General features: G+C 48.7%; 4 protein-coding genes and 1 long non-coding RNA gene across 6 annotated transcripts; 3 read left to right on the forward strand and 2 right to left on the reverse strand.

Annotated features, from left to right (window-relative positions):
• Positions 1-18,060: 18,060 nt before the first annotated feature.
• Positions 18,061-70,843, reverse strand: SHPK (sedoheptulokinase). The gene is made up of 7 exons (XM_075333146.1): positions 70,672-70,843; positions 51,022-51,163; positions 41,037-41,220; positions 37,345-37,497; positions 29,234-29,409; positions 23,033-23,233; positions 18,061-18,664 (listed from the first exon to the last, which is right to left on the reverse strand). The coding sequence occupies exons 1-7, from the start codon at positions 70,819-70,821 to the stop codon at positions 18,273-18,275; spliced, it is 1,398 nt and encodes a 465-aa protein (XP_075189261.1). The 5' UTR covers positions 70,822-70,843; the 3' UTR covers positions 18,061-18,272.
• Positions 35,077-36,097, forward strand: LOC142283725 (uncharacterized). Its single transcript, XR_012745331.1, has 3 exons — positions 35,077-35,242; positions 35,460-35,583; positions 35,699-36,097. It is a non-coding gene; the product is annotated as an uncharacterized LOC142283725 (long non-coding RNA).
• Positions 70,844-71,044: 201 nt separating the features above from the next.
• Positions 71,045-130,156, forward strand: CTNS (cystinosin, lysosomal cystine transporter). Its single transcript, XM_075335183.1, has 11 exons — positions 71,045-71,132; positions 74,091-74,181; positions 74,265-74,343; positions 79,507-79,591; positions 85,062-85,165; positions 88,506-88,637; positions 89,468-89,567; positions 89,644-89,763; positions 103,373-103,543; positions 112,098-112,215; positions 126,530-130,156. Exons 2-11 carry the CDS (start codon positions 74,112-74,114, stop codon positions 126,658-126,660), a joined length of 1,110 nt encoding a protein of 369 aa, XP_075191298.1. The 5' UTR covers positions 71,045-71,132; positions 74,091-74,111; the 3' UTR covers positions 126,661-130,156.
• Positions 130,157-134,635: 4,479 nt separating this feature from the next.
• On the reverse strand, positions 134,636-181,347 carry TAX1BP3 (Tax1 binding protein 3). Its single transcript, XM_075335184.1, has 4 exons — positions 181,243-181,347; positions 156,966-157,085; positions 138,878-138,955; positions 134,636-138,728 (listed from the first exon to the last, which is right to left on the reverse strand). The coding sequence occupies exons 1-4, from the start codon at positions 181,279-181,281 to the stop codon at positions 138,591-138,593; spliced, it is 375 nt and encodes a 124-aa protein (XP_075191299.1). The 5' UTR covers positions 181,282-181,347; the 3' UTR covers positions 134,636-138,590.
• Positions 181,348-181,662: 315 nt separating this feature from the next.
• On the forward strand, positions 181,663-188,499 carry EMC6 (ER membrane protein complex subunit 6). 2 transcript variants are annotated; one of them, XM_075333148.1, is made up of 2 exons: positions 181,663-181,784; positions 187,740-188,499. In XM_075333148.1, the coding sequence occupies exon 2, from the start codon at positions 187,768-187,770 to the stop codon at positions 188,098-188,100; it is 333 nt and encodes a 110-aa protein (XP_075189263.1). In that variant the 5' UTR covers positions 181,663-181,784; positions 187,740-187,767; the 3' UTR covers positions 188,101-188,499. The 2 variants fall into 2 exon arrangements, with proteins under 2 accessions (XP_075189263.1, XP_075189262.1); XM_075333147.1 differs by lacking the exon at positions 181,663-181,784 and adding an exon at positions 181,800-181,917.
• Positions 188,500-206,840: the final 18,341 nt, after the last annotated feature.

Consider the following 206,840-nt stretch of genomic DNA (forward strand, 5'->3'; position numbering starts at 1 on the left):
GGTCTGAATACTTCCCGTATCCACTGTATATTTCAAAAGTCATGAAGGGTTACCAAACTCATCCAGGACCGAACATTGTCTGAAAGGGAACAAACCTTTTAACAACCTAGCCCATTTTCCAAATCTGATGTGTCACTTTATGCAGTAATAACTGTGGAATATTTCTAAATACGGTATCCCAATGATTCTGAGACTGTTTTCTTTTTCGCTCCTAATTGGGAGACCCAGACAATTGGGTGTATAGCTATTGCCTCTGGAGGCCACACAAAGTATTACACTTAAAAGTGTAAGGCCCCTCCCCTTCTGGCTATACACCCCCAGTGGGATCACTGGCTCACCAGTTTTGTGCTTTGTGCGAAGGAGGCAACACATCCACGCATAGCTCCACTTTTTAGTCAGCAGCAGCTGCTGACTATGTCGGATGGAAGAAAAGAGGAAACATATAGTGTCCCCAGCATGCTCCCTTCTCACCCCACTGTATGTCGGAGGTGTTTGTAAGGTTGAGGTACCCATTGCGGGTACGGCGGCAGGAGCCCACATGCTGATTCCTTCCCCATCCCTTTTTACAGGGCTCTGGGTGAAGTGGGATTTACCGGTCTCCAGGCACTGAGACCGTGCTCCATCTACAGCCCCTGGAGAAGATGCTGGATGGAGCGGAGTACATCAGGGACATGGCCCTGCTTCCTCAAGGTACTCTGTGTCCCCGTGCATTTGGCGCTCACACCGCAGCATGCTGGGTGTTGTAGTGCGCCGGGGGACATCAGCGCTGCGGCGCCTGTGCCATGGCCTCATTCAGCTTCGCTGAAGCAGGCTCACTTATGGGAATTGGTCGCGCCGGCCGCTGGGACTGCGGCGCGGCTGGCACTTGTAGTGCGCCGGGGACTTCAGCGCGGCCTGCGCTTTTACGGCGGCCGCGCTGATAACTAGAGTCCCCGGCTTTTGCGGCCTGCTTCCGTTCGTTCCCGCCCCCAGACCTGCCAGTCAGGAGAGGGGCGGGACGCTGGCCACTTCTAGGAATCGGTCGCGCCGGCCGCTGGGACTGCGGCGCGGCTGGCACTTGTGGTGCGCCGGGGACTTCAGCGCGGCCCGCGCTTTTACGGCGGCCGCGCTGATAACTAGAGTCCCCGGCTTTTGCGGCCTGCTTCCGTTCGTTCCCGCCCCCAGACCTGCCAGTCAGGAGAGGGGCGGGACGCTGGCCACTTCTAGGATTCGGTCGCGCCGGCCGCTGGGACTGCGGCGCGGCTGGCACTTGTGGTGCGCCGGGGACTTCAGCGCGGCCCGCGCTTTTACGGCGGCCGCGCTGTTAACTCGAGTCCCCGGCTTCTGGGCCTAGTCTCCCTTCGTTACCGCCCACAGCCCTGACAGTCAGGGTAGGGGCGTGACGCTGCATAGCACAGCAGCGCTGAGAGCTGGAGTATGTTTTGCATACTCCACCCCTCTCACTGTGTGCACTGTGAATCCGGATTCCCGCACTTTCTCAGGCACGCCCACGGCTTCCTTCTCTACAAGGACGCCGGCAGCCATTAGTGTCAGTTTCTGTACGATACAGAGACAAGTGTGGAAGACCCTGGCATTCTGATAGTCACACAATCGCTGCAACAGGCGTTAAGCAGCACCTGTGGTGCTAACCCCACTAGTGCAGAAGTGCACTTATAGATATGCTTGTACTATATACATTGCACTGTTTGGTCGCACGTTGTATATACCCTCCTGGATTATGCGGAGGAGTTATCAGCATATTCTCTGTGTAAAACAAAGGTGCAGAACCACATGTTTTTCTATACAGCTGGTACAGCATGTACGGCTATACGGCCGGCAGGTTACATAGACTCCCATTGTATGCACTAATGGCCAGGGGATGAGGACGGTGTCTGCAGTATTTACTGACAGTTTTTCTGAGACTATGGCTATGATACTAGAAGCCTAGCAGTCCGGACATGTCTCTCACAATATGGGCACTGTTGAATCATTGATCCATGGCCCCCCTCAGTGTGAACAACTAACAGCTCCGGGAATGTCACACGCATCCCAGAGTCACGGCTCTGCACGGACGTCAGTCCCAGACAGCCTAACGGCCTCGGTTTCATCAGGGTCCTAGCAGAAGGACTCGCTGTGTAATGAGGCGGAAGTAGCGGCTCAGGATTCTGATCCTGAGACCGCTCTCAATCTGGATACACCTGATCGTGACGCCATAGTAAATAATCTTATAGCGTCCATCTATAGAATGTGGGTTATTTCTCACAGCTCCTCCAGTGGAGGAGTCAGCTTCACGTATTTTTCTGGACCACTCTGCCTTCAGAGAGGCAGTCCAGGAACACCACGCTTATCCAGATATGCGCTTCTCCAAACGGCTTAGGATACACGTTATCCCTGTCCCCTGACTTGGTCAGGGACTGGACCCAGTGTCTCAAGCGGCATCCTCCAATCTCCAGGCTTGTAGCTAGATCCATAGTTGCAGTGGGAGATGGAACTGCTGTTGGCTCCGGCATTCTCTCCCTTGGGGCACTCCAAGCTATTTCAGCTTGTCTTACACAGATTGACACGGTTACACGTACATCTGTGCCGCAGGTGGCATCCTTAACCTCTCAAATGTCTGCATTTGCTTCTTACGCGATTCAGATTGTCCTGGACTCTGCGAACCGTGCGGCGGTAGCCTCCGCTACTCCGTGTTTTTAAGCAGAGCCTGGTCTGCTCGTTAAGTGAATGGAAGGCAGATTCTGCTTCCTAAAAAGGTTGCCTACCAGTTGCCTTTTTCTGCTGACCGACTGTTTGGTGAATGTAACCATTAAACAGTCCAGGGGTAAGGATTCATCCTTTCCTCAGCCCGGACACAACAAACCCCAACAGAGCAAGAGGCAGTCGCGGTTTTCGGCCTTTTCGAGGCTCGGGCAGGTCCCATTTTTCCTCGTCCAATGTGGACTCAATAGGATCAGAGGAGCTCAGATTCTTAGCGGGCTCAGTCACGCCCAAAAAATCGACAGTCTGAAAACCCGCTTCCAAGGCGGCTTCCTCATGACTTGCGGCCTCGGTCGGTAGCAGGCTCTCCCGCCTTGGCGATATTTAGCTGCCATAGGTCAATGACCATTGAGTGTGAGACATTCTGTCTCACGGGTACAGGATAGAGCTCACTTCTCGTCCTCCAACTCGATTCTTCAGAATTTCTCCACCTCCCGGCCGAGCCGCTGCTCTTCTGCAAACAGGGTGCACTCTATAGGCAGAAAGAGTGATGACCCCCGTTCCTCTTCAGGAACAAGGTCACGGTTTTTACCCCAAATTCTTTGCGGTACCTATAACAACGGGCCGTTCCGTCCCGTTCTGGATCTAAAAATGCTCAGCAAGCTCGTGGACACCAGGCGGTTCCGGATGGAATCACTCCGCCTCAAGGTCCCAAGGATATTTCCTAGCATCATTAGGCATCAAGGATGCTTATCCACACGTGCCGATTGATCCAGAGCACTAGCGTTTCTACGCTTCGTTATAGGAGACGAACACCTTCTGTTCGTAGCTCTACCTTCCGGCTAGCGACAGTCCCACTGGTCTTCGCCAAGGTCAGGGCAGCAGTAGTCACAGTCCTGCACTCTCAGAGTCACTCTGTGATCCCGTATTTAGACGATCTACTTGTCAAGGCACTCTCTTAGGAAACATGCCAACACTGCCCGAACGTTGCGCTGGAGACTCTCTAAAGTTTTGGGTGGATCATCAACTTTTTAAAGTCAGATCCGACCCCGACCCTATCGATAACATATCTAGGCATAGAGTTTCTTACTCTCTCAGCGATAGTGAAGCTTCCGCTAGACAAACAGCATTCACTACGGGCTGCAAGCTCTTCTTTAAGAACCAGTCGCACACATTGAGACGCCTCATGCACTTCCTACGTAAGATGGTAGCAATGGAGGCAGTTCCTTTCGCGCAGTTTTACTGCGTCCACTACAATGGGACATTCTCCGCCAATGGGACGAGGAGTCGACGTCCCTCAACAGAGTCGTCGTTCTTTCTCAGGCGGCCAAGGAATCTCTACGGTGGTGGCTTCTTCCCACCTCTTGGTCAAAAAGAAGGTCCTTCCTATCCCCATCCTGGGCGATAGTTACGACAGACGCGAGTCTATCAGGGTGGGGAGCAGTTTCTCTCCACTACAGCGCTCAGGGTACGTGGACTCAGCAAGAGTCCACCCTTCAGATCAATGTTCTTGAACACAGAGCAGTGTATCTTGCCCTACAAACCTTCCAACAGCGGCTGAAAAGCAAGCATATCCGACTTCAGTCGGACAGCTCCACAGCGGTGGCATACATCAACCACCAAGGGAAGAACGCGCAACCGGCAAGCCTTCCAGGAAGTCCGGCAGGTTCTGATGTGGGTGGAAGACACGGCATCCACCATATCCACAATTCACATCCCAAGTGTGGAAACTAGGAAGCTGACTTCCTAAGTCGCTGAGGTGTGGCCGAAAGAGTATGGTCTCCTCACCCGGACGGGTTTCAGGAGATCTGGCGCCGCTGACAGAGGCCGGACGTCGATCTAATGGCGTCACGGCACAACAACAATGTGCCAGCTTCATGGCACGGTTTCACAATCATCGAGCTCTGGCGGCAAACGCCTTAGTTCAGCATTGGTCGCAGTTCCAGCTACCTTAGGTGCCACCTCTGGCATTGTTGCCCAGAGTAATGCGCTAGATCAAGACCGACTGCGGCCGCGCCATCCTCGTCGCTACAGATTGGCCGAGGATGTTGTGGTACTCGGTTCTGTGGTGCCTCACGGTAGGCTAACCGGGGGCACTACCAGACCAATCAGACTGGCTGTCTCAAGGGCCATTCTTCCATTTGAATTCTACGGCCCTCAACCGGATGGTGTGGCATTGAGTCCTGGAACCTAGTGTCGTCAGGATTACCTCAGGACGTGGTTGCCACCATGAGACAGGCTAGCATACCAACGTCCGCCAAGATTGACCACAGGACGTGGAAGATATTCTTATCTCGGTGCTCGGCGCAGGGTGTTTCTCCCTGGCCGGTTGCATCGTCTATGTTTCCTTCCTTCCTGCAATCTAGGTAGGAAAATGGGTTGTCGCTCAGTTCCCTTTAGGGACAAGTCTCAGCGCTATCTGTATTTTTTCAGAAACGACGACTTCCTCAGGTACGCACGTTCCTACGGGGAGTTTGTCTTCTCAGCACTCCGTACAAGCGGCCGTTAGAGCCCTGAGATCTGAACAAGGTTCTAATTGCTCTCCAGATGCCGCCTTTCGAGCCTTTGAAAGATGTCTCCCTTCCCGCTTTTCACGGGAAGTGGCCTTCTAGTAACGGTCTCGTCTCTTAGGAGAGTGTCCGAGCTAGCGACGCTCTCATACAAACTCCCTTCCTGGTCCTTCACCAGGACAGGGTAGTTCTGCGTCCGGTTCCGGAATTTCTCCCTAAGGTGGTATCCCACTTTCATATCAATCAGGATATCACCTCACCTTCTTTGTGTCCTCGTCCAGTCCATCAATTTCAGAAAGATTTGCATCTGTTGGTTCTGGTGAGAGCACTCAGGTTCTACTTCCCGCATGGCGCTCCTGCGCCACCCGGATGCACTCTTTGTCCTTGTCGCTGGTCGGCGTAAACAGTCGCAAGCTTCCAAATCCACCCTTGCTCGGGGGATCGAGGAACCAATTCTTGAAACCTACAGTTCTACTGGGCTTCTGGTTCTCTCAAGGCCGAAGGCCCATTCTATCAGAGCCGTGGGTGCATCCTGGACATTACGGCACCAGGCTACGGCTCAGCAGGTGTGTCAGGCACCTACCTGATTGGGTCTGCATACTTTTACCAAGCATTTTCAGGTGCATACCTACGCTTCGGCAGACGCCAGCCTAGGTAGATAAGTCCTTCAGGCGGCAATTGCCCACCTGTAGGAAAGGGCTGTTTGACGGCCCTATCACGAGGTATTCTTTTACCCACCCAGGGACTGCTTTTGGACGTCCCAATTGTCTGGGTCTCCCAATTAGGAGCGAAAAAGAAGAAGGGAATTTTGTTTACTTACCGTAAATTCCTTTTCTTCTAGCTCCAATTGGGAGACCCAGCACCCGCCCTGTTTTCTCTGGGTTTTTCTGTTTTTTCGGGTACACATGTTGTTCATGTGGTATGGTTCAGTTCTCCGATGTTTCCTCGGATTAAATTGGTCTTTAAACCAGTTATTGGCTTTCCTCCTTCTTGCTTTGGCACTAAAACTGGTGAGCCAGTGATCCCACTGGGGTTGTATAGCCAGAAGGGGAGGGGCCTTACACTTTTAAGTGTAATACTTTGTGTGGCCTCCAGAGGCAATAGCTATACACCCAATTGTCTGGGTCTCCCAATTGGAGCTAGAAGAAAAGGAATTTACGGTAAGTAAACAAAATTCCCTTCTTTTCATGATACATTGTACCTTATAAAATGGGTAAATTAATTTCAATATGTTTTGCTTTTTCAAATAAAATAATGTGTATAAAATTTGCAATTTTCGAACTTTCAATGTTTACACCCTTAAACCGTATAGTTAGCCACATCGATTAATTAATAAATAAATAAAGCTCATGTCTACCTTATATTAACGTTATTTTTCAAACATCTTTTTATTTTGTTAAGGTACTAGAACAGTTAAAATTTAGCAAACATTTTTTTTTTTCAAAAAAATTTACAAATACTATTTATTTTATAGACTTATTAAGAGTTGAAGTGACTTTGAGGGACCTTTATATTAAAGGGAACCTGTCACCAGTTTTATGGCCTATAAGCTACGGCCACCACCAGTGGGCTCTTATATACAGCATTCTAACATGCTGTATATAAGAGCGCAGGCCGCTGTGAGAACATAAAAAACACTTTATAATACTCACCTAAACTGATCGCTGTGGTGCTGGTTGGCCCGGTGGGCAGCGCTGTTCTCCAGTACCGGCCCCTCCTCTCTCGGCCATCTTGCTCCTCCGTCTTCTGAAGCCTGTGTGCATGACGCGTCCACGTCATACACACTCACCGGAACTGAGGTCCTCAGGGCAGATCAAATTATTGTAGTGCTCCTGTGCAGGACCTCAGTGCCGGTGAGTGTGTATGACTCTGAAATAAGTGTTCAATGTAGAGCATAGATAAATGTGAACCTACACTTGTACTGATTTTTGGAAGGCACAGAAGAACAATTGTTTAACTGCTGATTATACTGTGCTACATATTTTCAAAAGTCGTCAGATTTAGTTATGAAATGAGCCATTTCTTAATTTTGAATGCTTTTGCATTTTTATTAATTGCCTTTACAAAGTTCTTCATTAGTCCAGACTTGATATGCAATGGTAGTAACAAAATCGTATGTGGGTCAACAAGTGCTGAACGCAGGACATTTTTACTCCCTGGCTGAAGTGAATGTCGGAGAGGCCAGTTTCTTTTAATGTAGTGATATTCTCTTGCACGATTATCCCACTCACACAGAAAGCAGCAGTACTTTGTATATCCACCCTGGAGACCAAGTAAGAGGTCAACCACCTTTAACCCCTTTCCGACATGCCACGCGATCGCTACAGGGAGCTTGGCTTATCTGACAGCTAAGCTTTGGCTCTCACAGACGGTTCCCATGCCATGCCTGGCTGTTTAACCTCCTAAAAACTATATGAACCTGGTATCGCTGTAATTGTACTTCCCTGAGGAATTAAGCTGCCTAATCATTTATAACACAAGGTGAACGGCTTTAAAAATAATTAAAGACAATTCTTCAACAGCTGTTGATTTGTTTATTCTGCCTCCAAAACATCACAGTATGGCGCAGCTCACATTTATCCTGCGCTCTATGTTGAGCGCTTACATCGGAGATTACGGGTAATTCTCTGAAAAATGTGATTCAGATAAAATTATTATTTTCTTCTTCACCGCCCAATATTATCAAATTTTGTAACACACCTGTAGGGTCAACTGCACCCATAACTGAATTTATCGAGGGGTGCAGTTTGTAAAATTGGGTCACTTGTGGGGGATTTATGCTGTACTCATCTCAAGGGCTTTGCCAGTCTGATATGGCACTCGCAAACCAATCCAATATAGTTGGATAGAGCATCTGAACTAAAATATGCCGCTCCTTCTCTTTTTCACTTTGTACTGTACCTCAAAAGTAGTTTTCAACCACATATGAGGGTATTGGCGTACTCAGCAGAAATTCCACAACAAATTGCAAGGCTCATTATCTCGTTACCCTAGTGAAAAGAAGGATTTTTGTGTACTCACCGTAAAATCTCTTTCTCTGAGTCTTCATTGGGGGACACAGGACCATGGATGTATGCTGCTGTGACTAGGAGGCTGACACTAAGTAGACATAAAAAAAGTTAGCTCCTCCCTAGCAGTGTACACCCTGAGCAGGAGGCGGATCTATGCCAGTTTAGTGTACAAGCAGTAGTAGGAGAAAACTGAATAACCATAACTAATCAAGGTAATAACAAGAAACACACAGTATCTTATCTAAACCTATACTGTACATAATTATATGTATAGAAACATAAATACGCCGGGTACAGAAGAATGTGTTTCCACAAGGAGCCAGTAACTTACGGCAACAAAGAGCAACCCAATATCCAAACAGGGTGGGTGCTGTGTCCCCCAATGAAGACTCAGAGAAAGAGATTTTACGGTGAGTACACAAAAATCCTTCTTTCTCTATCGCTTTCATTGGGGGACACAGGATCATGGGACGTCCAAAAGCAGTCCCTGGGTGGGTACAAGAGTAATCATACAGATTCAAAACATATCCAAACTCTGTAGGAATGCTCGTTGCAAAAGTATACCGGCTTATCATAGGTGTGCGACAGCCGCTTGTGCGGCGGCTCTGTAGACTTGCTTGGCTGACGCCTGGCGTCTGATTGTCCTAGACGCCCCAATTGCACAGGTGAAAAGGCTTTTACACCCCTCGGAGTAAACCTGACTCTAATCCTGCAGACCTCTGATATGGTCGGCCTGATCCAACTTGCAGTGGTAGCCTTGGACGCCGGCATGCCCCTCCTGGGTCCAGTAGACAGGACAAATAGGCCGTCCAAGATGCAGAAGGGCGCGGATCTCAAAACGTAACTCCTCCGAGCTCACACTAGATCCGGTGTAAGCCGTGACCTCTCCAAGGATCGAATGGAGGCTGGCACGAAGGATGGAGCCACCATCACCTCATTCAGATACTATCCGGTAGGAAAAAAACCTGAGACGGGTGCCGAACAATCTCGTCTTGGTGAAAAAACACAAGAAAAAAGTGACCCGTATGAGAGGGCTGACAGAACAGACCTTCCTCTGCTTGAAGTGACTGCCCTCAACAAAGCCACCTTCCTGGATAGGCGAGAGATTGCGGATCGAACGGGGCTAATTAAAGAGACCCTAGAGCCAGCTGGAGGTTCCATGGTTCTAGCGGGGAACGACCTAGCGGTGCCAAATGGAGGACTCCTTGGATGAACGTCCTGACTTGCGGCAGAGATGCAAGATTTCTCTGGAAAAGACAGATAGAGCCGACATCTGCCCTTTGAAGGTTGCTGGCGAGAGACCCACCTGCGAGCCTGACTGTAGGAAGGCCAGTAACACTAGTAGTGACAGATCCAGTGGAGATGAGTTGACGTTGACCTCACACTCATGAAAGGAGACCTTTCTGGTGCGGTAGTAGATGTTTGAAGACGGAGGCTTCTGAGTTCTGACCATGGTCTGTAACACCTGTGGGATCAAGCCTGCCTGGACTAGTAGCCATGGTTCCACAGCCATGCGGTCAAATTGAGAACCCCTGAATATTGAAGGAAAAGAGGACTTTGCGACCGGAAGTTCAGACGATCTGGAAGTCACCATGGGATGTCTGATGAGCTGCGTGAGCTCTGCGAACAACGCTTGCCTGGGTTAATCCATGGCAATGAGAGTCACTGGGATGCCCTCTGCTCTGAGTTTCTTGAGGACTCCTGTGAGTTGATTGTTGAATCGAGGAGCCATCAGGTCCACATTCGGAATATCTCATCTGAGGCAGATCCCTTCGAAAGCCTCTCTGTTGAGGGATCATTCGCCTGCCGCCAGACCTTGCTGATATAGTCTGCTGCCCAATTATCTACGGCGGGGAAAAATGATTGTGGGCAAAATCTGGAGTGGTGAAGCTATGCCCACTGTAAGATCTTCTTCACCTATGTCATCGCCGTGACGCTCCTTGTTCCGCCCAGGTGATGTCCGACTGGATTCTGGATTGCGATTCTTGTATGAAAGGCTGAAAAAAATCTGTAGGGCTCGGAGAAAAAAACTCTGATCCCTAACAAAAAATTGATAGGCAGACGGCTCTCCTGGGAGGACTGCCGACCGTGAGCCGTGTGATTCGGAACACAGCTCTCCAGTCAGAAGACTGGTATCGGTGGTGACTGCCTGCCAGTGTACTGGTATGAAAGACATTTCACTGGACCGATGAGGGCCGCTGGTTCACCATAAAAACGAGCGGCGGGTTCCCGGAGTCAATTGGATCCTGCGATTCAAGGTGAATAGAGAATTGTCCCATCTGTTCGGCCAAGTTAGCTGAAGGAGACAAAGGTGGAAGCGGCAAACGGAACCGCCTCTATTGCCGCTGCCATCCGACTGAGGACTCTCCGGCTTGGAGTGACGGAGGATCTGGCGGTCTCTTTGGAGGGACACGCGTCCTTGGATGGTAACGAACTCCATGCCTGGACAGGTAATCCTGCTGGCCGGAGTCAGAGAGGGCTTCTTCCGCTTGATGAGCTAGCCGAGTTTGGACAGGATATCTATGGTGACCTGAACACTTAGGACAGTCGCCGGAAGGAAGAACCCTGATCAACAAGGCGTCCAGGTACGGAATCACCAAAAATGATCGTTTGTTATTGCGAGACGCAGGAACATCTGTGCTGTTTGTAAATTAGGTGCGACCTGTATGTCCGACGATAGACTTGCTGAAAACTCTATTATGTACCCTGAGTCCAGTATCTCTCCGACCCAGGGGTCCGTGATCCAAGTCCGCCAGACGTGAATGAGATGAGACATGCGCCTCCCCCTCCACCTGGTCTTTCCCCCTGCGCGCAACGACCAAGAGTCATCTAGCGGGGTAGCGCTGTGATCCGGACGTCGTCTTTGATGGCTGGCGTGGCTGAGAAACGCCAGAAAGGCATGTATAACAAGGACCTCTTGTTCCTTGTTCCTCTGCGGGGGCCTGGTTTTCTTGTGTGTGTGGAATCGAAGCTCCTGTGATCTCGTCGATAATCTGATCCAGCCAGTCCCCAAACAGCCGACTTCCTGTAAAGGGGAGGGTTGTAATTGATATCCTAGAAGCCGCGTCCGCATACCAGGCTCTGAGCCAGATCGCCCGACAGATGGCCCCCGTGCTGCCAGTCGCTTGCACTGCGCAGTAGGCTGCTGACAGATGCGATGAGTATGTACTCACCCGTCCGAGCGATCTGTGTAGCAGTGTTGAGAACTCCGGATTGCTCGATCCTGCGCGAAGACCGTTGTGGAGGTAGCGGCCCATGACATCATGGATGCTGCCGGCAAGATGGTGGCGAAGGCAGCAGGAGTACCGTGCCTGCCATCTGAAGACAAACTGAACGGGCCACTCTCTCGGTGTTTTGATCCGTGGCGACTCGGAGCGATGCCCCGAGCGGGAGAGTGAGTATTGGAAGATGACAGACGGAAAAAAACAGAAGGGCGACCCTAGGCGAGCCTGCCCATTTCTTCCTGAGAGCCTCAGGGAAGGGGAAAAGTAAATCAAACTACTTACCATTGTTGGATATCTTGACCTGTTGTCGTCTGTGCTTGTATAGAATTTCAGCAAATCTTGGATGGCCACCGAATTGCCTGTGTGCCCGCTTAACCTGTTTCAATGAGACATGCAAGCACTGGGTAGCCATAGAGTCCGTCTGCCGCTTTGACCGGACTATCCACCCTACCTCTGACATCCGCCCTCTGATCTGGAATCAGCATCGAGGCTGCATACGACTCTTCTCCTGAAACAAGGGGTCGGCCGGTCTCGGAGCCGAGGAGCACTCGGAGTCTGGAGGTGATAGAGATCTCCGGGATGACTTGAGAGGAGACCCCTCAGGTCCCCTTCTGCGCTCCAGCAGTAGGGTCTGGATCAGACCGACTGTTGCCCAGAGCCAACTGGACGGGGGGAGCATGGCCGGGCGTGGGGAGCGACTGCAACGCCTGCGCGATGGTCATAGACGCCCTTGGGGGAGAGTCCACAGACTGGGATAGGGGGTCTACCCCTCTGGTTAAGGGAGCGCAGCGGAGGTCGGGTGGTGGCGGTGACAGGATGGTTTGTGGCGCAAGCCGAGCAGGGGGGCGTAGCCTGGCTTGGGAGAATTTTACCTCGCAGGCTGTACAAGCATCAAAAAAAGGCTATAAAGGGGCCCAGACTATAAGGGGAGACTAGCGTTAGCCATGGTGTTTAGGAAAAAAACCACTAGTGACGCTAGGGGGGAGACAGGAGAAAAAAATGGTGAAAAAAATTAAGAAAAATAATTAAAAAGGGGAAAGAAGCTATAGTCTGTTCCTAAGCGGGAACAGCACTCACCCAGGTCCTGTGTCCCACCCAGGTCAGCAGAGGTCTCAGAAACTGCGAGGCCAGCATTGCTGAAGAAAAAAACGCAGCCCTTCATTCAATTTTTTTTTTTTTTTTTTTTTTTTATATAGTAGGAGGGCTGGCTGGCCTGGGACCGGGCAGGAACTGCAGGGGTCTGCTTGGGAAAAAACAGGCGCGCGCAAGCGGTGAGGCTGAGGACTGAGGCCTGAAGTATGCCCAAAGCAGGGGACTAGAGTAGTGGGCAGCCCCCGGGAGCGCAGCGCTGAGCGCAGGGCAGTCTTACCTGCGTTCTGCCGGCGTCGCTGTGATCCTCGGCCCCCTCCTGCCTGCCGGAGAGTTGTCTGGGGGGAACTGTCGAGCGCTCCTGCGCTGTGGCGACCACGATCCCCTGCCTGGGCCCAGGGAAGCAGTGAACGCTGGGGAGGCCTGGTGATGCAGAGCGCTCCTGCGCTGCAGCTGTGATTCTCTCCCTGGGGGCCTGTCTCGTAGGGGATGCTGGGAGGAATGGGGGCGTGCTGCAGGACTGAGCTGGCTGTCTCCAGGCAGAAGAAGAGGTGGGCGTGGATGGAAAAGCGTGCGCGCAAACAGGTGGGTGGAGCGCTCCGGCCCGAGGTAGGCCCAAGCTGGAGACTAAATTAGTGAGCGGCGGCCGCTGGGAGCGCAGCGCTGCGCGCGGAGCAGATCTTACCTGCGTCCATGCGCGGCGCCCGGATCCACGGGTCCCATCCTGGATGCTGCGGCCCCCGGTGAGTGCAGGCTGCTGCTGGCAAGCGCCAGGGGAGGGCTGCTGGGGGGCTGTGGTGGAGACTGCAGAGCACTCCTGCGCTGCAGTGTCAGATGCTCTGCCTGGGCCCAGTGAATCAGGGAAGAACGCTGGGGGAGGCCTGGTGCTGTGGGCGCTCCTGCGCTTGTGATCCTGAACATCCAGTGAAGAGCTTCCTCGCCGTCTCCACCCGAAACACCCCTTGGGACGGTACCATAGGGGTCGACGGGGAGTAAGCCCATAAACAATAAACGTGTGAGACCCCAAGCAGCCCCTGGAGTGGTACCGTGGGGCCGGAGGGGGATAGGGGCTGGCGTCTCGAGTCTCAGGGAACCCTGGGGACAAAACCCGGTAGGGAAAGAGCAGGCGAGGTTTCTCTCTGATGCAGGGACTTTAACCCTGCAGAAGAGACAAAAAATGTAAAAAGATGAGAAGGCTGAGCGGCGCCGTATAGCATGAAAAAAAACGGAAAAAAAGGAATAGCCTAGGCTGAGGTTGGCCCACAGAGATATGGGCCCACATCAGCCTCCTACGACACTAAGCAAAAAACTGGCATAGATCGGCTCAGGGTGTACACTGCTAGGGAGGAGCTAACTTTTTTTATGTCTACTTAGTGTCAGCCTCCTAGTCACAGCAGCATACACCCATGGTCCTGTGTCCCCCAATGAAAGCGAGAGAGAAATAAAAATTTTGAGGTTAAAGCAACATTTTTGTAGTTATAAATGTATTTTTTCATTTTCAAGGCTGAAAGTTATAAAATTCTGTGAAGAACCTGGGAGTTCAAAGTGCTCACCAAACATATAGATAAATTCCTTGAGGGGTCTAGTTTCCAAAATGGGGTTACTTGTGGGTGAAGTCTACTGTTTAGGTAAATCAAGGACTATCCGAACACAACATGACATCCGCTAACGATTCCAGACTATTTTGCATTCAAAAAGTCAAATGGTGCTCTTTCTCTTCCGAGTGCTGCCGTGCAACCAAACAGTAAATTACCACCACATATGGGGTATTGGCATACTCAGTAGAACTTGCACAACAAATTGGAGCATGCATTTTCTCCTGTTATTTTTGTGAAAATGAAAGACTTGGGGTTAAAAAAAAAAACATTTTAGTGGCAAAAATCTATTTTCATGGCTCAATTTTTATAAAATTCTGTGAAGCACCTGGGGGTTCAAGGTGCTTACCACATATCTAGATAAATTCCTTGAGGGGTCTAGTTTTCAAAATGGGGTCATGTGCGGGTGAAGTCCACTGTTTAGGCACATCAGGGGCTTTTTCAAACATGACATTGCGTCTGCTATCTATTCCAAACAATTTTGCGCTCTAAAAATCAAATGGCGCTCCTTCCCTTCTGAGCTTTACCATGCGCCCAAATAGTATATTTTCAGCACATATCGAGTATTGGTGTACTCAGAAGAAATTGCACAACAAATTTGCATTGTCTCCTGTTACCTTGTGAAAATGCAAAATTTGGAACTAAAGTTACATATTCGTGGGAAAAAGTAAAGTTTTAATTTTTTTCCTTCCACATTGCTTTAGTTCCTGTGAAGCACCAAAATAGTTATTAAAATTCTTGGATGTGGTTTTGAGCAGTTTGAGGGGTTCAGTTTGTAGAATGTTGTCACGTTTAGGTATTTTCTGTTAACTGGGTCTCTTAAAGTTACTTCAAATGTGATGTGGTCCTGAAAAAATGGTTTTGTAAATTTTGCTGGCAAAATGATTAACTGCTGGTAAACTTTGAACCCTTCTAACTTCCTAATAAAAAAAAACACAAAACAATGATTCAAAAATTGCACTGACGTAAAGTAGACATGTAGGAAATGTAATTTATTAACTATTTTGTGTTCCATATCTTTCTGGTTTAAAGGCATAAAAATTAAGTTTGAAAATTGCTACATTTTCTACATTTTTGCTAAATTTTCTATATTTTCACAAATAAAAGGAAAAAATATTGTATTGAATTATTGAGTTTACCACTATCATGAAGTACAATATGTCACGAAACAACAATCTCAGAATCACCAGGATCCGTGGAAGCGTTCCAGAGTTATAACCTGTCAAAGTGATTGGTCAGATTTGAAAAAAATGGCTGTCATCAAGGTGAAAACCTTGCTCTGGGGTAAAGGTGTTAAGTCACCACAGAGGGGCCACAGATATTGCTAATAGTTCAGGCATCTGAACAGCTGTTTCATGTTGTCACAGGTTTCTTTCATGTGGACAGCATAACCAACTGGATTTGAAGGCAGCGCATTTCCATTGTTCAGCAAGACGTAGTTTAGGCTTGTATTGAACGAATCGATGAAGAGCCTCCAATTTGGTTGTAGAGCAGTGATAACTGTTAAAATATTTCAACACTATTCACTGTGCAGTACAAGTGAGGAGACAGCTTTGTTCTTTTGATCAGTATGATTACACTGATACCAGATTGAAGGTAAGGGTCAGCACACACGGCGACTAATATGGAGCGAGTGGAATGCGATAAAAAAAAAAATCGCATTCCACTCGGACCAATATTACTCTGTGGGGCCACCCCCATGAATGATTGTTTTTTCAGCCCTAATCGGACCGAGAAAACAGTTGCAGCATGAGGGTGGAATGCGATCTTGCTCTACTCACAACCATTCAAGTCTATGGGGTGAGAGAAACATTACATTGCTCTTGCGTTACACCGGTGTAACGCGAGAGCAGTGCGATTCTCGCATCAGCAGGCAAGGGAGGAGATAAGGAGATAGATCCATCCCCTCTCCTCCACAGCGTCGGCCCTCACCTCTGCAATTGTGGTATGATCGTACGATCTGACCACAGTCGCATGACACTCGGCTCCCGCTGTGCTGCGAGCGTGTGCCAAGTGTCATGCGAGTACTCGCAGTAATTCCTGTGTGGCCTCAGCCTAAGGCTGGACTCACACAAGCGTATGGCATCCGATGCGACAGCTAATGACCCTCGGCTCAGGCTCTGCTGCGAGCGTGACCCGAGTATCATGCGACTGTCACCCGATCCTGCAATCAGGTCACAGCTGCAGAGGAGGTTAATCCCTCCATCTCCTCCATTGTCAGCCTGTGCGTATATCGCACTGCACTGGGATAACATCCGAGTGCAGTCCGACGTATCGTTCGCACCCATTCACGTGAATGGGTGCGAAAGATACGGCTCTTGCAGAAATCGCAGCATGCTGCTATTTTTCTCGCATCCAGAATCTGGATGCGAGAAAAGCTGACCAACTGCTCTCCGTCATTGACTAACATTGGTCAGAGTGCAATGCGAGATTTTCTCGCATTGCACTCGTCCGATTTCAACGCTCGTGTGAGCCTACCCTAAGGATAGCATTATGTAGATGCTGATGCAAGGTAAAGTTGCTTCAGGAAAATGGCAATGGTCAGATCCCGAGTTGCCTCCATCATTTGGGGCTTTCACTTTGCACCTTAAGTTTAGGGAGCAAGGGAAGCCGCTGGAAGAATGAACAGAACATGTCACTTTTTACCTGCTTCAGGCTATGTGCACACATTGGGTATTTGGTTGCAGAAATTTCTACACCATGTTTGGATCTCTTGTTTTTATAGCGAGCTGTAATTTTTATTGGCACCATTTTTATCACTTTTTATTTATTTCTGAGACAAAATGAACAAAACCGTAATGTTGCCTTAGGTTTTCATTCAGCAGTCATTAATAATATGTGCTGTGTTTGTAATCATTTGATTGATTAATAATGCAATTAATACTTATGCAGTGCAGTGTATTACCTAAAAATGCAATCAGTGATTTTTCTGGTCCGCAAAAAAAATAAATAAATAAAAATCCTCTTTTCATCAGTGTTTGGTCAGTATTTCACTTTTTACTTACACTGTTTCATTAGTGATTTTCTCATATGAAAAATTAAATAAATTAATTACAAACTTTCTTCTAGCAACTGCAATATCAAAAACGTACAGCACATGGATCAGGGGTCAAGGAGCCCACATCAAATGCAGGGTGATGACTCAAGACGTACATTCGTCGTTAAAGGGAACCTGTCAGGTGCAATATGCACCCAGACCCACGAGCAGTTCTGGGTGCATATTGCTAATCCCTGCCTAACTGTCCCTGTATACACTAGCATAGATAAAGAGATCTTTAGAAAAAGTATTTCTAAAGATCCTTTATAATATGCTAATGAGCGAAGGGACTAGTCACAAAGGTGTTCGTTCCTGCGCTCATTCTGCCCTCTTAGCATGTTATCATGCCCACAGGGACGTGCTAACATGCTATTCAATGCAGCATCACTGGTGGTGACGCGCAGATCTGTGTCCGCTGTCACCGCTGAACCGAAGTCTCGGCACATCCGGTCATGCGCACTAGACCTCTCTGAAGGCGGAACGTGTACACTCGGCTTCATAGTGCACAGGTACGCGGACACAGGTACAAGCGTCACTGCTGGTGATGCTGCATGAATGGCATGTTAACACCTCTCTGTGGGTGTGCTAACATGCTAAGAGGGTAGATTGAGTGCAGGAACTAACCCCCTTGCAACTAGTCCCCTGCGCTCATTAGCATTTCATAAAGGATCTTTTGAAATACTTTTTCTAAAGATCTCTGTATGTATGCTACTAGATAGAGGGACAGTTAGGCAGGGATCAGCAATATGTACTCAGAATTGCTCGTGGTTCTGGGTGCATATTGCACCTGACAGGTTCTGCTATTTAATCTGATAGCAGCAGAATATAGGGACAGTAACACCTTAGAATGTGAATGTAACAATCAATGCATCTTTCGTGGTCTGTGACTCATCTAAAAAGATCTTTAAAAGACAGAAAAATAGTTAAAATTTATTTCTCATTTCGCTTTAACAAGTTTGGATGACAAAATACATCTTAATACACAATAATATAAAGCACAGAATCCCCTGAAATAGGATTGACTGATTAATTTACTTTGACAATTAATAGGCTCCTCTAAGCAATTAGCGTCCATGCGGCTCTGCTTCCTTTGCCGATTATGGCCACAGATTGATAACATTTAGTAATATTTAGTGATGAGCCATTGCCATAGCTGCACCTACAGCGGAATCCACATCTTTTCCATAGACTATTGGAAAAGGGAAGATTTTCTCTACCTCTTGCCTTAAAACAGGGTTTCTTGCCAAAGCGCTACCGGTGCCAATGATTCGCCTAATCCCGGACTCTCTCAAACAATGTGACGGTAGCATGGAATGGATGTTGTGAATAATGCCGCGGCACAGTGCTCTGGTCACATCACCCAGAGACAGGTCCGTAGATGTCAGGTCTGAAACTGAAGCTCGACTGTCCGGACAATGCCTCTCTCCAAAGAGTGTAGGGCAAATGCTAAGATTAGTGTCATTAACAGACAAAGCGGCATTGATCACCCTCGAGTATATGTTGGAGTCAGATGTTTCAAGGCCTGTAAAGAAAATATAGGTGAAAGATGAGCTCTCAGGGTTTCTTAGGGTGTACATTCGAGAGTCAGAATAAAGTCACCAGAAATGTCACCTACTGGTTAATAAAAATAAAAAATCCCTAGAACTGGATTAAAAAAATAAAGCGTGCAGCATTCGGTTACCCAACTTTAGCATCAGCTGTGTCTGGCTTAAGCATAAAACAACTAACAACTGACTGGACACAGCTGATTTATGGAAACTCAGTCTACAGCCTCATTCATATCTCCGCTTTTAGACACAGATGAAAAATATCACCAGTATCATCAGTGTATGGCACGTGTGTCCATTTTTCCCATCTGTGTTTCATCAGTGATTTTCACGAATGGATAAATAAAATTACTACAAAATTATTACTATTTTATCCTTTGCACTGTGTGCTGTATATGTTTTTCATGAACCCATAGACTTGTATTGGCATTTTTCATCAATGAATAAAACTAAACAGATACAGCACACATGTGCAAAATAAACGTCTGAATGGAAGCTACGGTGGAAATACTCCTTTATGTTTCGATGTCTGAATGAGGGCTACAGTGGGAATACTCCTTTATGTTTCGATGTCTGAATGAGGGCTACGGTGGAAATGCTCCTTTATGTTTGCACGTCTGAATGAGAGCTATGGTGGAAATGCTCCTTTATGTTTGGACATCTAAATGAGAGCTACGGTGGAATTGCTCCTTTATATTTGGATGTCTGAATGAGGGCTTCGGTGGGAATACTCCTTCATGTTTGGACGTCTGAATGAGAGCTACGGTGGAAATGCTCCTTTATGTTTGGACGTCTATATAAGAGCTACGGTGGAATTGCTTCTTTATGTTTGGACGTCTAAATGAGAGCTACGGAGGAAATGCTCCTTTATGTTTGGACGTTTGAATGAGGGCTATGGTGGGAATACTCCATGTTTGGATGTCTGAATGAGGGCTACGGTGGAAATACTCCTTTATGTTTGGACGTTTGAATGAGGGCTTCGGTGGGAATACTCCTTTAAGTTTGGACGTTTGAATGAGGGCTATGGTGGGAATACTCCTTTATGTTTGGACGTCTGAATGAGAGCTACGGTGGGAATACTCCTTTATGTTTGGATGTCTGAATGAGGGCTACGGTGGAATTGCTCCTTTATATTTGGACGTTTGAATGAGGGCTTCGGTGGGAATACTCCTTCATGTTTGGATGTCTGAATGAGGGCTTCGGTGGGAATACTCCTTCATGTTTGGACGTCTGAATGAGAGCTACGGTGGAAATGCTCCTTTATGTTTGGACGTCTATATAAGAGCTACGGTGGAATTGCTTCTTTATGTTTGGACGTCTAAATGAGAGCTACGGTGGAATTGCTCCTTTATGTTTGGACGTTTGAATGAGAGCTACGGTGGGAATACTCCTTTATGTTTGGACGTCTGAATGAGGGCTTCGGTGGGAATACTCCTTTATGTTTGGACGTCTGAATGACGATGACAATACTCCTTTAAGTCTTGCAGATAAAAATTAAAATTTACAGAACCTGCATTTCATTGACTTAGTTGTAAAATCTGTTGGCACAAATAGAGAAACCCACAAAAGTGCTTTTTTTTTTTTATCAAGAAAAATAGAACGCAGTCGCTGTCTTCACAACACATCAGCTAATGAGTTCAGGAAATGGGAGACGTCTTGAGACCAGATTGCACTTATCTAATTGGGTTAGATTCCTTCCATTTTACAAGCAGGTTTCTGAGTACATCACCCCCTTCCTTCTAACGAAAAAGCTTCAATTTTAGCTATTTTCCTACAACAAGATAATATACTTAATAGGGAATCTGTCACTCAGACAGACGAATTGAAATAAAAGCATCATTATACCACGGAGCTATGCTGACGGGTGCGAATCTACCTAAAGGGATGAACAGGGGAATTATAACTATGACGTCAATGGGGAAAATGCATTTGGGCTCCCCGGATAATCGGAGATGTATATATACATGTACAAATACTCATACTCCTATACACTGTCATGTTACTGCTTCTCACAAGTTCCGATTGATTGCAGTGTGATCTTCAGGAGCTACCATGGACTTGTCATAAGTCTTATGGGTCAAATTTTTTTTTTTATTAAAACCTTGCTCTAATCTGAGACTAGTAAGAACTATGTAGATAAAGGGTCTCTCATACAGAAAGTAACAGGGATAGCAGGGGCTATGCTATCCAAATGTGTAAGCAGAACCATGGGCAGGCAGTTCGTCAGCAGATTGGGGCTCCCAAACCTTGTCTCTCCTGGCGGTGCTCAGGCAAATTCTATGCAAAATTACAATGCAGTCATCTGGGGATAACGCAGGCAATATGGAAGGCGTGAGAGTAAAATATGACATTTAATATCAATATTAAAAATGAGCCGCGTTTAACAAAATAACATAAAACAAGTGACACATCAATAAAACACATATGACATAGATTAGAAGATAAAAATTACAATAATTTCTGTGGGATGAGAAGAGGCATATACACTGACGAGCAAAAGGGTAACAACGTTTTGAGCCTTTGACTTTCAGGCTCCATATCTCATCATTCACTACAGCTGTGAGCATGCGACAACCAACCTTTTATAGACAATCATCTTGGCTATCTCATATATGACATGCAACTATTATATAATTAGTTATGCAGATTCTTGTCATGTCACTGCATTGTTACGGTTTTTTATTTTTAATATTTTGTTAGTATTTTGTAAATCAAACTTTGGCTTTCAATACTGCCTGAACCCTTCTGGGCATGCTATCAATCAGATTCAAGCATGTCTCATCTGAAATCTGATCCCAGGTCTCTTCTACACGTTCACAATGTTGGTACATACTGGTCAACTCACTTGGGCATGTATATAGGTTTTCTTCAACTCTACCCAGAAGTGTATGATTGGGTTGAGGTCTGGGAACTGTGAGGGCCAATCCAGTACCTCTACTTCATTGTCATTGAACCATATCAACAGTCATGACGTATGCTTTCGGTTGTTGTCCTGTAGGAACACAGTCGTACTTTTCATACCCAGAGTACTTAAGTGTATAAAATAACACGTTTTGTAGGATACTGACATATAGCTCAGCAGTTAGACCACCATCAATCCTGGTCATGAATCCAATGTCTTTGGCTGTGACACAACCCCATATTATCAGACCACCTGCACAAAACTTGAGTTTCTTCAATTTCTTGATCCGTTAGCCCCATTTTCCCCCGTTTATTCCAGACCCATTTGCACTCATCAGAGCCTAGTCTATTGACTTTCGTCAAATCGCTCCAAATCATCTGCTTCCAATTTTCTGTCCACTTTTCTTACATTTTTGCAAACTCAAGCCGACATTTCTTATGAAGATATTAAAGTCGAGGATTCTTCACCTTTTTTTCGGGCCACCATTCCAGACTTGTGTAACATGCGTCGCATGGCGTTTGCATGGACGTCTGTGATCTCACTATTATGAAGAACCTCCACTGCTTCATTTGTCACTCCACAACTGGTAGACCTTGTGATGAGCTGAGTTGTTGACTCCGATATTTTGCCAGGACATCCACCTCTTGGCTTGAATGGAGACACCAACTTCATTTTGTATTCTTCCAACTGTCATTGCAGTCATTTCTGCTGAGAATGTGCTGAATGATGCAGTTTCTCTTTTCTTGGGAAATCTTCATGGCTGCTTCTCGATTCAAACCAGTGACCTTTCGTTTGGAAATCAACTTAATAACACACTGAGCTATTATGGAATGTGAGAACAGGTTGTAATTTGCAGTATAGAGGAAGAAAAATATTTCTCCACCACCAGGAGCAAAACAGTAACAATGAAATGGCATGACAGGAATCATGTGCTAAATAGTAGCAAGTCAAATTTATGTATGAGATAGCCAAGATTATAGTCTATAAAATGAAAGTAGTCTCATGCTCAAAGCTGAGGTGGATGGTGAGATATGGAACCTGAAAGCCAAAAGTGCAAAATATTGTTACCCTTTTGCTCGTCAGTGTACATCCGTCTTGTCATCCCATACAAGTTATTGCTCATCAGTGTTAGAGAGACAGGGAGGTAATGATGTTCTACTAATGACTGAAAAAAACTCCCGCAAGAAGTGGGGACAATCCTACCTACACAGTTGATATGCCTAGTTAAGCAATAGTAAAGAACTCTCATGATTTCTGTATGTACTATATATTCAGGATTCCTCACTGGTTGAAGGGATGTCCTTGTAGTGGCCATAGAGGAACCAAGAGTAAAATTCCCTGTTTAACCTCTTTAAGAGCTATTATAACCTTATAAACCTCAAATACTCTGGAGCGCCAACTTCTGTGTATCATTGTGTATATACAGCTGAGATTATAATACCTAGTTCTGCCGTCCACTGAGCCAACATTGTGACAAAGGATGCAAAAACATTTCCTCCATTGAGAGAAGCAGCAACTGCCAAATACCGGTCCTGGAAGTAAGGAAAGTATGTCACGGCTTCTGCAGGACTGGGGTGGTCTTGTGGCTGGAATCCCTCCGGCATGGAGAAGGTCAGCTGAGCAGAAGTGCTGATATTCAGGACTTACAAAATAGAAAGAAAAAGCAAATGATGAAAATTTAATTCTGCTATAATGAAATAATATATTACAATGAATAAGTGCAGATATGAAGCCTGTAGGGCTATACCAGTGTATAATCCTTCAATTGTACCTTGTCTCTCCATCACTCCACTGACTAAAGGTCCAGTCACACTAAGCAACTTACCAGCGATCCCAACAACGATAGGGATCGCTGGTAAGTTGCTAGGAGGTTGCTGGTGAGATGTCCCATGCGACGCTCCAGCGATCCCACCAGCAACCTGACCTGGCAGGGATCGCTGGAGCGTCGCTACACGAGTTGCTGGTGAGCTCACCAGCAACCAGTGACCAGCCCCCAGCGCCGCGTGGAAGATGCTGCGCTTGGTAACTAAGGTAAATATCGGGTAACCAACCCGATATTTACCTTGGTTACCAGTGCACGCAGCTACACGTGCAGAGAGCAGGGAGCAGCGCACACCGCTTAGCGCTGGCTCCCTGCTCTCCTAGCTACAGCACACATCGGGTTAATTAACCCGATATGTCCTGCAGCTACATGTGCACAGAGCAGGAGCCGGCACTGACAGGGAGAGCGGCGGAGGCTGGTAACAAAGGTAAATATCGGGTAACCAAGGACAGGGCTTCTTGGTTACCCGATGTTTACATTGGTTACCAGCCTCAGCAGAAGCCGGCTCCTGCTGCCTGCACATTTAGTTGTTGTTGTCTCGCTGTCACACACAGCGATCTGTGCTTCACAGCGGGACAGCAACAACTAAAAAATGGCCCAGGACATTCAGCAACAACCAACGACCTCACAGCAGGGGCCAGGTTGTTGCTGGATGTCACACACAGCAACATCGCTAGCAACGTCACAAAAGTTGTTCGTTAGCAGCGATGTTGCTAGCGATGTTGCTTAGTGTGACGGGGCCTTTACCGTAGCTTTCTCCATGATTAGCACTGATTCTTGATACGGAAATTTGATTGACGTTCATTTTCATGATTGTGTAGAATTAATTTCAATGGCACATAATTAAGTTTAACATACATAGTATGGGAAGTAGGGAACTGCAGCAGTTCAGCACCTGCCGATTGGCTGCAGTGGTCACATAATGACCACTGCTGGATGTTAATACCTAATGACCATTGGAGAACAGATTAGAATATGGAGGAGCAGTATCTGACCAGTCCATGAGTATAGTTTTATATTTTTTAATACTACCTGGGCTCATTAGGTTTAACTATAGCAACAGAGAACCCATTTAGTCCTTAAAAAAAACCAAACCCCAAACGCATATAGTCATTGGCCGAAAATGTTGGCACGCTTGAATTTGCTCCAGAAAACAAAGTATGTCTCCTAGAAAATTATTGCAATTACACGTTTTGTTATGCAAAAATTTATTTCTTTTGTGTGTATTGGAACAACACAAAAAAAAACAAAAAACGAAAAAAACTGAAAAAAGGCATATGGGACATAATTTCACACAAAACCCTAAAAATGGGCTGGAGAAAAATTGTTGACATCTTTCCAAAATTGTGGGTAAACAACTTTGTTTGAGGCATGTGATGCTCGTTCAAACTCACCAGTGACAAGTAACAGGTGAGGGCAATATGAAAATTAAACCTGGAACCAGATAAAAAGGGGAGACGTTGACTCCATATTTGCATTGTGTGTCTGTGTGTGCCCCACTAAGCATGGAGAAGAGAAAGAAGAGAAGAGAACTGAGGATTTGACAACCAAAATGTTTGAAAATATCAACAATCTCAAGGTTACAAGTCCATCTCCAGAGATCCTGATGTTCCTTAGTCCACGGTGCGCAATATAATCAACAAGTTTACAAATCATGGCACTGTAGCTAATCTCCTTGAACATGGATGGCAAGAGAAAAAGTGATGAAAAGTTGCAACGCAGGATAGTCTGGATGGTGGATAAGCAGCACCTATCAAGTTCCAAATAAATTAACGCTTTTCTGCAGACACAGGGTGCATCAGTGTCAGCTTGAACTATCCATTCATATTTGAAAGAAATTAAACGCTATGGAAGGAGACCCAGGAGGACCCCACTGCTTACAAAGAGAAATAAAAAAAGCAAGACTGCAGTTTGCCAAACTGTACATGAGTAAGTCAAAATCCTCCTGGGAAAGCGTCTTGTGGACAGATGAGACCAAGATAGAGCTTTTTGGTAAGCACATCATTCTACTGTTTACCGAAAATGGAATGAGGCCTACAAAGCAGAAAACACAGAACCTACAGTCAAATCTGGTGGAGGTATAAAGATGTTTTGGGGTTGTTTTGCTGTCTCCAGCACTGGGAAACTTGACTGTGTGCAAGGCATCATGAAATCTGAAGATTACCAAAGGATTTTGGGTCACAATGTAGTGCCCAGTGTCAGAAAGCTGGGTTTGCGTTCTAGGTCATGGGTCTTCCAGATGGAAAATAACCCCAAACATACGTCAAGAAACCCACAGAAAACCTCTGGGGACTTCTGAAGTAGCAGCAATGAGTCCGAATCTAAGTGTCCTTGATCACCTGTGGAGAGATCTTAAAATTGCTGTTGGGAGAAGATGCCTTCAAATATGAGACCTGGAGCAGTTTGCAAAAGAAAATTGGTTAAAAATTCCAGTTGAGAGATGTAAGAAGCTTGTTGATGGTTATAGGAAGCCATGACTGTAAACTCAACAACCAGTTTAATCCTCAGTATCACTAGAAAGGAAGACTCATCCACCACACATCACTATTTTTTTTTCATCATGGAGACACGATTAGAAAGATAATCCTGAAAAGGAACAGACTGACGAGCTATTCTTCGGGGGTGTATTTAATAATGAGAGGTAAAAACTGTGAAGACTCTGTAGATGCGGTTTGCAAAGTAGTATTCTGGCACGCAGCCACATCACTGTGAGCAATGACATGGACACTGTTATCAGTGTTATTTGTCATTACTTACATTTCAATAAGACAATTAACGCCCTGAAGTCTGTGATCTAGACGTGTCCCAACTTTTCATGTTACAGTATATAGCATAGACTGTTAAATAACTGTTTTGTCCAGTCAATCCCTTCCCATGTGTCCTATGATGCCATATGGACATCACAGAAGAGATCCTGGCTGTAGACATACAGTACAGACCAAAGGTTTGGACACACCTTCTCATTCAAAGAGTTTTCTGTATTTTCAGGACTCTGAAAATTGTAGATTCACATTGAAGGCATCAAAACTATAAATTTAAACATGTGGAATGAAATACTTAAAGCATGAAACAACTGAAAAAAGGCTTATATTCTAGGTTCTTCAAAGTGGCCACCTTTTGCTTTGATTACTGCTTTGCACACTCTTGGCATTCTCTTGATGAGCTTCAAGAGGTAGTCACCGGAAATGGTTTTCCAACAGTCTTGAAGGAGTTCCCAGAGATGCTTAGCACTTGTTGGCCCTTTTGCCTTAACTCTGCGGTCCAGCTCACCCCAAACCATCTCGATTGGGTTCAGGTCTGGTGACTGTGGAGACCAGGTCATCTGGCGTAGCACCCCATCACTCTCCTTAGTCAAATAGCCCTTACACAGCCTGGAGGTGTGTTTGGGGTCATTGTCCTGTTGAAAAATAAATGATAGTCCAACTAAATGCAAACCGGATGGAATAGCATGGCACTGCACGTTACTGTGGTAGCCATGCTGGTTCTGTATGCCTTCAATTTTCAATAAATCCCCAACAGTATCACCAGCAAAGCACCCTCACACCGTCACACGTCCTCCTTCATGCTTCACGGTGGGAACCAGCCATGTAGAGTCCATCCGTTCACCTTTTCTACAAAGACACGGTGGTTGGATCCAAAGATCTCATATTTGGACTCACCAGACCAAAGCACAGATTTCCACTGGTCTAATGTCCATTCCTTGTGTTCTTTAGCCCAAACAAGTCTCTTCTGCTTGTTGCCTGTCCTTAGCAGTGGTTTCCTAGCAGCTATTTTACCATGAAGGCCTGCTGCCCAAAGTCTCCTCTTAACAGTTGTTCTAGAGATGAGAAGATGTGTCCACACTTTTGTTGTGTACTGTACACAATGTATGTACATTTATATTATAGTGCTGGTTATAGGGATAAAGGTTGATCCATAAAGGCTTATGAAGCCGCGCAAGCTTCATCCAAAAAGGAGTTGTCTTCATGAATTTTTAGGATTGGGTGTTAAAATCATTGCTGTAATTAGCAGTTATTGGGTACATTCATGACAATCTGATGGAAACATTCATCATAGTGTTAACCCCGTGTCAGAGGAGAATAATTACCAAAAGCCACAGAAAAGCAGTCATCACAGCTCTAGATCACACAGGAGAAATAACTCTACAAATGACCACTTATTGGGAACATTCAACTTCATTTCACACTAAGGAGAATATTTCTTTCCTTGGAGACCAATTCTCGGCATTTTGGACCCTTGCAGGGACAATGTGGCAGTACAATGGTTATCTATGTAATGATGGATGTGCTGTGTGGGCCACGGTGGATGCCGCTCCTAGGCTGAGATTCATCAAATGTTTTTTGACAGAATCGTGGACTAAAATATCCTGGTTTAAAAAGACCGATCCACCGATCTTTTATTACTAAAGTTCCTCATTATGGACCAGGCCTAAATGGGTCTCATGTTCACTTGTTGTTTAATAATTGCAATGCATTACAGGAGCCATGATTTTCTTTATTTTTTTCCTCGTCATAGCTGTATGAGGGTTTGTTTAATGCAGGATGATTTTTTGTTGACTTTTGACATTTTATGCTTTTCATTTGCTGCACAGAAAAATTGTTAACTTTATTCTCTGGATCATCCCGAGTTTTGAGATACCAAATTTATGTGGCACTACTTTTGTACCGTAAATCCCCTACTTGATAAAATTCATTTGTTTTGGAGTGGCGTTACTCTGACAGCCATTTGTGTAAAACACTTTCCAATCAACTGAGCTGTATAAGGGAATACCATATGTTTCATATTATAAGACGCACTGGATTATAACACGCACCCCAAATTTAGAGATAAAAAAAGAAAAAAAAAAAAGAAGAGGGGGATCCGTCTTATACTCTGGTGGTATCTTATTGGGAGGGGGCAGCAGCGGTGGTGGAGCGGGGTCACAGGAGGCAGGGGCAGTCCTGGAGTAGGGTGCTCCTGCAGGCGCTGTGGTGGGAACTGTGCTGCCTGTGGTTGGGACAGTGCTGGCTGTGGACACCGTGCTGGCTGTGTGGAGCAGGGCGGTGCGTGTCACAGATGCTATGTCCGCGGTGCAGGCTTCAAAGAAATGATGCCCTGTACACAGATTGAGCTCTTGGCTCAATGACAAGCCAAGATCTGATCTGCGCACGCGCCACTTCCGGGGCCATTTTCCTTAACTCCGGGAGATCAATGGGCCAGAGGTGGCGCAAGCTGGGAGCTCCATCTGCACATGTGCCGACTCTGAGCGCCATAATTTGAAGGCCGCACAGCGGATGGAGCATCTCACCTGCCGCACTACCCTACTCCACACATCCCCCACCGCAGCCAGCACAGCCCCCACTGCAGCCAGCAAAGCCCCCAACACAGCCAGCACAGCCCCCACTGCAGCCAGCAAAGCCCCCAACGCAGCCAGCACAGCCCCCAATGCAGCCAGCACAGTGCCCATTCCTCACACCCTGGTAAACTACATTTGCATTATAAAGACACACTACTCATTTTCCTCCCAAATTTTTGGGAGGAAAAGTGTGTCTTATAATCCAAAAAATACATTATTTTTGTTTAACAAGCAGCAGTTTCCACCGCTGCCATTTTTGGGTGAATATAGCTTTTTTCATTCCATATTTTTGCAGAGGCAATGAACACAAAAAGCCAGCAATTCTGATTTTTTTTTTTTCGGGGTGGCATTTAGCTTGTCACATTCTGAGCGCCAGAAGCTTTTTAGGTTTTTAGTACCTATTTATATCAGGTTTAAACTAGAGTATCTTAAAAGATGCTGCAGATTTACTGCGGCGGAGTAGGTGGATGGCCATATAGCTGTACCTGCATCCGTGCTCTCGTTTAGAGAACTATAAACTGAACACTGGAAATCACCCAAAGCGACGCCAACTTCTGTCCCCTGAGAGATCCGGCACCACTCATAGGAGGTCTTCCCTGCTATACTCCCTGCGTCCACCACATTAGGGAGGAGAAGTACAGGAAAACTGCTTGCTTCTAATCTAATGTAAAAAAAAAAAAAAAAAAAAAAAAGAGAGAGAACATAAAAAAGATACAAAAATAAAACACAATACAAATACATCGTACCAAGTCTCTGAAAGTAGTAGACAAAAATCAACATGGTTGCCTTTACCACTGCTAGTAGGTTCCCGAAGGTTACCTAGACCTGCAGATGTAGTAATCTGTAACATAACACTTCAATAAGGTGAGTTGTCACGTTATTTTATCATTATTTTTACTCCACTATTAGTAGTTTTGGTATTTTTTTTTTGTTAAATGTGCATTACAGTTCCAGAAATATGGGCCTTTTTATTTTTAGGGTCTTTTCCAAAGGGGTATGGCTCAGAGGAGTCTCTGCGGGCACGTCTTTAGGCTACTCTGTATGACTGCATTGTAAGACTTCCCCCCTTGGTAAAAACCATAAAAATTAGCACCACAAAAGGCCAATATCTCTTGGAACGCTAAAAAAACCCCAACATAAAAATACAACCGGATATTAAAAAAGCAGTGGAATAAGACAAGAGCAACAACTGGTCACTTGACCTGGTGACAGGCACTTTTTAACTTGTTAAATACCATGATTTAGTGATATTAAAAGCCATTGAAAAGGTCCGATTAAAGTGGATACATCTGTAAGAAGAGCACAACTGCCAAGTTCTAGAGCAGGGATGAGCCCGCGGACCGAGACAGCAGAAGGGCTAAAATCAGTGACAAGCGGGCCGCACTATGCCCCCCACCTGTCCGCCGCCACTCGCTGTCTGATGTTACCGCTATCTGCCTCCTCAGGATGCAGACAGCAGTGAATACACTGGTGAAGGAGGAGCCGCTTCCACCAATCAGTGTGAGGCACAGCAGACGAGATGATGTCACATCATCATGTGTGCTGTGGGGAGCAGAAGTGCACCGGAAACATGAGCAGAGCGGCAATGATGTGAGAATGTAGTGGGTTTTTTTTCCATGTGCATGGGATGTTTGCATATATATAGCAGGTTGAGTGGGGTCTCAATGTATACACCTTAGAAGGCTCTGTGGGGGCTCAAAGTATTTTGGAGGCTATGTGGGGCTCATAATGTACACAGGAGGCTATGTGGGGATTCACAATGTATATAGGAGGCTATGTGAGGCTCAAAGTATATAGGAGGGTACGGGGGCTCATAATATATATAGGAGGCTATGTGAGGCTCATAATATATATAGGAAGCCACAGGGGGCTCATAATGTAAATAGGAAGTTTGGTGAGTCATCCTGTATGTAGGGAGCTATGTAGGGGCTCATACTGTATATAGGGGGGCTGTGTGCGATCATACTGTATATAGAAGGTTATGTGGAGGCTCATGCTATATGTAAGGGACTATGTGGAGGCTTAAACTGTATATAGGACTCATGCTGTATATATGGGGGGCTGTGTGGGGGCTCATACTTTATATAGGGAGTGCTGTGTTTGTGCTCATACTACATATAGGGGGATGTCAGCATACTTAATTCTGCTCAATATTAAGTGACACAATTAATATGATCTAAAATAATAATTAATATTAATATTGTGCAGAATTAATTTCAGCCCATTGGTTCGGCCCTCCACACCAGTTATGGTATCTCACGTGGCCTTTCAGGAAAATTAATTTCCCACCCCTGTTCTAGAGTGATCCATTCCCTTTGCAATACATCCCCATACTGAGTTGTAATCAGTGAAGTGTGCCATTCAGGACTCTGAGTGATTACCTTTATAAAATGAAGATTTTTGGTACTCACATTAAAATCTCCTTATTGTAGGCTTCTTTGGGAACACGCTAACCATGTCTTAGGGGTGCTTTACACACTGCGACATCGCTAGCGATTTCGAGCGCGATAGCACCCGCTCCCGTGCGACATTTGGTGCTCGCTGTCGTAGCGAACATTATAGCTACGACAGCGTCACACGCACATACCTGGTCAGTGACGTCGCTGTGACCGCCGAACAATCCGTCCCTCAAGGGGGACGTGCATTCGGCGTCATAACGACATCACTGCGGCGTCACTAAGCGGCCGCCCAATAGAAGCGGAGGGGCGGAGATGAGCGGGACGTAACATCCCGCCCACCTCCTTCCTTCTGCATTGCCAGTGGACGCAGGTAAGGAGATGTTCGGCGCTCCCGCGGTGTCACACATAGCGATGTGTGGTGCCGCAGGAACGACGAACAACATTGTACCGGTGGCAGCAGCGATATTAAGGAAATGAGCGACGTGTCAACGATCACCATTTTGGAACGATTTTGAGATCGTTGATCGTCGCTCATTAGTGTTACACGCTGTGATGTCGCTACCGGCGCCGGATGTGCGTCACTGACGTGACCCCGACGATATATCGGTAGCGATCTCGCAGCGTGTAAAGTACCCCTTAGTTTGCTGCCACCTGGAGGCTGACATTTACAATATTTCTTAACAAACATGGGTACTCCCCAGCAAACTATACCTCGCCAAATAGCACCAAGCCTTCTTAATTAGTGAGAAAGCAGCAGAAGAACAACAACTAAAGCATGAAGTAGTAAAAGTAAAATTAACCGAAGGCCTAAGACACACGGCATGAAAATCGGAGTAAGTGGAATGTGATAAAACATCGCATTCCACTTGGACCAATATTAGCCTATGTGCCAGCACCCATGAGCAATTATTTTTTCCGCCCTAATCAGACCAAGAAAACAATCGCAGCATGGTGCGGGCGCAATGCGATCCTTGTTTCTCTCGTATCCATTCAAGTCTATGGGGCGAGAGAAAAATCGCACTGCACTCGCAGTACACCGGTGTACTGCGAGTGCAGAGCGAGAATGGCAATAGCCAGCAACGGAGGAGAGAGGGAGGTAAATCCCTCCCTCTCCTCTGTGCCGGCCCCACGCAGCTGTGGTCCGATCGCAAGATCAGACATCAGTCGCAGTGACACTCGGCTCCCACTGTGCTGCCAGCATGAGCCGAGTGTCATGCGAGGATCACAGTAGTCCCCTGTGTGGCCCCGGCCTAAAGGCCCCGTCACACACAGAGATAAATGGACAATATGGACATATTGTTCCATTTGTACACAGCCACAAACCTGGCACTGATTGTCCACAATTTCACTGCAACCACAGATCTGCCGCAGATTTATCTCGGTGTGAGACAGGTCCTTTAGAGTAAAGCCAACTTAAATGCCCCCACGAACAGGCAACAAAGGGCGGGTGCTGTGTCCCCCAATGATGACTACGAAATTGATTTTACGGTAAGTACCAAAATGTTAATTTCTCAGTCGCTTCGGGGACACAAGAACCATGGGACATTTTAAAGCTGATCTTGGTGGGGAGCACAAAAAAAGAGGTTAGCACCTACCCTAACCTACACAAGGCTACGACCTTTCTGACCCATGCCTGCCTCTGATTGTGTCCCCCAATGAAGCGACCAAGAAAGATGTATTGGCTGGGAATACACACCAAGATGAATACACCTCTTAATAAATGTGCAGTATTTTTCAGCTGCTCCTGTGCCAAAGTAATAGACTACAGTACATTTCTCATATAATTTACCCCATGTTCTCCCCACTAACATTAAATTACTTCCGAAAGGTCACTGGTGTAAAAAGCCTCAAAATTCCTGTGTAACTTTGTGTTGCCAAAAATGTACAACTATTTGATGTCAGTTTTCTGCAGTAATGTATTTGATGGATTTCCCCTAGAGCCAACAGTGCAACTTTATATTTGTGCAGGGGCATTGTCAGATTGTACCACTCCCAAAAGCCAAAATAAAATGTTACTGGGTCATTTCATTTGAGACATAAAGACAGTATATGCCATAAATATATGATAAATGGGGGTTTCATTTCCATTCCATAAGCTTGGATGTGTACATTGTAGTCAATAGGAGTTATAGCAACAACAAAGGATTTCATGTCCGTCATAAACTAGAAGAGACAATCATATCTTCCTCTCTTAGGTACTGGGGGTGTGAGTTTCTGGGGACCACTCAAAATTGCAAAGGGGACAGCAAATTCCCCTCAGCTGCACGTTGTGCCCCCCCCCCCCCCACACTCTGGATATTTAATACTTTGAATATACCTACACTTTTACATACTTACACTTAAATAAGTTGTCCAACATAAACGCCATTTTTTTTTAAGGTAATTTGTGCTGTATTGTATTGTCATCTAAAACATTCCTACATTATTTTTTGGGGTTTTCTAACGTTTGTTCTTTGTGAATTATCACTTTATTCTCTGCAGACACTTTATTTACCTGCAGGTCAAGCAAACTTGATTTTTTTCTTTCTTGGTTTGCCAAACCTCACAGTCAGAGCTGGCACCGCCCGGCCTCACTGTCCAGCCCTCCCTCTGCACACTCATTGGCTGTCAGTATTCTGCCCAGCTCTGATGGCTCCAGCATTGGAAACACAGAGCAGTGATACCTCTCATCTGTGACAGCACAATCACCTCACATCCACCGCACATATAATGTAGCCATCCTTGTCCCCATAATATAGTAATGTGCACATCCCTGTCCCCATAATATAATAAGGTGTCCATCCCTGTCCCCATAATATAGATATGTCCCTAATCTTTGTGGCCATCATATAGTAATGTGCCCATCCTTGTCCCCATAATATAGTAATGTGCCCCATCCTGTAGTAATGTTCCCATTCCTAGTCCTCTTCTTGTAGTAATGTCCCCTTTCCTGGTCTCCTCTTATAGTAATCTCCCCTTTCCTGGTCGTCTTCTTATAGTAATGTCCCCTTTCCTGGTCCTCTTCTTGTAGTAATGCTTTATCCTGTAGTAGTGTCCCCTGTTGTGCCATTCTTCACACAAGCAAAAAAAAAAACCCCAAAAAACAAAAATTCTTCTCACTTGTCCTCGTTCCCTTGGTGGCGTATTTCCTGCTTGAACACTGCCGATATAAAGCTGACAGCTCGTTATATCAGAGGACAGATTCCCAGGCGCTGCGCAGGGACGAGCTCTCTATACAGCTTCTCCAGTGATCAGCTGCTGGCCTCTGATAGGCCGGCGGCTGATCATTGCAGTAGCTGTATACAGAGCTCGTCCCTGCGCAGCACCCGGAAATCTGTCCTCTGATATAAGGCGCTGACTGTGTGGCCCCAGCACAGGCAGCGAACAGCCGTGGCCTGCCTGCCGCAAGCAGCATCAGTCATGCGGCCTACGAGCAGAGTCTTTGAGACCACAGCACTACGGAATGTGTGGGAGGGTGCAAGAAAGGGGGGACTGCATGCACTGTACCTGCCCAGCAGGGCGGCAACATGAAGTCTGCTGTGTTACCCGTCAACAAGGTCCTGCCCCTGTTGACGTGACGTCACAAGAAGCAGTAAAATCCCGGCAGGAGCGGTCACATGAACACTTAAGCCGGGGGAGAGGGGCTGAAAGCAGGGCAGGTAGGTAGTCACCATCTACTTACCTGCCCCAATGTAGCCCAATAGTGAAAAGACAAAAAAAAAGGAAAAATAAGCCGGATAACCCCTTTAATAAATGCATACAAATTATTGATACTTCTCTAGCACGCATATTATAATAACTATTCCCATTAAAAATCATACAACTAATGATTAATATTTATCATTGCTGCAATGTGAGAGGTTATATGTCATAGGTCACAGGTGGGTGATGTAGTAACAATGTGACATCACTGGGTTCTAGCCAAGTGGCCAGTGCTCAGGAGATGTAGATGTGATTGTGGAGGAACAGAGCGACAGTCACTTTTGCCGTTACTGGAAAGAACAATGCTTCAGCTTTTGTTGATGATTGTTTGGATGTCACGTGTTGTGTGCCGCTCATTACCCCCACATGACATGGAGCCTGAGAGTGAGACGGAAGAGGAACAGAAAGTAGTGAGTAAGTGTCCGCCATGTGTCCGCCATGTCATTCTGGATCGATGTCTGTCCGGTTTATATACATTCTAGGAAGTAGTTTTTACTCCAGGAACTTGGTTTTATTCTAATGTAAAAAAAGAAAATTTGCCAATTGCATTATGGGAACTCCGCACACAACTCAGTGTATTCCTGTGGCCGTCAGCTTTACCTAATAGTGACGTGAATACTGTTTATTGTAGGGATCCAGAGATCTCTGTCATCAGATCTGCAGGAATGGCGTGAACGTGTGCAGAACGCCCCCAGAGCGGTCATTGCTGGCCTGCCATTCCTCATCATTTTCTTCGCCTTCCTTTGTTTCTGCACGTATGTTGTACTCACTTTGTCTATTACACTGACATCAGAAACTAATCCTACAAATTTTTGTGAGGAAAAGTGCGTCTTATATTCCAAAAAATACGGTACTTTGTTTTTATTGCAGAATTTGCCTGGATCCAGAAGAAACATAGCAGCAGCAGGAACCTGCACATGCAGCGATTTACAGGGCTATCGACCCAATTTTTTTAATATGGACTACCTCTCTTGGTTTCATATCCAAAGTCTTACTGCCCCCATTAATCATATTACCGGCTGATGCTGATGTCTCCAGACATGCGATCTCATACAAGTGAGGTTTTTCTATAGAACCCATCATCACCAGAAGCAGCTTCTCCCCGGTAATGCCCTCGTCCTGCAGACATGTCTTCTCTACTCCAGTGGAGTCTCGATGTTCTACCTCCTCCCCCATCCCCCACATCCAGTAAAGCCTAAACACATGTGGCATCTGACTGGACCCAAGCTCAAGGTGCATCCCCTAAATTACACCACGCTCATGTCTTACTCCCGGTATTAAAGACTTACGAGTTACAATATATGTGTTTCTTTGTGATTTATTCACCACCTAAATTAGTTTTCTGTTAGTCTTCAACATGACATTTTGCATTGTTATAGTGAACTCTAAAGGCCGCTTTACACACTGCGACATTGCTAGCGATCTCACCCGCCCCCCACTGTTTGTACGTCATGGGCAAATCGCTGCCCGGGGCGAACAATATCGCTAGTACGCGTCACACGAACTTACCTTCCCAGCGACGTCGCTGTGGTCGGCGAACAACCTCTTTTTAAGGGGGAGGTTCGTGCGGCATCACAGCGATGTCACACAGCGGCCCGCCAATAGAAGCGGAGGGGCGGAGAGCAGCCGCATGAACGTCACTCCCACCTCGTTGCCGGAGGACGCAGGTACGCTGTTGTTCGTCGTTCCCGGGGTGTCACACGTAGCGATGTGTGCTGCCTCAGGAATGATGAACAACCTGTGTACCAAACGAGCAACGATTTTTGTGAAACGAATGATCAACGATTTTTGAATATAAAATTAAAAAAAGGAGCGCATGTGAAGGGTCTGGGAGATAGCCGTGAGTAGAATAATAGAAACTGCTCACCTGGTGTGGTTGTGCAGCCCTTGCACAACCAAGGTGTAAGACGGGAGTATAGTGTTAGTGTTGTTCCAGCCTGCTAGCTCGCGATGTCCATCCAGGAAAGCGAGGTCCTGGAAAGCTGGTCACGTGACAGAACACTGGGCTGCCAACGATTTTTGGCATTTTTTGGATCATTAGCAGTCGCTGGTAAGTGTCACACGCAACGACGACGCTAATGAGGCCAGATGTGCGTCACGAATTCCATGACCCAAACGATATCTTGTTAGCGATGTCGCTGCGTGTAAAGCGGCCTTTACTTCATAGGGGTGTCATCATGGCATTGTGGGTTACATGGTGGCCACAGTAAACGCACAGAACTCGTACCGAACCAGTCCGTATTGATTGCACCAAATATCTCACAGTGCCATTTCTAAAAGTAATTACACTCATATATACGGCATTTTCTTAATTAGGAGAAATGTCTTGATTGATTTCAAGTATAAAGTAATTCATCTTCTGCTGTGTCTTGCACGTTGTTGTTTCTAGCACATACAATCTCTGGCATTGGAGGATGATTGCTGTACAATCACTCTCTGAGATGTGCTGAAAGCAAAAATCTGCAGACACAGGAAGCTGTCAGATGAAAACCTATAAGATTGGAGACACTACTTACATATCTGTGTTCCAGGTTTTGGTCCTGGTATTAAAATAGCCCCAACTAGCGGCGTTGTGCGCAGACATCACTGGTTTCTGGAGGCCGCACAGCATAGAGACAACATAGTCCTGGATTGTACCAGCGGCGTCATATTGCTGGAGGAAATCTGGCCTGTACAACACATAAAGGGACAAGTCAGAAAAAGAGAGACAATTGGGATAATACCAATCCACAGCTTTGTTCCTATTTTCCAAAAGAGATTAGGAGAGCCAAAAATCATTGATCACCATTTTATAATATGTCTTATTAATCTAGTAAGAACTTCCCTGAAGGATTGCGGTGGCTGACAACTCCTGACCCCTGAACACATGGATACTCATAATGGGAAGAGTAGAGCAAAAAGCTACCCGACAAGATGGCAGCTCCTCTCCTGTAGCAAGAAGTATTGGGAGTTATCCCACATGAGGCGATAGTTGGGAGGCTCCCATACCCCATAGACCAGGCGTGGCAAAGTCAAGGCCCTGCACATCATTTTATGTGGCCCGTGAGCTGGGTTGCCAGTAAAACCCGGGTGCGTTTCTCTGCAGTCCATAGTGACAGGCAGAAAAAAAGCACTGTCTTTGATTTATGAAATTTTCTGCCACCTTGTACTGCGCATGCGCTAAAGAGGCTGCCATATGCAGGACAAATGGTAGATGCTTCAATGAGTGGGCTACCGTAGGTGTGACGTCATTTCGATCACTAATGGTCAGCGTAACATGGAGCCTAGCGCACCATTTGACGGAGTGGCTGGGACTCAGGAGAGATAAGACGGGCGCTCCCCATCTTTACACCTTGTCACTGCATCATTGAGAAGCTGCAGGTGAAAAAGGGCAAAAGATGGAGGGCTTTCGGGGGTCTATACTGCTGCGTTTATACCTGTGGTGGGGTTTAGGGAGTCTAAAATGCCAGGGGGATGCTTGTGGTGGGATTTTGTAGGTCTATAATACAGGAGGATGCCTTTGGGAATTGTGGGGTTTATCTGTGGTGGGATTTTGTAAAGGGGGCTTTACACGCTGCGATATCGCTAATGCGGAGTCGTTGGGGTCACGGAATTTGTGATGCACATCCGGCCGCATTAGCGATGTTGCTGCGTGTGACACCGATGAGCGATTTTGCATCGTTGCAAAAACGTGCAAAATCGGTGACATGGGGGTCCATTCTCGATTATCGTTACTGCAGCAGTAGCGATGTAGTTCGTCGCTCCTGCGGCAGCACACATCGCTATGTGTGACGCCGCAGGAACGAGGAACCTCTCCTTACCTGCCTCCCGGTCGCTATGAGGAAGGAAGGAGGTGGGCGGGATGTTCCGGCCACTCATCTCCGCCCCTCCACTTCTATTGGGCGGCCGCTCAGTGACGTCGCTGTGACGCCGCACGGACCGCCACCTTAGAAAGGAGGCGGTTCGCCGGTCACAGCGACGTCGCCGGGCAGGTAAGTAGTGTGACGGGTCCGGGCGATGTTGTGCGGCACGGGCAGCGATTTGCCCGTGTCACACAACAGATGGGGGCGGGTACCCACGCTAGCGATATCGGGACCGATATTGCAGCATGTAAAGTAGCCTTAAGTCTATAATGCTGTGAGTATGCCTGAGGTGAAAGTTTGGGGGTTGATGATGTCTGTGATAGAATTTGGAGTGCGTGCAATGCGGGGAGGCGGGGCGCTTTGATGGGATATTAGGGGGTGTGTGATTCTGGGGGATATCTGTGTTGGGATTTGGGGGGGGGTGCAAAGCTGGTGGATGACTGTGATAGGATTTTCTGGTGTGTATAATGTAGATATGCGTGCAGTGGGATTTGTGGAGGTGTTCAATGCTGGGGGATAACTGTAGTGGGATTGGGGGGGGGGGTCTATAATGCTGTGGAGATGCCTGTGGTGGTAATTTGGGGTGTGTGCTTTGCTTGGGGGATGCCTGTGGTGGGATTTTGAGGAGCATATGCCGTAATGTTGGAGAGGGATGCCTGTGGTAAGATTTGGTGTACAATGCTGGGGGGATACCTGATGCCTGTGGTGGGATTTTGGGGTTATATAATGCGATGTGGATGCCTGTAGTGAAATATAAGGTGTAGGCAATGCTGGGGGGGAGCTTGTGTGGGATATACACCCCAGGAACAGCGCCCTTAGCCCTAATACCTAGGAACAGCTCATGCCCTACTACCCTAGGCCTAGTACCTAGGGGCTTCTGAAACACATAGCCATCCGGCGTCTTACAAGAGCCATTAAGTGGTGCTGGAGTGACCAGAGGGGCTGAAAACAGGTGAAAGAGTTGACCAGTGAGTATCGTATTTTTGGGATTATAAGATGCACTTTTCCTCCCAAAAAATTTAGGAGGAAAATGAGGGGTGCGTCTTATAATCTGAATGTAGTTTACCAGGAGGTGGTGGAGATTGGTCACAGGAGGCAGGGCAATGCTGCGGGCAGCCGCGGTGAGCCAGGGGCCATCTTGAAAATGTCAGTGGTGCGGGCTTCAAATAATGGCGGCCAGAGTCGGCGTGTGCGCAGCTGGCACTCTCAGCTCAAGATCTCCTCTGCGCACGCGCCGCCTCTAGCCCATTGATCTCCCAGTAGCGGACTTAAGGTAAATGGTGCCAGAAGGTGGCGCGTGCGCAGATGAAATCTTGGCTTGTCATTTAGCCGATACCTCAATCTGCGCACACGTCAACTCCGGGCATCGTTTCTTTGACAGCTTCTGGATGTTCCCTGCCTCACAAGCACCCGCAGCGAGCATCTGGGACACCAGCTGCATCTCCCTACTCCCCCACCGACCCTGCCGCCTGTGACCCTGCTCTGCCACCGCCCCTCCTCCCGGTAAGACACCACCAGATTATAAGGTGGACACCTTTTTTTTTTCCTCTAAATTTTGGGTGTGTCTTATGAAACGAAAATTACAGTATGTTACTATAGTTAATACACTCACATATCTGATCCCTAACAAGGGATGAAAACCCCCTACCAGTATGGGGCTTTAAATGCATGTGACACAGCCACAGTCCAGAGTATTTCTGGGATTTGGCTTTAGGACACAAAGGAAGCTGCATGTGACCGGCCGTCTTGTATAGTGGTGAGATCACACTCTTACGGATATTACACTGATGATCCCCCAATATTAGTCCTTCTAAGATTTATATGTTTTGCTACAAGAAATAAAACAATGATACAATAATAAAATCAATCATTCTACTTCCACTCACCCCCCCAAAAAAAATTAATTACTCCAAGATAATGAAAGTAAAGCAGCATTTTATGTCCAATGCAATTTAAAACCTTGTTTAAAAGTAGCGTCTTCCTTTAGAAAGAAACTCCCCCGATTTTTGCTCCCCCATCTGAGAGCAGCATAATGTAGGGGCGGAGATCCTGATTCCAGCAATGTGTCACTTACTGAGCTGCTTGCTGTAGTTTTGATTTTAATCACACTTTCTCAGGTGCAGGTCTAGCATTTTTCTGAATGCTAAGTTCTGTATAACCCTCTTACATCACTGATTGGCAGCTTTCTGTGTACACTGTGCCTAGGCAGAAAGTTGTGTGTGTGGGGTTATACAGAGCTTATGAATATGGAGGACTACATGACCGCAGGTTTACTAGTCCTCTAGTGATAATATCCTGCTGATAGTTATTGCCTTTTGATACATCTTTAAAATTTAGAGTCTTTTCCATCTAATTGTATATTTTACCTGTTCTTTAAATACCAGAATATAGTAGCGCAGCCAAAGCCTGATGCCATGTTAAGGTGCGAATGTGGCTTAGGTAAGGAGGATAAGAAATCTGAGGTACATCGTCCATCTTCCCAGGTGACTAGGCAGCTGACGTCTTTTGGCTCAAAGACCCTGAGATTCTCGCTGTTAATCCAATGGCATCCTAGAAAAAAACAAGCATAAATCTTTTCCTAATTGCAGAGGTGCACCATTGCTTCAGAACTTTAAAGGGGTTATCCGGCTTATTTTACTTATTCTTTGTTATTTCACTATTGGGCTACATTGGGGAAGGTAAGTAGATAGAGACCACTTACCTGCCCTGCTGTCAGCCCCTCTCCCCCGGCTCAGAGTGGTCATGTGACCGCTCCTGCCGGGATTTTGCTGCTTCCTGTCATGATATGTCAACAGGGGCAGGACCTTGTTGATGGGCATCACAGCCGACGTCATGTTGCCGCCCTGCAGCCGACCAGGTACCGTGCGATGAGCCCGCGTCCCTCTCATCCTTCCCTGCCCCCTCCCCACTAGTCATGGGCAGTGCGGCTCTTTTTGGTGATCCGGTTCCCATGGCTCTGCTCACCAAAAAGAGTCGGCTGTTTCGGATCATTCTTGGTTCTCTATTAAATATGTGTTCACCTCAGGTTATAGTAACGCTGCTAAAACCCCGCCCCACCCATGGCTAACCCCCGCCCACTTACAACAGACCAATTAGATTGTTGAGGGGGCGTGGTTTCGTTCAGGTGGGTGGAGTTTTGTTCAGGTGGGTGGAGTTTCATCCACTGAACACCGGAGTTTTACGCCCAGTGAGAGCCGTTTAGAGATTTCAGTTGCTCTGCCTGGTGATCCGGCTCCTGTCAGTCACAGCAGGGAGCCGGATCTTTGTGTCGGATCGTTCGCGACCGACACACACTAACAGGAAGATGTCATGTTTGGTTGAGCTGCATGTAAACAAAGTGTGCAGAGAATAAAGTGATAATTCAAGAGGAACAAAAGTCAGAAAACAAAAAAAATAAATGTAGGGGTGATTTATATTAAAATACAGCACAGATTAGCTTGGTTGTTTATGTCGGACAACTCCTTTAGGCCATGTGCGCACTGGGAAATGGAATTTTCTTGAGAAAATTCCGCAGGCTCTCAAAGATTACCGCACCCGCGGTAAAAAAACGCGGCAAACCGCACCCGAAAACCGCATGCGGTTTGCCGCGATTTGACCGCGGTATTGTTCGCGGTATTGCCGCGGTTTTGCCGCGTGCGGGTTGGGATGTGCTTTATTGCATTCAATGCAATAAAGCACATTGAAAAAAAAAAAATAAAAGTCATTTAATTCTGAGATAGTAGATAGATAGACAGAAGAATAGATAGATAGACAGATAGATAGATAGACAGACAGATAGAGGGATAGATAGAGGACAGATCGCTGCATTTCCCACGGTCGGCAGTGAGTTCACATTACCGGCCGTGGGAAATGACCGGTAATTACCTCTGCTGTCTGCTGCATTCATTCAGCGCTGTGTCTGTGACACATCGCGGCTGGATGTCAGCAGCGCAGGACCTGTGGATTATGCCGGAGCTGTGTGGATTACGCCGGAGCTTTGGTGCGTGTGGGGTTAATAAAAGGGTTAACGAGGCTTGTTGGTTTTATTTAAAATAAAGGATTTTTCGGTGTCTGTGTTTTTTTCACTTTACTTACGGGTTGATCATGTCAGCTGTCACATAGACGGTGCCATGATCAAGCCTGGGGTTAATGGCGGTGATCCACCACCATTAACCCCTTATTACCCTGACCGCCACTGCTACACGGCGGCAGGAAGAGCCGAGGACACTCCTGGTGCTGCCGCATAATGCATGCGACAGTCCCGGGGCAGCTGCGGCTGATATTCTCGGCTGCCGGAGGGGGAGTGAGGCGGGGAACATTAACCCTGCCCCTCTCCCTCCCCAGCCTGAGAATACCGGGCCGCCGCTGTGTGCTTACCTGCTGGACGGTAAATATACAGCGGAGCCCACGTTCTTTGTTTTCTATATTTCCGTTTTCTTTCTATGTGTGTTCTATGTGTCTGTGTTCTGTCTGTGATGTCTGTGTGTCTGTGATGTCTGTGTTTGTTTACTCTCTGCACGGCTTCCTCTTCCTGTAATGACATCACTTCCCTGCAAAACCGCAGACAGTGATGTACATTACCGGAGGTAAACCGCGAAATACCGCAGGGAATAACGCAGGAAAACGCAGTGAACCGCACAGAATTTGCTGCCTGCGTTATTCCCTGCGGGATTTCATGATTAACATTGGAGTCAATGGAGTGAAATCCCGCAGCGATGTGCGGAAAAGAAGTGACATGCACTTGTTTTTGCTGCGGGATTCCCGCAGCAAAACATGCAGCTGTCAAATTCCGCCCAGTGCGCACAGGATTTTTTTTCTCCATAGGATTTGCTGGTGATTCACTGCAGAGATGTTATGAACATTTTCTGCAGCGAAACATGCAGCAAATCCGCGGAAAATCCGCGGCAAAATCCGGTAAGTGCGCACATGGCCTTAAGTGGTATTCCCATGTAGTAGGTGTAATAATAATAATAGCAAATACATACCATTAGAAATGTAGTATAGTTCTCCTGATTAACTATATCCCTCTCCTCATGTGCAGGGCATTGCAGGACCTTAGGTATCTATGGTTACAGCCATGAGCAACTAACTAATTTTCACTATATGAGTGGTCGTAACCATGGATACCTAAGGTTCAATGCCCTGCACATGAGGTAAGAGACATGGCTTTATCAGGAAAACTATACACATTTTTAATTAGAGTTATTTGCTAATATTATTACTACACCTACTACGTATTGGGATAAGATCTTGGAAAATGAGATTAACCTTTTAACGCATTCATTGACATTAAGACTGACTGAAAATGCTCTATAGCATAAGGGGTTACTGGAAATGTATTATTATGTACAGTTATGTACAATTATGTATGTAGTTATGTACAGTTATGTACAGTCGGCTTAAGGGAGATGAGTCGGCTCTTGGCGGCTCATCTGTGCAGCCTCTTGCTGGAGTCTGGTTGCTCACAATGAGGTAAGAGCGCACCCTAGAGGAAAGAATCTATAAGTAAAAGCTGGGTGAAGCTGGCTGCGTAACAAGTTAAAAGCGTAACAAGTCACTTTATTCGGGGATTGGTCTTTATTCCTGTAAAAAAAAAAAAAAAAAAAAATGCATGTAAGAGGCTTTCGGACCCCTGCATTTCCCAAGTTTTCTTTCCCTGCCTTCACCCGATGTCATCTGAGTGCAGTCCAATGTTCACACACACCCATAGACCTGTATGAGTTTGCGCCATCCAAGATACACTGCCAATCGCAGTATGAAGCGATTGTTTTCTTATGCTGACTCAGTATGAGAATTTTTTTTTTTAAATAGCAGATCTGACCTGCCCCATACTATAACATTGGGCCGAGTACCATCAGATAAAACATTGGATAGTGCGCTGAGGTCGCTAAGCAGGGCAGATCAAAGTATTGTACTGCGCCTGCGCAGAACCACAATGCCGGCACATGTGCATGATGTAGGACACGTCATGCACCCTGGCTTCAGAAGAATGACGAAGATGGCCAAAAGAGGAGGCGCCGCACCAGGAGAACGGAGCCACCTATCCAATCAGTCTGCACCAAACCGACCATTTAGGTGAGTATTATAAAGTAAGTTTTACGTTCTACACAGCGGCCTGGGCTCTTATATACAGCATGTTAGAATGCTGTATATAAGAGCTCACTGGTGGTGGCCGCAGCTTATAGGCCCCAAATCTGCTGACAGGTTCCCTTTAATGAGACCCAGATTCTGACCCATCACTGCCAGCATCTGTACTTCATACGAGTACGGTCTGATATAAATGCAGATATACAGACTATGGAAAAGCAATGGCTGGGAGTCATTTACAGACACTTTTTTTCTACAGGAAAATAAAACAAATTCCATAATAAGTTATTTGCAGAATTTCATAACTTTCCTCGCTGGACAAAATAATAATAATAATAATAATAATAATAAAAAAAAACCCAACAATTAGTGTTTACTTGTTAATAAATCACTGGAAAAATATCTTAATGAATCATACACTCAAGTAGAGCCAAAAAGGATAGTAAATGAGTAGCTACTAACCTCTTTGGATAATTTTTGGACAATAGAACAGATTTTTTTTTACTACTATCACAAATTCTAACAACATTCAGAACGTTATACAAATTGGTGGAAGTAGGAAAAAGAGAATTTTGTTTACTTACCGTAAATTATTTTTCTTATAGTTCCGACATGGGAGACCCAGACCATGGGTGTATAGCTTCTGCCTCCGGAGGACACACAAAGTACTACACTAAAAGTGTAGCTCCTCCCTCCGAGCATATACACTCCCCGGATGACAAATCCAACCAGTTTAGTGCAAAAGCTGAAGGAGGACATCCACCCATAAGTAGAGATAGAGTAAAACCCGGAATAACCGGAACTTCTGTCTACAACAACAGCCGGTGAAAACACACGGAACAAGAAAGCTGCCAACAGGCAACAGGGAGGGTGCTGGGTCTCCCATGTCGGAACTATAAGAAAAAGAATTTACGGTAAGCAAACAAAATTCTCTTTTTCTTCATCGTTCCTTATGGGAGACCCAGACCATGGGACGTCTCAAAGCAGTCCATGGGTGAGAAATAAACAGAAACTGAGAAGTAGGCAAAACCTAACTTCACAAATGGGCGACAGCCGTCCGAAGGATGCGTCTGCCCAAGCTCGCATCTGCCGAAGCATGAGCATGCACTTGGTAGTGCTTCGAAAGGTTGTGCAGACTAGACCAAGTGGCAGCCTGACAGACCTACTGAGCCGTAGCCCAAGAGGCACCGACAGCTCTGGTCGAGTGCGCCTTAATCCCCGGCGGGGGAGGCACCTGAGAACATTGGTAGGCATCGGATATGGCCGACCTAATCCAACGAGCTAGGGTCGGTTTAGAAGCCGAGAGACCCTTGCGCTGACCTGTGGTCAGCACAAAAAGAGAGGTGCACCGCCTAAGAACAGCGGTGCGTGACTCATAGATCCGGAGCGTCCGCACCAAATCTAAAGCATGCAACGCTTTCTCAAAGCGATGCACAGGGGCCGAACAAAGGGAAGACAATGAAATGTCCTGGTTAAGGTGGAAAGGAGACACCACCTTAGGGAGAAGGCCCGGAGTCGGACGGAGAACCACCTTGTCTTGGTGAAAGACCAAAAAGGGTGACTCCAAAGAGAGCACAGTCAAATCAGAGACTCTCCTGAGAGAAATTATGGCCACCAGAAAGACCACTTTCTGTGAAAGACGAAACAACGAAACCTCCTTAAGAGGCTCAAAGGGGGGTTTCTGTAAGGCCGTGAGGACCAGATTAAGGTCTCAGGGATCCAGAGGCCGCCAGTAAGGCGGAGTGATGTGAGATGCGCCCTGTATAAAGGTGCGCATCTGGGCCAGCCGGATGATACGCCGCTGGAACAACGCTGACAGAGCCGAGACCTGTCCCTTGAGGGAATTGAGAGACAGTCCTAGCTGCAGGCCGGACTGTAGAAAGGACAGGATGGTCGGCAAGGAAAACGGCCAAGGAGCATGGCCGGAAGAACGACACCAGGACAGGAAAAATCTCCAACTCCTGTGGTAAATCCTGGCCGAGGAAGACTTCCGAGCCTGAGTCATAGTGAAGATGACCTCGGAAGGAATGCCTGAAGCCGTAAGGATCCAGGGCTCAAGAGCCACGCCGTCAATCTGAGAGCCGCAGAATTCTGGCGGAAAACGGACCCTGTGAGGGTCTGGGCGGTCCGGGAGATGCCACGTCACCTCTACGGACAGACGGAGCAGGTCTGGGAACCAAGCTCGCCTGGGCCAGTCTGGGGCGATGAGTACGACCCGACGGCCCTCCATTCTGATCTTGCGCAGGACTCTCGGCAAGAGAGCTAGAGGGGGAAACACGTAGGCCAGACGGAACTGGAACCAATCTTGAACCAGCGCGTCCGCTGCCAAGGCCTGAGGATCGTGGGAGCGAGCCACGTAAATCGGGACCTCGTTGTTGTGCCGGGATGCCATTAGATCCACTTCCGGAGTGCCCCACTTGCGGCAGATTGACCGGAACACTGCCGGATGCAGGGCCCACTCGCCGCTGTGCACGGTTTCACGGCTGAGATAATCTGCCTCCCAGTTTTCTACGCCTGGGATGTGGACTGCGGATATGGTGGACTTGGAGTCCTTCGTCCACTGAAGGATACGTTGAACTTCCGACATTGCTAGGCGGCTGCGAGTCCCGTCTTGGTGATTGAGATAGGCAGCTGCTGTCGCGTTGTCTGACTGGACATGAACGTGCCGGCCCGCCAACAGGTGGTGAAAAACTACGAGAGCTAGAAAGACCACTTTCTGAGGAGTACAGCCCTGATTTCCAGCACCTTGATCGAGAGGGCTGATTCGGACGGAGTCCAAGTGCCCTGTGCTCGGTGGTGGAGAAACACTGCTCCCCAACTGGATAGACTGGCATCCGTGGTGAGAATCACCCAGGACGGGGCCAGAAAGGAGCGTCCCTGGGACAAAGAGAGGGGCCGAAGCCACCACAAAAGAGAGCTCCTGGTCTGTGGCGACAGAGCCACCAGCCTGTGCAAGGAAGAGGTCCGCTTGTCCCAACAGCGGAGAATGTCCAGCTGCAGGGGACGCAGATGGAACTGGCAAAGAGAACCGCTTCCATTGACGCCACCATCTGACCCAGCACCTGCATGAGGTGCCTGATGGAATGACGGCGGAGCCTCAGCAGAGAGCGAACCGCCAGATGAAGGGACTGCTGTTTGACTAAGGGCAGCTTCACAAGTGCCAGCAGAGTCTCGAATTGCATCCCTAGGTACGTAAGGTCCTAGGTCGTGGTCAGAGTGGACTTGCAAGCGTGGCGAGAGTGAGCGAGACACTCCGCTGAGAGTGAGCGAGATACTCCGCTGACAGTCTGCACTGGATGAAGCCTTGACTACAAGGTTGTCCAGGTAAGGAAACACTAGCAACCCCTGGAGGTGCAGAACCGCAACCACTGCTGCCATGACCTTGTGAGTACACGAGGGGCCGTGGCTAACCCGAAGGGGAGAGCCACGAATTGGAAAAGTTCCTCTCCGATTACAAAACGTAGCCAACGCTGGTGTGAAACTGCGATTGGCACAAGCAGAAAGACATCTCTGATGTCGATGGCTGCTAAGAAATCTCCTTGGGTCAGTTGACTGATTGCAGAGATTCCATGCAAAAATGCCGCACCTGACATGCTTGTTGAGAAGCTTGAGATCCAGGTCGGAAAGCACCGTCCTTTTCGGGGACTAGGAAGAGATTTGAGTAGAAATCTCAGAACCGTTCCCAGTCGGGAACTGGTACAATTACTCCATTGGCCTGCAAGAATGCCACGGCCTGTGAGGAGGCGGCGGCCTTGGAGCAGGGGAGAGTTGACAGAAAAAATCTGTTTGGCGGGCTGGATAGAATTCTATTCTGTAGCTGTGGGAGATGGTAACCCACACCCACTGATCGAAGACGTGTTGAAACCACACGTCGCCCAAGAGGGAGAGCCTGCCACCGACCAAGGACGTTACTGGCGCGGCCAGATAATCAAGAGGAGGCTGCCTTGGGGGCCGCAGCTCCTGCGGACTTCTGAGGACGCGGCTTCATGCGCCAGTTGGTTTACGGACCTTGGCTGAGTTAGTGGACGAGGCCGAGGGCTTAGAGGATGACCAGTTAGAGGAACGAAAGGAACGAAACCTCGACTGGTTCCTGCCCTGGACAGGTTTCCTGGGTTTGTGGCATGGAAGTACACTTCCTGCCAAAAACTTCCTTAATAATTTCATCCAGATGTTCACCGAATAGACTGGTCCCAGCAAAAGGGAGCCCAGCAAGGAACTTCTTAAGAAGCATCTGCCTTCCACTCTCGAAGCCACAGGAGCCTGCGGACAGCGAGGGAAGTAGCCGAGGCCACCGCAGTGCGGTGACAGTCTCCAGCATGGCAGACATGGCATAGGATGAAAAGACTGAAGCCTGGAAGTTAAGGCAACCATTTCAGGCATAAAATCCCTGGTGAGGGAATGCATCTCCTCCAGAGAAGCAGAGATGGCTTTGAGAGCCCACACTGCTGCAAAAGATGGGGAGAACGAGGCCCCCGCCGCCTCATATATAGATTTGGCCAGAAGGACAACCTGGCGGACAGTGGGATCCTTAGAGAGGTGCCGTCAGCCACTGATACAACAGTCCGGGCTGAAAGTCTAGACACCGGAGGGTCCACCCTTGGTGAATGAGCCCACTCCTTGACCACCACTGGTGGAAGGGGGAAACAGTCATCAGAACCACGCTTTGGGAAGCGTCTGTCAGGACAGGCTCTGGGCTTGGTCACAGTGGCCTGAAAACTGGAGTGGATAGGGAACACACTCCTTGTTCTCTTAGGCAAGGTATACTGATGCTTTCCTGCCAGAGAGGGGTGCTCCCCTGATACAGGCGGATTGAGGTCCAGTACAAATATAATGGACGCAATCAAATCATTAGCATCTGCGTCACTTTCGGACAGATCCGTCCGAGCCCCTAGTAAAGGCATCCTCCTCGTCCTGCGAGTCGGCTCGTGAATCAGAGCTGCGGGACGAGGAAGGAAAGGGGACCCTGCGACTCCATTTTAGGAGGACGGGGACTGAGACCAGAAGAAAAATCCTCTGTGAGCTTTGTTGAGCGAGCCGTAGCAGCAGAAGCGCCCTGAGAAGGGGGCTGATGCATGGTCAGCAGTGTCCGGGACAGCTGTCCCCTGGAGAGAGGGATTCTACCCAAACCGGGGGATCAGCCACCGGAGCAGCCGGAGGGACCACTGATGAGCTTCCAGGCTGAGGGACCACTATGTTAGAGCAAGCATCACAATGTGGTTATGCAGACATTGAGAACGCTGAGAAAATGGCGCCGGAGCGAGGAGAGGGGGCGGGGCCTACTGTGAGAGCTGGATCCGGAGGACAAATGAGATATACAGGGGAGGGAATCTTTCCTCAGTGAGGAGTGTCCGTTCCCTGTGCTGAACAGCCGCTGGGCGGAGCCGCACTGTCCCTCTGCATGACTGACATGCAGGGGGAGTGAAACCGAAAGTAGGCCGCAACTGAAGCCGGGGCCTAGATTTAAACATGCGGCCAGCGTGCAGGCACCATCGGCGCGGTTCTCCAGTGAAAACTGGAGAACCGGCCGGAAATGTTAACACAGTCATAAAACACACTCTCCCCAAAATATAAAGTACAAGGGACCCCTGGAAAGACCACTGTCTGTGGTAATAACGTCTCAGTACTTAGCTTGTGAGACGCAGGTGCCAGGTCCCTGGGAGGTGAGCGCTCCGTCCGACAGGATCCTGTACAGGGCTGCGGATGGAGACCGGTCTCCTGCAAAGCAGTGAGAACCGTGATGGCTCCCACTTCAAGCCAGAGCCCGAGGGGTGGTGAAGGAGCGCGGCATGTGAAGGCTCCAGCCTTGTAAAATCAACCTTAACAGCACCGCCGACACAGTGGGGTGAGAAGGGACATGCCGGGAGTCCAGATTGGACCCGCTTTTCTTCCAAATCTTTGAAATCAAAAATCAAAAATCAGAGGATGCATGTGTGTGTGTGACCTCCTGAACACAAAGCATTGAACTGGTTGGATTTGTCATCCGGGGAGTGTATATGCTCGGAGGGAGGAGCTACACTTTTAGTGTAGTACTTTGTGTGTCCTCCGGAGGCAGAAGCTATACACCCATGGTCTGCGTCTCCCATAAGGAACGATGAAGAAACACAATATCCCTCTAGGTGAGCTATTGGGTACCTTTCGATATTTATGACCCATTCAAAGGCTGTCATCAATATTAAAAAGGGACTTGTCCGATCATCCCTGTGCAAACTGCGGTCATCACTGCCTGGCTGCACGATTTTAGCAATTTATCTTATTCTACATATCAATATCATCGAGATATCGCACCTTGGTCGGATTTCCAAAATAAGACTCCGTGCATTTGTCCGGACACCCCAATGCGTGAAACTTTCCGAAGACTTTCTCTGGGTAGAGCGGTCAAGCAATTATTTAGAGCCTGAATTATCCGACAGACATCTTGTTCTTTGCCCTGAAAACAAAAATGGAAAACAGTGATGTCACAATTGTGCAGGATCTAACGAGAAAAGGGGACCAGAAAGTTGGAAAAAAAGGAGAAGCCCTACCCTGCCATAGAAAATGCTTACTTACTTACCCCCCAGCTCTTATGGTCACGATCAATATCTATTTACTTCCTTGTAGTAATGGTACGGCATACACATGACCACTGCAGCCAGTGTCCTCAGCTGCATTTATGGCACAAAATCACTATTGGGTCATTCCGTGTCAAGTGGACCAGTGGTCCCCACTCGACGTTCTCCGATTTTGCTGAAAATTTATAAGGATGTACATGTATGTTTGAAAAGAGGTTCTGTAAATTTTTAGGGCCAGATCTCAAATATATTGGGCACTGTTGACCTTTCACTGGAGGCCCCCCCCAAGCCTGCGGCTTCAGCTAAGAGGATTTTGCAAACTTTGGCACATAGCCATTAGAGTTCTATACTGGCTATGATGCTGAAATTTGGCATACGAGCTCAACTTTTGCTGCTAAACGCGATAAAATTATTACCGGCTATGACAAAACAATATTTCGGCCGCAATTTTGTGTCAAAGTAGCTTGCAAAACGCCTCGCATAAAATTTATGCCAAACTTTGCCCATATATAACTCAAGACCAAAAACCAATAGGAACTGGTGCTTTACCCTGTACAACAAACATCTTCATGACTTTGCATTGCTGCAATATCACGGTCAAAGCATATGTATTTGTGGAAATATTCACACCCACATATGATGAAAAACTTAAAAAAAACGAATTTTACCTATTTTTAGGTCAAATTTCCCAAAAAGGGTACCCCTAAAGAAGGGAATTTTGTTTACTTACCGTAAATTCCTTTTCTTCTAGCTCCTATTGGGAGACCCAGACAATTGGGTGTATAGCTTCTGCCTCCGGAGGCCACACAAAGTATTACTCTTTAAAAAGTATAACCCCTCCCCTCTGCCTATACACCCTCCCGTGGATCACGGGCTCCTCAGTTTTGCTGCAAAAGCAGAAAGGAGAAAACTTATAAATTGGTCTAGGGTAAATGCAATCCGAAGGATGTTCGGAGAACTGCAAACCATGAACCAAAAGAACAATTCAACATGAACAACATGTGTACACAAAAAAACAACCAGCCCGAAGGGTACAGGGGCGGGTGCTGGGTCTCCCAATAGGAGCTAGAAGAAAAGGAATTTACGGTAAGTAAACAAAATTCCCTTCTTCTTTGTCGCTCCATTGGGAGACCCAGACAATTGGGACGTCCAAGAGCAGTCCCTGGGTGGGTAAAAGAATACCTCAATAAAAAGAGCCGAAAAAACGGCCCCCTCTTACACGTGGGCAACCGCCGCCTGAAGGACTCGCCTACCTAGACTGGCGTCTGCCGAAGCATAGGTATGCACTTGATAGTGTTTCGTGAAAGTGTGCAGACTAGACCACGTAGCTGCCTGACACACCTGCTGAGCCGTAGCCCGGTGCCGCAATGCCCAGGACGCACCCACGGCTCTGGGAGAATGGGCTTTCAGCCCTGAAGGAAGCGGAAGCCCAGAAGAACGGTAGGCTTCGAGAATCGGTTCCTTGATCCACCGAGCCAAGGTTGACTTGGAAGCCTGCGAGCCCTTACGCTGGCCAGCGACAAGGACAAAGAGCGCATCTGAACGACGCAGGGGCGCCGTGCGAGACACGTAGAGCCGGAGTGCTCTCACAAGATCCAAAGAGTGCAAATCCTTTTCACACTGGTGAATTGGATTAGGGCAAAATGAAGGCAAGGAGATATCCTGATTGAGATGAAAAGGGGATACCACCTTAGGGAGAAATTCCGGGACCGGACGCAGAACCACCTTATCCTGGTGAAACACCAGGAAGGGGGCTTTGCATGACAGCGCTGCTAGCTCAGACACTCTCCGAAGTGATGTGACTGCCACTAGGAAGGCCACCTTCTGCGAAAGACGTGATAGAGAGACATCCCGCAGCAGCTCGAAAGGTGGTTTCTGAAGAGCCGTTACCACCCTGTTAAGATCCCAGGGTTCCAGCGGACGCTTGTAAGGTGGGACTATGTGGCAAACTCCCTGCAGGAACGTGCGGACCTGCGGAAGCCTGGCTAGGCGCTTTTGAAAAAACACGGAGAGCGCCGATACTTGGCCCTTGAGAGAGCCAAGTGACAAACCCTTGTCCATTCCGGATTGAAGGAATGAAAGAAAAGTGGGTAAGGCAAACGGCCATGGAGTAAAACCGTTATTAGCGCACCAGGATAGGAAGATTTGCCAAGACCTATAATAGATCTTGGCGAACGTAGGCTTCCTGGCCTGTCTCATGGTGGCAATGACATCCTGAGATAACCCTGAAGACGCTAGGAGCCAGGACTCAATGGCCACACAGTCAGGTTGAGGGCCACAGAATTCAGATGGAAAAACGGGCCTTGTGACAGCAAGTCTGGGCGGTCTGGAAGCGCCCACGGTTGACCCACCGTGAGATGCCACAGATCCGGGTACCACGACCGCCTCGGGCAGTCTGGAGCGACGAGAATGGCGCGACGGCAGTCGGACCTGATCTTGCGTAACACTCTGGGCAGCATCGCCAGAGGAGGAAACACATAAGGCAGTCGAAACTGCGACCAATCCTGAACTAACGCGTCCGCCGCCAGAGCTCTGTGATCCTGAGACCGTGCCATGAATGCCGGGACTTTGTTGTTGTGCCGTGACGCCATGAGATCGACGTCCGGCGTTCCCCAGCGGCGACAGATCTCTCGAAACACGTCTGGGTGCAGAGACCATTCCTTAATGGAGAGAAAAGAAGTGCCAAAAAACTGAGGGATCACCATATACATAATTAATCAAAAATATTTTATTGTATATCAAGGAACATAAAAAGCACATTTGTGTCACACAACACCAAATGGTATCACAACAACCATAGACAAATTTTAAAAACATTTAAAAACAAACAAAAAGGAAACCATGTGATTCCCTATATAAAGTGGACCAAGATTCTAACCAAGCTAGCTGGTATAATGAACAGATCAGAAGTTAGTTAAATTTTCAAAGCACATGGTGTTGCAGCATAGCAAAAAATGTGCTGTAGCACTTCACAAATAATTATACATATTGAACCCAGCAACAGCTTGTAATGCAGTCATAATATACCTTGATACTTAGACAAAGCAGCCTTGTGCAGAAAAATTATAGAAACCCCAATATCTCAACTAGCATAACGCCAGGTTAAACCTGAGCACCACAATTCCCAGAGCTGCAGCCTGATAATCCCCAGCCCTGGGCTGAGAAAATGAGTGCAAAAAAAAAAAAAAAAAAAATCCCTCCTCAAGGAGACAGATTTTGACTTGACTCGTGTGTCTATGCACCAAAGTTCAAAGGGTTAAAGCAGGATAATGTAAAGCACAAAGCTGTTTGAAGGTCCAGGGAATCACCTTACCCACCCGACGCGTGTCGTCACACTTGGTGACTTTCTCAAGGGAAGGTGACTTTCTGTGAGATGCCACAGATCCGGGTACCACGACCGCCTCGGCCAGTCTGGAGCGACGAGAATGGCGCGACGGCAGTCGGACCTGATCTTGCGTAACACTCTGGGCAGCATCGCCAGAGGAGGAAACACATAAGGCAGTCGAAACTGCGACCAATCCTGAACTAACGCGTCCGCCGCCAGAGCTCTGTGATCCTGAGACCGTGCCATGAATGCCGGGACTTTGTTGTTGTGCCGTGACGCCATGAGATCGACGTCCGGCGTTCCCCAGCGGCGACAGATCTCTCGAAACACGTCTGGGTGCAGAGACCATTCCCCCGCGTCCATGCCCTGACGACTGAGAAAATCTGCTTCCCAGTTTTCTACGCCCGGGATGTGAACTGCGGAGGTGGTGGAAGCTGTGGCTTCCACCCACTGCAGAATCCGTCGGACTTCCTGGAGGGCTTGACGACTGCGAGTGCCGCCTTGGTGGTTGATGTATGCGACGGCAGTGGCGTTGTCCGACTGGATACGGATCTGCCTGCCCTCCAGCCACCGATGAAAAGCCAATAGGGCTAGATACACTGCCCTTATCTCCAGAATATTGATCTGAAGGGAAGACTCTATCGGAGTCCAGGTTCCCTGAGCCCTGTGGTGGAGAAAAACCGCTCCCCACCCTGACAGGCTCGCGTCCGTGGTGACCACAGCCCAGGTTGGGGGTAGGAAGGATTTTCCCTGCGACAGAGAGTTGGGAAGGAGCCACCACTGAAGTGACGTCTTGGTTGCAAGGGAAAGAGAGACGTTCCTGTCGAGGGAAGCCGAACTCCTGTCCCATTTGCGAAGAATGTCCCATTGGAGTGGCCGAAGATGGAATTGTGCGAACGGGACTGCCTCTATAGCTGCCACCATCTTCCCCAGGAAGTGCATGAGGCGCCTTAAGGGGTGTGACTGACTCCGAAGAAGGGATTGCACCCCTGCCTGCAGAGAAAGCTGTTTGTCGCTCGGAAGCTTGACTAACGCTTGCTGGGTATGAAACTCCATCCCAAGGTACGTCAGTGATTGGGTCGGTGTCAACTTGGATTTCGGGAAGTTGATGATCCACCCGAACCGCTGGAGAGTCGCCAGAGCGACAGATAGACTTTGTTGACACGCCACCCGAGACGGGGCCCTGACTAGGAGATCGTCCAAGTAGGGAATCACCGAGTGGCCCTGAGAATGCAGGACCGCCACAACGGATGCCATGACTTTGGTGAAAACCCGTGGTGCTGTCGCCAAGCCGAAAGGCAATGCCACGAACTGGAGGTGTTCGTCCCCGATGGCGAAACGCAGGAAACGTTGATGCTCGGGTGCGATCGGTACATGGAGATAAGCATCCTTGATGTCGATTGATGCTAGGAAGTCTCCTTGTGACATTGAGGCGATGACCGAGCGGAGAGATTCCATCCGGAACCGTCTGGTTCTCACATGTCTGTTGAGTAGCTTGAGGTCCAGAACGGGACGGAATGACCCGTCCTTTTTTGGCACCACAAACAAGTTGGAGTAAAATCCGCGACCACGTTCCTGAAGGGGAACGGGGATCACAACTCCTTCCATCTTTAGAGCGGCTACTGCCTGAAAAAGTGCGTCGGCCTGAGCGGGGGGCGGAGAGGTTCTGAAGAAGCGAGCCGCAGGACGAGAGCTGAACTCTATCCTGTAACCATGAGACAGAATGTCTCTCACCCATCGGTCTTGAACATGTGGCCACCAGGCGTTGGCATCTGCCGCGTGTACGTTTGGGGAACCGAAACTGGGGTTTCTCCTGCTGAGGCGCCGACTCCTCTACAGGAGGAGGCGGGGGAGAGAGATCTAACATGGACGAGATAAGATCATTTACTAAGGCGTCCCCCTCAGGTGTATCAAGGTTAAGGGCGACGTCAGGGTCAGAGCCCTGAGCTGCGACGTCTGCCTCGTCCTCCAGAGTCCTCAAGCTGGGATCCCGAGCAGCGAGAGGAAGTCGAGGAAGAGTCCCAGCGAGGCCGCTTAGCCGGTCTAGGACTACGGTCCGGGCAGGAGTCTTCCGCCTGAGACCGAGGGGCCAACCTATGAGCGCGCTGTGACGCGGACCGAGAGGGGCCTGGAGGCGACGAGCCAACAGGGGCCGGGGCCTGTGAAAGGTCCGGTCTGGACTGCAAAGCCTCTAGCAGCTTAGAAGACCATTTGTCCATAGACTGTGCAATGGATTGAGAAAGTGACTCAGAGAGTTTCTCAGTAAAAGAGGCGAACTCTGTCCCTGCAGCCTGGTCAGGGGGAGCAGGGGGGTCTACATGAGCCGAGGGGCCCACCAGTGTCCGAGGCTCCGGCTGAGCAAGCGAAACAGGGGTCGAGCATTGCTCACAGTGAGGGTAGGTGGAACCCGCAGGTAACATAGCCCCATAAGAGGTACAGGCTGCAAAAAAACCCTGTGCCTTAGCAGCTTTGCTCCTTGTGGACGACATGCTGTTGTCTCCTAGGAGAGAGATCACTGAGGGTATATGGGAAAGGGGTATACAGCCCACCGAACAGATAGATATAGATATATACGTATCTAATCCGGCACCCTAGGGGGACCAGCACCGGGTGACCGGTGTGGCTTACCGACCGCTAACGAGCGGAGTGTGTCCTCCAGATTCCCTGCCTTGGATCCCCCTGAGCTGCAGAGCTGTTCACTGAGAATCCTCCACCGGCAGAATGCCAAAAAATGGCTGCCGGAGCTCTCAGGGGAGGAGTGGAGCCGTGGGCGGCGCCAGCAAAGTGCGGGAATCTGGGGTCCCCACAGTGATCAGTGAGGGGGGAGGAAACATGCAGGACACTCCAGCCCTCACATCCGACGTCAGGTCGGTAATCCCGCCCTTACCCCTGACAGGCAGGCCCGGGGGCGGGATTTTTGTGACTAGGCCGCGATGAAGCCGGGGACTAAATTTGAGACCGCACCCGACAAGCAGGCACGGTCGGCGCGGAAGTCCACCGGCCTCCTGAATTCAGCAGCCACCGCGGCTTCCGGGAAGAAGGTGCGCTCCCTGCACAGTCCCCTATGGGGACACAGAGTACCTTTGAGTTGCAGGGCCCGGTCCCTGAGGTTGAAGAGGCTCCGGTCCGGCAGGTTCTCACAGGGGCTGCAGATGGAGCACGGTCCCAGTAAATGGATGACCGCTTAGGATCCCACTTCTCCCAGAGCCGCTTAAGGGATGGTGAAGGAGACGGCATGTGGCTCCAGCCTCTGTACCCGCAATGGGTACTTCAACCTTAACAACACCGCCGACGTAGTGGGGTGAGAAGGGAACATGCCGTGGGCCCCGTGGGGGCCCTCTTTTCTTCCAACCGACATAACTAAGTTGAGAATGCATGAGTGGATGTGTGCCTCCTTCCACACAAAGCATAAAACTGAGGAGCCCGTGATCCACGGGAGGGTGTATAGGCAGAGGGGAGGGGTTACACTTTTTAAAGTGTAATACTTTGTGTGGCCTCCGGAGGCAGAAGCTATACACCCAATTGTCTGGGTCTCCCAATGGAGCGACAAAGAAATATATTAATTCTGTTATCATTTGAAAGAGCACATTTTTCTCTACAAGGATCATTGGGGTTTTTTTTGGAGTCTCTCCATTTAAGAAAAGAAAAATGCCACTGAACATGGTGTTATGTATGCACATAATGCATTGATTTTGTGTTTGATTTTCAGATTCTTATCACATGTTACAGAGTTGTATTGTTGCTAGCAATGTCTATTATAATCAAAAACCTATAAACCTATTGACTATTGTTACATTTTAATGCATATATTATTTATTTTTTAGTGATGGAGAATGAAATTGTTGACGAATCGGCCCAGTGCTCTATCGGCCTTGCGAACAATTCAAATACGGGTAGTTCAAGAGGAAAGGTTCAAAGATGGACATACAATTGCTGGAACAAGAGAAAATCACCAGTTTGTGCCAATTGATGACAAAAAGATTCGCATTTCAAGGGTGTCAAATGACCCTTCATCTTTCATTGCCCATGTAGCTGGATCTGTCAGATCAGAAATGCCTTTTGTGCCAATTGCAAACCTCCAGCCAGGGCAATACATTGCCTGCATTTACGATAGGAACTGGTGGATTGGAAATATTTCTGAAATTTCAGTCGACGACCATGATGCATTAATACATTTTATGCATCCTCATGGAGCAGCTAGCTTCTTTCACTGGCCTGTGAGAAATGATACATGCTGGATTCCCGAGCAGTCGATCATTGCAATAATTCCAGCACCAGCTGCAACAGCAATGGGCCGGCAATACAGCTTCTCTGAACCGATTATGTTGCAAATTCAGCAACAATTCCAGACCACTTACTTAGACTGAACATTATGGCTTGGGAACCAACAAAAGATACCCAATATTAGGCTTGGGATCCTAGGCAAAGACACCCACCCTCAGGCTTTGGAACCTGCGATAAAGAGACCACCCGCGACTTGCCTTGCACGGCTATCGGCCATGGCTCCTAGGCGATGGGGCTGCCAATTCTCGAAAGACAGCATTATTACAATTCTTAATAGGATTATAATACCAATTCTTAGGGAATTGGTTGTGGTATAACCACCATGGACCAACGCAAGGGTTTGAATAGTGCAGTTAGCATTCATTGCGTATTAATAAATAACACAATGTTCAGTGGCATTTTTCTTTTCTTAAATGGAGAGACTCCAAAAAAAACCCCAATGATCCTTGTAGAGAAAAATGTGCTCTTTCAAATGATAACAGAATTAATATATTTTAGGGGTACCCTTTTTGGGAAATTTGACCTAAAAATAGGTAAAATTCGTTTTTTTTAAGTTTTTCATCATATGTGGGTGTGAATATTTCCACAAATACATATGCTTTGACCGTGATATTGCAGCAATGCAAAGTCATGAAGATGTTTGTTGTACAGGGTAAAGCACCAGTTCCTATTGGTTTTTGGTCTTAAGTTATATATGGGCAAAGTTTGGCATAAATTTTATGCGAGGCGTTTTGCAAGCTACTTTGACACAAAATTGCGGCCGAAATATTGTTTTGTCATAGCCGGTAATAATTTTATCGCGTTTAGCAGCAAAAGTTGAGCTAGTATGCCAAATTTCAGCATCATAGCCAGTATAGAACTCTAATGGCTATGTGCCAAAGTTTGCAAAATCCTCTTAGCTGAAGCCGCAGGCTTGGGGGGGCCTCCAGTGAAAGGTCAACAGTGCCCAATATATTTGAGATCTGGCCCTAAAAATTTACAGAACCTCTTTTCAAACATACATGTACATCCTTATAAATTTTCAGCAAAATCGGAGAACGTCGAGTGGGGACGATTTTTAAAACTGGTCCACTTGACACGGAATGACCCTATTCCCAGTGATTATCTGCAGTGGTTATGTGTGTACAATCTGCCATCACTATAATGGCTCGCTCACACCAGCGTATAACATGTACGATTGCTATCTGATGTTATATAGCCCTTGCTGCAATGTTATACTATGGGGCAGAGCCAGCTAGCATTTTTTTCTCATGTCGAGCCAGCGTGAAAGAAAAAAAAACAAACAAAAAAAACCACCAGCATGCTGTGATTGGCAGCGCATATCAGACGGTGCGTCCCTATACAAGTCTATGGGTCCATGTGAAAAATCGGACTGCACTGACAACATCCAAGTACAGTCCGATACACGCACAGACAATGGAGAAGATGGAAAAACTAATCTTTCCATCTTCTCAGCTGTGATCTGATTCTGGCGTGTAAGATAATGGGAGCACAGTGATGACACTCGGCTCACGCTCACAGCAGAGTTTGATCAGTGTCATTAGCATATTGCATCCAATTTTATGGGGGTAATGTCCCCAAATTCTCTGCTGAGGTAATGATCCTCCTGCCTATATTATCCCCATCCTTATTTATATGTCCCGCATCCTGGTATAGCCCTCATCCTGGTATATGTCTCCCATCCTGGTATAGCCCTCATCCTGGTATATGTCCCCCATCCTGGTATAGCCCTCATCCTGGTATATGGCCGGCATCCTCTGGCACACATAAATACATAAACGTTTATACTCGCCTTTCATTGCTCCACGCAGCATCGCTCATCTTCCTGTCTGTGCCAGCAGCAGCGCCACTGACCTGTGTGGAGCCGTGTGCACAGCGATGACGTCATCACTGTGCGCATTGCTCTACACACACATCAGCGGAAAGGCAGGCAGGAGGTCATTGTGATGCTGCAGGGATCGGTGACCAGTGAGTATACTTAGTCACTGCCCCCTGCGCTGATGATGATGCGTGGGGGCAGTGAATATAGCCACACATGTTCACTTGAGGCTGTAGGAGCCAGAAATAATCATGCGGGCCGGCTGTTTACTGCGAGCACCCCCCGCTCATTATCCCGCCCACCTGTCAGCACCGGCTTCAGGGCTGAGAGATGATGGGCGTCAGGATGCAGTGCATATGAAATGAGGCTAATGAGCGGGCTCACGTGGTCACGGTAGGTGCTACAGCCTGCTCATGCCTCTGATGACCCACTCCACTACCTCCGCACCCCCCCTCCCCGCAGCCATCGGACTATAAGACGCACCCCCCACTTTCCCCCTAAATTTGGGGGGGGGGGGGGGGTGCGTCTTATTGTCCGAAAAACACTGTAATTAATTTAAATAACACAGGGTACTTGGTTAACATTTATGAATGACCTTGTAGGGGGCATTGAGAGTGTAATTTTAATATTTACAGATGATACTAAACTATGCGAGATAATCATAAAAAAGAAGAGGATAATTTAATATTGCAGAGGGATTTGTGTGGGCTGGAGGCTTGGGGCTGAGAAATGGCAATTGAAGTTTAATGTGGATAAATGTAGGGTCATGCACTTGGGCAAAGGAAATATAATATACAGTGGGTACGGAAAGTATTCAGACCCCTTTAAATTTTTCACTCTTTGTTTCATTGTAGTCATTTGGTAAATTCAAAAAAGTTCATTTTTTTCTCATTAATGTACACTCTGCACCCCATCTTTACAGAAAAAACAGAAATGTAGAAATTTTTGCAAATTTATTAAACAAGAAAAACTGAAATATTATATGGTCATAAGTATGCAGACCCTTTGCTCAGACACTCATATTTAAGTCACATGCCGTCCATTTCCTTGTGATCCTCCTTGAGATGGTTCTGCTCCTTCATTGGAGTCCAGCTGTGTTTAATTAAACTGATAGGACTGATATAACGTGTCTATATAAGACCTCACAGCTCACAGTGCATGTCAGACCAAATGAGCATCATGAGGTCAAAGGAACTGCCCAAGGAGCTCAGAGACAGAATTGTGGCAAGGCACAGATCTGGCCAAGGTTACGAAAGAATTTCTGCAGTACTCAAGGTTCCTAAGAGCACAGTGGCCTCCATAATCCTTAAATGGAAGAAGTTTCGGATCACCAGAACTCTTCCTAGACCTGGCCGTCCAGCCAAACTGAGCAATCGTGGGTGAAGAGCCTTGGTGAGAGAGGTAAATAAGAACGACAAGACCACTGTGGCTGAGCTCCAGAAATGCAGTGGCGAGATGGGAGAAAGTTCCACAAAGTCAACTATCACTGCAGTCCTCCACCAGTTGGGCCTTTATGGCAGAGTGGCCCGACGGAAGCCTCTCCTCCGTGGAAGACATATGAAAGCCACATAGAGTTTGCAAAAAATAACACATGTAGGACTCCCAGACTATGAGAAATAACATTCTCTGGTCTGATGAGACGAAGATAGAACTTTTTGGTGATAATTCTAAGCGGTATGTGTGGAGAAAATCAGGCACTGCTCATCACCTGCCTAATACAATCCCAACAGTGAAACATGGTGGTGTCATCATCATGCTATGGGGGTGTTTTTCAGCTGCAGGGACAGGACGACTGGTTGCAATTGAAGGAAAAATGAATGCGGCCAAGGCTAAGAAAATAATGGGATGCATTAAAAGAGGCAGAGATGCTCATGAGAAGAACATAGTTTTACCCCTATACAAGTCACTAGTGCGACCACACCTAGAATAATGTGTACAGTTTTGGTCTCCGGTATATAAGAAGGACGTAACTGAACTAGAGCAGCTGCAGAGAAGAGCAGCCAAGGTTATTAATTTCTTAACGACCAAGGACATATTTGTATGTCGTCGCCTCCCTATGTTAGTGCGGACCCTAGTGGCAAGCCCGCAGTATTCCCTGCACGTCTGCTGATCTTATCAACAGACATGTATGGCTAGAAGGTACCGGTACAAGTGGATCAGAGATCCACTCGCGTTTGTTAACCCCTTAGATTGCGCTGTCAAACACTGACAGCACGATTTAAAGGGCTGTGGCATGATGCAATCATGGGGCGCTAATGTGTTGTCATTGTAGCGCTGGGTCAGCTGATGATCTCTGACGCTGCCATGACTCACTTCTTGTGAGAGCTGACAGAGCGCCAGCACTCACAGGAGATGAGCATTTCTCCTGATCAGAGCGATGCTGCTCTGATCAGCAGAAATGCACAAGCGATCGGAGTGTTAAAAAAATATGGAAAAATAAAAAAACCTCTTAAAGTTTAAATCACCCCCCTTTCGCCCCATTGAAAATAAAACTGAAAAAAAAACCCCAAAAAGCATAAAAAAAAACATTTAGTATCGCGGCGTTCAGAAATGCCCGTTCAAAATATAAAATCTATTAATCTGAATGGTAGATGGCAAGTTTAATAATCTTAGTACGGCATTCCACCCATTCCTTTAACCCATTCAACCCGGGGGGGGGGGGGTGTTTCCTTTTCAATTTTTCCTCCCCTTCTTCAGAGAGCCATAACTTTTTTATTTTTCTGTCATATGAGGGCTTATTTTATTGCGGTGTGAGTTGTACTTTTGAATAAAATCATTACTTTTACCATATAGTGTACTGGAAAATTGGAACAAAATTCCAAATGTGGATAGTGAAAAAAGTGCAATTCCACAATGGTTTTTTTTGGGGGGGGGGGGTTTATACACCTTTTTCACTATATGGTAAAACCGCCGTCAGTATGATGCCTCATGTCAGTACAAGTTCGTAGATACCAAACTTTTACTTTTATTTAAGTGGAGAAAAAAAATTCTAAACTTTTCTGCGACCCAAAGCGTTCTCATTTTTTGGGATCTGGGGCTCAGTGATGGCTTATTTTTTGCGTCTTGAGCGGACGTTTTTAATTATACCATTTTTTGTGCGGATACTCCATTTTATTCACTTGCTACTGCATTTTAAAAAAATGTTGCAGCAACCAAAAAAAAAAACAAATTTTGTCGTTTGGAATTTTTTTCTCACCACGCCGTATACCGATTATATTAATTAATTTTACATTATGATAGATCGGGAATTTCTGAATGTGGCGATACCAAATATGTGCATATTTTTTTTAACCGTTTTATTTTCAATACGGCGAATGGGGGGTGATTTGAACGTTCAGGTTTTTTTTTATTTTTTTTCATATTTTTTTAAAAAACTTTAATTTTTTTACATTTTTTATTTATTTTACTAGTCCCCCTAATTACCTTTATGGATCAGCAGTCTGATCGCTTGCTCATTTCTGTTGGTCAGAGCTGCACAGCTCAGAACAGGAGAAATGCAACGTTCCTGTGAGAGCCGGCGCTCTCATGGGAAATATGTCATGGTCCCGTCAGGGGTCATCACATGACCCCAAGCTACCATGTCAACCAACGACTCCCAATGATTACATAACGGGGCCTCCGATGCCGGCAAAGAACGGCCCGATACCCACAGCGGCCATTTAAAAAAAAATAAAATAAGGGGAACACTAAAATACCACATCTTAGATCTCAATGAATGAAATATTCCAGTTGCAAATCTTTATTCATTACATAGTGGGTGGGTGTGTGTGTGTGTGTGTGTATATGTCCGGGATTGGCATCTGCACCGTCGCAGCTACAGCCACAAAATTTTGCACACTCACACGTCTGGACCCCGAGAGCGTCATAGGCTATGTTTTGAGGAGAAATTTTAACCCCGCGCTTTACAGTTATTTGCCAAAAAACCTGCCTCCATTGAAGCGAATGGAGCTGGGAGCCACAGTGCAGCCAGCACTTCAGAAGAATGCGCAGCCACACCCTTATATGGAATGTTGGCGTGTCACAATGCAGCCAGGGAAAGAGACAGACCCAGACAGGGAAAGAGACAGACACAGACAAAATCCAAGTGGAAAATCAAATTACAGGCTGATCAAACTTCAGTGGAAATGGCTGAAGACAAGGAAATGAGGCTCAGTAGTGTGTGTGTGTGTGAGAGTGTGAGAGAGTGTGTGTGTGTGTGTGTGTGTGTGTGTGTGTGTGTGTGTGTGTGTGTGTGTGTGTGTGTGTGGCCTCCACATGTGTGTGTGGCCTCCACATGCCTGTGTGACCTCCCTACCGTGCCTGATCATGCTTCTGAGTAGAGATGAATGAACCTGAGGTTCGATTTTCGATCCAATCCATATCATCAATACCTTCATCATGCAGGAACTGCTGACACATTTCAGCCACATGAGGTTTACGCCTCAGAGGGAACCCAGGGCCCACTGCACCTGCCTATGGTCTCACAATGGGTCTGAGAATCTCATCACGGTACCTAATGGCAGTCAGGGTACCTCTGGCTAGCACATGGAGGGCTGTGCAGCCCTCCAAAGAAATGCCTCCCCCCACACCATTACTGAGCCACTGGCAAACCGGTCATGCTGGAGGACAGGTGGATTTCACAGACGTGATTGACTTGGAGTTACATTGTGCTGTTTAAGTGTTCCCTTTATTTTTTGAGCAGAGTAGTTATAGCTGCCTACAAGACCCTGCAGCCCCTCATCTAGGCTCCTCTCCTGCAGCCTCTCAGCTGCAGCTCCTCATCTAGGCTCCACTTCTGCAGCCTCTCACCTGCAGCCCCTCACCTGTGGGCTCTCATTTGCAGCTTCTCACCGAGGCTCCCCTCCTGCAGCTCCTTACCTACAGCTCCTCACATGTAGCCTCTCACCAGTGGCCCCTCACCTAGGCTCCACTCCTGTGACCTCCCACCTGCGGCCTCTCACTTAGGCTAGCTTCACATCAGCGTTTTTTATCCTTAATGCAAAAAAAACCCCCACAAACTGCATGTCACTGGATCCTTTTTTTATAAAGAACAATGCATGCCACCACAAGTGACCTGAACGTTTTTTAACTGGATCCGTCTACCGGATCCAGCATAAAAACGGATCGATCACTTGCGTTTGCATGCGTTTGGGTGCTGTTTTTTTGCTTAGTTTTGACGGATCCGTTTTTATTTTCAGCAGCTATGTCATCTGCCATTAAGGTCTGCTACATGACTGCTGACAGCAGACACAGACAGAGTCATGTAGCAGAGCTGAATAGCCGCTGACAGCAGACACAGACAGAGCTGCGGGATCAGAATGAAGTCGGATGAACTTCACCCGACTTCATTGTCATCCCACGGCTCTGCCTGTGTGTCATGGGCTGATTTTCGGTCACCGGTGAAGGTTTCCCCTGAGTGACTGAAGTGATCTGCGCTATCAGCAGTGCTGTCACTGAGGTTACCCGCGGCCACAGCAGAAGTCCTCCACCTGAGATCTGTGGCCGTGGGTAACCTGAGTGATGTCACCGCTGATAGCGCAGATCCCTTCAGTTGCTGCGGGGAGCTCACAGAGAGCGGTCGTGGTATGTGACCGCTCTCTGTTAGCTTCTGATCAAGCAGAGCTGGATGCGACGCGGGACCTCTGTGGATTACGTCGGACCAGGAGGGGTATTTGGGGACTTGAATAAAGTGGTGAAAGAGGGTTGTTTTTTTTGTCATTTATTTCAAATAAAGGATTTTTGGGTGTATGTCTTTATTTTCTTTAACTTACAGGTTAATCATGGAAGGTATCTCGGGGAGACGCCTGCCATGATTATCTTATTACCTTGATTGCCACCGCACCAGGGCAATTCGGGATGAGCCGGGTAGAGTCCCGGGACTGTCGCATATAATGTATGCGGCAATTCCGGGCGGCTGCTGGTTGACATTTTTAGGCTGGGGGGCTCCCCATAACGTGGAGCTCCCCATCCTGAGAATACCAGCCTTCAGCCGTGTGGCTTTACCCTGGCTGGTATAAAAATTGGGGGGACCACACGGAGTTTTTTTTTATAATTATTTATTTTACTGCAAGATATAGCCTCGCCCTCCGGGGGCTGTGATTGGTTACAGTGAGAAAGCGGTCACTCAGCGTGGTGGCGTGTCTGACTGCAACCAATCATAGGCGCCGGTGGGCGGGGAAAGCAGTGAATACAAGATGGAATAATGGGCGGCCAGCATTTTTAAATCAGGAGAAGCCGCCAGAAGAGTGTCACAGCCGTGCAGCGCCACGCAGGTGATCGGTGAGTGGGTGAGAGTGAGTGAATGAGTCAGTGACATTCACACTCACTCATTCTCACACTACTCAGGTGCTTTACACACTGTGACATCGCTAGCGATCTCGTTAGCGATGTGACACGCCAGATCGCAGAAGCGATCTGCCGAGGTCGCAGATGTGACCGGCGCTATTAAACCGACCTATGTGCGATCTCGACAGATCACATCTGTGATCTGGCGTGTCACATCGCTAACGAGATCGCTAGCGATGTCGCAGCGTGTAAAGCACCTGAGTAGTGTGAGAATGAGTGTGTGTGTGTGTCACTGACTCATTCACTCACTCACCGATCACCTGCGCGGCGCTGCACGGCTGTGATACTCTTCTGGCGGCTTCTCCTGATTTAAAAATGCCGGCCGCCCATTATTCAATCTTGTATTCACTGCTTTCCCCGCCCACCGGTGTCTATGATTGGTTGCAGTCAGACACGCCACCACGCTGAGTGACAGCTGTCTCACTGCAACCAATCACAGCCTCCGGTGGGCGGGGCTATATCTTGCAGTAAAATAAATAATAAATAAATAATTATAACAAAAACGACGTGCGGTCCCCCCCCAAATTTTTATACCAGCCAGGGTAAAGCCACACGGCTGAAGGCTGGTATTCTCAGGATGGAGAGCTCCACGTTATGGGGAGCCCCCCAGCCTAAAAATGTCAGCCAGCAGCCGCCCGGAATTGCGCATACATTATATGCGACAGTCCCGGGACTCTACCCGGCTCATCCCGAATTGCCGTGGTACGGTGGCAATCGAGGTAATAAGGGGTTAATCATGGCAGGCCTCTATGAGACACCCCCAATGATTAACCTGTAAGTGAAAGTAAATAAACACATACACCCGAAAAAATACTTTATTTGGAATAAAAGACAAAAAAAACAACCTCTTTCACCATTTTATTAAAAATCCCCAAATACACCTCCAGGTCCGACGTAATCCACAGAGGTCCCATGACGCTATCAGCTCTGCTACATGAAGCTGACAGGAGCGGCAGTAGAACACCGCCGCTCCCGGGAGCTCCATGCAGCAACTGAAGGGAGTCGCGCTGACAGCGGGGACATCACTGAGGTAGTCCCTGTGTGTGTGCGGTAGTGCCTGCGTAGTGACGGTGTTTGTGCGGAGAGAGAGAAGAGAAGAGAAGAGTATGAGAAGAAAATGAGAAGAGAAGACAATGAGAAGAGAAGACAATGAGAAGAGAAAAGAATGAGAATGCTTCAGGCTATGTTTTGTACGGCAAAAAGTATCCTTCCAGCCGCATACTACCGCAAATGTGAAAACTAGATCCGTCGCCCATTGAAAAACATTGAAGCTAGTGCTGCAATGTACAGGATCCGGTGAGCTGCAGTTTTATGTCCAAGGGAAAAAACGCTGCATGTTGCGTTTTGGAAACATGGTAAAAAACTGTAACTCACAGGATCCAGACACTGCAGCATGCAAACAGATAAAAACGCATGTTACCGCAAGTCCATTGACATTGCATTGTGCTGTCAACGGATCCGGCAACATGCGCTTTCAGTTTTACTGCTGACCGGCAGATGAACGCTAATGTGAAGCTAGCCTTAGGATCCTCAACTGCGGCCCCTCACCTAATCTCATCTGCAGCCTCTCACCTACCGCCCCTCACATAGGCTCGACTCCTGCGGCCTCTCACCTGCCGACTTTCACTTATGGCCACTCAACTGCAACCTCTCACCTAGGCTTTTCTCCTGCAGCCTCTCACCTGCGGCCCCTCACCTTGGCTCCTCTCCTGTGGCCCTCATCTAGGATCCTCATCTGGGGCCTCTCCCCTGGGCCCCAAACTTGCCCTGCAGCCTCTCACCTGGGGCCCACACTTGCCCTCCAGCCCTGCCCTGGCATCCCGGCTCCTCACCTGGGGCCCACACTCGTCCTCCTGCCCTGGCATCCCGGCTCCTCACCTGGGGCCCACACTCGTCCTCCTGCCCTGGTATCCCGGCTCCTCACCTGGGGCCCACACTCGTCCTCCTGCCCTGGTATCACGGTTCCTCACCTGGGGCCCACACTCGTCCTCCTGCCCTGCCCTGGTGTCCCGGCTCCTCACCTGGGGCCCACACTCGTCCTCCTGCCCTGGTATCCCGGCTCCTCACCTGGGGGCCACACTCGTCCTCCTGCCCTGGTATCCCGGCTCCTCACCTGGGGCCCACACTCGTCCTCCTGCCCTGGTGTCCCGGCTCCTCACCTGGGGCCCACACTTGTCCTCCTGCCCTGGTGTCCCAGCTCCTCACCTGGGGCCCACACTTGTCCTCCTGCCCTGCCCTGGTGTCCCGGCTCCTCACCTGGGGCCCACACTCGTCCTCCTGCCCTGGTATCCCGGCTCCTCACCTGGGGGCCACACTCGTCCTCCTGCCCTGCCCTGGTGTCCCGGCTCCTCACCTGGGGCCCACACTCGTCCTCCTGCCCTGGTATCCCGGCTCCTCACCTGGGGCCCACACTCGTCCTCCTGCCCTGGTATCCCGGCTCCTCACCTGGGGGCCACACTCGTCCTCCTGCCCTGGTATCCCGGCTCCTCACCTGGGGGCCACACTCGTCCTCCTGCCCTGCCCTGGTGTCCCGGCTCCTCACCTGGGGCCCACACTCGTCCTCCTGCCCTGGTATCCCGGCTCCTCACCTGGGGGCCACACTCGTCCTCCTGCCCTGCCCTGGTGTCCCGGCTCCTCACCTGGGGCCCACACTCGTCCTCCTGCCCTGGTGTCCCGGCTCCTCACCTGGGGCCCACACTCGTCCTCCTGCCCTGGTATCACGGTTCCTCACCTGGGGCCCACACTCGTCCTCCTGCCCTGCCCTGGTGTCCCGGCTCCTCACCTGGGGCCCACACTCGTCCTCCTGCCCTGGTATCCCGGCTCCTCACCTGGGGGCCACACTCGTCCTCCTGCCCTGGTATCCCGGCTCCTCACCTGGGGCCCACACTCGTCCTCCTGCCCTGGTGTCCCGGCTCCTCACCTGGGGCCCACACTTGTCCTCCTGCCCTGGTGTCCCAGCTCCTCACCTGGGGCCCACACTTGTCCTCCTGCCCTGCCCTGGTGTCCCGGCTCCTCACCTGGGGCCCACACTCGTCCTCCTGCCCTGGTATCCCGGCTCCTCACCTGGGGGCCACACTCGTCCTCCTGCCCTGCCCTGGTGTCCCGGCTCCTCACCTGGGGCCCACACTCGTCCTCCTGCCCTGGTGTCCCGGCTCCTCACCTGGGGCCCACACTCGTCCTCCTGCCCTGGTGTCCCGGCTCCTCACCTGGGGGCCACACTCGTCCTCCTGCCCTGCCCTGGTGTCCCGGCTCCTCACCTGGGGGCCACACTCGTCCTCCTGCCCTGGTATCCCGGCTCCTCACCTGGGGCCCACACTCGTCCTCCTGCCCTGGTGTCCCGGCTCCTCACCTGGGGGCCACACTCGCCCTCCTGCCCTGCCCTGGTGTCCCGGCTCCTCACCTGGGGGCCACACTCGTCCTCCTGCCCTGGTGTCCCGGCTCCTCACCTGGGGGCCACACTCGTCCTCCTGCCCTGGTATCCCGGCTCCTCACCTGGGGCCCACACTCGTCCTCCTGCCCTGGTGTCCCGGCTCCTCACCTGGGGCCCACACTCGTCCTCCTGCCCTGGTGTCCCGGCTCCTCACCTGGGGGCCACACTCGTCCTCCTGCCCTGCCCTGGTGTCCCGGCTCCTCACCTGGGGGCCACACTCGCCCTCCAGCCCTGCCCTGGTGTCCCGGCTCTGGCTGTGCAGCACCTCCCGGGTCCTGGGCTCCAGTATCGCGGCCTTTACAGAAGTGGTGCCCACATCAATGCCCAGCACCAGGGCGTCCTGTCCCAGCTCCATCTGTATCACAACAGTCACTGACAGCGGCTCAGCCCACAAGTTACCGAAACTGAGACGATATTAAACTTTACTGTCCCTGGCACAGCCGCCATTATCCTGTAGCTCAATGATTCAATCACTTATAAAATGGACTTCATAAAAATGGCGCTTGAAGGAGATATCTGAGCCGGGCTCCTCCTCTGCTAGTGTGTCACGGGGTAAACAAGGAAGAAGGCGGGGCTTACTGACTAGTGACAAATCAATTGAGGAACTCCGGAGGTGTATGGAGCGGCGGGTCTGCTGATAGAGAGCGCTGGAGAGGAGGGGCGCAGGTGAGTGTCCTGGGGGGCAGGAGGCAGCCATGGTGCAGGGGCAGGTGTATGTGAGGAGGGGTGCAGGTGAGTGTCCTGGGGGGCAGGAGGCAGCCATGGTGCAGGGGCAGGTGTATGTGAGAGGGGGGTGCAGGTGAGTGTCCTGGGGGGCAGGAGGCCGCCATGGTGCAGGGGCAGGTGTATGTGAGAAGGGGTGCAGGTGAGTGTCCTGGGGGGCAGGAGGCCGCCATGGTGCAGGGGCAGGTGTATGTGAGAAGAGGTGCAGGTGAGTGTCCTGGGGGGCAGGAGGCAGCCATGGTGCAGGGGCAGGTGTATGTGAGAAGGGGTGCAGGTGAATGTCCTGGGGGGCAGGAGGCCGCCATGGTGCAGGGGCAGGTGTATGTGAGAAGGGGTGCAGGTGAGTGTCCTGGGGGGCAGGAGGCCGCCATGGTGCAGGGGCAGGTGTATGTGAGAAGGGGTGCAGGTGAGTGTCCTGGGGGGCAGGAGGCCGCCATGGTGCAGGGGCAGGTGTATGTGAGAAGGGGTGCAGGTGAGTGTCCTGGGGGGCAGGAGGCCGCCATGGTGCAGGGGCAGGTGTATGTGAGGAGGGGTGCAGGTGAGTGTCCTGGGGGCAGGAGGCAGCCATGGTGCAGGGGCAGGTGTATGTGAGAAGGGGTGCAGGTGAGTGTCCTGGGGGGCAGGAGGCCGCCATGGTGCAGGGGCAGGTGTATGTGAGGAGGGGTGCAGGTGAGTGTCCTGGGGGCAGGAGGCAGCCATGGTGCAGGGGCAGGTGTATGTGAGGAGGGGTGCAGGTGAGTGTCCTGGGAGGCAGGAGGCAGCCATGGTGCAGGGGCAGGTGTATGTGAGGAGGGGTGCAGGTGAGTGTCCTGGGAGGCAGGAGGCAGCCATGGTGCAGGGGCAGGTGTATGTGAGGAGGGGTGCAGGTGAGTGTCCTGGGAGGCAGGAGGCAGCCATGGTGCAGGGGCAGTGTATGTGAGGAGGGGGCGCAGATACCGGGTCCATTCCTGCCCCCACCCTGCGGGATAACTGGATATGTACTGGTCCCAGCCCAATTAAAGGGGTTTTCCACTTTAGAAAAATCCTGTCCACAAATGTGGTCCAAAAAGATATCAGTGAGGTCTGAGTAGACAGCAGGAGCCGCTGAGGTCACTGATATAAAATCAGCGCTGCAGACAATCACATACACTGAGAGCAGCTGTGGAGACTCTGCACTGGACCAGGGGAGGGTGAGTGAAGCCAGTTTGGTTTTTTAAATATACTGCAGCCTGGAGAAAAGGATTTCCCCAGACCGGAGACCACGTTATTAGGACCTGCACACAAGTGAGGAGACCTGGGCTCCACGGATACCTACGGGCCGGAGCACGTCATCCTGGTGTTCAGCCCTCGGTCCAGAGAAAATGTTTTACAATAACCACCAGACCGCTCCGGCTACATAGGTGACAGACAGTGCGCCGTCGATGCCATGAAGATGACGTGTTTCTCTGCAGTCACTTTGTGGGGGGCTGATGGGTGCCAGAGCCGGACCCTTTCCCATATCCAACCTCCTGAATGCCACTGTCACAACGGATCGCAGCATTTATGAGGTTAAACTGCTGTGGTGAAAGTAATATCGATCCTGGCTGTATAGTACAGTGAACACCCGCTCTGTATGGAGCGGGCTCAGCTGCTGAAGCCGCTCACTACATGTAATGCACTGTGTGTCGCCATTGGAGATCTGTATGAAGTTGGGCCCCTCCGGTGCAGTTGGCCTTAGCTTGTTCCTGGGTCTGCTGGGTGCTGAAAACGGGGCCTGGTGTGGATGAAATGTGAACGCTGTAGCTGATCAGCGGCCATTGATTGCCGCACGTGATACCCCATTTGATATTGCAGCATAGAGTAAAGATATATGTGCCACCGGTCCAGACAATCATTCCAGTGGTGGGATGTGGCACTGGTCTGCAAGGTGATTTATGGTTTTTTTTTTTTTTTCTTTTTTTTTTTTTTTTTTAATGCTTTTTCACTATACCCCCCCCCCCCCCCCCTTCCCATACCAAGTCTGTTTTTAAAGATTTACCCAGTAATGGTCAACTAGTGACGAGTGAGCACTACCATGCTCGGTACTGGTAACGAATAGTGATGAGCGGGCACTGCCATGCTCGGTACTGGTAACGAATGGTGATGAGCGGGCACTACCATGCTCGGGTGCTCGGTACTCGTAACGAATAGTGATGAGCGAGCACTGCCATGCTCGGTACTGGTAACGAATAGTGATGAGCGGGCACTGCCATGCTCGGGTGCTCGGTACTCGTAACGAATAGTGATGAGCGGGCACTACCATGCTCGGGTGTTCGGTACTCGTAACGAATAGTGATGAGCGGGCACTGCCATGCTCGGGTGCTCGGTACTCGTAACGAATAGTGATGAGCGGGCACTGCCATGCTCGGGTGCTCGGTACTGGTAACGAATGGTGATGAGCGGGCACTACCATGCTCGGGTGCTCGGTACTGGTAACTAATAGTGATGAGCGGGCACTACCATGCTCTGGTGCTCGGTACTGGTAACGAATAGTGATGAGCGGGCACTACCATGCTCTGGTGCTCGGTACTGGTAACGAATAGTGATGAGCGGGCACTACCATGCTCGCTACTCAAAACAAACAGTTGGATGCTCGGATGGGCGCTCCTCGAGTACCGAGTATAATGGAAGTCAGTGGGAAATTCTCCCGGAAAAATGCTTGAATCCCCCATTGACTTCCATTATACTCAGTACACGAGTCTCATTTATCCAAGCATTCGACTGTTCGTTACAAGTACCGAGCATCCAGGCATGGTAGTGCTCGCTCATCACTATGGACAGCCCCTTTAAGTACAGTAGGAGTCAGTGTAATGTAAGGTTGTGACCCAGTCGGTCTTTCCAGCCGATGGTGGAGAGTCAGGAATCCACAACTAATAATGGGTGATGTTAATTTGTTCTCCACAGCTCAGGACAAGCCGTACAGCCATGGAGGGGACTCTTAATCCAAAGTCTTTATTACTCGTCTTCTCATTACTCAGGTTATTAGTATTCTCCGGTAAGTAGTCATGAATTAACCCCTCAGTAGCTGTAAAGTGTCACATTGCTGGGCGTTACCTCTGACACCGTGTTATGTTTCAGGTGCTGACAGCACAATTTCCATCCCAGACGTTGTTACAATAGAAAATGGAAGCGTGAAAAACCTAAGCCTTACTGTAAAGTAAGTGATCAAAAATATTAGTTTATTATTATTAGGCCTAAGCCACACGGCGAGAAAATCGGTGCGAGTGGAGTGCGATAAAACACCGCATTCCCCTCGGACCAATTCTAGCCTGTGTGTCAGCACACATGAGCGATTACTTTCTCAGCCCTAATCGGACCGAAAAAACAATCACAGCATGCTGCGACTGTAAGGTGAGACCCTTTTCTCTCGCACCCATTCAAGTGAATGGGGCGAGAGAAAAATCACACTGTACTCGTGGTACACTGGTGTACCGCGCGTGCAGAGCGAGAATGGCAATAGCCGGCTACGGAGGAGAGAGGGAGATAAATCCCTCCCACCCCTCCTCAGTGCCGGCCCTCCCCTCCACAGTGCCGGCCCGCTCGCAGGGTTGGACCTCAGACACAGGCACACTCGCATGACACTCGGCTCCTGCTCTTCTGCCAGCGAGAACCGAGTCTCATGCGAGCATCGCAGTAGTGCCCCATTTGGCCCCGGCCTTAGGCTGAGCTCACGTGTCCTGTAATCATCCGTTAGATCGGATCCTGCAGAAATCTGTTGGGAAAAAGTTCTGCAAACACAACTTTCTTGTCTGTTGTTAAATAACTGATTTCTGCGGGATCCATTTTTTTCTAACATTGGAGTCTATGGAGAATGGGTCCGTCAATGGATTGCTATTTCTACATCCGTTTTTCTTGCATTTGTAAAGGAACCATTTTTTCTTACTGGATCGGAAGATAAATGGCAATCCGTTAGCGGATCTGTCCTCCATTGACTCCCATGTTAAAAAAAAAAACCAAAAAAAAACCAAAACGATCCAGCACACATCATTTTGCCAATGATTCTCTGCAGGATCCATTGAAATGGATGATTACAGGACATGTGAACTCAGCCTTATTGTATAGCGCGTTTTGGAGAACATTTTGTGGTAGATTTGTTTTATTTTCACATCAGTTGTCTCATTCTTTTTGGAGGGATAACGGCAAGAGTAATGTCACCTTCACACCGTAAGCCACTACTAGGTGTCCCCCTTCTTTGTAACCTCTTGCCCACTGCGTGTTGTCAAATGTAATCCATCTTTAATTTAAAGCGGTTGTCCGCTACTTTTACATTGATGGCCTATCCTTCGAATAGGTCATCAATGACTGATCGGCTGAGGTTCTCAGCCAGCACCCATACCGATCAGCTGTTCCCGCTGCCACTGGTGACAGCTGCAGGCGGGAACGGTCCGTTCTGGAGCTGCCTCGTCAACTGATAGAGGCCGGGTACTGCACATCCACATTTTATTCAAATCAATAGAGGGATGTGCAGTACCCGGCCATGTTCGCTATCAGAAAACGGAGCTGAGCTTTTCCGCCTGCGTGGCACAGAGAGCAGCTGATCAGCGGGAGTGTGGGGGTGTCAGACCCCGGCTAATCAGACATTGGTGACCTATCCTAAGGATAGACCGTCCGTGTGAAAGTAGTGGCCAACCTGTTTAAGTACAGGGAGACAGATGCGACTGGGGGCCAGGCGGAGGCGACTGGGGGCCAGGCGGAGGCGACTGGGGGCCAGGCGGAGGCGACTGGGGGCCAGGCGGAGGCGACTGGGGGCCAGGCGGAGGCGACTGGGGGCCAGGCGGAGGCGACTGGGGGCCAGGCGGAGGCGACTGGGGGCCAGGCGGAGGCGGTGTTCCATTCTAGCACCTAGTGGACTAGAATCCCACTCTGGTGTTCCGGGTATTGGGCACTGTGACGGGGGTGTACAAGAGAGCAAAGGATGGACGAGGCCGAGGGACGATCCAACAGGTTTATTCACAAGAACACTGGAACAGCACACGATAAGTCCACGTAAAACAGATTCGGGGGCCCTTCCCGACAATCCTCGGACCGGATAACAAAGCAATCGTCCTTACAGTAGTCCAAAGAGTTCCACACAATCCCACGGGCCGCCACACAGGCCTAGCTCCGTCCGTGTCCACAGCTACCCAGGCTGGGGCTCCTGCTCTCTTCAAGTTTCAGCTCACTCTGAAGTTACAAAAGGGAAATGCATTGTCTGTGCTGCTTGACCAGCCCACCATGTTTGTTCAGGGGGTAGGGGTCACACATCCTATCATCAATGGTTTGGTCCATCACAGGGCTCCAATATGTCTGCCAGCCACAGTAGATGACGGGATCCCCTGCTGTAAAGAACAATGACTATTCCTTCACTGGCCAATGCAATTACAGATTAGATACACAACTCTGGAAAGAAGAGGACAGGCTATTTACATAATCACATTAGATGCCAAGACTACAATTGTATGAGAGAGACACATTGAGACCAGTAGCTCCCCCAAGAAAATACATGCATTACAACTAATACAACCAGGGAAATATACATATCATGACATAGTATCACAGCATATACAGTGAGAGGGTAAATTACATCTTCACAATCCCTCCCCCTCCCAACTTGTGTACGTACTAGGGACCTCTACAGGTCACTGGTTAAGTACACACAGGCAGAGCGTTACTTACATGTGGCTTCATGCAGCCACGAATTGGCATCGTAGCTCTCCCACATCATTGCCCAGGAGAACAGCTGCAGGCAGACCACCCATCACCCCAACCACACATCGCCTGACCCCAAAACCAAAGTTCAGATCCACAGTGGCTGTGGGAATAGTCCTCCATTGTCCACCAGCCAGTTCAATAACAATCCCAGGTCCTCTATGGATTGCCTCAGGCCGAACCACTCGGGGATCAGCCAGTGTGAGGAAAGCACCCGAGTCACAAAATCCAACAAGTCTCTGTCCATCCAGCACAACCTCCTGCAAGTGCTTACCTCGATGAGCAGAAGTCGTCATAACTGCGGGTCGCACCCCGTAAACTCCTGGTGGTGCAACATGGGGGGCTGAGTCACTAGGCCAGTCCTCACATAACGGTGCCACATCTTCCTCCATGGCACTGGGCTGTAAATAATTAACAATCCGATTGGGTGCAGGATCAGTCCTCATTTGAACAGCTGGGCAGGAGACTTGCCGATGCCCTGGCTGTCCACATTGATAGCATCTGAGCTGGGTCTCCCTCCATCCAAGGCGTCCTCTTGGGTAAGGGGTAGGGGAACTTGGAGGCCGGCTCCCACCTGAAGGTGCTGTAGGGGTTTGAGGATGATTCCTCCATGGCCTGGCTGGGCATGAGGCCTGAAAATGCCCGGGATGCCTACAAACATAACACCTGCGCTCTGTTACTTCCTCTCCCCGGCGTATTCCAGAAAGTGCAGTAGAAGCAACTGGAGGCACATTAACACGGGTATCAACATGTGGTGGCTTAGAGGAACGGGGAACAATGGGGACAGAATAACTGGGGGCATCCGGTGTTGTGGAGCTGTTAGGCGTCTCTCCATCCTCCAACAGAACCCTCCACTGAGGCTTGATGGTGAGAGCCTCATCAGCGAGAGCAGCAGCTTCCTCCACTGTCGCTGGTTTTCTCTCACGCACCCATTCCCGGATCTCAGCGGGGCACTGGGCAAAGAATTGTTCTTTTAGGATGACCTGCAGGAAGGTCTCCCAAGATAAGGCCTCCTCTGCCTCCAGCCAGCGATTACATATTTGTTTGAGTCTATGAGCATATATCTTAAGACACTTCCCCATCACAGGCTAAAGCACGGAACTGAGTCCTGTAAGTGTCTGGGGTCACAGCATAATGTTCTAGAATAGTCTGTTTAATATCCGCATACTCACAGTTCCACCGAGGGTCCATAGCTCTATAGGCTTCAGCAGCTCCCCCCTCTAGGAGCCCAACCAGATGCCGGACACGCTCCCTGTCCGGGACTTCCATTAATCGACACTGATGCTCAAAGTCCTGGAAGAAGCCCTCAATGTCGCCTGCAGCCTCATTAAACGGCTTAAAGTCTTTGCGGGACACCCTGGGAAGTTCCCTCATGATGGGTGCTGGGGTTACAGTCTGTCTGGAACCTCTCGCGGCTTCCACAGCGAGCTCCTTATCCAGCAGTGCCATCTCCTCCATCCTGCGCTCCTTTTCTTTAGCTCCACGCATGGCCTCCCTCTTATCTTCTATGGTGGCCTCATCTCCAAGCAGTGCCATCTCCTCCTTGTACCACACAACCCATTGACTTTTTTGGGTATTCACCTCCGGCTGCCGTCTTTCTTCCGTTTGCTGTGAGGATCCTTCCTCCACGTCATTTTGCGAGCAGACTTCTTCTAGCGCCTCAATCAGCTGCTCCTTGGAGAGTCCTTTGAAACGAACTCCTACTTCACGGGCCTTTGATTGCAGGCTCCCCAAAGTCCAGGTCTTGTACTCTGCAGTGCTGGTTCCTGATGTTGAGCCATTGTCCTCCATTCCTTCTGCTCTGATCCCAGCGCTGCCAACCAGTTTGTGACGGGGGTGTACAAGAGAGCAAAGGATGGACGAGGCCGAGGGACGATCCAACAGGTTTATTCACAAGAACACTGGAACAGCACACGATAAGTCCATGTAAAACAGATTCGGGGGCCCTTCCCGACAATCCTCGGACCGGATAACAAAGCAATCGTCCTTACAGTAGTCCAAAGAGTTCCACACAATCCCACGGGCCGCCACACAGGCCTAGCTCCGTCCGTGTCCACAGCCACCCAGGCTGGGGCTCCTGCTCTCTTCAAGTTTCAGCTCACTCTGAAGTTACAAAAGGGAAATGCATTGTCTGTGCTGCTTGACCAGCCCACCATGTTCAGGGGGTGGGGGTTACACATCCTATCATCAATGGTTTGGTCCATCACAGGGCTCCAATATGTCTGCCAGCCACAGTAGATGAAGGGATCCCCTGCTGTAAAGAACAATGACTATTCCTTCACTGGCCAATGCAATTACAGATTAGATACACAACTCTGGAAAGAAGAGGACAGGCTATTTACATAATCACATTAGATGCCAAGACTACAATTGTATGAGAGAGACACATTGAGACCAGTAGCTCCCCCAAGAAAATACATGAATTACAACTAATACAACCAGGGAAATATACATATCATGACATAGTATCACAGCATATACAGTGAGAGGGTAAATTACATCTTCACAGGCACCGCCTGAACCATTGGGTTATAAAAATGTAAAAAAGGAAGACTATAGCAATGACCTGAACATTTCCACTCATAAACTTTGCAAATGGCGATATTGAAAGGAATGTTTTTTAATTTTACAGCGCTCCATTGAATGAAACTGCTCTTTTTACTTTCAACATTACATACTCTTCAAAGAACAGCACAATTGTCCGTCTTCCAGCAGAAGTAAGTAATGTGCAGGAGTGCGGCCGGTGCTGCCGGGGAAAGTGTCAGCGGATGTGGTGTACACTGCCTAACAGAAATGTGTCCCATAGGAATAAATCCATTTCCAGTGCTTATTGGTCACATACATATTCTGCATGTAGAAAGCAGCAATCTGAGTGACGTGACGTGCTGCGGCTCAGGAAGCAGCCCTGAATGTCAGTTTACACTGGGTAAAAACAAGCACAGTGGTCAGGAGACTTCTATAAATCCCATCCACTGTGCTTGTACTGTAGAACACAGCAATTTTGGATGCAGGGAAAACGCTGCAAACACTGATCGTGACTTTTCCACAGTATAGGTAGTAAATACTCTGACACCCCCACTGATCAAGAGATCAGAGAGCCCCCTGTATGAGAGGAGTGGTACTGAGCATGTGCGGTTTCATTTGCTCTCTGTAGGTGCATTGGTCGCACTTGCTCATTACTGCTCCATTCATGTAGAGGACGTCTGTGGTCTGTGAGGGGCTCAGTAGTGATCATACATTTATTATCTATCCTGTGGATGGGTAATAAACAATGTTTTATAGGGTTATCCCCTAAACAGCATTTATCACCTATCCACCAATCAGATATTGATGATCTATCCAAAGGATTGGCCGTCAACGTTAAAGTCCCAGACATTTTTTTTTTTTTTTTAACTAACTTGTGGCTAGGCAATAGATGTTTGAATCAGTATGAGGCGGGTGTGTGGTACCTGGCCGCGGCCGCTGAGCCCATCTATGTAAAAGTGTCACACTACTCCTTTAATAAATGTATGACCACTGGGGGCTGTACATTGGGGGTCCACAGAGATTTCCAAAAGTCCCCCGTATGAATGTTGCAGTAACCACTGCTCCCATTCACTACCATGGGTCTATGGAAGAGGGAGAATGCGTGCATGACCATTAACGGTGAATGGGAGCAGTGGGAAAAAAAGCTTACCACTGCTACATTCACATAGGGAATTTGGAACCCCCGTTCTCATGACTGCTGCAACTCGTGCCGCTCGGTGCCAGGCTTCTTCAGTTTAAGCCAATCTGAGGAATATAAGTTCACAGAAACAACTCGCCAGAAATAAAGCCACCAGCCAAAAAAATGGTCAAATAATGGCAAAAGCACATGCAAGATACATACGCCCCCCCCCCCCCTTCATGATAAAGGTTGGAATTTCACAGGTGCAGAATGCCTATAATACAACCACCCACAGCCTAATATGTCAGGGGGGGGTGGGGGGTGGGGTTTGCCGGCATAAAACCGCACACTAATAGGATCTAATATAGGGCGTCAGTCACACAGATACGTGCAATGCACAGTGTCCAGGCAAAGCCTATTGATCACGCCCTTCTATTAGATCAGGCGGGCTGTGCAACACCTAAAAGGTGCACTGGAACAATGGACACACATCGCAGGGGACCGGCTGCATCCTGAGGAATTGTACGATAATAAAATGATAAAAATTATGATAATAAATGTGAGTTATTGGTCATATTTTGGCCAGAATATATAAGCTCGTAACCCACACGTCAAGGGTCCCCACGCTGAGTCCTTAACTACATCAAAAAAGCTCACCAAAGGACATAATCAAACGAAGTTCACACAAAAAACTCACCTGGACACTGCATTGCACGTATCTGTGTGACTGACGCCCTATATTAGATCCTATTAGTGTGCAGTTTTATGCCAGCAACCCCCCCCTCCCCTGACATATTAGGCTGTGGGTGGTTGTTTTATAGGCATTTTGCACCTGTGAAATTCCAACCTTTTATCATGAAGTGCCGTATGCATCTTGCATGTGCTTTTGCCATTTTTTTGACCATTTTTTTTGGCTGGTGGCTTTATTTTTGGTGAGGTTTTTTTCTGTGAACTTATTTTGATTATGTCATTTGGTGACCAATCTGAGGAATATGTTGTCCTTTGTAAGGCTGCATGCTACACATACAGTTGTGCTCAAAATTTTACATACCTCAGCAGATTTTTGCTTTCTTGGCTTTTTTTTTTTTTAGAGATTATGAATGATAATGCAAAAACTTTTTTTTCCCACTCATGGTTAGTGGTTGGGTGAAGTCATCTATTGACAAACTGCTGTGTTTTCTTTTTATATCATAATAACAACCAAAAACATCCAAATGACCTTGATCAAAACTTCACATACCCTGGTGCTTTTGGCCTGATAACATGCACAGAAGTTGACACAAATGGGGTTGAATGGTTAATAAAGGTAACATCCTCACCTGTGACCTGTTTGCTTGTAATGATTGTGTGTGCATAAAAGGTGAGTGAGTTTCTGGGACCCAGACAGACTCTTGCAGCTTTTATTCAGCCACTGACATTTCTGGATTGTGAGTCTTGGGGAAAGCAAAAGAATTGTCAATGGATGTACGGGAAAAGATAATTGAACTGTATAAAACAGGAAAGGGATACAAAAAGATATCCAAGGAATTGATAATGCCCATCAGCAGTGTTCAAACTGTGATTAACAAATGGAAAATCAGGGGCTCTGTCAAAACCACACCACAATCAGGTAGACCAACAAAAATTTCAGTGCCAGGAAAATTGTTCGGGATGCAAAGAAGAACCCACAAATAACATCAGCTGAAATACAGGACTCGATGAAAACTAACGTTGTGGCTGTTTCAAGATAGACAATAAGGAGGCACTTGAAGATAAATGGGCTCCATGGTCGAGTGTCCAGAAGAAAGCCATTACTGCGCAAATGCCACAAAGTATCTCACCTACAATATGCAAACAGCACAGAGACAAGCCTCCAAACCTCTGGAACAATGTAATTTGGAGTGATGAGACTAAAATCGAAATTTTTGTCCACAACCATAAACGTTAAATTTGGAAAGATATCAACAAGGCCTATTGTGAAGCACGGAGGTGGATCGCTGATGTGCGGGATGTGTGAGATGCAAAGGCACAGGAAACTTGGTCAAAATTGAAGGAAAGATGAATGCAGCACATTATAAGCAAATACTGGAGGCAAATTTGCACTCATAGCCCGGAAGCTGCAGATGGGACATACAGTACTTTAATGTTCCAACATGACAACGATCCAAAACACAAGGTCAAGTCGACCTGTCATTGGCTATAGCAGAACAAAGTGAAGGTTCTGGAGTGGTCATCTCAGTCTCCTGACCTCAGTATCATTTAGCCACTCTGGAGAGAACTCAATCATGGAGTTCATACAAGAAAGCCCAGGAATTTATAGGAACTAGAGGCTTTTTGCCAAGAAGAATGGGCAGCTTTACCATCTGAGAAAATAAAGAGCCTCCTCCACAGCTACCACAAAATACTTCAAGCTATCATTGATGTTAGAGGGTAATACACGGTATTAAGAACTAGGGTATGTAAACTTTTGATCAGGGTCATTTGGATGTTTTTGGTAATCATTCTGATTTTAAAAAGAGAAAACACAGTAGTTTGACAATAAATGGCTTCACCCAACCATTAAGCATGAGTGGAAATAAAGGTTTTGTGTTATCATTCATATTCAATGAAAAAAAAAAAGCAAAAAAATCTGCCGGCATATGTAAACGTTTGAGCACAACTGTAGAGATCATTCTCTATAGACTACCAGCAATATGCATTATTATATAGGATAGGAACAATCAGTGAATAGAGCGGAGTCCTATTGTGAGTCTTCTGTGTTCATGAAGGAACTTTGTGGTGCCTGACAATAAATATATGTGTATATAGGGCGACATATTCAGCCGACAGATCAACTCCAACAAGTGCAGTGTGTAAATGGTCAAAGTTAAGCATTTACTAATCAGAGTAGGATAACCGCATGAAACAGGAAGGAAAGAAAGCAATGTTTTATCTCTGTTCTGTTCTTTACCGCATTTGCTCTGTGACATCTATTACTGCACTTCCCCTAAAGAGCGGCATTACTGTGCACATGCCATGTAAGGAACGTGTAGAAAAATTATTTAGGGCTCTTCATATAAGAGGATGGGTAATATGACAGACCCTGTTATAATTAATTGGTGGGGTTCATCACAAGAGGAATCCAGCACGTCTATAATTTTATTGTTAATCATGGTAGTTACCAAATGCAAGTGTGAACAGAGCCGAATCAGTTCTGTCACTATTAGATCATGGATTTTCACAAGCTGTATCTATTATACCCTTCTTGAAATATTAAGAAAAAAAACAAACAATGCAAGCAAAATTGCTGAGAACAAAGCCTGCCCAGATGATGATGCACCTTGAAATGGTAAAGTAGATCATAGAATATGTTTCTCACATGAAACCTAGACTTAAAGGGAACCTGTCACCAGATTTGGGGCCTATAAGCTGCGGCCACCACCACCACTGGGTCCTTATATATAGCATTCTAACATGCTGTATATAAGAGCCCAGGCTGCTGTGTAGAACGTAAAAATGACTATAATACTCATCTAGGGGGTCGGTACGATGCAAACTGGTCAGATGGGTGTCTCCGTTCTCCTGGACCAGCACCTCCTCTTTCGGCCATCTTTGTTCTCCTTCTTCTGAAGCCAGGGTGCATGACTGGTCCTACGTCATACACCCTCCCCGCCATTGAAGTCCCACGCAGGCGCACTTTGATCTACCCTGAGCAGGTAGTTACTGACGTGCCTCCAATGTCTGATCAATGCTGGGGAAGAGGGATGTATTCACGTTATCTGATGTCCGTTCACAAACCATTCTGTGCGCTCTCTGCATACATGAAAACACTAGAGGTTGTTTTTTTTGTTTTGTTTTTTTTTTTTCATGACACCCACTGATTGACAGTTGTCACGTATATACTGCTATAGCACATCCGGTCCTCTATATACTCCTGTAGTGTACCCGTCCTGTATATACTCCTGTAGTGTACCAGTGTTGTGTATACTCCCGTAGCATAACTCCCCAGTATATAATCATGCAGCGTACCTGTCCTGTGTGTGTATGTATATGTATGTATGTATGTATGTATGTATGTATGTATGTATGTATGTATGTATGTATGTATGTATGTATGTATGTATGTGTGTGTGTGTATATATGTGTATGTATGTATATGTGTGTATATGTATATATATATATATATATATGTATATATATATATATATATATATATATATATATATATATATATATATATATATATATATAATGTGTATATATATATATATATATATATATATATATATATATATATATATATATATATACTCATGCAGCGTACCTGTCCAGTATATACTCCTGTAGTGTATGCAGATATATATATAATTATACTATACTCCTGTAGTGTATGCGGTTCTGTATATACTCATGCAGCGTACCTGTCCTGTATATACTCGTGCAGCGTACCTGTCCTGTATACACTCCTGTAGCGTACCTGTCCTGTATATACTCATGCAGCGTATCCATCCAAAGGTGCGATGTAAGGGCGTTGAGTCGCTGTGTGATTCTCATATACATTTTCTGTTTCTTTTTGCCTTCAGATTATTTTATCAGCACATTCGGATCATTCTGTTTTCAGTGTGGCCGCTGAAGACGTGGGGCAGGTCACCGCTTATCTGCACAGCAATAATTCCCACAGTAATAGGTGAGTGCACAAAAACAATGAAGAAATAGGATATTTTTTGTTTCATTTGTGTATTTATATTGGATGCGCTTTTTACTAGGACTGCAGAGGAAGAAATCCAGTTAGTTGTGTGAATAGTAAATCTCGTGTTCTCACATATCCCGGGGTGCACTTACACCAACCGTTTTTAAGATCAATCCATAATCAGGCCGGTGTGAACAAGCTGCAAAACGCCTTTTATTGGTTGAAATAATTTTTAAGCTTGTTTAAATATTTTTGTTTTCAGCACTACGATGCCCGGGGTAAACAAATTATATTCTATGTGCACAGAAGGATTGTGTTGATGATTGTTCCGTGCGTGGAAGCGCAGCCGGTCCTTTTTGAAGATGTTATTAAAACTGACGTGTGGCTGAAGGGCGGTTGTGTAACACATTTACACTATAGCCACAAAAACTGTAATAGGATACCAATCTAATACCTCAGGCTCCTGAACAGGTGTCTCAGGTCCATGTGTGGATGTCATAAACGTGTTACTGGCCACCTCTGCAGTCCATGAGAGGTGGTTGGTTTCTTAGGCAAAGAGTGCAGCATTTGGAAGCTCTGTTTTAGAGCTTGTTAGCGCTGCAGTGAAGTTGGCTGGATCAGATCGCTGCAACCCACCGATGCTGCAGAGGCGACGCTGCGTGCTGGCAGTAGTGGAGAGGACCCAGTGTTACCAGCTGTGCAGCCATGATGACCGCCTGCACTGAAAACCAGAAGGCAAAAGAGCGGTGAAGAACAATCCTGCAACCACCTTTTCTTAATGGGTAATTTTACACTGGATAGGTCATGTTTTTCTTTACTATTACTAGTAAGTTTGATACTAAGAGTAGCAGTGTCAGTAGACAAAGGTCACTTCTCTCTCCTAAACAATAGGATAAAGAGTTGCACACCAGTCACAATGTATAGGGGAATAATGAAAAGCAGAACTGCTATAGGAATACTAGACTGAAAAATACAATGGACTATTTGAAAAAAGTGAAAAACATGAAAATGGTATCTGCATAACTGCATGAATAATAGGAATGAGAGATGTGTAGCCATTGTATTAATCAATGCAAAGGAGCCCGAAACCAAACGCCAAGGTAATCTCTATTTTTGGGGTCCCTAACCTATGTGTAATTTCACCTGCAGTTAAAAACTTGCTCTGTATGGGAAGCAAAGGACCAAGCTATATATGTGAAATAAGACACATGCATTTTCTGTCTGAAAACCCTGCCCCACCCATAGCCATGTGTCTTATTTCACATATATAGCTTGGTCCTTTGCTTGGTGAGTCTTGCACCTTGTTCACACCATGGTGTTCCAGACGTACATTCTTTAACTTCTCTCTCCTACACTGCCCTGTAGTTACATAAACTTTTTGGGACTTAAATCTGAACACGTACATATACCTCCGTTCATGTATTGCTGTATGTTATGTACTGGTCTCCGCAACTTCTTCTAGTATTGTGCTGACCTTTTCTGAAATCGGACATAAAAACCAGTCTGCAGGAGTTGAGAGAGATAGATATAATTATGAAATTCTTTTTTTTTTTAACGACCGCGGGCAGTAAAATTACGTCCTAAATGTCATAATGTTACTGCCCGCGGCCCTCCGGCGGCAGCATGCCGCGATCGGCACACATCTCAGCTGATTTTCACAGCTGAGATGTGTGCCTGCTAGGCACGAGCAGAATCGTTATCTGCTCGTGCCGATTAACCCCTTAAATGGCGCTGTCAATACGTGACAGCAGTAAACTTTTACTTACCGCCCGATACCGGAAGTCACGTGACGCGATCACGTGACTTCCGATAGTTGTCATGGTAGCACAGGGTCATGTGATGACTCCTGTACTACACATGACTTGCTTTCACTTTCGCTGTGCCCGGGGCACAGTGAAAAAGAAAGAGAGCGTATCTGCTGTTTAGAGCTGTGTAGCTGTGATCAGCTGATACTGCAGAGCGATCGGATTGCTGATCGCAATAGCCACCTAGGGGGACTAGTAAAATAAAAAAAAAAGTTTTAAAAAATTAAAAAAAAACCCTAAAAGTTCAAATCAACCCCCATTCGCCCCATTGAAAATTAAAGGGTTAAAAAAATACACACTTTTGGTATCGCCGCGTTCAGAAACGCCCGATCTATCAAAATATAAAATCAATTAATCTGGTCAGTATACGGCGTAGCGACAAAAAAATTCCAAACGCCAAAACGACGTTTTGTCGCCATAACTTTTGCGCAAAATGCAATAAGAGGCGATCAAAACGTAGCATCTGCGCAAAAATGGTACCGTTAAAAACGTCAGCTCGAGACGCAAAAAATAAGCAGTCACTGAGCCATAGATCCCGAAAAATGAGAACGCTACGGGTCACGGAATATGGCGTAAAACGTGCGCCACTTGTTTGTCCGATTTTTTTTTTTTTTTTTTTTTTTTTTTTTTTTTTTACCCCTTATATAAAAGTAAACCTATACATGTTTGGTGTCTACGAACTCGCACTGACCTGAGGCATCACACCCACACATCAGTTTTACCATATAGTGAACACAGTGAATAAAATATCTCAAAAACCATAGTGCTATCGCACTTTTTTTGCAATTTTTCTGCATTTGGATTTTTTTTTTTTGCCGTTTTCCAGTACACTATATGGTAAAACTGATGGTTTCATTTAAAGTACCGCTCGTTCCGCAAAAAGAGCCCTCACATGACCATATTGACTGAAAAATAAAGTTACGTCTCTCAGAAAAAGAATGGCGAAAAAAAAAACGGAATGCGAAAAATCGGCCGGTTGTGAAGGGGTTAAAGGCAATTAGTCAGCAGATGTCACAATAAAAGCTATTGAATATATATCTTAGACCTGATGTGGCCATTATACTTCTTGTGAAAACCCACGTTGGAACGGCTACATAGTAATCCTGATATTCAGATGAGCCTTTGAGTCCGGCTAGAGCTTTTATATATTTAGGCAGGAAAGCATTCAAAAATAATTATACAGTCATGGTGACATTGATGTGCCAAGTAAGTACGCCGGCCTTATCAGGTCTCCGATTACTGTATGCGGTTTGTAATGTGTAATCTGGTAACAAATTCCCTTTATGATACATAAAAAATACAGATTTTGTGGAGTTCTTCCTACCAGTAAAGAGCCCTGGGCCAGAGAAGCTCTGCCCTCTTCTTGGCCACAATTGATGTCTTTGCCAGACTGAGCAATATCCCTGCCTTGAGCAACCGGACAGCTTGTGCTTCAGAATTGAGTCACATGTGACCCCCCCCCCCCCCCCCCCAAATGTGGATGCTGCAGTTTGTTCCCTGTATATCAATAACCCGTTCCCTATTGTTTCCAGACCAAGAATACGGTTCCTGGTTATCCACAGCCTGGCAGTGGAAGTCCTAGAGCAGATTATTGGATGGATATATTTCCTGGCCTGGTCGGTGTCTTTCTATCCACAAGTTTTTGAGAACTTTAGAAGGAAAAGGTGAATATATGTCTACCTCTCTCATACAGAAGAATGCCCCAAAAACGTCTCCCGGGCCACATGCATGACTGGTGCTCGAAGGGAATCTGTCAGTAGGATCAACCGCCTTTACCTCCCCTCCTAAATTGTCTATATACACATGTAGGTCATAGGAAGCTGAAGAAAATGATACCGTGATCTGATTTCTTATTCCAGAGAAATCAATGTTTTTCTTAATGTATAAATGAGCTGTTAAGATCTATGGGCCGGACATGGATCTCCCTGAGATTCTGCCTCCAGCAATATTAAATGAAAGTGGGCAAGTCATCATGTCACCAGTGTGAGACATGTAATGTAGATCAAGAGAGCAGGTTGTCAGTCATTACATGTCTCACTTAAGTTAAGATAATCTGTGGAAGCAGATTCTCAGGGCTAATGGATCTTAACAGCTCACTTATATATTAAGAAAAACATAAACTTCTCCAGAATAAGACACTGGATTGCCGATATCTAGGTATTATTTTATTCAGCTTCCTATAACCTACATGCCCGTAGAGACGGCTCAGGAGGGGTGATCCTATTGACAGATTCCCTTTTTAAGATTCCAGGTTTTGTTTTTACTTTAAGAAACAAAGTGCGATTGTCTTATCAAAACAAAGAGCAGAGCATTGTGATATATACATATATATATATATATATACATATATACATATATATATATATATATATATATATATATATATATATAATTGTTGTTATTATACATGTTTATGTTGTTGTTGGTTGGTGTTGTTATTATACATGTTTGTGTATGTTGTGGTGTCATCTTATCCTCTTTCCGTTTATTTCAGTGTTGTGGGTCTTAGCTTTGACTTCTTGGCGTTGAATCTGACCGGCTTTATCGCATATAGTGTCTTCAACGTCGGCCTCTTCTGGATCCCGTTTGTCAGGGTACGTGTTCTGTGCCGTTCATTCATTTCTTGTACATACACATTCACAATACTACATGTGCGTTTATTGGTTACAGGAGCAGTTTCTTCAGATCTACCCTAACGGTGTGATCCCGGTGGATGCCAATGACGTATTTTTTAGCTTGCACGCGGTTCTCATAACACTTGTGACAATAATTCAGTGCTGCATTTATGAGGTGAGATTATTTTTAGCGTCCATGAAATTCCATTGTCAATTAGTTATGAACGAGTAAGTGTGATGGTAAATGTTACTGAGACGCCTGAGCAGGTCCATGGTCTTTAATTTTTGTTTGTATATAGCCAAAATCTAGCTAAAAGCAAATGAGTTATCATTGGTTATATTCTATCATAATCAACCCAAGTGAGGGGCTAAAGAGTAACTGTGATTTCATGACTTTAGGGAATAGGACATCCAATGGTCACGGTGGTGCTGACCGCGGCAGACTTGCTCCATTGGGAGGAAGATTGGTACCAGTCATTGATTTATTCATACAATTACAGGCAGCATAACAGAGGAACGGCACCGATGTCGTTACACACAGCATCCAAGATGGCAGCCCGCAGGGCTTCAGTAACACTAGAATTAAATAAAAACTAAATAAACAGTGAGTTTAATTTTGTATTAAAAATACTTTATTTCATAATCCCTATTATTAATACAAAAATAAAAAAAACGCGAGACACCTTCCCTTTTAAACGAGTTTTCCAGGTTTTCATTTTTATGACTTAAGGTACTGTCACACATAACGAGATCGCTAGCGAGATCGCAGCTGAGTCACCGTTTTGGTGACGCAGTAGCGATCCCGTTAGCGATCTCGTTATGTGTGACACTTACCAGCGATCAGGCCCCTGCTGTGAGATCGCTAGTCGTTGCTCAATGGTCCAGGTCATTTTCTTCAAAGGCGACGTCTTGCTGGGCAGGACACATCGCTGTGTTTGACACTGTGTGACAGGGCCACAGTGACTGCTGAGATCGTTATACAGGTCGCTACTGTGACCTGTATTGTTCCTGCATCGCTGGTAAGATCTGACTGTGTGACATCTCACCTGCGATCTCCCAGCGACTTACCTGCGATCCCTATCAGGTCGCATCGTTTTCGGGATTGCTGGTAAGTCGTTGTGTGTGACTGGGCCTTTAGGCATGCTGTGTATAAAAATGAGAAAATTGGCCTTAGTCACTCCCTGCCAGTCCAGCAATGCCCTCTCCACCGCTGTCTTGGTTGTCATTACGACTGCTGCGTGTGACCACTGCAAGTAATCACTGAGCTTAGTGGCTTGTGCCATCTACATCAGCAGAGCAGCTGAGCTTCATGATTGGCTGCAGTGGTGAAGCGCAATGTTAACTTTGTCTTAACTAGCTGTAGTACCCGGGCGTTGCCCGGGATAGTAACTGTCTCTCTTCGAGTTTCTGGCTCTCTGTGTGTCTGTCTCTGTGTGTCTGTCTCTGTATCAGTCTCTCTGTCTCTCTCTTTCTCTTTCCCCGGCTGTCTTTCTCCGGCTGTCTCTTTTCCCCGGCTGTCTCTTTTCCCCGGCTGTCTCTTTTCCCCGGCTGTCTCTTTTCCCCGGCTGTCTCTTTTCCCCGGCTGTCTCTTTTCCCCGGCTGTCTCTTTTCCCCGGCTGTCTCTTTTCCCCGGCTGTCTCTTTTCCCCGGCTGTCTCTTTTCCCCGGCTGTCTCTTTTCCCCGGCTGTCTCTTTTCCCCGGCTGTCTCTTTTCCCCGGCTGTCTCTTTTCCCCGGCTGTCTGTCTTTTTTTCTGTTTCTCACTCACACATAAGCTTCTTATACTAACAGTTTATTTTGTGCCTATAGCAACCACTGACAGTTTCTATTAAAAGCCCTTATCTCCCAGCTCCATTCAGATTAATGGAGGCAGGATTTTTGAGAGTAACTGTAAAGCGCGGGGTTAATTTTTCCCGTCAAAACAGTCTATGACGTTCCCTGGATCACACGGGGCGTCTGTGCAAAACTTCATGTTTGTAACTGTGACGGTGCGGATTCCTTTAGCGGACATACATACATACATACATACATACACACACACACACACACACACACACACACACACACACACACACACACACACACACACACACACACACACACACACACACACACGTACATACACTGAGCTCTATATATTAGACTAGCTGTAGTACCCGGCGTTGCCCAGGATAGTAACTGTCTCTCTGTCTCTCTTCCAGTCTCTGTCAGTGTGTCGCTGTCTGTCTCTCTGTCACTGCAGTTCTCACGGTTGGTAGTGTGTTCACATTACCTACCGTGAGAAATGACCTGTGGTTACCCCTGCAGGCTCGTTACAAGGCTGCATTCTGTACAGTGTGTCAGTTGCGGCTGGATGCAAGCGTCGTGGGACCTGCTTGGATTAAGCCGGAGCTGTGTGTTGGGTGGGTTAATAAAGTGGTGAAAGAGGGAGCTTTTTGTCTTTTATTTAAAATTAAAGGATGTGTGTGTGTGTGTGTTCACTTTACGTACGGGTTAATCATGAAAGCTGTCTCATAGACGCTGCCATGATTAAGCCTGGACTTAAATGGCAGCTATCCGCTGCCATTTAACTCCTTATTACCTGGATTGCCACCGCGTCACGGCAATCTGGAAGAGCCAGGGACACGCCTGGACTGTCGCATAATGGATGCAACAGTCCCGGGGCAGCTGCGGGCTGATATTCTCGGCTGCGGGAGGGGGGGGGCATTAACCCTGCCCCCAGCCTGAGATTACTGGGCCTCTGCTGTGTGTTTGTGTGTTTACCTGGCTGGACGGTGAAAACACAGTGGAGCCCGCGTGTTTTTTGTTTTTTTTTTATAATATATATATATATATATATATATATATATATATATATATATATATATATATATATATATATATATATGTGTATATATGTATGTATGTATGTTTGATTTCTATGTGTATTCTATGTCTGTGATGTGTGTGTGTTTACTCTCTGCTCCGCTTCCTCTTCCTGTCATAATGACATCACTTCCCTGCAAGATGCAGGCAGTGCTGAACATTATGTCCTGAAAACGCGAAGTACCGGAGGGAATAACGCAGGAAAACGCAGTGAACCGCACAGAATTTGCTGCCTGCGTTATTCCCTGCAGGATTTCTTGATTACATGGCAGTCAATGGAGTGAAATGCCGCAGCGATGTGCGGAAAAGAAGTGACCTGCAATTGTTTTTGCTGCGCGAATCCCGCACCAAAACATGCAGCTGTCAAAATCCACATAGTGCGCACAGCATTTTTTTTCCCATAGGATTTGCTGGTGAATCACTGCAGAGATGTTATGAACGTTTTCTGCAGCGAAACATGCAGCAAAACCGCAGTAAATCCACGGCAAAAAACGGCAAGTGCGCACAGGGCCTAAATCTAAAAATTGAGAATACTTACATAATCCATAGTATCCATACATTTTGCCCCATAAATGTCCACATCAGGTTGCATAATATATGGAATTTTACAGTCTCTCCTGGTACCAAAATGCAACATGAATTCCCTATGATCTAAACATATAAGGATGTTTCTTACTTCCCGCAAGCCCTTTTGCTGTATAGAAGGCATAAACAGATCACCACAGGAACTAAAAAAACTCCATTTCCAAATAGAACATAGCAAGTGTGAACAGGTGCCAGCCGCTATAACCACACAAATGAAAACGGCAGCACTCTGTAAGCGCTAATATACTGCTCAAAAAAATAAAGGGAACACCAAAATACAAAATCCTTGTTTGTGCTCCCTTTATTTTTTTGAGCAGTTAATATAGAATATATGACATTTAAACTACATTAATGCTGTATAAAATTTGCTTTAAAAATGAAGGTACTTGGCGCACAAATTGGTCAATTCATGTGAGCTCATGAACTGCGGCAAGGAGAATTTTTTTTGATGGGACCCTATACTAGTTTCATGCCTCTCCTGGACTAAAAGTCTACAAAAACTGTAGTTTTCGGACTATAAGCCGCATCTTTCTTTGTCGCTCCATTGGGAGACCCAGACAATTGGGTGTATAGCTTCTGCCTCCGGAGGCCACACAAAGTATTACACTTTAAAAAGTGTAACCCCCTCCCCTCTGCCTATACACCCTCCCGTGTATCACGGGCTCCTCAGTTTTATGCTTTGTGTGGAAGGAGGCACACATCCACTCATGCATTCTCATTTTAGTTATATCTGTCGGAAGAAAAGTGGGCCCCCACGGGGCCCCCGGCATGTTCCCTTCTCACCCCACTACGTCGGCGGTGCTGTTAAGGTTGAGGTACCCATTGCGGGTACAAAGGCCGGAGCCTCATGCCGTCTCTCCTTCACCATCCCTTAGCGGCTCTGGGAGAAGTGGGATCCTGAGCGGTCATCCATTCACTGGGACCGTGCTCCCTCCGCAGCCCCTGTGAGAATCTGTCGGACAGGAGTCTATTTATCCTCAGGGACCGGGCCCTGCATCACTAAGGTACTCTGTGTCCCCATGGGGGATGTGCATGGAGCGCCTTCATCCCGGACGCTGCAGCAGCTGCTTATTGGTGACGGCCGGCGGACTTCCGCGCCGACCGCGCCTGCTTGTCGGCCGCGGTCTTAAATTTAGTCCCCGGCTTCAATTGCGGCCTAGTAGCAAAACTCCCGCTCCCGGGCCTGTCTATCAGGGGTAAGGGCGGGACTGCCGACCTGACGTCGGATGTGAGGGCCGGAGCATCCTGTATGTTTCCTCCCCCCTCACTGATCACTGTGGGGACTCCAGATTCCCGCACTTTTCTAGCGCCGCCCACGGCCCCACTCCTCCCTAGAGAGCTCCGGCAGCCATTTTTTTTTTTTTGGCATTCTGCCGGTGGAGGATTTCCAGGAAAGAGCTCTGCAACGCTGGGAGACCTAAGGCAGGGAATCTGGAGGACACACGCTCCGCTTTTTAGCGGTCGGTAAGCCACACCGGTCACCCGGTGCTGGTCCCCTTAGGGTGCCGGAATAGATACTATATATTTATATATTTCTGTTCGGTCGGGCTGTATAAGCTTTCCCATATACCCTCAGTGATCACTCTCCTAGGAGACAAAAGCATGTCGTCCACAAGGAGCAAGGGTGCCAAGGCACAGGGTTATTTTGCGACCTGTACCTCTTGTGCAGCTAAGTTACCTGCGGGTTCCACCTACCCTCACTGCGAGCAATGCTCAACCCCTGTTTTGCTTGCTCAGCCGGAGCCTCGGTCACTAGTGGGCCCCTCGGCTCAGGTAGACCCCCCTGCTCTCCCTGTCCAGGCGGCAGGGACAGAGTTTGCCGTTTTTGCTGAAAAACTCTGAGTCACTCTCACAATCCATGGCTCAGTCTATGGACAAATGGTCTGCCAAGCTGCTTGAAGCTTTGCAGTCCAGACCGGTCCTTACACAGGCCCCGGGCCCTGTTGGATCGTCGCCTCCAGGCCCCTCTCTGTCCGCGCCGCAGCGCGTTCCCAGGGGGGGCCCTAGGTCTCACGTGGAGGACTCCTGCCCGGACCACAGTCCCAGACCGGCTAAGCGGGCCCGCTGGGAATCTTCCCCGACTTCTTCACGCTGCTCGGGTTCCCAGCTTGAGGACTCTCTGGAGGACGTCGCAGCTCAGGGCTCTGACCCTGACGTTGCTCTCAATCTTGATACACCTGAAGGGGACGCCATAGTAAATGACCTTATCTCGTCCATCAACCAGGTGTTAGATATATCTCCCCCGCTGCCACCTGTAGAGGAGTCGACTTCTCAGCAGGAGAAACACCAGTTTCTGTTCCCTAAACGTACACGGAGTGCGTTTTTCGATCACTCTAACTTCAGAGATGCTGTCCAGAAGCCCAGAGCGGTTCCGGACAAGCGCTTTACTAAGCGCCTTACTGACACACGTTACCCCTTCCCCTCTGACGTAGTTAAGGGTTGGGCTCAATGTCCCAAGGTGGATCCCCCAGTCTCTAGATTGGCGGCTAGATCTGTGGTATCGGTTGCAGATGGCTCATCGCTAAAAGATGCCACTGACAGGCAAATAGAGCTCCTGGTGAAATCCATCTATGAAGCCACGGGCGCGTCTTTTGCCCCGGCTTTTGCAGCCGTGTGGGCACTCCAAGCTATCTCAGCTTGTCTGGCTGAGATTAATGCGGTCACACGTAATTCTGCTCCGCAGGTTGCGTCTTTGACTTCTCAGGCGTCAGCTTTTTCTTCCTACGCCATGAACGCAGTTCTAGACTCTGCTAGCCGTACAGCGGTGGCATCCGCTAACTCTGTGGCAGTCCGCAGGGCCATGTGGCTGCGCGAATGGAAGGCAGACTCGGCTTCCAAGAGGTTCTTAACCGGTTTGCCGTTTTCTGGCGACCGCTTGTTTGGCGAACGATTGGATGAGATTATTAAGGAATCCAAGGGAAAGGACTCCTCCTTACCCCAGTCCAAACCGAAGAGACCTCAGCAACGGAAAATACAATCGAGGTTTCGGTCCTTTCGTCCCTCCGCCAAGCCTCAATCCTCTTCGTCCAGCAGGCCGGAGAAAGGCCAGAGGAACTCCTATGCGTGGCGGGCAAAGCCACGCCCCCAAAAACCCGCCGGAGGCAATGCCTCCAAGGCGGCCTCTTCATGACTCTCGGCATCCCCGAACCGCATCCTCGGTCGGTGGCAGGCTCTCCCGCTTTTGCGACGCCTGGTGGCCACATGTTCAAGACCGATGGGTGAGAGACATTCTGTCTCACGGTTACAGGATAGAGTTCAGCTCTCGTCCCCCGACTCGTTTCTTCAGAACCTCTCCGCCCTCCGAGCGAGCCGATGCACTTTTTCAGGCGGTGAACGCTCTGAAGACAGAAGGAGTTGTGATCCCTGTTCCCCCCCAGGAACATGGTCGCGGCTTTTACTCCAACTTGTTTGTGGTGCCAAAGAAGGACGGCTCGTTCCGTCCCGTTCTGGACCTCAAACTGCTCAACAGACATGTGAGCACCAGACGGTTTCGGATGGAATCTCTCCGCTCGGTCATCGCTTCGATGTCACAAGGAGACTTCCTAGCATCGATCGACATCAAGGATGCTTATCTCCATGTGCAGATCGCATCCGAACATCAACGCTTTTTGCGTTTCGCCATCGGGGACGAACACCTTCAGTTCGTGGCATTGCCTTTCGGCCTGGCGACAGCCCCACGGGTGTTCACCAAGGTCATGGCATCGGTTGTGGCGGTCCTACACTCTCGGGGCCACTCGGAGATTCCCTACTTAGACAATCTTCTGGTCAGGGCACCCTCTCAGATGGCGTGTCAAAACAGCCTTTCCGTCGCTCTGGCGACTCTCCAGCAGTTCGGGTGGATCATCAACTTCCCAAAATCCAAGTTGACACCGACCCAATCACTGACGTACCTTGGGATGGAGTTTCATACTCAGTCAGCGGTAGTCATGCTACCGCTGGACAAACAGCTGTCGCTGCAGGCAGGGGTGCAATCTCTTCTTCGGGGTCAGTCACACCCCTTGAGGCGCCTTATGCACTTCCTGGGGAAGATGGTGGCAGCGATGGAGGCAGTGCCCTTCGCGCAATTCCATCTGCGGCCACTCCAGTGGGACATTCTCCGCAAATGGGACAGGAGGTCGACTTCCCTCGACAGGAACGTCTCTCTTTCCCTTGCAACCAAGACGTCACTTCAGTGGTGGCTCCTTCCCAACTCTCTGTCGCAGGGAAAATCCTTCCTACCCCCAACCTGGGCTGTGGTCACCACGGACGTGAGCCTGTCAGGGTGGGGGGCGGTTTTTCTCCACCACAGGACTCAGGGAACCTGGACTCCGATAGTCATCCCTTCAGATCAATATTCTGGAGATAAGGGCAGTGTATCTAGCCCTATTGGCCTTTCATCGGTGGCTGGAGGGCAGGCAGATCCGGATCCAGTCGGACAACGCCACTGCCGTCGCATACATCAACCACCAAGGCGGCACTCGCAGTCGTCAAGCCTTCCAGGAAGTCCGACGGATTCTGCAGTGGGTGGAAGCCACAGATTCCACCATCTCCGCAGTTCACATCCCGGGTGTAGAAAACTGGGAAGCAGATTTTCTCAGTCGTCAGGGCATGGACGCGGGGGAATGGTCTCTTCACCCAGACGTGTTTCGAGAGATCTGTCGCCGCTGGGGAACGCCGGACGTCGACCTCATGGCGTCACGGCACAACAACAAAGTCCCGGCATTCATGGCCCGGTCTCAAGATCACAGAGCTCTGGCGGTGGACGCATTACTTCAGGATTGGTCGCAGTTTCGACTGCCTTATGTATTTCCTCCTCTGGCGATGCTGCCCAGAGTGCTGCGCAAAATCAGGTCCGACTGTCGTCGCGCCATTCTCGTCGCTCCAGATTGGCCGAGGCGGTCGTGGTACCCGGATCTGTGGCATCTCATGGTGGGTCAACCGTGGGTGCTCCCAGACCGCCCAGACTTGCTGTCACAAGGGCCGTTTTTCCACCTGAATTCTGTGGCCCTCAACCTGACTGTGTGGCCATTGAGTCCTGGCTCCTAGCGTCCTCAGGGTTATCTCAAGATGTCATTGCCACCATGAGACAGGCCAGGAAACCAACGTCCGCCAAGATCTATCACAGGTCTTGGAGGATTTTCTTATCCTGGTGTTCTGATAAGGGTTTTACTCCCTGGCCTTTTGCCTTACCCACTTTTCTTTCATTCCTTCAATCCGGAATGGACAAGGGGTTGTCTCTCGGCTCTCTCAAGGGACAAATATCGGCGCTATCCGTATTTTTTCAAAAGCGTCTAGCCAGGCTTCCGCAGGTCCGCACGTTCCTGCAGGGAGTTTGCACATAGTCCCACCTTACAAGCGTCCGCTGGAACCCTGGGACCTTAACAGGGTGCTAACGGCTCTTCAGAAACCACCTTTCGAGCCGCTGCGGGATGTCTCTTTATCACGTCTTTCGCAGAAGGTGGCATTTCTAGTGGCAGTTACATCGCTCCGTAGAGTGTCGGAGCTGGCAGCGCTGTCATTCAAAGCTCCCTTCCTGGTTTTTCACCAGGATAAGGTGGTTCTGCGTCCTGTTCCGGAATTTCTCCCTAAGGTGGTATCTCCTTTTCATCTCAATCAGGATATCTCCTTACCTTCATTTTGCCCTAATCCAATTCACCAATGTGAAAAGGATTTGCACTCATTAGATCTGGTGAGAGCACTCCGGCTGTACATGTCTCACACGGCGCCCCTGCGCCGTTCAGATGCGCTCTTTGTCCTTGTCGCTGGCCAGCGTAAGGGTTCGCAGGCTTCCAAGTCAACCTTGGCTTGGTGGATCAAGGAACCGATTCTTGAAGCCTACCGTTCTTCTGGGCTTCCGCTTCCTTTGGGGCTGAAAGCCCATTCTACCAGAGCCGTGGGTGCGTCCTGGGCATTGCGGCACCGGGCTACGGCTCAGCAGGTGTGTCAGGCAGCTACCTGGTCTAGTCTGCACACTTTCACGAAACACTATCAGGTGCATACCTATGCTTCGGCAGACGCCAGTCTAGGTAGGCGAGTCCTTCAGGCGGCGGTTGCCCACCTGTAAGAGGGGGTCGTTTTCGGCTCTTTTTATCGAGGTATTCTTTTACCCACCCAGGGACTGCTTTTGGACGTCCCAATTGTCTGGGTCTCCCAATGGAGCGACAAAGAAGAAGGGAATTTTGTTTACTTACCGTAAATTCCTTTTCTTCTAGCTCCTATTGGGAGACCCAGCACCCGCCCCTGTTCCCTTCGGGCTGTTTGTTCTTTTGTGTACACATGTTGTTCATGTTGAATGGTTCTTTTGGTTCATGGTTTTCAGTTCTCCGAACATCCTTCGGATTGAATTTACCTTAGACCAATTTTTAAGTTTCCTCCTTCCTGCTTTTGCACCAAAACGGAGGAGCCCGTGATACACGGGAGGGTGTATAGGCAGAGGGGAGGGGTTACACTTTTTAAAGTGTAATACTTTGTGTGGCCTCCGGAGGCAGAAGCTATACACCCAATTGTCTGGGTCTCCCAATAGGAGCTAGAAGAAAAGGAATTTACGGTAAGTAAACAAAATTCCCTTCTTTTTCCAAAATATTTTGGGGGAAAGTGAGGGGTGCGTCTTATAGTCCGATGGCTGCGGGGAAGGGCAGGTGCGGTGGTGGTGGAGCGGGTCACCAGAGGCAGGAGCAGGCTGTAGCAGCGCCTACCATGACCCGCTCATTAGCTTCATTTTCCCCTCACCCATGACAGCACCCATATAATCACGTGGTGCTGTCATGGGTTCTGGAAAAACCGGCTACCGGTAAGTAACCGAGGTGTTTCATATGCATGCATCCCGACGCCCATCATCTCTCAGCCCTGAAGCCGGCGCTGAGAGGTGGGCAGGGGATGCACGCATACTAAACAGCCGGCCCGTGTGATCATCCTTAGGCTATGTGTCCACGAGAGAATGTTGCTGCGGATTTTTCTGCCTCAAAATCCGCAGCTTTCCCCCAGAATCCGCACCTTAGCATAGCTGCGGATTTTGAGGCGGATTTTGAGGCGGATTTTGTCCAATGTGTTTCTGAATAAAGCTTTGACTGTTTTGAAGGCAAAAAAAAGTCTCTATGTCATTTCCTGTCCCAACCCTCCTTTTTTCTCCATTATCCATTTTGTTAGCAGTCTCAGTGTGCTTATACAGAAAAGCTGCGGCCAACACCACTGAGCTCTTACATTCTAACAGGCTGTATATAATAACCCAGTGGTGGTGGCCGCAGCTTATAGCCAAAAAATGTGGTCCCATGTTCCCTTTCACTGTTATTTAAAAAAAAAAAAGTGCTCCGCTGTATTTTCACTGTCCAGCCCGATGCAAGCGAGCAACTGAGGGCTGTGCTTCTCAGCGGGATAAGGCTGAAGCATTCTCTGCCCCTCCCGCTGAGAAAAACAGTCCTCAGCTGCCCCTGAAAATGGCGGCTCCGTTGTGAAGCGCCATTCTCAGGTGCTGTACCGAGGCTCATCCAGCTGCCCTGATTCATTTGGCTGGCTGGGTAATACGGGGTTAATGCCAGTTTTCTGCAAACTGGCACTAAGCCCGATGTTCATAATGTCATGCCTGTGTAGACACGGCCATTATGAACCTCCATTTGGTAATAAAGAAAACACAACACCTTTATTAAAAATTTTAATTGAAAGAAAAACACACACACACATCCCTGATTGCCATCTTTATTACTCCCAAGCCTCAGAGGTTAATCCAGGACAATATCACAGGAAAGCTCTCTGCCGGCTGCTGGGAGCGGCAGAACTCACTGGCCGGGTCAGCTCAGTTCATAGCTGAGCTCGGGTCAGCTGACTTCAGAGCATCAGCTGACCCGGGCACAGAAGTCAGCCGGTCAGCTGACTTAATTCGCGAGCGCGGGCGGGTCAGCTGAGTGCACATCGACAGCTGAATAGTCGGCCGATGTGCACTCATCTGACCCGGGCACGGACGTCAGCCGGTCCCAGCAGACGGAAGAGAGCTTTGCAGCATCTCGTACACTGACGGCTGCTGTGACCGGCTGACGTCAGTGCCCGGGTCAGCCGGGTGCACATCGGAGCTGTCATGGATTATCGTCGGGGATTCAGGGAGTAATAAAGATGGCAATCAGGGATGTGTGTGTGTTTTTCTTTCAAATAAAATTTTTAAAAAAGTGTTTTCTTTTCTTTATTACCAAACGGAGGTTCATAATGGCCGTGTCTACACAGGCATGACATTATGAACCTCGGGCTTAGTGCCAGTTTGCAGAAAACTGGCATTAACCCCGTTATATTACCCAGCCAGCCAAATGCATCAGGGCAGCTGGATGAGCCTCGGTACAGCACCTGTGAATGGCGCTTCACAACGGAGCCGCCATTTTCAGGGGCAGCTGAGGACTGTTTTTCTCAGCGGGAGGGGCAGAGAATGCTTCAGCCTTATCCCGCTGAGAAGCACAGCCCTCAGTTGCTTGCTTGCATCGGGCTGGACAGTGAAAATACAGCGGAGCACTTTTTTTTTTTTTTTTTTTTTTTTTTTTTAAAAGATTTGTCAAAAAAGACCTGGGATCCTGTTTTGCCAGCTAAAAGCAAGCAGCCTGTAACTAGCTGCTTTTAGTTGGCAATCCAGAGTCCGGACACAACACGACTACACTGCCACTACTCTACACTACAAAATGGTGAAACTTCCTCTTCCTGAACTATCCTACATCACTTCCTGCGGATTTGTTTGCGAGATCCGCACCAAATCCGCAGGAAAAAGAGCCTGTGGGAACAGACCTGCGGATTTCTTGCGGATTTTACACCTTGCATTGACTTGCATGGGAAAAATCCGCAACAAAATCCGCAACAATAATTGACATGCTGCAGATTTTTCCGGATCAAAATCCGCGGCAAATCCGCCGCGGAAAAATCCGCAGCATGGGCACAGCATTTCCAAAATGCCATTGAAATGGCTTGGAAGTGCCGCTGCTGCAGATTTTCGGTAAATCCGCGGCAAAATCCGCGGTAAATCCGCAGCGTGGGCACATAGCCTTAGCTCCTACAGCCTGGCGTGATCATGTGTAGCTATATTCACTGCCGCCAGCGTATCCTCATCAGCGCGGGGGCAGTGAGTAAGTATACTCACCGGTCACTGTTTCACGTAGCATCGCAATGACCTACTGTCTGCCTGTCCACTGATGTGTGTGAAGAGCGATGCACAGAGCGATGATGTCATCGCTGTGCGTACGGCCCCTCACAGGTCAGCCGGCGCTGCTGCTGGTACAAACGGGAGGACGAGCGATGCTGCGTGGAGCGAGGAAAGGTGAGTATAAACGTTTATGTATTTATGTGTGCCACAGGATGTGGGCCATATACCAGGATGGGAGCACATACCAGAATGGGGTATTTACCAGGATGGAGGACATATAAACAAGGATGGGGATACTATATAAGGCAGGAGGGTCATTACCAGGATGGGGTACCTTAGTAGAGAATTTGGGGAGATTACCCCCATAACAGTGTCAGCAGCAGATCCTCGCCACATAAGTGTCATGACCACATTTTTTTTTTTTTTTTGCTTAAAATTTTATTTTCCTTTTTTCCTCCTCTAAAACCAGGGTGCGTCTTATGGTCCGGTGCGTCTTGTAATCCGAAATATATGCTACATGGGCAGGTAGGATCTGATCTGGTTTTAGTTAGTGTCAGATCATACCTGCCCATATATTTGTAGACTTTTGATCCAGGAGAGGCATGAAACTAGGATAGGGTCCCATCAATGAGAGGTCACTTTGTCGCGATTGATGGGAATCACAAGAATTGGCCTATTTGTGTGCTAAGTACCCTCATGTTTTAAGAATATTCCACACAGCATTAATGCAGTTTAAATGTCATATTCTATATTTGCATATATATTAGGGCTTACAAAGAGCTGCTGTATTCTTTTGTTTGTGTTTCGTATAGATCACCACAGGCGCTGCAGAGCCAGTCACCCACTCGTTTCATTAAAGTAGTACTGCCAACAAATGTCTTATTCCCTAAACCTGTCTTAATGTGAATGTAATGTAATGTTAGTGCAATAAAATAGTCACTGGTTGCCGTCTTCCCCGGTTCCCAGCTCCGCTCTGGTCTTCTTCTCACTGATGTGACTGCAGTTCGGATCACACTGGAGTTTCTGTATGAACCGGAAGTGTCTCTTACAGTGTAAGTCTATGAAGTCTTGTTCTGACACTCCATAGACTTACATTGAAAAAGCGCCATACATTACACCACCCATGTGTATAAGAAGAAGAAGGCTCTGTCGTCTAAAACATGGCTCCCTACACCTACACCTTCTTCCTGTATGTAATAAATCTCTCTGCACAAATGACTTTCTTATTCTTTCCTGTGATTTTTGCAGCGAGGCGCCCAGAAGGTGTCTAAAGTGGCGGTGGCCGTACTGATCGTTGCCTGGCTGTTTGCCTTTTCCATGCTGTTTGTGGCCGTGGCGGGAAAAGTGACCTGGCTCCAGTTCTTATTCTGCTTCTCCTATATAAAACTGGCAATTACACTGATGAAATACTTTCCACAGGTAACCTAATGATCAAATGATGTAGTCTAACATTGCTGTACACTAATAAGCTATATGGAGGGAGGTCACCGCTAGGGGTGATAGTTTCCTGTGAAGTGATTCAAAATGACAGGGCGTTGTCCAGTGTTAAGTTCTTAAAACATCTACTTGAGTATGTGTATATATGAATGGTAAGAAGCACCTATAGTCTAGAAATTATCATCCATCTTTCTAAGGACTATGAGGTGTCAAATTTTACATTTAGAAATCCAAGAACTCTGGAGATGGTTAGCAGCAGTCGTATTATCCAAAAGTCTCCAAAAACGTTGGCTTAAAGTTGGTCAAACCCATTGATTTTGAGTCGGATGATAATCTAATGTGTATGGGTCCTCCTAAGGCGAGCCATCGATGACAGACCTTCTTGGGAGGGAAGGATTGGGCCCTTATGTCCTCCCAGGAGTTAAGCCATCGTGTAGGTGTCTGGGAGCTGATTACTCTGCTTGCTCTATTGAACATACGTGACCACTCTGTCCCATACAAATAAATATTTAGTTTGGCAATCGGGAGAGTGAGGCTGACTGTTAAGTAAGATGTTTTGGACCCCTTAAATTGTGTTAATTAGTAGCGATGAGTATGCACTAAAATTCTCAAGGGCTCATTACTAAAATCGAGCATGTCTGACGCTCGGATCCGCTAGATTCGAGTAACGAGTATAATGGAAGTCTGTGGGGAACTCGAGCATTTTTCTGGTAGACCATCCCCTATGAGGGTTATGGAGGTCAGAAAATCACTGAAATGGATGGAATCAGCGCTCAGTTAGAATGGTAACAGCATGGGGAAGATGGCTGTACACCTCACTGACTCCAAGGTCGCTGTTGGGAAGTAAAAAAAAAAATAAGTTTCTTTGTCGCTCCATTGGGAGACCCAGACAATTGGGGTGTATAGCTTCTGCCTCCGGAGGCCACACAAAGTATTACACTTAAAAGTGTAAACCCCTCCCCTCTGCCTATACACCCCCCCGTGCATCACGGGCTCCTCAGTTTTTATGCTTTGTGTTGAAGGAGGCACACATGCACGCAAGCTCCACAATTTAGTCAGCAGCAGCTGCTGACTATATCGGATGGAAGAAAAGAGGGCCCATAACAGGGCCCCCGGCATGCTCCCTTCTCACCCCACTCTGGTCGGCGGTGTTGTTAAGGTTGAGGTACCCATTGCGGGTACAAAGGCTGGAGCCACATGCTGTTTTCCTTCCCCATCCCTTAGGGGCTCTGGGTGAAGTGGGATCCTAATCGGTCACCAGGCACTGGGACCGTGCTCCCTCCGCAGCCCCTGGGGGAATCTGCTGGACAGGAGACCGGGTATCGTCAGGGACAGGCCCTGCTCCTCTGAGGTACTCTGTGTCCCCTTGGGGACGGCGCATAGAGCGCCTGTCTAATGGACGCTGCAGCAGCTGCTGGTTGTGTTTGTGCGCCGGGACTACAGCGCTGATCGCGCTTGTTTGCCGGCCGCGCTTATAACTTTAGTCCCCGGCTTTTGCGGCCTAGTACCGCATATTCCCGCCCCCGGGCCTGCCAGTCAGGGGTAAGGGCGGGACGCTGCACTGGACGTCAGCGCTGAGGGCTGGAGCATACTTAGTATCCTCCTCCCCCCTCACTGAGCACCGTGGGGCACCAGATTCCCGCACTTTCTAAGGCACGCCCACGGCTCCCTCCTCCTCTCAGAACGCTGGCAGCCATTCCTATCAGCACTTCTGACGCTGGAGAACTTCAGAGACGAGCTCCACAGCTCTGGGAGGCACAGGCAGGGAATCTGGTGGTCACACAAACGCTGAGGGCGGTCGGTAAGCCGCACCTGTTACTAGGTGCTTGCCCCCCTGGGTGCCGAAGTGTATATTTATATGCTTATATTGTATACATTTACTCTGTACGGCCGCACTAGTGCTTTGGCTATATACCCTCTCTGATTGCTCTAAGAGGAGACAACAGCATGTCGTCCGCAAAAAGCAAGGGTGCCGAGGCACAGGCTTACTTTGCAACCTGTACCTCATGTGCGGCAATGCTACCTGCAGGTTCCACCTACCCTCATTGTGTGCAATGCTCGGCCCCTGTGACACTCACTCAGCCCGGAGCCTCTGCCACTGGTGGGACCCTCGGCCCAGGTGGAACCACCTGCTGCCACTGTCCAGGTGACAGGGACAGAGTTTGCAGTATTCGCTGACAAACTTTCTGAGTCTATGGATAAATGGTCTGCTAAGATACTAGAAGCTTTGCAGTCCAGACCTGTAACACAGGCCCCGGGCACTGTTGAACCTTTTCCCTCAGACCCCCCTCGGTCGGCGCAGCAAAGTGCTCCTAGGGCGACTCATAGGTCCCACGGTGAGGACTCTGACACGGACCGCAGTCCCAGACCGGCTAAGCGGGCTCGCCGGGAGCTTCCCTCGACTTCATCACAGTGTTCAGGGTCTCAGCATGAGGACTCTCTGGAGGATGAAGCGGAGGCGGCAGATCAGGGCTCTGATTCTGACGCCGCTCTCAACCTTGATACACCTGAAGGGGACGCCATAGTAAACGACCTTATAGCGTCCATCAATCAGGTGTTGGATCTTTCTCCTCCAACTCCTCAGATTGAGGAATCAGCTTCTCAGCAGGAGAAATTCCATTTTAGGTTTCCCAAACGTACACGGAGTGCGTTTCTTGATCACTCCGACTTCAGAGATACAGTCCAGAAACACTGAGCTTTTCCAGATAAGCGCTTTACTAAGCGCCTTAATGACACACGTTATCCCTTCCCCCCTGACGTAGTCAAGGGTTGGGCTCAGTGTCCCAAGGTGGATCCTCCAATCTCTAGACTGGCGGCTAGATCCATAGTTGCAGTGGCAGACGGTGCATCACTCAAGGATGCCACTGACAGGCAGATAGAGCTCCTGATGAAATCTATCTATGAAGCTATCGGCGCGTCCTTTGCTCCGGCATTCGCAGCCGTATAGGGCACTCCAAGCTATCTCAGCTTGTCAGTCTGAGATTAATGCAGTCACACGTGCCTCTACTCCGCAGGTTGTGTCCTTAACCTCTCAGGCGTCGGCGTTTGCGTCCTACGCCATGAATGCTGTCCTGGACTCTGCGAGCCGTACGGCGGTAGCATCCGCCAATTCGGTGGCAGTCCGCAGGGCCATGTGGCTACGTGAATGGAAGGCAGACTCTGCTTCCAAAAAGTTCTTAACCGGTTTGCCATTTTCTGGCGACCGCCTGTTTGGCGAGCAATTGGATGAAATCATTAAACAATCCAAGGGAAAGGACTCGTCCTTACCCCAGTCCAAACCAAACAGACCTCAACAACGGAAGGTACAATCGAGGTTTCGGTCCTTTCGGCCCTCAGCCAGGTCTCAATTCTCCTCGTCCAACAGGCCACAGAAGGGTCAGAGGAACTCTGATTCATGGCGATCTAAGTCACGTCCTAAAAAGACCGCCGGAGGAACCGCTCCCAAAGCGGCCTCCTCATGACTTTCGGCCTCCCCAAACCGCATCCTCGGTCGGTGGCAGGCTCTCCCGCTTTTGCGACGCCTGGTTGCCACATGTCCAAGACCGATGGGTGAGAGACATTCTGTCTCACGGTTACAGGATAGAGTTCCGCTCTCGTCCTCCGACCCGTTTCTTCAGAACATCTCCGCCCCCCGAGCGAGCCGATGCTCTTCTTCAGGCGGTGAGCACTCTGAAGGCAGAAGGAGTGGTGATCCCTGTTCCCCTTCAGCAATGGGGTCACGGTTTTTACTCCAACTTGTTTGTGGTGCCAAAAAAGGACGGATCTTTCCGTCCCGTTCTGGACCTCAAACTGCTCAACAAACACGTGAAAACCAGGCGGTTCCGGATGGAATCTCTCCGCTCCGTCATCGCCTCGATGTCCCAAGGAGACTTCCTAGCATCAATCGACATCAGGGATGCTTATCTCCACATGCCGATTGCACCAGAGCATCAGCGCTTCCTGCGTTTCGCCATCGGGGACGAACACCTTCAGTTCGTGGCGCTGCCTTTCGGCCTGGCGACAGCCCCACGGGTCTTCACCAAGGTCATGGCAACAGTGGTAGCAGTCCTACACTCTCAGGGACACTCGGTGATCCCTTACTTAGACGATCTCCTTGTCAAGGCCCCCTCTCGGGTGGCATGCCAACACAGCCTGAACATTGCTCTGGAGACTCTCCAGAGATTCGGGTGGATCATCAATTTCCCAAAGTCAAAATTGACACCGACCCAATCGCTGACATATCTCGGGATGGAGTTTCATACTCTCTCAGCGATAGTGAAACTTCCGCTGGACAAACAGCGTTCACTACGGACAGGGGTGCAATCTCTCCTTCGAGCCCAGTCGCACCCCTTGAGGCGCCTCATGCACTTCCTAGGGAAGATGGTGGCAGCAATGGAGGCAGTTCCATTTGCGCAGTTTCATCTGCGTCCACTTCAATGGGACATTCTCCGCAAATAGGACAGGAAGTCGACGTCCCTCGACAGGAACGTCTCCCTTTCTCGGGCAGCCAAGGCCTCCCTTCAGTGGTGGCTTCTTCCCACTTCTTTGTCGAAGGGGAAATCATTCCTACCCCCATCCTGGGCTGTGGTCATGACGGACGCGAGTCTGTCAGGGTGGGGAGCGGTCTTCCTCCACCACAGGGCTCAGGGTACCTGGACTCAGCCAGAGTCCTCCCTTCAGATCAATGTTCTGGAGATAAGGGCAGTGTATCTAGCCCTAAAGGCGTTCCAGCCGTGGCTGGAAGGCAGGCAGATCCGAATTCAGTCGGACAACGCCACGGCGGTGGCATACATCAACCACCAAGGCGGCACACGCAGTCGGCAAGCCTTCCAGGAAGTTCGGCGGATTCTGCTGGGGGTGGAAGCCACAGCCTCCACCATCTCCGCAGTTCACATCCCGGGCGTAGAAAACTGGGAAGCAGACTTTCTCAGTCGCCAGGGCATGGACGCAGGGGAATGGTCTCTTCACCCAGACGTGTTTCAAGAGATCTGTTGCCGCTGGGGGAAGCCGGACGTCGACCTAATGGCGTCCCGGCACAACAACAAGGTCCCGGCATTCATGGCACGGTCTCAAGATCACAGAGCTCTGGCGGCAGACGCATTAGTTCAGGATTGGTCGCAGTTTCGGCTGCCTTTATGTATTTCCTCCTCTGGCACTACTGCCCAGAGTATTACGCAAGATCAGGTCCGACTGCCGCCGCGCCATCCTCATCGCCCCAGACTGGCCGAGGATGTCGTGGTACCCGGATCTGTGGCATCTCACGGTGGGTCAACCGTGGGCACTACCAGACCGTCCAGACTTACTGTCTCAAGGGCCATTTTTCCATCTGAATTCTGCGGCCCTCAACCTGACTGTGTGGCCATTGAGTCCTGGATCCTAGCGTCTTCAGGGTTATCTCAAGAGGTCATTGCCACTATGAGACAGGCCAGGAAACCAACGTCCGCCAAGATCTACCACAGGACGTGGAGGATCTTCTTATCCTGGTGCTCTGATCAGGGTTTTACTCCCTGGCCATTTGCCTTGCCCACTTTTCTGTCCTTCCTTCAATCCGGAATGGAAAAGGGTTTCTCTCTCGGCTCTATTAAGGGACAAGTCTAGGCGCTCTCTGTGTTTTTTCAAAAGCGTCTAGCCAGGCTTCCGCAGGTCCGCACGTTCCTGCAGGGAGTTTGCCACATAGTCCCTCCTTACAAGCGTCCGCTAGAACCCTGGGATCTGAACAGGGTGCTAACGGCTCTTCAGAAACCACCTTTCGAGCCAATGAGAGATATTTCTCTTTCACGCCTTTCGCAGAAGGTGGTCTTCCTAGTGGCAGTCACATCACTTCGGAGAGTGTCTGAGCTAGCTGCATTGTCATGCAAAGCCCCCTTCCTGGTGTTTCACCAGGACAAGGTGGTTCTGCGTCCGGTTCCGGAATTTCTCCCTAAGGTGGTATCCCCTTTTCATCTCAATCAGGATATCTCCTTACCTTCTTTTTGCCCTCATCCAGTTCACCAATGTGAAAAGGATTTGCACTTGTTAGATCTTGTGAGAGCACTTAGACTCTACATTTCTCGTACGGCGCCCCTGCGCCGCTCGGATGCGCTCTTTGTCCTTGTCGCTGGCTAGCGTAAAGGGTCGCAGGCTTCCAAGTCAACCTTGGCTCGGTGGATCAAGGAACCAATTCTTGAAGCCTACCGTTCTTCTGGGCTTCAGGTTCCTTCAGGGCTGAAAGCCCATTCTACCAGAGCCGTGGGTGCGTCCTGGGCATTGCGGCACCAGGCTACGGCTCAGCAGGTGTGTCAGGCGGCTACCTGGTCGAGTCTGCACACTTTCACGAAACACTATCAGGTGCATACCTACGCTTCGGCAGATGCCAGCCTAGGTAGGCGAGTCCTTCAGGCGGCGGTTGCCCACCTGTAGGAAGGGGCCGTTTTACGGCTCTATTACCGAGGTATTCTTTTACCCACCCAGGGACTGCTTTTGGACGTCCCAATTGTCTGGGTCTCCCAATGGAGCGACAAAGAAGAAGGGAATTTTGTTTACTTACCGTAAATTCCTTTTCTTCTAGCTCCTATTGGGAGACCCAGCACCCGCCCCTGTTCCCTTCGGGCTGTTCTTTTGTGTACACATGTTGTTCATGTTGAATTGTTCTGGGTTCATGGTTTCAGTTCTCCGAACATCCTTCGGATTGAATTTACCTTAGACCAATTTATAAGTTTCCTCCTTCCTGCTTTTGCACCAAAACTGAGGAGCCCGTGATGCACGGGGGGGTGTATAGGCAGAGGGGAGGGGTTTACACTTTTAAGTGTAATACTTTGTGTGGCCTCCGGAGGCAGAAGCTATACACCCCAATTGTCTGGGTCTCCCAATAGGAGCTAGAAGAAAAGGAATTTACGGTAAGTAAACAAAATTCCCTTCTTTCTTAAAAAAAAAAAAAAAGTGTGTGTTCCCCCTTATTTATAAAAAAGCTGACAGCTGCGGACTGGTATTATTAGGTTTGGACCCTTCCCAGCCTAAAAACAGCAGCCCTTAGCCGCCCCAGAATTGGTGCAGCCATTAGAAATCTGCCAAATTTAACTAATGTAGAGATAACATGAGGTATAAAGTGTTCCCAATCTGGTCCATAAAAATGGTCATACCATCGGCATATAACCCAATGGTATCTGTCCGATCAGCTATAGATATGCATTAATTAGTGGCGTGGAGCATATTTTAATAGCTAATGATTCATTAGCTAGCGCAAACAAAGCTGGGGAGAGGCGGCAGCCCTAATGAGTCCCTCTTTCAAGCTAGAAGGATGCAGGTGGAAGGCCATTCACCACTGCCTTAGCTTTAGGGGCCACATATAGTATACGTATCCAATTACGGTATTTGGAGCCTAATCGAAATTTTTGAAGACATGCCGCCAGAGATGGCCGTTCTACTGAATCAAATGCCTTCATGGCATCAAGGGAAGCTAAAGTCCAGCTGTTCTCAGGCTGCAGTGAACTGTATTGGATTACCGGTTATACCCATCTGATATTCATGGAAGTGATCTTGCCCGGCATAAACCCCCATTTGCTTTGGATGCATTAAATCTAGAATCTCTATATTCAGTCTCATTGCCAAGCTCTGCAGAATATGTTGGCGCTATACGATCCACAATCCATAGAATCCTTCCCTTCTTTTAATATTACAATAATGTTGGCTTCATAAAATGAAGGTGGCAATGATTCTCCCGGGGACACTTGTAAAAAAAAAACCTCCTAGAAGATGGGGAATTAAAATCTTTTGATATGTAACATACAATTCCAGTGGGAGCCCATCCGGGTCTGGTGCTTTGTCGGAGGTCGTGTCACTCAGTGCAGGGCTCATTTCCTCTAGTGATATCAGGTTTGCGGACTCTCACTTGGGCCTGTTTCAGACGTCAGTGATTCTGGTACGTATGTGCTAGTTTTTATACGTACCATACGTATTATAATCAATGGGTCTGGGCACACATCAGTGATTTTTCACTGACTGTGTCTCCATGCGGTGTACACGTGTGTCCGTGATTGCCGCATGGAGACGTGTGGGTTTTTTTTTTTTTCTGGCATCACTGATGTCCCACGGACCAAACTATGGTGTGATCCGTGAAACGCGTACCAGAAAAAAAACCCGCCCATTGAAAATAAAAAGCATTTTCAACTCACCCGTCTCCAGCGATGCGGTACTCGGCAGCTGCTCTCTACTTCTTCGTGGCCAGCTCAGTATGGCATGCATATTCATGTATGTAGCCAAAGCCGACCCGGAAGTAGCTGCAGAGGTGAGAGAGGCAGAGCCAGAGACTTCAGCACCACGGACAGCAGGAACGGGACAGGTGAGTATACCTGTGTAATCGTGGAGTACGGATCACTGATCCCACGTGTGCTGTGAATCTCGGCACACGGAGCGACATAGTTTTTCACTGACGTGTGAAACGGACCTTAGAGTAGGGATTTGTAAATCCGCTATGTACAAAAGGCAATCGTCTATATTAACACAGCACTTAGATTTATATAAACCGCATAATGAGTCTTTCTGCTTAATTCCTAACTAATCCATTTATTTTCTTACCCAGGCTTACATGAATTTCCTCAGGAAAAGCACAGAGGGCTGGAGCATTGGAAACGTGCTGCTGGATTTCACAGGCGGCAGCTTCAGCATCATCCAGATGTTTCTACAGTCCTACAATAATGGTGAGTACGAAGAATATCACTGTAATGGTGATGAGCCATATAATACTGCAGTACGCTATGTATCCCCCGCTCCGCAGCACGACACAGCACCGTGCGTCTATTCTGTCCAAGGACCTAATCCCAGAATGTCTTCCTCCTTGCCAGACAAATTATGCTTTATTATTCTTCAGGTTATCTTATTAGCATTAAAAAGAATCTTGGCTACACAGTAATATCCGTTGTGATTATTGAAGTAGGAGCCTCTCACAATCTTGAAATTGGTTAAACGGAGTTATAAAAAAACAGCTTTGTTCTTCCGAAAACAGCACAACGGCGTTCCACAGGAGTTCAAAAGGAGTTATCCGATGCCAACGGGTAAGCTGTTGTCACGACTGTCTCTCTGCATTATGAGACAGATTCAGGACTTGAGAGCCATTTCCATTCTTGACTCTCAATATTAAACGTCTTCTCCTTTCCTTTGGCAATCGTAGGGTTAATGTCAGTATTTCTCGCCAGCAAGCAGTCTCATTACCATCTCTGGGGTTTCCGGTTTGGGTCCACCCCCAATCCCTTTATATACCTTTGCTACCAGCGGAGGGAGACGCTTATTCTCTTTGCCATTTGGATACTGGTCCTGGAGGTGGAATTTGCTGCTGAAACCCTCTGTTGAAGTTGCTGTGGTGGCTGCAGTCTTGGTGCTGACTGCTGCAGTTTGTTGTAGTGTTTTCCCCCCTGTCTGTTTTCCTTCCCTGGTGTGGTGTTCTAGCGCAGCGGTCGGGCTAGTGTTCCTCACCTGCCCACTCACTAGCCAGGGACTATTGTTGGGTCTTTTCAGGGCTTCAGGTTTCTGCTTGGCAACACGTGAGGAACCTGTATAAGGAGTGGCTAGGAGTGCAGGGTACAGTTGCCGGTAAGTGTAGGAGGTGTCCGTCTTCCCTCTCACTAGTCCTAGGGCCCCCCATTGTTGGTGTCCCCGGTGTACCCCTTTTTTGTTATGGTGTTACCCTTGTCGTTGTGTGTTTTGACTCTCACCTAGTCTGCACCGTGACAGATGTCTGAAAAATGGTATCATTAGGCAGTGCTCTCACGGGTTTCTTTTTAGTTTCTCCCTCTGCTTTACTGCCTCTTGTCTTCCATAGATATCTGCCATGCGCCCATTTGTTTACACGCTGTGCTGCTGTCTGTCTTCTAATCTTCCGGATCCTACAAAACGTATTCCATGATGTATAGCGCTAAATTCTCCTCCAATGCCTGCTCTGCGCTGTCATGCTGCTCTGTCTTTTCTGAGCCCACCCTCTCCTCCTATCGGTACATTTTATTAATTGAGCTGTGCCTACACGACACATGAACCCTTCCCTCCAGGGCATCAATTTGGCCGACTAAGCTGACGGCATTAGTGGTGGAGTGAAGAAACCGCTTACAGGAGCGGTCATGTCAGTGACGCTGATATTGTGGTGCCAGATCAGTAGGAGACGATAATAGCACATGGAGAGGAAAAAACTTTTCAGCTCACCCGTACATGTGCTTTCCAGGATCAGGCTGGATGCTCGCGGTCCACCGGACAGGCAGGTCTGTGATACAAGGTAAGGAAAATGAGAAAGGTGGGACCCAGCACCGATTCCAAGGGTTAAAAAATCAGAAACTTTATTTATCTTAAAAATTTATTATAGTACAGAAAGTTCCAATGGGTACATCATTAGGCTTGATGCGTTTCGGATAAAAAACAGGTAAAAACAGTCCTTAATCATAAGCCTTTCTGTACTATGATGAATTTTTAAGAAGATAAAGTTTCTGATTTTTACCCTTGTAATCGGTGCTGGGTTCCACCTTTTCTCATTCTCCTTACCCGATAATAGCACATGCACTTCTATTAACCCCTTCACGACCGCGGGCAGTAAAATTACGCCCTATTTTAACGTGACTTAACGACCAGGGACGTAATTTTACGGCCTAAACTTCATTTGATTGCCGTGGCCATAGCAACGGCTTTCAAATGATGTCCCCTGCTGTTTCTTACAGCAGGGGACCTTTGCTTGACCCCGGGGGGGGGGGGGGAGGGGGGAGGGTTGCATTGCCAACCCCCATCGACGATCGATGTGATTGGCTGTTCAAATCTGAACCGCCAACCACATCGTTCGCACTGATTTCGGCAAATATAATGCCCGAATTAGTGCGATACTGTGAGATCCGGCTATGAGGGGCTTCACCACATCATAGCCGGAGCTTAACATGTCGCCCCCAGCCCCTGCAGCACTGATTGGAGCGATCGTGCTATGACGCGCAATCGCTCCAATCAGTGTGCAGTGGGGCGGTCTGATCTGGAGTTGGCCACCCTCTCCAGGCCTGTGCTGGTCTGGGAACCCTCCCCCAGCATGTTTGCAGCGTGCACTGGCTGGTACTTGTGGTACCACGCCGCCGTTGATGTCACCGCTTCTGCTCCTATGGTAAGTATTCCGCTCCCCCTTGCAGCCCGTGTGCGCTCCCCTTGCAGCCCGTGCACGCTCCCGTGATGGCCCCTGCCCGTGCCCCCCCTGATCTGCCCCCCCGACATCCCGATCTGCTCCCCACGCGATCTGCCTGCCTCCTCTGTGATCTCTATTCTGCTTCCTTCCTTCTGCCTCTGCTCTCACCCCCCCTCTGCTCCTCCCCTCTGCTTTCCCCCTCCCCCCTCTGCTCTCCCTCCCCACCCCCCCCCCCCCGACGTCCCCTACCTGCCTTCATCGGGTCATCCGAGCTTTTCACTGCCCGATCACATCTGCCTCCATCGCTGGGTCCTTCTGCTGATCTGTCCAACGTCCTGCCTGCTGCTCGTGTAAGGCTATGTGCGCACGTGTGCGCTCTGCACCGCTCCGAAAAGGTGCGCTTCAGAGCGCAGCTGAAAAGCTGCGTTCTGAAGCGCATGGTGCCGAGAACGTGCGCTCTGCCTGCAGCTCCTGCCATAGACAGAGCAGGGGCTGCCGGCAAAGCGCACGGAAGAAGTGACATGTCACTTCTTAGAACGCAGCGATTCGGGCAGCAGCCGAAGCACTGCGTTCTAACATGCCACGTGCGCACAGCCCCTGCACAATCTCCATAGATTACGCAGGACGCATGCAGTTACGCTGCGCTACAAAGCGCAGCATAACTGCATGAATTACGCACACGTGCGCACATAGCCTAAAGCTGTCCATCTGGCTGCCTTCTGTTCCTCCTGTCCTCCTGCAGCTCTTCTGGTCAGTGATCCTCCTGCTAATCCTGTGGGTACTGTGAGTATAACTCTTTTTTTTTTTTTTTTTTTTCTTGTATCCCCTGTCCATTTTTACACCTCATCTGTCCGTGCGTCCCGCCGAGCGCTGATCAGGGATGCAGATAACGGATCTGCATCCGTGGTCAGTTTTCGGCAGGACTTTTTTTTTTTTTCCCGTTTCCCCGACGCTTCTTGTATCGCATCCGTCCGTGCGTCCCGCCGAGCGCTGATCAGGGATGCACATAACAGATCGGCATCCCTTCTCAATTTTTGGCGTGACTTTTTTTTTTCCGTATCCCCAACGTTTTTTGTATCTCATCCGACCGTGCGTCCTGCAGCGGCCGATTAGTGCACCGCGTCTGTCAAAAGTCAAATTTCGTTCCTTCTCTTCTGAGCCCCGCCATGCGCCCAAACAATTACTTTCCACCAGATATGAGGTATCTGCGTACTCAGGAAAAATTGCACAATACGTTTTATGGTGCAGTTTTTCCTGATACCGTTGTAAATAAAAAAAAAAAAAGCTACCTGCTTGATGCAAAAATTTTGTGGTTAAAAAAAAAATAATAATTTTCACAGTTCAACGTTATCAACTTCTGTGGAGCCCCTGGGGGTACAAGGGGCTCAACAAACATCTAGATAAATTCCTTGAGGGGTCTAGTTCCAAAATGGGGTAATTTGTGGGGGAGCTCCACTGTTTAGGCACCATAGGGGGTCTCCAAACGTGACATGGCGTCCGCTAATGATTCCAACCAATTTTGCTGTCAAATGGCGCTCCTTCTCTTCTGAGCCCCGTTGTGCGCCCAAACAATTACTTTCTACCACATTTGAGGTATCTGCGTACTCAGGAGAAATTGCACAATACGTTTTATGGTGATTTTTTTCCTGATACCCTTGTGAAAAAAAAGCTACCTGGTTCAAGTAACAGTTTTGTGGTGGAAAAAAAAAATTGTATTCATGGCTCAACATTATCAACTTCTGTGGAGCCCTTGGGGCTCGCTAAACATCTAGATAAATTCCTTGAGGGGGTCTAGTTTCCAAAATGGGGTCATTTGTGGGGGAGCTCCATTGTTTAGGCACCTCAGGGGGTCTCCAAATGCAACATTACGTCAGCTAATTATGCCAACCAATTTTTACTGTCAAATGGCGCTCCTTCTCTTCTGAGCCCCGCCATGCGCCCAAACAATTACTTTCCACCACATATGAGGTATCGTCGTACTCAGGAAAAAATGCACTATAAATTTCATGGTGATTTTTTTTCCTGATACCCTTGTGAAAAAAAAGCTACCTAGTTGAAGCAACAGTTTTGTGGTAAAATATTTTTTTTTTCTTTTCACGGCTCAATGTTTATAAACTTCTGTAAAGCCTCCAGGGGTTCAAAGTGCTCACTAAACATCTAGAAAAATTATTTGAAGGCTCTAGTTTCCAAAATGGGGTCACTTGTGGGGGAGCTCCATTGTTTAGGCACCTCGGGGAGTCTTCAAACCCGACATGGCGTCCGCTAATGAGTGCAGCTAATTTTGCGTTAAAAAATTCAAATGGCGCTCCTTCCCTTTCGACCTCTGCCGTGTGCCCAAACAATTGATTTTTTACCACATATGGGGTATCAGCGTACTCAGGAGAAAATGCACAATAAATTGTAGAGTGCACTTTCTCTTTTCTCCCTTGTGAAAATGAAAATTTTATGGCTAAAGTAACATTTTTGTGTTTTAAAAAGTAAAATTTTCATTTTTTCCTTCCACATTGCTTTGGTTCCTGTTTGGCACCTAAAGGGGTAATAAACTTCTTGGATGTGGTTTTGAGCAGTGTGAGGAGTGCAGATTTTAGAATGGGGTCACTTTTGGGTATTTTCTGTCACCTCGGCCTCTCAAAGTCACTTCAAACGTGATGTGGTCCCTAAAAAAAATTCTTTTGTAAATTTTGTTGGAAAAATGAGAAATCGCTGATGAACTTTGACCCCTTCTAACTTCCTAACGAAAAAAAAATTTCTTTCGAAAATTGCGCTGGTGTGAAGTAGACATGTGGTAAATGTTATTTAGTAACTATTTTGTGTGACATCTCTCAGATTTATGGGCATAAAATTTCAAAGTTTGAAAATTGCGAAATTTTCAAAATTTTCGCAAAATTTCCACAAATAAACGCAAAAAATATCGGCCTAAATTTACCACTGACATGAAGTACAATATGTCACGAAAAAACAATCTCAGAATCGCCAGGATCCGTGGAAGTGTTCCAGAGTTATAACCTGTCAAAGTGACACTGGTCAGAATTGCAAAAAATGGCCCGGTCATTAGGGTGTTTGTGGCTGGGGGTGAAGGGGTTAAAGTAATGCCCAACATTGGACAAAGCTAGCAAAAACAGCGCTTTTAATCTTATTAAATATCCTCTTCATTTATAAAAAAAGGGGATTTTTTGTTTAATCCTTGTTGTGTAGGTTACCGGCCACCTATGTTGCCATGTAGCATAGCCAAGGCTCACATTGAGTGAACAGGGATTACAAAATCAATTGTCCCTGGCTGCAATACCAGCAACAACCTGTGCACAAGTGTGGCGCTCTTTTTAGCAGGAATCTGCAATATTTTATTTCCTAGCTAATTTGCTACTCAGGGGGGTCTGAATAAAAATAAATCTTTATTTTTATATTCCGCAGCGCTTTACATACATCAGGAACACTGTCCACATAGGGAATTTAGATTGTGAGCCCCAATCTGTAGAGTGTGGGAGGAAACAGTAGTACCCGGAGGACACCCACGCAAACACGGGGAGAACATACACACTCCTTGCAGATGTTGTCCTTAGTGGGATTTGAACCCAGGACCCCGGCGCTGCAAGACTGCAGTGCTAACCACTGAGCCACTGTGTCGCCCCTGTGCACGCTAGACGAATGTCCGCAGATTCCAGCCACAATCTAATGTGTATGGTAGCAGCTCAGCGGGGAAGACAAAGGTCCGGTATATTGGATTTCAGCATAAGATCCTTTCTTTATCGTTCCTTATGGGAGACCCAAACCATGTGTGTATAGCTACCGCCTCCGGAGGACACACAAAGTACTACACTCAAACGTGTAGCTCCTCCCTCCGGCTATATACACCCCCTGGATGACAATCTACCCAGTTCAATGCTTTGTGTTTCAGGAGGTCACACACACTTGCATTCTCTGATATTTTTATTTTTATTTTTAAAGATTTGGAAGAAAAGCGGGTCCAGTCTGGACTCCCGGCATGTCCCTTCACGCCCCGCTCTGCGGGGTGCTGTTAAGGTTGACTTTAATAAGGCTGGAGCCTTCACATGCCGAGCTCCTTCGCATCCTCTGTCGAGGCTCTGTTTGAAGTGGGAGCCATCACGGTCCTCTCTGCTTGCAGGAGGCCGGTCTCCATCCGCAACCCTGTCTGGTCCCTGCTGGAAGGAGCGTTTACCCCCCTCTCCAGGGACATGGCCCTGCGTCTCAAAAGCTAAGTATTGATACGCTTTTCAGGGGTCCCGGATACTTTTATTTGGGGGACAGTATGTGTTTTAACTTTACTGTAAATTTCGGCCGGTTCTGGGAGTTTCCTCTGAGAACCGCGCCGAAAGTGCCTGCTGGTCGGCCGCGTTTTGAAATCTAGGCCCCGGCTTCAGTTTGGGCCTAGTTTCGTTTTCGGCTTCCCTGCATGTTTTGCATACGGCGCCGCCCACCGCCCGGCCAGCAGAGGGGAGGACTCTCCTCTCTGGGGAGATGTGCCCTCCCCTGTATCTCTTCCTGTATCTCTCTGCCCTCCGTTTTTCCCGCTCCTGGGCTTATGCACGCCCCCCCTCCTCCTCCCAGCGCCATTTTCTCAGCGTTCTTACACTGGACGGCGCTGGGAGCTGCAGCTGCTGCTGTTTTGGGAAAGCTGACGCTTCACTGGGACTTGGAGCTGTGGAATCCGGAGGGCACACAGAGAGTGGTGTGGTAAGCCACAACCTCTGGTTGTGGGCTTTTTATTATACACTTTCAGGCATTCTACAGGAGTGTTATATTGCTGCAGAGCTTCCACCTCAGCAGCATGTCTGTCACCCGGAGCATGGCTGCAAACATGTACGCTATATGCACTGCATGTAAGCGCATTCTGCCAGAGCCGAGCACATACCCACATTGTGATGCCTGTGCTAATATGGTTGTGTCTCAGCCTGGAGCCTCCTCAGGGGTCCCCTCGGCTGCTCCGGCCCCGGTGGCTGAACCCCCGGCTTGGGTAGCGTCTTTTTCACAAGCTATTTCCCAGTCTTTTGCCGACTCCATGGGGCAGCTGTCCCGGACACTGCTTTCCATGCATCAAACCCCTTCCCAGGGTGCCTCTGCTGCTCAGAGCTCTGCGGAGCCCTCAGAGCATGTTCTAGGTCCCAGTCCCCCTAAACGGAGACGCAGGGACCCTTCTCCTCCCTCGTCCCACGGCTCTGATTCACGTGCCGAGGTGCAGGGCGAGGAGGATTCGTTTACTGTGGGCTCAGACGCTACTTCTATGTACCCCATTGATTTGTCTGAGGGTGATGCGGATGTTAGTGACTTGATTGCGTCCATTAACTCCGTTCTGAACCTCAACCCACCAGAGTCAGAGGAACAAACCTCTCTGGTAGAGATTCACCAGTTTACCTCTCCTAAGAAAGCTAAAAGTATGTTTTTTAACCACTCCAGCTTTCAGACCACTGTTAACAAGCCCAGGGCCTGTCCTGACAAACGTTTTCTGAAGCGTAGTTCGGATGACCGTTTTCCTTTTCCACCAGAGGTGGTTAAGGAATGGGCCCAGTCCCCAAAGGTGGACCCTCCGGTGTCCAGAATCTCAGCCCGCACAGTCGTAGCTGTGGCTGATGGCACTTCTCTTAAGAATCCCACTGACCGCCAGGTTGACCTTCTGGCCAAGTCTGTATATGAGGCGGCAGGAGCCTCGTTCTCCCCGTCTTTTGCGGCAGTATGGGCTCTTAAGGCAGTCTCTGCCTCTCTGGCGGAGATGCATTCACTCACCAGGGACTCTATTCCTGAGATGGATGCCTTAACTTCTCAAGCTTCGGCTTTTGCATCCTACGCCATGTCTGCCATCCTGGAGGCTTCTCACCGCACGGCGGTGGCCTCCGCTAACTCCCTCGCGATCCGCAGGATCTTGTGGCTTCGAGAGTGGAAAGCAGACGCTTCCTCTAAGAAGTATCTTGCGAGTCTCCCTTTTGCTGGGTCCCGGCTGTTTGGGGAACAGCTGGATGACATAATTAAGGAAGCTACTGGCAGAAAGAGTACTTCCTTGCCACAAACTAAGACCAGGAAACCGGTCCAGAGCAGGAACCAATCGAATTTTCGTTCCTTTCGTTCCTCTAACTGGTCAGCCTCTAAGCCCTCGACCTCATCCACTACCGCAGCCAAGGATCGTAAACCCAACTGGCGCGCAAAGCCGCGTCCTCAAAAGGCCGGAGGAGCCGCTGCCACTAAGGCAGCCTCCTCTTGACTATCTGGCTGCGCCAGCAACGTCCTTGGTCGGTGGCAGGCTCTCCCACTTTGGCGACGTGTGGTTTCAACACGTCTCCGATCAGTGGGTGCGGGATATCATCTCCCACGGCTACAGGATAGAATTTTCTTCCAGCCCGCCAAACAGATTTTTTCTGTCCACCCCCCCCCCCTGCGCCAAAGCCGCCGCCTTCTCTCAGGCCGTGGCATCCCTGCAGGCCAACGGTGTAATTGTTCCGGTTTCCGCCCGGGAACGGTTCAGCGGTTTCTACTCAAACCTCTTTCTGGTCCCCAAAAAGGACGGTTCCTTCCGGCCCATCCTGGATCTCAAGCTTCTCAACAAGCATGTTCAGGTGCGGCACTTTCGCATGGAATCTCTGAGATCGGTCATTGCCTCAATGACCCAAGGAGATTTTCTGGCATCCATCGACATCAGAGATGCCTATCTGCATGTTCCTATTGCGGTTTCGCACCAGCGTTGGCTACGCTTTGCAATCGGAGAGGAACATTTCCAATTCGTGGCTCTCCCCTTCGGCCTAGCCACGGCCCCTCGAGTATTCACCAAGGTCATGGCAGCAGTGGTTGCGGTCCTGCACCTCCAGGGGTTGGCAGTGATTCCTTACCTGGACGACCTTCTAGTCAAGGCCTCATCCAGTGCAGACTGCCAGCGGAGTGTCTCGCTCACTCTCGCCACTCTAGTCCAGTTCGGGTGGCTTGTCAATTTGCCCAAGTCCACTCTGATTCCAACCCAGAAACTCGAGTACCTAGGGATGCAATTCGAGACTCTGCCGGCACTTGTGAAGCTGCCCTTAGTCAAACAGCAGTCCCTTCGTCTGGCGGTACGCTCTCTGCTGCGGCACCGCCGTCATTCCATCAGACACCTCATGCAGGTGCTGGGTCAGATGGTGGCGTCAATGGAAGCGGTTCCCTTTGCCCAGTTCCATCTGCGTCCCCTGCAGCTGGACATCCTCCGCTGTTGGGACAAGCGGATCTCTTCCTTGCACAGGCTGGTGGCTCTGTCGCCACAGACCAGGAGCTCTCTTCAGTGGTGGCTTCGGCCCCTCTCTCTGTCACAGGGACGCTCCTTCCTGACTCCGTCCTGGGTGATCCTCACCACGGATGCCAGTCTCTCCGGTTGGGGAGCAGTATTTCTCCATCACCGAGCACAGGGCACTTGGACTCCGTCCGAATCAGCCCTCTCAATCAATGTGCTGGAGATCAGAGCTGTGTTTCTAGCTCTCCTAGCCTTTCACCACCTGTTGGTGGGCAAGCACATCCGAGTCCAGTCAGACAACGCGACAGCGGTTGCCTACATCAATCACCAGGGCGGGACTCACAGCCGTCTGGCGATGTTGGAGGTTCAACGAATCCTCCAGTGGACGGAGGACTCGAAGTCCACCATATCTGCAGTCCACATCCCAGGCGTAGAAAACTGGGAGGCCGATTATCTCAGCCGTCAAACCGTAGACGGCGGCGAGTGGGCCCTGCATCCGTCAGTGTTCAGATCACTCTGCCGCAAGTGGGGCACTCCGGAAGTAGATCTAATGGCATCCCGGCACAACAACAAGGTTCCGGTTTACGTGGCTCGCTCCCACGATCCTCAAGCCTTCGCAGCAGACGTACTGGTTCAAGATTGGTCTCAGTTCCGTCTGGCCTATGTGTTTCCCCCTCTAGCGCTCTTGCCCAGGGTTCTGCGCAAGATCAGAATGGAGGGCCGTCGAGTCATACTCATTGCTCCGGACTGGCCCAGGCGAGCGTGGTACCCAGACCTGCTCCATCTGTCCGTAGAGGTGCCGTGGCGTCTCCCGGACCGCCCAGACCTTCTCTCTCAAGGTCCGTTCTTCCGCCAGAATTCTGCGGCTCTCAGATTGACGGCGTGGCTCTTGAGTCCTGGATCCTGACGGCTTCAGGCATTCCCTCTGAGGTCATCTCCACCATGACTCAGGCTCGGAAGTCTTCCTCGGCCAAGATTTACCACAGGACTTGGAAAATTTTCCTGTCCTGGTGTCGTTCGTCCGGCCATGCTCCTTGGCCGTTCTCCTTGCCGACCATCCTGTCTTTTCTACAGTCCGGTCTACAGCTAGGACTGTCCCTCAATTCCCTCAAGGGACAGGTGTCGGCTCTGTCGGTATTGTTCCAGCGGCGTATCGCCCGACTGTCTCAGGTGCGCACCTTCATGCAGGGCGCATCTCACATCATTCCTCCTTACCGGCGGCCCTTGGATCCCTGGGACCTTAATCTGGTCCTCACGGCCTTACAGAAACCCCCCTTTGAGCCTCTCAGGGAGGTTCCCTTGTTTAGACTTTCACAGAAAGTTGTTTTTCTAGTAGCCATAACTTCTCTCAGGAGAGTTTCGGATTTGGCTGCGCTCTCTTCAGAATCCCCCTTTTTGGTGTTCCACCAAGACAAGGTGGTTCTTCGTCCGACTCCGGACTTTCTCCCTAAGGTGGGGTCTCCTTTCCACCTTAACCAGGACATTTCATTGCCTTCTCTTTGTCCGGCCCCTGTGCATCGCTTTGAGAAGGAGTTGCACTCCTTAGATTTGGTGCGGACGCTCCGAATCTATGTGTCACGCACCGCCGTTTTGAGGCGGTGCACCTCACTTTTTGTGCTAACCACTGGTCAGCGCAAGGGTCTCGCTGCTTCTAAACCGACCCTAGCTCGTTGGATCAGGTCGGCTATCTCCGATGCCTACCAGTGTTCTCAGGTGCCTCCCCCGCCAGGGATTAAGGCGCACTCGACCAGAGCTGTCGGTGCCTCCTGGGCTTTCAGGCACCAGGCTACGGCTCAGCAGGTTTGTCAGGCTGCCACATGGTCCAGTCTGCACACTTTTTCGAAGCACTACCAGGTGCATGCTCATGCTTCGGCAGATGCGAGCTTGGGCAGACGCATTCTTCAGGCGGCTGTCGCACATTTGTGAAGTTAGGTTTTGCCTACTTCTCAGTTTGGTTTATTTCCCGCCCATGGACTGCTTTGGAACGTCCCATGGTTTGGGTCTCCCATAAGGAACGATAAAGAAAAAGAGAATTTTGTTTACTTACCGTAAATTCTTTTTCTTATAGTTCCGACATGGGAGACCCAGCACCCTCCCTGTTGCCTGTTGGCAGTTTTTTGTTCCGTGTGTTTCACCGGCTGTTGTTAGTAGACAGAGTTCTGGTCTTTCCGAGTTTTACTCTTTCTCTACTTATGGGTGGATGTCCTCCTTCAGCTTTTGCACTGAACTGGGTAGATTGTCATCCAGGGGGTGTATATAGCCGGAGGGAGGAGCTACACGTTTGAGTCTAGTACTTTGTGTGTCCTCCGGAGGCGGTAGCTATACACCCATGGTTTGGGTCTCCCATGTCGGAACTATAAGAAAAAGAATTTACGGTAAGTAAACAAAATTCTCTTTTTGTTGGTGTATGCAGCAGCTTAGTCTAGTGCAGTACACACAAGCTCAGCCATTCCCAGCCGGCTTGTTGTGGGCACCGTTGTTGGCACCGGAGGAGGGATTGGTCAGAGACTGCTATCATATGTGACTGAGGAGCTTAAAGGTTACCATATATTGTAGCAAAAGACAGCAGAACCGGTCGATTTAGGCAGGACTGGCCAACGCTGTTCTGAGTATGGTGGCCTCCTGACTGTTCCCGACAGATGATATTGGCAGGGGACAGATCTGTTATATTGGAAGGTCAGCATCTGATACTTTTTGGTTCTTCCTGGAGATAATTCGCCTTCAGAAATATCTGATTCCCCAGTCCTCTTGAAAATACATGCACACAGGCCAAGTAAATGTTTGGCTGAAAATAATTGAAAGTGTCTGGCCGCCTTAAACATGTTTCCTGATTTAGCACTCAACCTCCCCGGATTCTGTGCTTTAGCTCTTTTCTTGCTTTGGTGATTGGCTGCAGTGCTGCTCACAAGATGGCACCGCTGCTGCCTGTAAACAATCACTGAACTCAGCTGCTCGTGCTGCCTACAATTACAGAGACGCAGTGATAATTGATTGGCTGCAGTGTGGTTAAAATGATATCACCGCTGCAGCCATCGAGTAATCAACAAATCGGCGGCAGTGAGATTACTGAACATCGGCTGTTTCTAATATATTGAAGACCAACCAGCTTCAGATCTTCAAAGGTTTAGTGAGAGGTGAACTGCACTGCCTCTGATAAGAAGGGAAGACTAGGCAACTGTCACAGAATAGGGTGATCTCTGCAGGTCTGCTGATGCTCATCTTACTTATACAGGGTATTTTTGCCCCTCATTTATTGATCATCATTCATCTGACGACTGATCACCTCCAGGCATTAGCTCAGAATTTCAGCCATAGCCTTGATGATTAACTGTAAAGCACCACCCCAGCAGGTTTTTTTTTTTATTGCACTGTTGGAGTGGAGCTTTAAGGCCTAAGCCACACGGCGAGAAAATTGGTGCGAGTGGAGTGCAATAAAACATCACATTCCACTCGGACCAATTCTAGCCTGTGTGTCAGCACCCATGAGCGATTATTTTCTCACCCCTAATCGGACTGAGAAACAATCGCAGCATGCTGCAGGTGTAATGCGAGACTCATTTCTCTCGCACCCATTCAAGTGAATGGGGCGAGAGAAAAATCGCACTGCACTCTCGGTTCACCGGTGTACTGTGCGTGCAGCACGAGAATCGCAATAGCCGGCTACGGAGGACAGAAGGAGAGAAATCCCTCCCTCCCCTCCTCCGTGCCGGCCCGCCCCCTGCAGCTGAGGTCCACTCGCAAAGTCGGACCGCAGTTGCAGGGACACTAGCATGACACTCGGCTCCTGCTGTGCTGCCAGCGCAAGCAGAGTGTCATGCAAGCATTGCAGTAGTGCCCCGTGTGGCCCCGGCCTAAATAAAAGTCTCTTGTCCCATCCTATGCTTGCCTGCCATCTTCATTTGTGTCCAGTGTTGGTCTCCTGTGATTTGTGACCTGCCAGCAGCTCCAGTGTTTCATGGAGTGTGCCAGAGCTTACAAGTCTGAGGGCCTCGGACTGGCTCTCATAGATTTGCATTCAGAGCTTGTGACGTAACTTCTAACTTTCGGCCAGTCAGAAGTAACGAGCACAAGATGGCACCGCAGTACCAAAGCAGCACCGAAAACTTATGAAGCCGTCGGAGGTTGAGTATACGACAGGGTCCTTACATTAGATAGATACATAGATATCTATCGGCCAAATTATGGTTCTGCCGCCTGCCCTCTTCTGACTCATGTGTTTTCTTCAAAAGGATCAGCAATCTGAAATTGCACTTGCCGGATCTATCATATGTCTGGGGAGTCGCGAGGCCCCATTCACATTAAGCCATCAGTGGATTTATGATTGTCTAATGTGTATAGAGGCCTTACGCTTGCTTCATTCGTATGGTGAGAGGTTTGGATATTGCAGCCGCAACACAGACACAATGTTACCCCTGGCCAATGTGACATTAGATCAGGATTTTTGCCATTTCTTCTCGCCATGCTTCTTTGTGCGCTTTCATCCTTCGTGGTATATGATTGCAAGGCTGGATATCCGTTAGGCTCCATTTGCATCTGAAATGTGACTTCTCTATATAAATGAATCTACAACGCTCTGAAATGATGAATGATGCGCAGGGTGTGACCAGCGCCTTATTTATGGGTGCACTTTGGCATGACAATAACATTTCTTCCTCTTTCCTTTCAACAGATGAATGGAGGTTGATATTTGGTGACCCCACAAAGTTTGGTTTGGGCCTGTTCTCCATTATTTTTGACATCGTATTTATAACTCAGCATTACTGCTTGTATAGAAAAACTCAAGGATACCAAAACGTTTAACGAAGAGAGGACAAGTTGCTCTTTCCATTTCTACAAGGGATTTTTTTGATTTTTGACTGCTGTGCCTTAATTTATAGAAGAAACTTGAATTTCACACCAGCCTCTATATCCAGTGAATTGTATAAGAAATCAGAAGTGACTGAAGAATAAGGGAAGGGTCACACACCCATATAGGTGGCTATGGCTGGGAACTGTGGCCATAAAATGGACTAGGAAATTTGGGTGTGTGAACCTTCCCCAATATGAAAGGATTCTACTTCACCAAAGTTGGATTGTCATTGAACTTTTTAGACATTTTGATCTCCGCTGTTTGAAATAACACGTGACACAATCGCATTCCCTGCAAGACAAAGTGTCTACAGCCCCAGCCCATGGCAGCATCCATACTACTGTATTACCCCCAAAAATAAGCCTTACCCTGAAAATAAGCCCTAAACAAATGCTGCAGGACACTTCATTATAGAAAGCAGACACCCCCAAAAGAAAGAAGACCGACCCTGAAATCATACTTGCCAGATCCCGATCAGGAGGACCTGCAGTGGACCGCATATCCACACACATGCTGTGGCACCACAGGTCCTTATGCTCCACAGCACTATGTCCCTGGGTTCCCTGCCAGGTGGAAGCAATTAGTATCGGTGTGTGTGTGTAGCATATCTGCTGCCGGGATCGTAGGAGGACCTAAGAGCGACCCCCGACCGTGTTTCCCCAAAAATAAGCCCTAGCACATTTTTCGGACAAAAATATAAGACCGTGTCTTATTTTGGGGAAACATGGTAACTATAGAGCAGCGTTAAGCAACCGTTCATCAGCTACATAGAAGCTGGGCGGCAGTGACTATTGAGCCTATTTTTGTACAGACGTGGATTGCCTGTCTACACTGTTATTGTTCTCGGCAGCACATGTCCTGTTTACACAGGGTGACGTGCTTATGACAGCGATAATTGTGTGTTTATAATTAGGCAAGCTTAAAAATCATTTCACCCAACAACTGAACATTTTTCTAGTTTATCGGGCAATTGTCATGCTGTGGCTTTTAAACGTAGAAGTCCTGTGCCGCTGAGGTCTTTTTTTACTTTTTCCATGCACAATCACTTACTCTTGAAGGGAAGCAGCAGTTTCACTTGGACGGCCGATCAGAATGGCCCTCTGTTTTGCAGGTCAAACAGCGGTTTCCCTGTAAGATGGTTTCAATGCACAAAGACGCAAGGCTGCTGCGGTTAAAGCAGCACTCTGGGGTTTTGGTTTTATATTTCACTGCTAGTGGTATCACTATCACTTATTGCTATTCCTTGCCCATAGTAAGATACCGGCTATCATCTGCTGTTCTCGACACCGCTCCATTAGTCTTCTGGTAGTTCTGACCTGCTGAACCACTTCAGTGTTTGCTGGGTGAGCTGGAGTATACTTCTCAATGTAAGGCTATGTTCACACAATGCATCTTTTGTAACTACAAAGATGCATTTTTGGCCCTAAAAAATGCACCCATGGCATCAACGCATCCAAAAGCGCACGAGTTTGATGCATTTTTACTGCGTTTTTCCCAATGTTTTTAAAGTCAAATCTATTGATTGGAAGGACTCAAAAACGCAAAAAGAATTGATATGCTACATCGTCAAAAACGCTGCCAAGATACAGACAAAAAAAAATGTACGGTGTAGACTGCAAAATAGAAATCTCAGACTTTGCTGGGGGAAGGAAATGCATGCGTTTAGGTGCATCTTTGTGACCTCAAAAACACACCAAAAGATGCACTGTGTGAACATAGCCTAAGTGTGAGAGCTAGAATGAGACTCTCATAGACTTCCATTAAGAGCTGGTGACTACTCGCACTTTGTCAGTCAGGAATTGCAGTCACAATATGGTGACACGAGGAACAGAAGTCAGCAGCTGGTAAGCATAGCACTAGGGGTGCTGAAGGTAAAAACAAAACGCAAGAGGGGTGCTTTTAAAGCCACAGCATGACCACTGCATGAGTGCGCAACCTTAGGCTAGGGTTACAATCAATTTTCTCTCATCCAAGAAAATCAGTCCAATTATGCTGATCAAGCGTCGGTAAGACGATTTTCTTAGATGTGGGGAAGATTTCTCTATTTTCTCCACTCTGTCGGTGAAAATCAGACTGCACTCCGATGTCAGAGAGCGGTCAGATTTCCCCCTCCCCCCCCACACTGACCAATAGACTTGAATGGCAGTGTACAATCCGATTTTACAGAAGCAAACCTTGTATGTGGAGTGTGTCGTTTTCGGATTTTTTTCCTCCTTGGACTAACCTCAGTCCGAGGGAGAAGAAAAAAAAAAAACAGAAATAAATGTGCACAGGCCCATGACATAACATGGGGATGAGTGCTAGCCGTCAAAATGAGATGCTACTTGGCCAATTAATCCCCCCCCAGCAGTGTGACCCTAGCCTCAGAATGATCCATTACCAGGTATAAACAGTTTTCCCAATAATCTACCAGCGTACATTCACACTGTTATACTGCAGAGCCTACTTTTTGGAGGAATTCAAAAATGTTTGTTTATTTTCCTAAGGTGCAGTCTTTGATTTTGACAGTGCGTAGTTTGGAGCAGATTCCAATAGACGTCATATGCACTTGTTCTCCACAAGGCGTTTTTCCAAAACACAAAGTAAAGTAAAAAAAAATTAAAAACTCTATATTAAAATGAAAAAGAAAGGCTTTTACAGTCTTCAGGAGATTTTTGTGGAGGCAGTGTGTAATAGAGTAGATTAATAAGGTGTTGTAGAGCGTGTATTTTACTATTTATATTCCTACTTATTCATTTGCGTCCAGGGGGTGGTCCTACCTACTGCGTTTTTACAAAAATAAGCCCTAGCAGGAATTTTTGAAGCAAGGGTTAAATATAAGCCCTACCCTGACAATAAGCCCTAGCCCGCAGTTCAATAATGCAGTGTCCGTGCAGCTAAAAAAACGTTAGCGATACTGCAGGACACATCATTATAGACAGCAGATACTCCACAATCACACACAGACGCCAACCGGGAGGACCTGCAGTGGATCGCACACCTCCGATCACAAATACAATCACGCATCAGATCGCACAGACACATTCACCACATCCAATTTCTTCTGGCTGGCAGAGAATCCTGAGGTGCGTTCCACTGCCAGGTCCTCTGAGTTCTGCTGCATTGCGTCACATCTTTCCTTGCTAGCCGGAAACTCTCTCTGTGTGTGTGTGTGTGTGTGTGTGTTCTGATGTACGAGTGTGTGTCGGGCAGAAACTGGGGATGCAGCATGGAGCTTACTTGCTGGGAGCGCTTGCTGAAGATCACAGGAGGACCTGGGAGCTACATAGATGACCAGGGTCTGGTAAGAGAGTCTCCTGGGAAGAAGGGGAGGGGGGTAAACTTGCACCCAACCATGTTTCTCCAAGAATGAGGCCTACCCTGAAAATAAGCTGCAATGCTTTTTTTCAGGGAACAAAAAAATAAATAAATAAATAATGAAACTTTTATTTATGGAGAAAAACGGTACTAATGCCTGCCTGATCTCTATGTACAGTTTTATAAAGGGAAGGCTGTCCATGATTAGGACCACCCCCTGGACTCCAAAACAAAGAATGAGCAGGAAAATAAATTGGGGAAATACAATGTTTTAGTATTAATCATACACAACCTGATGTTCACCTGGCCGATGTGACGGTAGATCGTGTAGGTGGTATTTTCTACCTTGAGTATAGACGTTGATATGGGGTATGTATATGTATATCTCTTAGTAGAATACAGAGCTGCACTTTCCAGAAGGGGAAATTCTATTTTAATACAAGAATGCTTTTGTAAAATCAAATACCTCTTATTCCAGATTGTAAGTGATGTTGCCAAATCGGTCTATAACCTGCTACAACCAAAGTTTTGCTTTCATAAACCACTTGACTGTTATTTAAGTTCTAACATTCATATATAACTATTTGGCTATATAAATTGTATTTCCATCTCTTCTATAGCACTGCCGTAATAATTTTTATTTTACGCTTGTTTAACCTTATGTGCAGCTATTGAGCGCTGCCTCTTTCCCCGTGCACCCGTTGAGCTTTTGGTGAGGTTTTTACCTTCGCATTTGCAAGCAAAAACCAAGAAGTGGTGCCCGTGTTTCTATTTTACTTTTCCACTGCTTGTTCCTCTTCAGATTTTGGCTACAAATATGGAGGTAAAAAACCCCCCAAAAAAACCTCACTCAGTGTGTGCACGTGGCCTAACGTACCCTGACAATAAGGCCTGATCTGTCTATACAAAGTGTCTGTAGCTCTATACCTCACTTGCTGTGTGTGCTGCCGTATGATGCAGACTGCATACATAACAAAATCAGGCTTCAAAAAAAAAAAAAAAAAAGGGGTTGTTTTCAACCTAGATATCGGGAGCGCACCATTCCCCTGCCTCCCAGCTTTCTGGGGAGCGCTGCACTCCAGATACTGCGCAGGTCACACAACTTGCATGTTAACACTGCTAATCCGAACTGTGCTCTCTTATATTGCAAGCAAAAATAGTTTTTTTTTAGATGCCTGCTGCAGCTAATCGGTAAGATCAGCTGTTCTCCAGTCCTGTTGTGACCGCGCTCCCGCAGTCACAACGAGATTTGAAGAAGCGAGGACTCATGCGCCGCCCTCTCAGACCCAAAACTGGGTAATGGGGGCTTCAAAAACATGGCGCCGGAGATGAGCGCTATGCGCAGGCGCCAACTCAGACGTCGTGTAACTGGAGAGAAATTTGCATACAGCCAGAGAGAGGGAGGAACAGGCGGTGGGGGGGTGGTAATCATGTACATAACCCACCCGGATATTATCAGTAGAGGTGCAAGTGTCAGTCAAAAAGATGATGAATTTTTAAACTTCACAAACTTGGATTTCACAGACTAAACATCAGAGCTGCCCACTAATGGTATGTACAGCCTGTGCCTGATAGTGCCAGTACTGCACCTTTATATACCAAAATCCTGATGTTTGCTTCCCTTTAAACAAGGCATTGAACAATATGAAAAGCAGTGCACGCTGGGAAGTGAAGGGAAAGGAAGGTCCAGCACAGAGTGTACTGGCAGACTGCTGCTGGTGAGGAACATTCAGTGAAAAAGAGTGGATTTTAAGTTACAGAACACAATAATTGTGACAGTTCCTGGATATTAGTCTGGTAGGTACAATAAAATTTTGACATGAGGACAAGACTGTGCTTTTTATAGGTTTTTAGTAAAAGACAACCTTTAAAAAATAATCCAACATTAGATTTAGAAAAACAAAAAATCACAACAGAATCCAGTTTTTATTTTATTGTGTACAAACAATATAAAAGCTACTAATTTCTGCCTAACACATTGTGAGGCCGGCACACGTTTGGTCAGCGATGAGGAGTGCAAAATTAGTGCATTTTCAAAAGTATCATCATTTACAGTGTCCCTTCATGAACAAGTGGTTTCCTCTGTACACTATACAAATATAACACGGACAAGACATCACCTGAACACAACCTAACTGCTACTATAGGGAGGAGCTATTCTGCATTCACACAGCACGGGCTGATTATTACACAGGCGTATATAGCTTTATATTACCAAGGCCTTTACCTCTGTAATCTGATCATTGTATATATGTAATGGTGGATACATCTGCACAGTATCTAAGGCCACAAGTGTCCAAAAAAACTTCAGGGGAGCAGAAGGGGAAAAAAAAAAAGTTAAAAACTGCCCACTTTTCACATGGGTACAGGCTGTCTTGAAGCCTAATGTGAATGTACCCCTTGGGATATGTTCTCACAGATCTAATGCAGGGGACTCTGCCGCAGCGGTTACCCTTTACCCACAGTGAAAGCTGCAATGCCACAGAATTTCTGCAACCAAATCTGCACAATAAGCACAAGGTGGATGTATCTTTCAGCTGAGTTAGACACAAGTTTTTCTCTCCTGAATTTTTAGTGGTTTAGATATTTGTTTAATTCAGAGGAACCGTGCAGAGCCAGCTGTCAGTGCCAGGATGTGGTGACAGCCGCCGGTCACCATGTACCAAGCGGTGACTGAAGCTGTGCCTCTATCACAAAGCAGGTTAAGGCTATGTGCGCACGTAGCGTTCTGTCCCTGCAGAAATTTCTGCAGCGATTTGAACAGCACACGTGCTCTTCAAATCGCTGCAGAAACAGTCCGTAATGAAAAAAAAAAAAGCATATTCCATGCGCTCTGAGTGCAGCCCCTCCCATAGACAGAGCGGGCGCTGCATGCAGAGCGCAGAAAAGAAGTGACATGTCACTTCTTAGAACGCGAGCTTTGGGCAGCAGCCGAAGCGCTGCTCTCTAAGGCTATGTGCCCACGGGAGCTTGTTTCTGCGGAATTTGCCGCGGAAAACCTGCGGAATTATCTGGATTTTCCAGATAAATCTGCAGGTTTTAGCATGTACAGACACTCCCCATGTTACCCTATGGGACATGGGGAGTGTCTGTGTCCACGTTGCGGAATGTTCGGCTGCGGAACATGGTGCAGATGTCCCGCAGCCGCACATAACTGCATGTCAATTATCCCTGCCCTCCACTATGGAGATAGAGGCCGGGACGTCCGCAGGTTTACCGCTGCTAGATCGCTGGAATCCCGCAGCTAAAAATAGCTGCGGATGCCGGCGGGCAGCTGCGGGAAACATTCGGCCGTACCTGTGGATACAGCCGCAGGTGCGATCACCCGTGGGCACATAGCCTATGACGCCATGTGCGCACATCTCCTGCTTAATCTTCATAGATTATGCTGGGGACACAGGACGCATGCAGTTACGCTGCGGTGCAGATCGCAGCATAACTGCATGCAAATACGCAACGTGCGCACTTAGCCTTATAGTGTTTTGGGACAGGACAGGTTCCCTTATCATAATGTACTTTTCACTATAATAATATGCATATAAACCCACAGAACAGGAAACCAAGACTTCAACTTTGGTCTGGAGACATGGACTTCACTGGCAGGTCCCCTTAATTTGCTCTCTTTTTGGAGCCCTTGCTGCTGTTCACGTTTCAGGTTCTTGGAATGTAAAAGTTCACTTAAAGAAGACCGATCACGAAGAAGAATTTGGTGATTTGGACACATGATGTAATAGGCTCTGCAGAGCAGAATTATATATTTTTTTTCCCTAATTTTTCCTCTGTTGCAGTCAGGCACCTAAAGTTACATTTTTTTCTTTACATTCCAAGTGAACATTAGGCTGCCACAATAGCACCGACAGTCACAGTACAGAGTGAGGACAGTGCTGGGCACAGCAGCCCTGAGTATGATGGCAGATTTCAGCTCTCATCTCTGGCAGTCAGTTTCTAGTTTTAGAAGACAAAATCTAACTGAAAGATTGATACCTCTTCTGCGTTTTGAATATACTCCTGGTTTTGGCATTCAAATTCTGATCAAAAATGCTGATGTGTGAATGACGCCTTATTCTGTTCTGCATTGACCATGATTTGCCCAGGTCAGCTTTTACAATTTGGTGAATGGTCCTTTTTAACAACTAAGGAGCTCTTGTATTAGAAGTTTCTTATGGGCTTAGTCCTGGGCAGCACACAGACTTTGTATTAGGCCAACGTCACACGGCGATTACTACGTGTCCTCGCATGACACTCGGCGCACGCTCGCAGCACAGCGGGAGCCGAGGGTCATGCGACTGTGGTCTCATTGTGTGATCAGACCACAGCTGCATGGGGGGGGGAATTTATCGCCCTCTCTCTTCCGTTGCCAACTGATGCGAGAATCGCACTATTCTCGTGTGACACCGGTGTAACGCGAGAGCAGTGCAATGTTTCTCGGCCAAGACACTTGCATGGGTGAGAGTGGAACAGAATCACATTCCACTCGCAGCATGCTGCGACTGTTTTCTCGGTCCGATTAGGACCAAGAAAACAATCGCTCATGGGCCCATACAGTAATTTTGGTCTGGGTGGAATGCGTTTTTTTTTTCTTTTTTTGTTATCGAATTCCACTCGCACCTTTTTTCTTGCCGTGTGTCCTAGTCCTTAGAAGCACCATTGTTAAATCTGTCTGTATAACTACAGTTGAAAACCCGAGTTGTTTTCTGCAATTTCATAGATTGCCGCTATCAATAAATAAAATCTCCATATTGGCCAGTTATGACAAACATGGGATCAGATTTCATCATGGCATTTGAAGATTGCATTGAAAAATATTTAGTAAAGCTTAGTGCTACTGTATGGAGCCATATTGTGGTCATCTGAATGCATGCGGATGCACTTCCTTTTGAATATTTTGGGTGCAATACAGAACATTTCGGTGTTGTTCTGCTATCCTGCTATCGGCTTATGTACAATTGTCTCACAGTGGAGTGTAATGTTGCATTAGTGTGAGCAAAGCAATCTTTGCTTCACCCACCAGGCTGTGCGCGTGGAGTGTATGTGGCTACACACAGAGTCCCTTTGGGGAAATAATCTGCACAGTGGGCACCCTATGGATTTCTATGGACGCTGCATTTCAGATCAAGAATTCTGCTATATGAGCCATAAGGGTATGTGCACACACTGCAGTTTTGTTTCTTCAGCGAAAAACACACCCTCTGCCCAAAAACCGCATGCGTTTTTTGCCCATATGTTCATATTCAATGGAAAAACGCAGGTCAAAAACGCAGAAAAAAGTGACATGCTGCTTCTTTTTTCTGCAATCAAAACTGCAGGTAATAAAGAAGCAACGTGTGCATAGCCTTTCAGATTTCTCATAGACTTTGCTGGGGAAGGAAATGCATGCAGTTAAGCACCACAAACTGCACCCAAAAAGGCAGCGTGTGTAGAAGGCCTAAAGCGGGCTTTACACGCTATGACATCGCAAGCAATTGGTAGCGATATCGAGCGTGTAAGCACCCGCCCCCGTCGTGGATGCGATATCGTGTGTTCGCTGCCGCAGCGAACATTATCGCTACGGCAGCGTCACACGCACTTACCTGGTCGGCGGCGTCGCGGTGACTGCCGAACAATCCCTCCCTCAAGGGGGAGGGACGTTCGGCGTCACAGCGACGTCACCAAGCGGCCGGCCAATCAAAGCGGAGGGGTGGAGATGAGAGGGACGTAACATCCCACCCACCTCCTTCCTTCCGCATTGCGGCCGGCGGCAGGTAAGGAGACGTTCCTCGCTCCTGCAGGGTCACACACAGCGATGTGTGCTGCTGCAGGAGCAACGAATCTCATCGATAATCAACCATTACCGATTTTTGGTTTTGGGACGACCTCTCCATGGTGAACGATTTTCACCATTTTTAAGGTCGCTGGTAAGTATCACACGCTGCGATATTGTTAATGACGCCGGATGTGTGTCACTAACAACGTGACCCCGACGATAAAACATTAACGATATCGTAGCGTGTAAAGCCTCCTTAAGAGGGTTCCCAAGGGATGGAAATACTATGGCTTTCTCATATAGATTTGTGCATGTAAAATCGGCAGCTGAAACGGACCTGTGCTGCAGCTTTTTAAATTTGGGGTATGTCAGTTTCTGATGTGAGCTGACAAACATTGCGATCAAGGGAATGCTTTGAGTATACTGGTTTGTTTCCGCAGCTATAGAACGTGTTTACAAGTAGTGTTCTACTGCATTTATTCGGGAGGAGGGGGGGCAGCATTGTACAGTTGCAGAAATATAAAATGAGATTTCTAATCTCATTCACTCTGCATTTTTTCTTTGCCCTTTCTGAACTGTAGTGTTTGTTTTTTTTTTTGTTTTTTTTTAAGGCAATAGGTCATACTTTCAGCTTTTATTTTTAGGCACTCAAATGAACGCATGAAAATACCCACACCAAAACGCATACAATGCATGGTCTTTCCTGGCAACACTAGGTTAGCGGTGTTTTTTCTTTTGTTTTTTCTTGCACACAGAAAAAAAAGGCACTGTTTTCTGCAGAAAGCGTCTGCACCAAATCTGATCCGTGTGTGCCTGCTCTTCTTAAACGGATTCTTGAAACAGATTATGGAGGGGGGAATTTACCTGTGGTTCCCCATCTGTTGCTGCCGAGGTTTTTATTCATGCAATGTGATGGTAACCTCCCCGGCTAAATTCTGCACCAAAATCGGCATGAAACGCGTACAGCTTTCATTGTGGATTTAGGCACAGATTTCCATAATGTAATAACACCATGTGTGAACACGGCCATAGAAACATCTACAATGACAGACGCCGGTATAATGGACCATGGATATTAAAAAGGTTAAAAGGCATATTCCCATTATGTACATTCACGTGGAGCTAGTTTAGCTCCCTGTTACATTCGCAGATTACATCAGGAAAAACTACACTAAAGCTTTCACAAAGGAATATTACGTTTCCTGATGAAAGCAGCTATTTTTGGCAGGAAATTTACAAAAACAATAATAAACTGCTCCTACTAAACTTCTATGCCCTGATCAATCCTGAAATTGTGTAAAACTAACGAACAAAAGCCACTTTGTGATTGCAGAACGATAAACTAAGATTAGTAGATTAGTGTTAGTCTTTGGTATACATGTACAGTGGTCATAGACAGTGCTTTGTGATACCCGCTGTGCAGACGGGCTATCGTTTGGCATCACCGTTATTGCCATCTAGGTCCATTTTCTAAAGATAATTATTGGTCCTTATGAAGCTACAGAGTTTACATTCCAATATAACAATTAAAGGAATTCAGCATAAAATGACTGTTCAAACCAAGCACAGGGGGCTTTGTTTACCCCCGGCGTGGGAGGTCAGTGCAGTCCCCTTCCCACCCAATTCTTTTCTATCTAGATCCAAACCAAATAGATGGGAAGGTGCACTGAACTGCTTGGCCACACCAAGGGTGCACCGAGCGCCTGTGCTAGGTTTGAACAGTCATTCCGTTTAAAATTGGAAATGGAGGTTTCACTATAAAATATATTATATATAAAATATATATATATATATATATAGATTAGTATATAGTATATATAATTTTAGTGTCGCCCAATACCAGGTGTGAATGCATTCATTTTGACACTTTGGTGTGCAGCATCAGCGCTCTCTAGTACAGGATTTAATAAAAACACATCGTTATAGTACCAGCATTATTAAAAGAACAGATTTACGAGGCCATGGTAGCTTTGTTTTAGTAAATATTTGCACACCCCATGAAAAGCCAATATTGGTGCCACCTTTCCGAGAGCTCTGTGTCGACTCGCTATAATATTCCTCCTGGAAATACAACGCGAGATGGGCCATGGCTTGTTACCATTCCGTTTGACAATCACAGCATGAATAGGTATGCACCTCAATGACCCGTTTGCCATTTAATGCATACATTTCCAGGAGGAATAACAGAGGAAAGGCATCACTGAAAAGTTAAGGAAAGGAGCTCCAAAATTTATTCAAGTGTTTACTACAACAGACATGTCAGAAAAGCAGACAGGTCCTCTTTAAATACGTGGCAGTAAAAATGGACTGAATGTGTTTAACATAGTGTATTAATGAGCCAATGCTCTTTAAAGGGGAGAGCATTGCAGCCATGTAGACGTGATTGATGGTAAATGCCATTAAATGGCTATATACCACACCCTTCTAGTGTATAATCAACAGTTAATGTCTTTAAGGTAGGCATCATAAAAGTGAGGCCAACGGTGGACCAGCAGCTAAGGTCTAGTTGAGATATAGAGGCACAATGCATGGTCACCGTTGATTGAATGGAATGGGAGTTCTATAAACCTAGGAGTGCTCATGGCAATGAGAGAAGTGATTATAGGAGGACGCCGCGTACACGGCCTGTAAAGCATGTATATTGGACGTGCTACTGCGGCCACTAAGGAACAGATCACTTAGCGAGAGGCAAACTAACACATGTGCGGCTGCTTGATCTATCCCAGCATTTTCTTTGGGATCTGCAGACCAGCAACGACCCATACATACAAGATTGCCCATCACTTGTTCTTCAGTGGAACCTGTGGACTAAAGGATGAGCTCTGTGTAGCAGCGTGGTCCTTATGGCCTCATAGACTGTCTCATGGCCTCCTGCAGAGATTTCCTGGTCACCAGTAGCCGGACAACTTCCTCATTCTTCTTAGTGAGACGCTTTCGGGCCTGATCGTGTGTCACCATAGTCATGTCCCATCCATTCACCTACAAGACAGATGTGCTGAGTATTGCTGTACAACCCTGATAAACGGTCTGACAGAGGCAGAGAGTGGTTTTCAGGCCTGCGTCTGGTCAGGTTACACAGTATTCCTGAGGCAGCAGAATTCTGTGAAGCAGTTTCATGATTTAGTTACCTGCATGATTTTGTCTCCCATTTGAAGGCCAGCCACCTCCGCTGGTCCTCCTTCAGTCACTCGTGTCACATAGATGCCCTATGGTTCAAAGCAAGGAGACAATAGTTTATTATAGGTTAAATTCTTAATTCAGACCTGCAGCTTTTAGGTTTGCTGCTGCAGAACATCATGACAGCAACTTTTTTTTTTTTTTTGCTGCTGACAAAACCATTAATTAAAATCATTAAACCGGTTGTCCACTACTTGGACAGCCCCTTCTCACTCCCCAGGTTTGTCCCCTTTAAGATAAAATAAGCTTCTATATTCACCTCACATGCAGTCACCGTTCCTGCGGTGTCAGCACTCGCTCTCCGGGGCTCATGTGAGGTTGTGATGTCCCGCGAGCCTCACGCCCCATCACCGCTGGCTTCACTGGCCCCACCTTCGGATGTACATGTAATCAAGATGAAGTGAGCGCCAACCACAGCTCCGGCTTCCTTTTAACTACTTATACATCCTATGGCGGGGCCAGTAAAGCCAGAACTGATTAAGAGCAGGGCTCACATAAGTCCCTGGAGAGCGACTACTGACACCACTGGAACAGCGCCGGCACGGGAGGAGAGTATAAGCTCTTCTATCTTAATCAGGCCAAACATGGGGAATGAGAAGGAAGTGTTCTTGTAGTAGACAAGACCTTTAAGGCCACGTCTCACTAAGCAACATCGCTAGAGACATTGCTGCTGAGTTACGGTTTTTGTGACGCAACAGCGATCTTGCTAGCGATGTCGCTGTGTGTGACATCCAGCAACAACCTGGCCCCTGCTGTGAGGTCGCCGGTCGTTGCTGAATGTCCTGGACCATTTTTTGGTTTTTGGTCTCCCGCAGGGCAGCACACATCGCTATGTTTGACGCTGTGTGACAGTGTCCCAATGACCGCTGAGATCGTTATGCAGGGCGCTACTGCGACCTCTATCGTTACTGGGTCGTTGGTAAGGTCTAACTGTGTGACATCCCACCAGCGACCTCCCAGCGACTTACCAGGTCAAATCGTTGTCGGGATCGCTGGTACGTCGTTTAGTGTGACAGTACCCTTAGAGTCCTATAGAGCTTTTATCCCCTGACTAATGGCAGAGTATTTGCATATCCTATGTGATGCAGTTTCAGCCAGTCTCCCCCTGCCTTCTGCTTGTGATAGCCTTTCTCCCTTGACTCCTGCTCATAAAAGGCAACAGAGAAACCTAAGGCTGCAGGTCATAGGAACATGCCAATTATTCTCAACACAGCAAATAGTAGAAAGTCTGTGCGCATCAGAGAAGCTGTATCTCTGCAGGTTATTATAAGGACATATCTTCTATATCACTACTCTCAGGTCAAAGGCAGCAAAGATATTGCCAGCTGCATGTGGGGGACATACTAAGGAAGGTGGGTTGTCTGGGAGGGGGCTGAGACCTGTCATGTGCGTTCTTATTATTTATTGTACTTTTGGTCAGCCTGGAGATCTATTGTCTATAAAGAAGGAATTAAAAATATATGTGATGCGAAATCTGGAGAGTTGGGTTGACATTAAATGTGTAAAAAAAAAAAAAAATAATGAACTTCAAGTTTGGGGATATAAGAAATAACCAATTATTAGGATTGAAACACACAAATGTCCTAATGACTTGCAGAGAATGCGCAGTGCTGGTAATGATCGTCTGTCACTCTTTCCTAACATGTCTGATTTGAGTTCTTCTTAACATTGCAATTGTCAATTGGGCATTACCAGATAAGCATCTGTGTTTGGGCACACAAGTTAAGAGCTGTGGGGAAAAAAAAGCGCAATAGGGTGTTACCCCAATATAGAAAGGGTACAATTGTAAAACAAACTCACCTATAGTGGTTGTGCCAGTCACAAACACTATACACACATGTAAAGGCCCCGTCACACTAAGCAACATCGCTAGCAACATCGCTGGTAACGAACAACTTTTGTGACGTTGCTAGCGATGTTGCTGTGTGTGACATCCAGCAACAACCTGGCCCCTGCTGTGAGGTCGTTGGTTGTTGCTGAATGTCCTGGGCCATTTTTTAGTTGTTGCTGTCCTGCTGTGAAGCACAGATCGCTGTGTGTGACAGCGAGACAGCAACAACTAATGTGCAGTGAGCAGGGAGCCGGCTTCTGCTGAGGCTGGTAACTAATGTAAACATCGGGTAACCAAGAAGCCCTGTCCTTGGTTACCCGATATTTACCTTTGATATCAGCCTCCTCCGCTCTCACTGCCGGCTCCTGCTCTGTGCACAGATAGCTGCAGCACACATCAGGCAATTAACCCGATGTGTGCTGTAACTAGGAGAGCAAGGAGCCAGCGCTCAGTGTGCGCTGCTCCCTGCTCTGTGCACATTTAGCTGCAGCACACATCGGGTTAATTAACCTGATGTGTGCTGTAACTAGGAGACTGGGGGCTGGTCACTGGTTGCTGGTGAGCTCACCAGCAACTCGTGTAGCCACGCTCCAGCGATCCCTGCCAGGTCAGGTTGCTGGTGGGATCGCTGGAGCGTCGCAGTGTGACAGCTCACCAGCAACCTCCTAGCAACTTACCAGCGATCCCTATCGTTGTTGGGATCGCTGGTAAGTTGCTTAGTGTGACTGGACCTTAAGAATCCAGGTCCAGGCAGCAGTCCCAAGTATGGCTGATAACAGAGTAGACGAAGAAAGGGTTCTTAATTCCGTGCAAAGGACACAATGGATTCGGAAGGAGATTAATGCATCTTTAATATCATGCACAGGTCAACGAGCCACAGCTCCCTTCATCAGGACAACAGGCAAAGAACATCAAATCTGTTGTAATCGAGGTCTAGGTGGCTAAATAAAAACCATGCAATGACGTCATTGGACCACCCACAACATAAAAAAATATGCGGTATCTCACATATTCCAGATCAACATGCCGTATTAGCATATAGTACATTCATTTTTGACCAAAATCCATAGTAAAAGGTTTGTTACGTATCAGCCCTGAAAATTAAACCTTTATGAAATGTATTAGTAAAGGAACAGAGTAATATTAAATAAATATCAAAAAGACAAAAGTCACAAAAGACAAAAGTGTGAGGGGTGAACCATTCGTCTAGAACTGAATTCAAGACTCAGAGTATTGCAATAGATCAGAAGTGAATTAGACCACAAGACCATCCACCCATGTCAAGTTCTATTAGGAAAAAGCCTTTTAAAAAAAAAAAAAAAAAAAAGAGAATTTTGTTTACTTACCGTAAATTCTTTTTCTAAGGGCCAAGCCACACGGCGAGAAAAACAGTGCGAGTGGAGTGCGATAAAACATCGCATTCCACTCGGACCAATTCTAGCCTGTGTGTCAGCACACATGGGCGATTATTTTCTCAGCCCTAATCGGACCGAGAAAACAATCGCAGCATGCTGCGATTGTAAGCTGAGTCTCTTTCTCTCGCACCCATTCAAGTGAATGGGGCGAGAGAAAAAAATCGCACTGCACTCGCGGTACACCGGTGTACTGCTAGTGCAGTGCGAGAATGGCAATAGCCGGCTACACAGGCGAGAGGGAGATAAATCCCTCCCTCCCCTCCTGAGTGCCGGCCCGCCCCCCGCAGCTGAGGTCTGCTCGCACGAACGGACCTCAGTTGCAAAGACACAGGCATGACACTCGGCTCTGCTGTACTGCCAGCACGAGCCGAGTCTCATGCAAGTGGATCGCAGTAGTGCCCGTGTGGCCCCAGCCTTATAGTTCCGTATTGGGAGACCCAGACCATGGGTGTTTAGCTTCTGCCTCCGGAGGACACACAAAGTACTACACTTAAAAGTGTAGCTCCTCCCTCTGAGCTTGTACACCCCCTGGTAGCCAGTCCTAGCCAGTTTAGTGCAAAAGCTGAAGGAGAATAGCCACCCACAAGTAGAACCGAGCAAGAACCGGAACAACCGGAGACTCTGTCCACGACAACAGCTGGTGATAACACATGGAACAAGAAAATTGCCAACAGGCAACAGGGAGGGAGCTGGGTCTCCCAATACGGAACTATAAGAAAAAGAATTTACGGTAAGTAACAAAATTCTCTTTTTCTTTATTGTTCCTTTGGGAGACCCAGACCATGGGACATTCCAAAGCTGTCCCTGGGTGGGAATAAACAGAAAAAACTAAGAAGTAGGCGGAGCCTAACTTCACAAGTGGGCGACAGCCGCCTGAAGGATGCGTCTGCCCAAGCTCGCATCTGCCGAAGCATGAGCATGCACTTGGTAGTGCTTCGAAAAGGTATGCAGGCTAGTCCAAGTGGCAGCCTGACAGACTTGTTGAGCCGTAGCCTGGTGCCTAAAAGCCCAAGAGGCACCGACAGCTCTGGTCGAGTGTGCTTTGATCCCCGGCGGGGGAGGCACTTGAGAACTCTGGTAGGCGTCCGAAATGGTCGATCTAATCCAACGGGCCAAGGTCGGCTTAGAAGCAGAGAGACCCTTGCGCCGCCCTGTGGTTAGCACAAAAAGAGAGGTGCACCGCCTAAGCGCAGCAGTGCGAGACACATAACTCCGGAGAGCACGCACCAGATCTAGAGTATGCAGCGCTTTCTCAAAGCGATGAACAGGGGCCGGACAGAAGGAAGGCAAGGAAATGTCCTGGTTAAGGTGGAAGGGAGAGACCACCTTAGGAAGAAAGTCCGGAGTCGGCCGGAGAACTACCTTGTCTTGGTGAAAAAACAAAAAAGGTGACTCCGAGGAGAGCGCAGCCAAATCAGAGACTCTCCTGAGAGAAGTTATGGCAACTAAAAAGGCCACCTTTTGAGAAAGACGATACAAAGAAACCTCCCTAAGAGGCTCAAAAGGGGGTTTCTGCAATACCGTGAGGACCAAGTTAAGGTCCCAGGGATCCAAGGGCTGCTGATAAGGCGGAATGATGTGAGACGCACCTTGCATGAAAGTGCGGACCTGAGCCAGCCGGGCGAGACGCCGCTGGAACAGCACTGATAGAGCTGAGACTTGTCCCTTCAGAGAGTTGAGGGACAGCCCTAGCTGCAGACCGGACTGTAAAAAAGACAGAAGGGTCGGCAACGAGAATGGCCAAGGAGAATGGCCGGAAGAGCGACACCAGGACAGGAAAATTTTCCAAGTCCTGTGATAGATCTTGACGGAGAAGGATTTACGGGCCCGAGTCATAGTGGAGATGACTTCAGGAGGAATACCAGAAGCCGTCAAAATCCAGGACTCAAGAGCCACGCCGTCAATTTGAGTGCCGCAGAATTCGGGCGGAAAAACGGACCTTGCAAGAGTAGGTCTGGACGGTCCGGAAGATACCACGGCATCTCTACGGACAGTTGGAGCAGATCCGGATACCAAGCTCACCTGGGCCAGTCCGGTGCAATGAGGATGACTCGACGGCCCTCCATTCTGATCTTGCGCAGGACTCTGGGCAAGAGAGCTAGAGGGGGAAACACGTAGGACAGACGAAACTGGGACCAGTCATGAACCAGAGCGTCCGCGGCGAAGGCCTGAGGATCGTGGGAGCGAGCCACGTAAACCGGAACCTTGTTGTTGTGACGGGATGCCATTAGGTCCACGTCCGGAGTGCCCCACTTGTGGCAAATTGACTGAAACACTGCCGGGTGCAGGGACCACTCGCCACCGTCCACGGATTGACGGCTGAGATAATCTGCCTCCCAGTTTTCTACGCCTGGGATGTGGACTGCGGATATGGTGGACTTTGAGTCCTCCGCCCATTGAAGAATGCGTTGGACCTCCAACATTGCCAGGCGGCTGCGTGTCCCGCCTTGGTGATTGATGTAGGCAACCGCTGTCGCGTTGTCTGACTGGACTCGAATGTGCCTGCCCGCCAACAAGTGGTGAAAATCTAGGAGAGCTAGAAGCACAGCTCTGGTTTCCAGCACATTGATTGAAAGGGCTGACTCGGACGGAGTCCAGGTGCCCTGCGCTCTGTGGTGGAGATGTACCGCTCCCCAGCCGGACCGGATAGGCTGGCATCCGTGGTGAGAATCACCCAGTACGGAGTCAAGAAGGAGCGCCCTTGGGACAGGGAGAGGGGCCGAAGCCACCACTGAAGAGAGCTCCTGGTCCGTGGCGACAGAGCCACTAACCTGTGTAAGGAGGAAGGCCGCTTGTCCCAACAGCGGAGAATGTCCAGCTGCAGAGGGCGCAGATGGAACTGGGCAAAGGGAACAGCCTCCATGGACGCCACCATTTGACCCAGCACCTGCATCAGGCGCCTGAGGGAATAACGGCGGGGCCTCAGGAGAGAGCGCACCGCTAGCCGGAGAGACTGCTGTTTGATTAAGGGCAACTTCACAAGTGCCGGCAGAGTCTCGAACTGCATCCCTAGGTACGTGAGACTCTGGGTCGGAGTCAGAGTGGATTTGGGAAGATTGACAAGCCACCCGAATTGGGCTAGAGTGGCGAGAGTGAGCGAAACACTCCGCTGACAGTCTGCGCTGGATGGACCCTTGACCAGAAGGTCGTCCAGATAAGGAAGCACTGCCAACCCCTGGAGGTGCAGGACCGCAATCACTGCCGCCATGACCTTGGTGAATACCCGAGGGGCCGAGGCTAACCAGAAGGGGAGAGCCACGAATTGGAAATGATCCTCTCCTATCGCAAAACGTAACCAACGCTGGTGTGACACTGCGATTGGCACATGTAGATAGGCATCTCTGATGTCGATGGACGCCAGGAAATCCCCTTGGGTCATAGAGGCAATGACTGATCGCAGAGACTCCATGCGAAAATGCCGCACCCGGACATGCTTGTTGAGAATCTCGAGATCCAGGATGGGCCGGAAGGTACCGTCCTTTTTGGGAACGAGGAAGAGGTTTGAGTAAAAACCTCTGAACCGTTCCCGAGTGGGAACTGGTACAATCACTCAGTTTGCCTGCAGGGATGCCACGGCCTGTGAGAAGGCGGCGGCCTTGGAGCAGGGGGGAGTTGAGAGAAAAAATCTGTTTGGCGGGCTGGAAGAGAATTCTATCCTGTAGCCGTGAGATATGATGTCTCTCACCCACTGATCGGAGACTTGCTTTAACCAAGCGTCGCCAAAGTGGGAGAGCCTGCCACCGACTAAGGGCGTGGCTGGAGCGGGCCGAGAGTCATGAGGAAGCTGCCTTAGTGGCAGAACCTACTGCGGTCTTCTGCGGACGCGCTTTTGGGCGCCAGTTGGATTTATGATCCTTGGCTGAGTTAGCGGACGAGGCGGAAGGCTTAGAGGATGACCAGTTGGAGGAACGAAAGGCACGAAACCTCGATTGATTCCTACCCTGGGCAGGTTTCCTGGTCTTGGTTTGTGGCATGGAAGTACTCTTCCCGCCAGTAGCTTCCTTAATGATTTCATCCAGCTGTTCACCAAACAGCCGTGAACCAGCAAAAGGGAGCCCAGCAAGAAACTTCTTGGAAGAAGCATCTGCCTTCCACTCTCGAAGCCACAAAATCCTACGGATAACAAGATAATTAGCTGAAGCCACCGCAGTGCGGTGAGCAGCCTCTAGCATGGCAGACATGGCATAAGATGAAAAGGCTGAAGCCTGAGCAGTTAAGGTAACCATCTCAGGCATAGATTCCTTGGTGAGGGAATGCATCTCCTCTAGAGAAGCAGAAATGGCTTTGAGAGCCCACACTGCTGCAAAAGTCAGGGAAAACGCGGCCCCCGCAGCTTCATACACAGATTTGGCCAGAAGGTCAATCTGACGGTCAGTGGAATCCTTAAGTGAGGTGCCGTCAGCCACCGACACAACGGTCCGGGCTGAGAGCCTAGACACAGGAGGGTCTACCTTTGGGGAGTGAGACCACTCCTTGACCACCTCAGGTGGAAATGGAAACCGGTCATCAGAACCACGCTTTGGAAAGCCTTTGTCAGGGCAGGCCCTGGGCTTGGTCACAGCGGTCTGAAAACTGGAGTAGTTAAAGAACACACTCTTTACTCTCTTAGGCGAGGTAAACTGATGTTTTTCTGCCAAAGAGGGTTGCTCCTCTGAGACTGGCGGATTGAGATCCAGCACAGAATTAATAGAAGCAATCAAGTCACTAAGATCTGAGTCACCCTCAGAGAAATCGATGGGATACATAGCCTCCGAGCCCCCCGTGAGGGCATCCTCCTCATCCGAGTCAGCTCTTGAGACAGAGCCGTGGGATGAGGAGGGGGAGGAAACCCTGCGCCTTCTCTTAGAAGGACGGGGTCTGGGACCAGATGATGAATCCTCCGTGAGTTCTGATGGACGGAGGTCAGAGGATAGGAATCCTCTGTCAAGAGTATTAGAGGCACCCTGTGAGGAGGGCTGATGCATATTCAAAGTCCTGGACAAAAGTCCCATGGACTCAGCAAATGACTGGGATATGGACCTAGAAAAGGACTCTACCCAGGCCGGGGGTTCAGCCACAGGTGCAGCAGCAGCAGCCTGAGAGACCACTGGGGGTGAGACTCCAGGCTGTGGCACCACCAAGTTAGAGCAACCATCACAGTGTGGATAAATGCTCGGCTCAGGCAGCAGGAGCTTACATGCAGTGCATACAGAATCAAGCTTTGGAGCCTTGCTCCTTGTGTGAGACATGCTGCTGGAGTGGGGGCTTTGCAGAGAATGAACCCCAGGGAGAATATACAGAGGTCCACAACCGGAGACCGGCTGTGTCTTACCAGACCGCTGGGCGTGGTGTTGTGTGCCCTCCATATCCCGAAGCCCGGTCCCCCAGTGCACAGCACCTCAGCAGAGATGCAGAATGCAGGATGTCCCAGAGCAGAGTGAACTCTGCCTGAGAAATGGCCGCCGGAGCGAAGAGAGGGGGCGGAACTAGGGGGCGTTCCTATAGGAGAGCGGGAACTGGAGGGCTATAGAGACCTGCAGGGAAGGAGGGACGCCTCAGCAGTGGGGAGTGTCCCTCCCCTGTGTAGAACGGCCGCCGGGAGGAGCCGAGCCTGTCCCTCTGCATGAGTGACATGCGAGGGCAGGAAAACGAAACTAGGCCTACGGCGAAGCCGAGGCCTAAATTTAAGCGGCGAGGCCGACAAGCAGGCACCATCGGCGCGGTTCTCGGGCAAAAGCTAGAGAACCCGCCGGAAAAGTCAAAAACAATCACATACAGCATACTCTCCCCATACAATAAAGAACCGGGACCCCCAACACATAAACGTCTCAGGTACTTAGCTGCTGAGACGCAGGGCCAGGTCCCTGGGGATGAGTGCTCCGGTCCAACAGAATCCTCAAGGGGCTGTGGATGGAGACCAGACTCCTGCCAGGCATGGAGACCGTGCTGGCTCCCACTTCAAGCCAGAGCCCAGGAGGGATGGTGAAGGAGCGCGGCATGTAAGGCTCCAGCCTTGTAAATCAACCTTAACAACACCGCCGACACAGTGGGGTGAGAAGGTACATGCCGGGAGTCCAGACGTGGACCCGCTTTTCTTCAAACTCTTTCCAAAATTCAAACAAATCAGATGAGAATGCATGTGTGGATGTATGCCTCCTGAACACAAAGCAATAAACTGGCTAGGACTGGCTACCAGGGGGTGTATAAGCTCAGAGGGAGGAGCTACACTTTTAAGTGTAGTACTTTGTGTGTCCTCCGGAGGCAGAAGCTAAACACCCATGGTCTGGGTCTCCCAAAGGAACGATAAAGAAAATGTGTGTGTGTGTGTGTGTGTGTGTGTGTGTGTGTGTGTGTGTGTGTGTGTGTGTGTGTGTGTGTGTGTGTGTGTGTGTATACGCGCGCATTACTTCTTTAAAAATAGACATGTTAGTTTTAAGAAACAAACTACATTGAGGTACTCCATAATACTCGTAACAAACTGGTATGTTGGTGAATTGATAAAAAGAAGCAGGTGACAGAGGGCTGCGTACTATGCATGTACTAACATGGTTTTTGCAGCGATATTTTCGCATCAGGTGCTACGCATGCATAGTATATTTTTTTTCCCACGCTTCTGAACTTTCTTCACCTTTCCAACACCAGCTCCGGATTGAACTCCTGTGAACCGCTTGGAGACATGCGTAGTACGCAGCCCTCAGTCACCCGCTTTTTATCAATTCACCGACATACCAGTTTGTTACGAGTATTATTGAGTACCTCGATGTAGTTTGTTTGTTAAGGGGGCTTTACACGCTACGACATCGCTAATGCAAACTCGTTGGGGTCACGGAATTGGTAACGCACATCCGGCCGCATTAGCAGTAACGAGGAAGCTCTCCTTACCTGCCTCCCGATCACAATGCGGAAGGGAGGTGGGCGGGATGTTACGTCCCGCTCATCTCCGCCCCTCCGCTTCTATTAGGCGGCCGCTCAGTGACGTCGCTGTGACGCCGCACGGACCGCCCCCTTAGAAAGGAGGCGGTTCGCCGGTCACAGCGACGTCGCCGGGCAGGTAAGTATGTGCGACAGGTCTGGGCGATGTTGTGCGGCACGAGCAGCGATTTGCCCGTGTCGCACAACAGATGGGGGCGGGTACCCACGCTAGCGATATCGGGACCGCTTTAAACTAACATGTCTATTTTTAAAAAAGTAACACACACACACACACACACTTAAAGGCTTTTTACTAATAGAACTTGACACGTGTGGATGGTCTTGTGGTCTAATTCACTTCTGATCTATTGCAATACTCTGAGTCTTGAACTGAGTTCTAGACGAATGGTTCACCCCTCTTTTTTTTTTCCTTTGACTTGTCTTTTTGATATTTATTTAAATATTACTCTGTTCCTTTTTGAATACATTTCATAAAGGTTGAATTTCCGGGCTGATACATAACAAACCTTTAACTGTGGATTTGGTCAAAAGACTAAATTACTTACCGGTAATGGGATTTTCCTGAGTCCACGACAGCACCCACGAGAGAGGGATCCGCCCCCTTCAGGACAGGAAACCTACAGATAAAAGAGGCAGTCCCCCTCCCTCATCAGTTGGTTGCAGAGAACCGGGAGAGGAACCGCCAATGAATGAATATACAAAATAGCCAGACCCCAGGACACCAAATGGTGAAAAACAAACAAGAAAGGGCAGGGGTGTAAAGGGTGCTGTCGTGGACTCAGGAAAATCCCATTACCGGTAAGTAATTTAGTCTTTTCCTTTCGTCACGACAGCACCCACGAGAGACTTAGAGAGAATACACTCAGAGGGTGGGAAAAAAAACCGCGCGAAGGGCCAAGCCTCCAACGGAAGACAGCGGAAGAACAAAGGCTAGCCGGCAGAGCCCGGAAAGGCGGACGGAGAGGATCAGGACACAGCCGTACAATACCATCGAAGGAGACACTGGCCACATCCACCCAAGGAGGAGGCAACCGCCCAGGAGAAGGATCTGACACCGAGGAGGCCAGAGGAACTCTCTGCACCACAGACGATAGGGGAACAGCATCCCACAGCCATCGGGACAAGGGACGCCACGCCACGCGAGGACCACAGCCGGAATCCTGAAAGACAAAGAACAAAAAACAAAGACCAACCCTGCCGCCAAGGGGCCGACCTAGTGACACAGTCGAGGACAGAGCCCCCCCCCCACGATCAGGCAGCGAAACGAAGAAATGGAGAAGCACCCCGCGCGGGAAGAAAAACACCGAAGACACCCCGCGCGGCAGAAGAACAACCTGAACCGGAACACCCCAAGGAAGGAAGGACCAACGGACAGGGCCGGACAGGCGCGAAAACGCCCGGCAGAAGCAAGGGCGACCAAGAGACAGCACCGTAACGGACGAGGAGGAGAAGAGACGCAGAGGCGAAGCAGGAAGCCCAAGGCGCCAGGCCAGGCGGAAGGCCAGGGAGGCGCAAGGCGGCAGCGGCGCAAGGCAGGAGCGCCGCAAGAAGCAAGCACAAAAGCGCAAGGCCCAGAGACGCAGGACGAGAACACAGGCCCACACGACCAGGAGGCCCCGAGGCACAGAGACACAGAGGCACAGAGGCACAGAGCCCAAGAGGCACAGAGGCCAAGAGGCACAGAGGCCAAGAGGCACAGAGGCCAAGAGGCACAGAGGCCCCGAAGCCAAGAGGCCCAGAGGCCAAGAGGCACAGAGGCACAAAGGCACGGAGGCACGGAGGCACGGAGGACAAGAGGTCCAGAGGCCAAGAGGCCCAGAGTCCAAGAGGGCCAGAGGCCCCGAGGCCAAGAGGCGAAGAGGCACAGAGGCCAAGAAGCACAGAGGCACGGAGGCCAAGAGGTAAGAGGCATCGCGGCACAAGGGCCAAGAGGCACAGAGGCCAAGAGGCCCAGAGGCCAAGAGGCACAGAGGCACAAAGGCACGGAGGCACGGAGGACAAGAGGTCCAGAGGCCCAGAGGCCCAGAGTCCAAGAGGGCCAGAGGCCAAGAGGCACAGAGGCGAAGAGGCACAGAGGCCAAGAAGCACAGAGGCACGGAGGCACGGAGGCCAAGAGGTAAGAGGCATCGCGGCACAAGGGCCAAGAGGTACAGAGGCCAAGAGGCACAGAGGCCAAGAGGCACAGAGGCCAAGAGGCACAAGGGTCCAGACGACAAAGGCCAAGAGGCACAGAGGCCAAGAGGTACAGAGGCCAAATGGCACAGAGGCACAAGGGCCAAGACGACAAAGGCCAAGAGGTACAGAGGCCAAATGGCACAGAGGCCAAGAGGCACAGAGGCACAAGGGCCAAAACGACAAAGGCCAAGAGGCACAGAGGCATAGAGGCCGGAGCCAGGAGGCACAGGGTCAGGAGGCCCAAGCCAGCAGGCACAGAGACCAGGAAGGCCCAGAGGCCAAGAAGGCACAGAGGCCAGGACGGCACAAAGGCCAAGAGGCACAAAGGCCAAGAAGCCAAGAGGCACAAAGGACAAGATGCACAGAGGCCAAGAGGCACAGAGGCACAAAGGCCGGAGCCAAGAGGCACAGAGGCCGGAGCCAGTAGGCACAGAGGCATGGGGCCAGGAGGCCCAGAAGCCAAGAAGGCACAGAGGCCAAGAGGCACAGAAGCCAAGAGGCACAGAGCCACAGAGGCCGGAGCCAAGAGACACAGAGGCCCGAGCCAGAAGGCACAGAGGCACGGGGCCCGGAAGCCACACAGAGGCCCGGAAGCCACAAGGAGGCCCGGAAGCCACACAGAGGCCCGGAAGCCACACAGAGGCCCTGAAGCCACACAGAGGCCCGGAAGCCACACAGAGGCCCGGAAGCCACACAGAGGCCCGGAAGCCACACAGAGGCCCGGAAGCCACAGAGATCAGGAACCCGAGAGGCCAGAGGCACCGAGGCAGGAGGCACGAGGCCAGGAGGCAACCGAGGCGCGTGGCCAGGAAGCCCAAGGCACAGAGACAGTACACACAGAGGCCCGAAGTCAGGAGGCACCGAGGCCAGGAGGTACAAAGACCCGAGGCTAAGAAGGCACAGAGGCCCGAGGCCAGAAGGCACAGAGGCCCGAGGCCAGAAGGCACAGAGGCCCGAGGCCATAAGGCACAGCGGCCCGAGGCCAGTAGGCACAGCGGCCCAAGGCCAGGAGGTACCAAGGGCAGGCAGCACAGAGGGCCAAGGCCATGAGGTACAAAGGACCAAGGGCAGGCAGCACAGAGGAACAGAGGCACAAGCCAGGAAGCACGAGGCCCGGAGCACGAGGCCGAGAGACACAGAGGCCCGAGGCCAGGAGGTCCGGGGCCAGGAGGAACAGGGACCAGGAGGCCCCGAGACTCAACCCCAGAAGGCGCAAAGGCCAGGAGGCTCAGAGGCCGGGAGGGCCAGAGGTCAGAGGCCAGGAGGACCCGAGACCAGAGGTCAGGAGGGCCAGAGGTCACAGAGGCCACAGAGATTAGGAGGCCCCGAGGTCAACAGAGGCCAGGAGGCCCAGAGGCCACAGAGGCCAAGAGGCCCAGAGGCTAGGAGGCCCAGAGGCTAGGAGGTTCAGAGGCCACAGAGGCCAGGAGGCCCAGAGGCCAGAAAAAACACAGGCCACATGGGCCAGGACATACAGATGGCACAGGGGCCCGGAGGCCACAGGGACCAGGAACCCACAGAGGCCACAGGGGCCAGGAACCCACAGAGGCCACAGGGGCCAGGAACCCACAGAGGCCACAGGGGCCAGGAACCCACAGGGGGCCAGGAGCCTACAGGGGCCACGAGTCCATAGAGCCCACAGGAGCCAGGAGCCTACAGGGGCCACAGGGGCCAGGAGACCACAGAGGCCACAGGAGCCAGGAGTCCACAGAGGCCCCAGGGGCCAGGAGTTCACAGAGGCCACAGGAGCCAGGAGTCCACAGAGGCCACAGGAGCCAGGAGTCCACAGAGGCCACAGGAGCCAGGAGTCCACAGAGGCCACAGGAGCCAGGAGTCCACAGAGGCCAGGAGTCCACAGAGGCCTTACAGGGGCCAGGAGTCCACAGAGGATACAGGGGCCAGGTGAACACAAAGGCCCCAGAGACCCCAGCCATGCGGCAGAATCCAGCTCCAAAAGCCCGATCGCGGACCAGCGCAGGCAGAGACTCCGGAACGATCCCCCGTGCACAGCCGGGTCACCGCCGAGGAGACAGAGCGTGGACGCGGCCCCGGAACACATCGCACTCGCCGTGCAGTCGGAAGGCGCAGCCCGCGACACAGGGAGAGGCGCCGGCCTCCGTGCACAGACAGCAACTTACCGATCACGCCGCGTCCAGCTCAGGAAGGAGGGGTCCACGGGTTTCCTAGGAACCTGCCCGGTCTACTCCCCCGGAAGCGCTCCAGTGCACCTCCGGGTCACGGCAGCAGAGAGCGCGCGCCGACGCGGCAGGGCCCCCCTGCCGTCTACAGGGCCAGGCGCGCGCAAGTGCAGGCGTCATTACCCCGGAGGCAAAGCCGAACCAAGGGGAAGAGGACGAGGTGCACCGGAGGACGGAGTCCACGAGGGGAGCTCCACCGACCGTGCTTCTGGACCTAGAGCTCCGCCGTTCCCACGGAGACCGCACGGACTCAACCGGACCCAGGTACTGTAGGTTCCTCTCCATGCAGGACAGGAAACCAACTGATGAGGGAGGGGGACTGCCCCTTTTTTATCTGTAGGTTTCCTGTCCTGAAGGGGGCGGATCCCTCTCTCGTGGGTGCTGTCGTGACGAAAGGAAAAATGAATGTACTATATGCTAATACGTTATGTTGATCTGGAATATGTGAGATCCCGTGGATTTTTTTATGTTGTGGGTGGTCCTATGATGTCATTGTATGGGTTTTTAAGCCACCTAGACCTCGGTTCCAACAGATTTGATGTTATTTGCCTGTAGTCCTGATGAAGGGAGCTGTGACTCCTGAAACGCATTGACCTGTACATGATATTAAGGCTATGAGCACACGCTGCGTTTTTATGACGCTGCGTTTTTGGCCGCTAAAAATGCACAAAAACGCACCCGCGGCAAACGCATGCGTTTTTACCGCGTTTTTCTGCGTTTTTTTCAATGAATTGCATGGGGAAAAACGCAGATAAACGCAGGAAAGAATTGACAGGTTTATTTTTTAAGCTAAAAAACGCAGCTTAAAAAAAAAAAAAAAAAGTTGTGTGCGGACAGCAAAAATGAAAACTCAGAATTTGCTGGGGAAGCAAAGTCATGCAGTTTTGAGGCCAAAAACGCACCCGAAAAACGCTCGAAAAACGCAGCGAAAAACCCACTGTGTGCACATAGCCTAAAGAAGCATTAATCTACTTCCGAATCTATTGTGTCCTTGGCGCGGAATTAAGAACCCTTTCTCTGTCTACTCTCTGTTATCAAACACAGATACTGATCAATCTGAGCATTGTCCAACTGTGGGGATGTGGAAAGGTAACACCCAGTGCTCAACAGATTTGTACATTTAAAGTATAAGTAATTGTCAATGTGGTTTCTAGAAATAGAAGGTCACAGCGTTTGGCTGCGCAAAATGCTTCCAGACTTTCTGTTCCTGCTGTAAGTATTCATTGTACTAGGTAGCTTTCATGCTGAATTTTCATCTATTCCTCTTTAGGACCCAGCAGAGCTCTCCTTACATCCAGTTGCTGATTATCAGTATTCCCCTTGTGCTTAAATACTCCCATCTTCCCTGGACTTGCATGGGTGATAATATTGAGTTCATTCAGCTCTGGCTGCAAGCAGGTGGCTGGTACTCCTCTGTGGTATCGTTGCTGAAGCTTTGCTGAACTTCTGCCAGAGTCAATCTGTAAATAAGTAGTTCATGCACTTTTCCTTGTGTGTCCTCCTTGTTTCGTCTATAGTGTTTAGTGAGGTTGATGAAGAGCTCATCCCATCCGTTCCTTATTCAGGGCCCAGCACATAGGTTCTGCGCCAAGCCAGATACCTTTACTATCTAAGGCCTCTTTCACATATTTGTGAAAAACCACGCATGTTTTTCACGGACGTGTCAAAGGTGCGTATTGCCCTCCGTGAGCCGTGTTTATGGCTCACGTGTGTTATCTGTGATAACACACGGAGACCGGGAACTTTCTACTCACCTGTCCCTGGCTTCGCTGTCCGTGATGTTGATCTTCGGTCTCCGGTCCTGCCGACTCCCCGCTGCTGCTGCTTCCGGCCGCAGTGAAGTGAATATTCAATGAGCATAATGAGCGGCGGTCGGAAGCAAGTGACAGCAGCGGGAGAGACTGCAGGGCTGGAGAAGGCGAGTAAAGTTTTGTTATTTTTTTCTCAGACACGCGTTTTCTCCGGCGTGTGTCACACGGAACAACTCCGTGTGGTCAGTTTGCGTTCCGTGTGCCACCCGTGATGCCGGAAAAAAAAACGGACATGTTGACGTGTGGAGCACACTGACACACGTATGCTACACACGTTCCATAGCAGAACACGCACGTGAGCGCAGACAGACCCATTGCTTTTAATGGGTCTACGTGTGCCCGTGTCTCCGGTACGTGAGAAAACTGACCATACACGTTCTGGAGGCACGGACGTGTGAAAGAGGCCTAAGCTGCTGAGGGACAAGCGGTAGGTTTTGTCAGGAGTCACCATCTTCCGCTTCCCTAAACACAGGGTTTCCCCTACCCATCATGACTAATGCAGGAATGAAAGAATACAGTGGTCTATGGACAGATTCTTCAATTATTATTTAATGGGCAATTCAAGGCACTTACCAACAGACATAACACCAGCTATATTACTACAAGTAATGAGTGGCAAAAAGAAAAACTGAAGTCACAGCCGCTTATCTCTACACTGCAATTAATTATAGAATTTAATTTGGATTGTTGCCAGTCCAGACTATAAAGGTGGTGTCACACATAGCGACGCAGCAGCGATCACGACCAGCGATCTGACCTTATCAGGCTCGCTGCTGTGTCGTTACATGGTCGCTGGTGAACTGTCAAACAGGCAGATCTCACCAGCGACCAGCCCCCAGCGACGCGTGGAAGCGTAACTAAGGTAAATATCGGGTAACCAAGGAAAGCACTTCTCTTGTTTACCCGATATTTACCTTAGTTACTAGCGTCCGCCGCTCTCACGCTGCCAGTGCCGGCTCCCTGTTCCCAGCACTCCTAGCCAGAGTACACATCGGGTTAATTACCCGATATGTACTCCACCTACGCGTGCAAAGAGCAGGGAGCCGGCACTGGCAGCGTGAGAGCGGCGGACGCTAGTAACTAAGGTAAATATCAGGTAACCAAGGAAAGGGCTTCTTGGTTACCTGATGTTTACCGTGGTTACAGCTTACCGCAGGCTGCCAGAAGCCGGCTCCTGCTCCCTGCTCGCTTCAGTTCGTCGCTCTCTCGCTGTCACACACAGCGATGTGTGCTTCACAGCGAGTGAGCAATGGCCAAAAAAATGAAGCAGGACATTCAGCAACGACCGACGACCTCACAGCAAGGGCCAGGTCATTGCTGGATGTCACACGCAGCGACAGCAATGGGACGTCGCTGCTACGTCACAGAAAATGGTGACTTAGCAGCGACGTCGTTGTCGTCGTCGCTATGTGCGACACCACCTTAAGCAGCCTGTGCCGATTCCTCATCTGCTAGTAGCAGGGCCGCCATAACCACATGTGTCATGCACCACTCTATGCTATGTAAAACACTGATGGAAATTTAAAAAAAAAAAAAAAAAAATCTGTCGTCCCTTATTAATGATGAATTAAGGGCAGTACAGAAATGGCGCTATACGGATGAAGAGAAAGACCTGGCTATGTTCAGAAAGAGGCTAATTCATTAAAAAGTCACCATCTTAAAGCTGTTAAAGAGCCAGTACAGCACCGAATCTTTACCTTATCTGTCTTGTCCTCTGAAAATGGGTTCTGGCTGGGGTCTTGATCAATGCCTCCTCCAATACTGAACCCCAAGATCAGGTTGTCCCCCTGACACAGCTTGTGGATTTCAACTCTTTGCTTTAAAAAGAACAGAAGACAAAAATAAAGTCAGTTCTCCGTAGTGTAGATCGCATCTCCGCACAGGATACGGCATATATTAGGCAGCTGGATGGCGCAGACTGCTGTGTCGGCACCTCTGGGCTTGTACCGTTCTGTTCTCAGGACACTGGGTCCTGGCCAAGCCCATTGGCTAAATTACTGTATTGTGTATTGTGAAAAGGATGATCTCATACGGAGAGGAATGACAAGAGGGATCCTGGTGACAAGCAAAAAAATATTCTAAAGCTGCATTAACACTACAAGGAGCGCTCGTTTCATAATAATCTTTCAGTAAAAGCAGGCTGCCGATCACCCGATGATCAAACATAACACAATCAGCTTTTCTGCAGCGCAAAAGATCATCGTTCTTGGCAGCGCATCGTCTTGTGCAAGTAGGACTCGAGCTGCCGAGAAGAATGGCACTGTATATGTGCCGCGCGATTCACTCAGGGCACTTTTATTTATTTTGCTTTGTATATACAGTATATCCAGGCTATTACCACCGTCGACCGGCAAAGGTGTCACATCGTGCTGTCTGTCCGTGTAAACAGACCCTTAGTCTATGAAAATGGGAGAGAGTCTGCAAAATTAGATAAACCCTCCAATCAGTCCTCAACCATAAATTGCATTTTCTAAGCTTGTTAAAGAGATTGGCCACTACTTCAACACTGATGGTCTGTCCTTAGGATAGGTCATCAATGTCGGATCAGTGGGGGTGCGACATCCGGCATACTGCCGATCACCTGTTCCAGTATCGGACAGAACTGCTCAGTTACAGAACCGCACAGCACAGCTCTGTTGACAGAATAGTGGCTGCAACCAGGTACTGGACATCCACCCCCTATTACCGTATTTTTCGCTTTATAAGACACACCTGATTATAAGACGCACCCCAAAATTTGGTGAAGGAATAGAGAATTTTATATTAAATGGGGTCAGTCTTATAATGCCAGTGTCAGTCTAACAAATCATATAGGGTATATGTCCCTCATAGCCCCCCCCCCTCCTAAAATTAGCCCCCTTAATCTGGATATGGCCACCTTATATTGAATATAGCCCCCTTGTGCTGGCACACGTCCCCCAGTAATGCCACATGTCAGCTATGGCTGGAACACGGCCCCCTGTGGCTGGCTTGCATACATCACCCTTTGTTAGATATCGCCCCCAGGCTGCTGCTTTTAGTAAAATAAAATACTCTTTCCTTACCTTCTCAGCGCTGTCCCTCCTCGTGTCTCCCTCCGTGCTTGTGAGCTCCGGCTTCCTCCACTTCCTGGTTCTCGGTGTCGGTCATGTGATCGGCACAGCAGTGATATCATCTCTGCGTGCCTGATCACAGACAGCAGCAGAGACACCGGGAGATCAGCGCTGGAGGAGGTGAGTAAAGTGTTTTATTTTACTATGTGCAGCAGCATGGGGGCCATATCTAACACAGGGGGGGCATGTGACATGAAAGGAGGGCGCAGACAGATATAATATGCGCCGCTCCCACAGCCCATCGCCGCAGTGCGATTTCAGCACCACGGTGATGGACAGCAGCTGTGCATATTATATGAGCGGGAGCAGGAGATCAAAGGCTCCCTCCCGCAGCTTCACCAACCCCCAGAACCACTCCAGAGCAGACCCTGCAGTGTGTGTATATAATAATTTATATTATATTATATTATAATATATATATATATATATATATATATATATATATATATATATATATATATATATATATATATATATATATATATATATATATATATATATTATATATTATATATATTCTCACACACACACACCCGTATATTCGGATTATAAGACGCACCCCCTACTTTCCCCCAAAATTTGGGGGAACGAAAGTGCGTCTTATAAAGCCAAAAATACGGTAATTTGAAAATGGGAAGGATGTGCAGTAGCCGGCCGTAACCACTGTAGAGCTTACAGACCTATGAAGCTCCATAAAAGAGCAGTTCTAGTCGCCATCACTACAAAACCTGGAACAGCTGATTGGCGGGGGTGCCGGGTGTCAAAGTATTGGATAATCTCTTCAATTTCTTAATTTAAGAGACAATTTAAAAAGAAACAAAAACAAAAAAAAAAAAATAAAATACTCACTTTATTTTTTTTCCCCCAGAAAAATCATATAGTACACTTGTAAATAAGACTTTGTAATACCGTGTTTTTCCAAAGATAAAACACTGTCTAATATTTTTTAATTTTTTTGCCACCCCCCCCAAAAAAAAACAAAAACAAAACAAAACAAAAAACAGTAGGGCTTATTTTTTGTAGAAGGTCTTATTTGTGGAGAAACACAGTTGGGGGGGGGGGGGGGGGAATAAGTGTACCCCCAAAAAAAAGCAGTCACCCCACTTCCCAGGAGACTCATACTCACAAGACCCGGATGTCTGCGTGGCTCCCAGGTCCTCCTGTGATCTCTGGTGGTGCTGCACACAGTCCTCCCCTGCTGCTGACTGACACATCACACCACAATCACATCACACCACAATCACATCACACCACAATCACATCACGCGCTTCCAGACGCAGGGAATGATGGGAAGAAGTCACGTGTGTCCGCAGGTCCTGTTGCGGCAGGACCTTGCAATCCACCGCACTGCCTCTCAGGATTCTGCCGTTGAGAAGAGATCGGTGTCGCTGGATATGGTATGTGTGCGATCCGATGTGTGTGATGCAATGTTTGTGTGTGTGATTTGATGTTTGTGTGTGCGATCCGATTGTGTGTACGATCTTATTGTGTGATAGATCGGATATTTGTATGCGAGAGCTCATGCGTGCGGGGGGTGGGGGGGGGGTGAGAGCTCGTGTGTGTGTGTGTGTGTGTGTGTGTGTGTGTGTGGGGGGGGTGAGAGCTCATGTGTGTGAGGGGGGGGGAGAGCTCATGTGTGCAGGGGGGGGTGTGAGCTCATGTGTGCGGCTGGGTGTGAGAGCTCATGTGTGCGGGAGGGGGGGGTGAGAGCTCATGTGTGCGGCAATGTGTGAGAGCTCATGTGTGCGGCAAAGTGTGAGAGCTCATGTGTGCGGCAAAGTGTGAGAGCTCGTGTGCGGCAAAGGGTGAGAGCTCGTGTGTGCGGAGGGAGGGGGTGAGAGCTCATGTGTGCGGGGGTGGGAGCTCATGTGTGCAGGGGGGGGGGAGGGTGAGAGCTCATGTGTGCGGGGGTGGGGGGGGTGAGAGCTCATGTGTGCGGGGGTGGGGGGGTGGGAGCTCATGTGTGCAGGGGGGGGAGGGTGAGAGCTCATGTGTGCGGGGGGTGGGGGGTCGGGAGCTCATGTGTGCAGGGGGGGGTGAGAGCTCATGTGTGTGTGTGTGTGTGGGGGGGGGTGAGAGCTCATGTGTGTGAGGGGGGGGGGGGGGGAGAGCTCATGTTTGCGGCTGGGTGTGAGAGCTCATGTTTGCGGCTGGGTGTGAGAGCTCATGTGTGCGGGAGGGGGGGGTGAGAGCTCATGTGTGCGGCAAAGTGTGAGAGCTCATGTGCGGCAAAGGGTGAGAGCTCATGTGCGGCAAAGGGTGAGAGCTCATGTGTGCGGAGGGAGGGGGTGAGAGCTCATGTGTGCGGGGGTGGGAGCTCATGTGTGCAGGGGGGGGGGGGGAGGGTGAGAGCTCATGTGTGCGGGGGTGGGGGGGTGAGAGCTCATGTGTGCGGGGGTGGGAGCTCATGTGTGCAGGGGGGGGGGGGAGGGTGAGAGCTCATGTGTGCGGGGGGGTGATCACTGCAGGTCCTGCCGCTCAGCGTCGGGTGAGTCTGATTACAGGGTGCCCGCTGTCCTGCAGTATCTAACCTTTTTGGCTGCATGGACATTTCATTATTGAACCGCGACTATTTAAGCCTTGCTCCAAAAATGCTGAAAATCTGCTAGGGCTTATTTTTGGAAAAACACAGTAGGTCTTAAGCCTGCTTTACACACTTCAATAGATCTTTCAATCCGTCGTCGGGGTCAAGTTGTAAGTGACGCACATCCGGCATCGTTCGTGACGTATTTGCGTGTGAAACCTACGTGCGATCGATATTGAACGCAAATACGGTGATCGCATACACGTCGTTTATTCCTCATACATTGGACGTTTGGTAGTACGAAACTAGTCAATTGTAACGTGTGACATCCATCATACGATTGTGATGTCTGAGGCTATGTGCGCAGGTGTGCGCTCTGCACCGCAGCTTAAAAAAGGTCTGCTTCAGAGCGTAGCTGAAAAGCTGCGTTCTGAAGCGCCTCACAATGTCTGTCATTCACTAATCTCTGTCAGTCGGTCACTATCTCTGTCCATGTCAGTCTATCCCTCTTACCCCCTCTCTCATACTCACCGATCCCCGATCACCGGCGCGGCGCTGCACGGCATTCACACTGCTCCGGCGGCTTTTACTGTTTTGAAAAAGCCGGCCGCCCATTAAACAATCTGGTATTCCCTGCTTTCCCCGCCCACCGGCGCCTATGATTGGTTACAGTGAGACACGCCCCCCACGCTGAGTGACAGGTGTCACACTGCACCCAATCACAGCAGCCGGTGGGCGTGTCTATACTGTGTAGTGAAATAAATAATTAAATAATTAAAAAAAACGGCGTGCGGTCCCCCCTAATTTTAAAACCAGACAGAAAGCCATACGGCTGAAGGCTGGTATTCTCAGGATGGGGAGCTCCACGTTATGGGGATCTCCCCAGCCTAACAATATCAGCCAACAGCCGCCCAGAATTGCCGCATACATTAGATGCGACAGTTCTGGGACTGTACCCGGCTCTTCCCGATTTGCCCTGGTGCGTTGGCAAATCGGGGTAATAAGGAGTTATTGGCAGCCCATAGCTGCCACTAAATCCTAGATTAATCATGTCAGGCGTCTATGAGACACCCTCCATGATTAATCTGTAAGTTACAGTAAATAAACACACACACCCGAAAAAAAATCATTTATTAGGAATAAAAAACACAAACATATACCCTGGTTAACCACTTTAATCAGCCCCAAAAAGCCCTCCATGTCCGGCGTAATCCAGGATGCTCCAGCGTCGCATCCAGCGCTGCTGCATGGAGGTGACCGGAGCTGCAGAATACACCGCCGCTCCGGTCACCTCCACACAGCAACTGAAGACAGCCGCGCGATCAGCTGAGCTGTCACTGAGGTTACCCGCTGTCACTGGATGCAGCGGTGGCCGCGGGTAACCTCAGTGACAGCTCAGCTGATCGCGCTACTCACCTCAGTTGCTGACTGGAGCTGATCGGAGCGGCGGTGAGTAGCGCGATCAGCTGAGCTGTCACTGAGGTTACCCGCGGCCACCGCTGCATCCACCGCTGGATCCAGTTTTGTAAAGGATAAAAAAGGACAAACTAAAATAACAAAAAAAAAAGTTAACTGCACAACTCTCTAAACAAATGAATTATTTATGCACGGTGGCTCAGTGGTTAGCACTGCAGTCTTGCAGAGCTGGGGTCCTGGGTTCTAGTCCCACCAAGGACACCAGCTGCAAGGAGTTTGTATGTTCTCCCTGTGTTTGCGTGGGTTTTCTCCCACACTCCAAAAACATACTGAGAAGGAATTTAGATTGTGAGCCCCAATGGGGACAGTGTTGCCATTGTATGTAAAGCACTGTGGAATTAATAGCGCTATATAAATGAATATTATATTATATTATTATTATTATAATAAATGATATATGAGAGAGAAAAAAAATTCAACAGACCTCCATCTTAGTGAGTGAAGTTTTGCCTGTTTGCCTGTCCTGCCCTTGGACACCACAGATTAGCTCAGAGCTATGTATCGCTGCACCTTTGCTGAGGTAACTAAGGGCAACGAGAATAAACAAATCCACCTCCACAAACACTGCAGGTCACTCTTCACTTTTGGTAAAGTCCTGAAGATTCAGCTGTGGCCACATTCACCTATAGATTTCTCCCAATCCTAAAACCATTTTTTTTTTTAATCAGGAGGTGGGTTGGTGTGGGTGCAGCACTGCAGCCAATCAGTGAGCTCTACAAATATGAGCGACGTGTGCAGTCTACTTAGAGTCACTGAGCTGACCGACTGGCTGCAGTGTGGCGGACATGACATCAGCGCTTCAAATTATGGATTTACGGCACTCCTGGCGGTTATGATTGGTGCTCAGAGTAGGTCCAACCCTGTCTTCATATAGAAAAAGAATCTGGCCTTCAAATGAAGGGAAAGCAAAAGATCCCTTTAATTGGGTAAATCAAGTAGTAGTGTATAGTTTCTTTTGATGTTTCGGTCAATCAATGACCTTCCTCATACATACTGTCACAAGTGTTAGGTATACAGCAATCAGCTCTGAAACGCTGCTGAGTACGGCAGCTGAGGGATCAGCTCATGTTTAGAAGGCCGGCGTGGAATATAGTGAAATCGCTATGGTGCATGGAGATTTCGCTATATTACACAACGACCTTCTACACTTGACCTAATCCCTCAGCTGCCGTACTCAGCAGCGTTCCACACCTGACTGCTGTATACCTATCTAAAGGCCCTGTCACACACTCCGATAGATCTGTGGCTGCAGTGAAATTGTGGACAATCAGTGCCAGGTTTGTGGCTGTGTACAAATGGAACAATATGTCCATGATTTCACTGCAACCACAGATCTGCCAAAGGTGTGTGTGTGTGTGTGTGTGTGTGTGTGTGTGTGTGTGTGTGTGTGTGACAGGGCCTTAACACTTGTGACAGTATGTATGAGGAAGGTCACTGATTGACCGAAACGTCAAAAGAAACTATACACTACTACTTGATGATTTACCCAATTAAAGGGATCTTTTGCTTTCACTTAATTTGAATGCCAGAATCTTTTACTATATGACATCAGCGCTGCTGGCCATTATAGACACTGGGAGCAGCAGTGGAGCCTCCAGGCTGGACCCAGGGAGGGTGTGTAAAACTCAAGTTTCTTTCCAAAGCTAAGAAAACTATTAAAATAGTAAAAGGCCGACTACACTTGTATGACTAACAGATGGCATCTCTGTGAGGTCCGTTTTTTATGAATCCATTGATTGTGGGCTTCCTCCGGGTTCTCAGGTTTCCTCCTACACTCCAAAGACAGTGATAGAAAATTTAGATTGTGAGCCCAAATGGAGACTGTTGTTGATGTAAGTAAAGGGCTATGGCATTAATATTGCAATATTAGTGAGTAATTATTATTAAGTATTCCTTTTTTAAAAAAAAATATATTCTGCAATCTGGTTCCTGAGATATGGGCCTTTTCATTTTGAGGTGTGTCTTCAGGCTGCTTTGTATTATTGCTCTGTGAGCTACACCTCCCTTAGTAAACACCATAAAAGAAGGGAATTTTGTTACTTACCGTAAATTCCTTTTCTTCTAGCTCTTATTGGGAGACCCAGACGATTGGGGTATAGCTACTGCCCTCCGGAGGCCACACAAAGCACTACACTAAAAAGTGCAAGGCCCCTCCCCTTCTGGCTATACCCCCCCCGTGGTATCACGGGTTCTCCAGTTTTAGTGCCAAAGCAAGAAGGAGGAAGCCAATAACTGGTTTAAACAAATTAACTCCGAATAACGTCGGAGAACTGAAAAACCGTTCAACATGAACAACATGTGTACCCGCAAACAACAAAAAAATCCCGAAGGACAACAGGGCGGGTGCTGGGTCTCCCAATAAGAGCTAGAAGAAAAGGAATTTACGGTAAGTAACAAAATTCCCTTCTTCTTCAGCGCTCTATTGGGAGACCCAGACGATTGGGACGTCCAAAAGCTGTCCCTGGGTGGGTAAAGAGATACCTCATGTTAGAGCTGCAAAACAGCCCTCCCCTACGGGGATGTCACTGCCGCCTGCAGGACTCTTCTACCTAAGCTGGCATCCGCCGAAGCATAGGTATGCACCTGATAATGTTTGGTGAAAGTGTGCAGACTCGACCAGGTAGCTGCCTGGCACACCTGTTGAGCCGAAGCCTGGTGTCGCAAAGCCCAGGACGCACCCACAGCTCTGGTTGAGTGGGCTTTCAGCCCTGAAGGAACCGGAAGCCCAGCAGAACGGTAGGCTTCCAGAATTGGTTCTTTGATCCATCGAGCCAGGGTGGCTTTAGAAGCCTGCGACCCCTTGCGCTGGCCAGCGACAAGGACAAAAAGTGCATCTGAACGGCGGATAGGCGCCGTGCGAGAAATATAGATTCTGAGTGCTCTCACCAGATCTAGCAAACGTAAGTCTTTCTCATACCGGTGAACCGGCTGAGGACAAAAGGAAGGCAAGGATATATCCTGATTAAGATGAAACGAGGATACGACCTTAGGGAGAAACTCCGGAATGGGGCGCAGCACTACCTTGTCCTGGTGGAACACCAGGAAGGGAGCCTTGGATGACAGAGCTGCCAGCTCAGACACTCGCCGAAGCGATGTGATCGCAACAAGAAACGCCACTTTCTGTGACAGGCGAGAAAAGGAAACGTCCTTTAGAGGCTCGAAGGGCGGCTTTTGCAGAGCAACTAGTACTCTGTTCAGATCCCATGGATCTAACGGCCGCTTGTACGGGGGCACAATATGACAGACCCCCTGTAGGAACGTGCGCACCTTAGGAAGACGTGCTAGACGCTTCTGAAAAAACACAGATAGTGCCGAGACTTGCCCTTTAAGGGAGCTGAGCGACAAGCCCTTTTCCAACCCCGATTGCAGGAAGGAAAGAAAGGTGGGCAATGCAAATGGCCAAGGGGATACTCTCTGTGCAGAGCACCAGGATAAGAAAATCTTCCACGTTCTGTGGTAGATCTTAGCAGACGTTGACTTCCTAGCTTGTCTCATTGTGGCTACGACTCCTTGAGATAATCCTGCGGACGCTAGGATCCAGGACTCAATGGCCACACAGTCAGGTTCAGGGCCGCAGAATTCTGATGGAAAAAACGGCCCTTGGGACAGTAAGTCTGGTCGGTCTGGCAGTGACCACGGTCGACCGACCGTGAGATGCCACAGATCCGGATACCACGATCTCCTCGGCCAGTCTGGGGCGACGAGTATGACGCGGCTGCAATCGGATCTGATCTTGCGTAACACTCTGGGCAAGAGTGCCAGAGGTGGGAAGACGTATGGGAGCCGGAACTGCGACCAATCTTGAACTAATGCGTCTGCCGCCAGAGCTCTTTGATCGCGCGACCTCGCCATGAATGCCGGGACCTTGTTGTTGTGCCGGGACGCCATTAGGTCGACGTCCGGCACTCCCCATCGGCGACAGATTTCCTGAAACACGTCCGGGTGAAGGGACCACTCCCCTGCGTCCATGCCCTGGCGACTGAGGAAGTCTGCTTCCCAATTTTCTACGCCTGGGATGTGAACCGCGGATATGGTGGATGCTGTGTCCTCCACCCACATTAGAATGCGCCGGACTTCTTGGAATGCTTGCCGACTGCGCGTCCCTCCTTGGTGGTTGATGTATGCCACCGCTGTGGAGTTGTCCGACTGGATTCGGATCTGCTTTCCTTCCAGCCACTGTTGGAAGGCCAGTAGGGCAAGATACACTGCCCTGATTTCCAGAACATTGATCTGAAGGGTGGACTCCTGCGGAGTCCACGTCCCCTGGGCCCTGTGGTGGAGAAACACTGCTCCCCACCCTGACAGACTCGCATCTGTCGTGACCACTGCCCAGGATGGGGGCAGGAAGGATCTTCCCTGAGACAATGAGGTGGGAAGGAGCCACCATTGTAGAGAGTCCTTGGCCGTCTGGGAAAGAGAGACTTTCCTGTCCAGGGACGTTGACTTCCCGTCCCATTGGCGGAGAATGTCCCATTGAAGTGGGCGCAGATGAAACTGCGCAAAGGGAACTGCTTCCATGGCAGCCACCATCTTCCCGAGGAAGTGCATGAGGCGCCGTAAGGGGTGCGACTGGCCTTGAAGGAGGGATTGCACCCCTGTCTGTAGGGACCGCTGCTTGTTCAGCGGAAGCTTCACTCTCGCTGCTCGAGTATGAAACTCCATGCCAAGATACGTTAGCGACTGTGACGGTGACAGATTCGACTTTGGAAAGTTGATGATCCATCCGAACGTCTGTAGAGTCTCCAGCGTAGCATGTAGACTGAGTTGGCATGCCTCTTGAGAGGGTGCCTTGACAAGTAGATCGTCTAGGTAAGGGATCACCGAGTGTCCCTGAGAGTGCAAGACTGCTACCACCGCCGCCATGACCTTGGTGAAGACCCGGGGGGCTGTCGCCAGACCGAATGGCAGAGCTACGAACTGAAGATGGTCGTTTCCTATCACAAAACGTAGAAAACGTTGATGTTCTGTAGCAATTGGCACGTGGAGATAAGCATCTTTGATGTCTATTGAGGCAAGGAAGTCTCCTTGAGACATTGAGGCAACGACAGAGCGGAGGGTTTCCATCCGGAACCGTCTGGCGTGCACATGTTTGTTGAGCAGCTTTAGATCCAGAACAGGACGGAAAGAGCCGTCCTTTTTTTGGAACCACAAAGAGATTGGAGTAAAACCCTCGCCCTTGTTCCTGAGGCGGTACAGGAACCACTACTCCTTCCGCTCTTAGGGAGTCCACCGCCTGCAGCAGGGCATCTGCTCGGTCTGGATGTGGGGAGGTTCTGAAGAACCGAGCTGGAGGACGAGAACTGAACTCGATTCTGTACCCGCGAGACAAAATGTTTGTCACCCACCGGTCTTTGACCTGTGACATCCAAATGTCGGAAAAGCGGGAGAGCCTGCCCCCGACCGGAGATGCGGAGGGGGGGGGGCTGGAAGTCATGAGGTAGCCGCTTTGGAAGCGGTTCCTCCATTTGCTTTCTTGGGGCGTGCGTGAGCCCGCCAGGAATCTGAGACTCTTTGCGTCCTCTGAGTCCCTTTGGACGAGGAGAATTGTGTCTTGCCCGAACCTCGAAAGGACTGAAACCTCTGCTGCCATTTTTTCTGCTGAGGTTTGCTTGATCTGGGCTGGGGTAAGGAAGAGTCTTTACCCTTGGACTGTTTAATGATGTCAGCCAATGGCTCGCCAAACAGTCTATCTCTAGATAAAGGCAAGCTGGTTAAACATTTTTTGGAACCAGCATCTGCTTTCCAGTCCTTTAACCACAAGGCTCTGCGCAAAACTACCGAATTGGCGGACGCCATTGAGGTGCGGCTGGTAGATTCTAGGACCGCATTGATAGCGTAAGACGCAAACGCAGACATCTGCGAGGTAAGGGACGCCACTTGCGGCACCGCTGGATGTATGATAGCATCCACTTTTGCTAAACCAGCTGAAATAGCTTGGAGTGCCCATACGGCTGCGAATGCTGGAGCAAACGACGCGCCGATAGCTTCATAGACAGATTTTAACCAAAGGTCCATCTGTCTGTCATTGGCATCCTTAAGTGAAGCGCCATCCTCCACTGCAACTATGGATCTAGCTGCAAGTTTGGAAATCGGGGGGTCTACTTTTGGACACTGGGTCCAGCGCTTGACCACATCAGGGGGGAAAGGAAAACGTGTATCCTTAGAACGTTTAGAGAAACGCCTTTCTGGATGAGCGTCGTGTTTCTGGATTGACTCTCTGAAGTCAGAGTGATCCAAGAAAGCACTCAATTTACGCTTGGGATAGAGGAAACGAAACTTCTCCTGCTCTGCAGCTGCCTCCTCTGCAGAAGGAGCTGGGGGAGAAATATCCAACAGTCTATTGATGGCTGAGATAAGCTCGTTTACCATGGCGTCCCCATCCGGGGTATCCAGATTGAGAGGGGTTCCAGGATAAGACTCCTGATCACTTTCTTCAGACGCATCACAGGGCGACTGATTGCGCTGAGACCCTGAGCAGTGTGATGACATTGAGGGTCTTTCCCAGCGAGCTCGCTTAGGGTGGCTGGGGCTATCATCGGAGTCATAATACTCAGCCTGGGAAGCCGGGGACCCCCTTGCAGTCTGGATTAATTCCAACTGAGGGGGATTAGAGGACAGAGACCTCGCCGTGTCCATAGACTGAGCCCCAGTCATGGATTGCAAAGTTTCAAGGATTTTTGCCATAGTCACAGACATTCCATCAGCAAAAACTGCAAAGTCTGTCCCTGACACCGGGGCAGGACTTACAAGCGTCTCAGCCTGGGTCACTACCCCTCCGGACTCCGGCTGGCGAAGCAGCACCGGATCTGAGCATTGCACACAATGGGGGTCTTTGGAACCTGCTGGTAGAGCAGCCCCACATGCAGCACACGCAGTGTACACAGCCCTAGCCTTGGCAGCCTTGCGTTTTGTGGATGACATGTTGCTGCCTCCTCAGAGCGATCCGGGGTTATCCAGCCAGGAAGTGACCTCACAGTGCAAGAAATAAATAAATATATATATCTGGTGACACAGTACACCAATGCACACTGAGGCACTAGAGGGGCCAGCTGAAATGCCGCTTACCGCCCGCTTAAGAGCGGGTGTGTGGTCTCCAAAAGCCCCCTAGTCCAGGTCTCCCAGAGCCTTGCGTCCTTCCTCTAGCCAGACTGCATGTAATGGCTGCCGGCGTCCTGGGAGAGGCGGGGGGGCGGGCCCTGGGCGTTCCTGACTAAGAGCGGGAAGCCTGCTTCCCTCTGTGCCTAGTGAGAGGGCTGGAGCATGTAAATCAGGCTCCAGCCCTCGTCGCTGCTGCGAAACAGCGTCTCTCCCCTACCCTGATTGACAGGGTGGGGGCGGGAACGAAGCGGAGCTAGGCCGCAAAAGCCGGGGACTGGATTTATAAACGCCGCCGCCGTAAAAGCGCGGTCGGCGTGTCCCCGGCGCACTACAAGTCACAGCAGCGCCGCCGGTCCAGTGGGGGTCGGCGCTGCGTTCCCACAACACAAAAGTCCCCCAGTAAACTGCAGGAACACCAACTCAATCGTTACGGTCCCCGGCGCACTACAACACCCAGCCAGCCCGGAGTGTGTCTGTGCCTGCCGGGGACACAGAGTACCTGTATGATGCAGGGCCTTGTCCCTGATTGTACTCCTGCTCCGTATCCATCAGGTGCTATGGGTCTGTGGATGGAGCCCGGCGTCAGAGCTTAGAGGCCGGCAGGATCCCACTTCCACAGAGCCCTACAAGGGGATGTGGAAGGAAAACAGCATGTGGGGCTCCAGCCCCTGTACCAGCAATAGGTACCTCAACCTTACAACACCATCCACGGGTGAGAAGGGAGCATGCTGGGGGCCCTATATGGGCCCTCTTTTCTTCCATCCGAAATAGTCAGCAGCTACTGCTGACTAAAATCTGTGGAGCCATGCGTGGATGTCTGACCTCCTTCGCACAAAGCTTGAAAACTGGAGAACCCGTGATACCACGGGGGGGTATAGCCAGAAGGGGAGGGGCCTTGCACTTTTTAGTGTAGTGCTTTGTGTGGCCTCCGGAGGGCAGTAGCTATACCCCAATCGTCTGGGTCTCCCAATAGAGCGCTGAAGAAAATAAGAACTAAATACAAAGGCCATCTCTCTACCCCCAAGTGTCGGCTTAAAAATAAAGCTGAACATTCAGGGGAACAGTTGGAATGAAATAAGACCAAATTCTTTCCACTTTTGCCCTAGTGACCGGCTCTTTTTAAAAGGGGTTGGCCACATTTGGGGTGAAAGTCACGCCATATATGACTGCTCACTTTTGAATCCTTTGAGTCGCACTGTACGCTGTCAGGATTCCCAAGTGTCAGTGGCGAGAGTGGGCAGTCACATGAGCGGAAGTCGCGGGCAGGGTCCTCTATCCTCCTGTACCTGTCTGTGTCTTGTATTGTTTATGAATATTGTACTTGTCCCTATTAAGTATACCCCTTTCACATGTAAAGCGCCATGGAATTGATGGCGCTATAATAATAAATAATCATAATAATGTGATTTGCATGTATGTGGTCACAGGCCAACTAGACGTGTGCAGTCTCACTCAAATCACTTATAGTGAGGCTGCAAAAGTCTAGTCGGAATGTGGACGGAAATATGCATATCACATACTAGTGCTCACATAACCGCCCACTCTTGCCACCGGCACCGCAGAATACAGTCAGTGTGCAATGTGCAGCTGTGAAGGTGAAGAGTCAGCAGTTACACAGAGTGACTTCAAATGTTCACCCCAAACCTAGACAACCCCTTTAAGCCATTCCACACCACTTTTGCATGTGTCATGTCTGTAACAACTTGATGGCTGCTGCACAAGAAATCAGACATTGTGCAGATTCAGGTCTTGGACAATCATAGTGCATTTGTGGTGTTGGGCACATGAAGGTATTCGGGGGAGACGCTTTATTGTAGGGTTGCTGTGAAGTGCTCACCCCTGGAGGAGCGCAGATTTCTGAGCTGACAGCCCCTTCCTTTTATCTTACAGGATGAATCATGCTTTACTGTATTTACAAGAAGCCATACTTTACAGGATGACCGGGAGTCATAGTTGGGAGCGGCAGGAACAGATCACAAATGTTCTAACATGTCAAGCGCTATATAAATGCTGCTGTCAAAGTCTGGGATGACTCAGGCAGGATCTGACGTGACTCAGGAATGTGGCTGTGATAGGAACGGCCAACACACCTCAGCTATCTCCAGTTTCCACTGCAGAAGGCGGCGCAATATGGAACCAGCCATTCAACTCTTATCTGCACTGGAAACGACTGCTCAGTTTCCAATCATTTCCAATGTCGTACTTTGCAGAAGAGACTTAATAAGGATCGACGCTAAATATCTCCTGAGGGTCTCCGTCCTGAATTATACGGAAAAAGTTGCAGAGCGCGCACCCTGCGGACCCCACTGACTTAAAATAGCGTCTACCAGTACTAGGTGGAGAGGTCTATTCCTTTACTGGGGGGAAAGCAATGTAGATCTAATCCTCCCACCACATGGGGCAGAAGAGTTTACAATGGAGGCCAGTGACAAATGTGAAGAGGGTACATCAAGGTTTCCATTATGGAGCAGCAACATATCTCACAGTGCTGTGAAGCCATGAAGAAAAAAAATATAACTGTGGTGATCAAAATTGGAAAAATATATTATATACATACATACGCGTCGTCCCGATTCTCAACATTGATGGCTAATGTCTGATTGGAGTGCGACACCTGGCTCCCCCACCGGTGGGAACTGCTCTGTTTTGGAGCTGCACAGCTCCATCAGTTGTATAGTGGCCGCGGACAGGTACTGCACTTCTGCACCTTTTCGAATCAATAGGGGGTGGATGTGCAGTACCTAGTCATGGCCACTATTCCACTGACAGAGCTATGCAGCTCCGAAACAAAACGGCTCATCGGTAGAGATGACAAGAAAAGGTCATCAATGTTAAAGTCTTAGGCTAGTTTCACACTTGCGTTGAACGGTATCCGTTGCATTGCGTTGTGTGACGGATGCAAGGGATGCGTTGCATATAATGGCACAACGGATGCAACGGATCGTACAAAACAACAGAATCCTTTCTAGTTTTCTTTCTTGACTTCACACATCTGGGCATGCGCAGTTGTGTAAAGACGGATGCGTTAACGAAATCCGTCAAATGGCGGATTCTAACGGAATCCGCCACCATAGATGTCCATTATAAAAACAATGTACGCCGACGGAATACGCCAGTCTGCGTCATTTTAATGCACGAAAAAATGTTACATGCTGCGTTCCTTCCGCCCGGCGGAAGCAACGCAGCGTCGGCCAGCAGAAGCAACGCAGGTCCATCAGTCTATACAAGTCTATGGGAAGCAGCGGAATCCGTTAACTGATTCCGCTGTTTTCCAAAACGGCGGATTGTGACTGAAGGAAAACAACGCAAGCGTGAAACTAGCCTTAGACAACCATTTAAAAACGGACTATCAGCACAGGATGACTGTTCACACCAAGTACAGGCACTCTGTGCATCATGGTGGAGTTAATCATTTAAATACACCTTGCCAGCGGTTTGTTTTCCCCTCTATCTACTCCTTTCTCTGACTCTATGAAGCCAGAGTTATCAAAGAAGAGGGAAGGATATAGATAAAGGGAAAACATGCATGTGAGAAGGTGCACTTAAATGATTGGACCCGCCATGATGCACTGAGCACCTGTGCTTGGTTTGAACAGTCACCCTGTGCTGACAGGGTTCCTTTATCACAAAAGATGGATTTAAATAATAGGTAATTTTCTGAAGATAGCTTTCCTTTAAAGGGGACTCTCCACTCTAGACAATCTGTATTGATATGGTCCTGTTGCTGTAACCATCAGCAAACAACTGAAATCTACAGAGAAACTGCAGCGCCACCACAGGAGAAATTGACCATTACATATAAACCATTCATATCAATGGGTTGCCTTGTATGTATGTGGGACAAGACACATTGTCAAGGGAGCAAAAAAAAAAGGGAGCAAAAAAAAGGGAGCAAAAAAAAAAGGGAGCAAAAAAAAAAGGGAGCAAAAAAAAAAGGGAGCAAAAAAAAAAGGGAGCAAAAAAAAAAGGGAGCAAAAAAAAAGGGAGCAAAAAAAAAGGGAGCAAAAAAAAAGGGAGCAAAAAAAAAGGGAGCAAAAAAAAAGGGAGCAAAAAAAAAGGGAGCAAAAAAAAAAGGGAGCAAAAAAAAAAGGGAGAAAAAACAAGGGAGAAAGGGCAACACTATTCTGACGATAAGTCTGAATGATGGATCCGGCCTACGTTATCAAAATTATCTGAGCAGCTTTATCAAAATAAATCTTTAAAGTAAGGCAGTAGGATATTCTTTTACTATGTGATCAGTTGGGGTATAACCACCGGGAAGGACACTAATGACATGAAGGTCTCTGGCATACTGCTTCTCCCACATATTAAATACCAGGGAACAGCAGAGAGGAGCTGTGACTGTAGAAAATACTGCAGCTAATCCCCCTCATAGATAACAACTCCTTCTGAGAGCCTGGATAGTCACAGATATAATGCCGGCACCAAGTCACACATTCATGCATTTCATATTGCGCGATACATGACAGTGTAGTTCTCGCCTTGTGCACGCGCTGCGGTTTTTGACGCATTTTTTGATGCATTTTTTTTTCTAAATCTGCATGCCTCTCCTGAAGCCAGGCCAAGCAAAGTCTGAGATTTCTGAAGTGCTATGCCAACGGAAGGCTGAACTAGATGGACCTTGGTCTTTTTTTCAACCTAAGTAACTATGTAACGCTGCATTTTTGTTTCCTTGCAGATTTGAGGCAGATTTTGATGCAGTAAAAAGATCTGCAGCATGTCAATTATTGGTCCGGATTTGCAGCATTTTTCACCCATTGGCTTCAATGTTGTGATGAAAAAATGATTCCAATCCGAGGTGTGTTTACACAGTGAGCATTTGGTGCGGTTTTGCCACAGTTTAACAAAAAAAAAAACAAAACGCATTGCTAAACAGAATTTGATGTGATCAAGGCAATGTAAAGTTAAACAGAAGAACAATTGAAATATATATAACCAAGAAGGAAAAAATTGTGGAATTATGGAAAGAACAGGATGGCTAGACATAGTAATTATATGGAGAAAAAGAAAAAAAATACATTTTCAAAACATCAGGATTCATTCACTACTGAGCACGAGCGCCACACACAGAAATCCTCACACTGAGGCTGGAATCACACTTGTGCGTGTAAAATCGGTCCGAGTCTCATGCTGGAAAGTCGGACGATTTTAGTTCACTTTTCATCAGGGTGCTGTCAGTATTCTGTGTGTAATCAGTTTTTCTCCTCGGCAGCTGCTAATCTTGTACTGTTATCTACAGGAGCATTTACTTTTTTCTCTGCTACTTGCTAGAAATCTATTGTGAAAAACGCATGTTACTAGGATGGTCTGTGTGCCGTCCATGTGACATGCGTTTTTTTCAAGCACCCATAGACTTGCATTGAAGAGACTCGGCGAGAAACTCATCAAAACGCAAAAATTTCTCAGTCCGATTTGAGAAATTCTCGCATAGCACTCGTGCGAGTTTATCGCAAGTGTGAAGCCGGCCTTACAGCCTCGACTGCTATCATTGAGGTCATTAATGGCTGTCTGAGGAATGTTCCTCCACTGAATGCACTTGGGAAAATCATCAAGATCCTCTGCTGGCAGCTCCCTTTGCATTTGCAACCAATGACATGCCAGGTCTGCTTGACGGTGGCTGCAGCTTCACAGCAGATCCATCTTTAAAATGAACCTGTCAAATGTTTTATTCCTCCTGAACCCACAGATAGCGTGAATCAGATGTAGGCTCCCTCACTGCAGTCATCAATGTTTTACTCTGAAATGCCGTAGCAGCCATTACCTGTGTGGGTTCCCAATGACTTAAGCTGGGGTCACACTAAACGACAGCGACAACGACGTCGCTGTTACGTCACCATTTTCTGTGACGTAGCAGCGACCTTGTAAGTCGCTGTTATGATCGCTGCTTAGCTGTCAAACACAGCAGCCGAAGCAGCGATCATAACGTCGCTACATGTGCAGAGAGCCGTGCACACTGAGCGCTGGCTCCCTGCTCTCCTAGCTACAGTACACATCGGGTTAATTACACGATGTGTACTGCAGCTACATGTGCAGAGAGTAGGAGCCGGCAGCACAGGCAGCGTGAGAGCTGCGGAGGCTGGTAACGAAGGTAAATATCGGGTAACCAGCTTGGTTACCCAATGTTTACAGTGGTTACAGCTTTCCGCAGCTGCCAGACGCCGGCTCCTGCTCCCTGCTCGCTTCATTTCGTCGCTCTCTCGCTGTCACACACAGCGATGTGTGCGTCACAGCGGGAGAGCGACGACCAAAAAATGAAGCAGGACATTCAGCAACGAGCGGCGACCTCACAGCAGGGGCCAGCTCGTTGCTGGATGTCACACACAGCGACAGCGACGGGACGTCGCTGCAACGTCACAGAAAATGGTGACGTAGCAGCGACATCGTTCTCGTTGTCGCTGTGTGTGACACCACCTTTATACCAACCCGGCTCAACTAGATTGACAGGTCTCTTCCTGTTTGTGTATGGGATAATATCTGTCAATCAAGCAATGCTACATTAGGAGACATTGGTGGGGATCCACCCAAAAAACTGCTCTCCATATTCACCAGGTCCTTATCAAACTATGCTTGCTTTGAGACACTGTAACCTTTCAAAGAAAGGCCTCATTCAGATGTAAGTCTTTCTTCGTCTATGCAAAAAAAAAAAAGTGTATAGAGCGCCATCCATGTCTGGTCAGTTTTTACCATAATTGTTTCATCAGTGATTTACCAGTATGGATAAAACAATCCAAGCTTCCTTTACAATACTACTCATACAGACTGAACCCTGATGTCATCCTTGTGATTTTAACACACCCATATACTGTACTTCATCTAGCCCTTTTCATCAACGTTGCAGGTAAAAAATGGACATGTCCTCTAATTTTTGCACATACGCGGGGCAAATAACACAATGATCATAATGAAAATCATGTATAGAACAAGTACATGAAGCACAGACATCAGAATGAGGCCTAAAGTATGGATACGCACAATGGGGGAGGCTGTCCCCGATTCATGCTGGCTGTGATGGGGCAGCATTATTCACCAGAGAGGTTGTCTGGTCTACATCCATAAGGCTGGTTTCGCACATCCGGTTTTTCGCCAGTTTGCCGGATTCGGCGCACACCACTATAGTGTATACAGTACAATGGCAGCGCGACAAGCGCCGGTCACATGCTGTCATGTGACCGGAGCATGTGACCCGGAAGTTGCGGCGCTGCCAATGTACTGTATACACTTTACTGGCGTGCGCCGAATCCGGCAAACTGGCGAAAAACCGGATGTGCGAAACTAGCCTTAGTCTTCAGTCCCGCTATGTGACTGGAGACTTGTGAATCCTCACATAGTGCACAGTGCGCACTGTTAGGCTACATGCGCACGCTGCAGGTTTTTCTGCACACAAACTGCAACCAAAACTACACCTTGTCACAGAGAGCCTGGAAATGTAACAAAAAAAAAAAAATATGCTTGTAATGATGATGCATTTTTGTTAATTTGTTTCTTAAAGGAGAAACAAAATATGATAGGATAGGATAATTGATAGATAGATAGATAGATATTCATCCCCTCATTTATTTCAATGGGTGAAAAAAGTTGATAAAAACAAGAGAAGAATAAACATGCAGTTCTTTTTTGTCACAAAATTTTGTGAAAAAAAAACCTGCTGACAAATAACTGCAACGTGTGCACAGCAACTCAGACTTCTCATAGACTTTGCTGGAAAGTCAAAAGTGAGAAAGTTCTAACAAAACTGCACCAAAAAAACGTGACAAAAACACAGCGTGCGTACATAGCCTAAGGATTCTCCGGTGTCACAGCTGTGAACTGTGGTCACGTGCAACCATGTGACCACCATTCCCGGCTCTGACACTGGAGAATCCTCACAGGGCACATGATGTGGAGATTCACAAGTCTGCAGTCACATAGAGGGACACAGAGCTGACTGCAGACTTATGGATTCAGACCGGACAACCCCTTTAAGAAAGAAAACAGAGCTCATGTATAAAAACTGATACAGAGAGTGGATTCTGCTCCAAATAAAAGAAAATATGACATTGGCAAGTTGGATTTATGGCATTTATAGGAACATGGTGGGGAAAAAGCTACCAGTGGCCATAAACGCATTCAGGCAGCAACTCCATAAATCTGCACATCCTGCTCAGCCGAGCTTTTAAGTTTATATACCGCATCTCAGACGACATACCACATGGTAACATAACACCAATATCTGCTTTAGGGTACGCTCACACTGGCGTATGACTCGCACGAGTGCAATGTGAGAAAATCTCTCATTGCACTCGGGTCCATTTAAGACAATGCTGCAGCTCACATCTGCAAGTTTTTCCTCAGCCCTAATTAGGCTGAGGGGAAAAAAGAACAAAAAAAAAAACGCAGCATGCATTGATGTGAATGTCTACAAGTCTATCTCTCGCACCCATACAAGTCTATGGGTGCCAGTGAAAAATCAGACTGCACTCTGATGACATCTGAGTGCATTGTGATATACATAGAGGCTGACAATAGAGGAGATTGAGAGATCACTCTCTCCCTCTCCTCCTCCTCAGCTGTGATCCGATAGTAAGATCGGATCACAGATGCAGGACATTCGGCTCATGCCTGCAGCAGAGTGGGAGCCGAGGATTATTATTATATTGCATCCGATGCCATGCGCCAGTGTGACTCCAGCCTTAGGGGAGCACTGGGGAACACGCCATGTCCATGACATACCAGTTCACTTGTAGAAAACAGATCACTGTATGCTACATTCCCACATTACAACAAATGCCCCGGATCTTCTGCTTGTATCTTTGCAGCTCCAGCATAGCGCAGGAGATTGTAAGAAATCTTGTGCACACGCTGCGAAAAATATCCACAGTAAACACTGATAAGAGTGGCAGTTTGGAGATCCACGCCATGTATGTGATTGTTATTAGCAGGGTTGTGATCCTCACTAGTGAGGAGTGAGCACAACCATGCTTGGGATTTGTAGATCAATTTCGGATGCTCGAAGTACCGAGTGTAATGGAAGTCAATGGAGAACTCGAGCATTTTTCCTTGAACTCTTATCGAAAAAAATGTCAAGTTCCCCATTGACATCCATTATACTCTGTACTCGAGTTGCGCCCATCTGATCATCCGACCCGTTCTACAATGCAATGAGAAATATTACTACAGATGTCACTGCGGCATTTCTGCAATAAATACCTGCACGCAACCTCAGATCCTCACAAGATCTCCTTCTCTGCTCCTCTCTTATCTCCTCTTCCCACAATCACGTACAAGATTTCTCTTGCGCCTTCCCCATACTCTGGAACGCTCTACCTCAGCATATCAGACTCTCCCCTACCGTGGAAAGCTTCAAGAGGAACCTCAAGACCCACCTCTTCCAACAAGCCTACAATCTACAATAGCCCTCAGTCCAGTACACCACTGCGAACCAGCTCTGTCCTCCCCTATTGTACAACACCCATCCCTGTAGACTGAGCCCTCGCGGGCAGGGTCCTCTCTCCTCCTATACCAGTCTGTTTTGTACTGTTAATGATTGTTGTACATATACCCTCTTTCACTTGTAAAGCGCCATGGAATAAATGGTGCTATAATAATAAATAAAATAATAATAATAATAATAATAATAATAATAATAATAATAATAATAATAATAATAATAATAATAATAAAGCTGCTCTGAAGGAATCCTTGTACGGAACAGAACGAAGAGCCTGATGACAATCCAACCCGGGCTAATGGGTTTTTGACACTCTTCTCAAAAAAAAAAAACCATCATATAATACATCATATAAACAAAATAATACGAATGAAACTTTCAGCTTGTCACACAGACATGATACCACTCCATCAATGGAGAAATACAAAAGTTATGGCTGTCAGAGCTGAAAGTTGTTTTTTTGTTTTTAAAGGGAACCTGTCAGGTCCAATATGCACCCAGAACCACTAGCAGTTCTGGGTGCATATTGATAATCCCTGCCTAACTGTCCCTGTGTACACTAGCATAGATAAAGAAATCTTTAGAAAAAGGATTTCTAAAGATCTTTTATCGTATGCTAATGATTTCTAAAGATCTTTTATCGTATGCTAATGAGCGAGGGGACTAGTCCCAAGGGCGTTACTTCCCTTGGCTAGTCGCGCCCCTCATTAGCAGGTTAGTACTAGAAAGGAGAAAGTAATCCAGCTGAGTGCTCACGGTGATTTATTAGTGCAAAACAGACAGTGCACAGTAGACGGTAATGCGTTTCTGGCTTGACGCCCTTAATCATGGTTATAATTAAGGGCGTCAAGCCAGAAACGCGTTAACGTATCCTTTCTATTGCTGTGCGGCCAGAGCAGGGCCGATATCCGAGACTGAGGCACGGTGAGGTCAGACATGGGTCAGACATCCCACCAAGGACACCATCTGCAAGGAGTGGTGTATGTTCTCCCAGTGTTTGCGTGGGTTTCCTCCCACACTCCAAAGACATACAGATAGGGAATTTAGATTGTGAGCCCCAATGGGGACAGTGTTCCAGATGTATGTAAAGAGCTGCGGAATATGTTAGCGCTATAGAAAAATAAATTATAATATATATATATATATATATATATATATATATATATATATATATATATATATATATATATATATATATATATATATATATAAACACACACACACACACACACACACACACACACGCACGGGCTGGATTTTTCACAAGCAGGTTAGTACGCCCCTGTGGACCCCTGTGGGCGTGCTATCATGCTAATGAATGTGCAGAGTCACAGGATGATCTCACTCACTTCTCCGCTGCCATTGCGTATGATGCTGGATTTCGGCTCAGTACGCAAGATCCCGGAGTTTGGGTCATGGGCACTACTTCCGTTTGAAGCCAGGACGCGTACACCCGCCTTCATTGTGCGCATGACAAACTCCGGGGTCATGCGCACTGAGCCGAAATCCAGCATCGGTTGCAATGGCGGCAGAGAGGTGAGCGAGATCATCCAGTGACGCTGCACATTCATTAGCATGTTAGCACGCCCACAGGGGTGTACTAATATGCTAATGGAGACGACTGGAACTAACATTGGATCTGACAGGTTCACTTTAAAAGGATACCTATCATCTCAGAAAGCGCTATTTATCTGCAGATACAAGGTTATCCTGCCGGTGAATGGTGTTACTGCCCGGCCGCTGTACTGAAAAGTGCAGGTAAGTGCACCCCCCCCGAGACTTTGATACGCACACACACTCTGCCCCCTGAGCGGTCAAAGTGGTGGGTCACGCTTACAGCCACCATGACTGAAAGCCGGCGGCGCCTCCGGGAGGATAGAATTTGTTTTCTCCCAGTAGCTGCACTTTCAGTGGTATTGTAGCACCATTTTGCTGCGGATTAACCCTATATCTGCAGGTAAATAGCATTTCGGAGGCGACATGTTCTGTTTAAACAACTAAAATACCGTAATGATAAAAAAAAAAAACAAACCTATATATTCTGGTATTAGTGCGCAGTCATATTGCCAGGTCATTAGTACAATAAACTCCATCAAAACAAAACCTAATAAACAATAACAGAGCTAACATTTGCTTTCCCCCTTTCCCTTCATTGGGAGTTTTCCCCATTTTCATACGTCTCAATACTTTGTACAGAAATAAAAAAGAAGTTGCAAAGTTTCCACAGCAAGTCCCACTCCGGCGCTTTTCACCAATGCACTGGAGCACAGCAGGTAAAAGTCACCCAAAAACTTGTCACCGGACACTTCTGCTCCATGTGGGAACTAAACTGCACCGGAAGGAAGGTGCGACTCACCACAACGGTCGTGATCGGCTGCCCGGGGATGAACGACATCCTGGCCGCTCCACAGCTCGTCACCACCGCCCGCAACTGGACAAAGCGGCCCGGGCCTCGCACACGCCCACCTCATCAATATTAATGAGCAGGCACACCCTTATCTGAATAGCTCCGCCCCTCCGTAGAAGTCACGTGTTTTAGTCATGGATTATACCGTTGCTTGGGAACCACGCCCACCAGTAGTTTGGCGGCCCTTGTATTGCGGCTCCACACCCCGATATAACGTGATTGTCAGCTATGAAGGATCCCACTATACACGGCCCTGATAGTATTACAAGTATAACACTTTATTACATGGGTGAATGCACGCTGCCACCAACAAATATGGCCGCCAGTAAGCGCTTCATAGCCATGTGCAGAAGAGCTTCCGGGTTGAAAGGTCATTTCCGGTCACTTCTGAAGATGGCGGAGATGGCGCTGTAGCGTTCGGCTGGTGCTCCGGAGCGGTCGGTACCAGGAAGCTGTTGGGCTCGGCAGACGGTGTGGCATCCTCCGCAGAGGTGCTGTATACTGGGCGGAAGACGTGTCATTATGTGCCTGCACGGCAGAGGGCGCTCCTTCCCCTGCACATACTAGTCCCGTGTATCATAGGCGGGGAGGGCCCCAGAATGAAAGAGAGAGGATGGAAATCAGGTCAGGAGCAGTAATGTGAATTACAGCCAAGATTCTGCAGTAACTGCCAGTGTAATCAGAACTGGCCCATGAGTGGTGCTAAGGGCGGGCGAAGAGGAGGAGCCCCTATAATCAACAGGCCCTATAATTGCCACCCCTCCGGCAGACCCCAATAATCGGCAGCACCCCTTCCCCTGCAGTAGGCCCCAATAATTGACGCCCCACCCTCCTCCGGCAGACCCATTATAATCGATGCCCTCCTCCGGAAGACCCCTTATAATCGATGCCCTCCTCCGGAAGACCCATTATAATCGATGCCCTCCTCCGGCAGACCCCTTATAATCGACTGCCCCCTCCTCCTCCGGCAGACCCCTTATAATCGACTGCCCCCTCCTCCTCCGGCAGACCCCTTATAATCGATGCCCTCCTCCGGAAGACCCATTATAATCGATGCCCTCCTCCGGCAGACCCCTTATAATCGACTGCCCCCTCCTCCTCCGGCAGACCCCTTATAATCGACTGCCCCCTCCTCCTCCGGCAGACCCCTTATAATCGACTGCCCCCTCCTCCTCCGGCAGACCCCTTATAATCGACTGCCCCCTCCTCCTCCGGCAGACCCTTTATAATCGACTGCCCCCTCCTCCTCCGGCAGACCCTTTATAATCGACTGCCCCCTCCTCCTCCGGCAGACCCTTTATAATCGACTGCCCCCTCCTCCTCCGGCAGACCCTTATGATCGACCGCCCCACTCCTCCTCCGGCAGACCCTTATGATCGACCGCCCCACTCCTCCTCCGGCAGACCCTTATGATCGACCGCCCCACTCCTCCTCCGGCAGACCCTTATGATCGACCGCCCCACTCCTCCTCCGGCAGACCCTTATGATCGACCGCCCCACTCCTCCTCCGGCAGACCCTTATGATCGACCGCCCCACTCCTCCTCCGGCAGACCCTTATGATCGACCGCCCCACTCCTCCTCCGGCAGACCCTTATGATCGACCGCCCCACTCCTCCTCCGGCAGACCCTTATGATCGACCGCCCCACTCCTCCTCCGGCAGACCCTTATGATCGACCGCCCCACTCCTCCTCCGGCAGACCCTTATGATCGACCGCCCCCCTCCTCCTCCGGCAGACCCTTATGATCGACCGCCCCCCTCCTCCTCCGGCAGACCCTTATGATCGACCGCCCCCCTCCTCCTCCGGCAGACTCCTTATGATCGACCGCCCCCCTCCTCCTCCGGCAGACTCCTTATGATCGACCGCCCCCCTCCTCCTCCGGCACACTCCTATAATTGACCGCCCCCCTGCGCCTCCAGCTGACCTCTATAATCGACACCTCCCCCCCCCTCCTCCGGCAGACCTCTGTAATCGACGCCTCCCCCTTTGGCAGACCCCTATAATCGACGCCACCCCTCCTCCTCTTCCAGCAGACCTCTGTAATGGACACCCCCCCCTCTGCCTCCAGCAGACCCCTATAATCGACGCCCCCCCACCACCTCCTCCGGCAGACCCCTATAATCGACGCCCCCCCACCACCTCCTCCGGCAGACCCCTATAATCGACGCCCCCACCTCCTCCTCCGGCAGACCCCTATAATCGACGCCCCCCCCCCCTCTGGCAGGCCCCCCATACCCATAATCGGTGCCCTCAAGCCTGTATTCTGGTGATGACTGTTGCTGTCACTCCGGGGGGTGGGGGGGGAGGTTAGCACTTTCTAGGGGGCTTAAAGGGGTCACCAGATCCCACAGTACAAACTGGATACACTTCTAAAGATGTCTCCTGGGCCTGATGAGGCAGATGTGATTATGCTGAAAAGCCATGTCCGAATGATCATGTAATCAGAACCTTCTCTGAGAGTTGGCCCATCTTATCTGGACTCATTAGTGGGCCACTGTTCTGCATTTAGTGTGTGCACCAGCATCATAGTGATGAGAAGCACCTGAAGGAGCCCCCCAGACTCGTGGAGAACATATGAGCTCCTCGCGGATGTTGTCCCTGGTGGGATGTGGACCCGGGACCCCTGTAGACTTTGCTCATCACCTGCTGCATTCGTTGACCCCCCTAAGCTCTGCTCCGGTAGAGATGGCGATCTGAAGTCACTTCTATCTTAGGCTGCTTTCACACATCAGGTTTTTGCTGTGCGGCACAATCCGGCGATTTGCGGGGAAAACGCATCCGTTTTTTTTTTTTTTTTTGCCGCTGGGTGCGGTTTTTCCTCAGACTTTTATCAGCGTCGGATTGTGCCGCACGTACTTGCGTTTGATCCGGTTTTTACCAGATGCGGCAAAAATCGTCACTCCGGCGGCCGCACAGGACGCAGAGAGGAACGTTTTTACCAGCGGCAAAAAAACGCATCGCGGCGCTGTGCGGCATGGTGCATAATGAAAGTCTATGCACGCCGAATCCGGTGGCATGCATCAAACGCTGGAAGCATGTACCGGATCCGGTTTTTACTTCTGAGCATGCCCAGAAGTGATATAAATTCATTGCTTGTCAGAAAATTACTCACTCTTTCAAACTCTCTCACTCACTGACTCATTCACTCACTCTCTCACCGATCACCGTCGCGGCGCTGCACGGCTGTCACAAAGCTCTTCCGGCTTCTCCTGATTTGAAAATGTCGGCCGCCCATTATTCAATCTCGTATTCACTGCTTTCCCCGCCCACCGGCGCCTATGATTGGTTGCAGCCAGATACGCCCCCACGCTGAGTGACTGCTGTCTCACTGCAACCAATCACAGCCGCCGGTGGGCGGGTCTATATCTTGCAGTAAAATAAATAATTTAAAAAAAAGGCATGCGGTTCCCCCCAATTTTGATACCAGCCAAGATAAAGCCACACGGCTGAAGGCTGGTATTCTCAGGATGGGGAGCTCCACGTTATGGGGAGCCCCGCAGCCTAAACATATCAGACAGCGCCGCCCGGAATTGCCGCATTCATTAGATGCGACAGTCCCGGGACTCTACCCGGCTCAAGCCGAATTGCCCTGGTGCGGTGGCAATCGGGGTAATAAGGGGTTAATCATGGCAGGCGTCTATGAGACACCCCCAATGATTAACCTGTAAGTGAAAGTAAATAAACACATACACCCAAAAAAATACTTTATTTGGAATAAAAGACAAAAAAACTCCTCTTTCACCATTTTATTAAAATCCCCATACTCCTCCAGGTCCGATGTAATCCACAGAGGTCCCACGACGATTTCAGCTCTGCTACATGAAGCTGACAGGAGCGGCAGTAGAACACGCGCTCTATCAGCTCAGCACAGCAACTGAAGGTAGTCGCACTGTCAGCGGGGACGTCACTAAGGTAGTGCCGGGGCGTGTGCTGTGATTTTGCGTGCGGGAGTGCCTGCGTGTGCGGTGATGGTGCGTGCGGGAGTGCCTGCGTGTGCCGTGATGGTGCGTGCGGGAGTGCCGGTGCGTGCGGGAGTGCCGGTGCATGTGCGGCGATGATTCGTGCGGGAGTGCCGGTGCATGTGCGGCGATGATGCGTGCGGGAGTGCCGGTGCATGTGCGGCGATGATGCGTGCGGGAGTGCCGGTGCATGTGCGGCGATGATGCGTGCGGGAGTGCCGGTGCATGTGCGGTGATGATGGGGTCTCCCCCCTCTCTCAACATAAAAAAAAAGGATCAGTTTTTTTACCGGATCTGTCCTGTCGCATCAGTTTTTACACAATCTGAGACGGATCCGTTGCATCAGGCACAAACCGGATTGTGCCTCATTGCAAAAAAAAACTGATGTGTGAAAGCAGCCTTAGGCTACTTTCACACATTCGGTTTTTGCAGTGCGGCTCAATCCGGCTATGAAACCTATGCAACGGATGCGGCGAAAACACTGTATCCTTTGCATAAGTTTTTTTACATGCGGCCCGTCCGTTTTTTTTCTGGTTGTGGCACGCTACTGAGCATGCGCAGTGGAAGAAAACGCATGCGGCGGCCGGATACGTTTTTTCCGCATCGTGCCGCATCCGGCGTCCATAGGCATGCATTGAAAAATGCGACGCAGCGGCCGGATGCGGCGTGATGCGTTTTTTTTTTGCCGGAGCAAAAAAACGTTGCAGGCAACGTTCCATCCGGCCGCGGCATCGGCTGAATCTGCCGAATGCGGCAAAAACCGGACCAAACGCAAGCCCATGCGGCACAATACGGCACTAATGTAAGTCTATGCAAAAAAACCCGCAACCGGCGGCAAAAAAAAACGGTTGCGGTTTTTCTGCAGAGCGCCGTATTGTGCCGCAGAGCAAAAACCGGATGTGTGAAAGTAGCCTTAGCCTAGTGCCGTGTTTCCTGACAACACATTGCCCAGGTGATTTTCAAAAGCATGTGGCTGCCAGGAAATCCAGCTCCCGGGGCCTTCCAAGGGAATGACTGACTTCACTTTTTAAGGCCTACACAATCAGGTCATAAGGTATTTTTTGTTGGGGATTTAAAATTTGACAGGTTCCCTTTAATGTCCACAATTTATTTTGAGAGCTCTGGTGACTGCTCTGCCTCCCCGGCCCCTGCGGGTCTGACTGGCCTCCGCAGCAGTTTTGCAGTCACAGTGCTGTCGCTCCACTTATTCTACGTTCTTACCACGAGTATTTTGTTGAATCTTGATGCCTAGTCCATCAATATTAGGTCTGTGAATGGGTGTGGTGCTCGCCTTTTTGAAGAAAGTCTCCATCCGTCTAATGCCCTGTGCGCACACTGAGGTGTTTCCGTGTTTTTGGGTGCAGTTTGTTGTCCTAATCTGCATGCAGTCCTTCCTCAGCAAAGTCCTGAGATTTCAGAAAGACTGTGTGCACGTTGCTTCTTTTTTTCCTTGCAGTTTTGGTTGCAGAAAAAAACAGCAAATAATATATTTTCTGTGTTTTATCCTGTGTTTTGACATTGACAATGTTAAAAAAATAAAATGCACCAAAACACTGCAAAAACGCATGCTTTTTGATGCATTTTTTCGGCCAGAGGTGCGTTTTTTGCTTAAGAAACAAAATTTCTGTGTGTGTGCACATATCCTTGGGCCGGATTATATCTTAAAGGGAACCTGTCACCGGATGTTTAGAATATTCATCCAACGGTTGGTGCGGAGCAGGGGAGCAGGCTGGTTGGATGGGTGTCTCTGTTCTCTGGGTCCACGCCTCCTCTTTCAGCCATCTTTGTCCTTCTGAATTCTGTTTATTAGGTATTAAATCCCTTTCGTTCTTGTGAAGAGGAATTAAAGGGAATCTGTCACCAGATGATTATAATACCTGATAGTCGGTGCAGAGCAGACTGGTTGGATGGGCGTCTGTTCTCCCGGGTCCGCGCCTCCTTTGTCCTCCTTCTGAAGCTAGTGTGGATGACGCTTTCTACGTCATACACACAAACCGACATTGAGGTCCCACGCAGGCGCACTACTATACTGTCATCTGCCCTACTCAGAGCAGATCAAAGTGCACCTGTGCCAGACTTCAATGCCAGGTAGTATACCTGTAGATGACGTAGAGCCCGTCATCCACACTAGCTTCAAAAAGAGGACAAAGATGGCTGAAAGAGTAGGCGTGGACCCGGAGAACAGAGCCACCCATCCAACCGTTAGGTGAGTATTATAAACATCCAGTGACAGGTTCCCTTTAATTCCTCTTCACAGGACTTAAAGGGATTTAATGCCTAATAAACAGAATTCAGAAATCTCTCCTCCTTCCCTCTCCCCCAGGACCAATTGACTAAAATGTCAAACTTTGGGCTCCATCTAGCATTGTCACCTGGGCATAATAGCAGAGTAGGTGTTTTCTCCTATAGGTAAATCTGCCCGTGGTACAGGAGTGATATCTCGGCAGGGAGCCTTCCTACTAACGCTTTCTTATTTCCTTGCACAGCTGTAGCTGGACTCCATACATTGCAGCAATGGCTGCTGTTGGCCTGAAGAGAGAAGGTCCTCAGTTCATCAGTGAAGCCGCAGTGAGAGGGAACGCTGCCGTCCTCGACTACTGCAGAACCTCGGTTTCTGCCCTTTCTGGAGCCACCGCTGGAATTCTTGGCCTGACCGGCCTGTACGGGTTCATCTTCTACTTCCTTGCCTCTTTTCTCCTCTCCCTGCTGTTGGTGTTAAAGTCTGGACGCAGGTGGAACAAATATTTTAAATCGAGGAGGCCACTTTTTACCGGCGGTCTTATCGGTGGCCTCTTTACGTATGTCTTGTTTTGGACCTTCTTGTACGGCATGGTGCATGTGTACTGAAGCGCGTTGGATGGATCTGCCTTCCAGGAACACTTTTTAATGGAATTCAAAGACTCCTCCCCAATAATTTGACTAGATCGTTACTTTTTAAATGAATCTCTCTGCTTGGGTTCTGTTAGTAACTTATCAAAGTTCTGTAATCCTCACTCCATTAAATCTGTTATAGGCGACTGAAGTCACTGGTATCTTGTCAGATGATTCAACTAAAAATGTTCATCCACAGCAAAGTGTGAAATATGCAGTAATGTGTACGATTGCTGATATACAGCGATGCCTCCTACTGACCTCATACAAGTGTGGACCTCTGTGGCTTAGTAAGGTCTTCAGCTGCTAGTTCTGATATTGATTCCTAGCTTTATGTATATACTGATATTAAATAAAGGTATACAAAAAGGGAAATCAGCAGTAAGGTATAGTTACTTGATGTTCTGATCCAGAGATTAATATGGACCACTGCGCTTTTTTCTGTTAACCATAATGTAAACCAAACCAGCCCCATTTTACTCTCCGAGCTCCATCTGGTGCAGTTTGTATCCATCAATGCCCAAGTCTGTCTCCTTTTATGTAGTTCCTAAACCGAGACTTGGACTTCCAGTGTGAAATGGCCGGACTTGCTGACCTATAACTTTTTTACTTTTGCCAAATCATGGCTTATATAAGCAGTGAACACTTTATAGCTGCTATTCGTTTAGTAGGTACCTAAACAATATTTCTTTTTTCTTGTGTGAGGGAGGAAGCAGGGTGGACTGAAGGAAGGGGGTGAGGCTAAATCCTCTGATGTAGCCCCCCCCCCCCCATCACTCACTTTCTTTGTCATATACTTCCTACACAGGCTGGAGGTGTTTGGGGTCTTTTTGGGCTTGTTACGTGCCCTATCCTTGGTAATAAACATGTTTATTACCAAGGATAGGGCACGGAACAAGCCCAAAAAGACCCAAAACGCCTCCAGCCTGTGTAGGAAGTATATGACAAAGAAAGTGAGTCTATTCCCCATGTCTGATATAACCTTGTGCCCCTGCACCTTCTTCCTTAGGCTGGGTTCACACATAGCAACAGCGACAACGACGTCGCTCTTACACCACCATTTTCTGTGACGTAACAGCGACCTTGTAAGTCGCTGTTATGATTGCTGCTTAGCTGTCAAACACAGCGACGCAGCAGCGATCATAACGTCGCTACATGTGCAGAGAGCAGGGAGCCGCGCACACTACTTAGCGCTGGCTCCTTGCTCTCCTAGCTACAGTACACATCGGGTTAATTACCTGATGTGTACTGCAGCTACATGTGCAGAGAGCAGGGAGCAGGAGCCGGCACTGGCAGCGAGAGCGGCGGAGGCTGGTAACGAAGGTAAATATCGGGTAACCAGGGAAAGGGCTTCCCTTGGTTACCCGATGTTTATCTTGGTTACAGCTTACCGCAGCTGCCAGATGCCGATGCCGGCTCCTGCTCGCTTCAGTTCGTCGCTCTCTCTCGCTGTCACACACAGCGATGTGTGCGTCACAGCGGGAGAGCGCCTTTGAAGAAAACGAACCAGGGCTGTGTGTAACGAGCAGCGATCTCACAGCAGGGGCCAGATCGCTGCTCAGTGTCACACACAGCGAGATCGCTAATGAGGTCACTGTTGCGTTACCAAAACCGTGACGTAGCAGCGATTTCGGTAGCGATCTCACTATGTGTGAAGCACCCCTTACTCTTGGTGGGATCCACATGCCCAGACATCATTGTTTCACCATAACTATATATTTTCTATAGATCATACAGTACAACTATTAGAATCAAAAATCTCATAAATTAGCTGGTTTAGTCCTTCGATATTCATTCATGGCCTCTGATTCTAGGTCCAGTGCTTCCGCCATAAAGACTTGCTTTACCTTTAACCAATAATGTAGGGTTCAGACTGCATAAACCAGTAGTGAAGAATCATTTTACAATGGCAACTTGAAAAATAACATAAATAATAATAATAATAATAATTTTATTCATTTATATAGCGCTATTAATTCCATAGCACTTTACATACATTGGCAACACTGTCCCCATTGGGGCTCACAATCTAGAGTCCCTATCTGTATGTCTTTGGAGTGTGGGAGGAAACCGGAGTACCCGGAGGAAACCCACGCAAACACGGGGAGAACATACAAACTCCTTGCAGATAGTGTCCTTGGTGGGATTTGAACCCAGGACCCCAGCGCTGCAAGACTGCAGTGCTAACCACTGAGCCACCGTGCCGCCCATAAGAAATTAAACTTTGATCACAGCTGAATGTATTTTAGTTTGTTTCATTCTTGCATAAGGTTTGCCATTGTTGGATCTCTGCCATTCAGCTCATCCGCGTTCCTATGAGACCAGTGGTGATGGACTCCGCGCCTCTGAATAGTATGCTATGTCCCCACAGCAGGAAATTCAGCCCCCTAAAGTTTTAACCTACTATTTTGGTAAATGAGGTTATTTTTGACAGCTGTTAATGCGGCTATCATATACCAGCAGATGCCAGTGATCACCTTTTATATTTTACAAATTTAAGGAACCAAAGTAATTTGGAAGTTTTGATGACACAAAACTTGTGACTTCTGTGGTCACATGGGCTTCTAATGCGGAGTCCAGCAAAGAAACCTAAAAAATGTCAACTTCTTATCTAACATTTTGAAAAATGAAAAAATAACTCCTTTCTTTTCTAAACATAGTATGTTACCGGAGTGTAATTAAGCTGGAGCACCAGAATAGGACTGTACCGATTTAACCTGCTGTATCTTTAATATCCAAAAAAAGCTATCAAAGTAAGAAAAGGTCCATTTATAGGCCTAAGAGGAGCCAGAGTTTTAGCTTAAACATCTGCTGGAAAGGTTTGGAGAGAATATTCTTTATCTTCATAAACAAATTTGGTGCATTGCTTACGTTGTTGATCCTCCTATCAGGTACTTTGCTTTTTGTTGGATTTTGGAGCTGACGATCCTTTGATGACCATCAGAGTTTGTGGTGTGAAAGTGTTTGCCCCTCTCCTGATCTTATTCTTTTGCATGTTTGTCACACTTAAATATTTTAGATCACCCAACAAATGTAAATATTAAAGATAACACAAGTAAACACAAAATGCAGTTTATAAAAGATCTATTATTAAAGGGGAAAAGAAATCCAAACCTATAGGGCCCTGTGTAAATAGTGATTGCCACTTCACTTAAAACAATTTAACTATGGTTGATCATATCTTTGGGAAGTGTAGTCCTATTTTCCTAGCCACACTCAGGCCTAATTACTGCCACACCTGTTCTCACTTAAATAAGACCTGCCTGACAAAGTGAAGAAGACCAAAAGATGCTCAAAAGCTAGACACCATGCGCAATCCAGAGAGATTCAGGAACAAATGATTAACAAAGTAATTGATCTATAAGTCTGGAAGAGGTTATAAAGCCATTTCTAAAGCTTTTGGGATTCCAGCGAGCCACAGTGAGAGCAATTATCCACAAATCGTGAGAACATTTGAATTGTGATAAACTTTCCCAGGAGTGGCCGGCTTACCAAAATTACCCCAAGAGTGCAGCGACGACTCGAAGAGGTCACAAAAGACCCCACAACATCATCCAAAGAGCTGCAGGCCTTACTTAAAGGGAACCAACCACCAGGATTTTGATATATAAAGTAAAGACCGTGCGATACGGGCACTAGGATACTGTATCCAAGTATGCCTTTTGTTGACTGATCGGATGCTTGATTGCTGAAATATCTTTTAATCAAAGTTACAGAAATACACTGCACCTTTGGCATGGGTTGCGGGCCTTTGTAGGTTAGGTTCTCGGCGTATATTCCCCTGTCGTCTTATAGGGCGTGCCCCCTTTTCTCTTTTAAATATTGCACTATGCTGCCATTGCTGCTGTTGCTGGCATGTGTGCTTTGCCACAATTATGTCTTCATTAAAATGGCACTGAAGTCCGCACATGCAATAAAATGGCACCGGAGATATGTGGTATGCGCATGCGCGGAATCCGGTACCATTTTCATTAAGACATTACTGCAGCAATGCCTTCGTGCCACGATATTTAAATAAAGAAAAGGGGGGCACGCCATATTGGCCGCAGGAGGAGGAATATACACCGAGGGCCCGACCCCCAATGCACACGTTTATCAAGGGTGCAGTGCATTTCTGGAACTTTTATTAAAGATATTTCAGCAATCAAGCATCTTTCATCAAAAGGTATGTTTGGATTCATTATCCTAGTGCCAGCATGGCACTGCCTATAGCAAAATCCTGGTGGTTGGTTCTCCTTAAAGAGGTGTTGTAAAAAAAAAAAAAAAAAATCAATAACTAAAAAAATGTAAAGTATTAATGTTTTAATGTTTCGTTTTTAAATATTTGTTTTTAATTGAGCAAAATATAAAAAAAATATTTTAAAAGTTTGATATTTTCCACTCTTAAACACTAGGGGGAGCAGATGCTGAAAACCGACGGTACAACTAGCTCACATTACAACTGCAGTAAAAGTGGGCGGAATCTGCTTTTGTGTCACCTTCCCCCCCCTCCCCCCCTTCTGGGTGTTTCCAAAAGGATAAGGAAGAATGGAGTTTTGGATCACAGTGCGGAGCCATTTTGTTGGTGACTGCAAAGCGATCTAATATGTCTAAAATGTCACCAAGGACAGCTGGCATAGTGCCCCACTGTATCCTGTGCCCCCATATTCCTGTGCCCCCATATTCCTGTGCTCCACTGTGTATTCTGCCCCCATACACTGTGCTCTGATGACTGAGAGGAGGAACTGCCAAGACACCAGGCTGGCAAGAGTAGCTGCCGGCCAGGATCGGAGGTCCGAGGTGACATGCTGCGAGGAGGGGTGATCTGCAGCCTGAGCCCGTCACTGCACTACAGATGTCACACCGTGATCACTGCTCCCAGCCGCATGCACTCACCACACACATGCGCCCCTGGCAGCCTCTCCTGTCAGCCTGGTGTCTGTTCCTGTCAGCGATCACAGCATAGACCAGTGAGGAGTTGCTAGGAGCGGGGGCCTGAGGTGAACCCATGTGGGGGAGAGGAGTGAGCGGCGTGGGGGGTGGGAGCAGCACTGGGGTTGGAGCAGCACACCAGGATCAGTTAGGGTGCAATCACCACTGCCCGCCTCCGGTACTCACCCCATCCTAAGCGGGTGATGGGGTGAAAGCGCAGCACACCGCATACACTGTAGGCTCCACAAAGAGGGTGGCGGTGTCTTCCCAGAGCTGTGATCTGGACAGCTCAGGGGCATTTCCAACTCACAGCAGGAAGCAGTCTCAATGTTAAATATAGGGTCGGAGTGCGACTATCCGATCCAATGCACAGGGATCTGCTATAAATGAGGTGTTACTTCAAGCTAGCAGTCCCCAGTGTGTCAGTAAAAATTTAATTTAAAAAAAACAATTTAATTTTGTATTAAAAATAATTGATTTCATAATCACTATTATGAATACAAAAATTTAAAAAACGCAACACCTTCCCTTTTAAGGTCAGTGTTCGTGACTGCACCAAAAGAGAGACATTGTGCAAAAAGGGCCTGCATGGGAGAGTTCCAAGACGAAAACCAAGTCTCATCTCCGTTTTGCCAGAAAACGTCTCCCAAGATTTTTGGGAGAATACTCTATGGACTGACGAGACAAAAGTTGACCTTTTCTTCATCGTTCCTTATGGGAGACCCAGACCATGGGGTGTATAGCTTCTGCCTCCGGAGGACACACAAAGTACTACACTAAAAGTGTAGCTCCTCCCTCCGAGCATATACACCCCGTGGATGACAAATCCAACCAGTTTCAATGCTTTGTGTTCAGGAGGTCACACACACACATGCATTCTCTGAATTTTGATTTCAAAGATTTGGAAGAAAAGCGGGTCCAATCTGGACTCCCGGCATGTCCCTTCTCACCCCACTGTGTCGGTGGTGCTGTTAAGGTTGATTTTACAAGGCTGGAGCCTTCACATGCCGCGCTCCTTCACCATCCCCTGAGGCTCTGGCTTGAAGTGGGAGCCATCACGGTTCTCACTGCTTTGCAGGAGACCGGTCTCCATCCGCAGCCCTTTCAGGATCCTGCCGGACGGAGCGCTCACCCCCCCCAGGGACCTGGCACCTGCGTCTCACAAGCTAAGTATTGAGACGTTATTACCACAGAAAGTGGTCTTTCCAGGGGTCCCTTGTACTTATATATTGGGGAGAGTGTGTTATATGACTGTGTTAACATTTCCGGCCGGTTCTCCAGTTTTCACTGGAGAACCGCGCCGATGGTGCCTGCACGCTGGCCGCATGTTTAAATCTAGGCCCCGGCTTCGCCTGAGGCCTAGTTTCGATTCTCACTGCCCCTGCATGTCAGTCATGCAGAGGGACAGTGCGGCTCCGCCCAGCGGCTGTTCAGCACAGGGAACGGACACTCCTCACTGAGGAAAGATTCCCTCCCCTGTATACCTCATTTGCCCTCCGGACCCCGCTCTCAGAGTAGGCCCCGCCCCCTCTCCTCGCTCCAGCGCCATTTTATCTTAATATGCACTGCATGTAGACTCGTACTGCCTGTACCGAGCACATAACCACATTGTGATGCTTGCTCTAACATAGTGGTCCCTCAGCCTGGAAGCTCCTCAGTGGTCCCTCCGGCCGCTCCGGTGGCTGAACCCCCGGTTTGGGTAGAATCCCTCTCTCCAGGGGACAGCTGTCCCGGACACTGCTGAGCATGCATCAGCCCCCTTCTCAGGGCGCTTCTGCTGCTCGCTCAGCAAAGCTCACAGAGGATTCTTCATCTGGTCTCAGACCCCGTCCTCCTAAAATGGAGACGCAGGGTCCCCTTTCCTTCCTCCTCCCGCGGCTCTGATCACGAGCTGACTCGCAGGACGAGGAGGATGCCTTTACTAGGGGCTCGGACGCTACTTCATGTACCCCATTGAGCTGTCCGAAGGTGACGCAGATGCTAATGATTTGATTGCATCCATTATATTTGTACTGGACCTCAATCCGCCTGTATCAGGGGAGCATCCCCCGCTGGCAGAAAGGCATCAGTATACCTTAAGAGAACAAGGAGTGTGTTCCTTAACCACTCCAGTTTTTCAGCCCACGGTGACCTAGCCCAGAGCCTGTCCTGACAGACGCTTCCCAAAGCGTGGTTCTGATGACTGTTTTCCCCTTCCACCAGAGGTGGTCAAGGAGTGGGCTCATTTACCAAGGGTGGACCCTCCGGTGTCTAGTCTTTCAGCCCGGACAGTTGTATCATTGGCTGACGGCACCTCTCTAAGGATTCCACTGTCCGCCAGGTTGACCTTCTGGCCAAATCTATATATGAGGCGGCAGGGGCCTCGTTCTCCCCATCTTTTGCAGCAGTGCGGGCTCTCAAAGCCATCTCTGCTTCGCTGGAGGAGATGCATTCCCTCACAGGGACTCTATGCCCAAAATGGTTGCCTTAACTTCCAGGCTTCAGTCTTTTCATCCTATGCCATGTCTGCCATGCTGGAGACTGTCACCGCACTGCGGTGGCCTCGGCTGCTTCCCTCGCTATCCGCAGGCTCCTGTGGCTTCGAGAGCGGAAGGCAGATGCTTCTTAAGAAGTACCTTGCTGGGCTCCCTTTTGCTGGGACCAGTCTATTCGGTGAACAACTGGATGAAATTATTAAGGAAGCTTTTGGCAGGAAGAGTACTTCCATGCCACAAACCCAGGAATCCTGTCCAGGGCAGGACCAGTCGAGCTTTCGTTCCTCTAACTGGTCGTCCTCTAAGCCCTCAGCCTCGTCCACTAACTCAGCAAGGTCCGTAAACCAACTGGCGCATGAAGCCGCGTCCTCAGAAGTCCGCAGGAGCTGCTGCCACCAAGGCAGCCTCCTCTTGATTATCTGGCTGTGCCAGCAACGTCCTTTGGTCGGTGGCAGGCTCTCCCACTTGGACGACGTGTGGTTTCAACACGTCTTCGATTAGTGGGTGTGGGATACCATCTCCCACGGCTACAGAATAGAATTCTATCCAGCCCGCCAAACAGATTTTTTTCTGTCAACTCCCCCCTGCTCCAAGGCCGCCGCCTTCTCACAGGCCGTAGCATTCTTGCAGACCAATGGAGTAATTGTACCAGTTCCCGACTGGGAACGGTTCTGAGATTTCTACTCAAATCTCTTCCTAGTCCCCGAAAAGGACGGTGCCTTCCGACCTGGATCTCAAGCTTCTCAACAAGCATGTTCAGGTGCGGCATTTTTGCATGGAGTCTCTGTGATCAGTCAATGATCCAAGGAGATTTCTTAGCATCCATCGACATCAGAGATGTCTATAGGTATGTGCCAATCGCAGTTTCACACCATTTTGTAATCGGAGAGGAACATTTCCTATTCGTGGCTCTCCCCTTCGGGTTAGCCACGGCCCCTCGTGTATTCACCAAGGTCATGGCAGCAGTGGTTGCGGTTCTGCACCTCCAGGGGTTGGCAGTGATTCCTTACCTGGACGACCTTCTAGTCAAGGCTTCATCCAGTACAGACTGTCAGCGGAGTGTCTCGCTCACTCTCAGCGGAGTGTCTCGCTCACTCTCGCCACGCTTGTTCAATTCGGGTGGCTTGTCAAGCTGCCCAAGTCCACTCTGACCCCGACCCAGGAACTTACGTACCTAGGGATGCAATTCGAGACTCTGCTGGCACTTGTGAAGCTGCCCTTAGTCAAACAGCAGTCCCTTCATCTGGCGGTTCGCTCTCTGCTGAGGCTCCACCGTCATTCCATCAGGCACCTCATGCAGGTGCTGGGTCAGATGGTGGCGTCAATGGAAGCGGTTCCCTTTGCCATCTGCGTCCCCTGCAGCTGGACATTCTCCGCTGTTGGGACAAGCGGACCTCTTCCTTGCAGTCCCAGGGACGCTCCTTTCTGGCCCCGTCCTGGGTGATTCCCACCACGGATGCCAGTCTATCCGGCTGGGGAGCAGTTTCTCCACCACCGAGCACAGGGCACTTGGACTCCGTCCGAATCAGCCCTCTCGATCAATGTGCTGGAAATCAGAGCTGTGCTCCTAGCTCTCGTAGCTTTTCACCACCTGTCGGCGGGCAAGCACATTCGAGTCCAGTCAGAAAACGCGACAGCAGTTGCCTACATCAATCACCAGGGCGGGACTCGCAGCCGCCTAGCCCTGTTGGAAATTCAACGCATCCTTCAGTGGACGGAGGACTCCAAGTCCACCATATCCGCAGTCCACATGCCAGGCGTAGAAAACTGGGAGGCAGATTATCTCAGCCGTCAAACCATGGACAGCGGCGAGTGGGCCCTGCATCCGGCAGTGTTTCGGTCAATCTGCCGCAAGTGGGGCACTCCGGAAGTGGATCTAATGGCATCCCGGCACAACAACAAGGTTCCGGTTTACGTGGCTCGCTCCCACGATCCTCAGGCCCTGGCGGCGGACGCGCTGGTTCAGGATTGGTCCCAGTTCCGTCTGGCCTACGTGTTTCCCCCTCTAGCTCTCTTGCCCAGAGTCCTGCGCAAGATCAGAATGGAGGGCCGTCGGGTCATACTCATCGCCCCAGACTGGCCCAGGCGAGCTTGGTTCCCAGACCTGCTCAGTCTGTCCGTAGAGGTGCCGTGGCATCTCCCGGACCGCCCAGACCTTCTCTCACAAGGTCCGTTTTTCCGCCAGAATTCTGCGGCTCTCAGATTGACGGTGTGGCTCTTGAGTCCTGGATCCTTACGGCTTCAGGCATTCCTTCCAAGGTCATCTCCACTATGACTCAGGCTCGGAAGTCTTCCTCGGCCAGGATTTACCACAGGACTTGGAGAATCTTCCTGTCCTGGTGTCGCTCTTCCGGCCATGCTCTTTGGCCGTTTTCCTTGCCGACCATCCTGTCCTTTCTACAGTCCGGTCTGCAGCTAGGACTATCCCTCAATTCCCTCAAGGGACGGGTCTCGGCTCTGTCAGTGTTGTTCCAGCGGCATATCGCCCGGCTGGCTCAGGTGCGCACCTTCATGCAGGGCGCATCTCACATCATTCCGCCTTACCGGCGACTTCTGGATCCCTGGGACCTTAATCTGGTCCTCACGGCCTTACAGAAACCCCCCTTTGAGCCTCTTAGGGAGGTTTCGTTTTTTCGTCTTTCACAGAAAGTGGTCTTTCTAGTGGCCTTACCGTAAATTCTTTTTCCTATAGTTCCGACATGGGAGACCCAGCACCCTCCCTGTTGCCTGTTGGCAGTTTTCTGGTTCCGTGTGTTTTTCACCGGCTGTTGTTGTAGACAGAGGTTCCGGTTATTCCGGGTTTTACTCTATCTCTACTTATGGGTGGATGTCCTCCTTCAGCTTTTGCACTAAACTGGTTGGATTTGTCATCCAGGGGGTGTATATGCTCGGAGGGAGGAGCTACACTTTTAGTGTAGTACTTTGTGTGTCCTCCGGAGGCAGAAGCTATACACCCCATGGTCTGGGTCTCCCATGTCGGAACTATAAGAAAAAGAATTTACGGTAAGTAAACAAAATTCTCTTTTATTGAAAGGTATATGTCCCATTACTTCTGACGTATAAGTAACAGTATTTCAGAAGAGAAACATCATACCAAAAGTAGAATACGGTGGAGGAAGTCCACCTCTGAATGGCTTAAGAAAAACAAAATTAGGATTTTTGAGTGATGTAGTCAAAGTCCTGAGTTTAATCCAATGGAGATGCTGTGGCATGACCTTAAAAAGGCGGTTCTGGTTGGAAACCCTCCAATGTGGCTGAATTACAACAACTCTGCAAAGATGAGTAGACCAAAATTCCTCGAGCGTTGTGAAAAACTCCTTGCCAGTTATTGCAAACGCTTGATTGCAGTTGTTGTTGCTGCTGATGGTGGCCTAACCAGGTATTAGGTTTAAGGGGCAATCTTCAGGCAGGGCCCTGTAGGTTTGGATTTATTTTTCCCTTAATAATAAGACCTTCAGCTATAAACTGTTGTCTTTACTTGTCTTATCTTTGTCCAATATTTAAATTTATTTGATGATCGTTAACATGTAAGTGTGACAAACAAAAGAATAAGAAATCCGTTAGGGGCAAACACTTTTTCACACCACTGTATGTAAGACATTGCCCTATTACAGCTTATCAGCCACAGACGGTCTCTGTGGTCTCACCTCAGTATCCACAGTAATTGACCAGTTAGTGCCACTATTTTTCCTCAGATTGCTTAATTTGCAGCCAATTAAGGGGATAGATTTGACATTGCTCCGTGACTTACATTTTGTGTATTATGAGGCTGAATACAGATGTCTTATGTTTCAAGATCTGTATGCCGTCCGGCCTGGCCTGACCGCAGGTCTCCTGGTCTGAACTAACAGCCTCATAGGCCTGCGACACACATCCGTGCCGCCGGTACGTGTTTGCCATTTTTTGCACGTACCGGCGGCACGGAGACACGTTAAGCAATGCTACCCTATTGTAGCAGGCACACACACGTAAAACCACACGGAACGTGTGTTCGTGTGCGTTTGTACGTGTGTGCGTTTTTCAAAGCGCTGACATGTCAGTGTTTTCTCCCGCAGCACGGGTGTCACACGGCCCGCACCCATACCACACAGGTGTAGTGTGGATGCGGTCCCGTGTGACACGCGCCGGAGAAAACACACGTGTCAGTGAAAAAAAACCAAAACATTAACTCACCTTCTCCTGCCCTCCTGTCTCTGCCGCTGATGCCTCTTGCTGCCGACCACCGCTTATTATTCTCATTTAATATTCACTTCACTGCCTGGCAGCAGCGGGGAGACGGGAAGGCTGGAGACCGAGGATCAGCACCACGGACAGCAGCGCGGACAGCAGGACCAGGTGAGCATGTAAATTACCGGTTCTACGTGTGCTATCGCGGATAGCACACGTAGAACACACGTGGCCCGCACGTACCAGAGACACGGACTTACCTACACGCAGGGGAAATACGTGTCTCTCGGCACGTGCGTGAATTTCACGTGAGTGTGGCAGAGGCCATAGGCATTTATGTTGTGTGGCTGGAGATCCGAGATTGGTCTGGGTCTTATTGTTCATATTCGGGCAGTAGAATTTCCCCAGCCTTAAGGGCCCGTTACACGCTACGATATATCTAACGATATGTCGTCGGGGTCATGTCGTTAGTGACGCACATCTGCCATTGTTTGACATATCGTGGCGTGTGACAGCTACGAGCGACTGTGAACGAGCAAAAATACTCACCTTGTCGTTGCTCGTTGACACGTCGCTCATTTTCAAAAAAATCGATCGTCCTTCTGCGCGCCGGTTGTTCATCGTTCCCGAGGCAGCACACGTCGCTCCGTGTGACACCTCGGGAACGATGAACTGCAGCTTACCTGCGTCCCGCCGGCAATGCGGAAGGAAGGAGGTGGGTGAGATGTTACGTCCCGCTCATCTCCGCCCCTCCACTTCTATTGGGCGGCCGCTGTGTGACGTCGCTGTGACGCCGAACGTCCCTCCCCCTTCAGGAAGAGGATGTTCGCCGTCCAGTCTGTGTGACGGGGGTTACCGACTTTGTGAGACACTGGTAACAAATTGCCCATATCGCATAAACGATGGGGGCGGGTGCGATCGCTCATGCGAACGCACGATAAATTGTCCCGTGTAAAGTGGCCTTTTAGTGTGGGATTCCACTTGCGAGAGACTCGAGCGTATCTCGCATCGCATCACTCAGGACGGCCTGCCTCTTTCCCGACGGAAGCGTCTTGGCAGCATAGAAACGGATGCCGATGACCTGCTCCTGTCCGGAGAGAGGCAGGCGGTTTGGGAGATGTGATTCGAGATACACTCGAGTCTCTCGCAAATGGAGTCCTACCCTTACACTCTTTTTTTTTTTTTTTTTAGAGCTAATTGAATTCCATGTAATGTTATATACCCAAATGTTTATTGCCCAAAACACACCGACAATTTATGCCCGGCCTTGGAGGTAGGATCATTATAGATGTTCCCAAAATACACTTCTCAACATTGAAATTACAATACCAGGAAGGAAAAGATGTGGAATTATCTCTGGAATTCGCAGGATGGATAGACAGGTTACAGATATGCTAATTATGAAAAAAAAAAGCTTTTTTTTTTTTTCTCTCTCAACTTCTCATTTTATTTAGCATTTAAGAATATCAGCCATCTGGAGAAATCCGCACATTTACAGTACACACCTTGGCTGTCATCAAAATGAGAACACTGCCGAATACTGGTACTCTGATATGATCTGACCAGATGGCTGCCATCCAGTCCTTACATAGCAACATTATCGATACATCCATTGTCATCTCTAGACCCAGAGTATACAATGGGTACAGAAAGTATTCAGTCCCCTTTAAATTTATCACTCATTGCAGCCATTTGTTAAATTCAAAAAAGTTCTTTTTTTTTCTCATTAGTGTACACTGTGCACCTGATCCTGACAGAAAAAAACAAATGTAGAAATTTTTGGTAATTTATTAAACAAGAAAAACTGAAATATCACATGGTCATAAGTATTCAGACCTTTTGCTCAGACACTTACTGTATATTTAAGTCACATGCTGTCCATTTCCTTGTCATCCTCCTTGAGATGGTTCTACTCATTCATTGAAGTCCAGCTGTGTTTTATTAAAGGGAACCTGTCAGCAGTTTTGGGGCCTATAAGCTGCGGCCACCACCAGGCTCTTATATACAGCATGTTAGAATCCTGTATATAAGATCCCAGGCCGCTGTGTAGAACGTAAAAAGCACTTTATAATACTTACCTAAAGCGGTCGCTACAGTGGAGTTGGGCCATATGGCGTCTCCGTTCTCCGGTGCCGGCGGTAACCTTTCGGCCATCTTCTGAAGCCTGTGTGCATGACGCGTCTTACGTCATACACACTCGCCGGTCCCGTGCATGCGCACTACAATACTTTGATCTGCCCTTCTCAGGGCAGATCAAAGTGCACCTGCGCAAGATCTCAATGCCGGCGAGTGTAGATGACGTAGGACGCGTCATGCACACAGGCTTCAGAAGAAGGACGCCAAAGATGGCCGAAAGAGGAGGCGCCGTCACCAGAGAACGAAGACCCCCATATGACCCAACTCCACTGCAGCGACCGTTTAGGTGAGTATTATAAAGTGCTTTTTACGTTCTTCACAGCGGCCTGGGCTCTTATATACAGCATATTAGAATGCTGTATATAAGAGCCCCCTGGTGGTGGCCGCAGCTTATAGTCCCCAAAACAGGTGACAGGTTTCCTTTAAACTGATAGGACTTGATTTGGAAAGGCGCACACCTGTCTATATAAGACCTCACAGCTCACTGTGCATGTCACACCAAATGAGAATCATTGTCAGGAGAGTGTGCGGCTGCTGGGTGATGCGATGCAAGACTCTCGCAAGTGTGACTCTGGCCTTACGATGCGCTCACACGAGCCGTATGACTCGCACGAGTATCGGATTGCATCACCCGGCAGCCGCATACTCTCCTGTTAGGAGCGTGGATCTGCATATATTTCTATGCAGCTGCATGCTCGTGTCCGGAGAGTGTTTGCTCCTGACAGGAGCTGGTTGACTACATATATTTCTATGTATCTGCACGCTCATGTCTAGAGAAAATGTAGCTGCCAGGCGATGTGATATTCGTGCGAGTCATACGGTTCTTGTGAGCACAACGTAAGGCCGGAGTCACACACTTGAGTGAGTCTCGCATTGCATCACCCGGCACGGCCTGACGCTCTCCAGACATGAGCGTGCAGCTGCATAGAACTACATGCAGCCAACCTGCTCCTGTCAGGAGAGTGTGTGCAGCCGTGCTGGGTAATGCGCTGTGAGACTCGTGCAAGCCCCTCGCAAGTGTGACTCCGGCCTAAGAAGAACCGCATTAGTTTTTTTTTAATTTGTTTAAATAAATAATTTAAAAAACGACATGCGGTGCCTACAATTTTGATACCTAGCCAAGATAAAGCTAACAGTTGGAGCTGTATTCTCAGGCTGGGTAGGTTCAGGCTAAAAATATTAGCCTCAAGCTGCACGGAACAGTCGCATTCTTTAGATTCGACAATCCCGGAGCTTTACCTCACTCTTCCCTTTGCTCTGGTGCGGTGGTAATCATGGGGAAATGAGGAGTTAATAGCCCACAGCTGCTACTAAACCGTAGATTAGTGATGACACTGGCATCTATGACACCCGCAGCACTAATCTGTAAGTGAAAGTAAATAACAGACACAAAAAAATCCTTTATTTGGAATAAAATATAAAAAAGCACCCTCTGTTATCACTTTATTAACCCCAACACACCTCTGCAGGTCCAACGTAATCCACACGAGGTCCCACGGCGACTCCAGCTCTGCTATATCTGAATATCACACCAAGCGGCCATAGATCAGCATTGCTGCCTGCTGTGAGTGCAGATTGAATGAGCCACGATGAGCGGTGACTGGATGCAGGGAGACGTATCACACAAGCTGGGGGCGCGTCTGACTGCAACCAATCATGGACGCCCGGCCAGTGGGCGGGGAAAGCTGTGCATATAAATTGAGCAGCACAGGTAGGCCGCAGGAGCAGCATACAGCCAGGCCACAGCCTCGATAAGTATGAAGTGCTAGCTTCAGTCATATTTTCTTTTATCTTTTATTTTTTTTAAGTTTTCGAGATCTGAATCAAACAGCCGGACTCCCGGGCCCAGGTCCAGCACCCAGGCAACTTTGAATCCGCGTGCAGCCATACTTTTTCAGTCCGGGTCCGCCCAGCCCTAGCCCTGACCTAAACCCAATTGAGCATCTTTGGAGAGACCTGAAAATAGCTGGTCACCAACGTCACCATCCAACCTGACGGAACTGGAGAGGATCTGCAAGGAAGAATGGCAGAGGATCCCCAAATCCAGGTGTGAAAAACCTGTTGCATCATTCCCAAGAAGACTCATGCATGTACTAGCTCAAAAGGTGCTTCTACCCAATACTGAGCAAAGGGTCTGAATACTTATGACCACGTGATATTTCAGTTTTTCTTGTTTGATACATTTTCAAAAATTTCTACATCTGTTTTTTTTCTATCAAGATAGGGTGCAGAGTGTACATTAATGAGAAAAAAAATGAACTTTTTAGAATTTACTAAATGGCTGCAATGAAACGAGTGAAAAATTTAAAGGGGTCTGAATACTTTCCGTACCCACTGTAATAAATGTGATGGTGGGATTCCCTGTGGAGTTGTTTGCTAATGTCGTGTAGTTTGTGTAGAAGCATTTTTTTTTTACTCCAATAATGGGATTCTCAGCACAGAATGAGTGTGTACTAGTGATGAGCGAGTACTACCATGCTCAGGTGCTCAATACTTGTAACTAGTGATGAGTGGGCACTACCATGCTCTGGTGCTCTGTACTTGTAACTAGTAATGAGCGGGCACTACCATGCTCTGGTGCCCGGTACTCGGAACTAGTGATGAGTGGACACTACCATGCTCTGGTGCCCGGTACTTGGAACTAGTGATGAGCGGGCACTACCATGCTCTGGTGCCCGGTACTCGGAACTAGTGATGAGCGAGCACTACCATGCTCTGGTGCTCTGTACTCGTAACTAGTGATGAGCGGGCACTACCATGCTCTGGTGCCCGGTACTCGGAACTAGTGATGAGCGGTCACTACCATGCTCGGGTGCTCAGTCCTCGTAACAAGCAGTTGGACCAACGTGACTTGAGTACCTAAGCATAATGGAAGTCAATGAGGAACTTGAGCATTTTTCCGGAAGATTTCTCAGAAAATTCTGGAGTCCCTCATTAACTTCTATTACACTCAGGCACTTGAGTTGCGCCCATCTGAGCATAACTGCTCGTTACAAGTACTGACCATGTTAGTGCTCGCTCATCACTACCATTTACACCAAGTACAGGCGCTTCGTGCATCATGGCATGGCCAAACCCTTAAGTGCACTTTCCCAACTGCTTGTTTTCCATCCACGGTATCTTCGCCCTTCTCTGACTCTGAAGTCAGAGTTGTCAATCGAAGAAGAGGGAAGGGTGGAGATAAAGTCCCTTCAAATTCATCTTTCCACCTGCTTGTGTTCTCTCTATCAGCATAAGATGACTGTTCACACTAAGTAAAGGTGCTTATGCATCATGGCGAGGCTAATAATTTGAAATCACTTTCCCACCGCCTAGTTTACTATCTCCTTCTTTCTCAGGCTCTATGAAGCTGTCAATCAAAGAAGAAGTTGATATTGACGGAAAACAAGCAGGTGGGAAGATGTATTTAAATGATTGGACCCAACTTGATGCATTAAGCGCCTGTACTTGATTTGAACAGTCATCCTGAGCTGGTAGTCCCTTTAACAATAGTGGGTTATGTCAGCTTCCGTCAAGGTGCTTGGTGTTTTACCAAGCAAAGTAACGCAGCATGCTGTCCTAATTTTTCTGCTATTTTTTGCCTATCAGCAGTGGAGGCAAATGTGAACATAACCAGCCCTCCGAATCAGAAGGCATTTACAAAACATTGGCCAGATGTCAACTACAAGTGCTCCATTTACTTCACACTTCTTCTCTCCAACACTATCATGGTCCAGAGCAACATAGTAGTAGAGATTTACATGGAGATCCGTCACTTTCAGAGACGAGTCCTGTTTTTCTCTTTATGCCGTTATAGCCAGATATTTGTCTGGAGTCCATGTAGCTTTACACCATTAAAATTCCCTACTGTAATGCCTATATAGCTAATACCGGGGTTTTGATGTTTTTTTTTGTTTATTTCCATGAGATTTCATTTCAGGGGAGTCACAAACAGACCGTCATAAAGAAGATGAATCTCCAGTCAATTCCTTACAGCCTCTTTCAGCCTTCTGGAGTAGGAGACCATTGGGCAACAGCACTGCTGTCACTCATTTACCGCATCGCCTATTCTATCACTTACCGCATCTTCTATCACTTACCGCATCTTCCATCGCTCACCGCATCTTTGATTGCTTACTGCATCATCTATCACTTCCCACATCTTTTACCACTTACCGCATCATCTATCACTTCCCACATCTTTTATCACTTACCGCATCATCTATCACTTCCCACATCTTTTATCACTTCCGATCTCTGCTTATGTCCAGAATCAATAGCGTTGATGGAAACAGGGAGTTGTGACCACCGCTCCACCACACCGCATGTTTTACCGCCCTGAAGTGGCTCGTTATAAGAGAACACCACTGCTACCACTCGCCCTGCTTCTATCACCGCCGCTCCCTGGTGACATACCGTTTCTGTAACAGAAGCTGTGAGATGGCCCTGCGGTTATGCCCCTGTCTCTATCACCGCGATTGATATAGGCTCGCTGGAACTGTAACAAAGACCATACTACTATATTGGTTTTACACCTTTTTCATAAATGGGTATAATGAACCTAATGGTGGAGGACACATCAGACATATACACTGACTCTTGAGGTTGTGAACGGATAACCTTACCTTAGACTTCTCTGAAGCAGCTTTCTATCGGAGCTGTCTCGGGTCTTCCTGTGAGAAGTTCCTCTTTTTGTCCTCTTTAAACGTTTATGACCTTCTGGTATGAACTTTCAATTTATTGCACATTATCATATTTATTACTCCATTGTCTTTTTCTTATTATTACAAAGTCTCCCATACAATTCAGATTACATGTATTTTAACTCATATATATGGTCATTCATGGTGCTGGATGTTGTGAAATACATGCTATTGTTTTCCAGATGCACAGGATTGAAGTGTGCAAACTCAGAAACTGTGTTCAGATTATCATCATAGGGCCCCTCTAACATATAAGGATTGTCCAAAGTAGACAACCGATTGTGCCTTGCAGTGTGTCATATGATAAGGTCCGTTTCACACATCCGGCATTTCGTCAGATTACCGG

Source organism: Anomaloglossus baeobatrachus, chromosome 2 (assembly GCF_048569485.1).
Source record: "Anomaloglossus baeobatrachus isolate aAnoBae1 chromosome 2, aAnoBae1.hap1, whole genome shotgun sequence".
NCBI lineage: Eukaryota > Metazoa > Chordata > Amphibia > Anura > Aromobatidae > Anomaloglossus > Anomaloglossus baeobatrachus.

Bases quoted from the DNA above. Each gene is read 5' to 3' on its own strand.
- CTNS (XM_075335183.1), top strand. From the start codon at position 74,112: ATGGAGGGGACTCTTAATCCAAAGTCTTTATTACTCGTCTTCTCATTA. The intron at 74,182-74,264 runs GTAAGTAGTCAT...GTTATGTTTCAG, and splicing joins CAGGTTATTAGTATTCTCCG to GTGCTGACAGCACAATTTCC. The intron at 112,216-126,529 runs GTGAGTACGAAG...TCCTTTCAACAG, and splicing joins TCTACAGTCCTACAATAATG to ATGAATGGAGGTTGATATTT.
- TAX1BP3 (XM_075335184.1), bottom strand. From the start codon at position 181,281: ATGTCGTTCATCCCCGGGCAGCCGATCACGACCGTTGTG. The intron at 138,956-156,965 runs GTAAAGATTCGG...TTTGAACCATAG, and splicing joins CAGAGGACAAGACAGATAAG to GGCATCTATGTGACACGAGT. The intron at 138,729-138,877 runs GTAACTAAATCA...TCTGTCTTGTAG, and splicing joins TGGGAGACAAAATCATGCAG to GTGAATGGATGGGACATGAC.
- SHPK (XM_075333146.1), bottom strand. From the start codon at position 70,821: ATGGAGCTGGGACAGGACGCCCTGGTGCTGGGCATTGATGTGGGCACC. The intron at 51,164-70,671 runs GTGAGGAGCCGG...TTTTGTTTTCAG, and splicing joins AGGGCGAGTGTGGCCCCCAG to GGCAAAGAACAAGATGTCTG. The intron at 37,498-41,036 runs GTAAAATATACA...TGTGTTGTACAG, and splicing joins TTCTGGTATTTAAAGAACAG to GCCAGATTTCCTCCAGCAAT.